The sequence below is a fragment of the Chiloscyllium plagiosum genome, unplaced genomic scaffold (assembly GCF_037043375.1).
Source record: "Chiloscyllium plagiosum isolate Xiang-an unplaced genomic scaffold, Cpla_swu_hap1 HiC_scaffold_14, whole genome shotgun sequence".
In the NCBI taxonomy this organism is placed as follows: Eukaryota; Metazoa; Chordata; class Chondrichthyes; order Orectolobiformes; family Hemiscylliidae; genus Chiloscyllium; species Chiloscyllium plagiosum.
In genome coordinates, this window is record NW_028270152.1 from 33,425,632 (window position 1) to 33,671,777 (window position 246,146).

The 246,146-nt window shown below is 40.5% G+C and overlaps 1 protein-coding gene and 1 long non-coding RNA gene across 4 annotated transcripts; one reads left to right on the forward strand and one right to left on the reverse strand.

Annotated features, from left to right (window-relative positions):
* Positions 1-45,918: 45,918 nt before the first annotated feature.
* On the reverse strand, positions 45,919-200,578 carry phf2 (PHD finger protein 2). Of its 3 annotated transcripts, XM_043708017.2 has the most exons (24): positions 172,182-172,306; positions 171,422-171,574; positions 142,266-142,351; positions 137,087-137,198; positions 132,104-132,264; positions 127,397-127,538; positions 125,743-125,929; positions 124,864-125,026; positions 123,468-123,555; positions 101,109-101,215; positions 100,913-101,004; positions 99,979-100,068; positions 97,747-98,013; positions 94,276-94,395; positions 90,878-90,996; positions 81,722-81,912; positions 80,277-80,350; positions 79,576-79,733; positions 79,337-79,387; positions 77,355-77,629; positions 64,182-64,277; positions 62,130-62,239; positions 61,712-61,826; positions 45,919-49,146 (listed from the first exon to the last, which is right to left on the reverse strand). In XM_043708017.2, the coding sequence occupies exons 2-24, from the start codon at positions 171,445-171,447 to the stop codon at positions 49,058-49,060; spliced, it is 2,919 nt and encodes a 972-aa protein (XP_043563952.1). In that variant the 5' UTR covers positions 171,448-171,574; positions 172,182-172,306; the 3' UTR covers positions 45,919-49,057. The 3 variants fall into 3 exon arrangements, with proteins under 3 accessions (XP_043563952.1, XP_043563950.1, XP_087850400.1); XM_043708015.2 differs by lacking the exons at positions 171,422-171,574; positions 172,182-172,306 and adding an exon at positions 200,293-200,578; XM_087994274.1 differs by lacking the exons at positions 171,422-171,574; positions 172,182-172,306 and adding an exon at positions 200,014-200,181.
* Positions 200,259-235,947, forward strand: LOC122558991 (uncharacterized). Its single transcript, XR_015759393.1, has 3 exons — positions 200,259-200,353; positions 232,836-232,944; positions 235,770-235,947. It is a non-coding gene; the product is annotated as an uncharacterized LOC122558991 (long non-coding RNA).
* The last annotated feature ends 10,199 nt before the right edge of the window (positions 235,948-246,146 follow it).

Here is a 246,146-nt window from a genome sequence, read left to right on the forward strand (position 1 = left end):
TCCTCAGTAGTTGCCATAAGCTGGTTCCTCTCATCAATAAATTGGAGATTTTATCAGTTGTGAACCAGTCACACTGTGCCTTATTCAGGCAATTGAAAATACCTCAAGAAGAAAGATGAAAGAGCAGCAAGTCCTGGCAAGCAAAAAGAATCATTTCAGCAAACTCTGGGGACACAGATGATTGAACTGCCTTTCCAATTTTCCTTCCATCCATAATACCAATGTGTGTCTGTATGTATATAGATTTTTAACTAGTAGAGTTATATGTCAACACGTAAATACATCATAATTACCTGCTGTAATACATAGAATTTGTAATAAATTGGTAATAATTAGTCATTCTTGTTATGTACAGAAATGTGATCTGTGCTTTCTGTCAACCTCAGTCTAAAAGTCAGGGAAATTGGGGAATTTTGTTACTTTGATAAACTTTTAAAGTTTGTGATGAAGTCTAGGAATAGTGGAAGTTGATTTCCAGTGCACTAACCCAGGGAAGCATGGCATGGAGAAAATCCGTACAATCCAATAAAAATGTTCCAAATGTCAAAATTCTCATGCAGAATCCAGGATTTTAAAAAATTATATACATTCATAGGATGTGGGCATCGCTGGATAGATCAGCAATTATTGCCCATCTCTAATGACCCTTGCAGAGAGGGTGGTGAGTCGCCTTCTTGACCTGCTGCATGGTGGTAGTTACACCAATTGGGCCTTCCAAGACAGGATGGTATGTGCTTTGGTGGAGCATTTGAACATGGTGGATTTCCCAAGCATCTGCTTCCCATGTCCTTCTAGATGGTAGAAGTCAAGAGTTTGGAAGGCAAGGCCTAAAGGCCTTTTGCCTCGGTGACTTTTGCAGTGCACCTTGTACATGGTAAACACTGCTACTATTGTGCATCAGTGGTGGAGTGATTAAACATTGAAGGTGATGGATGGTGTGCCACACAAGTGGGCTGCATTATCCTTTGCCCGAAACGTCGATTTCGAAGCTCCTTGGATGCTGCCTGAACTGCTGTGCTCTTCCAGCACCACTAATCCATATCCTAGATGGTGTCAAGCTTCTTGAATGTTGTTAGATCAGCACCTATCCAGGCAAGTGGGGAGTATTCCATCACTATCCTGACTTCTGTCTTGTGGTCAGGCTTTAGAGACTTAGGAGGGATGAGTTACCACACTGAATTCTGAGCCACTAGCATACACTTGTAGCCACAGAACATGGAAGTTTGCCAAATTTATTGGATTTATCAGAGCAACCAGCTGCACCCAGACTCATCTATTGGCAATTTTGTCTCTCAGCTGCAATTTGCCTTGTCTAAGTATAAACATTATGTTTATCCTCAAAAGGTCCAAAAACTGACTTCAACTAACATCCTCTGTTAAAAGCTCAGGAAACCATATTAGGTGAACTTTTCCTGTAACATCAATATTGCAGTAAGCTGCCACTTTCAGGTCAGTGTAAATCAGTCAACTTGTGACGGACTAAATTTCATGTTCCAGTCTCAGTGATATTGTTAACTTCCAGTACAAACTTTCTGCTTTTCATTCTTTTTCCTTCTAATACATGTAGATTACATTAAAAAGCTGACCTCTTGTGGAAAATCAGGTGAACTGAGAATGTGACTTCTTTCAAATCAATAAGCATTATAAGAACATAAATGAGGGTTTGGCTAATATCAATTTCATTCTATTCAATTGCCAGTCATTCTTTTAATGGCTAGACACAATTGTAATTTATTAATTAGACTTGGCTCAAAGAAGGATTTGTCTTCCTTATTGGGAATTGATCTTCGTTGTGACAATACATCTTATAAAATGACATTGTCATCCCAGAGACAAGAAGTAGTTAAAACACAGCAAGAAGGGAAGGACAAAGACAACCAGGGAAAACAAATAGGATCCTATCTTAGGACAAATATTACTCAGCCAACCACTTCTGAGTTTGGATTGATGGCTATCCAGCTAGTCCCATTCAAACAAAAGTGACATGGCTGGAAAGCCTGTACAGAGCAAAGAGTCGCCCTCTTTTTTATTAGCAACTTTCGTGTTTCACAAAGTGCATGGCAACCCATGAATAAATATTGTTGCTCTGTATCTCAATCTGCAGAGGAACTCCCTTACACAATCCTCACCCCATACTCACACATTATCCCCTAGTGCACAGCCCAATGACATATCCATCTTGCTGCCTATTCCAACGTCAAGGAGATGTATCAAGTTAACAACATCAGATATTTCGTCCAAATAACTATTTCATTTCTTAAAATGCAAACAGCGCTCTAATCATGCATCATTGTAGTTTAGACATACCTTGAAACAATTCCATTCAAACTGTAATAAAACAAACGTGCAAATCAAAGATTCCTCATTGAGCTAAAACAAAAGTGGTCAGGTAAACATTTCAGGATTCTTCCCCTTCTTTACCCAGTCTTGCTGTTACTTTTCCCAGTCTAGTTAAACATGCCCATTAACATTATTCTGTTGCATGTTTTTACAATGGGATCTCCAATAGATGGTGACGATGAAGGAGTGGTGAAATGGGCACTCTTTGGCAAAAGCATGGCATTCATGGAAAGAGGGCTCATGGGGATAAGTAAGAGACAGACAAAAGATTCCTCAACCCAATGTAAACACCAGAACATCTCATCTTCAGACTAGACACTTTACAGCCTTCTGGACTTAATTTGGAGTTCAACACGGTTAGCACTGCTGCCTCAGCGCCAGAGACCCGGGTTCAATTCCCGCCTTAGGCAACTGTCTGTGTGGAGTTTGCACATTCTCCCCGTGTCTGTGTGGGTTTCCTCTGGGTGCTCCGGTTTCCTCCCACAGTCCAAAGATGTGCAGGTTAGGTGAATTGGCCATGCTAAATTGCCCGTGGTGTTAGGTGAAGGGGTAAACGTAGGGAAATGGGTCTGGGTGGGTTGCTCTTCGGAGGGTCGGTGTGAACTTGTTGGGCTGAAGGGCCTGTTTCCACACTGTAAGTAATCTAATCTAATCTAATCTAAATACTTCATATTCTGAACAAACTCCCACTTCTTCCAGCTTGTTACACTCTGTTATCATGTCCTGTCTCCCCTTCCTCCATCCCAGTGGGACTGTCTGTCCTTTCAAGTCTGGCAGGAGACATACCATTGTTCTGCCATTCTCACAATCCAATCACTTAATCTGAACTATCAACATAATTTCTCCACTAGCACCCTACACCCATTATCCCCACACCATACCCCCGCCCAAACTATAGTAAAAAAAATGGTGTCCCCTCCACACTTCACTTCAGCACTGATGAAGAGCCACCTAGACTTGAAACATTGTCTCTCCATGGATGCTATCTGATCCGCTGTGATCTCCAGCATTTGTTGGTTTCAGTAAACAGTTCCTTGTTGAACTTTGATTTCCCTTCATGTTTGTAGTGACCTGTTGAAAGGGGAAGGAAGAATCCCTGCTTCATAATTTTTGAGCCTTCTATGTACTCAAACATCACATTACTTTCATGTGATGCTTTTACCCCTCTGTCCCTTTTCCATTATTAGATGCTGCACGTGAACACCCAGAAACATAATAACCTTTGGATGTAGGTTTGCTCGCTGAGCTGGAAGGTTCATTGCCAGATGGGCGGCATGGTGGCACAGTGGTTAGCATTGCAGCCTCACAGCACCAGGGTCCCAGGTTCGATTTAAGCCTCGGGTGACTGTCTGTGTGGAGTTTGCACGTTCTCCCCGTGTCTGCGTGGGTTTCCTCCGGGTGCTCCGGTTTCCTCCCACAGTCCAAAGATTTGCAGGTTCGGTGAGTTGGCCATGCTAAATTGCCTATAGTGTTAGGTGAAGGGGTAAATGTAGGGGAATGGGTCTGGGTGGGTTGCTCTTAGGAGGGTTGGTGTGGACTTGTTGGGCTGAAGGGCCTGTTTCCACACAGTAATCTAATCTAATCATGTTTCATCATCCTACTAGGTAACATTTTCAGTGGACCTCAGGTGAAGCACTGCTGATGGAGTTCCAGTTGGATCAATCAACAAACACATCAAGTTAGACCCCATCTACCACCTCCTGAGAAAAGGAACAGGAAGTGACTTCACAACAGGAAATGACATCACAACACAAAGAAACCCAAAGATATATATAGAAAGCAGGAATTTTCAGCAGTGCTTCGCCTGAGGCCCCCGAAGATGTTACCTAGTAGGGTGATAAAACGTCTAGAAATGAACCTTCCACCTCAACGAGCAAACCTACATCCAATACCTCAAGCTGAGGTACAAACCTTCTCAAAACCTGCTAACATAATAACCTTTATATTGTGCTTCACAATCTCTCTCCACAATCTGATCCAAGTACTACCTAACCCCTGCCTCCACCCTCCACCCAATTACCCTAGCCTCCACCCGACCACCTGACTACCCTACCTTCCATCTAACCACCCAACTATCCCAGAGCCTGCACCTACTCACCCAATTACCCCAAACTCCACCCGACCATTCAACTAACCCCCTTCACCCAACTGCCTCACCCTTCAATTGATTACTCAAAAACCCCACCCTCCACCCGACGACCCAACTACCCCATGTCCTGATTGATTAAAATTTGTGTGGTTCCAGTCAATAAATTGGTGGCTGGGGATCAGGTGAGTGTGCCTTGTCTTCGCCCTTCTAATGACTGTTTACAGGTGCAGCAATCAGCAATTCTTGACTAGTAAAATTAGCATGAGGGGGAGGTATGGAAGAGTTGGGATGGGGAGCAAAAGCAAAAGATTCACAGTCAATCCGTTTGTAGTTCCCATTTTATGGTACCTGTCAGGATGAGTGGAGAAGGTGCAGAAGGTAGAAATTTTCCAGCATCTCTGATGGCCTTGACAGGACCAGGTGCCACCGATCCTGTGCTATTAGACCACATCATTTATTGGACCATTACTTCCAGAGTGCTGAGGGAATTCAGGCATATTAGTCCTCTATTGGTCCTCTGGCTTTCCACTTAGTTGGCTGCCACCTACTCCTGCAAGATTGACAGCAGAATGTCAGATATAGCACTTGATATGCCTGCCATAGCCAAACATATGTAGATATATGGAGATGGACTGTATTGTGTGATTGGAAGCCATGTGACTTGTTATAGACCATGCCAGACCCCCTCAAAACGTTTCAAGAAATGTCCCACAGCCTAACTTTGCTCGTTGTTTTACGCAAGTGTAATGTGGAAATTCCAGGAGTGATGCAGCTGGTCAAACCACCTAATTTTAAATAAAAATAGAATTTATTTACAACATTACCGAATGAAACACAAACAACAAAAAACAGAATACCGAATGATTTAACCTATCCCAACTTAATGGTGCTGTTCCAAATATTTGCAACAATTCCCATAAGCACTCCTTGGCACAAAAAGTATAATCAAGCAGAGGGTCTTATAGGAGAGAAGTCAGAGAGAGAGAGAGAGAGCGAGAGGGTCAGCATGGACCTGCTTCTCTTGGGACTGGCAGGTTCACAACCCGGTGAAAGTGAAGACTGCAGATGCTGGAAATCGGAGTCTAGATTAGAGTGGCGCTGGAAAAGTATAGCAGGTCAGGCAGCATCCAAGGAGCAGGAAAATCGATGTTTCTGGCAAAAGCCCTTAATCAGGAATAAGGCAGGGAGCCTCTGGGATGGAGAGCCCCCACCCCCTCCCATGAGACTCCCTACCTCATTCCTAATGAAGTGCTTTGGCCTGAAATGTCGATTTTCCTGCTCCTCGGATGCTGCCTGACTTGCTGTGCTTTTCCAGCATCACTCTAATCTCAGCTTGCCAACCCTACTGCTTTCAGTGAATAGCCAGACTGCCAAAAACCAAACCAAACCACAGAAAAGCTGAGTTGGGAGAACTGGCCAGTTCTCTTTTATTATTTTTATTATTTTAAACTTGAAAGCCTTTTTTCTAAGGCAGTATCTGATAGCTGTAATCAAATTGGCCCTATCGAAACCCATCGAAGCCCAGACAATTCGGGACCTGTTGTTTTTGCCACATTCTGAAAAACAAACCAAGGACAACATAACCTTGTTAAAGGAACAGCATCATCACATCTCCCCTGTTTAAAAAAAAATCCATCAATATCCAAGGATGACTTCAGTTTAAAACCCCTTAGTCCTAAACTATTAGTGCTCTATAACACACACACACATTACATTGACTATAAGCATGCAAATATGCACTTTGGAAGTAGTGGTCCAATGAATGATGGGGTCTAATAGCACAGGACCAGTGTCACTGAATGCTTCCATTTCTCATTCAAGCCTCGACAATGTATCAACAATCACATTTCCTCAACCTACCATGTGCTCAATTGTCAAATTGAATGGCTGTAACAACAAGCTCCATCTAAACAGCCTGGCATTGTTGTTCTTAAATTTCTCCACAAACTTCAATGAGTTATGGTCAGTGTATATGATTGTCTCAGATATGTTACTGGTAACATAAACATTGAAGCTGAAAGTCTCCTTCTCAACTGTCAAACATTTCTGCTGAAGAAAGTTCAATTTCCTGGAGAGATAGCCGATAGGTCTTTCTATCTTCTTTCATTTTCCTGTGAGAGCACAGCACTAACACCCACATCACTCACATCAATAGCCACCTTGAACGGCTTTGTGTAATTAGGTGTAGGTAATACGGGGGGCAGTGGTTAACACAGCTTTCAGGCTGCCAAATGCCTCTGACAGTCCGCTGTCCATTGAAATTTCTTGCCTTTTTTAGCAACTCAGTGAGTGGAGCAGCCACACTGCTAAAATCTTGTATGAGTTTTTGATAAAATTCATTCAATCCCAGGAACCGTAGTACTGCTCATTTTGCCGGTGGTATGGGAAACTCTCCTATTAACTTTGGTTTTGTATCCCGGGGGGGCTATTTTTCCATGTCCAAAAGCATGGCCCAGAAAGGTGACTTGCACATTCACTTTTAGCCAGGTTTATCACCAAGCCTGCGTTCCAAAGTCGATCGAACAAGTCCGATAAATGTTGCAAGTGTTGCTTCCATGTGTGACTAAAAATCACCAGGTCATCTATATAAACAACACAGTTGGGTAATCTGGCAATGACCTTATTGGTTAGTCTTAAAATGTGGCTGGTGCATTTTTCATGATTTTAAACTGATAAAGTCCATTCAATATTACAAAAGCTGAAATTGCCTACGCTCTTTTTGACAAAGGTCAGACACTGGTCAGTATCCTCTGAGCAAGTCCAACTTAGAAATATAAGTTGCTTGTCCCACCTTCTCAACACAGTCTTCTAAATGCGGAATCAGATATATATCAGTCTTTGTGATAGTCCACACATAACTGTAGGGTACCATCTAGTTTTGGCACCATTACGATGAGTGAGCTCCAGTCACTGTAACTCACTTTGATTATGTTGTCTTGGAGCATGCGATCACTGTCCTCTTGAACGTGTGCCAACTTTAGAGAGTTATGCCTATAAAGATGTTGCTTAATCAGAACAGCATCTCCTGTATCTACATCATGCATAATTAGATTAGTAATTCCCAGCTTATTTTCATATATCTTCCTGTGTGATAGTAGTAACTCTGACATGTCATTTCGATTTTCCTCTGAAAGATAACTCAGTAATTTATCCCAATATTTGACAACTTCCTCATTGTCCAATTTAATTTGAGGAATGTCCAATTCAGAGTCCCCTGAACTTGGTTCTTCCCTCTGTGTTGTAACCAGTAACACAATGTCCTTTGGCTTTCCTTCCCTGTCAAAATACCTTTTGAGCATATTCACATGACGCATTCTGTGAGATTTCTTTCTGGCTGGAGTCCTTATCAAATAGTTCACCTCACTCAATTTCCTTTTGACTTGATAAGGTCCACTTACCCTTGCTTTTAAGGGTTCACCTATCACTGGAAGTAATACTAACACCTTATCTCTGAAAGCAAAATTGCAAGTTTTTGATTTCATGTCTGCTTCCTGTTTCATTGTATGCAGTGATACTTTTAAATTCTGCCTCACCAATTCCCTCGCTCTATTTAATTGTTTCCTAAAAGTTGACAATTGTTCAAATATGTGGTCTCTGACTTCTGACTTAATTTTTCCTTAATCAATTTTAATGGTCCTCTGACTTCATGCCCAAAAACTAATTCAATTGAACTGAGTTTGATCGATTTATTTGGTACATCTCTGATTGCAAAAAGTACAAACGGAATTCCCTTATCCCAGTCTTTTGGATAGTCTTGACTATAAGCCCTCAACATGGTCTTTAATGTCTGATGCCACCTTTCTAGCACTCCCTGCAACTCTGGATGGTATGCAGTAGATTTGAATTATTTCATTCCTAAGCTTTCCATAACTTCCTTGAATAGTTTTGATGTGAAGTTTGACCAGTTGTATCTCTGTATGTAGTCCATATCTACTGAAACATTTGAGTAATTCCCCTACAATACTTTAAGCTGTAATTTTGCATAATGGCATGGCCTCTGATAACAAATACTGAATCCCACTTTTTGTTTTAGGTAGAGGCCCTACTCAATCAATTAAGACCCTTGTAAAAGATTCCTCAAAAGAAGGAATAGATATTAAATTTATGGGTTTTTATTACTGAATGTGGTTTTCCAGTTACCTGATGTATGACATGTTTGGCAAAATTCAACTACATCCTTGTGCAATCTGGACCAGTAAAAATGTTTTTGTATTTTAGATTGTGTTTTTCACACTCCTAAATGACCCCCTACTGGTAGCTCAAGCGCTACTTGCAACCCATTGTTTCTATAACCGACTGGCAATATGACTTGATGAATTTCTGCCTATTTCTTATCTGCCTGAATATGTGATGGCCTCCATTTCCTCATTAGGACATCATTTTTAAGATAATAACATTCAGGGATACTAATGGATTCTTTTTCTGTATATGCCTTTTGAAACAATTGATTAAAATTTTCATCTTTCTGCTGTAATTCAGTTAATTCATCAGAGCTAAAAATGTCTACTGGTTTGTGTCAACCATTTGATCAAACAGGGGCTCTGCTAATTGCACACCAACTTTCTTATCTATATTCTTTGATAACTCCTGTTTAACTAGTGACTTTGTGACCTCATTACCACACAGTTAGGAAAGATTCCAGGGTATGTGTCCTGGAATAGTTTAGTTGCCTGAGTTTTCCACTGGCTTTTCAACCACAGTAGGCAGCACTCCTACCTGTGAACCAGCTATTTAATTACAAGGACAAGTTGTATTCCTGGAGCTGAGAGTTTGTCCAGTACTCCTACCATGGCTTCTCTACTCTTCACTGACACGCTAATCTTACTTTACATAATTAAGCACTTCTTGTCTCGCTGTGGATTCCCGTTATTCACACCCTTTCTGGCAATAGTCCTTCAGAAGTACATATTTCCTCATCTTTCAACATCCACACATTGAGAGGATCCTGTATCTCTTCATATTGTAACCTCTCCACCTGCTGCTCCGAACCTATGCGAATAAACTTTACCTTTGCAGGTATATGGTTTAAGAAGATCTTTCACTTCCTCTATAACCAACCTCTGACCAGGTTGTACATTCTGGTGTAGCTTTCTAACCACCACTGTGTTTTCTGTTATCACTCCAACAAAATTCACTGCCTTAGCCTGTTTTCCTACATCTGGTTTCCTAGTGTAACCCACCAACATTGTGATTTCACGTGGCCTACTTTATTGCAGTGAAAGCACTAGGGCTTTTTAATTTCTCTTTCCTCTTTTTACTCTGTGGTAAGTTATCCTTATGATCTTCACCGAGTTCTCACTACTTCAGGAAATGAATTGTTGAACTCTTGTCTAAGTGCCAATTTCTGAAGTTCAAACTCCCTCTCTTTCTTCCTTTCCACTCTCTCCTTTTCTCTTTCATCTCTTTTACTTTTTTGTTCCACTAAAGTAATTTGTTCTTTTTACCCTTTCCACTGCTTTTAGTCACAATTCAAACTGTTTCATTTTCTGTTGAACTTCCCTTGTTGTTTGCCTCTAACTCAAGCTTTTCATTTTCAATTGAATTTTAGCCAGCTCTAAAGGTTCTGATGGTGTTTCTAACAAATTTAGATGCTGAGCTATTGCTGTAATTGTCTCAACTTTCCTCACAGAAGGAGGCAGCTCCAACCCCATCTTGTCTGCTAATTCTAGCAGCTTGACCCTAATCACCTTTTGCAAATCCCCCTAGATCCCTTCTTCCACCCACAGAAAACTCTTGGTAACTGAAAGAGCCATTGCTATCCCAAGTACTGTTTAAACCAACTGAATTCAACACCCATAAACTACCATTCACTCTCTTCAAGTCCAAAAACCCTAATCCCAATCTGGAACTATAGAACAAATCCCACAAAGAGCCCATAATCTGTTACGGACCAGGCCGGACCCTCTCAACCATTTCAACTAAATGGCCCAGATCCTAACTTTGCCAGTTGTTTTTAAGCAGGTGTAGAGCAGATATTCCAGGAGTGATACAGTTGGTCAAACCACTTTTTAAACAAAATAGAATTTATTTATAAGATTACCAAAAGAAACACAAATAAAAGAGAACAGAATGTCAAATAACTTAACCTAACCGAAAACCCAACAAATCATCCCAACTTATTGATGCTGTTCGAAATACTTGCAACAATTCCCATAAACACCCCTTGGCACAACTAGTATAATCAAGCACAGGGTCTTACAGGAGAGAGGTCAAAGAGAGAGAGAGGATCAGCACAGACCTACTTCTCTTGGGACTGGCAGCTTCACAAACCCTACTGACTGCTTTCAGTGAATAGCCAGACTGCCAAAAACCAAACCAAACCAGAGAAAAACTGAGCTGGGAGAACTGGCCAGTTCTCTTTTATTATACACGTTCGTTTTTTAACCTTGAATGCCTTTTTCCTGAGGCAGTATCTGTTAGCTGTAATCAAATTGACCCTAAAACCCATCGAAACCCATGCTTTTCGGAAGTCATGTTTTTACAACTTCCTGAAAAAATAACAAGGAGCACATAACTTTGTTAAAGGAAGAGTATCATCACATACCAAAGTGTCATATAAGGATTTTGGGGATAGGAGATGTTGCTGGAAAAGTGATTTGGGTTGGTGCAGTGAGAGGCAGGTGGGAGAGGGCTGTGGTGTGCTGATTTATTCTGTCACCTTGGCCACTTGTGTGAGGTCATTAATTGCACTGCTGCTTGGGGGCACGGGGAGCAGGGTGTAACACTCTAGACTGTTACCGTCCTTGTTCATTGCCCTCTCTCCCTTCAAGACTGTGAAAGAGCTGCAGGCCATAGTGAGGCTGTGACATCTCTCCAAGCCTCCCTCTCTCCAGGAGAGCAGGGATCGCTTTCCTACGTGTGTGCTCCTAAGTGAATACCCAGCAGCCTGCAGCTCCTTTTATGGCAGCTGCCCCTTTAGAAAGGGAAAGCTGCCTGGAGCATGAGGAGAAAAGGCTTTGGTTAGGCCACTGTTGGAATATTGCGTGCAATTCTGGTCTCCCTGCTATAGGAAGGATGTTGTGAAACTTGAAAGGGTTTAGAAAAGATTTACAAGGATGTTGCCAGGGTTAGAGGGTTTGAGCTATAGGAAGAGGCTGAATAGGCTGGGGCTGTTTTCTCTGGAGCATCTGAGGCTGAGGGGTGACCTTATAGAGATTTATAAAATCATGAGGGGCATGGTTAGGGTAAATAGTCAAGGTTTTTTCCCTGGAGTGGGTGAGTCCAGAACTAGAGAGCATAGGTTTAGGGTGAGAAGGGAAGGATTTAAAAGGGACCTGAGGGGCAGCTTTTTCACTCAAATGGTGGTGAGTGTATGAAATGAGCTTCCAGAGGAAGTGGTGGAGGCTGGTACAATTACAACATGTAAAAGGCATCTGGATGGATATATGAATAGGAAAGGTTTAGAGGGATATGGGCCAAGTGCTCACAAATGGAACTAGATTAGGTTAGGATACCTGGTCGGCATGGACGAGTTGGACTGAAGGGTTTGTTTCTGTGCTGTCTGTCTCTCTGACTATAACTGCAATACACAGAGGTTGTGGTGGGGGGAATGCAGGTTGCAACACTCCAGACCATACATGGAAATGCATGGATGGTTTTTCTATCTTACCATCTCATTCAAGTCCTAAGCGGACACACCATGAATGGTGGAATTTTTATCCCTAAATATGCACTAAAGTAGACCCAAAAGAATTCAATTCCAAGGACTTTATGCCCTAGTAACTATCAATAAGACTGAATTTTAATTTAGACTGTTTAAATACAATTCCTCATGAATAGGAAGCATAAAGTAAGTGATTTAAAAACGGCACAAAAACCTAATTTTGCATCTAATGTCAAATCAGAGTTATGAAGAGTGACCGGAGGATTTAAATCAGTTTTCATTGTTGAGAATGGATTAATGGGCCCCATTCAGGGACACGCACCGAACATAGCAGGCTGTCAAAATGTAACCTTTAAAAAGCTGGCATGGAAGCATCCATACTCTCTACATATTTAAATCAACTGTGGATAATTTTAAATTGCTCAATAGGACCCAGGGCAGCTCACTCATACAGCTTTTAAATCAGGTTTGACACCTCACTGGACTTAAACTCCATGCAGTGTCAACACCAAATAGTGTGAAATCTTACACTGTGAGACTCCAGTGAGTCCTCGTAAACTGTGGAACCCTGAAGCTACAAATTTAGGAACAAACTCTTCGCACTGTATTTTACCTATCAAAGTGACTTCCCACTTGGTACAGTCAAAATGTTCACAATTAAGAATTCAGTAGGAAATGAATAGATTCCTGTTTGCTCAGTAGGAAAATGGTGATACTTTAAATGCTAAAACAAAAAGGGAGATTAAAGTAATCTCTACAGGATATATTTTTCCTGCATTATGAGATGTAGAACAACCATTCAGCCCTTCAAGTCTGCTCTCCCATAAAATGAGTCATAGTTCATCTGACAATCTTCTACTCCACCCGACAAATGTCAGTATATATTCTACATTATTACACTGAGAGTTTCATACAAGTTTCATACATGGCAGCTTTTACATATATAGAACCCCTATCCTTAAGAAATGTCCCAAGAAATTTGACAAATAGGTGTTAAGATGCAAATGCTAAACCATGGAGAGATTTGAAAAGAGGAACTGAAAGCTTGGTTGACACCAAAGATTTCTGAGGAAGTGTTTAGAGGTGATAAGGAGGTGAGGAGGAATTCATAAAGAGAATTCCTTAGGTAGCATCAATTGAAGATCAGATTTTGCATGAAAATAAATTGAAGAAGAAAATTTAGCTTTGCAGTTAACCAAGGCTGGAGTTTCACCAAAAAAACAAAACAGTTCCCTATGAGTTTGCTCAGTTCAAGGTTTATGTAAAGACCTGTAGCTCAGGTGCAGGTTGCCATGGTTGGGGGTAAGTTCGCTGAGCTGGGAATTGATTTGCAGATGTTTCGTCCCCTGTCTTGGTGACATCTTCAGTGCTTTGGAGTCTCCTGTAAAGCGCTGCTGTACTGTGTCTTCTGGGATTTATTTGGTTCCATTCCTGCTGCTTTTGGTTGCCGGTTCTGGTTGTTCCTTACAGTGGCAGTATATTGGGTCAAGGTCAATGTACTTGTTGATAGAGCCCATGGATGGGTACCATGCTTCTAGGAATTCTCTGGGTATCCTATGTTTACCTTGTCCTATGATTGTTGTGTTGTCACAGTCAAATTTGTTGTCCCTGTCATCTGTGTGTACGGCTACCAGGGACAGCAGATCATGGCCTTTTGAGGCTAGTTGATGTTTGTGGAAGCGGATCACTAGTTGCCTGGCTGTTTGTCCTGTCCTAGTGTTTTGTGCAGTCTTTGCATGGAATCTTGTAAATTACGTCACTCTTGCACATGATGGGTATGGGGTCTTTTGTCCTGGTGAGTTGTCTGAGCATGCCTGTCGGTTTATGGGCTGTCATGAATCCCAGTGGGCAGAGAGGTCTGGCTGTCAGTTCCGAGATTTTTTTAATGTAAGGTATCGTGGCTAGTGAGGTGGAACGTAGCACATTGATGGTTCTAGCAGAGTGGAAGAGTAGTTTGAGCTCAAGGAGAAGGCCCATATGATTCAGGAATATGTAAATACATACAAAATAGGAGCAAAGTAGGCCATTGGGCCCCTTGGGTCTTCTGCACAATTCAATAACATGGTGTCTGATTTGTTTGTGTTTTAAGTTCCACATTCCCATCTAATCCTGAGAAAGTTTCATTGCTTGCCTAGCAATAACCTATCCACCTGTACCTGAAAAATATTCAATGACCCTGCCTCCACCATCTTAGATTAGATTAGATTAGATTAGATTACAGTGTAGAAACAGGCCCTTCGGCCCAACAAGTCCACACCGACCCGCCGAAGCGAAACCCACCCATACCCCTACATTTACCCTTTACCTAACACTACGGGCAATTTAGTATGGCCAATTCACCTGACCCTGCACATCTTTGTGATGTGGGAGGAAACCGGAGCACCCGAAGGAAACCCACGCAGACACGGGGAGAACGTGCAAACTCCACACAGTCAGTCGCCTGAGGCGGGAATTGAACCCGAGTCTCTGGCGCTGTGAGGCAGCAGTGCTAACCACTGTGCCACCGTGCCACACACACGTGACAGGTGGTCTTCTGTGACAGGTGGTCTTCTGTGACAGGTGATCTAAAATCACTGACCATCTGAGAGAAAATGAATCTCCTTTCCTGTCCTAAAATGATGATATAATTTTTAAACAGTGGCCCAGAGTTTTGGACTCACCTACAAGAGGGAATTTCATTTCACATGTAACTTGTGTAGATCATTCAGGATCTTATATACTTTCATCAACTCATTGCTCACTCTTATAATTTTCAGACCACGTCCAACCATTCCGCTAAAGCCAACCCCTCATTTCAGATATCAATCTGGTAAATCAATCTCCCCTAATTCACCTCCAGTGCAATTATGTAATTCCCTAAATAAGGAGAGCAAAACTGCACAGACTATTCATGATGTAATTTCACTAATTTTCAGTAAAACTGAAGCATAACCTGCTTACTTTTCTGTTCAATTCCTCTTGTAATAAAGAATAGCATTCCATTAACCTCCTTAATTATTAAATAACATTTTGTCACCAGCTCGCACAACTCCAAGACCACATAGATGCCCATATTTTAGTTTAAAATACTAGTCTGAGACCCACTTTTCTCCCTTTCAAACTGAAGTTAAAATTCAGTCATATTATGGCTGTTGCTACTTAGAGATATCTTTACTCTTAGGCCATTAATTGGCTTTGTATCATTGCACAATACAAAGTCTAACATATCTGCTCTGTGGTTAGTTCCAGATTGTGCTACTCTAAGAAAGTATCTAGAAAGCATTCTACCAACTCCTCATCCAGAGTACTTTTGCCAATTTGTGTTTCCCAGTTTATAAATAATCACCCATGATTATTGCTGTCCTAGGTCACAAGCACCGAATATTTCATCTTGTGTCCAACAACCACGATGATCTTCCTATGTACCAGATATGACTCCAAACAGCAGGGAGTTTGCCTCTGATACCCCATAGATTCCAAGTTAGATCGTGGCTTCTTGATGCCACACTCAGTCAAATGCAGCCTTGACTGTCGCTCTCACCTCATCTCTAAAATTCAATCCTATTGCCCATGTTTGAATCACGGCTGTAATGAGGTCAAGAGCTGAGTGGCCCTGGCAGAACCCAAACTGGGCATCACTGAGCAGGTTATTGCTGAGCAGGTGCAACTTGATAACACAGTTGGTGATACCTTCCCTCACTTTACTGATGGTCAAGAGGAGACTGATGGGACAGTAATTGGTTGGGTTTGATTTGTCCTGCTTTATCCATATAGACTTACCTGGATAATGTTCCATATTGCTGGGTAGATGCCAGTGTTATAGCTGTAGTGGAACAGCTCTGCTAGGGAAGCAGCAAGCTCTGGAGCACAAATCTTTGAGGGACTTGAGGCTGTTTTCATTAGAGAGAAGAAGGTTGAGAGATGACTTACTTGAGGCATATAAGATAATCAGAGGATTAGATAGGATGGACAGTGAGAGCCTTTTTCCTGAGATGGTGATGGCCAGCATGAGGGGACATAGCTTTAAATTCAGGGGTGATAGATGTAGGACAGATGTCAAAGGCAGTTTTTTTACTCAGAGAGTAGTAGGGGCGAGGAATGCACCGAAACAGTTGTAGACATGCCAGCTTTAAGAGCGTTTAAATGGTCATTGGATAAACATTGGGGTGAAAATGAAATAGTGTCAGATAGATAAGCTTCAAATTGGTTCCACAGGTCGGTGCAAAATTGAGGGCTGAAGGGCCTGTACTGCGCTGTTATGTTCTGTGTTCTATGTTCATTACTATTGCCCGAATATTGTCAGGCCTCATAGCTTTTGCAATATTCACAACACCAGGTTATGGTCCAACAGGTTTAATTGGAAGCACTAGCTTTCGGAGCGCCGCTCCTTCACTCAGTATTCAGTGCCTCCAAATGTTTCTTGATATCATGTGGAGTGAATCAAGTTGGCTGAAGACTAGTATCTGTAATGCTAGGGACTACTGGAGGAGGCCAAGATGAATCATCCATTTGACGCTTCAGACTGCAAATACTTCAGCCTTATCTTTTGCACTGATGTTTTGGGCTCTTCCATCATTGAGGATAATGATATTAATGGAACCGTTTTCTCTCATTTTACACTGTTTCTCAGCAGCAGTACATTGCTGGATGACATCCTTTCGGATTCATACCAACTCTGGTCAATAAATGTCTGCTGTAAGGTTTACAGTCGTTTACGTTCTACCACTATCTCTCTATGATGTATAGCAGAATCATTTGGGGCTTGAGCAGTGTGGGCCACAATGAGATTTGTGGGAGAATTATGTGTGAATTTAGTGCAGCCTACCTCGATGTTAGGAGCAACTTGCTGCACCTTTAATAGATTTTCCAAGTGGTCAGTGAGTTTCTCACTAGGCAGCAGTGAGTTGCAACTTAAGGGAATTATTGCTTGTTAAATGCTTTATTAATGCTACTATACACCACATTAAGCTTCCTAGCTTACCAAAAATGTCAAATAACTAGACATTGAGAAAACTTGACATGGAAACCAGAATGAGTTTCTGGCAAAATAAAATCTGAGCAACCTTCATTTGAACACAGAACATCTCAGGGCATGCTTCATGGGCATAGGTTGCTCACACCCCACATCCATAGACAGTGGCATCAACATGTGTCAATGAGCCCTCATTCTATATCTCCAGTCTAATTACAGACGCTCAGCCCTTCAATGCTGCACTCTAGGCTGCACTGGTGGCATTCACTGTAATAGTGCATCAGGATATTGCACTCATGGTCATGCACCTGGCTCATGGACTGGATCAGGCTGCATCTCCTGCTGATTTACATGTTGTCATAGTGCTCACTCAATTTGATCCTCCATGGTTGCCCACAGAATCCTGGCCTTGCATTAGCCCTCAGCCAGAGATTCCAGGCTCCCATTATCACAAACGCAAAGCTAGGAAGCCATCCTTGTTGTAAGCGGTGCTCAGTCAAATCAGGAGAGAGAGATTTTACTCAGGGGCTCCCAGCCCAGTAAGTTAAGGGCAGCATCTAATAACAATCCAGAGGCTTGGACACACTCAGCCAACCACTCAGGGCAGTCAAAGTCAAGGTGTTCTCCATATAACGGATGAGGAAGTGAGTGTTGAGCAGCCTACCCCCGACTTGATTCTTTCTGCCTGATTTTCACCTCTTTTCCTTCTGAAAGGCGAGAGAAGGGGCAGGTGTTGCAGGAGAAGAAAGTGGGTGGCACAGCTATTACTTTTGGTGCAGGTGGGGAGTGGGTAACGCAGAGAGCATGCAGGGTCAGTGGTGGAAGGAGGTTTGGTGTGAGAGCAAGTGATGGAAGGCAATAGTGAAATGAGTCTTAATTGGGAACTGGGTACAGTATCTCAGGAAGGATGTGCTGGCATTGAAGGAAGTTTATAAGAACGATCTCAAGGATGAAGGTCTTGTCATATGAGGAGCAGTAGAGGACTCTGAGTCTGCGCAAGATGGAATTTAGAAAGGTGAGGGAATCTGATTGAAACTTACAGGATATTGAGAGGTCTGGATAGAGTCAATATGGAGAAGTTGTTTCCACTAGTTCAAGAAACTAGGACCTGAGGGCATAGCCTCAGTGTGATGGGACAACCCTTCAGAACTGAGATGAGGGGGAATTTCTTCAGCCAGAGGGTACTGAATCTGTGGAATTCATTGTCACAGGGGGCTGTGGAGGCCAAGTCATTGAATGTATTTAAGACAGAGTTAGATAGGTTCTTGATTGCTAAGGGGATTAAGAGTTACAGGGAGAAGGCAGGAGAATAGATTGAGAAACATATCAGCCATGTTTTAATAGCAGAGCAGACACAAATTGGGCCAAATAGCCTAATTGAGATCCTATATCTTATGGTCTTATGGTCAGTAGCAGATATTGACTAAGTGCAAGGTAACAGAGGAAAAATGGTGATACTTAAGCTGATGGAGCTGACTCAGGTGGCAACCTCAGACCAGGCTGGCACAGTCTGGTGTTGTGGCCTCCCCTACTAGTCCTGGGAGAAGACAGGATCCCATTTCTGTACTGTCTCATCTGACAGGACCTCCAGGTCACTATCTGTCAAGTTTTACACCAATTTTCCCCTTGCCTGCCATATCCCAGGCAAATATCAGGAATCATGAGGGCAGCTCCAGACTGACAGTGGTTGTCCACATGCACATGGCCTTTTAAAAATTGCACTGGCAACAGGGATGCCAGTCTATTCCGGGATTTCGCGGCAGTGGTGAGTTGTTCGGGGAACAGCGAGGGGTGGAGGTGGGGGTGGGTAGCAAGATGGGCCTGGAATCTGACGAGAGGGACGCCATGGGAGTATGTAGTTCATGATGTGGGTTAGGTAAGATATGGTGAGAAAGCTAACTAGGCTTCATAGTTAAAAATTCTCTAAAAATCCCGATAAAACTTGCACTTGGCCAAAATAACCTAACATTCAACCCATAATCTCTTTAAGGTTAATTTTGTTCTTGTATGGAGTTAAAGGCAATCTGTTCGATTGCAGTATGACATTAGAAACCTAATGAAAGTTATTTTTATTATTGCAGAAACAGCACCATTGCATGCTAGTTATACAAATGAAATGTTGTTAAGAATCGAACAAATTGTTTCTATAAGCCACTCATTGCGCCATAACTTTTAGTAGTCTGTAGCTTGTTCATTATAAAACACATTGGCTGCAAATAGTATCATGTTGCAGAGCCCCTGTCTGATTAAGTGGTTTACTATTTCTTTAAAAGGTTCGGTAACTTAGACTAAAAACAAATATCTTGAATCCATCACATACGAAAGCTGAGACCTCTCGAAATTACTACGCAGTGTAACACTTAGTAGGTCAGCTCAGGAACTGTTAACAATGTTTATATGTAAATAAAATAGCACCACCTTCCACACTCACACTATGTGAAAGGTTTTTATTCACTAATGATGGAAGGGTTCCTGACCTTTTACAAATGTGCAGGATTAGTCTCATTTCCTATGGCAAAAAGGCAAACAATTGTAACTTTCTAAATTTTACTTTGCAGATGGTGATTTGAATGTGAAAACAGGACTGACAAATAAATTAATCAAAATGACATCACTAGAGACAAAGTTTGCCCACCGACCTTTGGGTAGGTGAATTAGAGTAACATTTGACTTTGTGCAAAAAGGAATGCTTCCCACTTACAATGACTTCAGTTCACCGCATCTTGAAAAAATTTAAACTACGATTACTATAATCTGCCATTTTTAGCTCTTAAGTAGGCCTGTTTTGTATCCTCCACAACAGCATTGAGATATGAGTCGAAAAGAGTAACCAACAGCAAGATTTTGACATGTGACTTCATAAGCTGCTGCTGGAATGAATCTGTGGATCTCCATCAGTGATGGACAGTGACATAGGCTTCTATGCCACTGGGTTCCACATGTCTTTGACATTCATAAGACATAATCTCATTAAAAATAATCCTTCCATATGTTTGATGTGGTCTCTCTAAAGGTGAAAGCAGTTCTGATTCAAGTACACCTGTTAAGGATTAAAATAAAATGATAAGTGAACTAGTAACAAGCTGGTGCTAACACTTGCCTGTTCTATTGCAGCTTTTAAAGCTGCCACATTCCAAAATTGTGGTCAAAGAAAAATCCACGTATAGGTCCAAGCTGAAGCAGTCTAAAATGGCTATGTCACTCAAATTATTTAGATTTTACCATGGAGATGAATTTCAGGAACATGCCATTTTGAATCTCCTGTCACTGACCTCTGTCTTTCATCTTTGGATTTCAGTCAATTTTAGACTCAGATTTAGCACTTGTAACATTAAAGAGTGTTCTAAAATAGGAATAAAGAAGTTCAAATTTCTGCTGATCTGTTCCTGGAACCAATGCTTCCGTATCATTTTAGTCTCACTGGTGCCAGTTTAATATGTACACCTGAGCGTAAGTGTATCACAATTTCTTTTTATGTCTATATATAGATAATAGAAATTTGGGACAAAAGTCTTAAAACAAGTACAGGAAAAGTAGGAAGTTGCTTGCAATTATCTTTCTTTTATTTTTTGACATTTTTAGTTCCAGGATGTGTTTTTATATTTAAAAAGAGTAATGTTATATCTGGTTAACAATAACAAAAAGTAATTTTTCTTTTAATTTTGGCATATTCTTTTTTATACAAGTGATCTATTTAGAGTGTTATGCAATAAACAATAGCCTCACTCATAAATTTACACCACACAGTTACCCTACCAAAGGAATCATTTCCATGTGCGGCATATTTTAATCTAATTTATCACTAGGAATGGAATTTGTTTTAGAAAGCTTTTGAAAATGTTAATAAGTTTTAAATTAGTTTTAATAGTATATTTCATAAGAAAACAATCTACAAAATTCAAGGATACATATCTCAAAAGTACTGAACAAGTTTAATTCCGTAAGCAGACAGATTGGTAGGATGTATTCAGAATGCTCATGTTCACTTATAACTTGTTAAGAAAAAGGATTCAAATGCAGTTGGCGATGAAGTTACTGACTGACAGATGATAAAATAATTGGAGCTATAAACTACATTTTAGAAAAACGGCCAAGTGATGTTATAAGCAAGTTTAGACAAGATCTCCAATGACATGAACTTTCCACATTTTACACAAAACACTATTTACCTCACACTTTCTGTAGCAGAGATCTCACAGATCCTTCTGCTGAATGTCTTGATCATTAAAACTTCAGAGATTAATTCACATGTGGGACTCTGGCCAAATGGGTGCGGAGTGGTGTCACTAACTTACTCTTTCAAGAAAACATGTTCTTAAATGTTGTTATTTGAGATTGTTTTTCAGTTTCAAAGCACAAGAACAAGTTAATCTTTCTGACTATTATTTGTTTCGGAGTTTGTATTGTAAAATTTGTTTTTCATGTTATAATAACCATAACGTACAAAGAATAACATTAACTCATTCACTACTAAAATATGTAATCTGGCATCATCCCAGGCAGAACTGTGGATCCAGAATGATGCCAGATGGCCCTGTTATTGCAGCTGTGCAGAGTGGATGTGGGCTCTACATGCAGTAACATCATAACACTGAAATGTAATGAATGAATTAGAGTTTTTTTTAGTGTAAATATAATTTATTGTCTCAACATCATATTCAAAATACCTTGACTTTATATCAACTTTCTGTATTTAATATTAAGCCTCATAACAATAAAACTTGAGCAATTAATTTAAGGAAGTTATAAAAATGAAATATAAAAGTTGTAAGAACTGAAATGGCGATCTTCCACATTCAACCTGTCACTTCCTCTAGGGTACAGATGGCTTAATGTTGATATGTTTGCCTTGCTGTAAAAAGCTCTTCCATCCAGACAACTTGATACTTCTTAAAATACTCTGTGGCATTATATTACAGTTTATTGACACAAAAAATGCAAGCACCTTCATTTTAAAGTGTGAAACTTGTTATGAAAGTGTACTCCCTTCATTTCTGAGAACAAGGAGTACTGCAGCAGCCAGGAAGAAGTCTGATAATGAGATATACCTAATGAAGTAGTCTGTCTTTCCCTTGTCAATCAAATTCAGTTACCATAATATTAGAATATTAAAAATGGTACACGAGCTTATTATTTTTGGAGGTGAAATGTTTGAAATGTATTGTTGTCCAGATTTCCAAAGATTAGCTGAAGAATGGAAACATGCTAACCTTGTTATACATGGCGCCTTAGTGTAAAAAAGTTCCTTCATTTCTCAGCGAGTTAATCTGTGCAGCTGGTCAAAAGTCATAGCATTTTCCAAGCATCTGCTGAAATGTTTTCATCACAGTTGAATAGTGAATAAGGGTGCAGTCACAGTTAAAAACTGTTATGAGATAGCAAGCTTTCTTTAAATGTAGCTTACAGTTTGGATTCAGTGGGTATGGTACATTGATCTCTGACAGTCTTCTTTCATTGCATTTGTGGACCATTATTTTAAGTGGCCAAAAAGAATCAGAGGAATTCAAAATATATTGTAAACCTATAGCAATTAAGCACTTCTGGCAATTAAAAATACATCACATTTTTGCACCATCTAATGACCACACAAGAACAAAAATTATACAATGTTTCCAACTCCAATTAATGCATAATTCTTCTATTAAAAGTAAGCATCAATTATTTACATGACATTCAGTAACCAAAGAATACTTCAGGCATTGCACAGTGTACAAATTGAACTAAGAGCACAGTGTTGTTTGAGAAATCTGTTGACTTGAATTTCAGGGAAATTAAAATGTAAACTGTTTTATTTTAAGATCTATTCTGTTTGGGATCCATAATTTCTTCAATTAAATATTTCCCACAGTGTGATTTTGATTAGATTAGATTACTTACAGTATGGAAACAGGCCCTTCGGCCCAACAAGTCCACACCGACCCGCTGAAGCGTAACCCACCCAGACCCATTCCCCTACATTTACCCCTTCACCTAACACTACGGGCAATTTCTCATGGCCAATTCACCTAACCTGCACATTTTTGGATTGTGGGAGGAAACCGGAGAACCCGGAGGAAACCCATGCAGACACGGGGAGAATGTGCAAACTCCACACAGAGAGTCGCCTGAGACGGGAATTGAACCCCGGTCTCTGGCGCTGTGAGGCAGCAGTGCTTTTATAGGAAGCCAAGTAATTTTCAACAAAATCAAAGAAGATAAACAAGTAATGTAATTTTCAAGTAAAGAATAGATGGTTACATGTTTGATTTAGAATAATCATTTGGCATGTGTAGAAATGAGTCATTGATCTTGTGCCAAGCTTCACTTGCACCTTGAGTACTTTGGGAAATGTTGAACATACATCTGTGAATTTTTAGGTATACAGATAAGCAATAAAACAGCCTACATTCCATGTAATTAACTATGGAACCATGGCAAAAAGGTTTGACTTCAACAAGAGTATATGTAAGCAACCAGTTATTGTTGGAGTCGGAGGACAGGAAAATCAGGTGAATCAGGTGATTCACCATACTATACTCTTATTGACATTGAATTTAATACTCTGATCCCACTTTAAAACTTACACCCTGTGTGTTAAGATGTAAAGGACATTTAATATTTTACAAATTATTCAATAATAAGACTCAATTTAATATATTATAAATATCAATTGGATTTTTCAAACCAGATTAAACTTTGGAAGTATGAACCATCTTCATAAATAATTAATCTTTTACATGCTAATTGTAAATGGAATTATATTCTAACAATCAACCATGTGGCTTCCCTTCAGTCACTTCCCTACAAATCACTTACAACACAGTAACATGCCCATGCCAGCTTTTATACTTCTCATGAACCTCTGACAACTTTCTTTCATTCAACTCCACCAACATTACATTCTCATGTTTATCCAACTTCCATTCAAAGCTATGCACCTCTTTCTGGTTGTGGCATTCCCTTTTAGAACTGCCCTCTCAATATATCTGTTTCTTTTGAAAACCAATGGATTTGTTAATGACTATCTTACATATATAGCCAGAGTTCTGGTCTTGCCCTCAGTTGGAAAGATTTTCTCTCTGTCATAGAGTCATTGAATATTATGGGGTTTTGGTTAGAATTTCTCTTATTGAGTAATGGGATTAACACCAGAGGTGCTTCCTCTATTCATGGTGCTGTTTCCCTTGAAAACCCAAAAATAAATTCAACAGGGCTTGCTTCTCAAGCTCTCTGCATGACAAGACCTTGCCTGATTCTTCCATGGCCCAACCTTCCCCCCCCCCCCCAAGTATCTCAATTGTGGTGATGAGGCTGGAAGGCCATCTGAAGGCCTTTCAACAGTGGATTTAATCAATAAATAGTGGGAAGATGACAGGGTTTCTGCAGAAAACAGCACCAGCCTTTATATTCTATTAGTCTGTTACCATCTAGAAAATCTTCTGTGCACCTTCTAGAATGCAATACAATCCACTTTCTGCAACACAGAGATTAGGTTAGATTCCCTTCAGTATTGAAACAGGCCTTTCAGCCCAACAAGTCCACACCAACCCTATGAAGAGTAACACACCCGGACCCATTCCCCTACCCCATATTAACTCCTGACTAATGCACCTAACTCTGTGGGCAATTTAGCATGGCCAATTCACTTGGCCTGCACATCTTTGGACTGTGGGAGGAAACCCACGCAAACACAGGGAGAACGTGCAAACTCCTCACAGACAGTCGCCTGAGACTGGAATTGAATCCAAGTCCTTGGCGCTATGAGGCAGCAGTGCTAACCACTGAGCCACTGTGCTGCCTGAAGATGTTCTCAGTAGTTCTGTAGCAACAGAAATTCTGAAGGGAGGTTAAGATTTATGTTTAACCTTGGTACTACTTGTCCATCTATATGATAGCTACTTGCAGCCCAGCACCCAAATAATGTCATAATTTGCGAGCACCACACAGAGCTAACCTGCAGAACGGAAAGCCAACCTGCAACTATGAAAGGGCAGATGCGTTCTGGCTGCAGCATAGTACTCAAAATGGCTCGGAAAGACAATCTGAGCATTAGGAAGGGGGTTAATTGTACAGTATGGGTGTAGAATAAACAGGTACCTTTTACTTTCCCCCACTTCCTCTCAGGATGATTGCTGCCATGTTGGGAGAGACAGCAGGTTCACGTTCCACCGAGCTACTAAAACAAGGGTCTTCAATCTAAACAAAAAACTATGAAGATGTGAAAGGCAAATTGACTGCAATAAACAGGGTAAAGACACTTACTTAATCCTCCCACTTTGGATGCTGTCTTATTCATGTTGAAGCCTTATTATGCAGTTAATCTTCAAATCAATATGGTAAGGTTCCAGCTTTCCATTTGTGTGTCAGTGACTTCCACAATTTACCCCTCATTCTGCATGACCTCCACTGTGCTATAGTTCTCTATGATCTCAATGAAACTTCACATTTCCCTGTTTTGGTAGAGCTCCATTATGGTACCACTAATGTGCAAGCATTACTCCAAAGCTTGTGACTCTTGAGGTCCCTATGACCGTGCTTGCCCTGCACTGTCTCCATATTAAGGCCAGAGTAACCACCACCTTGACCTCCACCCCCACCTATCATGACTGTACAACCCATTCCAATGAATGACTAGGTCCCATCATGGTGTCTCCAATTGCTCCCCTTCAACTATTACTATTCCTTCAACTACTCAATACAATGAAGCCAGATGTGAGCTGCCCACATTCTTGATGCTGACATGGACTGGCTGTACCACATGCCCCACAAACCTCCCTGGATCATGTGCAAACTGCCTCCCAACTCAATCCTTCCCTTCTTCAACTGACCATGGCCTATCCCTGAGCATACCTGGCAGGACAGCCCTGACTGACTTCAACCTGGTTTTGCAAAAGATTGCCAATTGGATGACAAGCAGTTCTCATATTGGCTTGACAGACTGTGGCCCAATACATCTTGGGACTGTGGCAGTTCAAGAAGGCAAATTACCACTACATTCTCAAATGCAACTAAGGAGAGGCAATAAATGCGGCCAGCGATGCCTACGTCCCATGAATGACAATAGATAGGAAATGGTTAATGTTTAAGCAATAAATGTATGCTGTACAAATTATACATTCCTTAAGGGCAAAAGAACACAGCAGAAAAAGTAGCCTAACCCTTGCTAACAAAACATGGATAGTATTAGATCCAAAGAGGACTTATATAAACTTGCCAGGAAGAGTAGCAAGAAGACCTGGGAGCAGAGGAGGGCCAGAAATTTGATAATGAGGGGAAAATAGAATTAAGAGTAAGCTTGCAGTGAACATAAAAGTGGACTATAAGTGCTTCTCTGAATATGTTAAAAAAAAGGTTTGCACAGAAAAAGGTCCCTTACAGTCTGAAACACGAGAATTGATAATGGAGAATATCAAAATGGCAGTGCAATTAAACAAATATTTTATTTCTGTCTTCATAAAAGATGACACAAATAACTTCCCAGAAATGTTTGTAAAGCAAAGGGTCTTTTGGAAAAGAAGAATTGAAAAAATTAATATTAATGAATAAATATTGCTGGAGAATGAGACTAACAGCTGTAAAATTGCAGGGCTTGATAATTTATATCCCAGGGTAATAAAGAAGATGGCCAAAGAAATACTAGATGCATTGGTTGTTATCTTAAAACAGTTCCAGAATCCGAGCAGATCAAAGGATGGCAAATATAACTCCACTATTTAAAAACGTAGGGAAAGAGGAAATGGAATTGTAGACCAGCTAAACTAATATCAGCAATAGGGAAAATGCTGGAATTTATTTCAATTAATATGATAACAAGATACTTAGAAAATACCAATGAGATTACACAAAGGCAACATGGATTTATGAACGCAAAATCATGCTTGACAAGCCCACTGGAGTTTCTTTAAGAATGTAACTAATGGTGTAAATAAAAGAGAACCAATGCATTGGTGTATTTGGATGTTCAAAAAGTTTTCAATAAAGTCCCATATAAAAGATGGATTGAGAATGAAATAGCAAACAGGAAACAGAAAGTTGGAATAAAAGGGTCATTTTCAGCATGGAAGATGGTGATGAGTTGGTTATAACTACTCACAATATATTTCAATGACTTTTGATGAGAAAATTGAATGCAATATTTCCAAACTTGCTAATGAAACAAAACTAAATGAGATTGAGAGTGGTAAGGCGAATGTAAAGAGGCTTTAAGGCACTATAAACAGGTTGAGTGAGTGGGCAAATGTGTGGCAGCTGCTGCATAATGTGGATAAATGTGAAGTTGTCCACTTCAGTAGGAAAAGCTGAATGCAGAGTATTATTTAAATGGTGATGTAAAAAGGGACCTGGGTGAACACTAGTCACTGACAGCAAACATGCAGGTGCAGCAAACAATTAGGAAGGCAACTGCACGTTGACCTTCATTGCAAAAGCATTTGAGCACAGGAGCAAGGAAGGCTCACTGTAGCCAAACAAGGCCTTGTTAAGACCAAATCTGAAATATTGTGTGCAGTTAAGGACTGTTAAGGTTCACTAGACTGATTGCAGGGATGGTAGGTTTAGCATATGAAAAGAGATTGGTTTGCCTGGGCCCATATTTACTAGAATTTAGAACAATGAGAGTGGATCTGATTGAAGCAGGCTGGATGTGGAGATTATCTTTCCCCTGGCAAGGAGGTCCAAATGAGTGGTCACAGTCTTTGGATATGTAATAGACCATTTTGGACTGAGATGATGCTAAATTTCCTCACAGAAAACTTGTGGGAGTTCTTTACCATAGAAGGCTATGGCAGCCAAGTCACTGAATATATTTAAGAAATAAATAGATTTCTAGAAGCTAAAAGTATCAGAGGTTAAAGGGAGATTATGGCAGTATGGCATTGTGATAGACGTTCAGCCATGACCATGTTGAACATTGGAGTGGGCTTGATGGGCTGAATGGCCTACTCCTGCTCTTACTTTCTAGGTTTATATGAGCTGCTGTCTCTCCAATGGGCCACAACAATCGTAAACTTGGTATTGTACTAATGGACGGCTTGCTAGGTTACTTTAATATTGAGAGACACTGTGTTATAGGCTATCTTTATTAACTCACTCACCAGCTCACTTTATTCATTAAAACTGAGTTCCTGTTTATTGTAACCCTTTAGTAACCCCTTACTTACTATAACATGGTTTCATTCTTTCATAAAACTGAGGTTCTGTAGTATCCAAATTTAAAAACAACCCTTTCAAACCCATTACTGCATTTATACACCTTATCAGCCCTTACTACAAGCAGTGTTTACCTCTGAATAAGTGTAGCATACAGAATAATATCATCCCCATCAAATCTCCACAAAAGATTATAACATTAATCAGCCCTTACCAACCATCTCCTGGACCTGAATAGATTAAAGTACCTGTTAAATATCTTTGAACTTGGCCATTATCCCTATAAAAAACTAATTGACAAAACAGTGCTTCCATGAAATTGCATGAATGAATGAAACTCATACTGGCAAATAGTAAATAAACCTCCCAACCCAGCAGTAATCAGTTTAATATCCTTCACTCTTTTATTAAGTATAGGTACAATCTTTAACTTATTTAGACCATACAGGCCTGTTAAAGTGAATTGGCCTTGCTGAATTGCCAATAGTGTTCAGGGGTGTGTAGGTTAGGTTAGTCAGGGGAAATGTGGAGTCGGGAAATTGGTGTGGGTGGGTTACTCTTCGGAGGGTCGGTGTGGACTTTTTGGGCCAAAGGGCCTGTTTCCACACTGTAGGGATTCCATGAGCTTAAAAGACAAAGGGGTAACATCTCCTAATTATGCAATTGGACTGGACAGACGTCCTATCAGAAATAGCAGCCAGCACTTAGCACATGTTTTAACCAATCTGCTGTCTCCCAGGATAGAAGACCTTCAAACCTTTGTGTACTAGAGATGAAAGATGTAACACCATAGTAATGGAATTTTAATATATGTAAGAACTGTGTATAAATGGGCTTTTGTAAGAATTATATTTCGGGATTCTATTGCTGCCTCGAATTTTGCTGTGATCGCTGAATAAAAGAGGCTATCTCTGCCACTCACTAATTCTGATCATTATTTGAACATAATCCCACAATATCCTGCAAGCATCATTGCAACAGCGCAGTGGCTCAGTGGGCAGCACTGCTGTCTCACAGCACCTGGGACCCAGGTTTGATTCCAGCCTCAGATGACTGTCTATGCGGAGTTTGCATGTTCTCCCCATGTATGTGTGGGTTTCCCCTGGGTACTCTAGTTTCCTCTCACAATCCAAACCTGTACAGGATAGGTGAATTAGCCAAGTTAAATTGGGGATGTAGATCAGGGGTAAATAATTAAGGTTCCTCTGTATCTGCAATAATGCTTGTTTAAAAAAAAAGCATTTGCCATGGTTAACACTTCAAATGTGTCATTTTAAATTGAAAGAATCTTCTTAGTTCTTAAAATATAGGAGCTATACAACCAAATTTTGAGCCTCACTATTGTAGCCTAAAACAATCTTAACTTCTCCCCTTTACAATTTTTATCTCTTTAGAAATAAACTCTAGTGTTTATTTGCTTTGCTATTGTCTCAATCTGCCTCACTATTTTTAGTGATTTGTATATCCATATCCCACACTCCATCTCTTCTACCCCATTTGGACACTTCTTTATGAATGAGTATGTGGCTTGCATATTCCTCTCAAAAGTGTACTACTTCCAACTTAAGCACATTGACATTTATTTATCAATTGTGAAATAAAGCATTTATTAATGTATTATATTATTTTGCTGTAGTCCTCCTCTGTATTAGTTACACTCTATAGTTTGGTGGCTAGTTAAGTTTTCATGTCAAATGTCATGTTTCTAGGAGAAAATATACTGAAAGTATATTTTTATTACAGTCTGAACACAGTAAATTACTTGATCCTTGAAGAAACTTTGTTCATCCTGATCAGAAGATTAGTACCTTTGAAACTATTTTAGAAAAACACTACCATATTTGAACATATGTTTCCAAAGGCAAATCCATAAATGTTGCCTACAGTAATGGTCTTAGTAAGATTTGCAACTTAAGTGCCCAATTATCAGCTCCAGCTATAGTCCTTAAGTAAAGGAATGGACAGATTCAATTTCATGTACTTTGTTGTGATTTTTGAAGAAAAAAATCAAACAGCCTGCTATTGTTCCACTTTTATTAAGCACATTTTGTAGTCAAAGCTTTTCATTCAGAAAAATCAATTATTAGGAGTTTCCATTGAACATTATTAGTTTGGGTTACCCTGACTCACCAGGGTAGTATGCTGGAATCATCATAAAGCTAAAAGATCTTCCAAAAATGTGGGAAATTCCCCAATTTCCCTTTTTTTTTCAGACCCAGGTTGACAGAAAGCACACACCAGGTTCTGTAATTAACAATGATCAATATTTATTCAAAATAAATTGATTCTAAGTATAGGTAAATAATTATGCACCATTAACATATAACTCTGTTAAAATTCTAACCCCCTTATGAAACTCCCCGATTCACACAGGTAGACCTATAGACACACACAAAAGCAAATGGCGGAGGGAAAGACTATGAGGGTAGTTCAATGGTCCTTATCTACAGGCTTCACTGAGCTGATCCTTTTGACTGAAAGCTGCTGTTCCTCAATCTTCCTCCTCCAGGCACTTTCATCTTTTGGCACAAAGCACAAGGTGACTGGTTCACATTTATAAAGTCATTACCTTATTGGTTAAGAGCCACACCCAATTGATGCATGAAATAAACTGGCTTTCTTCAGGTTGAAGGAGTCAATATTTTACTGCTGGGAAAAGGACTGCACCTTCCTTTTCAGAGGTCTGATGACTTCTGACTCAAATATTCACAGCCCTGAGCTTTTCAGTGATCTGGGAGCCAATCACATAGTGGCTTACTGGCAGAAGGCCTTTGCCATCAAAACTGATCACCATTCCTTGGACTAATCAGCTCCTTGTTGCTGTTTGAACCCACAATCAAAATTATAGTAAAAAAGGATATGGCCTTTGCAATGTGTTCAAGATACTTCTGACGAAGGAAAATTATTTATCATATATTATTTATGAAGTAAAAATTATATTTCACATCATATCAAAATATATGCTTTGCTGTGACTGAATAAAATATGTGAAAAGATAAGGGAAGAGCATGTAGTATATTTACCCAAAAGCCTAGGCTCAAGTTTTTTTTGGCTGTTATTGAAACCCATTTCTTTTCATTGGGCCAGATTTATAGGAAGTTGGGGCTTTTTACATTTAAAAAAATCCAAGAACTTTGACAGGATACAATTGAAGTTTTAAAATTAAAAAAAGGGAATTAATTCTCACAAGTTCTAGTTCAGGAATGGGAAGAATTAATGCACATGAGAATAAAACTAAATACTGCAGATTCTGGAAAACTGAAATTGAAAAAACATACTGGAAATACTCAGCAAACTGGGCAACTTCCGTGGAGAGAAAAAGACGAAGATAATTCTCTGATTTTTTTTGCAGAGTTGTGGAGTCTTCATGGACATTTACAAATGGCAGGTGGAACCCACATGTGAATGGGTTACATCCATTTCAGAAAGATCCAATTTTTGCAATCAGGAATAAGGGGAGAGGTGTTCACACAAGGAGGAAATCCAAATCCATACAAACCTAAGAATTAGAAGCAGGACTAGAACATTCCACCCTCGGGTCTGCTTCACCATTTGGTAAGATCATGGTTGATCTGAACAAGGCATCAACTCCATTTCCTGTTTGGTACCATTAACCATTACTCGTTTGTCAATCAAAAATCTGAATAACTGAACAATTAATATATTGGATTTCCACTCTGAAAGAAAATATTTCTTCCCATTTCAACTCCATTTGGAAACGTACTCACTTTTAAACTGTTCTGTAGCCCACTACATGGGGAGACAAAAACATTGTTGTAGAGTGTACTGAACCAGTATTCCAGGGCCCCAGACTAATGTTCAATGTACAAAGGTTCAAATAGATGGTGAAATTTGAATTCAAATTGTCTGGAATTAAACACTAGCCTAATGGAGACTATGTAATAATTGTCAATTGTAAATAAAATCTGGTTCCCTAAAGCTCTATCATAAAGGAAATCCATTCTCCTTACCTGGCTTGGCCTTCATGTAACTCGAGACAAGAATGTGATTGTCACTTAACTGCCTTCTAAAATTGGCAAAAGTGGGTACTGCAGATGCTGAAGGTTAGAGTCAAGATTAGAATGGTGCTGGAAAAGTACAGCAGGTCAGCAGCATCCATGGAGCCCTTCATCAGGAATGAGGCAGGGAATCTCCGGGGTTGGAGAGGTAAATGGGAGGGGGGGGGGGGGACTGGGGAGAAGGTAGCTGAGAGTGCATTAGGTGGATGGTGGTGAAGTAAAGGTGATTGGTTGGAGAGGAGGGTGGAGCAGATAGGTGGAAAGGAAGGTTGACAGGTGGAACAAGTCATGAGGACGGTGCTGAGCTGGAAGGTTGGAATTGGGGTAAGGTGGGGTAAGGGGAAATGAGGAATATCGTGATGTCCACATTGATGCCATGGGGTTGAAGGGTTCCAAGGCGGAAGATGAGGCGTTCTTCCTCAGTCTATGGGTGGTAAGGGAGTGGCGATGGAGGAGGCCCAGGACCTGCATATCCTCAGCAGAGTGGGAGGGGGATTAACTGACTTCTTAAGCAAAAGTGAGTACTGCAAATGCTGGAGATTAGAGTCAAGATTAGAGTAGTGCTGGAAAAGCACAGCAGATCAGCGAAGGGCTTTTGCCTGAAACATCGATTTTTCTACTCCTCGGATGCTGCCTGACCTGCTGTGCTTTTCCAGCACTACTCTAATCTTGACTTCCTAAGCACCAATCCATACTGGTTTTCAATTAAACTAAAATAAATGAACTGAAGTATAACCCTTTAGGAAACATTGTATTCCTAGCACGTACCTGTGAGACTAACAGATTACACATCACCATCACAGATGTTCTTGCCATTGTCTACCAGTTCAAGCATCTTAATACCTTTCCAATAAAACAACCTGCCGGCTTTTAACTTTTACAAATAGGCGAACAAAACCTGTTGATATGTAGGATTCAGAACTGGTCACACAATCCCTTCAACCCTCTATTATTCTAATTGAAAGAGGCAGATCCAAATCAAACAAATCTTATAAGCTTTATATCCATGACAATATCTAAAAGAAACTAGGAATTGTTAATTGGTGATTAATAATGTAGCAAGATTAGTCCAGTCCTATTGTAAACTGGAATAATGGTGTATGGGTCCCCAATTTACGAATGTCTAGTTTACAAACACCCATACTTATGAATGTGATTCCACACAGTGTCTTTTTAAAGATCATGCAAACATCTTCTGTACCTAAAAACAGCTACTTTATATTATTCTGCATTGTGTTCCAACTTGCATACAAATCCACTTGTGAAAGAACTCCAGAATTGAACCTGTTCGCAACCCAGGGACTACCTGTATAGGGATATTATAGTGGGATATATTTTCTCTGAATGCTCAGCCTCAGTCTTTCAGCTCTTGATGAAGAAACAAAGTTCATTCATTCAAATTATTTGTGTGGACATCCAAGAACGATCTCTTGAAGTAGACCACTGTGAAAAAGTAGCCGAGCAAAATTCGGTAAGAAGAAACATCTGACATGTTCGACTAAACCAGGGTTTTGTCAAAAAAGCAGGCCTATAGTAATGTCTAGAAGACCAAAATATATTTCCACTGAATATTTTGTTTGCAAAAAGCAGGCAACAATACTGCTTTGAATTTTCAGTTGCTGTTGTAAATTACATCATGTATGATTTATAGATTTTGTTTCTGTCCCAGTTTTGCTCCCTGTCATACCTCCTGTAGGTATTTTCCCATACAGGCTCCAGAGGTACTAAGCCCTCTGGTTGAGCCCAGGTGCCTATTGTTACATGCAGGCCAACACAGTAAGGGGGTTATAAATTCACTGACCATAAATAAGGTCTCAGTTGGGATTTAATTGGTTGTGCCCTATTATTTAAATATGAAATCATTCCCAGTGGGATGTAAAACATAATTGTCACAGATTACAAGACAAATGAACAGGAGAAATTCAGCCTAGGTTATGAGTTTAGTTATTTCAGAATTTTATAACCAAATGTGCTTTGAGTGATGGTGCTGAGCTAACATTAACACTGCTCCATAGCTAATAACATTCCTGGAGAACTCCTCAGTCACCCCAGCATCCTTTCCCTTTCTTTAGCCATGTTTCCTTACAAATGGAGCAGAGTCAACACTTACCCTTTTGGTCCTCTGTTCTACATATCTCAAGGCCAAAATAGTCTTTCAAAATGAAAGTACAATTTACTTGTACTTCTTTCAATTCCAATTGACATTCTCTGCCACAATGTGGTCTCCTCCACTCACCTCATGTAGCCATAAATTTGGTTGCCCTTTGATCTTTGTAACAGGAATTTTTAGACAATTATTTCTTCCTGCTCTGCACCTCAACTTCACTCTCTTTTCTCCTTTCATTTTTTTGAAAACATATTACATTTCTAATTTATCTTGGTTCCAGTGAAAGGTCACAGACTGAAATCATTGGTGCAGGTAGTTTGAGAAACAAGTGTGATCTAAGGGATCGGTTGCAGACATGGGATGCAGGATGACAGAGCCACAGTGGTTACCAAAAGTTGAAACAATTCTCTAGAACGTTCTCTCAGATGTTTCATTAAATTTTAAGCCCTCTGACCTTCAACCCCTCTCCACATTTCCATGCCTACATGCTAGCTTAATGCTAATCCATGCCTCTCCTGCACTCTGTCCCCATGGCCCCAGTCCATACACGCCAATCAACCCCACTTCCCAGTTGCCAGCCATTTCAAATCACCCTCCCACTCCCCCAATGACATATCTATTCTGGACCTCCACCACCATCAAAATAAGGCCACACGCAAACTGGAGGAAGAGCACCTTTTCATCTACCTCGGGAGCTTACAATCACATAGCTGTAACATAGAATTCACCAGATTTCAAATCTCCCCCTCACTCCCCACCTCATCCCAGTCTAGCCCTCCCTCTCTGTCCCATCCTCTTTCCCTGACCTAACCTGTCCATCTTCTTTCCCACCTATCCGCTCCACCCTTCCCAGTGACCAACCACAATCACCTCCAATGTGCATCCACCTATTGCCATCTCACCTACTTTTCCCCCAGCCCTAATCCCTTCCTCCCCCGTCCTGATGAAAGGTCTCAAACTGAAATGTTAACTCCTCCAATGCTGCCTGACCTGCTCCTTTTTCCAGCTCCACATTTTATGGACCCTGACTTTCCAGCAACTGCAGTCCTCACTATCTCCATTATAGCCTACGCCAACTTAATGACAATTGCCACTGTCTTCACCATTAAGCCCTCCATGACAACTCACACAGAATTCAGAAGCTTTGTTGAGATGAAATGAACTAAAGGTTCAAATATGTAATACAGCCTTCAATATATTAAAAAAATTCACACTCAATATAGCCCATTTAGTTTTAAAAAATATCTTCAAGTGATTAATCCCTTGTAAATCAAACCTATTCATAACCCACATCAAAGATAGCTCATCCTTTTATACATTTTGAGCTATCAATCAAATGGTGAATTTAGGACATAATTGTAGTTAATGGAAAGTAACCATGCATTCATAATGACAGATTGATAGTTCATGGAGAAATGCCTATGAGCAATTAATGTAATATCATCACGTCATGATATTTCCATAAACTTTATCTACCCTCAAGATATTTCAGGTCAACTCTAAAAATGTGTGACTCCCATACTGCATATTTAACTTCCTTGCTACACTGAAAATGGGCTCTTATTGAATGATATTTGAATTCATCAGGAAGGTGATCACGGAATATGACATATGATAAATAAAAATGATAAAGCAATAGAACAGGATAGAGTTAAAAATCACACAACACCAGGTTATAGTCCAACAGGTTTAATTGGAAGCACACTAGCTTTCGGAGCGACGCTCCTTCATCAGGTGATTGTGGAGGGCTCGATTGTAACACAGAATTTATAGCAAAAATTTGCAGTGTGATGTAACTGAAATTATACATTGAAAAATTGATTGTCTGTTAAGCCTTTCATCTGTTAGAATACAGTGATAGTTTCACTTCTTTCATGTGTAAATCACAAAACCCTTTTTTTTAAAATTGCATTCTCGGGTTAGCTGTTAACAATGGTGATAGCTAGACAATATGTTGAAGGTGTTAGCCCCCTGTGTTCTGTGTCTATGACCTGATGTTTAGATTGATTCTAATCTAAAAAGTGAGATAACAGAGTTTTACACAAATTCACGCAGTTTTTGAGCTCTGAAAAATATCACTTGAAGATATTTTTTAAAACTAAATGGGCTTTATTGAATGTGATTTTTTTTAATATATTGAAGGCTGTATTAGATATTTGAATCTTTAGTTCATTTCATCTCAACAAAGCTTCTGAATTCTGTGTGAGTTGTCATGGAGGGCTTAATGGTGAAGATAGTGGCAATTGTCATTAAGTTGGCGTAGGCTATAATGGGGATAGTGAGGACTGCAGATGATGGAAAATGTGGAGCTGGAAAAAGGAGCAGGTCAGGCAGCATTGGAGGAGTTAACATTCACCTGATGAAGGAGCGTCGCTCCGAAAGCTAGTGTGCTTCCAATTAAACCTGTTGGACTATAACCTGGTGTTGTGTGATTTTTAACTTTGTACACTCCAGTCCAACACCGGTATCTCCAAATCATGAACAGGATCGAGGTATGGATAATGATAACCAGAGAGTGGAAGGAAGGGACAGAACATATACACTTAAAATGTACCAGTAGATGGTGCAGAATGTGCAAAATGATTAAAAAATTAAAGGCATCATATCTGAATGCATGCAGCATTCATAACAAAATGGATTAATTGGTAATGTTGAGTCAAAATCCTGGAATTCCCTCCCTAACAGCATTGTGAGTCAACCCAAAACAAATGGATTACAGTAGTTTAAGAAAACAGCTCACTGTCACCTTCTCAAGGGCAACTAGGTACAGACAGTAAATGCTGGCCCAATCAGCGATGCCCACATCCCACAAAAATGAAAAAATAAAAAAAAGCAAATATGCATAATTGATAGTAATTTCTGGGACTTGATTTCAAGATGACCAAGGCTTTGACCTAAATATTCAACCGTTGATATTTTATTAGTACATAAAGTTATGATAAAGTCTTGCAGTAGCTCTATTAGTTAAGGAAGACATTGATGTAATTGTGAGTAACAACGTTAGTTATAAAAATCAAGATATATAACTATTTTGGTAGAGATAAGAAAAGATAAGGAACCACATGTGGGAGTAAGTTATAGGATCCCTAATAGTAGCTACACTGCAGGGTATTTTGGAACAAATAATGGGAGCTTGTGTTAAAAGTATTGCAATAATCTTGAGTGATTTTAGTTTTGATATAGATTGTAAAAATTAGTTTGGAAAAGGTTGCTTGGATCATGACTTTATAGAGTGTTGCCCAAGACAATTTCTTAGGAAAGTACATCTAGTATCATAAGGCAACACGCTCTTTTAAATCTGGCAATGAGAGGATTAATGAATGAAATCATAGTACGGGAGCATCTAGGCAATAGTGATCATAATATGATAGAATTTCTTATTCTGACTGGGGGTAGAATTGTGGATATAAGACAAGTTTCTTAAACTTAAATGATAGATATGCTGGGCCAGGAGATTACAGATTGTAATCAAATGTAATTCTGCTTCTGATAACTTACAGTGCTTAAAGATACCCAGTCTGTCACTTATCACTGAGCATAATCTATCCTATTTAGCATAGCTGTGGTGCTGCACAATACAATGGGGAATACCCTCAATGTGAAGATAGAATTTTATTTCCACAATTACTGTTTGGTATCTCTTCTATCGATACTGTCATGGATAAACTACATCTGGGACTGATAGATTGGTGAGGACAAGTTCAAGTAAATTTTTTTTCTGACTTGTTGGTGACTCCCATCTCTTGCAGACCAAATCGAGCAGTTATGTCATTAAGGACTCGCTCAGCTCAGTCCCTAATAGTGTTGCTGAGTCATCCTCCAGACAAAGCCCATGGAGAGTGGTTTTAAGAGAACAGGCCATAGCTATGGCAGTATCAACTTATAGTTTTCTTCAGATATCTCTCTAACTTAGAGATTTGTCTGTCTGCAAGAATCTACAGGAGTGAGAAAACAAAAACACAGAGTCCACCAGTCTCTGCTATTTGCATGCAGAATGCAGGTGGGAGCTCAAACTCAGGCTGAAGAGACCAGAATTGGTGAGGCCCTAATTAGCCTGGAAGATTCACCTAACTTTGGGTAGAGGGGAAATCTCCAAGGTAAACCTCATCATCAAAGTCAATTCAGGGATTATAGGTTATCTGTCTGCAAAGGGAGGAAGGAGCCAGCTAATAGGAGCTGAAAATAGCTTTGGACTGGTTTATTTTAACCATGAAGGTGGAGTTTTGGCTGTTTTAAAAGTTAAATGAGGAAACTTTTCTGTAATGCACAGTATAAGTTTCTTATTGGAACAGTGTTTAACTAATGGTGCTTTTAGAATACCTAAAACTTAAAATCTTATCATGTGATGCTACAGACAGTCATGAAAATTTAAAATGCCTGTTTAAAAATTATCCATCTCAACAGGATCATTACAATATTGAGTTACCAGAAGTGTAGGAAACCTCTCCAGCTGTTGCTAAATTTAAATATAAATCAGGGACTAAGCAATGCAAGATACTGATTTAAATATTGTAACAATGCCAAAGCTAATTAGCTCAGAAGCTCACCAGAGTGTAGTGCTCAGTAGTGCCTATAGTTCCCGTTTTGTTTCCCAGGACTGGCTCAGGTCATTCTTAGGATTTGTTCTTCTACTCATTGTGATATCATGGCATCAATGAGCTATGATTAGCAACCCTCAAACAACTGAGAAGATTACATGAAGAGATAGGGAATTAAATGCCCTGCCTCTTGCAAGCAGGTCAGAGGCCTAACACACAACTTGTTCAATACAAAATTCGTGGCAGACACATATGTGACCAGGGAGAGAAAGCAAGTTAATGTTTCATGTCTAGATGACTCTTCATCTGACTCTCCATGGATACTGCTTGACCGACTGTGATCTCCAGTATTCTTGTTTTCAGTACAAATTCCAGCCAACGCAATAATTTGCTCCTACATATGTGACCACTTGGTTCATGTTGCAAAGTTTAAATTTTTAACCTCTGACTGTCTTCTACTCATCAACTCTAAAAGCATTTTGGTTGAGCAAACCAAATAGTTAATGATATCCATAGCCTCATAGAACTAATTAAATAAACTCAGCATCAGTACTGGAAGAATCGATGTTCTCAAGAAACTGCAGTAGATACAAAAGATTAAACAATTAACAATAAATATCTTAAAATCTATCTATTCAATAAATGTATGTTTATGCAAAATGAATAATAAATTAGGTTTGAATGTATTTTTTTCACTTTTAAAATGAAAATAATTTTTAAAATGGGAGCTAATAAATTATTACAGTGTAAAATATACATTAAACAACTGCAAAAGAATTTGCCTATTCTACTGTTTAAAAAGTTTAGCATGTCCACTAATACTCTTTAGCGAAAAGAACACACAAACACATTTCTAATGTTTATCCTGATTCCTTGAATCCTGGTGTTTTTGTTATACAAATCCATGTCAGATGTTAATGGAAATAATGTAATTTTATGTCTGAATGGCAAAATGCCATTGTTTAAACTGAAAACAAACATAATTTCCTTAATATATATAGACTATAACATTATTCGAGATGAATAATTTTTAAATGATTTGTCTGACATTACATTTTCAAGTCTATTAAATAGGGTGTGATTGGCGGAGTTCTCAAAGCAATTTTAGAAACAAAAATTTATAATTATTCACTTGTCACTGTGGCCTGACAGTTTTACACCATATAATCCTTGCCGAAATTACCTTCTCAATAATGACATCCTTTATTTACAGACCACTGGATTTATTAAGTGTTTCTGGTTGTTGTTCTCTGCAAATATAGCTCACGTGCACATTTATTTTCCCAGTACTATAAATTTTAACGAGCCACATTTTCAACAAGTACACTGCAGGAAATGTATATACAACCTCATCATTGTGGCATTAGTTTGCTAAGTTGTTCATGATGGCTAAATTCATAGCTCCATTACAGATTTTATAAACACTGGTTCCAGCTGAAAGAACAGCAGTATACAACAACTCAGAGAATTGCAAGTGGCATGACAGCCTGAACGACTGCTACTAGTGTAGCAAACATGGACAAAATGTTTGTTAGAGCTGTGATCAGTTAACCATCATAATTGTGTACTAAGTTCAAAATGTGTGAAGTTAATTGTCTGATTTGGTGATACACTGAGCAATTTCACACTCATCAATCTTCTAGCATTAGGATGTATGTTTATGGAAGAGTAGAAAATTCATTTCCTGTAACAAGAAGGAAGTCAAACCTAAGGAACAAAAACCAGAGGGGTATAAATTTAACAGCATAACCGTTCAAACCTGTCCCCCTAATACATGGTAAGGCCATTCTTACTGATGAATGCAAAAGGTTACAAATTGACAATCTCAATAACTGACTTAATATATTTATTTCAGAAATTATGAGATATGCTTCTTCCATTGTAATTATTGAAATAAACAACAAAGCATAGTTCCATAGTACATTACAATCCTTATACAAAGAACAAAGATAAATGACCATTAACAGATCGCACCATGCAGATTTGCAATATAGTTGCCGCAGCTGTTCAGTTGATACAAACCCTTGCTTACTGTTTAAAAGTGGATCATTTATTGATTATTCACTAAATATCCTCAAATAATTGAAAACTTAAATATAATTTAGAACACAAGAAAGTGTATTTTCCATGTGGAGTTTCTGCAGATGTTTATGATAGAAAACATGTGCACACTTTAAATAAGTCAGTATTCAAAGAAGTAATACAAAACCATCTGCAATGTAACTGCAAATGATCAGTCCAGGAGGAAAAAAAATTCTGTAAACAATGATGCTTTAAGTATAATATTTAAGTGAAAAGCTTTTAGCTTTCTGTGAACTCCAGGAATTGTCATCCATTTCATCTGTTGGTTAATTTTCACTGAATTCTATCACATTGGTTCCATCTAGTGGAAATAAGTATTATTGCTAAAGAATCTTTAACAATACCAGATGAAAAGCAGCAGGACTAATCAAACCAAAATAGTATATATTTCACTATATACTGTCCAAACACCAGTTAACTAAAATTAATTATATTACAAACAAAGTAACTATATACAAATGATGCTATGTTCTCCATCCGCAAAAGCTGTCCTGCAACACAGGAATTGACAGAAATCAGTGAGAAATCCTGAAGGGCTTTTGCCCAAAATGTCGATTTTCCTGCTTTTCAGATGCTGCCTGACCTGTTGCGCTTTTCCAGCACCACACTCTCGACTCTGACCTCCAGCATCTGCAGTCCTTACTTTTGCCTAGAAATCAGTGAGAAGCAGTTGATATGTACTGTAATGCAAAGGCTTAACATTCAATTTCCATACAGTAGAGAACATTGCAAAACATTCTCTGAAAATTCCTCCTTTCTTCCACATGGTCACAGGATAAGTGGGGCATCTGAAATGCTGTCAACATTAGTTGTCTCAGGTTTAACATGGTTTGGCCACACTCCTGCTGATGGCTTGCTTTGGAAACATTAAATGCAAGGAATGTGAGGCAGAACGAGGGCATGGCTGCAGGTCTTGCAGTCAGCAATGCTACAAATCCTGACAACTTGAATGATACTGAAGAAAAAAGTTTCAACTTTGTGTTCACAAGCTCTCCAATTTACCACCTCTAAACACCTGACCAGTTCTGAATTTTCATATTTTTCTATGCAAGGATCTGTTCATTTCCTACTTGTTTGCTTGATGGTCATTTCATTCTGAAACTATGCAGCAACTGCATGACTAATATTTTCCACTAACAGGAATGCTGCTGCAATGGTAATACAGTGGTAATGTCACTGGACTAATAATCATGAGACCAAGGCTAATAGTGGCATGGCTTCACATCCCACCATGGCATCTGATGGAATTAGAATTTGATTATTAAAACATCTGGAGTTGAATTAAACTGTCATTAATTGTCATAAAAACCAACATGACTCATTCATGCCCTTGCAGGAAGAAAATCTGTCATCCACACCTTTTCTGGCCTAAGTGTGATTGCAGAACAACAAAATGATCCAACAGCAGTTCAGTTCAAGGTGGGCAATAAGGAATGAGCAACAAATCAGTGACAGTGATGCTCACATCCCATCAAAGAGAATTGAAGAAACAGCTGTAACAGATGTTTTGCCTACAAATGCCAGAGTGATGTCAGATCCATTAACCTTACACCACAATCAGGTCAGTGGTAGATTGGATCAGGGTCTGGAATGGTTGTGGTCGACCTGCATCCAGCTCTTCAGCTACCAGATAGAGACACCAAAACAAGGAGTAAATTCCAGCCCATGGGACTGGTTATTATGCAGTGACTACATGGACAGTTTAATGAGTCCTTTCCAAGTCTGCTGACATGACCTTTCACAACTCTGAACTTTTTTGAATTATGATAAGTTCGCTGATGACACAAAGATGGGTGGTGTTCTAGATAGCGTCGAGGGCTGGTTGCAGGCTACAACAAGACATTGACAGGATGCAGACCTGGTTTGAGAAGTGGCAAATGGAGTTCAACTTTGATAAATGCAAAGTGGTACATTTTGGAAGGTCGAATTTGAATGCTAAATACAAGGTTAAAGACAGGATTCTTGGCAATGTGGAGGAACAGTGGGATCTTGGTGTTCACGTACATAGATCCCTCAAAGTTGCCACCCAGGTTGATAGGGTTGTTAAGAATGTATATGGTGTTTTGGCCTTCATTAACAGGGGGATTGAGTTTAAGAGCCACGAGGTTTTGCTGTACCTTTAGAAAACTCTGGTTAGACCACACTTGGAATAATGTGACCAGTTCTGGTCACCTCATTACAGGAAGGATGTAGATGCTTTAGAGAGTATGTAGAGGAGATGTACCTGGATTGGAGGGCTTGTCTTATGAAGAGAGATTGGGTGAGCTAGAGCTTTTCACACTGGAGAGAAGAAGCAAGGTGAATTGATAAAGATGTACAAGGTAATGAGAGGTGTAGGTAGAGTACACAGCCAGAGACTTTTCCCCAGGTCAGAAATGGCTGTCACAAGGAGTCATAATTTTAAGGTGATTGGAAGAAGGTATAGGGGAGATGTCAGAAATAGGTTCTTTATGCAGAGACTGGTGGGTGCGTGAAATGCACTGCCAGCGGTGGTAGTAGAGTCAGAGACATTAGGGACATTTAAGCGACTGCTGGACAAGCACATGGATGGCAGTAAATTGAGAGGTGTGTAGTTAGGTTGATCTTAGATTTTGATAAATGCTCGACACAACATCGAGGGCCAAAGTGCCTGTACTGTGCTGTACTCTTCTATGTTCTATGATAGCTTGAAGATTTCCAGCCAAATACTCTGGGTTTGGAAGCTTCACATACTACAACACTTCTGTTTTGGTGACTGGTTCCACTGAAATTGAAGGATGATTTTTCTGCTAGGTTAAACTGATCTCCCTTCTGAACTGACCCCTCAATTATATTGAGCTGAGAACTTGAATTTTCTGTTCTTAACTAAACTAAATAGAACTAACTTTTTTTGGTTTGTTTTAAACTGAGAAATATGCATATTCCATCTGTTAAAATGACAGGGGTTCTCTCATGTACTTGACTGCAGTCACATGCTTTCTTGGATTTGACATACATCGGTCACTGTTTCAAATAACGTTCTGACCTGATTAAAAGAAACCTTTACAAAACTGACCACATCTATCTTCCTCTACTTGGAAATCAAAATCCAAAAATATGGTACATATATGATGCTTCTTTCATCACAATTAAGGGATTTTTCCCAGGTGATGGGAGGCAGTTCACGTACATGAGGCAAATCTAATCCTCTGAAATCGTTGTATGGTCATGATCCCAACATCATCCCACCCTTTTCTGGGTTTCTAGAGATGAGATTGAAGGTTGGCAGAAAATTCCTTGGCTTTGGTCAGGTGAGCTATTAAAGTTACTTAAAAGTCAATTAAATAATTAGCTTTTAACTCTCATTTTTGATTTTTTCACGAGAGAACCTATTTCCTGGCAAAAGACCAACTTTCCAGAGTCACTGAAGTGCACAATCGGAGGAGGTTCTGCAGTGAGGAGACTTTGATCATTTAAATTGAAGAGCTCCTGCCATAGCCATTGTGAGACTACTGTTCAAAGCACTTCTCTCAGACAACCTGCCAAAGCTAAGAAGGTGAACAGCAAAAAAAGACACATTACCACCAAAAGCAGCAGGGACATCAATAGCAGCTGCACTGTCGAATTGTTCTCCAACACATTCCCCTCCACAGAGCAGAGGGACATCCAGAATCAACTTGGAGGAGGCAAGGCCTCGAACATAGGGTCTACAGGTAAAGAATGAGCTCTTTTTATCAGTAACTGAAAAGCTTGGACTTTCAACATAGATCATTACTCACATCTGATGCCTCTTGGATTAACAGCTCTTTCCTTGTGAACAAATAGGCATAGATCGGTATCAATGCCTGTCCCTACTACCAACCCTGAGTCTGTTTCTTGCCAATTTGTATCTTCACTTCTCCTACAAAGAGATAGTTCAAAATCGCTTTTGTGTTCTTGCAGAAAGGTTAATATACGTGGATGTCCACTTTGACTGAAGGGGAATGTGAGTGTTCACTTTTCAGATTGGGGTATGAGATAGCTGCAGAGAGAAAAATGGGCAAAGGCGTAAAGTGTTCATAGTTCTTAGGGCTAAAAGGATCAAAGACAATGGGGAGAAAGCAGGAACAGGGTACTGAGTTGGATGATCCGCCATGATCATATTGAATACCAGAGTTGGCTTGAAAACCCGACTCCTATTTTCTATGTGTGTACAATCTAGAAGAATGCTGAGAAAGTCAGAACATGGGATTTGGCACTTAAAAATATTATGCAAGTGACCTTTCCTGCTCTTCTGATGTTTTGGATCCTGTTGATGCAGGGTCTCTTTCAATAGAAATCCTTGTTTTGACAAAAGATATAATCTCACCACCTTGCTTAACTGTTCAGGCAACCCAGATACAGAGTACTAATACATATCTGAGCTAAAGAACTACAGTAAATTCTATGCATTAGTAAGTTAGCTTCTTATCCCAAAAATGTTCCAGCTACTCTTGCAGATACTGAGATAGGAAGATTTCATCTTATATTTTAGATGACTGCTAGTTAGATTTGTATAAAGACAATATTGAGTTTTATTACAAATTCAATCTTTCTAAGAGACATGCACAGAAGAGAGTTGCAAAGAACAAATATATAAAAAAAAGAAAATCAGTGTGGCATGGAGTTTAAATCAGAGAATATAATAAAGTGCGAAAGCCACAGAAGAATGCAAACTAAAAACATTAGAGGCAGACTCTTGCAGCAAGAGATACTAGATAAATCTTAATTTGCACCACTAGGTAGTGACTGGCCACCCACTGAACAATTGCTCAAACTTTCCTTTTTGGATGTGTGATGGCCATTTGACCCACTATCACCAGATTTCCAGTGGGTGAAGTTAGCATCTATCCAGTGCAAATAACATCACTTTTTTATGGCACTAAATTATGAAAGATATAGAAAGATTTTGTTCTTGAAAAGAAAGTATTCAAATGTAATATACAAAGAGTTTTAACTTGCGACTTAGAAATACGATAACCACTTTTAAAATTTTCACCATAATACTTCAGCATCAATGTCGTAAATTCACTAAAATGTGCTAAAATGACTAGTCCTTAAAAAAAAGGATGTGAAAAGGCAGAGACTCGTGAAACAGAAGAGTATGTAGATTTTATTTTTAACAGTTTTAAAACACATTCTATACAGGTTATTTACTTTATTGACAATGTACACAATAATAGTAGCTAAAATAAAAATGTAAGAAGTGTTTCTGTTGGAATTCATAGTGCAGTGGAACTTATAAAAATTGAATACAAAACATGAACTATGGTGCAATGTATAAAGTGGCTATTACTAATCTATCCTTTATCTGCCAATATGTTTTCCTACTGTCTTACACAGTAACAATCAGCATATTTTAACAACTTCAGAAGAAAGCTTTTTCTTTTTAATCCCCATTTCCAGTTTATTGTGTATTATGTCATATGAAAACAGATCTAATATAAATACAAAAAAAAACTGTGAGAAATCAGTAGACATCACAGTGCTGCTTGTCATGGGTTTCTTTCTCAATATGTGGGTAGATTATATAAATGATTTCAGGGTTTTTTGTCAAAAGCAACCAAATATACAACCAACAACCAAGTATGATCAGCCGTTGTTGGCAGCTATACAGATGGTCAAATTTGCAGTTTTGTATTTTAGGTTGCATTACTGAAGTGTAATTCAATACATATACATTTTGGTTAAACAATACTTCATTTCGGCTTGCATGAACTGAATTAAAATAATCATTGTTTCTCTATATATTACTCCTTTTATTAATTCACCTCCTACTCATGTAGCCTGTGTGTATTAATTGAACATTTACAATTATCATCACACTATTTTTGCAATTATCAAGACAAGGGAAATTAATGTCAGGAAATTGAATATTTTTAAAGCTCTCTCCATTCTGTCCCAACATTAATATAGCACACTGCATCAGTGTGAAGTTTCTATTTCCCACACCAGCTGTTGTGTCATGCTGGTACATTAAGAAGTGCTGTTCTGCAAATGTGGCAAGTGGCCTACCAACATCAAATGAAGGATTTTTTTTTGCTGTGCGTCTACGTCCACTATGAAATTAGGTTGAAACTTCCCAAGCATATTTTACATAGGACCATTACAGCTGACATATATTTCCTTCAACGTAGGCAGAACCTAAGTGATGAAAGACCAGTGTGTCTAACCTACTTTACCACAAAGTCTCATTCCTAACAACTTTCTACATTGACATGCACACCATCATTTTGAAATTAGGTGGCTTTGACTTCTGGAGGTCAGTTCAAACTTCAACACCACAACATTCAATCCAAAAACTGTGGTCCTAGCATTCTAACAAATGCAATTCATTAAATCATAATGCCCCTCTTTCTAGGGCTAGGAGTGATACTTGGTAACATAAATATTTTACTTTATTAATAAGCTACAGAGGACTTTATAATAAAGTTGCAGTATGTTCAGATGTTAAAAAGATTAACTTGACTTGAGTCTGAAAAGCCTTAAGCATCAATACAATACACATTGCAGCTTTAAAACTGTTAAAAATGTTGAGATGATTAATATATATTTCATGTCTTTTACTAAAAGCATTCAGACTTCTGTTTTAAAATTGAAAGGTGTATTTATCAAAAACAACGCCAAGAAAATCCATATACAAGATATTGAGAGACTCAAAAGGTGCACTGACGGCTGGAACCTATTTTACTTTATTCCTGAGGTTCACTGTTAATTTTAACTGCAGCCTTTCTCACTCAATGTTTCATTCACTGATAAAAATTTCTTTGAGAGCTTTTTTTCTACAACATAAAGAGATATCATTATAGCTGATGATTTGGATGTGCAGCATAAAAAGATATTAAAAGTTAAAATGACACATAAAAATCAAAATAGTTAACACACATCTGTGACCAAAATGAACTATAACTATTTTAAGCTTTAAGCAACTCTGATACAGAAACTATGTCTTAAAAATAAAGTTTGTATATAATAAAAAAACTGTCAATGTAGCTTTAACTCAACTCGACAAGGTAAAAAGGAATGGCTTTCATAAAGAACTACCTAATTACCAAACTAAATTATAAATATACATAGAAGAAAAGAACAGGGTGTATGGCAGAATTATAATACCACATAAAAGGCCAAAAATCATGTAACTTTGTTTCACCGATGATGTGGAGATAAAAAAAACCCTTTGGGAATAGATTTTATGTAACAAATTCAGGAAAATGCAGACATCACAAATTGTTGAAAAATTTAAAAAAAAGTGTGTAAGAAATGTACAAATATAAAAAGCTACAAATATTAATAAATTACAGATAAGTCACATAGACATAAACACTTCACCAGTTAAGACCAAAAATACTTCATATTGCATTATAATGCAAAATTGAAAATAATAAGCTCATATAGAACAAAACTGTAACCTTATTTACAAAGCTCTTCTATAATGTGTTACCTTTGCTGATGTACTGTGACTACTTACAAGAGATTATTTTTGCAAGGCCACACAAAGAAATGTTTTTGTTTTTCAGGCAATGCCTTTTATAAAAAGAAGTTCCATTATAAGAGCAAACAAAAAAAGAAATAACATTTTTATCATAAAAGAATAAAATGTAAAAAAGGTAAAAATCAAAGAATACATAGCATTGTAACTCAAAGACAATTTGCAATAAAGATTAATCCTTTGACCATATTTACAGGATTTATAGTATGAAAAAAGTTTAAATGTTTCTTTAAGTCTGAAATGTGGAATTGCCTGAGAAACAAGTTTATAGAAACGGTATCCATTTACTCAGGTTAAAGGCAGCAGTTTATTACTGTACTGTCGAACACACTCCTGTGCGTTTAAGGACAGCATTTCTTATGAATTTGTTTTTGACATTCTTTAAAAATGGTAGTATCTCCAAATTCATTTTTTTTTCCACTATCTGTAATTTAATGCTTAAAAATGCTCCAACAGAAGATTTGGCTGAATTAAGTGGATTACTCTGACATCTTTGATAGATATCAAATGCCACTAACAAGCATTTCCAATTATGCCACAGACCAAGTGGAGCCAATCTACGAGAGTACCACACAAAAGCACCATACTCTCTCTGAGGATGGTCTGTAGATACAGTTGAAATGGACACTGTCTCTAACCCGGAATGATCTAAAATGTGTTAACATTATGTCACACATGTAACGGCATCAGTGTCAGGCCAATACGTTTTAACTGAAAATGTTTCTCATTTCTAACTTTACAGAAGAAGTTTTCCATTCCTATGTATTTTTAGTATTTTTCCAAGCCTTTGTTTAGCAGTTGCCATACCCTTCTTTAATCGTTTTCCTGAAAAATAAATACATGTATGATTACTGTGTTTGACATGTAAAAATGTAGCTTAATGCAAGTGAATATTTGTTCTATATTTACAGCCATTTATCTGACTTTAAAATTACAAACAAATTTCAATAAGCAGATATGCTGTAAATTCTGTAAATAAGCACTTAGATGATCAAGTAGCATCAGTGGATAGTGGAAGGTAAGAATTAATATTTCAGGTAAATGACCTTTTCTCATTTATAACATTGACTAGAAGTACTATTCAAACTCTTCTTTCCACTGATGCTGGCTGACCTCTGAGTGTTTCCATTATGGACATTAGCTGCCAAATGAACTTTAGTAAGGCATTTGATAAGATACCTCATGGTGGACTGGTACTCAAGGTAGGGTCTCATGGGATCTGTGTGAGCTGGTCCAATGGGTAGAAAACTCACTTGGTCATAGAAAACACAGCATAGCCGTGCAAGAGGGTTTTTTTTGGAATGGAGATCAGAAACTAGTGGTGTTCCAGAGGAACAAGTGCTGGGACTTTTGTTGTTTGTAACACATAAAGAAGTGATTTGGAGGAAAATGTAGGTGTTCTGATTATTATGTTTGCGGGTGACACCAAAATTCGCAGAGTTGCAGACAGTGAACAGGATTGTCAAAGGATACAGTGGAATAGAGAAATGGCAGATAGAGTTTAATGCGGACAAGTGTGAGGTGATGCATTTTGGAAGATCAAATTTAGCGGTGAATTACACAATAAAATGGAAGAACCTTTAGGAACATTAACAAAGAGGAATTTGGGTGTACTTGTCCCCAGATCCTGAAAGTGATTATACAGGCAGATAAGGTGATTAATAAGACATACACAGCATGCTTGCCTTCATCGGCTGGGGCATCGGATATAAAAGTTGGCAAGCTTTGTTACAGCTGTACAAAACTTTAGTTTGACCACATTTGGCAGTTCTAGTTGCAACAGTACCTGAAAGATGTGGATGCTTTGGAAAGGGTGCAGAGGTTTTTCTTTAGATTAGTTTTTTTTCTTTAGATTAGATTCCCTACAGTGTGGAAACAGGCCCTTCGGCCCAAAAAGGCCACACCAACCCTCCGAAGAGTAACCCACCCAGACCCATTTCCCTCTGACTAATGCACTTAACACTATGGGCAATTGCTCCCGATGCGGTCTCCTCTACATTGGGGAGACTGGGCGCCTCCTAGCAGAGTGCTTTAGGGAACATCTCCGAGACACCCGCACCATTCAACCAAACTGCCCCGTGGCTCAACATTTCAACTCTCCCTCCCACTCTGCCGAGGATATGGAGGTGCTGGGCCTCCTCCACCGTCGCTCCCTCACCACCAGACGCATGGAAGAAGAACGCCTCATCTTCCGCTTCGGAACACTTCAACCCCAGGGCATCAATGTGGATTTCAACAGCTTCCTCATTTCCCCTTCCCCCACCTCATCCTAGTTTCTAACCTCCAGCAACACGATCCCCTTGACTTGTCCGGACTTGTCCGACCTGTCCAGCTCCTTTTCCACCTATCCACTCCACCCTCTCCTCCCTGACCTATCACCTTCATCTCCTCCCCCACTGACCTATTGTACTCTATGCTACTCTATCCCCACCCCCAGCCTCCTCTAGCTTATCTCTCCACGCTTCAGGCGCTCTGCCTTTATTCCTGATGAAGGGCTTTTGCCCGAAACGTCGATTTCGAAGCTTTTCGGATGCTGCCTGAATTGCTGTGCTCTTCCAGCACCACTGATCCAGACTATGGGCAATTTAGCATGGCCAATTCACCTAACCTGCACATCTTTGGACTGTGGGAGGAAACCGGAGCACCCGGAGGAAACCCACGCAGACACGGGGAGAATGTGCAAACCCACACAGAGGTGTTGCCTGGTCTAGAGGATTTTAGTTATGAGGAGAGGTTGGATAAACTCGGATTGTTTATACTGGAAAGACAGAAGCTAAGGGGGCGACCTGATAAAGATCTATACAATTATAAGAGGCATAGATGGTGTGGATAGTCAGAAGCTTTTTCCCAGGGTGGAAAGGTCAACTACAAGAAAAATTTACCATTTTCTCTCACATGCCAGTTCTTTTATATCAATTGCAAAGAGATCAAAAGTACCAAAAAGCTCTAAATTATATTTCTTGCTTGTGCTTGAGTTCACACTTGAAGTATTTTCGCCTTCCATAACAGTAGAAACAGTCTGTATGATACTGCAGGAAATATACTGACAAAATCAGCTCTGTAGAATTTTAAAGTGTATGTTACATTACTTTAACTACCATTTACAGCACATATGAATTTATATCTTCAGCTAGAAATTTTGGGTTCAAAGTGAAATATTTAGGGGAGAAGTGTAGGGGAAAATCTTCACACTGAGGGTGGTGGGTGCCTGGAACACACTGCCAGTGGAGATAATGGAATCAGGCACGTCAGCATTGTTTAATGCGTATCTCGATAAGGCACATAAATGTGAGGCGAACATAGGGATAGATACCATGCATGGACAATATTATTGGGTCTAAATAAGGATTAGGAATCAATAGAAGCTTAGTGGGCCAAAGGGCCTGTTCCTGTGCTGTACTGTATTGCATTGTTTTGTTGTATTGTATATTGTGTATACATTTTCTTTTTTTGTATCCTATTTCCAGCATTTGAAATTCTTCCTTGTCATGCAATTTCAGCTGTTACATTCCACAAATTGTTTTAGGCAGAATTATGGCTTACACCACCAGTTCTAAAATCCCATCAGATAACTGTGCTCATTCATTCTTGACCCTTTACAGCACTAGTTACTCCACTCAGGCAGATGTGTCTTTAGCTGCTGAGGTCTTAAACTGTGTAATTCTTTCCAACATCTCACTTCTTTATTTCTTCCTTTGAATCACTCAAACTTATTTGACTATGTCCTCTTTTCTAGTAATCCCGTTGTGATGGAGTCAAAATGTGCCTGTTAACAGTCTTCGTATGTTAACTGCCTTCCTATGTTAACAAGACTATATCAATGCAGGTTGTTGCTGATGATAACTGGTAGTTATATTTTCACATAACTAGAAAACTTATATTTAAAGGAAATAGCTTTATAATAATATTAATAAATTGAACATCATTCACAGTAAGACAATAACCTAATTAGGAGATTTAGAAAGCAATGCACTAACAAAGTAGTTTTGGTAATTTCTAACAGTGGTACACTGTTAGAAATGTTTACACTAGGCTGCAACTTTATAATCTCCCTTCTATTGTGACATAAATGACCATGTAGTTATTCTAGATTAATATCAACATAAGTATTGAAAGATCAATAATTGCAAAGTCATCATATTTTTAAAAAATTCTATTAACTTAATCACCTAAGAAATTAATGTACAAATTGCTCCCTACAGAGTTTAATTGATTAATATAATTAGGAAAAACAGTTCAACAAGCTAGAATAGTAACTCACTTTGCTTTAAATGTCAGAACTGTTATTCTGACATTTTAGAAAGTTGAATAATAGCACAACAAATATAAGTAGAACAATACTTTAAATTAAGTTTTAAAATAACTTTGCATTTCAAAGTCACATACAGGAAATGTTGGAAAATTAAATCATTTCTCAATCTGCATCCAGTACTTTACTTGAATCTTTTCAGGCTGCATTTGAGCTAGAGCCTTGTACTCCATTTTATCACCTCGTGCTTAACCTTAGAAAGTTGTCATAATAGAAAATATAAAATTTCTCCTCTATGAATTCCCAATTCCAAAAATCTCAAGCTGAAGATACTGACTACAGCTATGAATTTATATGCGCTGTAAACGGTAGTTAAGGTAATGTAACATACACTTTAAAATCTACAGAGCTGATTTTGTCAGAGTATTGCCTGCAGTATTACACAGGCCATTTCTACTGTTATGGAAGGAGGAAATGCCTCAAATGTGCATTCAAGTGCAAGTAAAAAATATAATTTAGAGCCTCTTGGTACTTTTGATCTATTTGCAGTTGATACACAACATCAGGAAAAGTTGTAAATAAAGGGACTTCATTATAAAAAAATCAATAATTACAAGTAAGGCTGGATTGATCGGTGTTACTGTACATTTTACAGCAGGAAACACAAAATACTATATGGTATAAAAATACAATTACACCCAAGACTGATAAGTTTGAAAGAGACTTAAAGGACACCACATAGATCACTACAAATTTCGCAGCAAGTGAATTAAACTAGCAAACAATTTCAGGGCAATATAATCTTAGTAAATCTGTTTTCTATTAAGCATTCTGATTTATACAACACAGTTTTGTTTGTTGGTTGAAATTCTTTTTAACCTAAGTGATTGTTGCATATATTATGCGGCAGGTCGTGTGCAGCTCTGAGCTATTTCTATCATTTGATAGATGAACCAAAATGAAAATAAATGAGGAAAAGAAATCGGAAGGGTGAATGTTTTAAAAATGGGAACCAGGTTACAGCTATATTACAAAATGAACAGGAGTACACAAAGTCAGAGTCATAGTGATGTACAGCATGGAAACAGACCCTTCGGTCCAACCTGTCCATGCCGACCAGATATCCCAACCCAATCTAGTCCCACCTGCCAGCACCCGACCCATATCCTTCCAAACTTTTCCTATTCATATGCCCATCCAAATATCTCTTAAATGTTGCAATTGTACCAGCCGCCACCACATCCTCTGGCAGCTCATTCCATACACGTACCACCCTCTGCGTGAAAAAGTTGCCCCTTAGGTCTCTTTTATATCTTTCCCCTCTCATCCTAAACCTATGCCCTCTAGTTCTGGACTCCCCGACCCCAGGGAAAAGACTTTGTCTATTTATCCTATCCATGCCCCTCATAGTTTTGTAAACCTCCATAAAGTCACCCCTCAGCCTCCGACGCTCCAGTGAAAACAGCCCCAGCCTGTTCAGCCTCTCCCTGTAGCTCAGATCCTCCAACCCTGGCAACATCCTTGTAAATCTTTTTGGAACCCTTTCAAGTTTCACAACATCTTTCCGATAGAGAGGAGACCAGAATTGCAAGCAATATTCCAACAGTGGCCTAAACAATGTCCTGTACAGCTGCAACATGATCTCCCAACTCCTGTACTCAATACTCTGACCAATAAAGGAAAGCATACCAAACGCCTTCTTCACTATCCTATCTACCTGCAACTCCACTTTCAAGGAGCTATGTACCTGCACTCCAAGGTCTCTTTGTTCAGCAACACTCCCTAGGACCTTACCATTAAGTGTATAAGTCCTGCTAAGATTTGCTTTCCCAAAATACAGCACCTCGCATTTATCTAAATTAAACTCCATCTGCCACTTCTCAGTCCATTGGCCCATCTGTTCCAGATCCTGTTGTAATCTGAGGTAACCTTCTTCACTGTCCACTACACCTCCAATTTTGGTGTCATCTGCAAACTTACTAACTGTACCTCTTATGCTCGCATCCAAATCATTTATGTAAATGACAAAAAGTAGAGGACCCAGCACCGATCTTTGTGGCACTCCCTGGTCACAGGCCTCCACTCTGAAAAACAACCCTCCACCACCACCCTCTGTCTTCTACCTTTGAGCCAGTTTTGTATCCAAATGGCTAGTTCTCCCTGTATTCCATGAGATCTAAGCTTGCTAATCAGTCTCCCATGGGGAACCTTGTTAAACGCCTTACTGAAGTCCAAATAGATCACATCTATTACTCTGCCCTCATCAATCTTTGTTACTTCAAAAAACTCAATCAAGTTTGTGAGACATGATTTCCCACACACAAAGCCATGTTGACTATCCCGAATCAGTCCTTGCCTTTCCAAATACATGTGGGAATGAAGATTTTAGGGAAGATGATGGAGGTATAGTAACAGAAGAATATAAATAGAGAGTAAGAGACAAAGCACAGAGCTTTTAAAAATAAAGGTTGAGGTTTTGTGGAAGCAGAAGCCAAAGCAGGTCAGCATGGAGGGAGAATGCAAGACTTTGAGAATGGACATAGACAGAAGTTCTGTAAGAAGATGGAGAGTGGAAACTAACAAAATAGCACTGAAGTAACAGAGTGTGGCCATAATGAAAACCGAAAGAACTGTGGCTGCTGGAAATCAGAAACAAAAGCAGAAATTGCTTGAAAAGCTCAGCAGATCTAGCAGCATCTGTGGAGAGAAAACAGTTAATGTTTCCGATCCAGTGACCCTTCCTCAGAATTGATGGCAGCTCGGAAAATGTTGATTTTTAAGCAGAAGATAGCGTGGGAAGAAGGGGTAAGGAGTAAACAATAGGTAGGGATAGAACCCAAAGAGGGAGAAGGACAGTTTGGACAGACAAAAGAGTCAATAACAACCAGGCTAGCATGATGAATAACTGTTAATGGGGAATCTTAATGGCTAACAATGCGTTGTGAGTTATAGCAGACCACGTGGAAAAGCACAGCAGGTCAGGCAGCATCTGAGGAGCAGGAGAATTAATGTTTCAGGCACAAGCCCTTCATCAGGAATTGCGGGGGGGATGCAAGGGGGCAGGAAATATGGCTGAGAGATAAATAGGAGGGTGGGGGTGGGGCTGGGAGGAAGGTAGCTGGGAAGGTGATTGGTAGATGTAGATGGGTAGGGGGTGATGGTGATAGGTCAGAGGGGAGGCTGGAGCAGATAGGTGGTAAGGAAGATGGATAGGTAAGACAATTCAAGAGGGCAGTGCTGAGGTGGAGGGTTGGATCTGGGATGAGGTGGGGGGAGAGGAGATGAGGAAACTGGTGAAGTCAATGTTGATGCTGTGTGGTTGAAGGTCCCAAGGCAGAAGGTGAGGTGGCTTGGATTTGGCGGTGGAGGAGGCCCAGGACTTACATGTTCTTGGCGAAGTGGGAAAGGGAGTTGAAGTCGTCGGCCACAGGACGCCAACTTGCCGAATGTTTCAGGGAACATCTCTGGAACATACGCACCAAACAACCCCACCGCCTTGTGGCTGACCACTTCAGCTCCCCCTCCCACTCTGCCAAGGACATGTAAGTCCTGGGCCCCCTCCACTGCCAAATTCAAACCACCTGATGCCTAGAGGAAGAACATCTCACCTTTTGCCTTGGGACCTTCCAACCACCCTCCCTTCTAACTTATCACCATCACTCCCCACCTGCATCTACCTATAACCTTCCCAGTTATCTTTTCCCCAGCCCCAACCCCCATTAATCTCTCAGATCCCTTCCCCGCCTCCCCTACATTCCTGATGAAGGGCTTATGCCCGAAACATCGATTCTCCGGCTCTTCAGATGTTGCCTGATGGCTGTGCTTTTCCTGCACCACACTTTTCGACTCTCATCTCCAGCATCTGCAGTCCTCACTTTCTTCATGTGATAACAAGGCCTGGTGTGTGGGGTTGGGTTAAGGACATAGGAGATCTCAAGCCTGAAAATTGTTGAACTTGGTATTGAATCCAGAAGGCTGCAAAGTCCCCAAGAGGAAAATGAGGTGCTGTTCTTCCAGCTTGCACTGAGCTTTGCTGGAGCACTGCAACAATCCAAAGCTGTGCAGGTTAGGTGAATTGGCCATGCTAAATTGCCCATAGTGTTAGATGCATTCGTTGGGTAAATGTAGGGGAATGGGTCTGGGTGGGCTACTCTTCAGAGGGTCGGTGTGGACTTGTTGGGGTGAAGGGCCTGTTTCCATACTGTAGGGAATCTAATCATATGTAAGCCTGAGACAAAGATATTTGCCAAGGAACATTAGGATGTTAAAGTTGCAGGCAACTGGAAGCTGAGGGTCTTTTTGCAGCCAGAATGTAGGTGTTCTGTGAAGTGGTCATGCAGTCTACGCTTTGTTTCACCAATGTAGAGGAAACCACATTGTGATTGGCGAATGCAGTAGACTAGATTGACTGAAGTGCAGGTAAAGCACTGCTTCACCTGGTAAGTGTGTTTGGGCCCTTGGATACTGGGGAGAGAGGAAGTAAATGAACAGGTGTTACATCTTTTGGGCTGCAGGGAAAGGTGCTGAGAGGGAAGGAAGAATCAAACAGGGTGTCCAGAGGGAATGGTCCCTCCAGAGGTCTGACAAGGGAGGGAAAGGGAGGGGAATGTGTGTCTGGTGGTGACATCCTGTGGAGGTAGCTGAAATGGTGGCTAATGATACTCTGGATGTGGATGCTGGTGGAATGGTAGATAAGGACAAGGGGGAGCCTATTAACCTTGTGGGAGGGAGCAGAGAGGGTGTGGGCCGAAATGCAGGAGATGGGCCTTGTCAACTACTTTGGCCATAATGAGGTGTGGATACAAAACATAAGAAATTCAATTCAAAATCATTTCAAAACTAAATATGGAAAAAAAATCAAAAGTCAACAGACTGAAGGCTGAAATGGAGTCAAACATCAACTGTAAAATTTGTAATTTGACTGGAAAACAGTAACAGAATGCTCCAAAAATATTCAAATTAAGGTTAAGTTAATTTACAAAGATCCAGAGGTCTAAATCAGATATTAGATTAGATTAGATTAGATTACATTAGATTACTTACAGTGTGGAAACAGGCCCTTCGGCCCAACAAGTCCACACCGACCCGCCGAAGCGCAACCCACCCATACCCCTACATTTACCCCTTACCTAACACTGCGGGCAATTTAGCATGGTCAATCCACCTAACCTGCACATCTTTGGACTGTGGGAGGAAACCGGAGCACCCGGAGGAAACCCACGCAGACACGGGGAGAATGTGCAAACTCCACACAGTCAGTGGCCTGAGGCGGGAATTGAACCCGGGTCTCTGGCGCTGTGAGGCAGCAGTGCTGCCCACTATGCAAAGCAAATTGAGACTGGATTTCGACTCCATCTTGTGTCACACTTTCTCCAAGTAGCTGCTGTCTGCTGCATTTGGATTTAGGTTTCGTTCTGATTGCTGCTTTACACTGCCAGTTTATTGTTACAAAGTGAAATTGTTTATACCAATACTAAACCTACAATGTAAATGTAACCTCCAGCGAAGGTATAATTATTTGGAACAAACATCATTACATTCAATGAGAAATGTAATTTGTTAGAACAAAAATGTTTTTGTTTTAATAAACTTCAGCTCGATTCAAAATCTGTCCTCCGGAAATGACAGAGATTCTACCTCAACAAACTGGAGAATCTGAAGAATCAAAATGCCTCTGAAACCCGATAAGACAATTCACAAAAAAAAGGAAATAAACCAAATATGAAAACTGGGCTACTCATCACTAAAATCTATTCCTGATGAAGGGCTTTTGCCTGAAACGTTGATTTTCCTGCTCCTCGGATGCTGCCTGACCTGCTGTGCTTTTCCAGCACCACTCCAATCTAGACTCTGGTTTCCAGCATCTGCAGTCGTTGTTTTTACGTATCAATGAAATCTACTGAGTTAGAAATTTTGTTCTATCCTTCAAACTAGATGCAAAGAATATATGGGCAGGTTTGGATTTGAGTTTAAAAGTGGGAAACTCCATTTGTGAAATCTCCTGACTCAGCAGGGTCCTTGATAAGTATGTACCAGTCAGGCAGGGAGGAAGTTGTCGAGCACAGGAGCCCTGGTTTATGAAAGAAGTTGAATCTCGACAAGAGGAAGAAGAAGGCTTGCATTAGGATGAGATTTGATGGCTCAGTTAGGGCGCTTGAGAGTTACAAATTAGCCAGGAAAGACCTAAAGACAGAGCTAAGAAGAGACATGAGAAATCGTTGGCAGATAGGATTAAAGAAAACCCTAAGACTTTCTATAGGTATATTAGGAATAAAAGAATGACTCAAGTATGATCAGGGCCAATCAAGCATAGTAGTGGGAAGTTGTGCATGGAGTCAGAGGAGATGGAGACAGTGCTAAATGAATACATTTTGTCAGTATACACACTAGGAAAAGACAATGTAGTCGAGGAGAATACTGCGAAACAGGCTACTAGACTAGATGGGATTGAGATGCATAAAGAGGAGGTGTTAGCAATTCTGGAAAGTGTAACAATAAATAAGTCTGCCGGGCCAGATGGGATTTATCCTATGATTCTCTGGGAAGCCAGGGAAGAGATTGCCAAGCCTTTGGCTTTGATCTTTGTTGTCATTTTCTACAGGATTACCAGAAGACTGGAGGATAGCAAATGTTGTTCCCTTGTTCAAGGGGAGGAGAGATAACCTGGAAATTATAGACCTGCGAGCCTTCAGTTGTGGGTAAAGTGGTGGAAAGGGTTATAAGAGATAGGATTTATCATCATCTAGAAAGGAATAAGTTGATTAGGGATAGTCAACATGGTTTTGTGAAGGGTAGGTCGTGCCTCACAAACTTGTTGAGAGATTTCGGTGTCCAGGTACATAGATCTTGAAAGTTGCCACCCTGGTTGATAGGGTTGTTAAGAAGGCATACGGAATGTTAAATTTTATTGATAGAGGGATTGAGTTTTGGAAGTATCAGATCGTGCTGCAGCTGTACAAAACTCTGGTGCGGCCACATTTGGAGTATTACATACGTTCTGGTCACCGCATTATAGGAAGGATATGGAAGCTTTGGAGGAGATTTACTAGGATGCTGCTTGGTATGGAAGGAAGGTCTTACGAGGAAAGGCTGAGGGAACTGAGGCTGTTTTCGTTAGAGAGAAGAAAGTTGGGAGGTGATTTAATTGAGACATATAAAATAACCAAAGATTTAGATCAGGTGGACAGTGAGAGCCTCTTTTTCCTCTGAAGGCAATGGCTAGCACAATGTGACATAGCTTTAAATTGAGGGGTGATAGATATAGGGCAGATGTCAGAGGTAATTTCTTTACCAGAGAGTAGTAGGGGCATGGAACATACTGCCTGCAACAGTAGTAGACTCGCCAACTTTATGGGCATTTAAATGGTCATTGGATAGACATATGGATGAGAATGGAATAGTGTAGGTTAGATGAGCTTCAGACTGGTTCCACAGGTCAGTGCAACATCAAGGGCCGAAGAGCCTGTACTGCACTGTAATATTCTATGTTCTATTAGACCCATCTCCATGGAAATGACCCCTCCATGCACTGTTTTTTGCTCCAGAACTGGAAGCATAATCAATCTGGTCCCATTTCCCCTGGAGGAAGTTCAAAGGCAGCTACAGAAGAGAGTAAGTGCTGAGGCCAACTGGTTAGAAAAGTGCTTCGGCCCAATTTATAGAAGTTTGTTAGATCTTGTAGCCTTTACCCCTCCATTCACCCAATGCTCATTACAGGCACTGTGGCCAGACCTCAGGAGCTTTGTGGAAATGAAATGAAATTAAACATCTAACAATCTATGAGAACTCTCATTCAGATATATCTGATCTTGAAAAAAAACTCAGTCATGAAACCTACTCGAATATTTGAATGGTGAGTGGACAATTTGTTACTTAACTACCTGTAATAGCATCAGAAACAGCTAATTGTTTAACAGCCTTTAAAAACTGTTGATCATGATGTGAACTCAGATCTCCTCCTTTTGCATTCTTCCCTCCACTGAGTCAAACAGTTTTGGAGCTTTTGAAACTCAGCCAAGCATCCATAATTCCAGCCCTTGAAAAATATCACAATTAATCTTAATGAAAATGCAGGACAGATGGTAATGTTTAATTCGAAGTTACACCAGATGACCTATCACGACTCTCCAGTAAAATGTGTTTGTTTACATACTCTAACTGATGGGTGGAGCACGATTGTTACATTCAAAAGCGGGGGTTTTAAGTAACTTCAATATCATGCTAGTCAGACGGGTGTTATCTGCTCTTTAACAGCATTTATGTCTCCTCCATAAATCTGTGATTCCAACTGTTACAGTGAAAATATAGTCTATTTGAACACCGTACTGATTATAAATGACCCTACTGAGTTTGGGATCCAGTCTGTGTAAATCATATCCCACCCTACACCAGCAAGTAGAAATGGTATGTGCTGGAAAGAGAGACAGGACTTCTACATTCAAATCATGTTTTCTATTTTTAAAGACAATTGCAGTTGGGCTGGCTCTGGGAAAGTCCAGCCCAACATGTTCATGGCCTATGCTGGAACAGGTACACTCAAAGATACATTAAAATTGGGCCTTGGGACTCACTGTACTAAAATTGGAGATCTATGATTATCTCATGCATGTGCTCAGGTAGCTTATAGACGAAATAAATTTGATTGTTGTGAAGTTATAACATTGGTGTTGTCCTCAGATATGTCTAGAGGAGTTAGGGAGAATTGGAGTTGCAATATTGGCAGTGGGAGCAGGGCAAGTTATGATGCCAGTGGCCCTTGCGTGGATTTGGACTGGGGCCCGATGTAGGGATCAGTAGCCAGAAGCATTTTGGAGGAGACTGAGCATGAGCCAGAAATGGTGCACAGTAACTCTAAGGAGCAAGGTTCTGAAGAACAGTTTATTTAACTCAAAAGTTAACTCTATTTTTCTCCACAGATAAGTATCTTCCAGAACTTTCTGTTTCTATTTCAGTATCTTATCCATCATTATCCATGTCTTGCTCCATTAAAGTCACCATTAGCTGCTGAATTACACATAAGTATAACCACTGGTCTTACATATGTCAGGAATACAGCAGGAAACACTAACTGAGACCCACTGCTGAATTGTTTCATACTAAATTTGCTGGCATCAACAGTACATTCATGATCTATAAAACTACCTGTATGGCTGTCAGTCTTCATTTCTGTAGAAGCACTTTCCTGAGGGATTTTGATCGAATCATCTGATGACATTTTCCTTTTGGTATATTTTCTCTTCTGGACTTTCTGTTGTTCCTGTGATAAAATGCAAGAACATAAATTATTAGTATTTACACATGTGGATACACACATCCGTTCATGTTCAAAGCCATAAAATGTGTTTATGATCTGAGAAATCTATTTTTACATTTTTTTTGCAAGGGATAATTACAAAAACAAACACAATCACATTTACAAATAACACAGTACAAACTTTCTCATTTATTTTTAAAGCTGCAGCTGTGTGATCCATTTGATTTTTTCACAAATATATATACAACATAAAAGTACATCTGTGCAGTTATGTATTTTGTTAGTGAAAGCTTTGAAGGAACTCACCTGTTGAGATAACTTTGCAGCAGCTGCAGCTAATCCAGTTTCTATTGAGGCAACTCTTGCCCCTTCTCGTGTTGGCCTGTCATGCCGAGGAACAGATGGTGTAACTCTGGCTAAAGAAATACAAAAGAAAGATTTTTTAAAAATGAAGAAATATTAATTTGTAATTGTTGTATTCTGTGCATTAGAATACACCATTAAATTATTTATTATTTTAAATCCTTTCAATTTAACTTGGATAATGACAGAATGCCGAATTTAATGCACATTTTATCAAGTATCATTTTTTATGTGTTTGGCAGAAACTTCATAAAACAGAGAGTGAAAATCATTTTCTCACTCATTTTAAACTGAACTGAACTGCTTTCAATTAAATAAGACTGGGATTAAAAATAATATAGAATTGTTGAACAATATGCATGTACAGGTAGTTCTCCTATAATGCCACAGTTGTGTTCTAGTGAAATCTTGCTTAATAGAAAATAGCTTAATAGAAATAATGGGGCCTATGGGAAAAGTGGGGTTAGGGGCAGGCCAGCAAAAACTATCAATCACGATCTCTCAAAAATCACCCAAATGTCTAACGCAAAGTATAGTATAGCCTAAATGAAGATATATATCATATTTATTAACAAAACAAAAGTAAATTTAATACAGTACGTTTAAAAACTGTAAGAAAGCTGTTCTCTGAACAGTACCTCTCACAGAAAGTTGCTCTGTTGACAGCTGACATCGATGCATGCACAGAATGGCATGAGGACCGGAGCTCACATCACGCATGTGCACAATGGCACAGAGACTTCAGTGCATGCACAGAATGGCAGGAACACCAGCACATACGCAGAACGGTGCAGAGATTTCGGCGTGTGCATCGGTGCATGCACAGAACAAAGTGCGCAAACTGATCCCCGCTGGAAACACGCTATTGCCAATGGAGGTAAGCGTTTTCCAAAATACCACTCCCTAATTCTTCTGCGATGTTTTCGCCAAATCACACTGCTGAAATGCACGTTATCCCAGCACTACCTGTATTACACAAGTCCTCTCAGGGTGCCAATAAAACATATTTGATTTGGCACGTCAAAATATAGACAAAAATGTTCTGAGATACACTGGTTATTTGAAATTTTGAAAATGAGAGAGGCAAAGGCAGATAACTCCCCAGAAAAGTGAAAAGGAGGAAAATATCTGCAAAGGAACAATTCTGTAAATCTCCATTTCCACATTTTGTGAAATGGTCAAGTGCCAGCAATCAGTTTTGGCTGGGATTAATGCCTTTTAGTACATCCACAACACAAAACATGTCCAGTCTTCGCAGGAGAAATTTTTTGTTTTTATTCTAAGTCCCTACTAAATATTAAGGGAAGGAAAATTAAAAGGAATTAATTTATAGTAAGATCATGAAAAAAACATGTTTCAGCAATTTAAAATGTAATTCAAGTTATTTATTTTTGGAGAATATCAATAATATATAAAAAATAGACTTTGCTTTCCTCTGAATTTATTTAATGACATTATCTGTAAATTATTTTTAAGCTGAGTACCATTAATTATTAGTGAATATATTTTCTTCAAATTAGACCTGTACCAGCCAGGTATAAAGTATGACAGTTTTTCGTATAGAAATCAAAATTATGATTAATCATTACATCTTTCTTTACCATAGCATTGTGAAAGACTTCTGTCTATACTTGTATTTTGCATAGATATTGGTGTAGGGTGACATGAGGGCTGGTACAATTAGGATTCTGCCTTGTGACCTTTCTCGCACAGTGCTTATATTACTAATGAGATGAAAGTAATTAATTACCTTTAAGAAAGAAATAAATTAGAAATGAGCTGGAGGTGTGAAATTTGGAACAATTATATATTTAAATGGTTAAGTATTATATTTTGCTTAATTAAATTATTAGTTATATTGTTACAATGCACAGACTGAAAGTGTAGTCCAACAAAATAGATAATTTTGTTTTCAAACACATGCGTAATGTAGAGAGATTAGCAATAATGCTTAAGTGCTTCAAAGGCTAAAAGTCCCACTTGTTGCAAAAATACCTGTAGGATTCCAGGGTGTATCATCTGCACTTTTTCTCTTTTTGGATCTGGATTTGAAAACTGGATCATCATCATCAGATTCAAGTGATGGATAAACTAAACATATAAAAGGGATCTTTATATATTAACTGTTTTATCGAAATAAAGTCTGCACAATTGTTAAATGACATATAAAACATGTATCAGAAAATAAACCATCGTCATATTTTCCATATTCTACTCAAAAAAGGTAACATATCTGAAGTTATAGTCAACTTATAACTTTGTCTGAAGATAGATTAACAGAAAGATCATTGAAAAGACCTATGAAAAGTTTGAGTCAACTTAAAAGGAGAGAAAAGAAACGTACTTTGGAAACTGGAAAACTGAAATGAAAACAGAAAATGCTGAAAATACTCAACATGTCTGGCAACATCCGTGGAGAATCATAGAGATGTACAGCACGGAAACAGACGCTTCGGTCCAACCATCCATGCCGACCAGGTATCCCAACTGAATCTAGTCCCACCTGCCATCCAGATGCCTTTAAATGTTGCAATTGTACTAGTCTCTACCACTTCCTCTGGCAGCCCATTCCACACACGCACCACCCTCTGTGTGAAAAAGTTGCCCTTTAGGTCTCTTTAATATCTTTCCCCTCTCATCCTAAACCTATGCCCCCTAGTTCGAGACTCCCCCACCCCAGGAAAAAGACCTTGTCTCTTTGCCCTATCCATGCCCCTCATGATTTTATAAACCTCGATAAGGTCGCCCCTCATGATTTTATAAACCCCTATAAGGTCACCCCTCAGCCTCTGACACTCCACGGAAAGCAGCCTCAGCCTGTTCAGCCTCTCCCTGAAGCTCAGATCATTCAATCCTGGCAACATCCTTGTAAATCTTTTCTGAACCCTTTCAAGTTTCACAACATCTTTCTGATAGGAAAGTGACCAGAATTGCATGCAATATTCCAACAGTGGCCTAACCAATGTCCTGTACAGTGGCAACATGACCTCCGAACCCTTGTACTCAATACTCTGACCAATAAAGGAAAGCATACCAAATGCCTTTTTCACTATCCTATCTACCTGCGACTCCACTTTCAAGGAGCTATGAACCTGCACTCCAAGGTCTCTTTGTTCAGCAACACTCCCTAGGACCTTACCATTAATTGTATAAGTCCTGTTGAGATTTGCTTTCCCAAACTGCAGCACTTCGCATTTATCTAAATTAAACTCCCACTGGCTCATCTGATCAAATCCCGTTGTAATACAAGGTAACCTTCTTTGCTACATTACACCTCCAATTTTGATATCACCTGCAAACTTACTAACTATACCTCTTATGCTCACATCCAAATCATTTATATAAATGACGAAAAGTAGTGGACCCATCACAGATTCTTGTGGCATTCCACTGGTCACAGGCCTCCAATCTGAAATACAACCCTCCACCACCACCCTCTGTCTTCTACCTTTGAGCCAGTTCTGTATCTCTCTGTATTCCATGAGATCTAACCAGTCTCCCATGGGGAACCTTGTCGAACGTCTTACTGAAGTCCATATAGATCATGTCTACCACTCTGCCCTCATCAATTTTCTTTGTTATTTCTTCATAAATCTCAATCAAATTTGTGAGATGTGATTTCCACGCACAAAGCCATGTTGATTATATCTCCTCAGTCCTTGCCTTTCCAAATACATGTACAACCTGTCTCGAAGGATTCCCTCCAACAACTTGCCCACTACCGACATCAGGCTCACTGGTCTATAGTTCCCTGGCTTGTCCTTACCACCTTTGTGGGTGGCACGGTGGCACAGTGGTTAGCACTGCTGCCTCACAGCGCCAGAGACCCGGGTTCAATTCCCGCCTCAGGCGACTGACTGTGTGGAGTTTGCACATTCTCCCCGTGTCTGTGTGGGTTTCCTCCGGGTGCTCCGGTTTCCTCCCACAGTCCAAAGATGTGCAGGTCAGGTGAATTGGCCATGCTAAATTGCCCGTAGTGTTAGGTAAGGGGTAAATGTAGGGGTATGGGTGGGTTGCGCTTCGGCGGGTCGGTGTGGACTTGTTGGGCCGAAGGGCCTGTTTCCACACTGTAAGTAATCTAATCTAATCTAATCTAATCTAATCTAATCTTTCTTAAACAGTGGCACCACGTCAGCTAACCTCCAGTCTTCCAGCACCTCATCTGTGACTATCGATGGTACAAATATCTCAGCAGTAGAGATAAACAATTAACTTCTCAGGTCTGTGATATGTGATCAGATCAATGCTTAGTTAATAGATGGGAAGTTTAAAAAATGTCATCACATAGAAGGTTTTTAAGATCTGGAACACCACTAAGAGATCTGGGTTGGTGAGTTTCAAGAAACCTTAGCTGAGAAACTGGGTTTGTTTATACTCAATTTCTGCACTCAATGAGTGCCTTCAAACTTCAAATCAACGATTCTAACAGATTGTTAATAGCAATCATAACAGATATCCCATTGGTGGAGGCATTAGACCATGTGCAGTGAAAGTCCATTCTGAGTATGCAGAACAGACAGATAATGATGTAAATTAATGTGCAACACTGATTTCATGCCAGTTGTCTCATTTTAGAACTCAACATTCCAGTTAATGTCAACATTCCAGTTAATGTCCTGGCACAACCTGACATGACTGAACATGTGTTCAGCAGCAGACAGGAATCCCATTGCCTATTGCCCCATCCTAATTACATTTTTTTTTCAACTACTTACAACAATAATGAGCAATTTAAATTTACAGTGCATTAACTAATTCAGTACTACTACTGTGGAGGATAAATTCATGGAAGTCATACAAGGTGAGTTTATGGAGGAGGATATTGATAACAGGCTTTCTCTGATTTAGCATTGTCTAATGTAAAAGGGTAATTAATAACCTTGTTGTAAAGGAGCGTTGGGAAACAGTGACCATAACACTATAATATTTTGCATTAAGTTTTAATACAATATATTTCATTTTGAAACTTAGGTCTTAAATTGGAAGAAAGCAAATGTTAAAGGTGTGAAGGGTGGGTTGGCTATGAGAGATTGAAAAACTAAACTAAAAGATTTGATGGTAGGCATGCAATAGCTAATAGTTAAATAAATATGACACTGTCTAGAACAGATGAACATTTCTGTAAAGCACAAACACCCAAAGGAAATAGGTAAAGTAGCAGTGATTAATGAATTAAATAAAAGGCTATGCTGGGATCAAGGAAATTGCCTTATAAAGCTGCCAGAAAAAGTGTTAATTCTGAGATTTCAAGCACTTTAGAATCCAAAGGGTCAAGAAACCAATTTAGAAAGGGAAGAAAAGAATATGAATGCAAACTAGCTGAAATATAAATGCAGACTTTTTAGGTATGTGAAAAGAAAAAGATTAGATAATTACAGATAGGATATAATAGATAGGAGAACATACAGTGGAGAACAGAGAAATGGCAGAGAAATTAAACAGTTAGTTGCATCTGTCTTCAAAGAACACAGAAAACCTCTCAGAAAGATTCTGTGATGAAGAAATTGTGGAATTGAGGAACTGAAAGAAATTAGTATTAGTAATGAAGCAGCTGAAAGGTTAACTAGATTGAAAATTGATAAATCTCTTGGAAAGCTGAGAGATGAGCTGAAGGAGGTGGCTGGAGAGATAATTGTTGCATTGGTGATTATCTTCCAAAACTATAGATTCTGTAAAGGTTCTGATGACAGGAAAGAATATAAGAACATAACCACAATTTGATATCACCCTGACTGATCTCATCTCACCTCAACTCCATTTTCCTGCCTGCTCTTCATAACCTTCAACCCATTACTAACTAAATATCCACCAATTCCCCAAATTTACTCAATGTCTCAAGCACTCTGAGGTACTGCATTCCAGAGACAAAGTAGCAAATGTTACCCCACACTTTAAGAAAAAAGAAAGAGGGATAATGGAGAATTACAGATGTGTTAGTCTGACATCACTAGCAGGAAAAATATTGTAATCTATTACAGATGATGGACATTCAGGAAACAACTGTAAAATTAGACAGTGGTAATAAAAGGGAAATCATGTTTGACAAACTTGGAGATTTTTAATAATGTCACTTCTACCAAAAAGAGAACCAGCGGATGTGGATTATTCTGAAGGCTTTCGATAAGATCAAACACAGGAGGTTAGTTTAAAAAATATTAAACTGGATTGAGAAAGATATACTAGTCTGAAGTAAGAATTAGATAACAGGCAGAAAGTAAGTAAGAATGAACAGTTCATTTCCAGGATGGCAGGCTGCTGGTAGTGGGGTACCACAAGGGTCAGATAAAAGTGTAAAATTTCTTCCAATTTATAATGACTTGTACGTGGGGATCAATTGCAACATTTTCAAATTTGCTGATAACACCAAACTGAACGGGAATACAAGTTATGATGAAAATATGAGAAGGCTCAAGGGAACTCGGAGAGTCTAACTGATTTTTTTTACTTCATTGATGGGAGATGAGCATTATTGGATGGGAAACATTTATTGCCCATCCTTAGTTGTCCTTGATAAGGTAATGGTGAGCTGCCTTCTTGAACCACTGCAGTTCATTTTCTGAAGTTAGATCCAGAATGTTGATTGAGTTCCAGGACTTTTAAGCAGCAACAATGAAGGATTGGGACTAGAAGATGGCAAACAGAATGTAATGTGCACAATAGAAATGTGGACCTTATTCAAGGAACAGCTACTGTGTGTCCTTGATAAGTATGTACCTGTTAGGCAGGAAGGAAGTTGTCGAGCACAGGAGCCAGGATTTATTAAGGATGTTGAATCTCTTCTCAAGAGGAAGAAGGCGGCTTACGTTAGGATGAGATGTAAAAGCTCAGTTAGGGTGATTGAGAGTTACAAGGTAGCCAGAAAAGACCTAAAGAGAGAGCTAAGACAAGTGAGATGGGGACGTGAGAAGCTATTGATGGATAGGATCAAGGAAAACCCTAAAGCTTTCTACAGGTATATGAAGGATAAAAGAATGACTAGAGTAAGATTCAGGCCAATCAACAACTATAATGGGAAGTTATGCGTGGAGTCAGAGGAGATAAGGGAAGTGGTAAATGAATATTTTTTGTTGGTATTCACACTGGAAAAAGACGATGTTGTCGATGAGAATACTGAGAAACAGGCCATGAGACTAGATGGGATTGAGGTTCACAGGAGGAGATGTTAGAAATTCTGGAAAGTGTAAAAAAACAGATAAATCCCCCAGGCCAGAAGAAATTTATCCCAGGATTCTCTGGGAACCCAGAGACGAGATTGCTGAACCTTTGGCTTTGATCTTTATGTCATCATGGTTTACAGGAATAGTACCAAAAGACTGGAGGATAGCAAATGTTGTTCCCTTGTTCAAGAAGGGGAGTAGAGACAACCCTGGTAATTATAGACCAGTAAGCCTTACTAAGGTTGTTGGTAAAGTGTTGGAAAAGGTTATAAGAGATTGGATTTATAATCCTCTCGATAGGAATAAGTTGATTAGCGATAGTCAGCACGGTTTTGTGAAAGGTTAATCATGCCTCACAAATCTTACTGAGTTCTTTGAGAAGGTGACCAAACAGGTGGATGACGGTAAAGCCGTTGATGTGGTGTATATGGATTTCAGTAAGGGATTTAATAAGGTTCCCAATGGTAGTCTACTGCACAAAATACAGAGCCATGGGATCGAGGGTGATTTAGCATTTTGGATCAGAAATTGGCTAGCTGAAAGGAGACGGAGGGTGATGGTTGATGGGAAATGTTCATCCTGGAGTTCAGTTACTAGTGGTGTACAGCAAGGATCTATTTTGGGTCCACTGCTGTTTGTCATTTTTATAAATGACCCAGATAAGGGCATAGAATGATGGGTTAGTAAATCTGCGGACAACACTCAAGTCGGTACAGTTGTGGATAGTGCCGAAGATGTTGTAAGTTACAGAGGGACATAGATAAGCCGCAGATCTGGGCTGAAAGGTGGCAAATGGAGTTTAATGCAGAAAATTGTGAGGTGATTCACTTTGGAAGGAGTAACAGGAATGCAGAGTAGTGGACGAATGGCAAGATTCTTGGTAGTGTAGTTGAGCAGAGAGATCTCGAATTCCATATACATAGATCCCTCAAAATTGCCACCCAGGGTGATCAGGCTGTTAAGAAGGCATATGGTGTGTTAGCTTTTATTAGTAAACGGATCGAGTTTCAGAATCATGAGGTCATGCTGCAGCTGTACAAAACTCTGGTGTGGCTGCACTTGGAGTTTTGCATGCAGTTCTGGTCATCGCATTATAGGAAGGATGTGCAAGCTTTGGAAAGGGTTCAGAGGAGATTTACTAGGATGTTACCTGGTATGGAGGGAAAGTCTTACGAGGAAAGGCTGAAGGACTTGAGGCTGTTTTCATTAGAGAGAAGAAGGTTGAGAGGTAACTTAATTGAAACATACAAGATAACCAGAGGTTTAGATCAGGTAGACAGTGACAGCCTTTATCTCTCGTTTGCACGAGGGGGCATAGCTTCAAACTGAGGGATATAGGACAGATGTCAGTGAGTAGTATGGGTGTGGAACACACTGCCTGCAACAGATGTAGACTCACCAACTTTATAGACATTAAAGTCGTCATTGGATAGGCATACGGATGAGAATAGTGTAGGTTAGATGAGCTTTGGATTGATTTCACAGGGTGGTGCAACATCGAGGGTCAAAGGGCGTGTAATATGCTATAATGTTCTATATTCTATAATGTGAAGTTATCCACTTTGGGAGAAAAATTGAATGGCAGATTTCTTTTTCCTCACAGGGTGAGAAGTTGGGAAGTGTGGGTGCTGAAAGGGACCTTGGTGTCCTTGCTGACGAGTCACTAAAAGTGAGCATGAAGAATCAGCAAGCAATAAGGAAGGCAAATGGTATGTTGGCCTTCATCACAATGGGTTGTGAATACAAGAGTAAAGACATCTTGCTGCACTTGTACAGCACAGCAAGATGCCATCTGGAATACAGTGTACAGTTTTGGATCCTATCTCAAACTTAGGAGTTACTTACCATAGAGGTAGTGCAAAGAAGGTTCATTAGAGTAATCTCTGAGATGGCAGGATTGTCTAATGAGAGGAGACTGGGTTTGGTTTCTGAAGCTTTCTGAAGAATGATCTCATCGGGACTTTAAAAAATTGCATAACAGGTGGATACAGATGTTTCCCCTGGCTATGAGTCTAAAACCAGGATTAGTTGTATATCATTTACAAGTGAGATGAGGAGGAATTTTTATTGATGTGTACATCCGGGTCCCTTTGTCAATCTACAAATTCTAACCTCTTACCATTTAGAAAATACTCTGCACATCTGTTCCTTCTACCAAAGTAGATAACTGCACGATTACAAGTCTTCTGCCATAATCTTGCCCACTTGCTAAGTCTGTCCAAATCCTCTTAAAGCGACTTTGCATCTTCCTCACAGCACACATTCCTTCTGTTTGTGTCATCTGCAAATGTAACAATATTACATTTCGCCCCCAATCCAAATCATTGATATATCCTATATGCCTTAATTTGCCAACTAACCTCCTGTGGGAGAACTTATCAAAACTGTCTAAAAATCCAAGTCTATTACATTCACCAAATGTCACATCAATTCTTTTAGTATCATCCTCAAAATCTCCAACAGGCTTGTCAAACACAATCTCCCATCCGCAAATCCATGCGATGCCTAATCAGATCATTATTATGTAAATGTACATTTATCATGTCCTTTCATAGATTCTAGCATATTTCCTAGTACTGATGTAAGATTAGTCGTCTGTAATTCCCTATTTTCTCTCTACGCTCACCTCCCATTTCTTAAATAGTGGGGGCACATTTATTACCTCTGTCAATATTTTGGGATGTAGAAAACAGGTTCCTCCAATCTCACTAATACTAATTTCCTTCAATTCAATATCATCCCAAGTCCCTAAAATTTCTAACACTGGGAGACTTATTGTACTTTCCTCAGGGAAGACAAGTATAATGTAATCATTTAGATTCTCCACCATCTCTCTCTCTCCCTATTTCCCATAAATTTTCCTGACTTATTCTCCAGTTGATCAAATTGATCTTAGCCATACATTTCTTTTTTATACCTATAGAAGCTTTTACAGTCCTTTTTAATTTTTCTTGCCAGTTTATGAATACAATTTTCCAATCCTTTTAACTATTTCAAGCATCTTCATTGGTCTATTCTTTTAACTATGTATAAGCCTTAACATCCTTTGTTCGCAAATTGAATATGTTTGGGCTTTCAAGTCTTGAAGAAATGTAGCTTACTATAACCTATGATTATCAACTATCAATTATCTATGGACTGGCAAACTTTAAAAACTATTTTCCTAATACACTTCAACCTATTTGCCGAAATACCTCCATAATTTCCTTACTGTAAAATTAACATCCTGATTTCAGAACTACCTCACTTTCAAATATAATGTAAAATTCTATCACAAAGGCAAATCAGTGCAGGACTTATGCACTTAATAATAAGGTCCTGGGAAGTGTTGCTAAACAAAGAGACCTTGGAGGGTCAGTTAATAGTTCCTTGAAAGTGGAGTTGCAGGTAGATGGGATAGTGAAGATGGTATTTGGTATGCTTACTTTTGTTGATCAGCGCATTGAATCTAGGGGTCGGAAGATCATGTTGCGGTTGAATAGGACGTTGGCTAAACAACTTTTGGAATACTGCATGCAATTCTGTTATAGGAAGGACATTGTGAAACTTGAAAGGGTTCCGAAAAAATTTACAAGGATGTTGCCAGGGTTGGAGGGTCTGAGCTATTGGGAGAGGCTGAGCTGCCAGAAGAAGTGATAGAGGCTGGAACAATTGCAACATTTAAAAGGCATTTGGATGGGTATATGAATAGGAAGGGTTTGGAAGGATATGGGCCTGGTGCTGGCAGGTGAGACGAGATTGGTTTGGGATATCTGGTCGGCATGGACAGGTTGGACCGAAGGGTCTGTTTCCATGCTGTACATCTCTATGACTCTATGCTGGGGCTATTTTCCCTGGAGCATCGAAGGCTGAGGGCTCACCTTATAGAGGTTTACAAAAATCATGAGGGGCATGGATAGGGTGAATAGTCAAAGTTTTTTCCACAGAGGGGGTTTCCAAAACTAGAGGGCACAGACTTAAGGTTAGAGGAGAAAGATTTAAAAGGATCCGAAGGGTAACTTTTTCACACAGAGGGTGATGCGGGTATAGAACAAGTTGCCAGATGAAGTGGTGAAGAGTGGTACAATTGCAACATTTAAAAGACATCTGGATTGCTACAAGAATAGATAGGGTTTAGAGGGATATAGGACTAGATTAATTTAGGATATCTGGTCAGCATGGACAAGTTGGACCAAAGGGTTGGTTTCCAAGTTGACAGCTCTATGACTTTATTGTCACTCATCTGTAACCATATGTTATTAATTAACCCTTTTATTTTATATAATATTTGATCTAAAGCTGCCTGTCCGCTAGTCAATTCCTCAACATGCTGTCCTAGAAAATCATTCTGAACACACTCTAGAATGCCATGCTCTACAGCCTTTGAAATCATTAGGTTTACCCCATCTACATGTACATTGAAGTCTATCCCCCATTATAAGAGGGCGGTGACCTTTGGAATTTTCTGCTTAAAACAACAATGGAAACTCAATCATTGAGCATGGTCAATACAGACATCAACAGACCTTTGGAGACGAACAATATCAAGTGATGTGAAGGGAGTGTAAAAAGGGGTCTTGAGATAGATGTTCGGTTATTATCTAATTGAATGTCAGAGCAGGCTTAATAGGCTGAATGGTCTTGTTCCACTGTTCCTACAAATAACCTCTTGTGGATGCTGTTACAATTCTATAAATGTCTGTAAGTGTCTCAAGTTGTAAAGACCTACAGATTGAAGTATGTAAAGTGACAAAGATGAATGATTCCAGTGCACAACCCATGAATCTATGGACAGCTTTCTATAATGAAAGCCATGTTGTCACAATCATTATGGTAGCAAACTAAGGGAGTGCTCAAACAACATTTCTGCTGACTGAAGTGCTCTGGAGTAATCTGTAGTACTTGAGAAAGCAGGCACTAAGAATGGCAGTCTGCTACATGCTGCACCATTCCGTTATCAAGAGAAGATGTGAGCAGAAGAAGGAACTGCTTGAAGTTTGAATCCTGGTAGTGACCTTGATGACCATCTACTCCCACTGCATCATGAGATGGCTTGCCTCTCCTACTGTCCCCATTCTAATACAAGCGTCCAAAAACTGTAAACTCCATGACCTCCCTGCTGTGTCATTCTTTACTTTTTCCCAGATCAGATTTACCTCGTCTTTAACTACAGGTTAGTTTTAAGAGGTACAGCCATGCAAGAGGTAGCCTGCTGCTACACCTACCCAATAAACAGCATAGCTATCATTGAGTGAATGCAGAAATTATTCAAATATGCAGGAAGCACCAATTTGCTGTGTTGACTGCATTGAAATCAACAGGCATGGGTTAATTGAGTACGACTTGATCTCTTGTACTGCTTCACCTCCTGCTCCTAGAGAGCAGTGCACTAAATTAATTCAGCAGGCTCATTACTGAAATGCCTTCAGGCTATCAGCCTTCTACAAGATCACGGCTAGTACAGCACAAATTGGCCAGTACTTCAGACAGACCTTAGCGTCAAGTCTCGTAGAGAAGAACCACTCAAGTTGAATTTAATATTTTATATAAACTCATAACATTGCGCAGAATAATCATTTCAAAGTTTTCCACAATTCCTAAAGAATGGCGTGTAATAACATAATTCAATATTGTATCATAATCACTAAACTTAGATGTAAGTTTTTAGTTAACTGTTGTTTAACTTCCCTAATTCATAACATTTATAATCATAGTATATTACTTCTCTAAGCAGGACTAAAGTCTTGTTGTGAATTAGGTATTGTCCCTATAACCCTTCATTTCACTACATTGCGTACAAGTCTAATTTAATACATAAATTCTGGAAAATATTTGACATGTTAGTCCCTGGCTGAAAAATCTTAAGTGCATGATTATGCTCACAATTACAATAACTAGTGTCTCATTAATATTTTTATGAATTTAAAGAAATTCATAGCAATATTATCAAGATATTTTGAATGATATTATGTTTAGATGACTAATAAATGTAATCTAGTCAATTAATCAATTAATCAATAAATTCTGAACTAAATTCACAGTTTTGCAGAGCATGTTGAAACTTCATTTTCCAGTTATTCAGATTTTATACAGAACAAGTTACGACCAAACATAAGAGAAGTACTTGTAACTCTTTCATTAATATATACTAATCAGCACTAATCATCTATCCAATTTTAAAATGTATATATATCCTAGCAGGACACGTATTCCTTTGAAATCTAAAGCCAGTTTAGGATAATAATCAGTACCATTACTATTCTGAAGGTTAAGGTTACAGTGTCAGAAATACTTTTGGTATGAGGAAGGGTACAAAAACACGCTTAATAATAATGTTGATCATTATGTGAGACATATGGATATAATTAAGTGACATTATTTTGTTTATGCAATTATGTGATTGAATAATTGATACCCATTTGGAAAACTTTTAACTTTTCAAGATGACTTCAAATAAACTATATGTTACTGTGTACTTTAATTGAGATTTTACTTGGGCTGTTCAAAAGCTAAGTTTGCTTTTAATATTCTATGATTTGCATTTTGAAAATAAATAAAAGATGATCAAAATAACATGGCATATAGACATTAAAATGATGAGCATATTAAAACATAAAGTACATTTCATTTTAACGAAATTTGTTTACATTTAAATATTCAGGTTTTTTCTTTAGAAAATGCTGATGTATCACCTAAGTTTCCGAACTCTGGCTGGAAATATTCCAGGAGACACTATTGGAAACTACATCATGTAAGCTTGTAGTATGATGGGAGCGTGTTCTAGGTTTTAGTTAGTGATATAAACAGATAAATCAATATAAATACTTCTTCTACTATTGTTGATGCATAATAATGTGGAAGGAGAGGCAGAGTTTACTGGAAACATCAGGGAAAAGAAAATCTCAAGTCAAACCATGTGTAACACTGTTAAGCCTTTTCAGAAGTCTTAACTGTGCTGTGAACCCTTTCAGTGTATCTATGGTTGCAAGCTTGCAATTGACACAGGCAGCAAATGCAATTTGGAATGTGTAACATTCAAATGGAACTGGAATCAGAAAAAGGGAAATTAAAGCTTGGTAACTCAATCAGTGGCACAGCTTTGCTATGACTGGGACTGAGAGAAGTTGGAGTTATTGGTATTTCCAGGACATCAGAAGTGGTGGAGACAGCTCCGTTGAACAAACAAGGATCAGCTGAGGGAGTAACAAGGTACATTGGACAAAGTAGCGAGAGGCACTTCAGAAGATAAACCCCCCCTGGTCAGGAGGAGGCCAGAGGGAACAGAGAAGGCTTAAAATGTGATGAAAGAGCTACTCAAGATATTCAATGTAGTGGACATAGGTTAGCGTCTACAAATTGCAGACTTCCAAAGACATAGGAGAATGTGCATATGCAGGCTGTTGGTCTCTGGGCTACATTAACTTTGCCAATATCCCAAGGAAGCATTGGAAAATCTTGATGTTGACCGAGAATGCCTGATAATGCCATATGGAACTGATCAGCACTCTCCCTGCAATATGTCCTCAGCAAGTGGAAGGGTTAAATCAAATTCATTCAGTACCAAAATCACTCCTGGATCAATTGTGTGTTTTAAACTTGAAAGTGGCATTTTGGTATTTACACTGACATCAGGTAAAGTCTGGACCCATTAGGTTACTTAGGCATCAACTATCCAACCATATATAAAAAATCCAGCACACTGTACCAATGTACATACTATAACCATTGAAAACAATATTCAGGTGTTAACATTTGTCAAGTAGTTTATCACTAAAATTCAAGGCTCTGCTGTTCCTAATTTAGTTGATCAGCAGTTCTTAATGAATAACTGCTAAACAAAGAACTAAACAAATTTATGAACACTGAAAGATCGTTATATCAGGGATATTTTAGATTTTCTTTGTATCAAAGTTGGTTAATCTCAGTCAAAGACAAAGATAACTTTGAACAACAGCTAATAGTCAGCATTTTCTCTATTCTTTACTTCATTATTATATCACTTGTGTCAGTGCTATTTAGCAAATTCACTTACCATATTCAGAATCTTTGAAACATGCTCCTAGGCTGTCCTGGTCTTCATAATCATTAATGTCAATAGTGGTCTGTGTAGTGCTTTTGACTAACTGCTTCCCTGTGTGCTTATTAATGTTGCTACCAGTTTTCTTTGATCCTTGAACTATGGATGAGCTATTTTTAACTTGGTTGCTGGTCCATGAAGTTTGTAAGCAGGAGTCTGAGGACTGAAGATTAGCCATGGACAACATGCCCTGGATGGCCTCTTGTGTGCTGGGTGAGGCTGGCGGTTGGCTAAAATAGAAAGAAAAGTGACTCTGTAATAAAACGAGGTAAAAACAATGACTGCAGATGCTGGAAACCAGATTCTGGATTAGTGGTGCTGGAAGAGCACAGCAGTTCAGGCAGCATCCAAGGAGCAGCGAAATCAACGTTTCGGGCAAAAGCCCTTCATCAGGAATAAAGGATGAAGGGCTTTTGTCCGAAACGTCGATTTCGCTGCTCCTTGGATGCTGCCTGAATTGCTGTGCTCTTCCAGCACCACTAATCCAGACTCTGTAATAAAAGTCAGCTGAAGAGAAACTAACAAACATAGGTACCATATTAACATCTTTGTTTCTGTTATCAGATTCTGCTAAGACTTTGTGCAAAATAGTGGAAAATTACATATGGTGTATTAATGGCCAGAGAACCAAAAAACTATTGCATTCAACATCAAGCCAAATCGAATTATAACCTTATTCTAATAGGGCACTATGAAAAATATTTTCTTCAGACAGATCTTATGTTTTTATGTACAAATATTTTATTTTGCTCTTTAATGTTTTGCTCACACCTGACCACACTATAAAAGGTAAAAAGCTGGATTAAGTTAGCCCTTAATTTTCAATGCATTTCTGTGAGATGGCCCTTTATTCAGTTTACTGTCTCACAGTTGCTTAAAAAGGCATCCAAATCTGGGGGCTCTGATTTCCTAATTCAACACTTTCAAATCCCTGGAGTTCTTAATTCAACTTCACTATACTTATCCATATGTATTTACATATATTATGGGAACAAGAAAAAATTGAAAGTTAGAAATTTATTATCGATTTCTATAGTTAAAAACATACTACTTTGTAAATCAAATTTTAAGTTAAATAATGCAGTATCTTGTCAGTCTACAATATTGTAAATTAAGTTTATATGCTACTTTTTCTAGCAATAAAAATTTAAAATTAGAAAATTGCATATTTTGAAATTTTCTATACACATGGCCAAACCAATTTTCAAATGCATTTAAATATATACCTATATATCTAGTTTTTCTTTGAATCCATTTGCTTATTTATAACCTCAAATGATGCAATAGGACTATCAAAATTTAAATCCTAAGCAATTTCAAATTAGGGGAAGGAAGTGCGTTGGCAAATAAATAAGTGAGAAGAGATTATATAAGTAGAAGAAAGATAAAAATGATAAACCAATCAGGTAAATGTAAGGATCAAGAATACTACTTGAAAAGTCAAAGGAAGCTGATTTAATAAATAATTTTAATTTGAGCTATTTTCAGGGTTACCAATAAAAATGGGAATGTGGGACTCAGCATGACTGCTCATTCAAAGACTCATACAGACACACTGCCATGTGGAGTCCTTATGTTTGCAAGCTTCTATTATACTATGAATACTTGCAGTAATTTAGTCGAAAATAGTGAGAAATTAAATATATATTTTTAAACAGCATTTCACATCAAAGCACAGATAATTTATAAAACAAAGCAGAGCTAAAATAGTGAAATTTCCCTGTCTTTGCTTTTAAAAGTTGAACTGAACCTTGCAAATATTTTAAAAAGTGAGTAACTGAATACCTAAGAAATGAACCAAACATCCCTGCATCATCCCTCACAAGCTTACATCCACTAATATTTTCAACTTTTATAGTAATATGCACTTTACCATCTGAATTATTTTCTATTTATCTACAATTACCACATTTCGGTCCATCAAATATCATTCGTACCTGAAATCAGTGATGTCACAGTTGGTGACTTTTGCTACTTTAATGACTTTGCTGCAAAAAACATTTGAAAAGATATTGTCAGATAAAATTTTTAGATTAAACAAATGAAAAGATTAGCTTGATGATGAAGCCTGTAACAAACAGATTTGCATTTTTTAGAAAGTTCCCATTAAAATTACTGATCAAATGTAGCATCATTTCTAAATTCCATGTCTTGATCTTTGGAGTTATGATCATACCTGTTTCCACTGTATTCAAGACCGCCAACCTGTTTGCTGGCCTGTAGCAGATCCAGTATCCCAGCAGAACTACTGGTTTCAGTCTTTTTGTCAACGCTAGGATCTGGCTTTGCCTCAGTATCAATATGAAGTGAATCTTCATCAGATGAATTGTCATCCTGCATGTGAACCCAAAAATGAAATTATTAAAATAAAAATTAATTGCAAGTGATTGATGCACAACAGAATATAGAACAAGAAATTAAAAACTGATGTCTTAATCATCCAAGATAATTATTAATTAATCTTTTAGTGCAATCACTTTAGATCTTAATTCTGCAACAGCGTTGCAAGTTTCCCAAGTTATATGGCAGTGTCCCAGATCACCTGACTCTCAATGTATTTAACACTGCTGTGACTAAAACACTATAGCTGAGAGAGTTGCCTGTAATATTGGGGGGTGGCACATCCTTCCAATGCAATCAGGACATTTTGTGACATATATTGTTGCAATTACAGACTACAGCAATTAAAGAAAATGACTCACCATCACCTTCTCATGAGTATTTAGGGATGGCCAAAGTAATGCCCACATCGCATGAATGACTAATTTTTTTAAAATTCTGTTCAGCTAACAGTAACAGCAAAACCACTGTCAGTATTATGAGCCGAAGCACTTATAAAATTAATTCTAAAAGTAATTGTTGAATATGTAAACGTACCTGATTAGAACTGTGTTGAACCACAGGTTCCCTCATTTCAATGTGTCCCACACTCTCTTTGGTCTTTGATAAAACTAAGAAACAAAAAAGATAGTTAATGGACTAAATAAAGGAGTATTAACAGATAAGTTAAATATTGAGAGGTCAAAAGCTTTCATCTTCTGTTCTCATGAATTGCATACAACCACAAATTTCAATCTTCTTCAAAGTCACACTCAGGCTAAAGCAGATTGCTTTGATCTGCTGTGTTCTATATGACTGCAACCTCAGCTTCTGATCTCATATCTTTTTCTAAACTATTCCGTTTAATAAGGATGCAGACTCCCCCACCCCCGTCCACCTTTTTTTTAAAATGGGAATTTGCTCAATTGTTATCAAATCATCCAAAGAGGTAGGTTTCACAATAGACACCATAATCTTGCTAAAAACAATGACTGCAGATGCTGGAAACCAGATTCTGGATCAGTGGTGCTGGAAGAGCACAGCAATTCAGGCAGCATCCGAGGCCTGTCCTCGGATGCTGCCTGAATTGCTGTGCTCTTCCAGCACCACTGATCCAGAACCATAATCTTGCTCTCTACAATCAGTTCATTCACTCTCCCTTTGGGTGTGCTTGTGATTCTCGTGGCGGGGTGGGATTACCTGGTTTCTTCAGGTTGGTGATGCAATTTCCAATCTTCACTTGTCACAATTCCACTTCTACAAAATTCCACTCATCTACCCATGCTCCAGCTTAATTACTAATTAAACCCTCATCCATCTTCAGGCTTAACTGTACCAATTCCCTGTTGGACAGTCTACTGTCCTCAAACATCTGTGAACTTTATTTTATCCAAATTCCTGCTGTCTGTACTCCATTCCATATCAAGGTTCTGTTTACTGCTGCCCTTACTGACCTAACTTGGCACCTTGTCTGCAACAGCACAAATTTAAAATTCTCATCTTTTAATCCATTCATGCACTCACTTTGCCCTAAAATCCTGCCTCTCGCACTCTCCACTCCCCAACCCAACTCTCTGGTGTGACAGCCCTTTTGCCCATCTGACCCTACCCCCAAACTCACAGTCTCATAATTGTAATCAGTTGCTCTATATTGTCAGTCTGTCCAGTTTGTTTTACAAAGTCCTTTTCACCTGGTTTGAGATGGCAAAATGCTGTTTGTTCAAAACTTTTCAAAGAGTCATCAAAGAAGAAATTTATTCCAGACTTGGAAAATAATAGCAATCAAAATTAAAATACTGATTTACATTTCATGTGTTTCTTTAATTCTTTCACCGGAACTTGGCCATAGTGAGCAGGTAGATCCACAGTATTTTAGGGAAGCAATACCTCGATTTTGACACAATGACAATGACAAAACATTGATATAGTTCCACATCATGATGGGTGAACTTGCAAATACGAGCAGTTATGCACAAATATAAAATTCTAAAAATGTTACTTACATGTTAAATTTCTTTTTGAAGCAGTCTTCTTTCTTCTTATAGGAAATTCATCAATCTGTAATTCACCATCATCTGAAACATACTCGTATTCATCTCTTACTGGTTTTGGCTTGTCTTCTTTAATATTTTGCAAACACCCGAACACATTATCAGACTTAACAGATTTGGTCTGAGTTTTCACTCCTTTACAACTGTTAAAGTATAATATTTAGATAACAAAATAAAAACGTTTTGCATATGGTCTAGAACAACTGTAAAAATGTTCACCTTTCTGATTTGGTGCAAACACAAATAATGCCTGTCTAGAAAGTATACAGTAATTAATACAAATCTATCATTAAGCTCACCAGAATGAATGTTGAAATCGTTTTACCTTTCAAACCGTTTTGAGAACAGAAGTTGTTTAGCATGATTTAATGATTAATTGATTAATTATATGATTATAATGATTAATTACAGCAGTAATTAAAAGGATGTTCAGCTAATGTGCAGAAACAATGACTTCATTACCAACATTCCGTTACAAATAGCAGATGGTCAGGATGGGGATTAAAATGTTTAAATGGTAAAATATCCCAAACAATATGTTAATTTGTTACCTTTATGAAAGCTGGTTTCAGGTCGAGTACGACAATAACTTATACAGCACTTTTTAATGTAACAAAATATTCGAAGATACTATTATATTACATTATAGGTATTTATAAAATAAAGCATGACACCAAGCCTCATAAGAGGATACTGTGCCAGATGCCTAACAGCATGGACAATGAAGTAGGCTTTAAAAAGACCTTAAAGAAGGAATGTGAGACAAAGGGGGATAGGGATGGAATTTCAAAACTTTGGAGCTACAGGAAACTGAATACATGATCACCATTGATGATTTTATTGGAGAATGGACAACAGGCCAGAATTAGATCAATACAGATATCTTGGAGTTGAAAGAGGTTACTGATGTAGGGATAATCAAGCTGTGGAGGTATTTAAAAACAAGGATAAAAACTTTAAAATCATGAGACTGTTTGACTAGGAGCCAATGAAGGTCAGAAAGTGCAAGGTGTAAGGGAAATAGGACTTGCTGAAATTCAAGACTAACAGCAGAGGTTTGAATGACTTCAAACTGAGGATAGAATATTGGGAATCCAGCCAGGAGAAGAAATTGAAATGGTTGTGTCTAGAGGTAACAGAGGCGCAGATGACGTCTTGCCTTGAAGACAGAGAAACTTCATATTTATAATCAGGTGCCCATATCAAGTTTAGGAGCTAGGGGGCAGCATGGTGGCTCAGTTAGCATGCTGCCTCACAGCACCAGGGACCCGGGTTCGATCCCAGCCTTGGGCGACTGTCTGTGTGGAGTTTGCACATTCTCTCTGTATCTGTGTGGGTTTCCTCCAGGTGCTCCAGTTTCCTTCCACAGTCCAAAGATGTGCAGGTTAGGTGAATTGGCCATGCTAAATTGCCCATAGTGTTCAGGGATGTGTAGGTCAGGTGCACTAGTCAGGGGAAATGTAATGTAATAAGGTAGGGGAATGGGTCTGGGTGGAATACTCTTTGGAGGGTTGGTGTGGACTTGTTGGGCCAAATGGACCTATTTCCACACTGTAGGGATTCCATATAAAAAAAAGAGGGGTGGCATGCAAGTTTCCCAGTAAACAAACAGGGATAGAAGTTGGTGCGTTTTACAGAACTCTTTGTCAACCAGGTCAAGTCCATGAAGAAAGCCTGGAGAAGTCGATGTTTCAGGTATAACCCTTCTTCAGGACTGGGGGTAGATGTAGGGGGAGCTGCAGATAAAGGGGGTGGCAGAGGCAAGGTGGTGAAGTGGGAATAGGTGAAGATAGGCAGAAGGTACGACCTGGTTGGTCAATGAATCCGACAGGGGGCTGGGAGGAGTGGAAGAGAGGAGGAGGGCTTGGGAAGGGAGTTTGGGGTAAGGGAAAGGAGGTTATTTGAAATTGGAGAACTCAATGTTGAGTCCTCCGGACTGTAGGCTGCCAGATGGAAGATGAGGTGTTGTTCCTCCAATTTGTGGTTTGGTTTGTTGTGGCAATGAAGGATGCCAAGGATGGTCATGTCAGAAAGGGAGTGGGAAGGGGAATTAAAATGGGCAACCCTTGTGGGATGGGTGAGATGCTTGGCAAACCATTCCCTAAGTTTATATTTGGTCTCCCCAGTGTACAGAAGACCACATTGGGAGCACCTGATGCATTAAGCTAGGTTGAAAGCAAGGCAGGTGAACCTCTGTCTCACCTAGAAGGGCTGTTTGGGGCCCTGGATGGAGGCGAGGGGGTGGTGTACTGGCAGGTTTTGCATGTTTTCTGATTGCAGGGGAAGGTACCTGGGGGTTCTGTGGGTTTAGTGGGGACAGTGGCGCAAATCAAGGGTTGTTGAAGGGAACGGTCCTTGCGGAAGGCAGAACTGGGTGGGGAGGGGAAGATGTTCTTGGTGGTGGGGTCTAGTTCGAGTTAGCAGAAGTGTTTAAGGATGATGCATTGGATGTGGAGACTGGTGGGGTGGTAGGTAAGGACAAGGGGGGGTCTCTGTCTTTATTGCACTGGGGGGGTTTAGAACAGTGGAACGGGGCATGGAGGTGGTGCAGTAGAGGCCTGTCTGGATGACAGAGGGAAGAAAAGCACGTTGTTTGAAATAGATGGACATCTGGAATGTTTGGGAGTGGAATGTCTCCTCATCTGAGCAGATGCAGCAGAGGAATTGGGAGAATAGGATAGAGTTCTTGCACGATACTGTGTAGGAGGTGGTGTAGTCCAGGTAGTTATGGAAGTCTGTGGGTTTGTAGTAAACATCCGTCTGGAGACTGTCATTGAAGATGGAAATGGAGAGGCCAAGAAAGGAGATGGAGATAGACCAAGTGAATTTGAGGGCGGGTGGAAGTTGTGGACGAAGTCGATGAACTGTTCCAGTTCAGCCTGAGTTCAGGATGCCACACTGATGCAGTCATCAAAGTAACGGCAGAAGAGTTTGGGCACAGTGCCTGTGTAGGTACTGAAGAGGGACTGTTTGACATAGCCAACAAAGAGGGAGGCATAGCTGAGGCTCATCCAGATGCACATGGCTACCCCCTGGATTTGGAGGAAATGGGAGCAGTTAAAGGAAAAGTTATTAAGGGTGAGGACCAGTTCAGCGAGGTGGTGGAGGGGGACTGGATGGGTCTGTTGGAGAGGAGGGCCTGGATGCCATCCTTGTGGGGTAGGTACGTGCATGAGAACTACACGTCCATAGTGAAGATAAAGTGCTGGGAGCCGGGGAACTGGAAGTTACTGAAGAGATGGAAGCTTGGTTGGTGTCATGGATATAGGTGGGAAGTGCCTGAAATAAGGGAGAGAGGATGGAGTCGAGGTAGGATGAGATGAGTTTGGTGGGGCAGAAGCATGTGAGGCAATGGGTCAGCTGGGGTGGATGTGCTTGTGAATCTTACATCAACCACGCCCTCCACCTCTTCACATCCAGGTCAATAAGAAAGGTCCTTGTTTCTCTTTGCACGGATGTCACTGGACATGTTGAGTATTTTTAGCACTTTCTGTCTTTATCTTTTTGCGCCCACTAGATGGTTCCCCCCCAAACAATGACAGGCATCCATAAATATTTCAATAATAAAGTGATCAATCAATGGTGATACATATAAATAATTGATGTAGATGTAAATAATAAAAGAAACAAAAATAGAAATTGCTGGAAAAGCTTGGCAGGTCAGGTAGTATCAGTGGACAGAAATCAAAGTTAATGTCATAGGTTTCATAGAATCCCTACAGTGTGGAAACAGGCCATTCGGCCCAACAAGTCCACACTGACCCTCTGAAGAATAATCCACCCAGACCCATTCCCTGAACCTATTACTCCAGATTTACCCCTAACTAATGTACCTAACCTAACCTGAACAATATGGGCAATTTAGCATGGTCAAGTGACTGTTCCTCAGAACTGTTGGTAGCTAGGAAAATGTTGGTTTATAAGCAGAAGATTGGGGGGGGTAGGAGGTAAGGAGCAAATGATAGCTGAGGATAGAGCACAAAGAGAGAGAAGAACAGTTGGACAGACAAAGGAGTGGATAACGATCTGGCAAAGAGACTGAAGAGTTATTAATGGAGCTTGTTAGTGGCTAACAATTGATTGTGTGTAATAGCAGTCCGTGTGATGACATGTGGGATGTAGGAGTTGGGATAAGGACATGGGAGAGCTCAAGCACTAAAGCTATTGAACTCTGTATTGAGTCCAGAAGGCTGCAGGATACAGAAGCAGAAATCAAGATGCTGTTCTTCCAGCTTGCGCTGAGCTTCACTGGAGCACTGCAGCAAGCCTGAGAGATGTCGGCGAGGGAACAAGGTGGTGTGTTACCAAGTGGCAGACAATTGCAAACTCAGTCTTTTTTTGCGGAGGGAATGTAGGTGTTCTGCGAAGCGGTCTCTGGACGTGGATTCTGTTGGAATGTAGATAAAGACAAGGGGAACTCTCAGCCAGCTCCAATCCATCTCTCATACTTCGACCCTCCCCCTCTCTACCCTTCCACAACAGTGATAGAGGCTCTCTTGTCCTTACCTACCATCCCACCAGCATCCACATCCAGAGGATCATTAACCGCCATTTCCACCACCTCCAGCAAGATGTCACCAACTGATATATATTCCCCTCCCCTTCCTTGTCAGCCTTCCACAGGAACCATTCCCTTTGGGTAATCCTGTTCCACTCTTCCTTCACTTCCACCATCCCACAGCCTCACGGCACCTTCTGCTGCAACCACAGAAGGTGTAACACCTATCCGTTTACTTCCTCCCTTCTCAGTATCCAAGAGCTTTCACCTTCCAGGTGAAGCAAAGTTTTACCTTCACTTCACACAATATAGTCTAATGCATTTGCTGCTCACAATGTGGTCTCCTCTACATTCAGCGAAACAAAGCGTATACTGGGTGACCGCTTTGCAGACTACTTGCATTCTGTCCGCAACAAAGACCCTGAGCTGGAAGGTGCCTGCCACTTCTACACACCACCATGTTCCTTGGCCAAAGTTTCTGTCTCAGGCTTACTGTATGCTCTAGGAAGTTCAGCGCAAGCTGGAAGAACAGCTTGGGGATCCTGTAACCTTCTGGACCCAATATTGAGTTCATTGAACTCTCCCATGTCCTTATCCCAACCCCCACACACCAGGCCTTGTTATCACATAATACCAGTTCTGAGGAAGGGCCACTGGACCCGAAACGTTAACTCTGATTTCTCTTCATAGATGCTGCCAGACCTGCTGAGCTTTTCCAGCAATTTCTGTTTCTCGTTCAGATTTACAGCAGCTGTACCTCTTGCAGTTTTTCCTTATTTTCACATAGAATCATAGAGATGTACAACACAGAAACAAACCCTTCGGTCCAATACGTCTGTGCCGACCAGATATCCTAACCTAATCTAGTCCCATTTGCCAGCACTTGGCCCATATCCCTCTAAACCCTTCCTATTCATGTACCCATCCAGATGTCTTTTAAATGTTGTAATTGTACTAGCCTCCATCACTTCCTCTGGCAGCTCACTCAATAGACACATCACCCTTTGTGTGAAAAAGTTGCCCCCGGGTCTCTTTTATATTTTTCCTCTCTCACTCTAAACCTATGCCCTCTAGTTCTAGACTTTCCCACCCCAGAGAAAAGATCTTGTCTATTTACCCTATTCATGCCCCTCATGATTTTATAAACCTCTATAAGGTCACCTCTCAGCCTCCGATGCTGCAGGGAAAACAGCCCCTGTAGCTCAAATCATTCAATCCTGGCAACATCCTTGTAAATCTTTTCTGAACCATTTCAAGTTTCACAACATCCTTCCCACAAGAGGGAGACCAGAATTGCACAGTCTGCTATTACACAATACCCACTGTTAGTCACTAACAGCCCCCATTAATAGCTAGTCGCCCTCCTAGTCAGATCGTTACCCATTCCTTTGTCTGTCCAACTGTTTTCTCTCTTTAAGCTGTATCCCCACTTATCATTTACTCCTTACCCTCTCCTCCTACCCTATCTTCTGCTTATAAACCGTCATTTTTCTAGCGAATATCAAATCTGAGGATTCAGCCTAAAACGTTAACTCATGATTTCTCGCCACAGATACTGCCAGACCTGCTGAGTTTTTCCAGCAATTTCTATTTTTGTTTCTGATTTACAGCATCTACAGTTCTTTCAGTTTTTATTAAACAATAAAAGATGTAGATAAATTTTGATGCAGAAAACTTTGAAATAAAATACTTTGGATGTGAAAATGGGGATACACATCTCACTTTGTAAGTTTATAAATGAAATGGAGGACCTAAATGGCCTTAGTTTGAAGATATACAGCACTCTTCCAAACAACAATATAAGTAAGTTAGGAGGTTTTAAAAATGAAAACTGAATCCTACTGTAGTGTTTAAACATTTAAAATATGAAAAGCAAGAAAATAGTGTTGAACTTGTTAAAAACTTTAAGTTAACGTTGGAAGTTTGTGTTCAGTTTTGACAACCCTTTAAAGAACAATGAAAAAGGATTGAAAATGTTTAGCATAGAAGCTCAAGATGTTATGAAGAATTAAGAGCTTTTGTTCCAGAATAGTAACTTCAAAAGTTACAATAGCTTGCACTGTAATTGAGTCAATTAAGCAGTGACCTAATACACGCTTTCAAAATTAAAATGTTCTGTTGAAATATTAACATCTTTTCATTGTTATGTACAGCAATCGGTGAACATAAATTTAAGATTGTCATATGTAGTAAGAATTAAAGATAATTAGAATGTGGAATTACGTTCCTCAAATTACACTGACACAGAGTTTACTAATTCTTTTATGAGGAATTAACCACCACCCCATGACATTCAATAGCATTACCATCACTGAATCACCCACTATCAACACGCTTGGGGTTTCCATTTACCAGTAACTCAACTGGACTCATCACATAAACACAGTGGCTACAAACACAGGTCAGAGACGAGGGATACTGCAGCGTAAAACTTTCCTCCTGACACCCCAAAGTCTATCTACCATCTACAAGGCACAATTCAGGAGTGTGATGGAATACTCCCCACTTGCCTGGATGGGTGCACCTCCAACAACACAATAAGCTTGACACCATCCAGGACAAAGCAACCTGCTTGATTGGCACCACAACTACAAACAGTCAATCCCTCCACTACCAGCACCCAGTAGTAGCAGTATGTACTATCTACAAGATGCACTGCAGAAATTCACCCAAACTCCTTCAATAGCACCTTCCAAACCCACGACAACTTCCACCTAGATGGACAAGGGCAGCAGGTACTTGGGAACACCACTACCTGCGAGTTCCCCTCCAAGCTACTCACCACCCTGACTTGGAAATAAACCACCTTTCCGTCACGGTCTTTGAATCGTAATCCTGGAATTCCCTCCCTACCAGCATTGTGGGTCAACCCACAGAAAGTGGACTGCAGCGATTCAAGAAGGTAGCTCACCATCACCTTCTCAAGGGCAAATAGGGATGGGCTGTCAATGCTGGCCAGCCAGCAATGCCGAAGTCCCACAAGTACATTTAAAAAAAAATAAAGTGAATAATTAGATAAGTGAGACTAGAGTCTAAGATCAATACAGACTTGGGGCCATCTTGTTAGTGGAGAAAGTGAGGTCTGCAGATGCTGGAGATCAGAGCTGGAAATGTGTTGCTGGAAAAGCGCAGCAGGTCAGGCAGCATTCAGGGAACAGGAGAATCGACGTTTCGGGCATAAGCCCTTCTTCAGGAATGAGGAAAGTTTGTCCAGCAGGCTAAGATAAAAGGTAGGGAGGAGGGACTTGGGGTAGGGGCGTCGGAAATGTGATAGGTGGAAAGAGGTCAAGGTGAGGGTGAGAGGTCAGACTGGGGTGGGGGCGGAGAGGTCGGGAAGAAGATTGCAGGTTAGGAAGGCGGTGCTGAATTCGATGGATTTGACTGAGACAGGGTGGGGGGAGGGGAAATGAGGAAACTGGTGAAATCCGAGTTCATCCCTTGTGGTTGGAGGGTTCCTAGCCGGAAGATGAGGCGTTCTTCCTCCAACCGTCGTTTTGTTGTGGTCTGACGATGGAGGAGTCCAAAGACCTGCATATCCTTGGTGGAGTGGGAGGGGGAATTGAAATGTTGAGCTACAGGGTGGTTGGGTTGGTTGGTCCGGGTGTCCCAGAGGTGTTCTCTGAAACGCTCCGCAAGTAGCCGCCCTGTCTCCCCAATATAGAGGAGGCCACATCGGGTGCAGAGGATGCAATAGATGATGTGTGTGGAGGTGCAGGTGAATCTGTGGCGGATATGGAAGTTTCCTTTGGGGCCTTGGAGGGAGGTGAGGGGGGAGGTGTGGGCGCAAGTCTTGCACCTCCTGCGGTTGCAGGGGAAGGTGCCGGGAGTGGAGGTTGGGTTGGTGGGGGGTGTGGATCTGACGAGGGAGTCACGGAGGGAGTGGATACCAAGGATATATTTCCCTCCCCTCCCCTATCAGCATTCCGTAAAGACCATTCAGGTAATCTTTGATGAGGAAGTCTAACGTAGTATGGAAACCTAAAGAGGAAACTCACTGACTGCTGCAGGAAAACACAACTATTTATAATTGCTGTGATCGCCATAATCATTTAAGTATTGCTATTGGGTATCTTTGATGAGGTCAGCCAAATGGACCTCACAGCATTTGAGTTGCCTGATTGGGGCTGTTAATCTTGTCCAGTCAGGGAGCCCTGGCTGACAGATATAAATAGTTATGTCAGATATACTGCTCACTCTAATAGTTGGCTCTGAGGGATACCTTTCTTTAACCAGAAGAATTATGGTCACATATCAAGACAAAACCTGATAATATAAAGTATCTCAAGATACACTTTAACAAGAACAGTTTCATTCAGCACAAATGATTTTCTTACAAAATACAATTAAATGAATGAATAGTTTATGTTTAAAACTGGTTATCTGGTTCAGATTAAATAATTAAACTATTATTGGTGTCCAGGTTTCAATCAGCCAAATAATTTGTAAAGCAGTACATTTATTTCTTGCTGCATTCATACCTCTGGAAAGGTTTGGGTTTTATGCAGCATTTATCTTTTTTTTAAACAAATTAAGCTCTCATTTCATTCAGTTAATCCATTCAAACCTTCATTAGATGAAGATATTTTTGATTAAATACTTTAACCACACACCTCAACAGTTTTTTATTGGTGAACACCAACTTGAGCTTGCTATTGTCTTTGTTTCCTGTCAAAAACAATTTGTCTGATTTTCCATCTTCCATTTTGAGCAGAGAATCTGGTTTACTATTCTGAGAAGTAAAGAAAATGTAGGCATGAATTTTTGACCTGCTATTGAACAATAGAGTTTATTCAATATTACATTTAGTGTTGCTGTAATGGTTGTATTATTAAAAAGGGCTCATTAAGGACAGCTGTAAACAAAGAACTCATCAGTTTTTTTTCCATTTCGAATTTGGTTCACTGGGAGAACACATGCCTCAAGGTCTTTAGATTGCAAATTACATTCCCCTTCCAAGTCTTAGGTACATAATCTCAACTGACATTTTAGTCGGACTGACTGCAGGGAGAATGATGCATTGAGACGCCGTCTTTCAGGTAGCACATTAAACCAAAGTATGTTTGCATTTTCCTATAGCAGTATTTGAACAAAAATAGGGTTTACCTAGAGTGTAAACTAAAATTTATCTCTGAATCAATGCCATTAAAAACATTAACTAACCATTTATCTCAAAACCTTTTGTGGGATCTAGCTATGTGGTGTCATATCACCAACATCACAATGGTGAGTCTACTTCAAAAGTACTTAGTTGACTGTAAAGCATTTTGGGATATCTTGAATCAATGAAAAGTGCATGGAATTTCTTCTATCTTTCTGTTTTGTATATAATTCATGATAATGAATGATACAAAGAGGTAAACAAACTCTCCTTAACCATCACTGAGAGAAAATACTTCCTCCTGATTGACCTCTGACCCCCATAAAGGCTATGTACTGATGAGATCCCAGTCCGCTATAAATTCAAAATCATTAGGTCTATTTACCCCTTTGCAGATCCACCAAAATTTGCAGCTCTATTGTAGTCTTTTATTATAGTTAAACAGAGTTGATTTTATATGTTGCAATCTTGAACTAGAAGAACATGAAGAAACAGCCACCTCATATCACCCACTACACAGTTTATAAAAAACAACTGCTAAGCATTGTTATTCACAATAAACCATTAAGCAATGCAGGCAGGACAAAGTAGTCCCGATTTGAGAATTCATACTTCATAAAATGAGTACCTAATGTGCTCTAATTTACTGTATTATTGAATTTTAAAAATATTTGTTTTATTTAATTTTTAATAGTTTTTGCAAATTCAAACAAATTAATTACCTTGGATTTAATAACAAATAAATGTAGTCTGGGCTGGAGAGGCAGTTATACTTTGATGTCAAGGGATAAAAATTCATCTAACAGCTTGAACTAATGGTTGTGATGCCACCAGGAATGGATCTCTCAGGAAAACTTAATTATATGGGTGATTGTCTGATTTGGATGGCCACAGTCAGAATTTGAACTGTTTGTCACGCTGAATTTGTAGAGCATGTGGCTACGTTTTCTTTGGCCCATCTTCAAGCAGTTGAGCATTGTCCAGGTTTACCATGGCAGGCTGAAAACCTGAACATCACCAGGCAGGTCACTAACCAGATTGTGGCTGGTGATATTTACAAGCAATCAGGAGGTACACCATTGACAGATGGTGCTGTCATTAGCTTGTGTGTTATGGCAAGTGTTTTACTTGATACTGTTGGAATTCAGACAAGTTTATGGGTTTCCTTTTTGGGTCTTTTATTGAAGAGGGTGCTTTGTTAGCAATCAATTGATGGCATTTCATTGAGGAGGGTTTTTTTGTTCTGCAGACATCAGGAGAGAGAAAAATTGTAACCTTCAACCGATGCTCTTCTTAAAGTTTCCAACTTGAAAACCTACAAACTAATGCTGCTAAGATGGCAAACAAACACTAGCAACAGGCTTCACATCCAAGAATAAAAAAAATTGAAAAATAGATTTCAAGACATTCCATAGTGTTCCTAAGAGTTAGGTAAAATTAGGAAATTGAAAAAAATGTTTTTGAACATCTTGAACAATAGATTAAAGATCATAAAATAGACAGTATTTACATGGGCAGGAGAGGGATATTTAAAGCATTGAAATGACTCTATTTTTGGAATTCTGATGCATGGGTGATGAAATAAACCATGCAATGCAAAATGCTAGCTTATATGTTGCAAAAATTGGTTTATATGTTCCAGATTGTTTCAATAAGCATTCTCCGCGTTTTATATAACTGCTAGAACTCCCCCCCAAAAAAACACATTAGTTCCTCATGTTTGCAACAAGAATAACCACTTATAAATACAATCTAACCTAAATACTAACCTTCAAAACAAAAAAATGCTCAGCAGATTAGTCAGTATCTTTAAGGAGAAGTAGATAAACTAGTCATTCAGCTACCAATCCTTGATAAGGCTCATGCGAACCGGGGGTTTCGTGGCGCAGCAATAGAATCCCAACCCTGGACCAGGAGGCTTGGGTTAAAATCTCACCTGCTCTAAATGTATGTATTGACATCTCTGAACAGGTTGATTAGAAAAATGAGTTAATTTTAAAAAGTCTATTCATCCCCTTCCGGCTCTGCCTGCTTCTCCCTCACTTTTGATGGGTTGCATTGACCATAATGGGTTTTGCATGTAAATACTTATTTGGCTTCATGGGTGATTTACTGGTGGTGGTTAGTAGTTAGAAAATAAAAAAAAAGCAGACCAATAGGGATCTTGTGGGGCAGTGGTAGCAGCCCTACCTCTGAGCCAGGAGGCCTGGTTTCAAGTCCAACCTGCTCCAGTGGTGAGTCTGAACAGGTATAATGTATAAAGCAGACCCTAAAGGCTCTTGTGGCACAGTGGCAGTGGCCATACCTCTGGACCAGAAGGACCAGATTCAAGTCCCATTTGCTCCAAGAAATATCTAATTGACTACACTGATGAATTACTGGAGGTGGTTAGTAATTAATAACAAAACAAAACAAAACCCTGCTGATTTAGTGATAGGAAAAAATCCATTTGGTTGTTTGTCATAGCACTTATATTTAAAAAATGGTAGTATATTTATAGGGTTTTGTGGCAGAGTGTTAGTGCCTCTGCTTCTAAACCAGGAGACCCAATATCTGTTCCAGAGTTGTGTAATAACATTTTGGAACACATTGATGGGAAAGTACATGAAAAGTATGTTTATTATCAATAGATGCTGGCTTAAATTGAACTTTTAAACAGTCAAAAGCCATGAGAGGAGGAATAGAGAAAAATGTCACCATTGTGTGGGTTCTTAGTTTGCATTAAAGAAAATTCATTGAAAATTTTAATTCTAGTGTCTAATTCAAATTAAGTATACTGTATACAGACTTTGAAACCAAAATAAATCATAAAAATGTGCTATGTTCTATAAAAATGCCTTATAAATCATTGCAATAAGTATTAAAAGAAGCCATGCATAATATAGTTACATTTTCATAGAATCATCCTACCTTATACTTCCACTTCACTTCAGCTTTGCTTTTGTTCTGCTCTTGTATTCCAAATTTTACTACATCATTTTGATTGTTTATACTTTCTCTGCCAGCCACACTTAACATATTCTTTGAAGCCTATGGAAAAAGAAACATATTTTAACATAGCAAAAAATGCTAAAAAATGTATGGAAAGAAGTGGAGTATTAACTGAACAATGACAACAATGCTTAAAATACACAGGGAGGTAAGGAAATCCACTGGAAATTTACAAGGAAAATCCACTTACAGGAGCACACAGAGAAAAATCATTCTGTTAAATAGAATGGAAGGAAATGTTGTGAAGCTGCTCCTGCAATCACAGATCCAATCAGCGCTGGGGACCCAGGTTCGATTCCAGCCATGAGCCACTGTCTGTGTGGAGTTTGCACAATCTCCCAGTGTCTGAGTGGGTTTCCTCCGGGTGCTCCAGTTTCCTCCCACAATTCAAAGATGAGCAGGTCAGGTGAATTGGCCATGCTAAATTGCCCATGGTGTTAGGTGCATTAGTCAGGGGTGAATGTAGGGAACTGGGTCTGGTGTGGACTTGGTAGGCCAAATGACCTGTCTCCACACTGTAAGGAATCTAATCAATCCCACTCATGCTTTCTCCTGATAGGAAAGGTATTAGCTGTGATCTTACCAGTATATGGAAGATGTGTTTAGGGTATTAGAAGTCCGTTTGTATGTAGAAATATACATCAATTATTTTGGAAAGAAAAATTGTTGATAATTTATGCTCATTGCCTTACCATTTAAGTACTGTGGCATCTCAGAAATTAACACCTTCCTCTAATGACATTGTATTAAGCAGTGGGATTATGTAAACAGAGATTGTGGATATCTGAGCATAATAGGTACAGTTAGTAAGTTTGCAGATGACATCAAAATTGGAGGTGTAGTGGACAGCGAAGAAGGTTACCTCAGATTACAACAGGATCTTGACCAGATGGGCCAATGGGCTGAGAAATGGCAGATGGAGTTTAATTTAGATAAATGCAAGGTGCTGCATTTTGGGAAAGCAAATCTTTGCAGGACTTATACACTTAATGGTAAGGTCCTAGGGAGTGTTGCTGAACAAAGAAACCTTGGAGTGCAGGTTCATAGCTCCTTGACAGTGGAGTCGCAGGTAGATAGGATAGTGAAGAAGGCGTTTAGTGTGCTTTCCTTTATTGGTCAGAGCACTGACTATAGGAGTTGGGATGTCATGTTGAGGCTGTACAGGACATTGGTTAGGCCACTTTTGGAATATTGTGTGCAATCCTGGTCTCCTTCCTATCGGAAAGATGCTGTGAAACTTGAAAGGGTTCAGAAAAGATTTACAAGGATGTTGCCAGGGTTGGAGAATTTGAGCGAAAGGGAGAGGCTGAATAGGCTGGGGCTGAGGCTGAGGAGTGACCTTATAGGGGTTTATAAATTCATGAGCGGCATGGATAGGGTGAATATACAATGTCTTTTCCCTTGCATGGGAGAGTCCAGAACTAGAGGGCATAGGTTTAGAGTGAGAGAGGAAAGATATAAAAGAGACCTAAGGGGCAACATTTTCATGCAGAGGAAGTGGTGGAGGCTGAGGTGACTGACTTCCAACAGCCACAAATCATCTTCAGCTGCTGTATTAATGACCGTCCCTCCATCATGAGATACATGAGAACACCACCACTTGCAGGTTCTCCTCCAAACCACTCTCCTAACTTGGAAATAAATCATCGAGGAAGATGGTTGGGTCAAAAACAGAACCCTGAGGAGCTCCTGCAGTGATGTCCTGTAGCTGAGATGATTGACTTCCAACAGCTACAACCATCGTTCTTCATCTTGGGTATGACTCCAGCCAGCAGAGAGATTTCCTCTGATTCCCATTGTCTCTACTTTTTCCCTGGGCTTAATGCCACACTCAGTCAAATACAGCCTTGAAGTCAAGAGTAGTCAGTCTCATATTAGTTCTGGCCTCTGTTTGAACCAACATTGTAATTAAGTCAGGAGCTAAGTGGCCTGATAGAACCCAGCCAGAGTTCAGAGAGCTAGCTATTCCTAATATCAAGTTGTTATCAAGAGTGGACTGATGGAGAGGTAAATGACCAGGTTTGATTTGTCCTGCATTTAGTGTAAGGGCATACCTGTGCAATTTTCAACACTGTCAGGTAACTTGTGAGTGATATAACTGTTCTGGAACAGCTTGGCTATGGATGTAGCAAGTCTCTGCTTGTATTGTCGAAATGTTGCCATGGGCCACAGCTTTTGTAGTATCCATTGCCTTCAGCTATCGCTTGATATCACATGGAGTGAATTGAATTGGCTGAAGACAGTCATCTGTAATGCTGAAGACTATTGGAAGAACCAGATATGGATCATCCACTCTGCATGTATGGCTGTAAGAGTGTTACAAATGGTCCAGCCTTATCTTTTGAATAAACTGAGACAAGGAGTTTTGGATAGTGGGGTTTCTCTACCCACCAACAGAAGGCCGAATGGGAAATACAACTTTATCAATGCTGTCTTCCCTGCAGTCACTTAATTTTTGATGAGTATTAAAGACTAGAATTTACAGGAGACAGCTTTTGGCTTGGGAGGACATTTCAGCTCAGCAAGCTGACAGCCATCTCAATGAGTGATAGCTCCAAAGTCCCAACGGTGCTACCGGGAGTGAGGCTCTTGCTAGAACAACAAGCAGCCCCATAAGTCAAGGGCCAAGGTTGATGGAGATAGGGTATGCGGGTGGAGGTGGGGTTGCAAGACTAGGCAGGGAGTCTGCCTAATCTATAAAGGGGTGAGTGATTGGAGAGTGTGCCCCCTGTCTTCAACCTCAGCATGATGACCTGCTGGATTCTCCATTTGAGTCCCCAGTCTCCTCCCACCAGCCCAAAAATAGTGACCAGGCAGGTAAGGGCATCAAACAGGGTGAGAGTACGACGGCCAACTCAGGCCTTATCTCATACTTCCCTTAAATTTGCAGAAAGATTGGGGCAGGTGAGAGGGCCCTTTGGGAAGGCCATCGAGGAACATTTATGGGTTCCTTGCCCAGTGCCACAATCCATTCTGCCTACAGAAGACAGTAAAATTCAGACCCTGAAAAACCTTATTGCTTCATGATCCAAATAAATAAGAACCAGTTTAATGGTATTTGCAGACAGTTACTATTTACTGTGCATCAGGATAATAGAGCACTAAAAGCAAATTCTAGCAGTTTCTATTACTTTTTCAGATCTCCAAGAAAACTGAGCAGATCACACAGCATCTGTGGAAAGCAAAAAAAAACACTTTTCATATATATTGCCTGACCCGCTGAACATTTCCAGCTCTTTCTATTGACAATACAGAAGATCTGCTTTTGCACAAGGGAACTGAATATATTTCAATGGTTACATATTCTATCGAATTTGCATTACTCTATTTACAAAGAGCCAAGTGATAGACAGATGAATTAACTTTTACAATACAGGAAATAAAACTCACCTTTCCCCCTTTCTTTGGCACTTCAGTTTTAATTAAAGCCTCCTTTGTATGTGCCTCAAGAATGTCAAGATTTGGAACTAATACTGTACTTTCTTTTTCTTTCTTCCCTTTCTTCTTTCCTCCTTCTTTGGCCCGTGAAACTTTCTTTTTTTCTGACTTTTCAATAGCTGCTGCTCCTGTGTGTGCTGGCAGTTTGGCAGGTACAGCTGGACTTTTGGCTGTACTGATAATATCACTCACCTCACTGTCATTTGCTTTAAGTGCATTCTGTAAGAAAATAAACATTTGAAAATGTAATCCAGTCTGTAATTCACTGACAGTAATACTGACAACGAGCTGATTAACAATTATTCTGCTCCATAACTTGCCCAGCATGAGTTATTATTGAATATCTGACAGCAAATACAAACTTAATGCCCTATATCTGGCATAAATTCCTATCATCAATAAACTATTTCCTTAAAATATTGTATAATGTCCATTTATGCTATATGCTTTTATACATTTTAAATTTATTTTAATACTCTATCAAGTATGGATAAAAGAGTCAAAATGTGAAAATTTGCTTTTGCATGACCTTAATTTGAGGACAAGAATTTCAAATACCTTCTATTCAAAATATTTAAGTATTAATGGAAAAAAGATATATTTTGTTGAAGTTTTTCCTCTTAAGACAATTGAATCTTTGGACCTTCAGTCAGGCTTAAAATGTAGCACGCTTGTGAGTACAGGAAGCTAATTATTAATATACAAAACCCTGGCTTTTACAGACTGAAAAAACATGTATACACATTGAGTCTGCTTGAGCTCAACGAAACAAAACAAACAAAAACTTTTCACATATATTGCCTGATCTGCTGAACATTTCCAGCTCTTTCTGTTAAGAATACAGAACATCTGCTTTTGCACAAAGGAACTGAATATTTGCTAGTTCATTTCTCAGGGCAATACCCTGACCAATCAGAGTCAACCAGCCTGGTTTAAAAAATTGAACAAAGCCTGGCAGTTAACAGTCAATCATTATTAGGTGGTTCATTCTTCATGGCAAAACCTCAATTAATCAGAGTTCATTTACCAATCAATCAGCACTCTCTTCTCATACAGTATAAATGTTGGTTTCCTCTTAAATTGGTATTTCTTGCATATTGTCCTGATAAGTGCAAGACAAAATGCATTCTTTTTCAGCAGTACTCAGGTTCTGAACTAACAAAAAGATATTTATCTGTATTTAACTGCTAAATTTATTTCTATAACTTCTATTAAATTTTTAGTCCGACTAAAATGAGTACTATGTATTAAAAATACTCATTCATAATCAAAGTGTTCAGATATCATACATACAACCAAAGGGGGCTCTTGAGTTGCAGTGGTAATGTTCCTATTTTTGAGCCAGGAGACTTAGGTTCAAGTCCCACTTGTTCCAGGGGTGTGGCGTCTCTGAACACATTGATTAAAAATACCTACATATAACTTGTAGTGTTCCATATAAAGCTGCAGTACCTTATAGAAAACATTAGTGTTTTCACATTATTTGTTGGAATGGCATTTATGTTTCTACCATGCAAAAATATAGAGTCTGAAAACACAGCAATATTACACAACAATTGTTAGAATATTTACTGAGACTCCACCTACTTTTCTTTTGCCAACAGAAATATCTCATCCCTGTACAGTGTATCCCTGTAAAGGTCTAGCAGTGCAAAGACGTCTAGATGTTTCAGTGATGCTGCAGAAAACATCCTCAGGAACTGATGAGTCTGAATCTTCCAGGTAATAATGTATAAAAAGAACGACATCACTGATGATCTACAATGAGGGATGCTTAATCAAATTTTCTTCTTTTTCTCCTTTTTTAAATATTCACATTTTTAACAACTTGTGCCAGTTATGAACTACATCTGGCAAAACATTAACTGTTTACTCTTAAAATATTATAAGTTTCTATGAAATACTGCAGCTTTAACTCTCAGAAGAGTACTTTATGGATATAACTTAAAATTCATTTGACTTTGCTGGGAGAAAATATGCTTTTGTGAATTCCATTCATTTTTATTAAACAATCTCACAACAAAATATTTACTTTATTAAAGTAGGAATCTTTTTAAATCTACGTTTACTGAGCAAAGAAAAATCTTAGTATAAAATGCAACTAAAAAACATTCATTAGTATCTTTAGTCTTTAATGCGTACAAGAAATAAAATATTGGAGCCAGATTACAGAAAGGAACTTACCTCTGCTATTCGTATTTCTTTGGCAAATTCTTTAATAAGTTGTGCTGTTTTAATAGCTTCTGGAATCTCATCTTCATGATCAGCTATAACCTTAAATAAAAATATTATGAAATAGGTCAATAATTGATAAATATTAACTGCAGGTAATGGGGACTTTGACAATAATCATGCTGACCATGAAGCGTCATCATTCACTAATGATGTCATAACCTTTGAAATGTCTGAATCCAAATGATTGAGAACGTGCAAAGTTATTTTGTGCTTTTGTGGTTTGTGTCAGAAAGTAATTTCCAAAGTGACCTTTGTGGAAAAAAATGAACGTGGACTTGAAAGAGAAAATTTGAAGATCTGAACTGTTCATTTTACTGCATAAAGTCATAACATGTTTGGAACCATTTTTAGGATCAGAATTTCTGGTGTGCAGACAGTGCCAAGATACTGAACTTAATTTTTAGGCTTTATCTAAACAGTTCATGTGATTTTCTGGCTCTTGCTATGCTTCATAGGTCGTTTGCTCTTCGATGGTTTGAATCTTCGGCTAAAAGTAGGGACTTAGGTAAGTCCCAATTGTAAGGTCAGCAGAAGACGGCTAGATGGTCAATTCCGATGGTTTCTCAAGGGTACAGGATCACCTCCTTGCTCAACATTAAAAAGTTATAAATTTAGCTTAACTTCTTGGAGACAGCAAGCCACATACATACCTGTTCTCCTGGGGCACTATAATTTCCGAGGCAATCTAAAAACATGCAGCATATTCCCAAGAATTATGGGAGAAAGGGCTTAACAACTATTCTATTTTGCTCCCCAAGTGCCTTAAATCCATCCAGACCATACTAGTAGAGAGTACAAATTTACAAAGTTGGTCAGTTTAGTCTGCATTCTACTATTACAATACTTCCCCAAAATTACTATAAGACAGCACAACAGTCTTTACCTGCTTCTTGGTCCATGCCCTGAAAGCACCATTTAGGGCTTTTGCTCCTAGTACCAGATAGGTTGGAGGCTGCTTCCCAGATTTGTGCAAACCTATTGGAAATCAAAAAAGGAAAAATGTAATACTAAAATCAAATCTAAATGAGTTGGATAAATGTACTAAGTTGGGTAAAGATGTTTGACTTAATTCACATTACCTTTGAATGTCTCAAGCAGATATTTGCCAACATACCAACATATGACTTCAAAATTTGAAAATTTGATAAGACTACTAATTTTCAATCGCTTTTCCACTTCATAGGCTCTGTAAAATACAAAATTATACTTTGATATATGATCAATATGATCCAGGTGGCCCAATATTTTGGGTTAATCACAACTGTGAGGTCAGTGCTCAATTAGGTAGAAATTTCTGGAGTACAACATGAATCCAGTTACATACAGAAATATGGGCACTGCTGTCTGATTATCTTCCAAAATGTTGCATTAGAACCCTGCCAAGAAATTTGGCATTGAAGTCCACGTATGAGCAGCAAGTTCTTGTACCTATCCACCAGTTACTCTTTAAACACACAAGTTAGGTTTGGTGCTTTAAGATATAGTGAGCTAAGAGCAGCAAGGAGGGGACATGAAAGGTCCTTAGTTGGTAGGATTAGGGAAAACCCTAAGGCTTTCTGTAGGTATGTCAGGAATAAAAGAATGACTAGGGTAGGAATAGGTCCAGTCAAGGATGGTAGTGGGAAGTTGCGTGTGGAGGCTGAAGAGATTGGGGAGACACTGAATGAATACTTTTCGTCAGTATTCAATCAGGAACAGGACATAGTTGTCAATGTGAATACTGAGTCAGAATTAAGTAGAATGGATGGCTTTGAGGTATGTAGAGAAGAGGTGTTGGAAATTCTGGAAAGGGTGAAAATAGATAAGTCCCCTGGGCCTGATGGCATTTATCCTAGGATTCTCTGGGAAGCAAGGGAGGAGATTGCAGAGCCATTGCCCTTGATTTTTATGTCCTCGTTGTCTACAGGAGTAGTGCCAGAAGATTGGAGGCTAGCAAATGTGGTTCCCTTGTTCAAGAAGGGGAGTAGGGATAACCCTAGTAACTATAGGCCGGTGAGTCTCACTTCTGTTGTGGGCAAAATCGTAGAGAGAATTGTAAGGGATAGGATTTATGAACATCTGGATAGGAATAATGTGATCAAGGATAGTCAGCATGGTTTTGTGAAGGGCAGGTCGTGCCTCACAAACCTTATTGAATTCTTTGAGAAGGTGACTAAGGAGGTGGACGAGGGGAAAGCGGTAGATGTGGTGTATATGGATTTTAGTAAGGCGTTTGATAAGGTTCCCCTTGGGAGACTACTGCAAAAAATACGGAGGTATGGCATTGAGGGTGAGTTGGAGGTTTGGATTAGGAGTTGGCTGGCTGGAAGAAGAGAGGGTAGTAGTTGATGGCAAAGGTTCATCTTGGAGTGCCGTCACTAGCGGTGTTCCGCAAGGATCTGTTTTGGGACCATTGCTGTTTGTCATTTTTATAAATGACCTGGAGGAGGGGTTAGAAGGTTGGGTGAGCAAGTTTGCAGATGATACGAAAATCGGAGGAGTTGTAGACAGTGAGGAAGGATGTGTCAGGTTACAGCGGGATATAGATAAGCTGCAGAACTGGGCAGAAAGGTGGCAAACGGAGTTCAATGTAGCTAAGTGTGAGGTGATTCACTTTGGTAAGAGTAACAAAAAGATGGGGTACTGGGCTAATGGTCGGATACTTGGTAGTGTGGATGAGCAGAGGGATCTCGGTGTCCATGTACACAGATCTTTGAAAGTTGCCACCCAGGTAAATAGTGCGGTGAAGAACGCATATGGCGTATTGGCTTTTATTGGTAGAGGAATTGAGTTCCGGAGTACTGAGGTCATGTTGCAGTTGTATAAGACTCTGGTGCGGCCGCATCTGGAGTATTGTGTGCAGTTTTGGTCGCCATACTATAGGAAGGATGTGGAGGCACTGGAACGGGTGCAGAGGAGGTTTACCAGGATGTTGCCTGGTATGGTAGAAAGATCGTATGAGGAAAGGCTGAGGCACTTGGGGTTGTTTTCATTGGAGAAAAGAAGGTTTAGGGGTGACTTGATTGAGGTGTACAAGATGATTAGGGGTTTAGATAGGGTCGACAGTGAGAATCTTTTTCCACGTATGGAGTCAGCTATTACAAGGGGGCATAGCTTTAAATTAAGGGGGGGTAGGTATAGGACAGATGTTAGGGGTAGGTTCTTTACTCAGCGAGTCGTGAGTTCATGGAATGCCCTGCCAATAGCAGTGGTGGACTCTCCCTCATTATGGGCATTTAAGCGGGCATTGGATAGGCATATGGAGGATAGTGGGCTAGTGTAGATTAGGTGGGCTTGGATCGGCGCAACATCGAGGGCCGAAGGGCCTGTACTGCGCTGTATTCTTCTATGTTCTATGAATAGTTCATTCTATAATAAATCTTAATTACTGCCAAATGATCTCCCTGGCAGTGGAAATTTAATTTCCTATGGGTGAAATTATTATTAGAAATATTTTATTTTTCTTTTTGTGCCAATTATCTCTCCAACACATCTTTCTTTCCCTCTACTTTGCTTTCTGTATATGATTTTATAGTAATTTATTATTTTAATGCACATCTCCTGGTTTAAATCCTCTGAGTGAATAATTAAATGGCCCTAGAATTGATGATCCTCTGAACTGCTATTTCCATCAGAGGCTTGTGTGCAAATTTACAGCATGTTCCTGTCTCCAGGCCACTTTTGCGCAGTCTGGTTAAAGACAGGCAGTAATTATGTCCCTTAACAGGCTCACTGAAGTCCTGCTAAGGTGCAGAAGGATTGCACCAGCATTGTGTTTGCACTGCCTCTTCAAAATGCATTTTCCTTCCCTTTCTCTATACTCTTGCACATTACTTTAATAGACATGCAAGAGACAATCATCCGATGCCCACTTGGGTACCTCCATTGAATATGTCTTCACCACATTGAATATGTCTTCACCAAGGCAGCGTACTCCAGAACAGAACCACTCATTGTGTGAATACATTTTTTTCTCAGATTGTATTTACTAAATTTACAAATCACTTTAAATCTGGGGCCTCTCATTTCTCCCTATCTACTCTGTCCAAACCCCTCATGATTTTGAAAATTTCGATCAGATATCCTCTTAGCCTCCTTCTCTCCAAGGAGAACAGTTCCAACATCTCCAATCTGACTTCATAGTTGAAGATTCGGATCCTTGGAACCGTTGTTATAAATCTATTCTGCATCGTATCCAATGTACTTACATCCTTTCTACAGTGTAAAACCCAGAATTGCACTCTAATACTCTAACTATTCACAAATACTCTAAAGATTCACAAATATTTTTATAACTTCAGCATAACCTTCTTGCTGATGTCCCTACTGATAAAGCTCAGAATACTGTATGTTTCTTAACTGCTCTCTCTAACTCCCGAAACGTCGATTTTGCCTGTCCTCGGATGCTGCCTGAATTGCTGTGCTCTTCCAGCACCACTAATCCAGAATCTGGTTTCCAGCATCTGCAGTCATTGTTTTTACCTTTGCTCTCTCTAACTGTTCTGCTACCTTCAGCGATTTGTACACATTTACATCCAGGTCCCTCTGTTTCAGCACTACCTAAATAGATGTACCTTTAGTTTATGCATTACCTTCATCCTGCACCTGTTTGCTCACTCCACTAACTTCACTATATTCCTTTGATGTTTACAATGCTTTCAAGTTTCATACCAATTGTAAACTTTGAAACCGTCCCAGCATGCCAAAATATAGACGATTTATGTATATCAGGAAAAGCATGAATCCTCTGGGGAACTCCAATACAAACCTTCTTCCAGCCTGAAAAAAATCTACTGACCATGTTTCCTGTTTTGTATACATGTTGCTACTGTCCCTTTTGAAATAACTCCACAGAGGCCGGTATCCCATCACCAAGTCATCCTTTATTTACACATGAACCGTCCTTGACTTTCGTAGTACCCATTCAGAGTCAACTATCAGAGTGGCAGTATCTCTGACACTCCTCTTTTTATCTATCAACCAGGGCTCCCTGACTGAACCATATTAACAGCCCCAATCAGGAATTCATATTCTATGATGTCCAGCTGGCTAACCTTGTTACAGTCATGACATCCCTCCTCCTTGGAGTCCTATGACATTGGCTGGTCCTTTTTCTTGGAGAGCTTCCTGGAACATTTTAGCACTGTGTTAGATTCTTCTGACTCAGCTCACAAATGCACAGGCACTTGCCTTTTGCACCAGGAGCATCTCGGTAGAATTTCACTCTCTTCTGATGGCTAAGGCGTCAAGGTGGCAACATCTGTCATATCCCTCTCTGATTCTGAGGTCTTATCAACGATAGGGAGAGTGAACCCATGGGTTCTAGTAGCATTTCCGACAGTTCTGGGAGGTGGGGCATGTTTTGCTCCTGAATCTTTTGCGAATTGGCAGCTTTCATATGGTCCACCTGCTTGTTCAGGACCACTATCCAAACTTTATACGTCATTGTCTTGACCTTATGTCGACCATGCCTCTTACTGATATAAAGCCATTTCCATGATTTTTACACCAAACTTCATCCCCTGTATCAAACGGTTTTTCTCACATGGCAGAGTCTTGTCTCTGGCATTGGTATTCCTGATGCAATTTCACCCCTCCACCCAGGCTCAGAAATATCAGATTTAACCTGACATGGAGTCATCTCTCCATTAACAACTCTGCTAGAGCTATCCCTGTAGTTGCATGTGGGGTCGTCCTATAATCAAACAAGAACCATGATAGTTTGGTATCTAGCAAGGCTGTACTCTGCTTCTTCCAGTCAGACTTCAAAGTTTGGAATGCTCTTTCTGCCAGGTCATTGGATGATGAGTGGTATGGAGCTATCCTTATATGTCCAATTCCATTCGACTTTACAAAATATCCAAATTCCCTGCTGGTAAACGATGGCCTGTTATCTGTGACCAAATCTTCCAGGACACTGTATATTGAAAAATGCGCATGTTTTTTTCTATTAATATAGTCCTTGTGTTTGACGATGGATCCTATGCACACACAATCATTTCAAGTGGGTGTTTACAATGACTAAAAAAATTGAACCCATGAAAGAACCTGGATAGTCACCATGCAACTGAGTCCAAAGTTTACCCAGCCATTCACATGGATATGGGAGAGCTGCTGGTGGTAAATTTTGTCCATATTTGCACTATGGGCAGTGCCCCACCTATGTAGCTATGTCTGCATCCGGACTTAGCCACCAGACATAATTTCTCACCAACATTTTCATTTTGGACAGCCCTGGATGGCCCTGGTGGAGTTCAGCCAGTATTTGGTAGTGACCTATGTTCAGGCCAATCAGTCTTACACACCATAACAATATGCCATCCTCTCCTGTTAGATAGTCTCTCTGGATCCAAAGAGGTTTCAATTCTAGTTGGGACAGCCCTTTGGTTTCCCCCATCTTTCTGCGTCTGATATTGTCAGTTGTGACTGGGGACATGTCCAGAAATTTCATACTATTACAGACTCTTCCACTGGGGGGTACCACTGGTGGTGTATCAGCCAGTGGGAGGCAAATCAGTGTGACTTGGCCTGGTGGACAGTATTCTAACTTATAATTACAAGCACTTAGTAGAAGACTCCACTGCTGAAAAAACAGCCTGAAGCTATCTACCGCATTGTCTTGTTCTCTTTAAGTAGACCCAGGCTGGGGTTTGTGCTCTGCATTAGCCAAAGTTCTGGATGCATTAATGATTGGGCGTTCCTCTCCATTGATCCACCTTATGAGCTAATATTACCCTGATGCCATAAGGGAAAGGCATCACATGTCTATACCAGCTCTTTCTTGCGACCATAGTGTGCCAACACCTTACAGGATGATAACTGTTTCCATACTTGACTGAAAGCTAGGGCTTGTCCATGCGACAATTTCTAAGACTGACTTTGTTTAGGAATCAATGTGATGGTGCCAGGATGGAGGCCAGGTTATCTATGAACTTTCCAAAATAATTTACCAGCCCAAAAAATGACCGAAGCTCCAACAAATAGGGGAACATGGGTATCTTTGATTGCCCTCAATATTTCTTACAAATGGTGTAACCTGTTCTTGTCCACTCTGTTGGTCACTTGGGGGGCCTGGAATATATTTTTTTTCCCTCCTTAAGTATACACTCACCTTGGAAAAATGCCTTATATCCAAGTTCTTTAAATGTCCCTTATTAGTTTTCCCTGTTATTAGAACATCATCTAGATAAATGGCTACCTGAAGTAGACTTTGCAAAATGTTCTCCATTCTTCACTGAAAAATTGAAAAGGCTAATGATACTCCAAATAACAGACCTGTTTATTGGTACAAGCCCATATGGTTATTAATTGCAGCATACTTCTGGCAATTCTCATACAACTGCAATTGGCAAGTGTGGCTCATGTCCAACTCCGTAAAAGACAACAACACCTGCCAGCTTTTACTATTTACTGTTTGTTTAAAATGCCTCCAAAGGCAAGCGATTCATCGGCCTTCAAAACGACCACTGCTGACCATTCTGCAAATTGGACTAGTTTGATGATTGCTTCACTTTCCAGTCTTCTGATTTCTGCCTCTACTTTTGCCTGTAAGGTAAAAAGCACTAGGCAGGCCTTGCAGAATCATAGAATGGCTTCCTCATCAACATGCAAGGTGGCCTTCACTCCTCTGATGGTCCTGGAAGACTTCTGGGTATTTAATTAGGACTTCACTCAGGCAGCCATTTTCTAACTATAAAATGTTGAGCCAATCTAGGTGAATCTCTCGCTACCAATTTTGCTCCATCAAGCTTGGGTCCAAGCTTCTTACTACAATCACTGGTAACTGAACCAGCTGCTTTTCATAACAGACCAGAACTAAATTTGTACCTTTAAGGTGTAAAAGATCCTCAGTACAAGCTCTCAGTCTAGCAGGGGTCTTGTGCAAACTTAAGGGCTGGAGACCAGAGCAGGTTTTGTTAAAAACTAGTACTGTGATCAGTGATATGGCCACGCCATACCGACCTCCCTTAATACTGGATGATCATTTAATCAGACGTTTCTTTTGATTGGTTCTGATTTTGAGGTTGTTAAACAATTTAACTGTTCCAAACTTGATGTAGGTGGGCTTTCCAGCAGATTAACTCTTTTGGATACTGGCCTATGAGTTATCTTATTTAACTTGGGTCTCGTAGGATTCTTTCGCCATCTCGAGTCCACATACCAGCAGCAACTACCACAGCTTGCCAGGCTGGATCTGGAAGAAAGTTTTAAGTGTTTGGCCAAGGCTTGGCTTTGTTTTGTGGTTTCGCTATGGGCCAATCTAGAGTCCAGCATATGTCCCGAGTGAGGTCACACAATTGTCTTCACTCAAGTTGTGTTCCTCAAGCTCAGTTGGACTGGCAACGGTAGCCAGTTTCATCAGAATATCCTACAACTCATTTGCTCCATTTGCCACATTTTCCAGTGATGAAGCCACTTGTACTGCCCGTTTCAAGTCCAGTTGGGCTTCAGCTAGTTGGTGTTTTTGCATAGTTACATCATTAATTTCACAAAGCAAATGGACTCTCTGCATTTCATTGAAGGTTAAACCAAAGTCAAAGGCTCCACCAGTTGTTTCAACCTAGTCAAAAAATTTGAAATGGATACTCCTGGTTCTCAAATTGGCAAATAAAAAAATGAAATTGTCTCAGAATTAGAGGAAGCTTGGGGTTGTAATATTCCTTAACTATGTCTGTAAAATCTTGAAAGGTTTTAGTATCTGGTGCCTCACGGAAAGGCAGGCTCCTAATAACAGAAAAGGCTGAAGTCCACAGAGAAATACTTGTTGCCTTTAGCCTGCTACAACGTCAACTGCCTGGAAAAAAAACACTAAACCCAATTCCAAATGGCAGGATTGAACCAGTCAAGCTTCCCAAACAAAACCATGATGAAAGAAATGCTACCCAACTCAAAGACGAACTTCAATGAGCGAGCTTCTTCAGGATCATGCTTTCCTCTCGTCACAACTGAAATAACTCCACACAGTCTGGTCTCCTATCACCAAGTCACCCTTTATTTTCACATTAACAGTCTTAATTTTAATAGTGCCCTATTCAGATTATCAGAGTAGCAGTATCTCTGACACTCTCCTTTTTAATTGTCAGCCTGATTGGATTAGATTAACAGCCCTATCAGGAAATTTATATGCAATAACAAAAACAGAAGTTGCTGGTAAAGCTGGGCAGGTCTGGCGACATCTGCGAAGAGAAATCAAACTTTAACCTTTCGGGTCCGGTGACCCTTCTTCAGAACTGATGGTAGCTAGGAAAATGTTGGTTTGTATGCAGAAGATAGGATCTGGGGAGGAGGTATGGAATAAATGGTAGGTAGGGATAGAGCCCAAAGAGAGAGAAGATTAGTTGGTTAGACAAAGGACTTGATAACGATCTGGCTGGAATGGGTGAATAGCTGTTAATGGAGATTGTTAGTGGTTAACAATAGGTAGTGTGTAATGGCAGACTATGTGATAACAAGGTCTGGCGTGTGTGCGGTCGGGGGCTCGGACATGGGGGAGTTCAGGTCCTAAAATTACTGAACTCAATATTGAATCCGGAGGGCTAGCTGCAGGCTCCCCAAGCGAAAAATGAGGTGTTATTCGTTCAGCTTGTGCTGAACTTCGCTAGAACACCGCAGTAAGCCTGAGACAAAGAAATTGACCAGGGAACAGGGTAGTTACAGTGGCAGGCAACTGGAAGCTCAGGGTCTTTTTTGCAGGCAGAACACAGATGTTCTGCAAAGCAGTCACCCAGTCTACGTTTCATTTCCTCAATGTAGAGGAGACTACATTGTGAGCAGTGAATGCAGGAGACTATATTGTGAAATGTGCAGATAGAGTGCTGCTTCACCTGGAAGGTATGTTTAGGTTCTTGGATACTGAGGAGGGAAGAGGTAACTGGGCAGGCATTACACCATTGGCAGTTGCAGGGGAAATTGCCGCGGGGCTGGGGGTGGTATTGGGAGTGAAGGAAGAGTGGACTATGGTGTCCCGAAGGGAATAATCCCTGCAGAAGGTGGACAAGGGAGGGGAGGGGAATATATGTCTGGTGGTTGCATCTTGCAAGAGATGGTAGAAATGGCAGCTGATGATCTTCTGGTTGAGGATACTGGTGGGATAATAGGTAAGGATAAGGGGAATGCTATCACTTGCAGGAGGGAAAAGTGGGGGTGAGGGCAGAAATGCGGGAGATGGTTCGAACCCGGATGAGTGCCCCTGTGCTGGGAGTCTTCGGTTGAAGAAGAAGGTGGACATTTCAGAGACACTTGTCAAAATTGGCCTTATCGGAACATATGCGACAGAGACAGAGGAACTGAGAGATTGGAATGGAATCTTTACAGGAAACAGCGTGCAAGGATGTATAGTCCAGGTAGCTGCAGCAATTGGTGGGTTTATAGGGAATATTAGTGGCCAATCTCTCCCCTGAAATGGAAATAGAGATGTTGAAGAAGGGATGGGAGGAGTCAGAGACAGACCAGGTGAAAGGGAGGGTGCAGAGAAAATTGGAAATGAAATTGATGAACTTTTCCAATTCCAGTTGAGAGGGAAGCAGCACTAATATCATCAATATATCAGAGAAACAGTTGCGGGTGGATGCCTAATAGAACTGAAACAAGGAATGTTCCATACTCTCCAAAGAGACAGGCATAACTGGGGCCCATGCGCGTACCCATGGCCACCCCTCTGACCTGAAGAAAATGAGAGTAGTTAAAGAAAAGTTGTTGAGGGTGAGGACGAGCTCAGCCAAGCGATGGAGGGTGGTGGTGGCTGGGGACAGTTCGGGTCTTTGCTCCAGGAAGAAGCGGAGAGTCCTGACTCCATCCTGGTGGAGGATGGACATTTAAATGGATTTCACATCTACGGTAAAGAGGAGGCGGCTGGAGGGTGCAAACTAGAAATTGCAAAACTGGTGTAAAGTATCAGAGGAATCATGGACGTATGTTGGCAGGGGCAGGACTGGTGAGAAAAGACTGAGTCAAGGTAGAGGTTGTCAAGGATGTTCCCTGGCCAACATCTCTGGCTCAGGCTTGCTGCAGTGCTCCAGTGAAGCTCAGTGCAAAACTGGAAGATCAACACCTCCTTTTCCGCTTGGGGACCCTGGAGCCCTCTGGACTCAATATTGAATTCAATAATTTTAGGGCCTGAACTCCTCCATGTCCGAGCCCTTTACCACACACACCAGGCCTTGTTATCTTACTGTCTGCCATTACACACTAGGCAAAAGTGAGGACTGCAGATGCTGGAAATCAGAGTCAAGATTAGAGTGGTGCTGGAATAGCAGAACAGGTCAGGCAGCATCCAAGCAGAGGAAAATCAACGTTTCAGACAAAAGCCCTTAACTATGCTGGTTTGAATGTAGTCCGGAGTCCATGTGGGATCAGTTGGCTGTGGAGGCAAGCACTGAGGAAGCAGATGTGGTTGTGGTAGAGGGTCTTTTTCAGTACATGGTTGATGAGCTTCAGGGCAGAGGAGATGACCTGGGGGTTGCAGTGAGAGAGAGACTCACTGAGATTCTTGTAGAGAGAGGAGGAGAACTTCTTCAAGGTAGGCATCCTTGCAAGAGGATTTGCAGCAAGGTTAAAATCAACTATACAAAAGTTAGGACTGCAGATGCTGGAAATCAGAGTCTAGATTAAAGTGGTGTTGGAAAAGCACAGCAGGTCAGGCAGCATACAAGGAGCAGGAAAATCTACATTATTCCTGCTCCTTGAATGCTCCACTGCCATTACACACTACCTATTGATAGCCACTAACAGTCTCCATTAACAGCTGTTCACCCTCCCAGCCAAATCATTAACCACTCCTTTATCTGTCCAAGTAGTCTTCTCTCTCGTTGGGATCTATCCGTACCTATTGTTTACTCCTTACCCCCTCCCTTGACCCTATCTCCTGCACATAAACCAACATTTTTCTAGCGACCATCAGTTCTGAGGTAGGATCACTGGACCCGAAACATTAACTGATTTCTCTTCACAGATATTGCCAGACCTGCTGAGCTTTCCCAGCAAATTTTGCCTTTGTTTCTGATTCACAGCATCCACAGTTATTTCAGTTTTTATTTCATATTCTACGACGTCCAGCTGGCTGACCTTGTTACAATCACAACATCTTTTATTATTTAACCTATAGATCTCTCACAAGTCTGCTGTGTGGTGCTGTATTAAATGCCTTCCGTATGTCCATGTACACCAGTTCAACAGTATTACCTTTGTCCACTCTTTCTATTACCTCTTCAAAAAAACTCCAGCAATTCAGTAAAACATAATTTCCTCTTTTGAAATCCAAGCTGGCTACTAATCAGCTCCAGTGACTACTAATTCTGCACTAAACAGTTGCCTCTGAAAGATTCCTCACCAGTTCATTGGACTAGTTTGCAGTTACTGGATTCATCCTTCCAACCTTGTTTTAATAAGGGACATAATGTTTGTTAATTTCCAATCCTCTGACACCCTCCTGAGTCTAAGGAAAACTGAAAGATTATGGTCTGTGCTCTTGAACTATCCACTCTCACTTCCTTCAATATCCTTGGATGCATTTCATTTGCACCCAGTGCTTCGTCAACTCTAAGTACCAACAGTCTATCCAAAACCTTTGTCCTATCAATTTTAAATTGTTCTAGTGACAGGTTTTCTTCCCATATTACCAGGACAGCACATCCTTTTAGATTTTCCCCCGTTGCCATTTGACCTACTTGGCCCAGCTCAGTTCCAAGAAAGTATGTCCAAAAGTACATTCTTTCTCAGTCAATGAATGGTTGCGGGTTCCTGGTGGAAGACTTTGCACCCAGTGCTCCATCCAGCACCTGGAAAATAGCAAATATAACTGTTTTGTTCAAGAAGGGAGAGAGGCAATAAATAGAAAAGTATAGTTAGCTTGAAGTCTGTCATGAGAAAGGTGCTAGCATTGATCTTTCCAGAGTTTATTACTGGGCACTTAGAAAAATTAGAGGCAATTCGCAACAGTTAGCATGATTTCATGAATGGGAAATCACACTTAACCAATTTATTAGACTTCTTTGAAGTAGTAATAGATGCTATAGGTAAAGATGAGCTGGTAGATGTACTGTACTTGTATCTCCAGAAGGCATTTGATAAGGTGCCAACTCAGAGGATATTGTGGAAAGCAAAAACTCATAACTTAGGAATTAACGCCGATAGAAGGTTGGTTGGCTGGTAGAAATCATACTGTACATATCTGGATCTTGGACTAATAGGCAGGATGTAACAAGTAGAGCCCTGTAGGATCTGTGCTGGGGACTCAATTATTTTTACAATTTACATTAATAACTTAGATAAGGAGGGCATGTTAGCTAAAGTTGCAAACAACACAAAGGTAAGTAGGAAATTATATTGTGAAGGAGTTTGCAGAAGAATATAAAAGGTTAAATGAGGAGGCAAACATATGGCAAACTGAGTGTAAGTGGGAAACTGAAGTTTCTCATTTTGGCAGGAAAAATTAAGAAGTAGAATATTACTTAAATGGAGAATGATGCAGAAATCTGAGGTACAGAGTGATTTAGATGCTCTAGCGCATGGAACACAAAAAGTAATTAATAAGGGTAATCGAATGCTACGCTTTATTTTAAGAGGGGTTGAGCATACATGTAAAACTGCAATGCTACAGTCACACACGGCATTCAGAACACCTCTCAAATACTATGTGCAGTTTTTGTGTCCTTAAATAAGGAAGGATGGAAATGAGTCAGAGTTGCTTCAAAAGGTATTTACTAGATTTGACACCTGGAATGAGTGGGTTGTCTTCTGATGATAGGTCAGATAAGTCCAACTTGTTTCCACTGGAGGTAAGGCTGGACTGAAGTCTGATCAAGAATAGCCTTGATAAATTGGATTTGAAAGAATGTTTTTTTCTAGAATTAAGGGGCACGGTTTTAAAATTAAGAAAAAAAAATTAAGTTTAATTTTTCAAGAGAGATGAAGAGATTTTATTTTACTCTGAGACGGTTGTGCAACTTTGGAACACTCTGCCTCAGTGGGTGGAAGAAGTGGGGTCATTGAATATTTTTAGAACAGAGGTAGATAAATTCTTGATAAGCGGGGGAAATCAAAGGTTATCAGAAGTAGATGGGAATATGGAAAACACAAGAAGATCCACATTGGTCTTAATGAGCGGTGGAACAAGCTCAAGGGACCAAATGGTCAATAAATATCCTTATTTCATAAGTTCATAACACCACTATGACCATAGCCAGCACATTTGGATTCTTGATCCATATTTCCTCCCGACACAAAAGAAAATCAAGCCCTGTTCAGTGAGGAGTAACCAATCTGATTGATTGAGAAAACAGATCATGGTTTGTCCAACTCACATATGCCACAGGTCCTTTGCAGAGATCATTTCCTGTGCAGTACCCTCTAAGAACCACAAGTTGCAACTCAAAAATCTGGTTAAATTCTGTCGGTTGTGTAAACTTATTTTACAATAAGCACATTCCTTTCCTGCTGACTGCAATATCCTGGCTTATTGGTATTTCCCCAAACTTAGAAAATTTTCATTTGAACTAGTTGTTATTTGTAGTTATGTCTCAGTTGGTAGCCCTTCTTCGGCAGGATCATAAGTCCCACTGAACTGCTTGAGCAGCAACATCTATGCTGACAATCCAGTACAGTATTGAAGGAGCACTTTTGGATGAAATATTAAACAGAGAATTTAATGTTTTTCTGCCAGCAGGTTTGCAAAAGGGAGGTGGGGCCTTAAGATTTTGTGCTGTCCTAGCAATCTTCAACCTGTTTGTGATTTTATTGAGTTGTGGATCTGTTTGCCGAGCTGGGAATTTGTGTTGCAAACGTTTCGTCCCCTGTCTAGGTGACATCCACAGTGCGCGGTAGCCTCCTGTGAAGCGCTTCTGTGTTGTTTCCTCCGACATTTATAGTGGTTTGTCTCTGCCGCTTCCAGTTGTCAGTTCCAGCTGTTCGCTGCAGTGGCCAGAATATTGGGTCCAGGTCGATGTGTTTGTTGATAGAATCTGTGGATGAGTGCCATGCCTCTAGGAATTCCCTGGCTGTTCTCTGTTTGGCTTGATCTATAATAATAGTGTTGTCCCAGTCGAACTCATGTTGCTTGTCATAGAGTCATAGAGAAGTACAGCATGGAAACTGACTCTTTGGTCCAACCCGTCCATGCCGACCAGATATCCCAACTCAATCTAGTCCCACCTGCCAGCACCCGGCCCATATCCTTCCATAACCTTCCTATTCATAACCTATCCAAATGCCTCTTAAATGTTGCAATTGTACCAGCCTCCACCACATCCTCTGGCAGCTCATTCCATACACGTACCACCCTCTGCGTGAAAAAGGTGCCCCTTAGGTCTCTTTTATATCTTTCCCCTCTGACGCTAAACCTATGCCCTCGAGTTCTGGACTCCCCGACCCCAGGGAAAAGACTTTGTCTATTTATCCTATCCATGCCCCTCATAATTTTGTAAACCTCTATAAGGTCACCCCTCAGCCTTCAACGCTCCAGGGAAAACAGTCCCAGCCTGTTCAGTCTCTCCCTGTAGCTCAGATCCTCCAACCCTGGCAACATCCTTGTAAATCTTTTCTGAACCCTTTCAAGTTTCACAACATCTTTCCGATACGAAGGAGACCAGAATTGCATGCAATATTCCAACAGTGGCCTAACCAATGTCCTGTACAGCCGCAACATGACCTCCCAACTCCTGTACTCAATACGCTGACCAATAAAGGAAAGCATACCAAACGCCTTCTTCACTATCCTATCTACCTGCAACTCCACTTTCAAGGGGCTATGAATCTGCACTCCAAGCTCCCAAGGACCTTACCATTAAGTGTATAAGTCCTGCTAAGATTTGCTTTCCCAAAATGCAGCACCTCACAGTTATCTGAATTAAACTCCATCTGCCACTTCTCAGTCCATTGGCCCATCTGGTCAAGATCCTGTTGTAATCTGAGGTAACGCTCTTCGCTGTCCACTACACCTCCAATTTTAGTGTCACCTGCAAACTTACTAACTGTACCTCCTATGCTCGCATCCAAATCATTTACGTAAATGACAAAAAGTAGAGGGCCCAGCACTGATCCTTGTGGCACTCCACTGGTCACAGGCCTCCACTCTGAAAAACAACCCTCCACCGCCACCCTCTGCCTTCTACCTTTGAGCCAGTTCTGTATCCAAATGGCTAGTTATCACTATATTCCATGAGATCTAAGCTTGCTAATCAGTCTCCCATGAGGAACCTTGTCGAATGCCTTAATGAAGTCCATATAGATCACATGTACTGCTCTGCCCACATCAATCTTCTTTGTTACTTCTTCAAAAAACTCAATCAAGTTTGTGAGACATGATTTCCCACGCACAAAGCCATGTTGACTAACCCGAATCAGTCCTTGCCTTTCCAAATACATGCACATCCTGTCCCTCAGGATTCCCTCCAATAACTTGCTTACCGCCGAGGTCAGGCTCACCGTTCTATAGTTCCCTGGCTTGTCTTTACCGCCCTTCTTAAACAGTGGCACCACGTTTGCCAACCTCCAGTCTTCCGGCACCTCACCTGTGACTATCGATGATACAAATATCTCAGCAAGAGGCCCAGCAATCACTTCTCTAGCTTCCCAGAGTTCTCGGGTACACCTGATCAGGCCCTGGGGATTTATCCACCTTTAACCGTTTCAAGACATCCAGCACTTCCTCCTCTGTGGAAGTGGACATTTTGAAAGATGTCACCATCTATTTCCCTACAGTCTATATCTTCCATATCCTTATCCACAGTAAATACTGATGCAAAATATTCATTTAGTATCTCCCCCATTTTCTGTGGCTCCACACAAAGGCCGCCTTGCAGATCTTTGAGGGGCCCTATTCTCTCCCAAGTTGTCCTTTTGTCCTTAATATATTTGTAAAACCCCTTTGGATTCTCCTTAATTCTATTTGCCAAAGCTATCTCATGACCCCCTTTTGCCCTCCTTATTTCCCTCTTAAGTATACTCCTACTTTCTTTATACCCTTCTAAGGATTCACTCAATGCATCCTGTCTGTACCTGACATATGCTTCCTTCTTTTTCTTAACCAAACCCTCAATTTCTTTAGTCACCCAGCAATCCCTATACCTACCAGCCTTCCCTTTCACCCTGACAGGAATATACTTTGTCTGGATTCTTGTTATCTTATTTCTGAAGGCTTCCCATTTTCCAGCCGTCCCTTTACCTGTGAACATCTGCCTCCAATCAGCTTTCGAATGTTCTTGTCTAACACCGTCAAAATTGGCTTTTCTCCAATTTAGAACTTCAACTTTTAGATCTGGTCTATCCTTTTCCATCACTATTTTAAAACAAACAGAATTATGGGCGCTGGCCCCAAAGTGCTCCCCCACTGACACCTCAGTCACCTGCCCTGCCTTATTTCCCAAGAGTAGGTCAAGGTTTGCACCTTCTCTAGTAGGTATATCCACATACTGAATCAGAACATTGTCTTGTACACACTTAACAAATACCTCTCCATCTAAACCTTTAACACTATGACAGTCCCAGTCTATGTTTGGAAAGTTAAAATCCCCTGTAATAACCACCCTATTTTTCTTACAGATAGCTGAGATCTCCTTACAAGTTTGTTTCTCAATTTCCCTCTGACTATTGGGGGGTCTATAATACAATCCAAATAAGGTGACCATCCCTTTCTTATTTCCCAGTTCCACCCAAATAACTTCCCTGGATGTACTTCCGGGAATATCCTCCCTTAGCACAGCTGTAATGCTATCCCTTATCAAAAATGCCACACACCCCTCCTCTTTTGCCTCCCTTTCTATCCTTCCTGTAGCATTTGTATCCTGGAACATTAAGCTGCCAGTCTTGCCCATCCCTGAGCCATGTTTCTGTAATTGCTATGATATCCCAGTCCCACGTTCCTAACCATGCCCTGAGTTCATCTGCCTTCCCTGTTCGGCCCCTTGCATTGAAATAAATGCAGTTTAATTTATTAGTCCTACCTTGTCCCAACCTACCCTGACTGTTTGACTCACTTCTGTTCTCAGCTGTACCCGTCTCAGATCGATTTCTTTCCTCACTATCTCCCTGGGTCCCACCCCCCCACCTTACTAGTTTAAATCCTCCCAAGCAGTTCTAGCAAATTTCCCTGCCAGTATATTATTCCCCTTCCAATTTAGGTGCAATCCGTCCTTCTTGTACAAGTCACTTCTACCCCAAAAGAGATTCCAATGATCCAAAAATGTGAATCCTTCTCCCATACACTAGCTCCTCAGCCATGCATTCATCTGCTCTATCCTCCTATTCCTGCCCTCACTAGCTCGTAGCACTGGGAGTAATCCAGATATTACTACCCTTGAGGACCTCCTTTTTAAATTTCTACCTAACTCTCTGTAATCCTGTCATCTGTGTTTGTGGCTACTAAGGATAGTTGGTCGTGTCGTTTCGTGGCTAGTTGGTGTTCATGGAAAGGGATCATTAGCTGTCTTCCTGTTTATCCTATGTAGTGCTTTATGCAGTCCTTGCATGGGATTTTGTACACTACGTTGGTTTTGCTCATGCTGGGTATCGGGTCCTTTGTCCTGGTGAGTTGTTGTCTGAGAGTGGCTGTTGGTTTGTGTGCTGTTATGAGTCCTAGTGGTCACAGTAGTCTGGCTGTCAGTTCAGAAATGTTCTTGATGTATGGTAACATGGCTAGTCCTTTGGGTTGTGGCATGTCCTCATTCCATTGTCTTTTCCTTAGGCATCTGGTGATGAAATTGCGGGGGTATCCATTTTTGGCGAATACCTTGTAGAGGTGTTCTTCTTCCTCTTTTTGCAGTTCAGGTGTGCTGCGGTGTGTGGCCCTTTTGAACAGCGTCTTGATGCAACTTCTTTTGTGTGTGTCTTCTGAACTGACAGCCAGACTACTATGACCACTAGGACTCATAACAGCACACAAACCAACAGTCACTCTCAGACAACAACTCACCAGGACAAAGGACCCGATACCCAGCATGAGCAAAACCAACGTAGTGTACAAAATCCCATGCAAGGACTGCACAAAACACTACATAGGACAAACAGGAAGACAGCTACCGATCCGTATCCATGAACACCAACTAGCCACGAAACGACACGACCAGCTATCCTTAGTAGCCACACACAGATGACAAGCAACATGAGTTCGATGGGACAACACTGCTATTATAGGACAAGCCAAACAGAGAACAGCCAGGGAATTCCTAGAGGCATGGCACTCATCCACAGATCCTATCAACAAACACATCGACCTGGACCCAATATACCGGCCATTGCAGTGGACAGCTGGAACTGGCAACCGGAAGCGGCAGAGACAAACCACTATAAATGCCGGAGGAAACAACACAGGAGCGCTTCACAGAAGGCTCCCAAGCACTGAGGATGTCACCTAGACAGGAAACGAAACGTCTGCAACACAAATTCCCAGCTCGGCGAACAGAACCACAACAACGAGCACCCGAGCAACAAATCTTCTCACAAATTTTATTGAGGGATGGGCAAGAACGTACGATGCCTTTAAATATAAATAGTGCTGTGATATACCTATCTCACAACTCGCTCCCTCATATTGAAGAATTTCAATCATATTTGATTTTAAAACAAAATTTGATGCTTAATACACATCAGTAAATAGTCAACAGCATTGTCTACAGTCAATGAAATCATGCCTCTCAATAAACAAACAATTTAACCACTCAGTGCCCACAATCTGCAATTACTAGATTTTCAAGGGCTCTTTACATAGTTAATTTCCATTACAGTGCATTATGTATGATCTGGTTATATAATAAAATGTGAAGACTGTGCACAGGAAATGCACATGAAGGGCACAGTTCTTTTTCACATAGTATGGCATTTCATGAAATGCATTTTTCAAATGAGGAGAAAGTGAGGTCTGCAGATGCTGGAGATCAAAGTTGAAACTTTATTGCTGGAACAGCACAGCAGGTCAGGCAGCATCCAGGGAACAGGAGATTCGACGTTTCGGGCACAGGCCTGAAGAAGGGCCTGTGCCCGAAACGTCGAATCTCCTGTTCCCTGGATGCTGCCTGACCTGCTGTGCTGTTCCAGCAATAAAGTTTCATTTTTCAAATGAGCCATGACTTGTGAGCAGATTTTAACAGGACTGGTGAACCCATGAATACTCATCTTGATCTCATTAGTTTTATATCTAAATTTTCTAAAATAAAATCTTGTTTAAACTCTATGGACAAAATAAATTTCAGATACATAAAACAAATTAGCAGGCAAAGAATCTTCAAAAAGCACTTTTAATAACGTTGTTAGGAAAAGGTAGAAAAGCAACATGTTTATTTAATTGTTCATGTGATGCAATGCTGCAGGCAAGGCCAGATTTATTGCTCAGCACTAACTGCTCTTGAGGTGAAGATGATCACCTTTGTGAACCGCTGCAGTCCATGTGGTGATGGTAGGTCTTAAATACCTTTAGGGAATACCAGGTTTTTGTCCCAGCAGCAATGAAAGAATGTCAATACTTTCCAAATTTGGATACTGTGCAACTTGAGAGGAATTAAGCCAGTGCTTTCGAGGTAATAGAAGCTTCAGATTTGGAAAATGCTGTCGAAGAAGCTTTACAAGTTGCTATGATGTAATTTATACATGGGACACACTGTTACTGTTCACTGGTGGCAGAGTGACGGTGGAGGGGATGTTAGTGCAGCAGGCATCAAAAATTATGGATGGTATCAAACTTCTTCAATGATGTTTGCAAGCTGCACTGTTCCAAGAAAGTGGGGTGAATTGTTTCAAATTTCTGATTTATGCTTTGTCAATTATGTACAAACTTTTGGAGTTCGAGAGACTAGTTAACTACTACAAAATTTAGAGCTTCAGATTTGCTCTTGTAGCCACAGTATTTATACTGATAGTCTATTTAAGTTTCTGGTCAGTAGTAACCCAGAATATTGGTGGTGAGAGATTCAGAGATGATAAGGCCATTGAACGCAATGGGAAGATATTGACCTTGTGCTTGCATGTATGTTATAGGTTTCACCAAGCCTGAACATTGTCCAGGACAAAGAAAGCCTCAGTATCTGAGGGTTTGTGAAGGGTACTGAATACTGTACAACTATTAGCAAGCATCCCCACTTCAGAGGAACGGAATTACCATATGAAGCAGCTAAAGCTGAGAAACCCTTATGTCCTTTAAACAAAATGTACAACTAAATACCAAATGTTTATATCTATAATTTCCAACACCAATGTGAACATAGCAATTCAAAATGGACCAAAAAAGTTGAGAAAAAATATCATATAAAAAGGCTGACAATCAGAAGCAAGATTTAGAAAAAAGGTACAGTGTTTTATAAACAGGAAGTATGTACAGATCTAAAGATTTAAATACAGTACTAGTTGATCTCCCCTGAATCTGCACACAGAAAGCCTCTGGCAGAAAAAGACATGAGGGTCGAATGTTTTACACAGAAGGTGGTTCACATATGGAATGAACTTCCTGAGGAAGTGGTGAATGTGGGAACAATTACAATACTTAAAAGACATTTGAATAAGTACATGAATAGGAAAGGTTTGCTATGGTGTAATTTGGAAAGGTTTGGAGGAATATGGGCCAGGAGCAGACTGCTGTGGCTAGTTTAGTTTGGGATTATGGTAGGTGTGGACTGGTTGGACTGAAGGGTCTGTTTCCGTGCTGTATGACTCTATAAAAGCAGACAATGGTACAGATGACATCAAGCAGAGCACTGGAAGAAAACAAAATCAATCATGGTCACTGAAAAAGCATGGATAAGAATTTTGGTATTGCTGGGATTGAGGTAACAGCATAGAAACAGAAATAGTTAATCTTAGTGATTCACATGACTTAAGGTTTCTAATTAAACTTTTAATTAAATAGGACACCAAGATTATACAATCTCCTGTTCAGCTTATGCAAAGGGTTAATTAGAGGACTCAAATCAGGAATAAAAATGGTGAGTATTTAGTTGGAATGGATTAAGAATGATTGTTTTGCTGATGTTAAAGGAGAAAGTGAAGACTGCAGATGCAGGAGATCAGAGTCAAAAGGTGTGGTGCTGGAAATGCACAGCCGGTCAGGCAGCATTCAAGGAGTAGGTGAGTTGACATTTCGAGCATAAGCTCTTCATCAGGAATGTGTGTGTGTGTATGCGCGCGCATGCACATGTTGGGGGAAGGCTGAAAGATAATGGGAGGGGGGTGGGGCTGGGGGAAATGTAGTTGAGAATGCAATAGGTAGATGAAGGTGAGGGGTGATGGTGATAGGTCAGAGTGGAGGATGGAGTGGATAGGTGGGAAGGAAGATGGACAAGTAGGACAGTTCAAGAGAGTGGTGCCGAATTGGAGGGTTGGATCTGGGATAAGGTTGGGGGATGGGAGATGAGGAAACTGGTGAAATCGACATTGATCCTGTATGGTTGGAGGGTGCCAAGGCAGAAGATGAAGCGTTCTTCCTCCAGGCGTCAGGTGGCTGGAATTTGGCAGTTCAGGACACCCAGGACCTCTATGTCCTTGGTGGAATGGGAGGGGGAGTTAAAGTGTTCAGCCACGGGGCAGTGGGGTTATTTAGTGCATGTGTCCCAGAGATGTTTTCTGATATGTTTGGCATCCTGTCTTCCTAATGAAAAGGACACAACATTGAGAGCAATGGACACAGCAAATGACATGTGTGGAGTTGCAGGAAAACCTCTGTCAGATGTGGAAAGATCCGTTGGGGCCTTGGACGGAGGTGAGGGGAGGAAGTGTGGGCGCAGGTTTTACACCTCTTGTGGTGGTAAGGGAAGGAGCCGGGAGTGGACGGTAGGTTGGTGGGGGCATGGACCTAACAAGGGAATCGTGGAGGAAATTGTCTGTGGAACACAGATAGGGGTGGGAAGGGAAATATATCTCTGGTGGTGGGGTCTGTTTATAGGTGGTGGAGATGGCGGAGGATGATGTGTTACATCCGGAGGTTGGTGGGGTGGAAGGTGAGGACCAGGAAGGTGTCTGTCCTTGTTGCAATTGGAGGGGTGGGGTTCAAGGGCAGAGGTGCGGGAAGCGTTAAGTAAAAGAAAATTCAGATTATTCCTGAATTGATGTCAGAAAAAACACAACAGCTTATGATAGTAGTTAAGTACCATGGAATCTGTATGATAGTGGAGAACTGGAACTGGATACTGTTAGCATAGATACAGAAGCAAATTGAATGGCTGCAGGTATCATCAAGGCAGCATGCAGATGAGGAATGCGAGAAAGGCATGGATTGGAATTTTGTTGCTGGGCAGAGTATTTTCGCAAGGAAGTAACTACTAACACATAAATCAAATTTCCCTAAACTAACAACATTTAATCATGAATCAATGCATTTTTCTTTGAGGAACTGAAACAATAATCTTGTTTTCTTTTTTATAAGTGCACATTTAGATAAATTCAGCTATCAATTAACCAAGCACAGATATTCAGATCTCTTTCACAGAAAGCAACTGTTTTCTTACATGGTAGTTTTACAATTGTCACACTGAAACATAGCATACCTCAACTGCATTTCAATATTCAGACTGTGCAAGAAGTGTCCACCAAAAGCCAAGCAGTCCACTGGAGTCAAAGTTGCATAAATCCAGCCTATTAATAGAATAATACATACTTGTTACCATTTTAATCAGAAGATATGAAGTTGTCTTGTGTTGGTCTGGATATCAGATATAATTTCCACGAACAGGAATTTTTCAAATGTTATTTCTTTCATATGAATGAAAAACATTCTCTTTGCAAGAAGTACAAATCACATTATACATTCAACAGCTGCAGCATCTCCACAAAGCCTTTTGGCACATGTAGTTGTATCTTATATTCAGGACAGTCACTTGGTGAAGGACAGTATAAGAGCCAATCTTTACTCAGTCCTTTATTTGTTTTCAGAATTAAATATTACAAAAATTGCTTCAATATCAAACACACCACAGTTTCAACAAGTGTCTGTTTTATGTGCTCAAGTGAAATTCCAGTTAATACCCACCACCAATGTATCATTGAACACAATTAATATTCAATTAAAACTGTAAAACAAATAAGACAGAAACTAACTTTTAGAAGCTAACATATAAACAATGAATACAACCCTCTTAATTTACCTTTAAACACAATAAATGAATAACAGAAAATCCACCCCTACATTAACCTGCTGTCCAGTCACTCTTGTTGGGATATGCTCTATCTAATGCAGATTTGTATCAAAATGCATTCTTGATCATGTAGCATTAAACATTTGTCTAAAGATTCCTGATACATGCTTTTAAGACTTATTTATATTTTATCGATATAAAGTGCAGACCCATTAAGACATGGATCTCAATATACTATAAATTCACTTACAGTGTGGCAGGGGGATGTTCTCATAACTTTTAAAACAAGTAAATGTTTACTTACAGTTTGACTTTGCTTATTTTGAATAAAAGAAAACTTTTATTATTAACATCATCAAACTCAAACCAAATTTCATATTTTAGGCCCCAACATCTGGGTTATAACAGTTTCCACTGTATGTCTGTAGCTAAATAAGCAACATGCATTCTTTAACTGTAACAGATTATTATATTAACATATTATATATCCAAGCAGTTTTTAATTCTTTTGAATTACTGCTTCGTGCATGAGGTGCATATCTGCTTTCCAAGTTAACAGATATATCATTTATTAATTATTCCCTCAACAATCTGACTAATACAGCATTAATGAAACTTCAATATGGTACACGTCTTGTAGAAAGGTATTAATCTTTTAACCTTGCAAAATTTTCAAACAATATAAAGGCATAAATATGATTAAAGCATATCATGGTAATTAATATGATATACATTTTTTTGGATTCTTCCCAATTTCCCACCTAAGTGCACAATTTCCAAAGATGAAATTTCTGTGGTGAAACTATACCTGATGGGATAAACAGGCTCTGTCCTTGTTTCAGGGTGCACTTGTAGCACTTGTCCACCTGATCTGCAAAAAACATTTCACTCTGATTCGACGATGAACTCCATCTTTCATACAAAGCAAGGTTTGCAGAGGTCGACTTAATCAGATAAAAAATTTTCTCTCCCTGCGGAGACAAAATATAGCATACTTAATGCTAAACGTATTCCTTTTGCCAGATTGCAAATGAATTTTGTGCTACATAATTTTCAGTAATGGTTCATTTTTAACATCTTTAAAGCAACAAAATATCCAAAGCATACTTACAGAGACAACCACAGAATACCAAACAATGATGAAACAAAACATGAGTGGAGAGGTCTGAAGATGTGGTTAAACAGGCAGGACTCAATGATTTAAAAAAGGAGAAAGCCTGTTGAAAGTAAACTGAATTTAAAAGGAAAAGGAGCTGACAGCATAAGGCTTGACCAATTGACTTAATTGAATAGAAAATTAAGCTTTTTAGTTCCACGTTTTTCTGACCTTTACTTACTTTAAGTCCCCCAACATAATGAGGATCAGTCTCTGACTCCAGAAGGTTGTTTTGAGCTTGTTTGGAATGGAGTTAGAGGTGTGTTCTTAGCTTATAGAAAAATACTAATCGAGAGTTATTTTACTCCCTCCCACACAACATAATGCATCTGAAAGTGATTTTTTTTAAAGCTTTTCGAAGACTATTAGAAGCAACTATGTAAGAATTGCATGTGTTCTCAGAGATACTCTGTGCTTCACAAGTTTTATTTATTACTCTAATGTACTGCTTTACAATGCTTATTATAATGTTATACAGTTCCACTTGTAAAGAAGGTATTTCCCTTGTTCAAAAATTCATCTTCAACTTACACGTAGAAGATGGTACCAAGCAGAAGAGCCCCCAGAGCCTATGTGAAAGTCTGTGTAGCTGTCCTTCACGCCAATTTGGCAATATTTTGTAACTTTTGGCTTTTCAAAAAGTGAATCATTGTGCCATAAATTATCGACCCAGGACAATTTCTTGACAACTTCAGGAGCTTCAACCAAACTCGACATTCTGCAAAAAAGAACAATATAGGAACGCAATGCTGAGTTCTTATTAAAATCCATTTTTGAGTAAGAACTTTTGATTTTTAAACTCTCACTATTACTCTTTTGTTCCTTAGCTAGATAAGCATTGTGTCTGATGTATTTTGAGCTATAATAACACTGAACTATTAAAACTTAAACTAATGCCTTAACTAAATGTTATTCGATTTGTGTTCACTCCTTAATTTTTGTCACTTCTACATTAAAAGAACATTATTCCATGTTTGAGACGTCTCTAACACAATTATTAATGAAAAGCATTTTAAATCAACCTATTTGGACATAGTATGACATATTTCTGGGACAAGTGAAACTTGAACCCAGACCTTCTAGCCCTGAGGCTAGGACACTACTAATGCACCAAAAGAATCCTAAGAGGATTTTTTTAAATCAACCTGTTCAGACATGTTATGACACATCTGAAGCAGATTGTAATTGAACTGTGATCTTGTGGTCTGCACTAAGTTAATTCACTAAAGCAATTAAGGATATGATGGTTTGATGTTGACCCATCATAACATTTGAATATCTAGATAGAATAATAGAATGGCTACAGCCATACGTCTATCATGTTTGTGTCTTCTCTGTGCAAATGTAACTAATTCACTCCCACTCTCCTGCCCTTTGCTCTATAGCTCGATAGCGTTTTGCTTTTGAGACAAGTATCCATACTCCTTAAAAGCGCCAATGGAACTTCCCTTCATTACATTCTAAGGCTCTACACTCCTGATCCTAACCATGTACTGCATAAAAGATTTTCCTCATGCCATTTTGATTCTTTTGCCATTCACATTAAATTGGTGTCCTCTCGTTCTGAGTTCTTCCTCTAATGGGAGATGTTTCTCCTCATTTATTCTGTCTAGAATCCCCTTGTTTTTGGCACCTCAATCAAATCTCCTCTCAACCTTCCCTTCTCTTAGGAGAATAGACCTAGCTTCTTTAATCTATCTTCATAAATGGAATTCCTCATCTCTGGAATCATGAATGTAAACCTTTTCCACACCCTTTCTAATGCCTTCACATATTTCCCAAGTGTGGTGCCCCAAATTGGAAAGATTACTCCATTTGAGGTCAGACCAATGTTTTACAAAGGTTTCACCATAAGCTCCTTGCTTGGGCACTTTACGCTTCTGTTTCTATATCTACATGTATCATTAATCACTTTTTCAGGCTTCTCCAGCAATTTGAGTATTCTGTGAACATTAAAGCTAAAGGTCCAGTTGTTCTTCCATCAGCTTTTTAAAATTGGACCTTCTGTTACATATTGCCTCTCCTCTTCTTCCGAGCAAAATGCACCTCTTAACACTTCTCTGCACTAAATTACATCTGCCACTATTCTTTTACAATTTTTAGGTATTTTTGTTATGGATTATAAAAGTACAACAACATTAAGAAATTGTTTAATTATACAATAACGTTAGATTTAAAAACATACTTTGTATCTGAAAATTCAAGGTTAATCACATTAAGAACTCTCTTCCGGTTTGCACTGTAGTAGTAGTCAACAAATTCTTTGATGGTCAACTTGCAGGTCTTCTGTTTTGTGACATCTACAACATCAATAACTCTGTCTGGGCCTAGAGAATAAAACGAGAGTACAACAAAACTTATCTATAAAGGACTGTAAGCTCTTGCCATAGAGCAAAATAAGAAAAATATCAAAGGAAATTGTCCCTCTAGTGTTAGAAGTCTAAAGTGACATTATGTAAAATATTAAATACCAAATGATAATTAGTTCAAATGAATGTATTTTGATTCAATTCGCTGTATTAATTTAACCACTGGTCAATATTTGCCATAACACAAGAAAGATTAAAATGCTTGCAAAGAGAATGAAGCACCAAAGAAAATAGTAACTTCACCACCAATCACTAGTTTAATATTGGCCCAAAGAAGAAACAGACTGTAAACACATTATAATAATATATTATATCGGTCAACATTGGATATTTCAACAATATTTCGTGTGAAAGGAGAAGCAATGGGTTATTTTGATGTCTGCAGTTCATTTTGTATATGAAACTACAGACAGAATCTTATATAGATCCAAGCAATGTGGGCTTGGCAAGATGTGTGGTAGAATTGAGTGACAAGATCAACAAGGCCCGTCTCAACATCAATCATTTCACTTCACCTTTTACATTCTTTACAAGCAGCATAATAGATTCTCACAAGAGGGCAGCAATGATGCCAATTGATTGGCATTTGTTAAACAAATTGTAAATGCTACAAGTATCTTAATTAATATTCAGCCTGCCATCTTACCAAACTTGTCAAACAACTCCTATTTCAGGAAACCTTGACAAGGAAACTAGAGCGAGCACCTGACCGATTCAGCTCGCCACTTGCTCTGAATGACTCAATGTTGCAAACCAGGCACCAACATCTTGGAACCGCTCCATAGGCACTGGCCATATGTACCCCACTTCAGTGAACATTGGCATCCGTCATGTACCAGTCAATAAGAATCCCCATGCCACATCTTCAAACAGCTTACAGGACACTTCTGCAATTCAGTGCTGCACCAGCAACTATCATTGTTTTGCTGCAACAAGGTCACTGTACTCAGTGACACTCATTCAGCTCAGCGACTGGACCAGGCTGCATGTCTGAGCTCTCCATTTGTTCTCATAGAATTCACTTGCTCTCAGAGTTCACTCATTCTTAGGTCTCAGCATCCCTGCTGTGCCTTTTTGTGTTTTTCCTGATCAGCCCGAGATTCTAGGCTCCTATAACTCTGTCTTGTTGTTCTGTTTAGCACAGACACAACACCTGGAAGTTTCTCATGGTTGGCAGCAAGCCCAGGTAAGTCAAGGGGAAATAGCCTTCGCTCATTGGCTCTTGGTACAGTAAGCTAAGGCCAACTCCGATATCAGTTCAGGCCCTGCTCAGGGCAGTCAGAGAAAGGATCCGGGCCTCAAAAGGAGTAGACAGCCAAATGATGGATTCTGCTTGCCCTACTGGGGGCTATTTTCTTCCTGGAATGAAAGAGGCAGCTATCACTGGAGATGAAAGTGGGTGGCACTGCTGTTGGTGTTGGTAGGAGTGTGTGTGTAGATAGCGCAAAGGGCATGGAGGGTTAGTGGTGTCAAGATATATGACGGTTGAGAGTCAGTGGGAAAGAAGTTGCAGACAATAATGAAAGTAGAGATGAGCATTAGTGGATGGTGGATACAGTAGCAGTTAGAGGGAAGATGTTAGAATATGCCTTTGGAGAAAGTCATTGACCTCCTTCCTATACTGTTGGGTATTCCTCCAGGTGGCTGAGACTGCACTGTTGGAGATGGCAATCTTGGACATGGCTGGCTTGATCTGGTGCTGTGACCTCCATTGCTATTCCTGGGGGATAAGATCATCCTTTGTCAGGACCAGCCCGTCTAGCAGGAGCTCCAAATCCCTGCCTGCACAGATTAGGTGCCGATTTCCCCCATGTGTCATGCCCAGGGCAAATGTCAGCAACTGTACAGACAATTCTGTACTGGCAGTTTTTGTCGCATTGCACAATAGGGGCTTTTAAAGATGGCAAAGGGTGAAGCGACACCAGTAAATTCCAGAATATCCGTGTACCGAGTTGTTCCAGTAACACGTGTAAAAGATAGACTGGAAATCAGACATCAAACCCACCACAGGTGTGTAATTAAGGAAACCAGAGCGAGCACCTGGCTGATTTAGCTTGCCACTTGCTCTGAATGACAGAATGAGTAATTAATAAGGCAAGTTTGATAAGATAGGGCCTGAGAATGCACTAGATATCACAGCAACAAAACCTCCCAACACAACTCAGACTTAGCCAGGAACACATACGATTCAGCCCTTTGAATATTAGAAATCTGTACTTAAATTAAAAGATATTCAGTATCTATGCTAGATTTTGAAAGTGAGGTCAACCTTTCAGGCAGAAAGGTTTGGTTTTAAAACTAAAGAACAAAATGAGTGAATCTTCATTATTTAAATATACAACAGATCTTTACAATTATTTGATTTTGTCAGAAGACTAATTACTTATGACCTCTGTGTTATATTCTTCCATTATGACCCTCGGTTGCTTTGAAGCAGTTATTTGTATCATGCTGATTTGAAACATGCAACATACTTCATCATAATTTAATAAAAATAGAGATTATGGTTTAAGGGGATAGTGTGAACTAAATTAATTTCGATTTTCAAATGTGCAAGTTTTATGGTATTTCTCAATTAAACAGCTCCCATAAACCAGTTTTCACTGATGAGCACAATCATGGAGTGAATCTTACACTTCTTTTACTTAAGTGTCAATTTAATCAATTTCATGAGAACTGGCATCTTTTTATTGTGTTATTGTCCCAGACCTACCTCATTAATTACCTACACCACCACTAATGTCTGAAGTTAAACGGATTCTACAACTCCCACTCACTACCACCCGGATACCCTGGAATATACCAGCATCCCTGGCACACCCGCCACTTTCAAAAGACCACTGTGCACCAGTCTGCGTGGTTTGCATAGTTTGTAACATATTCCCCTACCTGGCAGGAAAGGAGAAGCTGCCTTCTCACTTTGCAGACAGACACCTGGAGTTCCTGTTGTATGGAGTGTTGCAGTGGGGAAATGTCCTCTTCCCCCAGGTTTGGAGATAAGGCCATCCCATCAGACCATGCCAGCCTGATCCAAGGTTGCCACCCAGGCTATTGCAGTCTCAGATATCTACAGCAATGTCCAGCAGTGAAGGATGAAGTCACTCAGCCAGAGTAGGTGCCATTATCTTCTCTCTGACGCCTCGTATTCGCTCCATCTCTGTTATTGCACTCACCTCATACCAAGGCTCATGCTCTACCTTTTTATTACATACAAACTTCTCTTATTCGCTCTCACCCATTCTCCTTACCCTGTATGGTCTCTGCACTGCCTACTCACTTGCCACAAACCCCACCAACACTAACAGCTATGTCACTCATTTTTATCTCAATCTCTCCCATTCTCTCATTTCAGGAGAAAACAGCCCACGCAAAGACAGAAAGTGCAAAATGGGTGGTGGACTGTCCAACATTTGCCTCCTCCCTCTGTTCGAGAAGAGAATCCTTACCCTACGGCCATGAATAACGAACTGACAGTGCCCAAGTCTCTGGACTGGCATTGGAGGCTGCCCTTAACTTACTGTGACCACCTGGTCTCCCCTGATTTGACTGAGGACTGCTGACAACCATGACAAGCTTGCTGGCTTTGCGTCTGCACTAAGTGGCAAGGCAAGACAGCAGTACTGTGGACCCAGTTGCTCTGGCTAAGAAGGGAAAGCACTGAAATGTAAGGCAAAACAAGGATGTTGTGAGAATCCAAGTAATCTTAGAGTAAGAGAACATGAAGACTGCAAGTGAACAGCCCTGATGATCACAAAGTGTCCTTGCAGCAGCATTGCAATGGTAGCTGCTAGTGTGCTCCAAAGTGCAGAATCATCCTTTGGGGAGATTGGAGAGGTACCTTCAGGGTTCTGAAAGGCTGGCAGATGTTGGATGGCAGCAACCATAGGTGAGATGCGAGTGTGGTCAGTGCTTTAGAGTGTGCCCTGAGATGCTGTTGTCACTGTCCAAGAAGGTGGTGCAGAGAAGCAAGTGGTGAACTGAAGTCCACAGGTACATGCTGTGACAGTTGACGATGTCAAGTTTCCTCGCAACAGCTGGTAGAATAGGAAGCTACATATTCACAAGGCACAATTTGCTGTTAATGAGGCCAATAACATGCAATAATTCCCGTTAATAGGCATCTCGCTGTTCCCTACTGAGAATCTTATATCGATATCTGGAACTTAGTTCAAAATTACGGCTAGTTTCTCTTGATATTGTGAAAGGCCTCACTGGACTTCTCACACAACTCTCTCATATTTCCACAACCCATATCATTCACGGCCCTTTAAGGTACTGCCATTGCAATTGCAACTCATGCATATGCTAGACATAAAGCTATTTCTTGTTGTACAAAAATTTTCATTATTCGATCATTCAGAATTTGACTACTTCGAACAAAATACATGAAAAAGAAGCGTTTAAAAAAAAAGAACAAAATGTATTCTTGGCAAAGAGTACATTATAGAATAAGAAAGGAAATTATTCTTTTCATTTTCTTCTCTTTGAGTGTAACATAACCTGTCGATAAGTCAAATACTTACCAACATAATTTTCAAGGTCACTAACAGAAAATGTAAGTGGTGGCAAACTTAATCCCAAACCGTCTTTCTTTGCAACCAAAATAGGTCCAGTAAAACCATTTTCTTCCAGAAATCCCAAGGATAGTTGAGTTCCAGTCAGCCTTTGAATAACCTCCTCTGCACTAAACAAACAAATAGATTTGCTTCAGTTCAATAATAGCTTTTGATAGAAGTTGTTATTTCAACTATGCTCTCAATTTTCTACATCTTACGTATAGAAGTATCATGTGTGTTTTTGAGTAGAGGTCCAGTTGTTTATAGTTATGTTCTTTGTCATATTTTCACAATGAATATTTGTGGTCAAAATCCATATAATAATCACAAAAAAGGTAAATTACTTACTATTATTCCTCATTTTTTTAACCAACTCTTGAGCTGCACATATTGATTGGACTACAGGCTATTGGGCAAATCAAATGGGGATAAGCTACTCAGCATTTTTCACAGACTTTAAATACTGCTGGCATGTCATGATTGCACATTGCCTACAAAATAACATCTTCCTAATTCAGCTTTAGAATAATCTGCAAATAAAAACTCAAACTGATGAACATTTCAATGGAATAGTGAAGAGTAACAGAATGCATTTCATCATTGAATCATTAAGCCATTACAGTACAGAAAGAATAGGAGAAAGTAAGGACTGCAGATGCTGGAGATCAGAGCTTAAAAATGTGTTGCTGGAAAAGTGCAGCAGATCAGGCAGCATCAAAGGAACAGGAGAATCGACGTTTCGGGCATAAGCCCTTCTTCAGTGCAGAAAGAATGCCTATCGAGTCTTTTCCAGCTCCACATAGGAAAATAAAGAAAAGCAGTGGTCTAAGCACATTAGGAACACCACGGTCTCCAGTCTGAAAAACAGCCATTTTCACCATTTGCTAATGTTTTTAGATATGAATTTTATACCTTTATATCCAAACTGACACTCCTAGTTCATGAGACTCAATTCTGTTCTCCAGAAAGTTACAAATACTTTATAAAACACTTTATGAAGTCAAAAAGACAACATTCACTTTATTCCATACATCCACCTTCTCTGTTACATTCATCAAAAAGTTCAATTTTTTATTTTTCTTCATTAAAGGGAATCTGTACAATACTGGCTCAGAATAACTGCCCGTTATTCATGTTTTCTCTGTGTACACCAATAGGATAGCAAACTATAGTTATTCTTCAATTTTTCGAAGGTTCAGAGGGATGGAGAAGAATGGTCAAAGAGTTCTTTTTATTAAATACGCTGACAGCCGGAACAATGAAGGAATATTGGACCAAATGAAGGAGAACTAATCAGTTAATATGTCACTGCTTGCAAAAGATGCAAAGGATGCTCGTGTAATTAACCATCCACTTAATTCTAACACATTCCTTCTTCCCCAAATCTGAAGTACAAAGCAAAAAGTCATTAAAGCCTGATCAATTCTTTATGTAGAAGGAGGAAAAACAAGAGATTTGCAATAGCCCACCATATCTGAAAAAAAGGACATCCACACATACATCATCTATTCTCCAAATGTCTTGATGTTGGAGCTTTCAATCCCCAAGTACTCAAATGAAAGGTTGGCATTTAGCAATCTGACCTGAAGGAAAACCCACCCTCTTCTGATCATCAGCTTGTTTTCCTATCTATGACTTCCAACTGCTTGCAATGCAACAATTCTTGGAATTTTGTTATCATTGAACTGTCAAGTAGTTTTAGGTTTTCAATCAAAAGCAAGGCAGCAATTCAAAATACGTCAGGTGCTGGTAATTAAGAAATCATCCTAAATGGGAAAACTGCCAATTTGTCTATGGGTTCCTCTTTGTTGGGTTAAATTGAAATTTTGTTGCATACTTTATATTCTTAACTTCTAGTGGAAGAAGTGATCAACTCCTTCATGGAATGTTCAGCTTTCACACTGCAATTCTGTCAGCAAAATTGGCATATTCCACTGAACAGATTGTATCCTTTGGAACAGCATTTCTCATGAAACACAGTCAGTATACTGAATAAAGGATGAAAGTCGGGGCAAGATTTCAATCCCACATAGGGCAGTTGAAAAACTCATCAATATGTTAGTTTGTTGGCGCTGGCCTCATTCAGGCCCCAGGCCTTTTTCTTGGACGCAGGATTGCAGTCAGTTGGGTTAGCTACCTGGCAGGTCATCAATGAAACCTTATTAAAAACCTATTTAAGCCAATTGTCATTATTTTCTAATCGGTCTGTAGACCGACCCTACCACCTTAAGGTGTAAGGGACAAGGGCAGCTGCCTGGGAGGTGAAAGATCAGTGGCAGACACCTGATTGGTCTCAGCTCTGGCCATACAGTATCCCTATGTCATGATCTTCTGCTATGCTGAGGGCATTTTAAAACTTAAAAGTGTTGGAGAGAAGATGGAGGCATGATACTCTCTGTTTCTAATCTGACATGTTAACTTCTTCTATGCTTGAATGATAGCCTTGAGGTGTTTGCAACTCCAATGTGAAAGTAGTTTCTTGTGAGCTAGAGTGCTTCCCAGGGTTTCTCCAGCATCAAGAGCCTACCCAACAATCTTGATCAGATGGTGAGCCAGCCTACTGGTCATTAATTAGTTTCCAACTCAGGAAAATCATTATAGGGTGATTGTTTCCCACTCTGTGCAGTGTTATGACCACCATTGATCCCAGCAATGTGTTCCTAATTGGGCACAGGTTCATTAATGTGCTATTCCTTGGAGAATGATTTAGTTATCTAGTCCTGCAGAAGTATCTTCTGCTGTAGCCTCCTGACAACGCCCCTTAAACTACAAAACAAAGGCAATAGTACACATGCAGGGATGGGAAATGCATGTTTTACACTTAATAGGGGACAATATTTACCAATCAGCAGGTACCACTTTTTCATTATCTTTGAAATTGTTCCTTTTAAATGATTAGTTAAATTCCTCTATGGTTGAATGATAGTCTTGAAAAGCTTGTAACTGCAATGTGAAAGCCACTGTTTTTATGCAAAAAGTAAAAGGATATAAGATGACTGATTTTTAGCAAGAAAGCTCAAAATAAATAACATTTGGAATATTATCAGTTGCTCTAATAATTTTCTCTGATTTGCTTTGCTTAATGAATTGTTACACCTTCTATTTCAGATAGCAAGGTGGCAAACAATAAAACATGAGCATAATCTTTTAAGCAAATGCAAAATATTCAACTTCTAAAACATTATCTGTTTCTCTCCATTGATGCTATCTGACCTGTTAAATATTTCCAGCATTTTCTCTTTTCACTTCTAATCTTTACATAATTATAAGCTTTTATTCACACAGACATACGTTACATTCATGCACCTCCAAATCAAATCACCAGAAATTCAGTCAACTCTTATATATAGAAGTGAATTCCCAATTAATTCCTATTACATGAATACACATAAGCACTCCATTAACCTCACACTGTAAGTTGTTTCCATTAGTCACACTTCTTTCGTAACATGGTGCTTTTGGGAAGTTATCTAAGCAAGATCTTGAAATAAATAAACTAATAATCAAGTTGAAATATATTAATATACAACATATGTCCATCTACAAAATAATGATCAAGCTGTACAAATGAAGGCAACTAGATTTGTTACAAGCAGACTATCTTTCCGAAAAATACACAGAAGGCTCCCAAGCACTGAGGATGTCACCTAGGCAGGGGACGAAACGTTTGCAACAAAAACTTCCAGCTCGGCGAACAGAACCACAGCAACAAGCACCCGAGCTACAAATCTTCTCACAAACTTTGAACAGAATAAAAATGTGAGTTAGGAGAGATTTTCAGTATATCACATCTCTTTTAAACATTCCCTCTGTATCTTGAACCTGTGTCCTCTAGTAAGACTGATTATGTCAGCAAGTTCAAGAGAGAATTAGATAGGTCATGCTGAAACACTTGTTAAATGTTGTACACATTATTGTGAGATATAATTTTCCTGGACACTTGGAGCAGCAAATGATGCACAGGTGTCTTTTCTAATGCATGGCTTAGAAAGGGTGGACGCTGGGAAGTAGTTTCCATTCGGTGGGGAGACTAAGACCCGTGGGCACAGCCTTAAAATTAGAGGGGGTCAATTTAGAACAGAAATGAGGAGACATTTCTTCAACCAGAGAGTAGTGGGCCTGTGGAATTCATTGCCATGGAGCACAGTGGGGGCCGGGACGTTGGGTGTCTTCAAGGCAGAGATTGATAAATTCTTGATCTAGCAAGGAATTAAGGGCTACTGGGGGAGTGCGGGAAAGTGGAATTGAAATGCTCATCAGCCATGATTGAACTTGATGGGCCGAATGGCCTTGCTTCCACTCCTATGTCTTATGGTCTTTTCTGAACTTGTATATTCAAACTTCCGATGACTTTTGATCCTGCAAAGTTGAGTTTTACTATTCGATGATTGATAAACTAAAACTGCAGAATAAAAGTAAAAAAACTAACTTACAATAAATTCTAACTCATAACTGATACAATTGATCTGCTATTATGTTATCTCAATATATGAACTGCTGGCAGTGAACTGAATTCTATAAAAATTCCACAGTGTAACAGTCAGCTTTGAAAAGTAAGTTTTCTGCATTAATTAAATTTACATTTGTTTAAAACAAAATCTTACTGAAAGAGTTACATAGTTGATTAGACACTTTTTTTCCTGCATTATACAAATGCAATTTTCAACAGGACAAAAGTATCTTATTCAAGCAGAATATATATAGTTTAATTAAGAATTTGGAATAAGACATCTACAATAATTATGGCAATTTGCTCATTATGCATTACCAATTCACAACAGTTAGCGAAGAGATAAATATATTTCGTAGCTATTATATTTAACTTATTAAATGCTATTTACATTTCTCAGTTTAAATAATGAGTAAACTCCCATAACAAATAAAAATGTAAACAATTTTCACAGTCAGTAATTTCTCATAGGCAAATACTTCTTATGGGATAATTCCTACCTAGGGAAGGTCCGGCTTCGGAGCTCTTTTATAAACACTTGGCTTCCATTTTGAACTGGTCGTGTAATATCCACAGTATGTATTGGCTCATACTTTTGCTTTTTCTTTTTCACTAGAAAGTATAAAGAAGAAAATACTGTGCTGAAAATAATGAATAAAACATTACTGCATTCGAACATTTCCATTTAATTGGGATGTAACATGAAAAGAAAGAGCACAAGTGTTTTAAATAAGTGTCCTCCGTGGTTCTAAGATGTCCCCAAGTACTTTACAGCTGATTATGTACTTTTGAAGTGTAGTCCCTGTTTGTAATGTAAGAAATTCAGCAGTAAATATACACACTTGCAAATCCACAAACAGCAACAAAATCAGATCATCTTTTTTAGGCTTTGATCAAAGGATCAATCTCAGTGAAAAAACCAGGATATCTCTACTCCTCTTAGGTGCCTGGTGATCACTTACACATGTTTCAGAGGTTTCAGTTAACATCTTATCTGAAAGAGACCAACTTCAAATAAGCAAAGCACTCTCTCAAATAAAATGCTATCCTCAATTATGGGAACAAATTGCTAGAGTGGGTGTTGAATCCATGACTTTTTTTTTGCTCCGAAGTGATAGTGCAACCATTTGACAATAATAACAAATGTTTGAATGAGTTATTCTTCCTTCATTAAAGATAGCTATCCTTTAAATGCCAAAGGTAAATCAAGTCAATCTTACAGTGGAATCACATTGGATTCTTTTATTTCAAGAGGTCATCATCTTGTATCAACTCATTTCTGTTTCCCACACACTCCATAGACAGGATGTAGTTTTGTTTTGCGTCCTATACCTTTGCTCCCCCTAAGGTAATTCTGCTTCCACTTTTCCTGAGACTCTATAGCTCCTCCTATTGAGTCCCTTCTCAACTTTGAACCAGTTTCTTTCTATCTGTGTACAGCCTACAATAACTTTGATGTTGAGAGTTTCTACTCAAGCTGATCTCAATTCCATAACAGAAGGTTTGCCAAAAGTAAGTACACAAAATTTCAGCATTTTTCTCTGGTCTAGTACATATAAACTATTACAGTTTAATAATTAGATTATTATTTGCTGCCTTACGAGTTCAGTGTTTCAATTTATACATGTACTGAAGTAACAACTGTGCTTCAAGTTTTTATAATGCAGGACAAATGGCAAAACCTATGCATTTGAAATTCAATAGCACTCATTAAGAAGTAGCTTGTCTATTATCTGACCTAATGCTTATGTGGACTGTGATAGCATCAATGAGTGAGTAAATATAGCACATAGATTTTAAGAAAAGAGATTTTGGGATTACACAAACATTAAAGCACAATATGGAGAAATGGTGAAACCAAACTATATGGCATACATCTGCGGCTTTGGATGAGAGTGATGATAAGCTTGCTAGTTTAGTGATTCATTAGCCTTATTTGTCAAAGCTGTGTGTGGCACATACCAGGTCTGTAATAAATAAAGTGTAATGTATCATTATTGACAGGTGGACAGGAATAATTCTGGTTTATTACAGATGTGACAGATAAAACAACGGATGATGAGATAAATAATCTGGATAGTTGCAATGTCCTTTGCAGAAGTAACAAGCAACAGTCTAGGAATTGCAGTTTGCAATATTAGGACACATAAAGCTCATTCTTAGATGACAACTTTTAACAGCTTAATTAAACTGAGCATTTTTACTTAATACTGCAGACAATTATTTGCAGACCTACATTTTCAGTTAAATCCAAAGTAGAAACTAAATGGATAGTTCACTTGATTGATTGAGTCACAGGCAAGCATCTTTATACTGGAAAATCAAACTTTGAAGGCCATCACTCAAAATGGGATCCATGTTAGATCACGATTGTAAACACGATTTCTTAATGTAATATATGCCATGCACATCCACAAATGTACTCGTTAGTGAAACTCAAGAAATAAACCCCCAGTTTTTTACTTGAAATAAAGAAAGTTTTTGCTAATGTCCAATCCCAGAAAGGAAGTGATTCTACAAAACTAGAATTTGTGACTAGAACCAATAAAATTCTACAAAGAAAACCAAGTGATACTATGTTGAATATTGCAAGACAAGAGGTACTGGCCTCAACCAACCCTGAAATTGAACTTGACGTGCTTTACACAGGCCTTATGCTTCTTCTTTTTGATAAAAAAAAGTTAAGACATCATGAAATGTGCACTAAATATCTATACAACATTCACGACTTATTGTATGGGCTATAACAGTTCAAGTTGTTTTTCCAGGCAAGGAAAAAAAAGTACAATTCGCTTAGCCTGCATGCATTTCATTTGCTGTTGGTCAAACATTTAATTCTGTACTGGAAATAGTTATGGATAATGATCTGTGATTCGTCAGCTAATGGATAAGGCTTCAACAAAAGCAGAATTGAACAATTAACTGGTCAACCCACACAAACCTTAACTACCAATTAATATTAGTAGAAACAAAACATAACAAGCATGCCATGGAAATTGTTAAAAAACATCATCACAGGTGGTCTTCTGCACAGTCTTGATATAAAAAGGTTAGTTTTACAATAGAAAACTTATCATCAACTGATACAAAACACTGACCACTAATTCAGGCCTTAAACATAAAAAGTAGGTATTAACTGTATTTGTATTATTTAAGATATGCATATATTGAACTCAAATGGTGTAAAAGACAAAATAATAAGATATATTTCTGAAAGCAGACAATTTAAATGCTTTTTGTTGATTGAGTAATTCAATATACAGCTAATTTGATAACTTCAATCTATATTCCCATAACTGTCATTTGTTAATGTCCAGCCTCCCAAGCCATCATTGTCCTTTTTCTCTTAGCTCCAGAATCCTTCCAGCTACTGAACCCTGCTGAAGACAGCTCAATAAGTAGTAATCCTGCTACGTATGATTGTCATGTACTCCATTCTTCTCAAACAAAAGGCAGAATTATTCCTGTCCATCTGTCAATAATGATACATTGCATTTTATGAATCGAAAGGTCTTTTTCTAATTTTATAATAGGTTTTGGATGTTACTTAATAGGGTAACAAAACGTCTGGAAATGAATCTTGCAGCTCAGTGAGCAAACCTACAACCAAAATCTCAACCTGAGCTACAAATCTTCTCTAAACTCGCTTTATAATAGGTGTATTGAAAGCTTGTCTTCCACAGTATCCTAGAGTGACATTTGTGACACAACGTATTTATACTAGCGAAGAGGTCTTCTCATATCTCCAAAATTCCATTTAGGCTTGTGTCTCCTAAAAAATACTAGAAACAAATAGCTTGACTATACTTGAATATAGCCACCATCTTACCTAATAAACGTAGATCGAACATTATGCACTATTACATTTCTTTGCCATACACGATACTTGATGCACATCATGAGGGACAGAAGATGTAGGACTGTAAAGAATTATTTCTTATTCTTCTGGGTGGCCCCACTAATTCTGTTGTCTTCTCATTGACTTTCCACTAGAAGGCATGTTATTCCAGAGATGGTCTACCTCAATAGCAGATTCAAAAATTCAAAATTTTCAGGTAGATGAGAAATTCTGATAGCTCCTCATTGGCTCTCCAGGACTGGAGATGCATAGAATATTCACTATTATCTAATGAGGTCATTAGATTAGATTAGATTAGATTACTTACAGTGTGGAAACAGGCCCTTCGGCCCAACAAGTCCACACCGACCCTCCGAACAGCAACCAGTCGGAGTGCCAGTTTTTGATTATCTAAAAAATTTACATCTACAGTTTCAAAAGGATGCTGTATACATAAAGCAATGGTGGATTCAGATCCAAAGTTTCTGGATTCATGATCAAAAGGGTTGGCTTCTGGATGATTCTTTTGGAAATGCTGAAAATGATCAGAAACCATTATTCAGGTTTAGACAGGCCTGTAACAGATATGGCTGATGAATTTATAATAGTGGAAGTGAGACTTAAATCTTCATCAGATATGAGATCTCTGTATGTGCTAGAATCTTTATCACTACCTTGAAGTTAAATGCTTCAGGTTTTCCATGCTTTCGAGAGGAGGGCATTCTAGAGGCATATTAAGTAAATTAAAGTTATCACTTAGAACTTCAAGCACATTGGACAGTTCAGAGATCAAACATTCACTTTTCTTTTATAAATATTCTATGCATCTCCAGTGTTGGAGAACCAGTGAGGAACTCTCAGAATTTCTCAGCAGCCTGAAAATTTTGAATTTTTAAATCTGCTATTGAGGTAGACAGTTTCTGGAATAACATGCTTCCTAGTGGAAACTCAATGAGAAAACAACAGAATTAGTGCAGTCAGCCAGAAGAATAAGAACTAATTATTTCCAGTCCTACATATTCTTCTGTCCCTCTACTGGGTGCTACATTAATCTGTTGGGTGACTGTAAATTCCAGGAGTTGAAATAATCTTGAGACACCTTTACAACGGTTTAAGTTAATTCTGTGAAATTTCACATTCTTTTTAATAAAGAGGCCGTGACAGTAAACCAGATTCAATCTCTGGTTTTGACTGTTTTAGTTAGGTTGGGGTAAAATTGTAATATTTAACCTTAGCATTATGAGATCCCCATACTAGGGTGAAACAGTAAGAAAGTTAAGAGCTTGATATAGTTGTCGTATAACTGGCTAGTTATGCACCATATTCAAGTTTGTACCCCCCAGTATCCGAGAAGTAGAGGTGTGGCCCATATCTGAGTTAGCTACAGAGCTAGGTAAATCAAGGGCACCAAAGACAAAAAGGAGAAAGAAATTAGGCATGTGAATGGCAGCATGGCTTCCATGTTAACGGAAGATCAAAAGCAATGAAATTGGTATATATAAAGACAAATGACGACAGAGTAATCATTCTTTCCTTAAAAATCTCACTTTAACATTTGTAGTTTCATATCAAGGGAACAAATTACTCTGGAGTTTCTGCTATCTTTGACTCAAAATCATGACTCCAGAATTGCATATAAACTCCATTGAGGCATAATGTCAAATTATTTACAATGTTAACTTTTCAAAGCATACCTATTGAGCTGGAGGAAAGTTCTAATTTTTGTTACATTAGTATAATAGCAAACATTGATTTAAAAGGGATATGGCTTGTTGCACAAACATAATAGAATATGCTAATCAAACTTTTATTTTCAAACAAAATCCAGATGCATAACTTACTTGTAGACTGGCCGTGAGTTTTTTCACAGTTTGGACAGTGATAGATATCAATATCTGGTGCCTCATCCTCTTCAACGCCAACACAGCTGTAATCATTCCAAATATAAAGGCATGTTACATCAATGAAAGGCTGCATTCATTCTGAAACAATTATTTATAAATGACTTGGTGTTTGCTGTGTTTTGTTCTCTGTAACCTATATAAAGCGATAATTTTAAATAATGCAGATTAACAACAGATTCAGGTTTTTTAATAAATCATAACAATAAAGGTTCACCTAAATGATAAAGTTGAATAAATCATGATCCATATGAATGACTGCAAAGTTAAATCATGGGTAGATGTAAATTTCAGAAGAGATGCATCACCCACCCTTAATAGGACCTATCTAATTCATTACACCCTTTTAAGAAAGGCAGAACAGTCAGTACTGTTATAACACATGTTTCTTAATGCAAATTAGCTTTAACACAATTGAAGAATTTAGACCATTATTTGTAGAACATGAACTTTCCTTAACTGCATTGGCTAGAAAGCAATTCCGGCCCCATTAGCTTAAATGGCGAGGCTATTGCTCAATTTTCTTATAATGCAAGGTTGCACGAGAATGGAATTATCACATTATATCAGAACCAACTCTACATTATTTCATTTGTAAATGTAGAACATATGAAATATTAGAAGTGGAATAGAAATAGTCATGCCTTGTGGCTGATAGGTCACTGTTATAATATTAAACAATGAAATGAACAAACCTCTTTGCAAACTAATGGAACAAAAAGGAATTTAAGGTTATCCAAATACATAAGATAGCTGATACAACCTCAGAAATAATCCAAAAAAAAAGAAACAAAGATAGCTGATACAAGCTCAGAAATAATCCAAAAAAAAATGAAACAAAGATAGCTGATACAACCTCAGAAATAATCCAAAAAAATGAAACAAAGATTTTAGCTCAAAATGTATAGCAGTTCATAGGAGTTTTGACCTGATTTGCACAAGCAGATGGAAATTGTAAACCCGAACATTCAGGAGGGCTGTGATGCTCAGAACTGTAGCTACTATTAAGAGGTAGACAGCAATATCATCTCAAATCCAATAAACTGATTTTCATTTATTTCCTCCAATTTCTCATTTCCCACTGAAGCTACAGTGCCCTCTGCAATAAAAATTCCACAGTACTATACCTCAGCAACTGTATTTTTCTTTTTGTTTTATAAGTCTTTAATGTTTATCGTCCTCAGTCCCACTAAAACATTATTTCAACCTCCAGTGCATCATCCAGTAAACCATTACTCATTTTTACACATTGACAATGAATATTAGCAGACCACTCACCCATCAAGGGTGTCACGACAAATTCTGACCTCAACCAATGTTGACGAATGAATAAAGCTAGGTTCAGGATATCTCATATGGGCTGCTGGGGAACTTGGAGTAGGAGGGTAAAGATCCAGTGGTCATGGTCCAACTAGGGAAGAGATTCTGCTAAGGGAGTATCAACAGCTAGGAGCTAAATTAAAAAGCAGAATCAAAAACGTAATCATCTCTAGATTACTATCTGAGCCACAAGCTAACTGGCACAGGGTCAATAAGATTAAACAGGTATATATGTGGTTTTAAGATTTGTATGGGAGAAATGGGACACTGGCACCAGTACAGGGGAAGAAGGGACCTGTTCTGATGGGTGGTCTTCATCTGAACCATGCTGGGACCAGAGTCCTAGCGAATCGCATAACTAGGGCTGTGCACAGGGCTTTAAACTAAATGGGGGCGGAGGGGTTCAGTTACAGGGGAGGTTAGAAGACCCAAATTAAAGGAGGAGGTAAAAGTGCAGAACTCAGGAGAGGTTATTAAAATCTCCGGCACAAACACAAATAGAATAGAGCATACAGAAAGGGTTAGCAATCAAACTTCAAGCACACTGGACAAACAAATGACAATGTGAAGAGGGACGGTTAACACAGGATTGAAGGTGTTATATCTGAATGCACGCAGTATAAGAAATAAGGTAATTGAGATTGTGGTGCAGATCGAAATTGGCAAGTATCATCACGGAGACGTAGCTACAAGGGGATCAGGACTGGGAGCTGAACATTCAAGGATATACATCCTATCGAAAAGATAGGCAGGTGGGCAGAGGGGATGGGGTTGTCCTATTAGTAAGAAATGAAGTAGGGTCAGATGATATAGAATCTGTGTGAGTAGAACTGAGGAACTGCAAAGGTTAAAAAGAAAGTAGAACAGAGAACAGAACAGCACAGTACTGGCCCTTCAGCCCACGATGTTGTGCCGAGCATATATCTTAATCTAAGATCGACCTATCCTACACAGTCCTCAATTTACTGCTGTCCATGCACTTGTCCAGCAGTCACTTATGTCCCTAATGTCTCTGACTCTATTACCACCGCTAGCAGTGCATTCCATACAAGCACCATTCTCTGCGTAAAGAACCTACCTCTGACATCTCCCCTACCTTCCTCCAATGACCATAAAATTATGACCCCATTTCTGCCCTGGGGAAAAGTCTCTGGCTATCCACTCTACCTACACCTCTCATTACCTTGTACACCTTTGTCAAGTCACCTCTCTTCCTTCTTCTCTCCAGTGTGAAAAGTTCTAGCTCACTCAATCTCTCTTCATAAGACAAGCCCTCCAATCCAGGCAGCGTCCTGGTAAATCTCTTCTGCACCCTCTCTGAAGCATTCACATCTTTCCTATAATGAAGCAATCAGAACTGGACACAATATTGCAAGTGTGCTCTAAATAGGGTTTTATAGAGCTCAACAAAACCTTGCAGCTCTTAAACTCAATCCCCTGTTAACAATATACCCTCTTAACAACTCTATCAACTTGGGTGGCAACTTTGAAGGATCTATCTACGTGGACCCCAAGATCCCGCTGTTACTCCATACTGCCAAGAATGCTGTCTTTAACCTTGTATTCAGCATTCAAATTCGACCTTCCAAAATTAATCACTTCGCATTTATCCAGGTTGAACTCCATCTGCCACCTCTCAGCCCAGTTCTGCATCCTGTCAATATCTTGTTGTGGCCTGCAACAGCCCTTGGCACTACCTAGAAAACCACTAACCATGTCATTGGTAAACTTACTAACTCTCCCTTCCACTTTTTCATCTAAGTCATTTATAAAAACTACAAAGAACAGAGGCCCAAGAACTGATCCCTGTGGGACACCACTGGTCACTGACCTCCAGGTGGACTACTTTCCATCCACTACCACTCGCTGTAATCTTTGGGCCAGCCAATTCTGTATCCAGACAGCCAAGTTTCACTGTACTCCATACCTCCTAACTTTCTGAATGATCCTACCCTGGGGAACCTTATCAACTGCCTTACTGAAATCCATATATATCACATCCATTGCTTAACCTTCGTCAACTTGTCTCATCACATCCTCAAAGAACTCAACAAGGCTGGTGAGACATGACCTGTCCTTTATAAAGTCATACTGACTATCTTTAATCAAACTATGTTTTTCCAAATAGTCATACATCCTATCTCTCAGAATCCTTTCCAGTAACTTGCTCACCATAGACCTAAGATTGACTGGTCTGTAATTCCCAGGGATTTCCCTATTCCCTATCTTGAACAAAGGAACGACATTCGCATCCCTCCAATCATCTGGTACTAATCCTGTGGAGAGTGAGGATGCAAAGATCGTCACCAGAGGAGCAGCAATCTCATTCCTCACTTCCATAGTAACCTTGGATATATCTGGTCCAGCCCTGGGAACGTATCTGTCTTGGTGTTTCCCAGAACTTTCAGCACATTCACTTCCTTAATATTAATCTGTTCAAGCCTATTAACCTCGTCCACCATGTTCTCACTATCAACAAGCTCCCTCTGTCTAGTGAATAATCGAGGAAAAAATGTATTTAAGGCCTCCCCTACCTCTTCAGACTACAGGCATAAGTTCCCTCCACTATTCCTAATCGGCCCGATCCTCTCTCTGATCATTCTCTTATTCCTCATGTAAGTGTAGAATGCCTTTGTGTTTTCCCTAATCCTTCCTGCCAAGGCTTTCCTGTGCCCCCTATTAGCTCTCCTCAGTCCATTTTTGAGTTATTTCCTAGCTACCCTGTAATCCTCTAAAGCTGTGCCAGATCCTTGCTTCCTCAACCTTAAGTAAGCTTCCTTCTTCCTCTTGATGAGAAGCTCCTCTTCTCTTGTCATCCAAGGCCCTTTCACCTTAACATTCCTTGCCTGTGGGACAACTCTCAGTGGGACAAAGTTATCCAATACTCGTAACAAGTGCTCCTTAAACAGCCTCCACTTTTCTGTTGTACATTTTCTGTAGAACAATTGTTCCCAATTTATACTCCACAGCTCTTATCTAATAGCAGTATAATTTCCCCTCCCCCAATTAAACACCTTCTCATAGTGACTGTTCCTATCCTTTTCCATGGCTATGGTAAAGGTGAGGCAGCTGTGGTCACTGTCACTGAAATGCTCTCCCACCAAGAGATCTGACACCTGGTCTGGGTCGTTGCCTAGCACCAAATCCAATATGACCTCCCACGCCCTCCCCACCCCCCCAGTCAGCCTATCTAATATTGAGTCAGGAATCCTTCCCTTCTGAGCCACATAGCCAGGCTCAGTGCCTAAGACGTGGCCACTCTGGCTTTTCCCTGGTAGTTCCCCCCCACCTCCTCCCAACAGTATCCAAAATGGTATACTTACTATTGAGGGGAATGGTCACGGGGGATCCCTGCACTGCACTTTCCATCCCCTTCCACCTATCTTTTTCCTGTACCTGGGATGAGACTATCTCCCTGTAACTCTTCTCTATTATCCCCTCCACCTCCCACATGATCAGAAGTTCATCCTGCTCCAGCTCCCTAACGTGGTTTCTGAGGGACTGGAGTTGAGTGCACTTCCCACAGATGAAGTCAGTGGGGACACAAGTGATAATCCTTACCTCCCACATCCTACAGGAGGAGCATGCAACTGCCCTAATATTCATTCCCACTGTTCTGAATTCCAAAGAAATTATTGAAAAAACTAGTAACCTTACAAATCAGTGCACAGAACCTTTTTTGTTGGTTAGAGGAAGAGGATGGGTGGGAGATACTACCTAAGTAGTGTTTCAGGTAAAGCAAACACCCAAATATATTACCTCACTTACTCAGCAGTCCCGTGTCTGTTCCTGCTCATAGTTGGAGTTATGTATAGGCCTCAAAATGGTAGTCAGGAACTGGGGCGCATGATACACCAGGAGATAGAAAAGATGTGTAGGAAAGGAAAAGTTACAGTGATCATGGTTGGTAGTGGATTGCAAGAAAAGGAATTTGTGGAATTACTATGAGATGGGTTTTGGAGCAGCTTCTGGTGGAGCCTACTAGGGAACAGGTAAACTGGATTTAGTGTTGTACAATGAGCAGACATGATAAGGAAGCTTAAGGTGAAAGAACCCTTAGGAGGCAGTGATCATAACATGATTGAACTTACTCTGCAATTTGAGAGGGAGAAGACAGAATCAGAGGTAATGGTATTACAGCTGAATAAATGCAACTACAGAGGCATGAGGGAGGGGATGGGTAGAAGTGACCAAGAGAGGAGCCTAGCAGGACAAACAGTGGAACAGCATTGGCAAGTGTTTCTGGGAGTAATTCAGGAGACAAGCAGAGTTTCATCCTGAGGAAAAAGAAGCATGATTCAGGAAGGATGAGGCAACTATGGCTGACTATGGAAGTCAGGGATAGCAGAAAAGCAAAAGGAAAAACATATAGTGTGGGAAGGGCAATGGGAAACCAGAGGATTGTGAAGCTTACAAAGACCTACAGAGGGCAACAAAAAAAAAGAAAGGAGGGAGAAGGTTAAATATGAGAGTACACTGGTCAGAAATATAAAGGAAGACTGTAATAGTTCCTTTAGATATATAAAGGGCAAAAGACAGGCAAAGGTGTACATTGGGCCGCTGGAAAATGGCACTGGAGAGATAGTAGTGGCGAACATGGAAACAGCTGAGGAACTGAATAATTACTTTGTATCTGTCTTCACAGCGGAAGACACAAGTAATATCCCAAAAATGCAAGAAGCGAGGGGGCAGAGCTGAGAATGGTGGCCGTCACCAAGGAGAAGGTGCTAGAAAACTGAATGGCCTGAAGATGAAAAAAATCACCTGGACCAGATGGACTACATCCCAGAGTTCAAAGGGAGATAGCTGAAGAGATAGTGGAGGCGTTAGTGGCGATCTGTCAAGAATCGCTAGAATCAGGGAAAGTCTCAGAGGACTGGAAAATTGCTAATGTGAGACCCCTGTTTAAAAAGGAAATAAGGCAAAAGAGGAAAAATTACAGATCGATTAGCCTAACCTCGGTCATGGGTAAGATCTGGAATCCATTGTGAAGGATGAGATTTCTGAATGGCAAAATAGGACAAAGTCAGCATGGTTTCATTACATGGATCGCATGTCTGACAAATCTGCTAGAATTCTTTGATTAAGTAACAAGCAGGTTAGACCAAGGAGAGCCAACGGACGTTATCTACCTGGACTTCAAGAAGACTTCAACAAGGTGCCGCACAGGAGGCTACTGACTAAGATAAGGGCCCATGGTGTCAGAGGCAAGATGCAAGCTTAGCACGGATACAAGCTTAGCTGTCTGGAAGAAAGCAGAAAGTGGGATAAAAGGATAATTCTCAGGATGGCAGCCACAAGTGGTGTTCTGCAAGGCTCAAAGGTGGGACCACAACTTTTCACTTTATATATTATTTATCGAGATGAAGAAATTGAGGGTATTCTGGCTAAGTTTGCAGACGATACAAAGACAGGTTGAGGGACAGATAGTAATGAGGAGGCGGGGAGACTGCAGATGTATTTGGACAAAGAAGTGGCGGATGGAGTACATGGGAAAGTGTGAGGCCATGCACTTTAGGAGGAAGAATAGAGGCATGGACAATTTTCTAAATGGGGAGAAAATCTGATGTGCAAAGAGACTTGGGAGTTCTAGTCCAGGATTCTCTCAAGGTAAACGTGCAGGTTGAGTCAGTAGTCAGGAAGGCAAATGCAATGATGGCATTTATTTTGAGAGGACTTGAATGTAAAAGCAGGGATGTACTTCTGAGGCTCTATATGGCTCTGGTCAGACCACATTTGGAGTTTTGGGCCCCATATCTCAGGAAGGATGTACTGGCCCTGGAGTGTGTTCAGAGGAGGTTCACGAGAATGGTCCAAGGAATGAAAAGCTTAAATATGAGGAACGTTTGAGGACTCAATTGGGTTTAGAAGGATGAGGGGGGATCTAATTGAAACATACAGAATATTGAATTACCTGGACAGAGAAAATGTTAGGAATATGTTTCCATTGGTAGGAGAGACTAGGACCTGAGGGCAGAGCCTTAGAGTAAAGAGAAGACCTTTCAGAACAGAGTTAAGGAGAAACTTCTTCAGCCACAGTGGTGAATCTATGGAATTCATTGCCACAGAAGGCAGTGGAGGCCAGGTCACTGAGTATATTTTAAGACTAAGATAGATATATTCTTGAGTATCAAGGGAACCAAGAGTTATGGGGAGAGAGTGGGAGAATGGGATTGAGAAACTTATCAGCCATGGGCTGACTGGCCTAATTTCTGCTCCTACATCTTATGCTAATACTGGTCAAGAGTAGAAATCCTCCACCACTGCCAAAAATCACTGGACAGTGGAAGTCAGGACAAAATCCACTGACTAGTTTTTAAACTGTTTTTCTGAAAAAGCAGGCAGAGGGGTATACAAGCAAGGACATCCACTCCAAAGGTGTCACTTTAATCCTCCCCACCTGGCCTGCAATAATCATTCCCACTCCTCCTCCACGATGTGCCTGATCCTTTCATCCTATATGTCAGGGACTTACTTCACTCCATTTACCATCACACATCTTCACGGAGATGCTTGCAATCCCAGCAGCATCCAATACTGGCAATTCTTGGACTGCTGGAATCTGACTGGCTGGCAGCCCTCAGGAGTGGGACTTCTTGTTATTAAGAGGCAGAAGTCTGACCCTCAGCCTTTTTACGCTGCTCTCGTGGGTTAGTGCCATAGAACAGGTTTTACAGAATGGTCTGTTCTGCCCCCTGAAGTCCAGCCCTATAAGTCACTGAGGAAAAGGTAATACCTGTATTCAGACATAAAACATAAACAGAAAACATCCTGTATGAAACTACGCAAAACCTTATTTTATGTGCATATTGAGCAAAAATGAATGACAGAAACAAAAGATCATTCTTTTTCCCTGCTAATGTGTTTCCAATCTGCTCCAACTGTGATTGACATCAGCATTGTTGAGGAAGTGAAAGGTTTTGATTCAAAAGATTTGTATAACCCACCAACCTTGAATTCCCTGACATCCAGGCTGAGTCTGATTTATGAAAACAAGTCCCCCACATGACAGCCAGGACTGAAGTGGGTAAAAAAAGAGTGAAGATATCCGATCAATGACAGGGCTATAAATTTTGTGCTTGTAACAGGGGTAGTGGTAGAAGAGGGACCTAAGGGTTCAGGTTGATAGTTCTTTGAAGTTTGCATCACATATAGTCAGGGTGGTTAAAAAGTGTTTAAAATGCTTGCCTTCATTGCTCAGTCATATTGAGTACAGGAGTTGGGAAGTCATGTTGAAGTTATACAGGACATTGGTGAGGCTTCTTCTGGAGTACTGCGTCCAGTTCTGGTCGCCCTATTATAGGGATGATATTATTAAGCAAGACACAGTTCAGAAGAGATTTACCAGGATGTTGCTGGGTATGTCAAGTTTGAGTTATAAAGAAAGGCGGGATAGACTGGGACTTTGAGGTTGAGACATGACCTTAAGAGATTTATAAAATCATGAGGGTATAGACAGGATTAATGGGAGGTGTCTTTTCCCTAGAATGGGGGATTTCAAGGCAAGGGGGTATATTTTTAAGCAGAGAGGACAGTGGCTTAAAAAAGACATTAAAAAATTTGTTTTTTACACAAATGGTGGTTCACGTTTGGAATAAACTTCCAGAGCAAGTGGTGGATGTGGGTATAATTACACCTTTCAAAAGACGTTTAAATAGATATATGAATATGAAAGTTTTGGAGGGATATGGCCAGAAGTAGGCAGGTGAGAACACTTTAATTTGGGATCATGTTCAGCGGTATGACACAAGGATTGTAAGTCGAATACAGAATCAGAAGATGCACAAGTTGTCAAGAAACTAGAGATTGAAAGAAAAAGACAGAGATTGAGAGAGCGGAAACTGAAGGGAACTACACTTCAAATCTCAGCAAGGCTGTAGTGATAGCAAGCTGCATGAAGCAATTGAGAAATAGAGAATGGGAGAAGATGAAGTTAAGTAAGGAGCTGCAGGAAGTGAAGCAGAAACTGGAGAAAGTAACATTCGAAGCAGCAGAGCAGGAGCAGAGAAATCAGGCAAACAGAGTACACTGAAAACCGTTCAGACTCAGTGCGATAAAGCATACTTGGAGGCACCGCGCACGGTCAGTAATCAGGATGCAGCCCAAAAAGCTGTAGATGAGCTGGCCAAGAAATACAAAAACCTACAGGCGATGCTCAGAGTCCTGAACCAGGCAGGTAAAGCAAAACAAAGTAAAACAAAGAGAGGCCGCACTGATGACCATTCGAAATGCCAGTGCGAGGTTGAAAAATTAAAGGGAATGATATGCACATTTTGGAAAAAATAATCAGATGGGGGCAGCGATTATGGGTTAGATTGGGAGGAAATGGAAGAACAAGCCCATAGAAATTGCAAGAGCAGTATATTTGTGTACTGCCACCTCCATTTCTAGAGGGTGTAGATCCCTCAGCACCCCCAGGATCTTATCCTAGCCCAATGAACCCATTGACCAGAACCCATTAGGACGGCCAGAACAATAATTCAATTATTTTATATAACGCTACTTACAGTGGCACAATTGCTGGAGACAGCAAAAACGTTCCCCATATTTGAGCCCACTTCTGACCCCCATATGTTTTTTGACAGCACCCACTAAGGGTTACCATTGCTTGAGGATGTCAAGAAGGCAAAATTAATGCTAATGTTCCTCAGCTCTGACTGCAAAACCCTCTGATGCAACAAAACAGTGAAAATTTTATTCGAAAATGTACAGGTTGCACAAATGAAGCAATGGGAAAGTGAACCAGGTAGTTACGAAGTAGGGCAGTGGATGACATTACAAATTTTCCAGCCAGGAACATTCCTCACCTCAGATATTCAGGTTCCCACTCTGTGATGGACAAGGCCAGCCCCTCCATGTACAGAATTTTGCAAAATCCAGGAAAAGCTAGGTGGTACCACATAAATCAGTTAAAAGCGTACAGAGCCCAAAGAAACAGCCACCAACTCCAAGAGCTTCTTGGTGAACTGGGGAAAGTGGACCTTAATCCGCATTCTGATCCAGACCCTGGACCAATCATTGATCAAGACCCCATCCAAATTCTCAATCTCGATCCAAGACCAGTCCCAGTTACCAATTCAGATAAGGATCCTGGACACTGTCCCTCCTAAGGCTTCAACCTTGGGAAGTGAACCACAAGCAGCCCCACCAATTCTGGCCAGAAGAGGCAAGCTTTGGTGCACAATAGCCCCATTAGACACAGTCTGTCCAAGCAACACGCACGCATACACACCACACACCAATAGTAGAGTATGGTAGACGGCCATCATCACCATTTTTGTCATTTAGGCCATTGTTAGCCTTTGGCTATTTTTCATCACCTCAACCTCATCTTATTCAAATCAAAGGACATTTTATCTTTTAGCCATCTAATCTTGTCATCGAAATATTAATCATCTGGGTGTCTGACAATGCCAACACATCAACCTGCTTCTAGATTAACCAATGACATACCCGAGTTCAGCACTGACACACAAGCATTTGATTAGCAAAACAGGAATTGAGAGAATTCAATAAAACCAAGTTTTGGGAAATTTCTCCATAATGACAACATATAATTGAGTAAGGTGAGAGCCCATGGTGTTTGAGATGAGCTACTGGCGTGGAATTAGGAATGACTATCTGACAGAAGGCAGAGAATTGGGATAAAAGGTTTTTTTTCGGATTGGAAGCTGATGACAAGTGGTGTCCAGCAGGGTTCAGTGTTGGGGCCACAGCTATTCACTTTATATGTTAATGGTCTGGATGAAGGGACTGGGAGCATTCTGGAAAAGTTTGGCCGATGATACAAAGTTTGGCGGACAGGCAGGTAGTACTGAGGAGGTGGGGAGGCTGCAAAAAGATTTAGACAGTTTAGGAAAGTGGTTCAGGAAATGGCTGATAAAATTCAATGTGAGCAAATGCGAGGGCTTGCACTTTGGAAGAAAGAATACAGGCAAGGACTATTTTCTAAACGGTGAGAAAATTGCTAAAGCCAAAATACAAAGGGATCTGGGAGTGCTAGTCCAGGATTCTCCAAAGATTGACTTGCAGGTCGAGTCCGTGATTAAGAAAGCAAATGTAATGTTGTCATTTATCCCAAGAGGGTTGGACATAAAAGCAGCGATGTGCTTCTGAGACTTTATAAAGCTCTGGTTAGGCTCCACTTAGAATACTGTGTCCAAGTTTGGGCCCCACACCTCAAGAAGGACATACTGGCACTGGAGCGTGTCCAGTGGAGATACACATGGATAATCCCTGGAATGGTAGGCCTAACATACGATGAATGGCTGAGGATCCTGAGATTGTATTCATTTGAGTTTAGAAGGTTGAGGGGAGACCTAATAGAAACTTACAAGATAATGCATGGCTTAGAAAGGGTGAATGCTGGGAAGTTGTTTCCGTTAGACGGGGAGACTAGGACCCGTCAGCACAGCCTTAGAATTAGAGGGGGTCAATTTAGAACGGAAATGAGGACACATTTCTTTAGCCAAAGAGTGGTGGGCCTGTGGAATTCATTGCCATGGAGCGCAGTGGAGGCCAGGATGTTGGGTGTCTTCAAGGTAGAGATTGAAGGAATTAAGGGCTATGGGAGAGTCTGGGGTAAGTGGGTTGAAATGCCCATCAGCCATGATTAAACGGCGGAGTGGACTCGATGGGCCGAATGGCCATACTTCCACTCCTATGTCATATGGTCTTCTAATCTGCTGGTCTACATCATTGACTGAAATGCCAGGATGCAATTGTCAGAAATGCTAATTGGGCAAGTATACGCATATCCAGGCTCTATGTGGTTCTTCCCATCCAGAGGCAGGTGAATGTGAGGATGTTGTTATGTGGGTCCATCCCAATAAACTCATGATATTGAGGTGTAACAACCAGAAGGTTGTGTGAAGGAAGTCAAATGAGAGCTCAGATTACTGCTACCTGAACATAAACATCACAGGTGACTGGTGGAGTTTTTCACAAACAGACGTGCAGAAATGGGGTATCTGGCCACCAGACAAAGAGCTGGAAATTGGGCAATCACACCCTGGGAATGTCTTGGGGGAGCTATGTCCTACATGAAATTTGAAATGGGCTAAAATGAGCCAGAAGTGCACACTTTTGACCGAGGACTATCCTAGGATCACAAAATAGGATGTATTTGAAACACACAGCCAAAACCCTGTATAATAACATGCACCACGAATCGGTACCAGCGGTATTAGATATATCCGGAACCCAGACGCCAGAGTGACACCTTTTCCAACTTCAGAAATTATATTTTTGCTTGACACATCAGCTATTGGATGGAAAACTGGGATTGACAGAGGGAAGCCCAGACCCAGGCCAATGGGTGTAATAAAAGAGATCTGTTGCAAGATTTGGCAACAGCTTACACAGCATAAGTGTCCACTTATCTGAATAAGGTCAGACTTTTAACACAGCAAATTAAAGTGTTGGACAGTTAGCTCGATGCCCGGGGGAAATAAATGATATCAGGCAGACCAACATCTGGTAATGATGCTAGAAGGCCCATAAATGGGATGATCTGGGAAAAGACAGATGAAGACAGTGGGTAAGAGAAGAGGATCCAGGGCAGCATCTATGTCCAATGGATGATAAAACAGTTGAGGGACAACCTCAAGCAGGTTCCATAGAGATGTACAAGATGGAAACAGACCCTTTTGTCCAACTTGTCCATGCCAAACAGATACCTTAAACTAATCTAGTCCTATTTTCCAGCATTTGGCCTATATCCCTATAAACCATTCCCATTCATCCAGATGTCATTTCCTGACCAAGCAAGTAGAGCACTTGTTCTACAGATACCCCAATTTTCAAATGATCAATTACACCATTGACAAGGTTTGATTTAATTACAATTGTAAGGGGTCCCCAGGAAAGGCTACAGGGATGGTACTGGGGATTCTGATCAAAATGGATTACAAGTATTCAAGATCGAAATTTTCAGCATAATCCGAGAGGGAGTATGGTTATTGTTGAGAAAGAGGGAAACTCTGGATAAATGTCAGCAGACATTTGTGTGTTGAACTGTATGCCCATTCCCATATATGTTTGTGTGGTTTTTTGGCAAACACTGTTCTAAACTGTACTGTGGAGGTTCTGGAGCCTGAACAGAAATGTCACCAAAGTAGCTTATGGGGGAAGGAGAAATACTGCATTACAACTTCCATAAAACACTGCCAGAACTGGACCATCACATATAACATCCAGAACACCACCATGGTATTAGGTCACACACACCAACCAACATAGGTCTAATTGAGCTCACAGACATCCATAGGAGGAGTGAAATCTTTGTCAATGTCAGTGATGAGCTCAGACAAACTTTAGGGCATTATTAGGAGAAAGATGACATTGGCATGAGTTTCTATCTGAAAAACTACAGCAGGTCCAGACACACTTGGCAAACACATACAAAGTTTTACTAATGTTATTCAACAGACAGAGCAAATTCTAAACAGTATCAGGGAAATCAAACTGTCTAACTGGGGAGATGACCTCTGGGACTGGGGCTCAAATGTGGAGATACATCCCTGGGTATATCTTCTGTCATTCCGAGCTGTGTTGTACGATTTGTTTACTTTGATCTGCCTCACTGACCTCACAGTTAGATTCTGCTGGAAGAAGAAACTCACCCAAAACTGACTATGGACCATGTGCTGCTACAGTGGGAGCCAAAAAATTAATTAACCCAGACTACACTGTGAAAGGATTATATATAATTATTGTATGTATAAATTTTACTCTACTGGGTGCTGCTAAGCCCAAAGAGATTTGAGGTTTTAGACAGTGCATGTAAGTAGTGGTTAATTTTCAATTTATGTATTGTTATTTGTACACTGTACTGTGAAGCTTATTGATGTGCACATGGAAGATAGTCGATAGGGTATTGTTGTCTATGTACAATAGAGAGCACAGATGCTCAGGGAGTTGAACTATCCATATGAGACTTGGTATGTGCCTGCACGAGAATATGATCTGAGCCTGTAAGTTTTGCAAGACACTTCAAGGTATCAATAGAAGGGAGTGTGCTTAAGTGACCATGGGCCCAAATTGGACATTCTAATTTGACCCATAGCCAAACTAAATTAAATAGCAGTCAGCAGCTATAGAAAACAATGGCAAAGAGGTTACAAAGCCTCAGAGGTAATCAGTTACAACCAGACCAAGCATTTTGTACTGGAGGAGTATCAGTCAGACTTCCTGGCACCTTGCCTTTCAGCCAGTGCCTGAGGATATGCAGTTCACAAGGAAAGCTCAGCAGGTCAGGCGGCGTCCGAGGAGCAGGAGAATCGATGTTTCGGGCATAAGCCCTTCATCAGGAATAGTAAGGTGACTAAAATCTTTGCCAAAATGTTATACTATAGCTGTCAGAATTTTTCATTGAAATTATTTTTTCTGGTTGGCAAAACTTATTTTTGATAATATAGCAACAGAAAATGTCTCTTTAATGCTTTAGACATGGTCCCTATTGAAAATTTTAATTAACTAGCAGGGCTATTTCCTTTACAATCTTTTTCAGGTTTTGCAAGTAATACTGGGTTGCCTCATTTTATCTCACCCAAAACAAAATGTCCAATATGTGGTTGCTGCTGTAGAACTATGTGTACTGTATATCAGAGGGGGGCTTCAGACTATGTGCTCACATAAAAAAAAAACTGGCATTCTATTTCATACAATCCTTGCTACATCAAATGGAAAAATACAATCATAGATATCTGCACTGTCCCTCTCTGAATCTCAATACCAGAATATGAAGGCAGCCCACATCTGAACTTGCAACCTATTGACATCATAGAAGAGAGCTTGAAACCTGTAGTATTTTGGAAGAGCTTGAGGATTAAGAGTTGCAACTAAACTAGAAATGTCAAGACCTGGATGCACAGACAGGAAGAGAAGAATGCAAGGTTGAGATATGGAGCATTGGAGCATCCCACCGTTGGAACAAAAAAATGCAATAATACTGTTGCTTTTCAAAAATACAGAGATTGTAATACGGCACATTGTAGCCTGCATATAGGTAGTTGGATGCATCATAGTGGATGTGGCCCAATTGAAAATGCAGTTTCATATGTTTAGAAGAAACAAATATACTCTCCACTGACTCAGTGCTCACGATCAAAACCTGCAATAGCATGCCTAACTCGAGAAATCAGCACATGCTTAGCAGAAATTAAAAATTGATAAACTTCATTCTTTTTAACCTTGTGTGTGCAATATTAACATTGCTAGCCAGACCAATATTTATTGACCATCGCCAATTTCTCTAACAGTTACCAGCGAACTATCTTCATTAATCATGCAAGTTCATGTGATAGTAGTTCACCTGTTGAGAAGTTCAGAAGTTTGCCCCAGTGGCAGTGATGCCATTTCAAATCAAAATGGAGAACCCACATTTGTGTTATAGGAGTCTTAGTGAGTTATTGAACTACATCTTGGAGATAATATATTCTGCTACCACTGTGTGCTGATGATGGAGGAAGTGAATATTAAAGGTAGTGGATGGAGTCATAAGCAAGTGAGTTACTTTGTCCTGTATCGTCAAGCTTCTTAATCTTAGTGGCGATGCATTCATTCATTCAGGCAAGTGGAATGTATTCCATCACAATTCTGACTTGTGCCTTATAGATAATTGAGAGACTTCAGCAAGTTAAGTTGGTCAGTTACTCATTGCAGATGATGCACCCAATGAACAGTTCTTTTAGCCACTGCATCAAGCAGCGATCCAACTGTACCCAAATTGCTGAGTGGTAAAGCTCAAAACCCTGATATTGGAGGTTACAGAAACAGTAATTCTGTTGCAAGTCAAGGGGATACGGTCAGATTCTGTCTTGGTGGAGATGAACATTCCTTAGTATGTGTGTGGCATGATCATTATTTGTCATTTATCGGCCTGAATGTTGTTTAGATGCTGTTGCATGCAGCAGAAACTTTTTTTTTTAATTCAGACACAGGATGGGGGTGCCATGCCAGCATTTATTGCCCATTCTTAATTGCCCAGAAGGCAGTTAAGAATCTACCAATTGCTGTGGGTCTGGAGTCACATGTAGGCCAGACCAGGCAAGAATGGCAGTTTCCTTCCCTAAACGACATGAGTAAACCAGGTGGATTTTTCCAAGATTCAACATGGTTTCATAGTCATCCTTAGACTATTAATTCCCATTTTTTTTGTTTTATTGACTTCAAATTCCACCATCTACCATGGCAGGATTCAAACCCAGGCCTCTAGAACATTACTTGACTCTCTGGATTAACAATTCTGCAATAGTGCTACTCAGTCATTGCCTCCTCTGTGCTCCATTATCTCAGAGTTGCAGGAGGAACTGAACACAGTGCTATTACCAGCTAAGATCCTCATTTCTGATGTTACCTTGGACAGAAAGTCATTGATGAAACTGCTAAAGATAATCAAGCTTAGGACACTCTCCCACGAAACCCCTTCAGTGGCATTCTGGTACTGAAACTAATGATCTCCTATATTCATAACCATCTTCCTTTGTGCTAGATATGACTTCAGGCAATGGAGTTTTCCCCGATTTCTAAGGCATTTTAATTTTATTAGGGTTTCTGAAGGTCATATTGGGTCAAATGTTGCTTTGATGTCAAGGACAGTTACTCTTATCTTATCTCAGGAATTCAGCTTACTATGAATGATCACACCAAGATTGTACTGAGGTCTGGTGGTAGCTAGTTTTGGCAGACCCCAAATTTAGCACTGGTGACTATGTCTTTGTTGTGCACATGCTACTTGACAACACTGTCACCAACCTGTCCACTGCCTTTATTGAAGATTGAGAGTGTAATAATGACATGGTGGCTGATTGGGGTTAGCACTGCTGCCTCACAACACCGGGACCCAGGTTCGATTCCAGCCTCAGGCAACTGTCTGTGTGGAGTTTGCACATTCTCCCCATGACTGCGTGGGTTTTCTCCGGTTTCTTCCCACAATCCAAAGATGTGGTCAGGTGAATTGGCCAAGCTAAATTGCCCATAATGTTAGGTGCATTAGTCAGAGGGAAATGGGTCTGGGTGGGTTACTCTTCGGAGGGTCAGTGTGGACTGGCTGGGCCAAAGGGCCTGTTTCCTCACTGTAGGGAATCTAATTGGCTAAGCTGGATTTATCCTGCTTTTGATGGATAGAATATCAGTGAAAACTGTTTTACACACTGCCAAAACTTTTCTACTGATTCTGTTCTATTGAGTTCAAAGAAAGTAAAAAATCCCAAATGGAACAACAAATTACACTGCATGAGAATAGTGTTGAATGATTGCCAATTGAACTCCAACAGATAGATTAGTTGGGCTCACAATGTATGTCACTTAGGCATGCTAGAATCTACCTGTATTCACTCACAAATCCTACTCCTTTGCAAATAAAAAGGAACATATCCACGCATTGTGCCTTTTTGAACTAAATATAAGCTTGAGGCACAGTCATGCCCTAGGGATTCCCCATGGTAGTGGACTGACCAATTACTCTGGATTTCCCCAGTTTGAAATTAAACAAAAGCCTTGCAGTTAGCTGTTCCCTGATACATGCACCATGGCAATGCTTCTACTAATCAGAGTCCAATTGCCAACCTACTGGCGCCTAGTTCTCATACAATATAAGTTGTCACTCCCTTTGAGATTTGGTATTCTTGTAATTTTGCCCTGATGAGAGCAAATAGTAAAGCTTTGGCAGTATGTCTCTTTTTTTCAAAAATACTCAAGTTCCATATGACCAAGTGACTATTTAAATATAGCTTGAGGGAAAATAATTATTATGTAAACTTTATTTGAGTTTCCCTTTCTGATCTATTTTGAATAATGCTGTACTGTACTTCAAGTTGCATAGTATGAAAGGCAATAAGATGAATTAGCAGTTGATGTTAATTTATCTCTCACATCACTAATCAATCAATAAATATTTGCCAGAATAGGGTGGTCATCAAGCAACAACACCTTGAGATCTTCAACGCTCTGGGGCACCACCAGAACAGAAAGACTTCACTCTAATGCCCCATTAAAAAAGGATGGCACTCCTCAACAAGCAGCATTTCAAGTGCGTTCAGTATTCATCCTAACAAGAATGAACAATCTTCCATGCTTGACATGGAGGGGCTCATTTTAAACCTCCAAATATCAGCAGCTAGATATATAAAACTAATCAATTATTTATCCAGCTACCCTAAAACCATCCCAAATAGGGGGCATTTAGAACTGGCTTGGGCAAATGTCATGGGCACCTGTGTGGTAAGGAATGCACAACTTCCTTAAAAGAATCTAGAAAATTTTAAGAAATTTCCTCAGCGACAATGTACTAATTATTTCAAACTGAACAACATTTTCATTACCTACTGCAAACAGATAAAATATGACACAACTTTACCATTTCTATTTATTTCCTTAGGGTTTGGATTTTTATTTTGCAATGGTTAAAAACAGAAAATTCACTGAAATGCTTCTGCAACAGTAGAGGTGGTGATAAAAGATTTTGTTCAGATATTTAAGTTAAAGATGTGTAATTCAGAAATTTCCTCCAAACCCGAATAACTACAGTTGATTCAAAACTTGCCCTACTTACATTAACCTACTTACATTCTGTTGTTATTTGCAGTCCTAAGAGAAACACAAATAAATGAAATGCAGCTGACACAACCACTAACTGCATTACAAAACAGAAAACAATGCCATCCTATAATTATCCTTTACAGGACAGCAGTTGAATTGAGCATCCAGTTGCATATTGGGATATTGCCACACTCAGTTTGTGGTATTCCATGGGTCTGCAATCACAAACTTTGTTGAAAACTCCTTCAATGGTAACGTCATAGCTATGTGAAAAACATTAATCCCAACCTTTGAGCAAATAACATTTAATCTAAAGAGAAATGTTAACAAAATATCCAAGGAATGAAAAATTTTCTATCTGTACATTTAATCCTCTGTTGTGTATTTTTCCATTTGTATCACATTGAAAATCTTGAATAGCAGAAATTATAGTCACTGAGAAAATAGTCAGCAGCTGAAAGGATATGACATATTTAGAGCAGTTGGGTTTCAACTTTTTCTAAATTAGTGAACCTGTTTTGGTACAGTTAATCAAAATAGTTATACAGCTGCCTACTTCAGGTTTTTAAAAGTGTGATGTTGAACAATATAGTAGGAGCCATGTATAATTACACATTAAAAATATTTTTAAAATGAACTACCAGCTCCTGAAGGGTTAACAATTTGCAACTCAATCTATTTTTCCACATGACCAAGTTCTACACATATCATTGAAAAAAATAATGCTGGCCTCACATCAATGCCTGGGACTATTCCTGAAAGTTCCACCATGCCTGATTCTCATTCTTTCCAATGAGAGTTGCAATTTGTTTGGTGCATACAGAATAATGTGCCACTCCCAGCCACAAACACATTGAAAATATGACACAAAGTGTATCATTTTACAGGTACTGTCATTTATTTTATTGTGGAAAGAGGGCATTCATTCAGGTGCTGCAGAATTGAATATGTATATCCAAAGGCAACTATGGCTTACTCACATAAATTAAGTGATTTCAATGATTGATTGTATATGATGTAATCATGAAAATACAAAATAAGGGCAAAACACTTACTCTATTAATTTTACTGAAGAAAAAAGTAAAAGATAAATAGCAAATAGATCTTCTGAATTCTTCACTTGACACAAAACTAAAATGGACATTTTAGTTGACCAGTCTATGAAAGGATGGTCAAGCTGTATATGAACCCTCCTTGCTACATCAAAATGACAATCTTATTTCCAAACTATCTACTCAGATTAAACTGCTAAATTTGGCTTGTTTTGCACTGCAAGTCTTCTTCCATAGTTCTCGGGATTGGGAACCAACTTGTTTCCCCACCTATTTGCTGGGTGCTGAAAGGACTGATTAGTCCAATATGTGATCTGCAGATTCTGTCACATACAAGGCAGGTACTGCTCAATGATCAAGTTACAACTGAAAAAAGAACATATACCCAACCAGATTCTTTTTAAAAGTTGCAATTGTACCACCACTTCCTCTGGCAGCTCATTCCATGCATGCACCACCCTCTGTGTGAAAAAGTTGCCATTTAGCTCCCTTTTAAATCTTTCCCCTCTCATCCTAAACCTATGTCCGCTAGTTCTGGACTCCCCTAACGCAGGGAAAAGACCTCATTTATTTGCCCTATCCACACATCTCATGATTTTATAAACCTCTAAGGTCACCCCTCAGCCTCCAATGCTCCAGGGAAAACAGTCCAAGCCTATTCAGCCACTTCCAAAAGGTCACACCCTCCAACCCTGGCAACATCTTTGTAAATTTTTTCTGAATCTTTCAAGTTTCACAACATTCTTCCTGTAGGAGGGAGACAGAATTGCACACAATGTTCCAAAAGTGGCTTGATCAATGTCTTGTACAGCTGCAACATGACCTCTCAACTCCTATACTCAATGTTCTGACCAATAAAGGAAAGCATACCAAATGCCTCTTCACTAGCCTATCTACCTGCAATTCCACTTTCAAGGAGCTATGAATCTGCACTCTAACATCCCTTTGTTCAGCAACACTCCATAGGACTTACCATTAAGTATATAAGTTCCGCCCTTTCCAAAATACATTACCTCACATTTATCTAAACTGCCATTCCTCAGCACATTACCTCTGGGTACAGATGAGTCAATCTTCTTTGCTGTCCACTACACCTCCAATGTTAGTGTCATCTGCAAACTTACTAACCATACCTCCTGTGTTCACGTTCAAATCATTTATATAAATGATGAAAAGCAGTGGACCCAGCACTGATCCTTGTGGCACACCACTGGTCACTGGCCTCCAGTCTGAAAAGCAACCCTCCACCACCAACCTCTGTCTTCTACCTTTGATCCAGTTCTGTATCCAAATGGCTAGTTCTCACTGTATTCCATGTGATCTAATCTGGCTAACCAGTCTACCATGAGGAACCTTGTCAAACAACTTACTAAAGTCCAAATAGATCACGTCCACTGCTCTCCCTTCATCAAAACCTTTTGTTACGTTTTCAAAAAACTCAATCAAGTTAGTGAGACATGATTTTCCATGCACCAAAGCCATGTTGACTATCCCTAATCAGTTCTTGCTTCCCAAATACATGTAAATCCTGTCCCTCAAGATTCCCTCCAACAATTTGCCTACCACCGATGGCTCATAGAGTCACTGAATCATAGAAATGTACAGCACGGAAACAGACCCTTCGGTACAACTTGTCCATACCGACCAGATATCCCAACCCAATCTAATCCCACCTGCCAGCACCTGGTCTATATCCCTCCAAACCCTTCCTATTCATCCAGGTGCCTTTAAATGTTGCAGTTGTACTACACCACTTCCTCTGGCAGCCCATTCCACACATGCATCACCCTCTGCATGAAAAAGTTGCCCCTTAGGTCCCTTTCCTCTCTCACCCTAAACCTATGCCCTCTAGTTCTCGACTCCCCCACCCCAGGTAAAAGACCTTGTCTGTTTACCCTGTCCTTACCTCTCATGATTTTATAAACCTCTATAAGATCACCCCTCAGCCTCCAGCGAAAACAGCCCTAGGCTATTCAACCTTTCCCTATAGCTCAAATCTTCCAACTCGGGGAACATCCTTGTAAATCTTTTCTGAACTCTTTCAAGTTTATCAGTCTACACTTTCCCTGACTTTTCCTTATCAACTTTCTTAAATAGTACCTAGTCATGCATTATGTTTTGCAATCTAGTTTAGCTATGCACATATAAAATGATGCTTCAATTTCTACAATAAATGTCCAAAGGAACCCAATATTGGCTTTATCATTGATTCCTATGGGAAACCATGATTCACTGCAAGTTGCTTCATATAAAACCATAAAATCAGTCACAACTTTCAGTGAGGACTTGCTGCTATGACGTTCCTTCCCCAAAAATAGTGAATGATAAGCAATTAATTTAATTTGTCTCCTATGTCATTCACCTATCGAGCTATTCTAGAGAATAGACTGGCTATTCTGGAAAGTCTTTGTTTCTGCTTTGAACACAGAAATAAATAAACACAATCTAGGCAGTACTTTAAGTAGAAAACTGTCAAAAAGCATTAGTCAGATTCAGAAGGAGAATATAAAAAAAAATTATCAGTTATTTAAATCAAGCAAGGTGGCCAATGATGTATGGAAAATAGTTCTATTTCAATATTTTTGTATTATCAAATGCAGATGCATTGTATGAATTGAATTAACCCAGTCGGATTTGTTGCTGTGTGTGAAAAATTGCAGTGAAACTGCCTAAGTATTTATATCTATCATTGACTCACCAGATATGTTCTCATATCTTTTTCAACAAAAAAAAGGCGAAGCAGCGATCAGGACCAAAGCCTTGCAAGCAGAGGTGAGACCTGGCATGCCCGATTTAGGTCAGCAGCAGCAAAGGTGGCCAGCAAGCAAGCAGGAGTGAAAGCATGCCCAATGCAGGAGAGAGCCAGCCCTCTTGGAGAAAGGCCAGCTTGGAGTGTCTGTAGGCCCATGGCTTAACAAAGGACTATACTGTTTGACATTTTAAATTTATTTCTTTATTGTTCTACTTCTGTGACTAACATTTTGTACTTAGGTACTGTGCACCTAAGATGGCACTGCGTGTGGTGTACAGAATTGTACACTTTGCACTGTACTCATGTACCCTGTTACTTGAGTACACGTGACAATAACATCTAAACCTAAAACAATGAAGAAACAGACAGACAAATAATTTTACACCCAATTAATGTTACAAGTGCATGGGCTTCTTGATTTATACAAAGATTGATTTCCATTTGCAAATCACTTTTACGTATATTAAGATAACAACATGATGCAAAAGAAAACCCTTTGGCGATGATCATCAAAAAAACCCTACAATTTTTGGACATGTACTTGGATAAATTAGAACATCTGGTCATAACTCGAAAATTTAGGGTGACACAGCACAATAAAGAGTAAGGAGCAATTATAGTTAAGGAAACAGACAAGCATAACATTTGAAAACAACACCAAGATGTTAACTGCTGTCAAGGATTGTGAGAATTGTGAGCCAAGATCAACATCGTAAAGCATGGTAGCTGAAGACAATGTCCCTTGGTCAAATATTGTGGCTAATTAGACAACTCCCAGATATTGCTGTTTCATTCCTTAATATCCTTCATATGCAATGCAAGACAAAGCTAAAACAAATCATAAAGTATGTGAAATGATCACAACAGTTCTCAAAGTCAACACAAGCAAATTAAATTTTAATATACATCTTCAAAGTTGAACCACCTTTGCCTTGACATCTGTAATAATATCTATTTACGTTCTAATTAGAATATCTCCTTTTGGTTTTTGTCTATTTTTCAATCAGAGCCTCTGATATTTCTGTCATAATCCAATCTCTTAGGGAGGTTTCACTCAACTGCGCCAGACGGAATATACCTTAGGTTACAACAGGAAGCGAGTTAAGAGGTTGCTGCGCCTTTGGCAATGAGCTTTGAATGCTCACTGCCCATTGGAGTACTGCCAGATGATTAGAGAGTGGCAAAGGTTATTCACTTGTTCAAGAAAGGGAATAGGAATAATCCTGGGAATTACAGACCAGTCAGTCTTACGCCAGTGGTAGGCAAAGTACTGGAGAGGATTCTGAGAGACAGGATATATGATTACTTCAAAAACCAAAGTTTAATTAGAGATAAAAGGAGAAAGTGAGGTCTGCAGATGCTGGAGATCAGAGATGGAAATGTGTTGCTGGAAAAGCGCAGCAGGTCAGGCAGCATCTAGGGAACAGGAGAATCGACGTTTCGGGCATTAGCCCTTCTTCAGGGCTAATTAGAGATAGTCAGCTTGGCTTTGAAAGGGGCAGGTCACAAGCCCTATTGAATTCTTTGAGGATGTGACAAAACACATTGATGAAGGTAGAGCATGGATTTTGACAGTGTGTTTGAAAAGGTTCCCCATTGTATGCTCATTCAGAAAGTAAGGAGGCATGGAGTACAGGGAAATTTGGCTTTCTGGATACAGATTTGGCTGGCCCATAGAAGACAGAGGGTGGTAGTAGATGAAAAGTATTCAGCCTGAAGCTCAGTGACCAGTGGTGTTCCGCAGGGATTAGTTCTGGGACCTCTGCTCTTTGTGATTTTTATAAATGGCTTAGATGAGGAGTGGAAGAGTGGGTTAGTAAGTTTGCTGATGACATGGAGGTTGGTGGAGTTGTTGGTCGCATGGGACATTGATAAGATGCAGAATCTGGCTGATAAGTGGTAGATGGAGTTCAACTTGGAAAAGTGTGAAGTGATTCACTTTAGAAGGTCGAATTTGAATGCAGGATACAGGGTTAAAGGCAGGATTCTTGGCAGTGTGAGGAACAGAGAGATTTGGGGTCCATGTCCATAGATCCCTTGAAGTTGCCACCCAGTTGATACAATTGTCAAGAAGGCTTATGGTATATTGGCTTTCATTAGCCAGGAAATTGAGTTTAAGAGCTGCGAGGTTAATCTGCAGTTCTATAGAGCCCTGGTAAGACCACACTTGGAATACTGTGTTCGGTTTTGGTCACCTCATTATAGGAAAGATGTGGAAGCTTTAGAGAGGGTGCAGAGGAGATTTACCAGGATGCTGCATGGATTGGAGGGCATGTCTAATGAAGAAGGTTGAGGGAACTAGGGAATTTCTCATTGGAGCGAAGAAGGATGAGAAGTGACTTGATAGAACTGTACAAGCTGTTGAGAGGCATAGATAGAGTGGATAGCCAGAGACTTTTTCCCATGGCTGAAATGTCTATCATGAGGGGGCATAATTTTAAGGTAATTGGAGGAAGGTTTAGGGGAGATGTCAGAGATAGGTTCTTTACACAGAGAGTGGCGGGTGCATGGAATGCACTGCCAGCAGTGGTAGTAAAGTCAGATACATTAGGGACAGTTAAGTGACTCTTTTATAGGCACATGGCAGATAGTATAATGAAGGGTATGTAGGTTAGTCTGATCTTAGAGTAGGATAAAAGGTCAGCACAACATTGAGGGCCGAAGGGCCTGTACTGTGCTGTACTGTTCTATTTTCTTACTGGACAAGACACTAGTCAGACCTCAGCAGGAATACTGTATTCAGCTTTTGGCTCCTAATCTAAGGAAAAACATACTGGAAGCAGTCCACAGAAGGTTCACTAGGCTGATATGAAGGGGCTGTTTTCTGACAGGTTCAGTAGTTTAAGCCTGAATTCATTTGAATTTAGAAGAATGAGAGGCAACCTTATTGAAACATACAAGATTCTTAAGGGATTTGACAGGGTAGAGGTGGTGAGGTTGTTTGTCCTCGCCAGAGAATCTAGGACCAGAGTTCTTAATCTTAGAATAACAATTATGCATTAAAGACAGAGATGAGGAGGAATTTCTTTTCTCAAAAGGTTGTGAAATTGTGGAATTCTTTACCGCAGAAAACTTCAAGGCTGGGCCATTAAATATATTCAATGGTGAGATAGTCAGATTTTTAATCAGTAAGGGAATTAACTGGTTATAAAGGAAAAGGAAGGACAGTGGATTTAAAGATTATCAGATCAGCCATGATCTCCATTGAATGGTGGAGAAGATTCAATAGGCTGAAAGGCCTCCTTCTCCTTCTATATCTTAGCATTTCTTTCTGCCTGTACTTTCCAACAAACTAGCTACTCTACATTTGTATCTTTCTATCTATCTGGACAATCAATGTATGTAGGTCCTAATATTTTTACCATTGCAGTTTTTCCACTTTCACATTACTGATTTCCTTCATGTTATTCTTAAACATTTTTACGCTTTGATGTAGGACGCATGTCCTCATTGTCTCATTGCTGTTTGTGCTACTGAAGTGTAGATTTGTTTTCTTGTCTGACACTTTGGTTTGCCTGCTGTGATCCATAACTGTCTCATCTCTATCTGTCCACAATAGGTTTCAATGGCAACTGAATCATATCTGTTTCCCTTCAATTCATACAGTCTTTTAGTGTTTCTAGGTCAGTAATATCTCTTTTGTTCCTTGAGATCTACTCCTAATCTTTCTGGCCATGCTTGTAGTGTATAGTTGTGTGTGAGAGAGCGAGAAGCTGGTGAGTTAACAGTTGAGACAAGCACTGAACAGAAGAGAATGCACAGTGGGTAAAAACAGGCAGAGATGAAGAGGAGATGGCTGAAAAATTAGGAGCAGAAGAGGAGATGACCATAAAAAAATTAGTGACATTTAGAAGAGGCAGGAATAGAAAAAGGCAAATGCAACAGAACTGGGCAGTGGGCATCGGCAAGGTTAGAACTCGATCAGAGGGTTTACAGCCAGTATCCATAGCAGAGAAATCTAAAGAAGGAACATAATTCAACATGGACGTGGTCCAACAAATTAACTGGTCAGGAGAGATAGAGAAATCGGGAATGCAGAAGAGTTATGCTAAAGCTAGAATGAAACCAAAGGAATAAAATCAGCCTCAAGAGATATTATAAGATCAGCAGTAGTGAGTTGGATAAGAACAGCCAGGATAGAGCCAGAGTGAGAGGAAAGACACATTCTAAGTAATATGCTACAACAAGCAGGGCATGACCATTGTGACTTAAAATGAATTAATTCAGAAATTAGTTAAATGGGCGGTGAACAAATTCCTTTAATTAACTGCACAAAGTTAAAACTATGAAATTGTGGGCGTGCTTGGAAAGTCTCTGAATTTGTAGAGAAATCAGCTGGGAGACATAAATTAGTGAGTAGCAGAATCACTCGTGTTTCAGTGATATCACCAGCAGCTACACCGTTGCTCATTAAAAGTAACATAAGCAGGCATTACTCATGGTAACATTAGGCTAATGCCACTGTAATACAAGTATCTCATTATTACACAAAGTGTGTAGTAATAGGAAGCAAAGGTATTTGAATGACTTCAGAAACAGAAACTTTACAGTACACGAGGAGGCCAGTTGCCCCATCAAGTCTGTGCTGATAAAGTGCTATCTGGTCTAATCCCACCTTCGGATTCTTGGTCCATAGCCCTGCTGTTTACAGCACTTCAACTATCACCTACAGCTGTGTGAATGACTGGATGTTATCAACCTAGACTTCCAAAAGGTCTTTGATAAGGTGCCTCATGAGAGTCTGCTGAGTAAGGTGAGGGCCCATGGTGTTCGAGATGAGCTACTGGCATAGATTGAGGATTGACTGTCTAACAGAAGGCAGAGAGTTGGGATAAAAGGTTCTTTTTTGGAATGGCAGCTACTGACAAGTGGTGTCCCGCAGGGTTCAGTGTTGGGGCCACAGCTGTTCACTTTATATATTAATGATCTGGATGAAGGGACTGGGGGCATTCTGGTGAAGTTCGCCAATGATACGAGCTTAGGCAGACAGACAGGTAGTACTGAGGAGGTAGGAAGGCTGCAGAAAGATTTAGACAGTTTAGAGGAGTGGTCCAGAAATGGCTGATGAAATTCAGTGTGAGCAAATGTGAGGGCTTGCACTTCTGAAAAAAAAGAATACAGGGATGCACTATTTTCTAAATGGTGAGAAAGTTCCTAAATCCAAAGTACAAAGGGATCTGGGAGTGCTAGTCCAGGATTTTCCAAAGGTTGACGTGCAGGTTGAGTCCGTAGTTGGGAAAACAAATGTAATGTTGTCATTTATCTCAAGAGGGTTGGAATGTAAAAGCAGTGACGTGCTACTGAGACTTTATAAAGCTCTAGTTAGGCCCCATTTAGAATACTGTGTCCAATTCTAGGCCCCACACCTCAGGAAGGACATAGTGGCACTGGAGCATGTCCAGTGGAGATACACATGGATAATCCCTGGAATGGTAGGCCTAACATACGATGAATGGCTGAGGATCCTGGGACTGTATTCATTAGAGCTTAGAAGGTTGAGGGGATATCTAATAGAAACCTACAAGAAAATTTATGGCTTTGAAAGGGTGGATGCTGGGAATTTATTTCCATTAGATGGGGAGACTAGGACCCGTGGGCACAGCCTTAGAATTAGAGAGGGTCAACTTAAAATGAAAATGAGGAGACATTTCTTCAGCCAGAGACTGATGGGCCTGTGGAATTCATTGCCACGGAGCACAGTGAAGGCCGAGACGTTAAATGTCTTCAAGGCAGAGATTGATAAATTCTTAATCTCGCAAGGAATTAAGCGATAAGGGGAGAGTGCAGGTAAGTGGCAGTGAAATGCCCATCAGCCATGATTGAATGGCGGAGTTGACTTGATGGGCTAAATGGCCTTACTTCCACTCCTATGTCTTATGGTCTTATGAATAGGGATTCAAGATCAACTCCTGTTTTCAGATAAAGAAAGGTTAGAGTTAACGTGGTCAGGATATGCACATGCAATTCAGACCTCATTATAAGTTTATTCATTGTCCTTATTTTTAGATATTTTCTCATCAACCAGTTCAGAGATGTTATTCCACACCAATGGAGCAGTAGGACTTGAACCCAGAATTCCTGGCTCAAAGCTGGAGACACTGCTATTATGCCAGAAGAGCCCCTTAGTCTTTACTTCTACACGTTTACTTTAAATTCCCATGTCCACATTTAGAATGGAAACTGTTTCTGTTAACTACTCATGTTGTAATTATACCATTCCACCAGTGATGGCGCTACAGCTAAAAATAGGAATGATAACAAAATAAGTTATGAAATATTCCCACCACATAAATAGCCCATGTTTAACCTAAGCAAATTAATGATTTTACAATTTGAGTATAACAAGCTTATACACAAAATTTCCTTCGCAAATTATAGGAATAGGAATACGAAATAACCGCACAGAGGCCGGTTTCCCGTCACCAGCTCACCCTTTATGTACTTGTGCACCATACATTGGCTGTAGCCAGTCAGCTTGGAGTCAGTCCCCTGACCTAATCTCCTGGTTGTATTGGTCAGCCATAGCTTTCCTGAATGGCAGGCTAACAACACCAATCAAGGACCTTGTAGTCAATGAGGTCCACCTAGTTCCAATCAATATACAAAATAAGAATAGAATAATAAGATTTCAGTATAGAACTATTCAATTGATTAAGGAGTTACACATGGAATATCACAAACATATTCAGTTTTCAGATGCAGTAGAGTTAGAAGGTAAAGAATAATTGGACCAGGTTTTGTGATCTAGTTTTTGTCCAGAAATTATTAATTGGTCATTTTTAAAATGATAAACTTAGATTTGATATTTTATCACTTAATTGTGGAGAGTTAAGTGCTATGTTGCTTGCTAAAAACAGCATTAAATCAAATGATAGACGATGTGTCATTGTATAGTTACATGGCTTAAAGTAAGCAAATGAAAATTAGGATTAAATTCTATATTGGTCAAGTTCTTTCTAATATAATTCAAGATGTTTAAAAATAGGAATGATAACAAAATAAGTTATGAAATATTCCCACCACATAAATAGCCTATGTTTAACCTAAGCAATCATTTAATTCAGACAGATAGCACAGATTAGTATTACTGTCAATTAGAAAGTCATGGCTTACTGTAAGCAAAGTGAGCAAGACAGTAACAGTAATTCAGAAAGTAGTTTGCACCTCATTAATAAAAAAAAAGTAACTTACATGATAATAACCCAACCATGGCATTCAGGTGCAGCTAATGCATTCATTTTTGTATTTAGTATCTGTCAGCTGCCACCCTGTCAAGCTTCAGGATGTTTTAAGTTCTTCGGCTGTTGCCACTGTCTACTGCTCTTAGGCAGGTAATCAGCGTGAGCAAACAAGCAATAAAGAAAAACTCATTAAATCAGAATAATATTGTATGAAAATTGTCAAAACGTAAATTACCTTTAACAAATCCAAGCTTTCAGTCTTTATTAGCCCATCCATTTCTAAATCTTTACTAATTTTAACTCAAGTTATGAATTAAAGGAATTTGTCCTGTTCTTATGTTGGACATAGTTAGGCTGAGGCAACTGTATTAAGTGTTTCATGAAATAAGAAAACATCATATAGGAAAGTAGAAACACAACATAAATCTCAATGCAGGCAATAAAGAGTTTCCTAATTCTTGAGGTATAAAGCATGAAGATGGAAGTCTTTTCAGGAGATGTGACTGTTTATATATTAGCAATTTTTCAGATAAAGTCAGATGAAGTTATCTTTCTAACCCCAAAATAAAACAAAATTCAAAATTGGCTCATCATCATTGTATATTTATACTGAGATTTATTTAACATTCAAATAGATTCTGCTGCTTTATACATGGATTTAAAAAATAGAGGATTTGACATTTCCTTAATAAAACAAGAACACAGAGAACAGAGGGCAAGAATCAAGAGTAAAGCCTAGTTTCTATGGCATCCAGCCAGAGGAATACCGAGCAGCAGAATAGAGACAGATCAGTATAGACTTCAGAAGCATGGAATTGCAGGGATGGAAAGTATCAACACTTAAAGATGTTGCAGTTGGGTAAACAATAAGGAACAATGAGCTCAAGTTCACAGACTTAGTGATACAGAGGAACTGCAACTCAGAACTTGCAAACCAAAGACTGAAGCAAATCCCAATGGCAGAGGATTGAAACCTCACATGACAGTGTCAGCAAAGTGAATCTAAATGGAATTTAAATACTCTTGAGCTTAAATTCGGAATTATACTTACAGTAAACTTAGCTGGAGAAAAGGCTATTAACAAAACAACAAAAAATGACTGCAGAACTGGAAGAAAAACTTACTGAAAGCTAAAGTGCATTGTAATGCTAGATTTACCTTGGTGATTTTTGTTATTAACCATGGACATAAAAATTTATCATAGAAGAAAGAGACACAAAAAGTATGAAAAAAAATTCCAACAGGAAGTCAATTTGTGCCGATAGGAAGCGCATGCAAGCCTAATAGCATTGAAATGTTATCTTTCGGTATCTTCTGATCCTATTGAATATGTTTTTCATACTTCACATTAGAATGATATTTGTCGAGTAGCAATTTCTTCACTACACTTCAACAAATCTAGAATACTAACTTCCTCTTTACGGCAAAAAAAAACACTGGGATTCCCCTACCTATAATAAAAGGTGGCATCAAGCAACTGAATTATTTTCTTTTGCACCACATTCAGAATTCAATACCATATTTATTTACTGTCTATGTTATTTCTGTACAAGCTATTTTCAGCTTGTATTTCACTTCAACTTTCATTTCAGCTTGTATATACTTTTAATTATACATTACATCTACCTGTATACAATGTACATCAGTCACAGCTAAATAATGTATCATACCTACATATTCAAATACAGTCAGTTCTGCTATAACGTGCATTTCTTCAACACTGATTGGCTTTAATGTGATTGAAGAATTTAGACCGTTACATGTAGAACACAAACTTTCCTTAGCTGTACTGGCTATAATGCGATTCCGGCCCCATTAGTTTAAATGGGGCGGCTACTGCACAATTTTCTTATAACGTGAGATTGCATAAGAATGAACCTATTGCATTATGTCAGAACCGACTGTAGGATTGACTTCCTCTCTCTCAAAATAAATGTAACAAACTTTGTGCTGTCCGACCTCGCAAGTCACTTTTGTTAACCAAATTAATTAAATTAAGCCTTAATTTAAATGGTTAGCATTGTTAAATTGTCTTAAAATAGCTTAGACAATATCTGTAAAACATATAGCTTCATAGCAACAAAACAAAAGCCCTTGTGGGGTGAGTCTAGGTTCAGTGACGAAGAGATGGTGCCTAAAGCAGAGCGAGTCCTACATTGGTGAGTCTAGCACAGGTGGCAGGGAGGCAGTGGACTTCCCCCTTAAGGCTAGGTGCCAGCATGGACTGGGTCAGAGAGAGTGATATTTTGAACTTTTTACTTTATTTTTCTAATTTATTCCTATCACCTATAATGCTGGACTATTTGTTTCTTTACTTTTCTAATTTTTTTTGTCCTACTAAGAATTTTATCTTAAGTATCTGTACATAGGTACCTTTGTATCGAAGATGGTGCTGTTATGAGGTGACTGTAAACTTTTCACTGTACTCATTTAAATACGTGACAATAAAGCTAATTCAATTAAATTCAAATCCACAGCTTTCTCAGAAGCAAGAGCACTACCAACTGAGCCAAGTAGCAGGACTGGTATCAGAATGGAAGATGGCAAGTAGCCAGCTGCCTGAGAAGTTAGCAGTTGCTACATTGTACAGAAATTATTTAGAAATGGGGACAGGACAAAGCTAAGTTACAAACAAAACCAACCTGGGAGGCAGGCTCTGAAAATAATATAGAACAAATAGTAAAAGATAGGGATCTGGATGAAATGGGAATAACAAGCTGCAAATGTTTTAACATGAATCAAGAGGAGGTGAAAAGACCAGTGGACATATAAAGTGAATAAGAGGAGAGCACAGGATACTCAGGAAAAAACTTGGAGGAACTGATTACTCAAAGAAACTATCAGCATGTGTTGTAAAAAATAAGATCTTTAGAGGCACATATTCTGGGAAACAGTAAAAGTATCATAGAATAGCAACAAATTTGCAGAGATTTTCTCTTGTTGTACGACATAGAATTCTTGATTTGGAGATGCCGGTGTTGGACTGGGGTGTACAAAGTTAAAAATCACACAACACTAGATTATAGTCCAACAGGTTGAACTGGAAGCACTAGCTTTCGGAGCACTGCTCCTTCATCAGGTGGTTGTGAACTACACAATTGTAAGACACATAATTTATAGCAAAGGTTTACACTGTATGATACATTAAATGGATTTGGATTATTTAATAAATCCTGAGATGTGTTTTTTTCCTTCAAACATAGACAATATCTAAATTTTTGGACAGTGAGGAGGAGTTTGTGAAGCCAGTAGCAATCAGCTTTGAGCAAACTCTTCTTGTAATGTTAACGCTCATGGCAGAGAAATGGATCTTTCTATAACAGAATCACTATTTAAATAATATTATTGTAATTCAGATTGCAGTGATAACCAATATTGCCTTTGTTCGCGCTGCATGTAGATAATACAGCTTATATTTATTAGACAACATTAACACATTTTGTGTTAGCTTCCACAGTTGTTAAATTTATCTGTATGTGTGATTCTCACTACAAAAAATCCTAGAAATAAATCCTTAATTTTATCTTTCTGTTCAGGTTTTTTTTTTGCTATCTGGGTTATCTAAATAGTTTTCCTTTTTCTGATATTTTAGATCTTTGTAGAAGTTTATAGCTACTGTAATACCAGCTTTTACAGCAGGACCTATAAAAGGAGAAAGGGAGACATTTTTGCATGGCATGTATCAATAGATTCTCATCATGCTATTTTATACAAATTGATGATACATCTGAAAGTGAGCCTGAACATGACTCTATAATACGGATAGTTTACTGTAACAGGATCCAGAAACTAAACATAACCTCTTCCCTAAAATTCATCTCCGAAAATAACTCTCATGTAGTGATTAGGTTTCACAACAAATTGATCTTAACATGAAAACTTTAATATTATTTGATGTTCTAAAATGCATCACAAATGGTGAGAATTGCCTGTTGTTCAAAATTTTCATTCTCAATCCAATCAGTAAATGTTGAAAGGCTACTCATCGTGATCCTTTTCTTGGTGCAACGTTCGCCTTTGTCTGTATCTGGTCAGGGAAGTTAGAATCCATCATCTCCAGCAAGGAGAGGCTGGCCAATTCCATCCAGCAATGTGTGGTGCTGAACATCATATAAAATCTGGAGACTGAGGTTGCAACATTCTCTGCAGTCATTGCAGTTTTCATGAAATAACAAAACATTGCAATAAAATCTCAACCAACCTCATTTGCACTGTTGCAAACGACATGGAAGGGCTAAGTGCTGCTATATAATTGTAGGCAGGCAAGTGGAATTAAGGTCATATTCAGTTCAGCCATTGTCTCATCAAATGGCTTGCAAGCTAAATAGCCCACTCCTGCTCTGATTCACTACATTTGTATGACTCTCAGGCAGCTGCCATGGGGGTCTGCTTGGCTGATCGGGCTTGCATAATGGTAAAAACAATGACTGTGGAAACCAGATTCTGGATTAGTGGTGCTGGAAGAGCACAGCAGTTCAGGCAGCATCCAAAGAGCAGCGAAATCGACGTTTCGGGCAAAATCGACGTTTCAGGAATAAAAATGTCTCCTTTGTCCTCTAGAAATCCCTGTGATGGCTGAACCAACACACTGAAGTAGTGGCTTGGGAATCAATGAGTAAGAACCTCCTACTGGATGACAGCAATCCTACTCTTCCTTTTGACTCCACTCCACCATTATCCTTACAGATGCCCATCAGCCTGGTAACCCAGACTGTACATGCCAATACTGGGATGATGCAATCTGAGGGAAGGTCATTATAACACCACACAAGTCACACCATCACACAAGAGAACACCAAACTGCCCTCTTCAAATTCTCGGCAACCATTGCTCTCGATGTGGTCTCCTCTACATTGGGAACACAGGACGCCTACTTGCAGAGCGCTTCACAGAACATCTCCGGACACCCGCACCAACCAACCTTACCGCCCTGTAGATGAACACTTCAACTCCCCCTCCCACTCCATCAAGGACATGCCTCCTCCATCACCACACCCTAACCTCATCTTCTGCCTCAAGACATTCCAACCCCACGGCATCAATGTGGATTGCACCAGTTTCCTCTTTTCCCCTCCACCCACCTTAGCCCAGTTCCAACCTTCCAACTCGGCACCACCCTCATGATCTGCCCTACATGTTCCTCTTCCTTCCCACCTATTTGCCTCACCCTCCTCTCCGATCTATCACCATTACCCCTACCTCCATCTACCTATTGTATTCTCAGCTACCTTCTCCCCAGCACCACCTCCACTCCCCTCCCATTTATCTCACCACCCCCTTGGCTCACAGCTTCATGCCTGATGAAGGGCTTTTGCCCGAAATGTTGATTCTCCCGTTCCTCAGATGCTGCCTGACCTACCCCTCTTTCAGCCTGGTATTACATAATTATTTTTAATCAACCCTTTTGGAAAAGATATGATGTACCTTCATTGCAATTGGAGCTTTACCATTGCACCACATTAACCCATACTTTTAGGACATGAAGTTCTGCTTTGCCAGTAAAAACAAAACATGGTTGTGCCCAAGTAAGCACAATATGAACGAACAGGATAAGTGATTTCACTAGCAGTACTGGCAGAGGTACTGTGCATGCATGTTTTGCACATGCGTACTGAGTGTAATTTAGGTGTCAGAAAATATTCTCTATGCTTAACAGTATGGGCTGGCACACCAACTGATCCTTCTCTTCTCTTTGTAGCTCCTGAGCTAGGCACTCTGTCGGAAGTCCTGGTGGAAACGTCAAATCTCTCATGATTGCCAGACTGTGGGCCATACATCAAGTACCATGAATCTGCTGATCTTCTTGGCCATTTATTACAGGACACCTCTTCACCAGTCAAAATATCTAAACCTCTGTTGACCGATCTAGTGCTGAATGACTCTCACAGTAAAAGTATTCATGTGATGTCAGGAGCTGCTCTCCAGGGAGCCATGAGCCATAGAAGGGCTTCACCACCTGGAAGCCAGCCATGCATATTGCATTACAGGTTAAAGATCTGTTGGACAGTGACTGCCTTATTATAAATCATGTCATCTCCCTGGATACTGGCATTCATATTTCTGATTTGCTGCTGGTAATTTCACCCAGCTGCAGAATGAGGGAATGGAATGCCTCTGTTCCTGAGCACCTTTAAGTTTAAACAAGGACTCACATGGCCAACTGTGGGTAATCAACGGCTCCTGGTTCATGGCAAACCATATAATCCTAACCAATTTGAGCACTGTCTGGATTTCTTCAGCAATAGGCTGGGATATATTGTTATTCCTCAGATTGTATATTGCTCCAGCAGCCTTCTTATATGGAAGTGCATAAAGGATTGTGATGTATGATTGAGAACAGCAGCAGACATACAAATGTTTCTGGTAGTATAAAAATGAAGTGCATCATCATCTTCACTACAGATCAACAGAATCAACATTATTCCTAGAAATTCTATGAATGTGGTTTTTATTGTGCTGCAAGGACTGAATTTTCCTTCCATGAAAGCACAGTTCTCTGTGATGATCATCTTGGTAGAGCACAGCCTCCACATGCATTGACATTGGGATGAGTGTGTCGTGGCACTCTCTGAACTCCCTTGTGCTTAAGGCTTCCTGCTCCCCTCATTTGCAGTAGTTAGTGCTGCTCTATCTAGTCTTGACTTTTGTTTACATTCCTCATTAGACAGCAAGATTCCCAAGACAATAAACTTCCTTTCTACTGGTCAGTGGTAAAGGTAAAGTTGCCATAGTTTACATGGCTACTTTTTCATTAGAGAGACACAACCGGTGGTGTTTTAACCCAAGAATCATCAAGCCTCAGGCAAGGGAGAAGTTGAGAAGACAGTCCTTCATGGTTACCTTAGTCGGTGTGGTGAGCTAACCAACTGCCACTAGTTCTTTTTAGGGTACATCCTGAGGGAATTTCCAGGGAAGTGTTGATAATGTGTTGGTGAAATCTTAGTGAATTTCTCTTGCTATGCCTCAAAGGTCTTCTTCAACACAGTGCAGCTGGTCACCATCCATCAGAAAATGAACAGTGAAAGTAGAGCATGACTTTAAATAGCACCCAAACTGTCCAGCCATGATGTTTTACTCCAGTTTAACTGGTAGCTATTAAGACAGGACATAAACTGCAACACAACAACTGTGTACTACGAGCAGGTAGTTTAATTATCTTTTAGCCAACCCAGAATGATCCTCGTGACTATTCCTAGCTCATGCTTCAAATCCTTTACAAGGATGGTAACCTACGCTAAATACATGCTAAATTGGAGTTGCAGCTTAAAATCCCATCTTGACCCTCTCAGAGACTCTTTAGCACCTGATGTATCAAGAGAAAAATAGCCCCCTCAATGTCAGCTGGTTAGTGCAATTCTAAATCATGTAAGGTGGTAAAATAAAGAATGAAACTGAAAGATGGGATTGAGAGGGAAACAGACTGACAGAAAAGACAAACAAATGAAAATTTCTTAAAAGCTTTTCTATCTCTAAAAAATATTTTTAAAAATTTGATGGAATAACAGTTCACACAAAAAAAATAATTTTCAGAGCTAGAGATGTTCTTAGATATTAATTAAGATGAAGCAAAACATTAAAACTTTTCTTAAAGGAGAATGGACAGATCATAAAACATTTTCATGTGAGTTTAGAGAGTCCATCAAGTAAGTAGCATAATTTCATGCCCATTGATATTTTGAAAGATGCGTCCCTTGGCAAGATACTGATTTTTTGCAACTTTTGTAGGTACGAGAAAATATAGAAGCCAACTTAATTACACATGTAATTACTAGAAGATGCAGGTCAATTCACATTTTAGGAAATATGTGCATTGATAGTTTCACCATCACTTTTCATGCAAAATTTGGGCTAACATCATAGTCCTGATGAGTGAGTTTTAAAAATACTAAAAGTATTGTCAAGAAAAGAATTACAATTTTTAACACATATGGCAACAATGTTGCCAATAACACCATAAGACTCAGGAGCAGAGATGGGCAATTCAGCATATCGAGTATGCCGCGCCATTCAACAAAATCATCTTTTTGATCTGATAATCTTCAAGTGGGCGGCACGGTGGCACAGTGGTTAGCACTGCTGCCTCACAGCGCCTGAGACCCGGGTTCAATTCCCGCCTCAGGCGACTGACTGTGTAGAGTTTGCATGTTCTCCCCGTGTCTGCGTGGGTTTCCTCCGGGTGCTCCGGTTTCCTCCCACAGTCCAAAGATGTGCAGGGTCAGGTAAATTGGCCATGCTAAATTACCCGTAGTGTTAGGTAAGGGGTAAATGTAGGGGTAAATGTAGGGGTATGGGTGGGTTTCGCTTCGGCGGGTCGGTGTGGACTTGTTGGGCCAAAGGGCCTGTTTCCACACTGTAATGTAATCTAATCTAATGTAATCTAATCTAATCTAATTAAAAAAGTTCACTAAACTGCATTTTCCCTCCACCCCATGATTTCCTTGCTGATCTATCTTGGCTTTGAATATACGTCTTAAGGACACAGCTCTGGTAAAGAATTCCAGATTCACTACCATCTGAGAAAAGAAACTTCATTTTGGTCTTAAATTAAATACTCGGATTACATCTGCCAGTCCGAGACCCCTTTAGGAGGAAAAGCCCTGTAAGGGTAGAATCTTGTCATATTTTGGGAAATGGTCAATTTTGTCAGGTTTTACAGAGGGGTTCTTTCTGCAAGACCCAGCAACATTTCTCAATGTATCATCCAAACTTGTCTTATTAATCACAAACCCCACCACTGTCAGGATATTCTGAAATTGACCATTATCCTTTGTGCTGCTGAAAGACTTGTGCACCCAGACAAGCACTTTCAGTCTGGTGTTCCCCTGCACAGTGTCCGACATTTACCAAATACTTGGTAGAGGAAGAACTGACATCCTTTGTGGATAGGGTCCTGGACATCCTGGTGGATGGGGTGATGTGTAGGAGGGACGTAATCTTCCCCTAAACCAGCAGTGGAGATGCCAAACCCTGTCAGCCTGGGCCGTACTCAACATAGTTTTGGTCATAAAGAGGAATGCCCAGAAGTGAAGGAAAATGGTCAATGAACTTTTCCACTCTGTGAGAACAAGAGCTGTTACCTTCTCTCTGTGAGCTCACACCCACTCTGTCTTGCCTAGTGCACTCACTTTCCACCAAGGTGCATGCTCTTCCACTCTCAATTTCATACAACACATTTCCTCACACATCCCAACACCAGCAATCCATGCACACCCTCTGTGTTGCCTAATTATTCACATGGAACAACTCACTGTATTCACACCCGCCCCCCAACACCAGCACTAAGAGCTGTGCCATCTGCTTTCATTTCACTCAATCCCTCCCTTTCTCTCATTGCAGGAGAAAACAGCCCACAAGAGGGCAGAAACTGCCAAAGTGGGTGGCAAGTTGCCTGACATTCAGCTCTTCACCCCTTACGCGGAGAGGATTCTGACCCTGACTGCACCAAATGCCTGACTCTCTGTGACCAAACACCTAGAATGATATCACAGGCTGTCTGTGAGTAAGTGTTTCAAAACCCATAATTGTGTTTGTCGTTCATAAGAACCAGAAACAGAACATGAGGTGGATGGAGGGTAAATTAGGACAGGGAATAATTTATTGTGCATCCTCTCAGTTTCACAGTCGGTCCTAGACTGCTACCGTTTGGAGTGGGCACCCACAACCGCTAGTAACAGGTATTTCTCTCATGGTCCCACAAAATTAATGTGAATCTATTGCCATGGTGAGGCCACTCCTCTGGGTGAAGGAGTGACAATGGCAGCACCTTCTTTTCTAAAGCGCAGGATTTGCATGGTCCTGCTTTCTCCTGAATTTGGAGTTCTCATTCAGCCACCAAAAATAGCTCCTAGCTATTTATTTCATTTGCGCCATGCCGGGGTTCCCTTGAAAACTTGTCCCAGCACCTTTCCTCTTCCCAGAAGGGAATAACAACTCTCATTCCCCAAATTAAATGCCTGTGTGATACCGACAATACCCACCTCTTGGATAAATAAGGACAGTTTCTATGATAAGTCCTTCCTGTCAGGACCAAACCCACCACTAAGCTCAAGAAGGGGTCATTCTAGGTAGCATTCTGCATTTGACCTGCTGACACCAGCAGCTTGTCTTCCTGGGAAAAGTATATATTTTTCAGGTTTCAGTCAGGAACATCCTAACCTCCCAGTAGCAGTAACCGTCTGCACTGCGGGGCTTCTCCGGCTGTCGGTTTCTGATTTCAAATGAGTAGGCCGACAGAGCCAATGCCCATTTCTGCCACTGTTGACTGTATCTCCGTACACAGGCTAAAAGTGGAGGTTAAAGCGGCCTATGGTCTGTCAGCAACACATATTGCCTGCTGTAAAGGAAATGGGTGAACTTCTTAAGACCAACCACAGTACTCAATCCTTCTTTTTCCACTTCAGCATACTCCTCCATCTTCGTTAGTGAACTCAATGCGAATGCAATGTGCCTTTTCTCTCCATTTGGCAGGATGTGTGACATTACAGTGCCAAACTCATATGGCAAGACATCACGCTCCAACTGCAGTGGCAACTTTGGGTCGAAATGAGTCAATATTTCTGACCCTTTTTTAGGGCATGCTTCACCTCCAGGTAAACCTCCTCACGTTCGTACATATATTTCCATGGTCACCCTTTTCCCACTAACCAATGCAGAGTTTTAGTACAGTTGACGGATTAGATAGGAACTTGCCATAGTAAATTTACAAGTCCCAACAATGATCGCAGTTGAAACACATTATCTGGTCTAGGGGCCGACAGTATAGCCTCCATGTTCTTGGGACGCTTACCATCAAATATATGGCTGAGTACTCTATTCTCCCTTTTTACTTGTAGGCCGTGTTCCTGCAACCTTTCTCGGCTTGTTTCAAGATTTTTCAAATGCTCCTCTTCTAAGGATCCAGTAACCAAAATACTATCCAAGTAACATTGGACACCTGGCAATCCATTCAATTTGGTCCATGGACCTCTGGAAAAGAGCCAACATTGATATGATGCCAAAAGTCAGTTGCTTGTTGGGTACCCTGTGTGGTCACTATCAGCAGCAACAGCTGGGATTCCTTCGCAAGACTCATCTGCAAGTAGGCCTGCAGCACATCCATTTTAAAAATTTCTTTTCCCGGCCAATCCACTGAACAGGTCCTCAATGAGTAAAAGTGATATTGATTGCACACAGGACTGGGTTGACTGTGACCTTAATATCACCACAAACCCTCACAGCAACTGTATATAAGACTAAGACAATTGGAGTGGCCCATTCACTGGTGGTTAGTGGTTCCAACGCTCCCAGGTGCAGCAGTATATCAGTTCTGCCTTCACTTTAGGCTCATGGCATACAGTATTGGATGGGCCTTCAGACTCCTCGGATGAGCCTTCTACTTCAACCAAACTAATTTCTTTTTTTAATAGATATTTTTATTAGAAATTTAACATTTTTACAAGTTTACAAAAATAAACAAAACTCTCAGATATAAACATTGATATACAATTAGCTCAAATATACAATAGCCAAAATTTGACAAAAAAAACAAAACAAAAAAAAAATAAAAAGAAAAAAAAACAAACAAACAAAACTCAACTATCTACTAATCTAACCTATAACTAACCAGGGTGTATATTTAAGTCTCTTACATGCTCGGAATGTGTTAGCATCAGATATCATAAAACCCGTATTCGTGCGGGATTCCTCCCCCGAGGGGCCGCGGACCAGCCAGGTTTGTAATCTCAATTAAATAAAAGCCCTTGTTAGGATAGCCGAAATATCTGTATTTATGTAATTCAAAAAGGGCTGCCATATTTTATAAAATAATTCGGTCTTTCGGTGCACCATATTTGTAAGGAAGTCAAGGGGAATACATTCCATAATTAGTCTGTGCCAATTTGAAAGTCCAGGGGGGCCCTCCGCCACCCAGTTCATCAAAATATTTTTCCTTGCACAGAAAGAAAGAATAGAAAATAGTCTCTTCCCGTACGTGTCCAGGGAGGGAAAGTTCGAAAAGCCCAAGAGGAGAGATACGGGGTCCACTTTTATTTCCGTTCCTAAAATTTCTGTCAGGGTACTTGCTACTTTAGTCCAATATCTACGGATCTTATGACAGGTCCATAAGCAATGTACAAGAGTGCCCACCTCTATTTTGCATTTAGGACACATTGGAGATGCTCCTGCCTTAAATTTTGCCAATCGAACCGGTGCTATATGGGCCCTATGAAGTATCTTCAGCTGGATAGCCTGGGTTCTGTTACAAATAGTAATTCTTCTAGCATTTTCCCAGATATCATTCCACGTTTCTGTGGAGATTTCTAGTCCCAGATCCTGATCCCATGTTTTAAGCAGATTATCCATATCTCCCGATACTTCATCATGTAGTAAATGATAAATATTACTGACGGAAGATACCCCCACTGGTCGTAGGACTCTACATTCTCTATCGGATTTATAAAGACTATCTAATAACGTAGTCTTTTCTGTATATAATCTCGAATTTGGAAGTATAGAAAGAGGTCTCCATTGGGTAATCCGAATTTCTGACGCAGCTGTCCGAAAGACATCAGGACCCCATCTTTAAATAAATCCCCGAGACATGAGATACCCCTGGATCTCCAGAGTTTAAAAGTGGCATCTGTTAACCCCGTTTGGAATCCCCATGCACCCACTATCGGTGTATAGGGGGCTGTTTTATGTGAATTACCCTCATTTTGCCGCATTATATTCCAAGCCTTGATTGTATTTAGTATTATAGGGTTTTTACAGTGATCTGTAATGATTTTCCTCTTGTCTGAGAATAAAAGGTTAATAAGTGGGTATTTTACTTGAGAAGCCTCGATGTCCAACCAGATTGATTGTGGATCAGACAAGACCCAATCAGCTATGTAACTTAATAGGGGAACCAAACTAATTTCTAATTAAATAAAAACCAAAAGAACTGTGGAAACTGTATATCAGAAACAAAGACAGAAATCAAAATTTCTGTCCACAGATGCTGCTAGACCAGCTCAGCTTTTCCAGCAATTTGTTTTAATTTCTAATTCTTTTATTCTCCTCCCAAGGTTCCGTGAAAGACATCTTTATAAATGTCCAAAATATCTTGCAAATTTGCTTTAGAGTCCACCAGTCTAATATCCAAATCCCAATTTAACTTTAATTCCTTTAACCTTATGTATCCAATGTACAGAGGCAGTTCGGCAAACTGAACTTAGCTGGAGAGTACTGTTACCCTTTAGTGACATCACTTGCTCTGTGAATGTCCGTAGTGTAATCTTGACAGTCTTCAGTGGCAGTGCCTTCAACCTTTCCCAATATACTGATTCAGGTTCAGAGAAACATTGCATCCATACCCACTTCCACCTTTACTGCCTTACCCTTTAATTTGGCAAGAATCCACAAACGATCAATTTTACCCCATATCAACAGGATGTTTAACCCAAACTCTGCTGACTCCCATAGACACAGCTGACTCACAGCCTACTCCCTGGTTGGCGGCACGCACCTCATGAATTGCCCTCTGAATTATCTACTTCAGACACACCTTGTCTTGTTTGGGCTGCATCTAGCAATTACAGGCAATAAAGCACACTCACTTACACCTGTGGCACTGGGCTTCTCGAGTCCAACACGTTGACTCCTTGTGACCATTCTTTCCACATCAAAGACACTGTACCATTGTTACCTCACTCCGAGTTCCCACTACTTTATGTCCCCAGGGATCGTCACTCAATTGTGTTGTTCCTCTGTCAGCCGACACAATCGAGGCAGCAATTTCAAAAGTTGCCTTGAAATCCAGATGTCTCCTTATTTGTAGTTTCCGCTAAATGGCTGTGTGTCAGAGGTCACAAACAGTCCCGCAAGGCACTTTGGAGGAACCCTCCGAATTCGCAATGCTCCACTAACTTCATGAAGGTGGTCAGAAATTGGGCAATGGATTCTCCTTCGTGCTATATACATTTTCATAAAATCAGAAACATTCGGTGTAGAAGGAGGCAATTCAGCACACTGAGTCTGCACTGACCCTCTGAGCAGCATCCCACCCAGACCTAGACCACATTCTAACCCTGTAACTCTACATTTACAATGGCAAATCAACCTAATGTACACATCCCTAGACACTATGGGCAATTAGCGTGGCCAATCCACCTAACCTGAAGCACTCAGAGGCAACCACACAGACTCAAGGACAACTCCAGACAGACAGTCACCCAAGACTGTGAGGCAGCAGTACTAACCACTGTGCCAACCTGTGGCTTTAGTGCAAAATAACAAGAACCTTGCAAACAACTGCGGAGTTATGTCTTCTCTGCAGGTTTCTCTGGTTGCACCAGACTCCTTAGAATTGTGAAGGTCTTGCTCCCAATGGTACTCAAGAAAACCAGCACCATTATGTTTTCATCCACGTTATTCACCTTTAAATACACATCAAAGTGTTCAGTGTGTAGGGTCCAAAATTCTGTCTCTGTCAAACGGTCCCATCACTCCAAACTGTCTGCCTTATTATCATCCCGCCACTCAATAACCAAGGCCACTCAGGGAGCACTGTCTCCACTGGCCACTACTTCACCAACTGTGTCAGTGCATCGCTTTTCCAGGCTGCAGCCTGAGTTCCTTCGCGACCACTCTCCGTGATGGCTACAGTAAGTTCCCAGGTGAGTATTCCTCTCTTCAGCTTTCAGTTGTAGCCCTAGTCCCTTCATGACAGCCACTCTCAGCCTGCTCCCCAGTGCTTTTCATTTTCTCTGGTGTCAACCACAGCATGAGTCATCTCACAATCACTTGTTATGACATTACCTCCAGAATTCCACAACGTTTTTGAAGTGCAGGTGACATCCTTCCTCCCGACAAAAAAAAGGTGCTCTCACACAGTTTATAGCCCGAAGCCATAAGACATAGGAGTGGAAGTAAGGCCATTCGGCCCATCGGGTCCACTCTGCCATTTAATCATGGCTGATTGGCATTTCAACTCCACTTACCCGGATTCTCCCCGTAGCCCTTAATTCCTTGTGACATCAAGAATTTATCAATCTCTGCCATGAAGACATTTAGTGTCCCAGCCTCCACTGCACTCCGCGGCAATGAATTCCACAGGCTCACCACTCTCCAGCTGAAAAAGTGTCTCCGCATTTCTGTTCTGAATTGACCCCCTCTAATTTTAAGGCTGTGCCCACGGGTCCTAGTCTCCCCGCCTAACGGAAACAATTTCTTAGCGTCTACCCTTTCCAAGCCATGTATTATCTTGTCAGCTTCTATTTGATCTCCCCTTAACCTTCTAAACTCCAATGAGTACAATTCCAGGATCCTTAGCCGTTCCTCGTATGTTCATGAAGCCAATCCTCATTGCCGGTTGCTGTGTTTCTGGTTCACTGGAACCAAAATTAGAATATAGACTGAGGGTAAATTATAACAGGGAATACATTATTGTGAGTTGTTTCAGCTCCACAGTCGATCCTAGACTGCTTCTCCTAGTTCCTGTTCTGCATTACCTGACTTGCTCTCCCAAAGGGGCAACACTCAGCCAACTACATACACAACAGACCCCTTTACTTCAGGGTGTCTCCCTTTTTCATTACTAAGGACTGCTGACAACCATGACAAACATCCGGTTTTGTTTTTGCCATAAACAGCAAAGCTGTGAATCTGGCAGGTCTGGCTAGAGGTATCAAAGCACAAGAGGCAAAGCAAGTGAAGGCAAAACAGGAATGCTGTGAGGATACAGGTAGGCTAAAGGTGAAGGTCTGTAACAGTGAAAACAAACAGCCCTCAGATGCAACTTGGACCAATAAGTGAACCAAGTGCCTGTCACTGCAGAAAAGAGTCCTCACAGCTCCAATTCAAGGCTAGTCGCTGGTGTGACCCAAAGGGCAGCCTTAAAGTGCAGAAGTGTACTATAAGTGGATGGGTTAGGTGCCACAAGGGTCCTGGAGGCTGTCAGGTGTCTAATGCCAACATGCATGGACGGGGTGTGAGTGCTTTCCATGACCTGGAGCATGATCTGAGATGTTGTTGTCGGGTCTCCAAGACAGTGATTTGGAAGAGCAGACAGTGAGCTGATGTCCACGTCAGGAATTGTTCACATTTAGTTTTCTTCTGGGTAGGTGGTAGGACAGCAAGCTGAATATTAATGAGCTGAGCTTTGCAGTTACTTAGGCCAATAACATGCAATAATCCCCACTGTTAGGTATCTTGCTGTCTCTTACTGAGAATTACATCTCAACACCCAAAACCCAGTTTGAGAATGCAACAACTTGCTCACGATGTCAAAAAATGCATTGCCAGATTTCTCACTTACTGTCCTAGAAGATTCAAGCCGAAAGAATCTTATATGTTTCAATACATTTGGCCCTTATCCTTATAAGCTCCAATGAGCACAGGCCCTATTCCCTATTTTTATACTCCTTATCAAATACATTTTGTAAATCTAAATATATGACATCTACTGGTTCATCTGATCCATCCTGCTCATTACTTCAAGCAATTCTAATAAATTTGTCAAGCATGATTTCCTTCATGAAAATGCACTGACTGTGCTTAATTATATAATGCTATTCTAAATGCTCTGCTATTACATCTTTGATATATTGACATTTCCCCAAAAAGTCATAGAGTCATAGGGATGTACAGCATGCAAACAGATTTTTCGGTCTAACCTGTCCATGCCGACCAGATATCCAAACCCAATCTAGTCCCACCTGCCAGTACCTGGCCCATATCCCTCCAAATCCTTCCTATTCATATACCCATCCAAATACCTCTTAAATGTTGCAATTGCACTAGCCGCCACCACTTCTTCTGGCAGCTCATTCCATACATGTACCACCCTCTGCATTAAAAAGTTGCCCCTTAGGTCTCTTTTATATCTTTCCCCTCTCAACCTAAACCTATGCCCTTTAGTTCTGGACTCCCTGACCCCAGGGAAAATACTTTGCCTATTTACCCTATCCATGCCCCTCATAATTTTGTAAATCTGTATAAGGTCACCCCTCAGCCTCCGACGCTCCAGGGAAAACAACCGCAGCCTGTTCAGCCTCTCCCTGTAGCTCAGATCCTCCAACCCTGGCAACATTCTTGTAAATCTTTTCTGAATCATTTCAAGTTTCACAACATCTTTCCAATAGGAAGGAGACCAGAATTGCATACAATATTCCAACAGTGGCCTGACAAATGTCCTGTACAGCCGCAACATGACCTCCCAACTCCTGTACTCAATACTCTGACCAATAAAGGAAAGCATACCAAACGCCTCCTTCACTATCCTATCTACCTGCAACTCCACTTTCAAGGAGCTATGAACCTGCACTCCAAGGTCTCTTTGTTCAGCAACACTCCCTGGGACCTTACCATTAAGTGTATAAGTCCTGCTCAGATTTGCTTTCCCAAAATGCAGCACCTCGCACTTATCTGAATTAAACTCCATTTGCCACTTCTCAGCCCATTGGCCCATCTGGTCAAGATCCTGTTGTAATCTGAGGTAACCCTCTTCGCTGTCCACTACACCTCCAATTTTGGTGTCATCTGCAAACTTACTAACTGTGCCTCTTATGCTCGCATCCAAATCATTTACATAAATGACAAAAAGTAGAGGACCCAGCACCGATCCTTGTGGCACTCCACTGATCACAGGCCTCCACTCTGAAAAACAACCCTCCACCACCACCCTGTCTTCTACCTTTCAGCCAGTTCTGTATCCAAATGGCTAGTTCTCCCTGTATTCCATGAGATCTAATCTTGCTAATCAGTCTCCCATGGAACCTTGTCGAACGCTTTACTTAAGTCCATATAGATCACATCTACCGCTCATCAATCCTCTTTGTTACTTCCTCAAAACAATCAATCAAGTTTGTGAGACATGACTTCCCACACACAAAACCATGTTTATTATCCCTAATCAGTCCTTGCTTTTCCAAGTACATGTACATCCTGTCCCACAGGATTCCCTCCAACAACTTGCCCACCAGGCTCACTGGTCTATAGTTCCCTGGCTTGTCCTTACCACCCTTCTTAAACAGCGGCACCAGGTTAGCCAACCTCCAGTCTTCCGGCACCTCACCTGTGACTATTGATGATACAAATATCTCAGCAAGAGTGCCAGCAATCATTTCTCTAGCTTCCCACAGAGTTTTAGGGTACACCTGATCAGGTCCTGGGGATTTATCCACCTTTACCTATTTCAAGACATCCAGCACTGTTTCAAGACATCCTCGGTAATATGGACATTTTTCAAGATGTCACCATCTATTTCCCTACAGTCTACATCTTTTATAACCTTTTCAACAGTAAATACTGATGCAAAATACTCATTTAGAATCTCCCCCATCTCCTGCAGCTCCACACAAAGGCCGCCTTGCTTATCTTTGAGGGGCCCTATTCTCTCCCTAGTTACCCTTTTGTCCTTAATGTATTTGTAAAAACCCTTTGGATTTTCCTTAATTTTATTTGCCAAAGCTATCTCATGTCCCCTTTTTGCCCTCCTGATTTCCCTCTTAAGTATACTCCTACTTCCTTTATACTCTTCTAAGGATTCACTCGATCTATCCTGTCTATACAATGCTTCCTTCTTTTTCTTAACCAAACCCTCAATTTCTTTAGTTATCCAGCATTCCCTATACCTACCAGCCTTTCCTTTCACCCTAACAGGAATATACTTTGTCTGGATTCTCGTTATCTCATTTCTGAAGGCTTCCCATTTTCCAGCTGTCCCTTTACCTGTCCCCAATCAGCTTTCGAAAGTTCTTGCCTAATACTGTCAAAATTGTTTTTTCTCCAATTTAGAACGTCAGCTTTTAGATCTTTTAGAATTATGGTCACTGGCCCCAAAGTGCTCCCCCAATAACACCACAGTCACCTGCCCTGCCTTATTTCCCAACAGTAAGTCAAGTTTTGCACCTTCTCTAGTAGGTACATCCACATACTGCATCAGAAAATGTTCTTGTACACACAAATTTCACTCCGTCTAAATCCTTAACACTATGGCTGTCCCAGTCTATGTTTGGAAAGTTAAAATCCCCTACCATAACCACCGTATTATTCTTACAGATAGCTGAGATCTCCTTACAAGTTTCTTTTTCAATTTCCCTCTGACTATTAGGGGGTCTATAATACAATTCCAAGAAGGTTATCTTCCCTTTCTTAATTCTCAATTCCACTCAAATAACTTCCCTGGATGCATTTCCAGGAATATCCTCCCTCAGCACAGCTGTAATGCTATCCCTTATCGAAACTGCCAACCCACCCCGCCTCCCCTTCTATGCTTCCTGTAGCATTTGTATCCTGGAACATTAAGCTGCCAGTCCTGCCCATCCCTGAGCCATGTTTCTGTAATTGCTATGATATCCCAGCCCCATGTTCCTAACCATTCCTTGAGTTCATCTGCATTCCCTGTTAGGCCCCTTGCATTGAAATAAATGCAGTTTAATTTATTAGTCCTACCTTGTCCCTGCCTGCCCTGACTGTTTGACTCGCTTCTGTTCTCAACTGTACCAGACTCAGATTGATCTCTTTCCTCACTATCTCCCTAGGTCCACCTCCTCTCCCCTCCCTGCCACCTTACTAGTTTAAATCCTCCCGAGCAGCTCTAGCAAATCTCCCTGCCAGTATATTAGTCCCCTTCCAATTTAGGTGCAATCAGTCCTTCTTGTACAGGTCACTTCTACCCCAAAAGAGATTCTAATGGTCCAAAAATGTGAATCCTCCCCCCATTCACCAGCTCCTCAGCCATGCATTCATCTGCTCTATTCTCCATTCTTGCCCTTGCTAGCTCGTAGCACTGGGAGTAACCCAGATATCACTACTCTCAAGGACCTCCTTTTTAAATTTCTGCCTAACTCTCTGTAATCTCCCTTCAGAATCTCAACCTTTTCCCTTCCTATGTCGTTGGTTCCAATGTGGACAATGACCTCTTGCTGACCCCTCTCCCCTGTGATAACATTCTGCACCCTCTCTGAGACATCCTTGATCCTGGCACCAGGGAAGCAACACACAATTCTGCTTTTTTTGCTACTGGTCACAGAAACCTCTGTCTATACCTCGAACTAGAGAATCCCCTAACACAACTGATCTCTTGGAACTCGATGTACCCCTCCTTGCATTAGAGCCAGTCTCAATACTAGAAACTTGGCTGTTCATGCTACGTTCCCCTGATAATCCATCACCCCCTACATTTTCCAAAACAGCATACCTGTTTGAAATGGGTATATCCACAAAAGACTCCTTTACTGGCTGCCTACCTCTCTTACCTTTCCTGGGGTTAACCCATCTATGTGACTGTATCTGAGACTTTCCATCCTTCCTAAAACTGCCATCCATCACATACTGTTGCAAATTCCTCATTGCTTCTAACTGCCTCTCCATTCAATCTGATAAGATTCACAGCCAACAGCATTTATGGCAGATATAATCCGCTGCAACCCTTAAACTCTCTTTAAACTCCCACATCTGACAAGAAGTGCATATCACTCTATTAAAGGCCATTTTTGCTCCTTCACAATCTATAGACCCAGAAAATAACACCATCTTATTCTTCTACAAACACTGCCCCAGGTTAAATGAATAGATATGGCTTATATTTAAGTTTAATCAAGAGACATATCTCCAAAAACATATAATCAAGAAAGAACCTACTCTACTCACTACTGCAGATTCTCTGCAGGCCACACTTAAAACAACGATTAACTTATCTGATTCTGTGCTGTGAACTTCGCCCAACATTTCCTCCAAGATCAGTTGTGAATTTCACTGTTTGATAATTTACCCAGATGCACTCCGATGTCCAGTGATACATGAATTCAAACATCAAAGGCAGTAACTGTGCAGGTTTTCTCTCTCTCTCTCTCTCTACTGGAATGACCTCACCATGTGCTTCCTTTGTCTGTTCTTCGCCCTTTTAAAACTGCTGTTGTTTTGACTTTTTTTCCCTAAGTTCCAAAACAATACAATAGCATATGAAACAGTAATTGCTGCTCCTGCAATTCGAGGAAATCACCTCTAGCACCTAAAATACCTCAAAAAAGGAGCAGTTGTTACAGCCAGACATTTTTCCCGTCCTCCATCTTGGATTACCCAGAATCGTCAGACAGATGTAAAACTAACTTGCATCCTATCTTTAGATTACATGCATTTAAGATCACATTTTCATTACCATAAAAAAACTAAACTGACCATAATGTCAATGGGTAAGAGAAATTAGGGCTGACAAACATTTCATTTATAGGTAAATTTAATAAGTTATTTTTAAAGAATTTATCATCAAGAACACAGATGAAAGTGTGCATACAACACAGGAAATGAGAGGAAGGAGGTTGCTACAAAAATTCAGGAATATACAATATACTAAAATTATCAGCCAGACGCCAAACAAAAAATTAATGTGAATAGATATACTAAAGTAGGTGAAAAGTTGAAAGCCATATATCTCCGGATGTTGAATTACACATCTGTTCTCACTATATTAACAACATAGACTTGGATAAAGAGTATATATCATAATTTGATGTGCAGTTTGTTACACATGAAGGAAACTGTAAGGGACTGTAGAATGACAACAAACAAAGTTACCAGAATAGGTCAGGTATCATTTGAAGAAAGGAGAGGTATTGTATTTTGGGAAGCAAAGAATAGAATATTTTTAAAACTCATTCACAGACTGCAACTAATGCTGACTAAGCCAATACTTATTGCTCATTGCCCTTGAGAATGTGGTAGTGAACCACCTTCTTGAACCATGTCTGTATGCTACTGGCACACTCACAGAGCTGTGAGGAAAGGAGTTCCAGAATTTTGACTCAGCAATATGACAGTAATATGGTTCCAAATTAGGATGCATGTACAGCTTTGAGGGGAATTTCCAGATGATGTCCTCATAGACCTGCTGCCTTTATCCACAAGATCATAGATATAGGAGCAGAATTAGGTCATTCAGCATATTAAGTGTGCCCCACTGTGGCTGATATGTTTCTCAACCCCATTCTCCTGCCTTCTCCTCATAACCTTTGATCCTTTACTAATCAAGAACTTCACTATCTCTGCCTTAAATGCACTCAATGGCTTGGCCTCCACAGCCTTCTGCAGCAAAGTTTTTCACAGATGCACCACCCTCTGGGTGAAGAAGTTCCTTCTCATCTCAGTTCCAAAGGGTCGTCCCTTCACTCGGAGGCTATGCCCTCGGATTATAGTCTCTCCGAATAGTGGAAATACCTCCCATGTTTGCTCTATCTAGACCTCTCAGTATTCTGTAAGTTTCAATGAGATCCTCCTTGTCTTTCTAAACACCATCTAGTACAGTCTCAAAGTCCTCAACTCTTCCCCATATGAAAAGCCAGGAGAAAGTGAGAACTGCAGATGCTGGAGATCAGATTTGAAGAGTGTGGTGCTGGAAAAGCACAGCCGGTCAGGCAGCATCCAAGGAGCAGCAGAGTCAACGTTTCAGTCATAAGCCCTTCCTGTTGAAAGGCTTATGCCCGAACCGTTGACTCCCCTGCTCCTCGGATGCTGCCTAACCAGCTGTGCCTTTCCACACTCTGCGACTCCATATGAAAAGCCCTTCATCCCTGGGATCATCCTTATACATCTCCTCCAAAGCCAGCATATTCTTCCTTAGATACAGGACCAAAATTGTTCACAATATTACAAATGTGGTCTGATCAGAGCTCTCTACAGCTTCAGCGTACATCCCTACTGTTGCATTCTAGCTTTCTTGAAACGAATGCTAACACTGTATTTGTCTTCCGAGCTGCCTGAACCTGCATGTTAACCTTAAGAGAATCCTGAATTAGGACTCCCAAGTCCCTTTTATATTTCAGATTTCTGAAGCCTTTCCCATTTAGAAAATAATCTTTATTTTTCTCACCAAAGTGCATAACCTCACACTTTTTCGCATTGTATTCCATCTGTCATTTCTTTGCCCATTCTATCCAACTCTTTCTGTCGCCTCCCGCCACCTCAACACCAACTGTCCCTCCACCTATCCTGTGCTACCTGAAAACTTAGCAACACCCTCAGTTCCTTTATCCAGATCATCAAAATATTTGTTAAAGGTTGCAAGTTGGAAGCTGCTTGGTCCAAGGACACTAACCTGAGAAACTACTTCAGAGATATACTGTGGCTGAGATGAATGGCCTTCAACAATCATCTTCCTTTAATCCAAGTATGACTCCAACTACACAGTTTCCCCTGATCCCCCTAACACCAGTGTTGCTAGCACTCCTGGGCCTCACTCATCAAATGCTGTCTTGCTATATCAAATGTTCAGCTCATATGTCCATGTATTGAACAAAGCTGTAATGAAGTCAGGAGACGAGTGGCCCTGACAAATACAAATTGAGCATCAGTGGGCAGGATTTGGCTGAGTTAAGTGCCACTTGACAGCATGCCACTTGTCTACACTCTCCAACAGGGAGAAAATAAGGACTGCAGATGCTGGACATAAGAGTCGAGTGTGATGCTGGAAAAGACAGCAGGTCAGGCAGCATAGACTGATGGGGTGGTAATTGGCTGGGTTGGCTTAATTCTGGTATTTCAGTGAAGGACATACCTGAACAATTTTCCACATTGTCAGGTAGTCGCTGGTGCTGTAACCCTACTGGAACAGTTTGGCAAGGGATGCAGCTAATTCTGGAACACAAATCTTTAGTACGATTCCTAGAATATTATCAGGGGCCAGAAGTTTTGCAGTTTCCGGTACCCTCAGCCACTTCTCAATATCATGTGAATTAAATCAAATTGGCTGAAGACTAGATTTGTGATAATGGGGAGCTCAGGAGGAATCTGAAATGGATCAAAAACTTGTCACTTCTGGTGGAACAGCAAATGCTTCAGCCTTATCTATTACATTGATGGAGGAGCCCAACACATCATTGAGGATAAGGATATTAGTGGAGTTTCTTCCTCCAGTTAGATGTTTATGATCAGATTCATAATCAAATATGGCAGGGCTGCTTGTGGGATCATTTCACTCTGTCTATCACATGTTTGAAAAGCAAGTAATCCTAGTTGTAGTTTCATCAGATTGATACCTCATCTTTTGGAATGCCTGTTGCGGCTGCTGGCCTATCCTCGGCACTGAATCAAGATTGATCACCCAGATTGATGATAATGGTATAGTGGGGAATATGCCAGTCATGAGTTTACAGACTAGTTGAATAGTTACTGTTCCTGATGACCCACAGTGCCCCATAGAGACCAAGTTTCTAGTAGTCAAATCTATCCTATCTAGCATGGAGAGAATGTCACACCGAGTTTATTGTCAATGTGAAGATGTATGACCTCAACGGAAAGACACCAAAAGGTATGAGTAAACAGGGAGACCAAGGCTTAAATACAAATTTCATTAAAAATTCAAGTTAACACAAAACTATAGAAACACCAATATCTTTTAAAGCTAAAAAACAAGAGCACTGAGTACAAGAGCAAATAGCTAGTAATAAACTCCTTCAGGTGGTAGTTAGGGTACTTTGGTATGTACTTTTGGCACCTAGTTTTTAAAAAAATTCTAATCCTTAAAGACTCTACAGCAGTCTCACAAATATGATACCAAAGATAGGAAGTTAGTTGAAAGGAAATTCTACAGTCATTTCCCACGGAACTGGGAAACTAAGAGGAGATTTGGTAGACCATTTCAAATTATGAAGCATTTGATTTGGGTAAAAAGAGAAAGACTACTTCATCTGAAGTCAATGTTGAGGGGGTCATTAATTTAAACATATCACTGACAGCAGAGAGAGAGTCAGGAGAGATTTACTTACATAGAATCTGTTGAAGCACGAAATGTTTTGTACAGTGAATGGTTGAGGCAGATATCATTGCATCTTTTATGGCCAAAGTTGATAAACATCTGAAGCAGATGTTAATACAGGCTTAAGGGAAAGGAATAAGGCAGTAGATTTAGCTAGGGACTGTTCTGCAAAGAACAGATGAAGACACGATGAAACCAAATAGTCTAGTATATAAACTTAAGTAGCACCAAAACATTATTACTTCCATTTACGGAGGTGGGACATAATATTTCTGCTCTTGCTATTAGTCTGTTTGCCTGTAAACAAATGTTTCAAAACCCAATGGACAGATTTCAACAAAATGTGATAAAGTATCGAGCCCAATAAGTACCTGATTAGATTTTGTCAAAGATGCAGATCTAGATCCTGGAAGTTTTTAAACATAGAACATTACAGCGCAGTACAGACCTTTTGGCCTTCAGGTTTGTGCCGACCTGTGGAACCAAACAGGGTCTCTTAATATTGGAAGATTTGATGAATTGATTTTTTTTAAATTCAAGATTGTAGTGGTTTGTTTTATTCTGAATGTTTTTGATTTTTATTTTAAGAATGCCATGGAGTAACTCAGCTGCCGTGACAGAGGTTTTATCAAGTGCCAAAATATGGGCAGAGTTTTCAGAGCAGGCTGTTGGATGTGGATTGGCCTCAGGCCTCCTCAGTGAGATGGAAGATCTTAATAAATTTTTTTTTTAACTTTTAGTTGTTACACAACATCAACTAGAGAGGGCAGAGCCTCAAGAAAGAGCTGCACTGTAATTGCATTAACATTGAGAAATGTAGCATTGAAGTGGTATGTGTTCTACTAAATGTCTCCTTTATTTGTTGGTACAATGCATTATCACCCACAGTAATTTACCAATTTATAGCTAATATATTTATATTTTGTTAAAAAGACTAACCCAATTGCTATGCTTCAGCTGTATTTTGTAAAAGCAAAATGGCTGTCCCACATATTAGGATGGTTGCAACCAGTGAGATTGTTTTTAAATTGCTTCAAATTGACACAACAACATAGGAATGTTGGACACTATGCAATGAATGCATTTGTCGTTAAGTCCATCACTTTCCAACTTCAATGATATATTGAAAGATATTTTAATATAATAATACAAGAAAAAAATGCGAAAGGTCTGGCTTTATGAGAACTATTCATTGATATAATTTGTGCTAAAATCATAAACACTTCAGGATAGAGCTTAAACATGGCAAAATCAGTGAATCAGGCATGGTCATTTCCAAAACACCAAATTTTAAATCTGCAATGAATCAGTGCAATCAGATAGGCTTTTAAAATAACATTAAAATATATTAATATATTTAAATTAATTACATGCAGATTGATTTATTACAAAAAAGTATCAATTTATCACCTGTGAATGACTCAATTTCAAATTTTTTTTAAAATATACAGACTTATACCATACTTATATTCGTTGGCAATTGTCATTTCCTTCATAAACTGAAAAGTACATTTTATTCAAAAACTTTTAAATCCTTCCTACTCTTGTCTTTGCATCCAAACAAATCAGTTTAAATTTAGTGCTACTTGTGGATTTTTTAAAACAGTTAAAGTTCACTTAAGTCTACATATTGCTAAAAGTAGTTGCAGGTTTAAGAGATTTGCCAGTTAATGACCTAAGAAAGTATAGTTAGCTTCAGATAGCAAAATATGACAAGTTTGCCAGTTACTTTCTAACCTGCTGCTCAAATCAGTTAATTGTAAACATTGTACATTCACAAAATATTATTAAATTGATGAGAATTTGACAGTGATGACATATTTGTTTTTGAATATGATCAAGCTTTGACAATATTATTCTATTCCCAAAATGTCAACAGATTTCAAAATTAAAAAATACAGCCAATGATACCTTTAATTTCTAACTTATTATATCTCTTAGCTCAAACTATGAAAAACATTACTCTCATTTTTATTTCTTTTAAATCTCCTCTGATCAATTTCCAGCTTGGTGGGCTTCCAGGGCTCTTCTGAAATTGTTAAAACCGGTTGCTAGGTGTTGCATGATTGAGCCTCAGGTGAGTAATCCTCATGATCGTCCTTCAGTACTTATTATTTGACGTCCCATTGAGACTGGCCTCATTATGGGAGAAAGTGAAGGAGAAAACTCCAACTTCATGGTGAGCTGACACATATCACTGCTCTATTTATTTACCCACAAAAAACTTAAACGTATAATTAAACAATCTCGAAAAGTTAGTTACTTCATATATCAAACACCAGGCCAAAGGTTTATAATAGGGAGAAGATACTTAAACTGAAATTGTATTTTTAAGTCACCAAAAACATTAAAATAGTACGTTCTATTTCACACAACATGGTAAGCGCCTAAAACTTTGAAAAGTTTGTGTTGATGATCTGCGTTCCTAAAGATATTTAAGAAGAATAATTTCAAACTCCCACGATACAAACTGCCAGACCAAACATTTTTTTTGCATTATACAACAGATGTAGACGAAACAGATTCCTGGCATGTTGCATAGATGAAAAAAAACTTTCAGGTGATATTTAAGTTGGAAATTAATCGACAGTTAACAATGAAATCCGTTTTTTTAAAAAGTCGGACTGAAAATCAAGGAATTGAGAAACATTAGCAAAGGCCTTCTGACACTTTTTTTCAGAAACCGCACGTGGAAATACTATAAATAAAACGCAAGTAAAATGTCAATATTTACGTCTGCCCGATCAGGTCCCGCTTATTTTATCAATTTAAACAAAAGCGGGAATCGTCTCGGGGGCAGAAATCGTAGATAAATCACCAAGAGCTGTTCTAAAATATCCCACCAGTTCGGTCGAGAGCAGAAGAAAAGCGCCTTGCGATTTGTAAACATATTTAGACGGTGCAAAAAAAAGTGCATATACCTCTGCTTTTTTTTATTTCGGGAGATTTTAAGGATCACTGATCAGAAACAAAACACGGGAAACACCTTAAAACAACATTTAGTACAGATCGCCTTCACAAACGGCATCCTTCACCACCACCCCACAAACAACAATATCAACCCCCACTCCCATCCCCTCATTAACACAAACTGGGCGGGGGGGGGATCCCTCTCAGAAAGGCGAATATTTACACAATGATAAATTGCTTCTGTCACCCGGAGAGAGCCGTCTGCAGCGCCGCCTTCTTCCTCAGGCCTCGCTTCTTGTAAAACTGTCGCCACAGTCAATGGGCTGCACAGCTCCCGCCAACAGTTAACAGACCGCCCGCGCGCCCGACCAACCGCCCGCCCGCCACACACACATACACCGAGAGCGGCAACCAGATCACCACAACAACAACAAAAAAAAACGGACAAAAGGGCGGGGGAGGGGGAGCTGGGGGTGAGAGAGAGGACAAAGCTGCCTTTTACCTGCCGTGAAACCAGTCTTTGCACGCATCGCATTCAATCATAAATCGAGTTACGTCGTAAGGTAACCGACAGATGCAGTAGACTGGTACAGTCGCCATGTTTTTAGCTGGCTCCCCAGAATGAGAGCAAAGCGCCTTCTTGCCGCACACAACAATTCTTGCAAATGTTTCCTCTTCTTCCCCCTCCCTCAACTCCGTGTCCCTGCGATGGCTGAGTGCACTGTTTACTGTCTGTGGATTTTTCCTCTACTCTTTCTCTCTCCTCCGTCCTCCCTCCCCCCCGGCACACTCAGACATAACCTTCCTTCTGAAGTTGCTCACATCGTCTCTAAGCTGCGGCTCCGGGCACAATGCGCTCGCTCTCCCTCTCTGCCGCTGCCTGACAGTTGTATACTGTACGGAGCAGACTGTATCCTTTCATTGCTAAATTACGTCAGGCAACTCGCTGGCTCTCAGAGCTTCAATACTATTGTAACCAGCGCATCGACACTGAGCAGCCAGCTCCCCTGCCACAATGTAACAACAGCCTGCTTCCCATCAAACTTCAGAAATAGGGACAGCAAAACACACCTTCATTTTTATTTGCGCCTTAAAAGTTGTCCATGAATCTGTAACTGTATCCGTACTATTCCCTTCCCCTCTCTGTAAAGCTGTTACTTCTTGCACATTATACAGTAAAAAGTATTGTTAAGGCAGAGTCAAATTAAAAACTGTAAGTTAGTTTACGTTCAAGAGTATTGAAAGGTTGTTCGGGAAATAACATATTGCCACGCCACGTTATTCGCTGGATTGGCAAAGTAATTTTAGAACATGAATTTCTCTGTTCACATTCTGGAACAAGCCGTGTTTGAAAAAAAATAATGCTGTTTATTTATGCTATCCAGAAAAAAAAGAAATATGTAACTACAGTAATTTGGATACAGACAACAGGTCAATACTTGAATTATGATAAAGGTCGTGGAGGTATAACTGATATTTTTACATCACGTTTAAATTTCTGTTACACAAGCTTTATTGCACTCAGCACAGCCGTTAAATACAGATATCATCATAATTCAAATGGGTGACATAAGTTTAAAATGTTCATTTATACTATCCAACAGTATTCAATTTTGATGAGATAGTAGTGCTTCTTCTGCCTAGCTGCAAGTGTACAGTAACTAATCTTTTCAAAAGTGAGATCAGTATGTGGTTTCATTCTTGTACACAGAGAGTATTTTCCCAATAGAGATAAAATGGTGAGATTGTCTTCTCTTCAAATGTTTAATGTTCATTTTAATTTTTAATGTTAAATATTCAATTTCACATTGAAGACTGGACATTTTTTGTTTCAAATCAGGTTTAACATTATACCCAATTTACAGTCCACATAGTGCCACTGTAGACCTGAGTGAACTCTAATAACAGCTTCACTCGAGGGTCACATCAGACATAACTCTGGATTTGCAGTGGAACAGAGATGTGAAATGAAAATTGTTCCATACTAATGCTAAAGCTGTGCTATGAACCCACCCCAAAGCATTAATTTAGGTTTAGAATTCTGTTCACATTTATAAGTCACTTAAAATGCAATTTTGTTATGTTAAGAAAATAGTAATGCTGAAAATTGTAGAAATATGAAATAAAATTACTGAAAGTACATATCTGGGCAGTCAGCAACTGGAATAGAAAGACTAAGCAATGTTCCAGGAGAATCAATTGGATAAATTCTTAACCTTTTGAGCAAAATCAAAATCACAGGATCATAAAGTGTTTATGGAACAGAAAGAGATCATTCAGCCCATTATGTCTGCATCGACTCTCCAAATGAGCATCATGACTTAATGGGATTCTCCTGTCTTTCCCTTACAGTTTTGCACATTGTTTCTGTTTAAATAATCATCAAATACCCTCCGAATGTCTCAATTGAACCCACCTCTACCATACTTTCAGGCAGCACATTTTGGGCCTATACCATTGGGATGGGATGGTGTCTGAGTGGTTAGTACTGCTACCTAACAGTGCCAGGGACCCAGGTTCAATCCCAGTCTCAGGTGACTGTCTGTATGGAGTTTGCACATTCTCCCTGTGTCTGTGTGGGTTTTATTTAACTCTGGGTGCTCTGCTTTCCTCCCACAGTCTGAAGATGTGCAGGTTAGGTGGATTGGCCATACTAAATTGTCCATAGTGTCCAGGGATGTGTAGGTTAAATGGATTTGCCATGGTAGGTGTAGGGTTACAGGGATGGGCTTGGCTTGTGTGGGATGCTCTTCAGAGGGTCAGTGTGGGCTCAATGAACCAAATGGTCTGCTTCCACACTGTAGGAATTCTATGATTCAATGTGTGAAAAAGTTTTTCTCACATCTCTTTTGCTTTTTTGCAAATCATTTTAAATCTGTCTTTTCTTGTTCCTGATCCTTTTACAAAAAGAACAGTTTCTCCCCATCTACTCTATCCCCTTCATGATTTTGAAGATTTCTGTCAGATTTCCACTCACCCTTTTTGGTATTTTCTCCAGTGTATTTATATCCTTCCTATAGTGTGGCACCCACAATTGTGCATAATACTCCACCTAAGATCTGACAAGTACCTTACACAAGTTCAACACAATTTTCTTGCTCTTCTACTCTATTCCTTTACTATTTGGTCTATTAATTACTCTCTCCACTTGTCCTGCTATTATTAATGATCTGTGCACATATACACCCAGGCCCCTCTGCTACTGCATCCCCTTTAGAACATGCAAGGTGCATCACTTCACACTTTCCTGCATTGAACTTCATCTGCTACTTATCTTTCCATGCCACAAATATGTATATGTCCTTTTGATGTTCTTCACTGTTCTCCTCACAGTTTACAATCATCTGTATTCTTCAAAATTGTCCGCTATATAAAATGATCCAGATCATTAATATATATTAGGAAAAGCATGAATCCCCATACCAACCCCTGGGGAATTCTATTAAAAATCTTCGTCCAGCCCAAAAAATATCCGTTGACCATTAATCTATGTTTTCTATTACTCAACCAATTTTGTATCTGTCTTGCTACTGTCATTTTTATTCCATGAACTGTAACTTTTTCCACACCTTCTGGATGGCATCTGAATGTCCATTTAAGCCACATAAATAGCTTTATACTGATTAATTCCTATTTCTTGAAAAACTCCAGCAAATTAGTTAAATATGATTTCCACTTTAGAAATACATCTTGGCTCTTGCTAGTCAACGTACCTTTTTCAATGTGAATACTAATTCTATCCCAAATAATTGATTCCAGAATCTTTCCCACCACTGATGTTAAACTAGCTAATCTGCAAGGCTTATCCGTGCAGCAATTTTTGAATAAGGGTAGTATGTTTGCAATTCTCCAGTCTTCTGACATCTCTCCTGAGTCCAAGAAAAACAGATAGATTTTGACCAGTGCCCCTGCAACTTCTACCCTCACTTCTTTCAAAATCCTTGGATACATCTGCTAGTTGCATTGCATTGTCAACTTTAAGTACCAACAGTCAATCCAACATTTCTTCTATCAACTTTGGCTCTCGTGATCAACCTTTGTCACCATGACTTTGGTAATATTCACTTCCTTCTATAAAGCAGATGCAAATTATTAATTTAGTTTGGCCCCAGTCTCCATGTGTAAATGCCCTTTTCTGTCCTAGATTAGCCCTAGTCCATACTCAAAGTTTGTGCGAAGATTTGTAGCTCGGGTGCTCGTTGCTGTGGTTCTGTTCGCCAAGCTGGAAGTTTTTGTTGCAAACGTTTCGTCCCCTGGCTAGGCGACATCATCAGTGCTTGGGAGCCTCCTGCGAAGCGCTTCTTTGATGTTTCCTCCGGTGTTTATAGTGGTCTGTCCCTGCCGCTTCCGGTTGTCCGTTTCAGCTGTCCGCTGTAGTGGTTGATATATTGGGTCCAGGTCAATGTGTTTGTTGATGGAGTTTGTGGATGAATGCCATGCCTCTAGGAATTCCCTGGCTGTTCTCTGTCTGGCTTGCCCTATGATAGTAGGACTTATTCCTGATGAAGGGCTTTTGCCCGAAACGTCGATTTTACCTGTCCTCGGATGCTGCCTGAATTGCTGTGCTCTTCCAGCACCACTAATCCAGAATCTGGTTTCCAGCATCTGCAGTCATTGTTTTTACCCCTATGATAGTAGTGTTGTCCCAGTCGAATTCATGTTGCTTGTTGTCTGTGTGTGTGGCTACTAAGGATAGCTGGTCGTGTCGTTTTGTGGCTAGTTGATGTTCATGTATGCGGATTGTTAGCTGTCTTCCTGTTTGTCCTATATAGTGTTTAGTGCAGTCCTTGCATGGTATTTTGTACACTACATTCGTCTTGCTCATGTTGGGTATCGGGTCCTTCGTTCTGGTGAGTTGTTGTCTGAGCGTGGCTGTTGGTTTGTGTGCTGTTATAAGTCCTAGGGGTCGCAGTAGTCTGGCTGTCAGTTCCGAGATGCTCCTGATGTATGATAGTGTGGCTAGTCCTTTTGGTTGTGGTATGTCCTCGTTCCGTGGTCTTTCTCTTAGGCATCTGTTGATGAAGTTGCGCGGGTATCCATTTTTGGCGAATACCTTGTGTAAGTGTTCCTCTTCTTCTTTTTGCAGTTCTGGTGTACTGCAGTGTGTTGTGGCCCTTTTGAATAGTGTCCTGATGCAGCTTCGTTTGTGTGTGTTGGGGTGGTTACTTTCATAGTTTAGGACTTGGTCTGTGTGTGTGGCTTTCCTGTATACCCTTGTGGTGAATTCTCCGTTCGGTCTTCTCTGTACCATCACGTCTCGGAATGGAAGTTGGCTATCCCTTTCTTCTTCTCTCGTGAATCGGATTCCTGTGAGTGTGGCGTTGATGATCCGGTGCGGTTTTTTCTATTTCCGTGTTTTTAATGATTACGAACGTGTCATCGACATATCTGACCCAGAGTTTGGGTTGAATTTGTGGTAGGACTGTTTATTCTAATCTTTGCATAACTGCCTCTGCTATGAGTCCTGAGATTGGTGATCCCATGGGTGTTCCGTTGATTTGTTCGTATATCTGGTTGTTGAATGTGAAGTGTGTTGTGATCAAGTCCAATAAATGATATTGGTGGATGTGCAGGTAAAACTTTGATGGATGTGGAAGGCTCCTTTAGGGCCTTGGATAAAGGTGAGGGAGGAGGTGTGGGCACAGGTTTTACAGTTCCTGCGGTGGCAGAGGAAAGTGCCAGGATGGGAGGGTGGGTCATAGGGGGGCGTGGACCTGACCAGGTAGTCACGGAGGGAACGGTCTTTGCGGAAGGCGGAAAGGGATGGGGAGGGAAATATATCCCTGGTGGTGGGGTCTTTTTGGAGGTGGCGGAAATGTCGGCGGATGATTTGGTTTATGCGGAGGTTTGTAGGGTGGAAGGTGAGCACCAGGGGCGTTCTGTCCTTGTTACGGTTGGAGGGGTGGGGTCTGAGGGCGGAGGTGCGGGATGTGGACGAGATGCGTTGGAGGGCATCTTTAACAATGTGGGAAGGGAAATTGCGGTCTCTAAAGAAGGAGGCCATCTGGTGTGTTCTATGGTGGAACCGGTCCTCCTGGGAGCAGATACGGCGGAGGCGGAGGAATTGGGAATACGGGATGGCATTTTTGCAAGAGATAGATGGGAAGAGGTGTAATCCAGGTAGCTGTGGGAGTCGGTGGGTTTGTAAAAAATGTCAGTGTCAAGTCGGTCGTCACTAATGGAGATGGAGAGGTCCAGGAAGGGGAGGGAGGTGTCAGAGATGGTCCAGGTAAATTTAAGGTCAGGGTGGAATGTGTTAATGAAATTGATGAATTGCTCAACCTCCTCGCGGGAAAACGAGGTGGCGTCAATGCAGTCATCAATGTAGCGGAGGAAGAGGTGGGGAGTGGTGCCGGTGTAATTACAGAAGATCAACTGTTCTACGTAGCCAACAAATAGACAGGCATAGTTGGGGCCCATACGTGTCCCCATGGCTACCCCTTTGGTCTGGAGGAAGTGGGAGGATTCAAAGGAGAAATTGTTAAGGGTGAGGACCAGTTCGGCCAAACGAATGAGAGTGTCGGTGGAAGGGACTGTTGGGAACGTCTGGAGAGGAAAAAACGGAGGGCTTGGAGGCCCTGGTCATGGCGGATGGAGGTGTAGAGGGATTGGATATCCATGGTGAAGATGAGGCGTTGGGGGCCAGGGAAACGGAAGTCTTGGAGGAGGTGGAGGCTGCGGGTGGTGTCTCGAACGTATGTGGGGAGCTCCTGTACTGGGGCGCATAGGAGGTAGGTAGGTAGGTAGAGATGAGTTCAGTGGGGCAGGAGCATGCTAAGACAATGGGTCAGCCAGGGTGGGTAGGCTTGTGGGTCTTGGGAAGGAGGTAGAACCGGGCAGTGCGGGGTTCCCGGACTATGAGGTTGGAAGCTGTGGGTGGGAGATATCCTGAGGTGATGAGGTTCTGAATGGTCTGGGAGATGATGGTTTGGTGATGGGGGGGGTGGGGTCATGGTCGAGGGGGCAGTAGGAAGAGGTGTCCTCGAGTTGGCGTTTGGCTTCAGCGGTGTAGAGGTCAGTGCGCCAGACAACCACTGCGCCCCCTTAATCCGATGGCTTAATGGTGAGGTTGGGATTAGAGCAGAGGGATTGGAGGGCTGCGCGTTGTGAGGGTGAAAGGTTGGAGTGGGGGAGGGGGGTCGACAGTCCTGTACAGCCGCAACATGACCTCCCAACTCCTGTACTCAATACTCTGACCAATAAAGGAAAGCATACCAAACGCCTTCTTCACTATCCTATGTACCTGCGACTCCACTTTCAAGGAGCTATGAACCTGCACTCCAAGGTCTCTTTGTTCAGCAACACTCCCTAGGACCTTACCATTAAGTGTATAAGTCCTGCTAAGATTTGCTTTCCCAAAATGCAGCACCTCGCATTTATCTGAATTAAATTCCATCTGCCCCTTTTCAGTCCATTGGCCCATCTGGTCAAGATCCTGTTGTAATCTGAGCGAACCCTCTTCGCTGTCCACTACACCTCCAATTTTGGTGTTATCTGCAATCTTACTAACTGTACCTCTTATGCTCGCATCCAAATCATTTATGTAAATAACAAAAAGGAGGGCCCAGCACCAATCCTTGTGGCACTTCACTGGTCACAGGCCTCCAGTCTGAAAAACATCCCTCCACCACCACCCTCTGTCTTCTACCTTTCAGCCAGTTCTGTATCCAAATGGCTAGTTCTCACTGTATTCCATGAGATCTAGCCTTGCTAACCAGTCTCCCATGGGGAACCTTGTCGAAGCCTTACTGAAGTCCTTATAGATCACATCTACTGCTCTGCCCTCATCAATCCTCTTTGTTACTTCCTCAAAAAAATCAATCAAGTTTGTGAGACATGATTTCCCACGCACAAAACCATATTGACTATCCCTAATCAGTCCTTGCCTTTCCAAATACATGTCCATCCTGTCCCTCAGGATTCCCTCCAACAACTTGCCCACCACCGAAGTCAGGCTCACTGGTCTATAGTTCCTTGGCTTGTCCTTACCACCCTTCTTAACAGCGGCACAAGATTAGCCAACCTCCAGTTTTCCGGCACCTCACCTGTGACTATCGATGATACAAATATCTCAGCAAGAGGCCCAGCAATCATTTCTCTAGCTTTCCACAAAGTTCTAGGGTACACCTGATCAGGTCCTGGGGATTTATCCACCTTTGAAAATGTGTTGCTGGAAAAGCACAGGAGGTCAGGCAGCATCCAAGAAACAGGAGAAATGACGTTTCGGGCATGAGCCCTTCTTCAGGAATCTCAGGAATGTCATTCCTGAAGAAGGGCTCATGTCCGAAACGTCGATTCTCCTGTTCCTTGGATGCTGCCTGACCTGCTGTGCTTTACCAGCAACACATTTTCAGCTCTGATCTCCAGCATCTGCATTCCTCACTTTCTCCTCGATTTATCCACCTTTACCTGTTTCAAGACATCCAGCACTTCCTCTTTCGTAATATGGACATTTTTCAAGATGTCACCATCTATTTCCCTACAGTCTATATCTTTCATATCCTTTTCCACAGTAAATACTGATGCACAATACTCATTTAGAATCTCCCCCATCTCCTGCAGCTGCACACAAAGGCCATCTTGCTGATCTTTGAGGGACCCTATTCTCTCCCTAGTTACCCTTTGTCCCTAATGTATTTGTAAAAACTCTTTGGATTCCCCTTAATTCTATTTGCCAAAGCTATCTCATGTCCATTTTTTGCCCTCCTGATTTCCCTCTTAAGTATACTCCTCCTTCCTTTATACTCTTCTAAGAATTCACTCGATCTATCCTTACATATGTTTCCTTCTTTTTCTTAACCAAAACCTCAATTTCTTTAGTCATCTAGCATTTCCTTTACCTACCAGCCTTTCCTTTCACCCAACAGGAATATACTTTGTCTGGATTCTCGTTATCTCATTTCTGAAGGCTTCCCATTTTCCAGCCGTCCCTGTACCTGCAAACATCTGCCCCCCAATCAGCTTTTGAAAGTTCTTGCCTAATACTGTCAAAATTGACCTTTCTCCAATTTAGAACTTCAACTTTTAGATCTGGTCTATCCTTTTCCATCATTATTTTAAATCTAATAGAATTATGGTCACTGGTCCCAAAATGCTCCCCCACTGACACCTCAGTCACCTGCCCTGCCTTATTTCCCAAGAGTACGTCATGTTTTGCACCTTCTCTAGTAGGTACATCCACATACTGAATCAGAAAATTGTTTTGTACACACTTAACAAATACTTCTCCATCTAAACCTTTAACGCTATGACAGTCCCAGTCTATGTTGAAACTTTATTGCTGGAACAGCACAGCAGGTCAGGCAGCATCCAGGGAACAGGAGATTCGACGTTTCAGGCACAGGCCCTTCTTCAGGAATGAGCAGAGAGTGTTCAGCAGGAGAAGATAAAAGGTAGGGAGGAGGGACTTGGAGGAGGGGCGTTGGAAATGTGATAGGTGGAAAGAGGTCAAGGTGAGGGTGATAGGTCGGAGTAGGATGGAGGCGGAGAGGTCAAGAAGAAGACTGCAGGTCAGGAAGGCGGTGCCGGGCTGGAGGGATTCGGCTGAGACAAGGTGGGGGGAGGGGGGATGAAGAAACTGGTGAAGTCCAAGTTCATCCCCTGTGGTTGGAGGGTTCCCAGTCGGAAGATAAGACGCTCCTCCTCCGACCGTCGCGTTGTTGTGGTTTGGCGGTGGATGAGTCCAATGACCTGCATATCCTCGGTGGAGTGGGAGGGGGAGTTGAAATGCTGTGCTACAGGGTGGTTGGGTTGGTTCGTCCGGGTGGCCCAGAGGTGCTCTCTGAATCGCTCCGCAAGTAGGCGGCCTGTCTCCCCAATATAGAGGAGGCCACACCGGCTGCAGCGGATGCAGTAGATGATGTGGGTGGAGGTGCAGGTGAATCTGTGGCGGATATGGAAGTTTCCTTTGGGGCCTTGGAGAGAAGTGAGGGGGGAGGTGTGGGCGCAAGTGTTGCACCTCCTGCGGTTGCAAGGGAAGGTGCCGGGAGTGGAGGTTGGGTCGGTGGGGGGTGTGGATCTGACAAGGGAGTCGCGGAGGGAGTGGTCTCTACGGAAAGCTGATAGGGGAGGGGAGGGAAATATATCCTTGGTGCTGGGGTCTGTTTGGAGGTGGCGGAAGTGACGGCGGATGATGCGCTGTACATGGAGATTGGTGGGGTGGTAGGTGAGGACCAGTGGGGTTCTGTCCTGGTGGCGGTTGGAGGGGCGGGGCTCAAGGGCGGAGGAGCGGGAAGTGGAGGAGATGCGGTGGAGGGCACCGTCAACCACGTCGGGGGGGAAATTGCGGTCCTTGAAGAAGGAGGCCATCTGTGTTGACAGAACCCCACTGGTCCTCACCTACCACCCCACCAATCTCCATGTACAGCGCATCATCCGCCGTCACTTCCGCCACCTCCAAACAGACCCCAGCACCAAGGATATATTTCCCTCCCCTCCCCTATCAGCTTTCCGTCGAGACCACTCCCTCCGCGACTCCCTTGTCAGATCCAAACCCCCCACCGACCCAACCTCCACTCCCGGCACCTTCCCTTGCAACCGCAGGAGGTGCAACACTTGCGCCCACACCTCCCCCCTCACTTCTCTCCAAGGCCCCAAAGGAAACTTCCATATCCGCCACAGATTCACCTGCACCTCCACCCACATCATCTACTGCAACCGCTGCAGCCGGTGTGGCCTCCTCTATATTGGGGAGACAGGCCGCCTACTTGCGGAGCGATTCAGAGAGCACCTCTGGGCCACTCGGACGAACCAACCCAACCACCCTGTAGCACAGCATTTCAACTCCCCCTCCCACTCCACCGAGGATATGCAGGTCATTGGACTCATCCACCGCCAAACCACAACAACGCGACGGTCGGAGGAGGAGCGTCTTATCTTCCGACTGGGAACCCTCCAACCACAGGGGATGAACTTGGACTTCACCAGTTTCTTCATCCCCCCTCCCCCCACCTTGTCTCAGCCGAATCCCTCCAGCCCGGCACCGCCTTCCTGACCTGCAGTCTTCTTCTTGACCTCTCCGCCTCCATCCTACTCCGACCTATCACCCTCACCTTGACCTCTTTCCACCTATCACATTTCCAACGCCCCTCCTCCAAGTCCCTCCTCCCTACCTTTTATCTTCTCCTGCTGAACACTCTCTGCTCATTCCTGAAGAAGGGCCTGTGCCCGAAACGTCGAATCTCCTGTTCCCTGGATGCTGCCTGACCTGCTGTGCTGTTCCAGCAATAAAGTTTCAACTTTGATCTCCAGAATCTGCAGACCTCACTTTCTCCTCCAGTCCCAGTCTATGTTTGGAAAGTTAAAATCCCCTACTATAACCACCCTAATATTCTTACAGATAGCTGAGATCTCCTTACAAGTTAGTTTCTCAATTTCCCTCTGACTATTAGTGGTCTATTATACAATCCCAATAAGGTGATCATTCCTTTCTTATTTCTCAGTTCCACCCAAATAACTTCCCTGGATGTATTTCCAGGAATATCCTCCCTCAGCACAGCTGTAATGCTACCCCTTATCAAAAGTGCCACACCCCCTCCTCTCTTGCCTCCCTTTCTATTCTTCCTGTTGCATTTGTACCCTGGAACATTAAGCTGCCAGTCCTGCCCATCCCTGAGCCATGTTTCTGTAATTGCTGTGATATCCCAGTCCCTTGTTCCTAACCATGCCCTGAGTTCATCTGCCTTGCATTGAAACAAATACAGTTTAATTTATTAGTCCTACCTTGTCCCTGCCTGCCCTGACTGTTTGACTCCTCATGATGATATGTCGTCCTCTACTGTGAGCTGGTCTGTCCGAGTCCAAAAAGGTTTCAGCTCTAGTTGTGATGGAGCTTTGGTTTTCCCCCATCAATACCAGTTCTTTCAACTTGGAAAGAACTGGATCTTTCTGCGTCTGAAGTTTGATATTGTCAGCTGTGACAGGGACCGTGTCCAGAAAGTTTAATATAATTACAGACTCTTCCATTAGGGATATGACTCCTATCTGCTAATGTATCTGCTAACAGGAGGCAGCTCAATGCATCTGCATTCACTACTCAGCCTCCCGGATGGTGTTCTAACTTATAATTATAATTACTTACCATTAGATCCCACCACTGAATATAGCCCAAAGCTATGACTACCACAGCCTTGTCCTCTTTAAGCAGATCAAATGGGGTTTATGGTCCATTATTATCACAAATTTTCATCCATAAAGATATTGGTGGAACTTCCTGACTCTAAATATGACCAAACTTTCTTTCTCTATCTGGGTGTATTTATATTCTGAATTATCCAAAGTCCTGGATGCATAAGCTGTTGGGCAACCTAGATCTAATAACAACTCGATGTCATATAGGGAGGCATTATATTTCAATATCAGTTTGTTCTTGGGATCATAGTATGCCAGGATGATGACAGCTGTTTCTTTACTTCTTTGAAGACTTGGGCTTGTCTAAGAGATCATTTCCAAGACCTTTTTAGGAGTTCATGCAAAGGTACCAGGATGGATGTCAGATTATGAATGACTTTTCCATAATAATTTACCCAAGAAATTACCAATAGCCTAAGAAATTACCTAAGTTCCTGGACAGTCGTGGGAGCTGGAGCACCTTTGATCACCCTCATTTTACCTTTATCCACTGTCATCACCACTGAAATAACTCTAGAGAGGCCAGTATCCCTTCATTAAGTCACCCTTTATTTTCACTTAACAGTCCTTGACTATAGTACTGCCTCATACAGAGTCAGGCACCAGAGTGTCAGTATCTCTGATGCTCATCCTTTTTATATGTAGGCCAGGGCTCCCGTGAAGTTGTTAGAATAGATTTGACTGTGTAGACCATGGCAAAAATGGTACTGCAGATGCTGGAGATCAGAGTAGTGCTGGAAAAGCACAGCAGGTCAGGCAGCATCCGAGGAGCAGGAAAGTCGATGTTTCGGGCAAAAGCCCTTCATCAGGAACCGTGTGTAGACCATGCACATGAGGAGGTTAGGATACATAGTGAAACAGTTTACCCTGGAGCAAAGGCTTAGTCCCAAACCAGAAATGTTGGAATAAAATCCAGATGATATTATTTAAAGCTCATTGAAGTGCGGATGTATTACAGCTTCATGAAAATGTTATCTGCAGTTTCAGATACATTGAAATCGGATGTGATTTTAAATGTATCCTGTTAGATACAGGGATTCTGATATGAGTATTATATGAATGGTGTTTTGGGTGCAGCAGCAGTGATGGGTTTTGAGTACTACACAAAAGCTGTTTTAAAATCATTGAATTTTTATTACAGGTCATAAATCCTTTCACTGAAAACATCCAAACCGACTGTTTTTCAGACAAAGAATATTTAGGGGTTTTGGACCTGTTTGTGTTAATTCGGGCCCTTTGGAAAAGAACTTTGCTTAAACCCGAATGGACATAAAAACAAAATTGTTTTTCCCAAAAGGACCCAAATGGACCTGTAGACGATATTGAATTTGGCCTTTTGGGAAACAGAAAATTTGGTTTTATGACTGTTCAAGTCAAGTTTTTTCCAATGACCAACACTCAATGTATATACATTCGGGTTCACTTCTGAAAGACCTTCAGATTTCACACGTAAAGATAATAAATACCTGACCTGGATTAGTAAATAATTTATTTTAATTTCAATCCCTTTGTTATTAAGCCTCTTTATTGGTAAATCAAAATCAAGTATTGCAGTGAGAGACCACTTTGTTAAAGCCAAAACAAATAAAAATAGGAGTTCAAAGTTTGTGAGAAGATTTGTAGCTCGGGTGTTCGTTGCTGTGGTTCTGTTCGCCGAGCTGGAAGTTTTTGTTGCAAACGTTTTGTCCCCTATCTAGGTGACATCCTCAGTGCTTGGGAGCCTCCTGTGAAGCGCTTCTGTAGTGTTTCCTCCGTTATTTATAGTGGCCTGTCCCTGCTGCTTCCGGTTGTCAGTTTCAGCTGTCCGCTGTAGTGGCCGGTATATTGGGTCCAGGTCTATATGTTTGTTTCACATAGACTTGGACCCAATATACGGAAGCAGCAGGGACAGGCCACTATAAATAACGGAGGAAACACCACAGAAGCGCTTCACAGGAGGCTCCCAAGCACTGAGGATGTCACCTAGACAGGGGACGAAACGTTTGGAACAAAAACTTCCAGCTCGGCGAACAGAACCACAGCAAAAATAGGATTTATCAAGCCAGGTTCCTGTCAGGGATCTGACTTGTCCAGTAATAACAGCAGCTGGAATCACAACAACATACATGCACAGTAGCTTCGATTTAGATTGAATTACTTTCTCCCTTACTCCAACTTTACTTATTATCTTACTGTCATTACTAGTAGTATCTGTTTGTCCTAGTATTTTGTGAACGCCGACACTTTTCTCTAATATTATCTCTTGGTTCTCACAGCCCTGCCAGTTTGGTTTAAAGCTCTCCCAATAACACAAGCAAAATATCCCACAAGAAACTCGGTCCCAGCTCTGTTCAGGTGTAAAATTGAGCTTCCATTCTCCCCAGAGCTAGTCCCAGTGTCCCAGGTATCTAAAGATCTTGTTCCTGCACCATGTTTACAGCAACACACTCATCTGTCTTATCATCTTATTTTTGTACTAACTTGCTCAAGAGAAGAAAGGGACACATGGGAAAGTGGAGCTGGAAGCTCAGACCAGTCATGATCACTACGAATGGTGGAGTAAGCTTGGCAGACGCATGGTCTATCTCTGATCCAATGTGTGTTCATATGATGGTAAAATGGTGGTATGGCCTGTGGGTTAAATGGTTTGTCCCAACAACTAATGCGCTATCTGATAAGCATGCCCATGGCATCATTTGATTTTGCATTTCATGTTCCATTAGCAAGATGGTAAGTTTAAATATATAACATTCACTGTGGACAGAGTTAAACACCACAGAACAGGAATAGGCTTTGTCATATTGAAGATTTCTCTATAGTTCTAGGGAGAACAGCTTGAATTGCGCTGCCAGTGCCCTGCCTGTTCCTCAATGGGAAGGGTTTCATTTTGTAAATGTGCATCTTTCTTGTGACCACAGAAAGCAAACATGCAAATCTGCATTTTCTAGCAGTTGTCATTCATTCATCCTACACCAGTCTTCTGTGCTGTATTTATTCTACTTAGGTCATCAGGTTACAGACTCATTACTCAGTGACTGAGATATTCTATCTGGACATGAATCATGAACACTGCCAGAAGAGTTGGGTGCAGCTGCAGAATAGGCCTTTCATGAAAGCCAGGCCACCACCAAAGCCTTATTAGAAGAACTGTATCGTTCATCCTGGCTGTGCTTCCAGACTCATGATTATCTACTGCAAGTTATATATTTTGCTGCATTGAGGAACCAACTGTTGCTACTATAAGACTATATGACATAGGAACAGAAGTAGGCAGTTTGGCCCATCAGGTCTGCTCCATCATTCAATGAGATCATGACTGATCTGATATTCCTCGGCTCCACTTTCCTGCCCTTTCCCCATGACCCTTGATTCTCTTAGATTAAAAATCTCTCTATCTCAGCCTTGAACCTAGTCAATAACCCAGCCTCAACAACCCTCTGAGCTAAGAATATTCCACAGATTCACTACCTTTCAAGGGAGAAAATTCCTCCTGATGTCTCTTAAATGGTCCCTTATTCTGCGATTATACCCTCTGATTCTAGACTCTTCCACGAGGGAAAACAATCTTGCCTCATCTACCCTGTCAAGAAGAACCTTGTATGTTTCAGTAAGATCTCCTCTTGTTTTTCTAAATTCCAATGAAAACAGGCCTAAACTACTCAACTTAGCTTCATAAGAAAATCTCTTCATGTCTAGGATCAACTTAGTGAACCTTCTCTGGATTTCCTCCAATCCTAGCATTTCCTCAGATAAAGGAACTGAAACTGTTCACAGCCTTCCAGCTGTGATCTGATTAGTGCCCTGTATAGTTTTAGCAATACTTCCCTATTTTAATACTCCATTTCCTTTAAAATAAAGTTATTTTGCCTTTCTATTACTTGCTGAATTTATATGCTAGTTTTTTATGACTCACATGCAAGAATCCTAACCGCAAGTAACTTGCTACAATCTTTCTACACATAATTAACACTCATCTCTTCTATTCTTCCTACCAAAGAATACAATTAACATTTTCCTAAACTCCATCTGCCAAGTTTGTGTCCATTCACTTAATCTGTCTGTGTCCTTTCTGTTAAACTACCACCAATCATTTCTCTATAATGAGAGAGCAGCCCTATGATCTGGTAGAATTGTGGTGACTTTACCTTTTGATTTTCAGTTTTCTAGAGGGCTTCGTGCTGTGAGGCCTGATGAGATTTCTGACAAATCTGACTCCTTTAATTATCCAGCCCACCCCAACTAGTCAATCCTCTATCCATGCCGACATATTACCCCAATACCATGTGCTTTTCTCTTATTAAGTAGCCATATTTGCAGTATCTCAACAAACCTTTTGGAAATCCAAATATATTACGGGTTCCCCTGTATCTATCTGCTTGTAACCTGCTCAAAGAATTGTAATAAATTAAATAAGTTTTAATAGATTTCTCTTCATGAAGCCATGTTGACTCGTCTTGATAAATTATCATTAATATTAACATTTTCCCAATGCCAGATGCTGTGCTAACTGGTATACAATTAGTTCCCTGTTGTTTGTTTCCCAATCTTTATAAATAAAGGTATCACATTGGTATTTTTCCAATTATCTAAACATTTCCAGAATCTAAGGACTTTTGGAAGATTACTACAAGTGCATCTACTATCTCTTCAGCTACTTCTTTTAAAATCAAAGGATGCAACCCATCAGGTTGAGGTGACCTATTGGCTTTTAGCCCCATTCATTTCCCTGATACTTTTCCTCTAGTGGTATTTATTGTAATTACTTCCTCTCCCCTTTGTTTGTTGATTACTTAATGTTTTTAAATGGTATTCATGCAGTCTACCATGAAGACTTATGAAAAGTATTTATTTGAAGCCTATGCCATTTCCTGCTTCCCCATTATTATTTCCCCAACCTGATTTTCAAAGGGGCCCATGTTCATATGGCTTTCTTATCCATGTATTTACCTTAGAGGCATGCAGCACATAAGAGGTCTTTCTGTAAATCAACTCTTTGTCAACTTATCTATGCTAATCTCATTTGCCAACACTTGGCCCATATCCTTGAATGTTATGACACTTCAAGTGCTCATCCACATTCCTTTTTACATGCTCTTATTGTTTCCTGATATATTCCCTGTCCTCATGCCCCTTTTTATATTACTTACTGGATTATCCTCAAAGTTTACTTTTTGGTCATATTTTGGCTTTTATAACATTCCCTCTTGTTTATACTAAACTTTGCCATATCATATGTTTTCACTTCCAATGTGATATTATCCTTAACTTCCTTTGTGTTAACATTTTTGTTTTTTCCCTTCCTTAAATTCTTCTTCTTCACTGGACTATATCTTTGCTATGAGTCATGAATGATTGTCTGAAATATCTATCATTGTTTTTCAGTCATAGAGTATAGAGATGTACAGCACAGAAATGGACCCTTTGGTCCAACTCTTCCATGCCAATCAGATATCCCAACCCAATCTAGTCCCATCTACCAGCACCCGGCCCACATCCCTCCAAACCCTTCCTATTCAAATACCCATCCAAATGCCTTTTAAATGTTGCAATTGTACTAGCCTCCACCACTTCCTCTGGCAGCTCATTCCATACATGTACCACCCTCCGTGTGAAAAAGCTGCCCCTTAGGTCTCTTTTATATCTTTCCCCTCTCATCCTAAACCTATGCCCTCTAGTTCTGGACTCACCGATGCCAGGATAAAGACTTTGTCTATTTATCCTATTCATGTCCCTCATAGTTTTGTAAACCTTTATAAGGTCACCCCCTCAGCCTCCAATGCTCCAGGAAAAACAGACCCAGCCTGTTCAGCCTCTCCCTATAGCTCAAACCCTCCAACTTTGGCAATACCCTTGTAAATCTTTTCTGAACCCTTTCAAGTTTTACAACAGTCAGGGCAGACAGGGACAAGGTAGGACTAATAAATTAAACTGCATTTATTTCAATGCAAGGGGCCTAACAGGGACGGCAGATGAACTCAGGGCATGGTAGGAACATGGGACTGGGATATCATAGCAAATACGGAAACACGGCTCAGGGATGGGCAGGACTGACAGCTGAATGTTCCAGGATACAAATGCTACAGAAAGGGAGGCAAAAAAGGAGGTGGAGTGGCATTTTTGATAAGGGATAGCTTTACAGCTGTGCTGAGGGAGAATATTCCCGGAAATACATCTAGGGAAGTTATTTGGGTGGAACTGAGGAATAAGAAAGGGATGATCACCTTATTGGGATTGTATTATAGACCCCCTAATGTTCAGAGGGAAATTGAGAAACACACTTGTAAGGAGATCTCAGCTATCTGTAAGAAAAATAGGGTGGTTATTACAGGGGATTTTAACTTTCCAAACATAGACTGGGACTGTCATAGTGTTAAAGGTTTAGATGGAGAGGTATTTGTTAAGTGTGTACAAGACAATGTTCTGATTCAGTATGTGGATATACCTACTAGAGAAGGTGCAAACCTTGACCTACTCTTGGGAAATAAGGCAGGGCAGGTGACTGAGGTGTCAGTGGGGGAGCACTTTGGGGCCAGCGCCCATAATTCTGTTTGTTTTAAAATAGTGATGGAAAAGGATAGACCAGATCTAAAAGTTGAAGTTCTAAATTGGAGAAAAGCCAATTTTGACAGTATTAGGCAAGAACATTCGAAAGCTGATTGGAGGCAGATGTTCACAGGTAAAGGGACGGCTGGAAAATGGGAAGCCTTCAGAAATAAGATAACAAGAATCCAGACAAAGTATTTTCCTGTCAGGGTGAAAGGGAAGGCTGGTAGGTATAGGGATTGCTGGGTGACTAAAGAAATTGAGGGTTTGGTTAAGAAAAGGTCGTGTGAGGGAGCCGTGGTTTAATAAGGAATTGGAATCCCTTGTTAAATGGAAGAGGGCGGCCTATGTAAAGATGAGGCGTGAAGGTTCAATTGGGGCGATTGAGAGTTATAAGGTAGCCAGGAAGGACCTGAAGAGAGAGCTAAGAGCAGCAAGGAGGGGACATGAAAGGTCCTTAGTTGGTAGGATTAGGGAAAACCCTAAGGCTTTCTATAGGTATGTCAGGAATAAAAGAATGACTAGGGTAGGAATAGGTCCAGTCAAGGATAGTAGTGGGAAGTTGCGTGTGGAGGCTGAAGAGATTGGGGAGACACTGAATGAATACTTTTCGTCAGTATTCAATCAGGAACAGGACATTGTTGTCAATGTGAGAACTGAGTCACAATTAAGTAGAATGGATGGCTTTGAGGTATGTAGAGAAGAGGTGTTGGAAATTCTGGAAAGGGTGAAAATAGATAAGTCCCCTGGGCCTGATGGCATTTATCCTAGGATTCTCTGGGAAGCAAGGGAGGAGATTGCAGAGCCATTGGCCTTAATTTTTATGTCCTCGTTGTCTACAGGAGTAGTGCCAGAAGATTGGAGGCTAGCAAATGTGGTTCCCTTGTTCAAGAAGGGGAGTAGGGATAACCCTAGTAACTATAGGCCGGTGAGTCTCACTTCTGTTGTGGGCAAAATCTTAGAGAGAATTGTAAGGGATAGGATTTATGAACATCTGGATAGGAATAATGTGATCAAGGATAGTCAGCATGGTTTTGTGAAGGGCAGGTCGTGCCTCACAAACCTTATTGAATTCTTTGAGAAGGTGACTAAGGAGGTGGACGAGGGGAAAGCAGTAGATGTGGTGTATATGGATTTTAGTAAGGCGTTTGATAAGGTTCCCCATGGTAGACTACTGCAAAAAATACGGAGGTATGGCATTGAGGGTGAGTTGGAGGTTTGGATTAAGAGTTGGCTGGCTGGAAGAAGACAGAGGGTAGTAGTTGATGGGAAAGGTTCATCTTGGAGTGCCGTCACTAGCGGTGTTCCGCAAGGATCTGTTTTGGGACCATTGCTGTTTGTCATTTTTATAAATGACCTGGAGGAGAGGTTAGAAAGTTGGGTGAGCAAGTTTGCGGATGATACGAAAGTCGGAGGAGTTGTAGACAGTGAGGAAGGATGTGTCAGGTTACAGCGGGATATAGATAAGCTGCAGAACTGGGCAGAAAGGTGGCAAATGGAGTTCAATGTAGCTAAGTGTGAGGTGATTCACTTTGGTAAGAGTAATAAAAAGATGGGGTACTGGGCTAACGGTCGGATACTTGGTAGTGTGGATGAGCAGAGGGATCTTGGTGTCCATGTACACAAATCTTTGAAAGTTGCCACCCAGGTAAATAGTGCGGTGAAGAACGCATATGGCGTACTGGCTTTTATTGGTAGAGGAATTGAGTTCTGGAGTACTGAGGTCATGTTGCAGTTGTATAAGACTCTGGTGCGGCCACATCTGGAGTATTGTGTGCAGTTTTGGTCGCCATACTATAGGAAGGATGTGGAGGCACTGGAACGGGTGCAGAGGAGGTTTACCAGGATGTTGCCTGGTATGGTAGAAAGATCGTATGAGGAAAGGCTGAGGCACTTGGGGTTGTTTTCATTGGAGAAAAGAAGGTTTAGGGGTGACTTGATAGAGGTGTATAAGATGATTAGGGGTTTAGATAGGGTCGACAGTGAGAATCTTTTTCCTCGTATGGAGTCAGCTATTACAAGGGGGCATAGCTTTAAATTAAGGGGGGGGTAGGTATAGGACAGATGTTAGGGGTAGGTTCTTTACTCAGCGAGTCGTGAGTTCATGGAATGCCCTGCCAGTAGCAGTGGTGGACTCTCCCTCATTATGGGCATTTAAGCGGGCATTGGATAGGCATATGGAGGATAGTGGGTTAGTGTAGGTTAGGTGGGCTTGGATCGGCGCAACATCGAGGGCCGAAGGGCCTGTACTGCGCTGTATTCTTCTATGTTCTATGTTCTAAAAAGAAGGAAGCATATGTCAGGTACAGACAGGATGCATTGAGTGAATCCTTAGAAGGGTATAAAGAAAGTAGGAGTATACTTAAGAGGGAAATAAGGAGGGCAAAAGGGGGACATGAGATAGCTTTGGCAAATAGAATTAAGAAGAATCCAAAGGGGTTTTACAAATATATTAAAGACAAAAGGGCAACTAGGGAGAGAATAGGGCCCCTCAAAAATCTGCAAGGCGGCCTTTGTGTGGAGCCACAGAAAATGGGGGAGATACTAAATGAATATTTTGCATCAGTATTTACTGTGGAAAAGGATATGGAAGATATAGACTGTAGGGAAATAGATGGTGACATCTTTCAAAATGTCCACTTCCACAGAGGAGCAAGTGCTGGATGTCTTGAAACGGTTAAAGGTGGATAAATCCCCAGGACCTGATCAGGTGTACCTGAGAACTTTGTGGGAAGCTAGAGAAGTGATTGCTGGGCCTCTTGCTGAGATATTTGTATCATCAATAGTCACAGGTGAGGTGCCGGAAGACTGGAGGTTGGCAAACGTGGTGCCACTGTTTAAGAAGGGCAGTAAAGACAAGCCAGGGAACTATAGAACGGTGAGCCTGACCTCGGTGGTGGGCAAGTTGTTGGAGGGAATCCTGAGGGACAGGATGTACATGTATTTGGAAAGGCAAGGACTGATTCAAGATAGTCAGCATGGCTTTGTGTGTGGGAAGTCATGTCTCACAAACTTGATTGAGTTTTTTGAAGAAGTAACAAAGAAGATTGATGAGAGCAGAGCAGTAGATGTGATCCTTACGGACTTCAGTAAGGCATTCGACAAGGTTCCCCATGGGAGACTGATTAGCAAGCTTAGATCTCATGGAATGCAGTGAGAACTAGCCATTTGGATACAGAACTGACTTAAAGGTAGAAGACAGAGGGTGGTGGTGGAGGGTTATTTTTCAGACTGGAGGCCTGTGACCAGTGAGTTGCACAAGGATCGGTGCTGGGCCCTCTACGTTTTGTCATTTACATAAATGATTTGGATACGAGCATAAGAGGTACAGTTAGTAAGTTTGCAGATGACACCAAAATTGGAGGTGTAGTGGACAGCGAAGAGGGTTACCTCAGATTACAACAGGATCTGGACCAGATGGGCCAATGGGCTGAGAAGTGACAGATGGATTTTAGTTCAGATAAATGCGAGGTGCTGCATTTTGGGAAAGCAAATCTTAGCAGGACTTATACACTTAATGGTAAGGTCCTAGGGAGTGTTGCTGAACAAAGAGACCTTGGAGTGCAGAGTCATAGCTCCTTGAAAGTGGAGTCTCAGGTAGATAGGATAGTGAAGAAGGCGTTTGGTATACTCTCCTTTATTGGTCAGAATATTGAGTACAGGAGTTGGGAGGTCATGTTGTGGCTGTACAGGACATTGGTTAGGCCACTGTTGGAATATTGTATGCAATTCTGGTCTCCTTCCTATTGGAAAGATGTTGTGAAACTTGAAAGGGTTCAGAAAAGATTTACAAGGATGTTGCCAGGGTTGGAGGATCTGAACTACAGGGAGAGACTGAACAGGCTGGGGCTGTTTTCCCTGGAGCGTCGGAGGCTGAGGGGTGACCTTATAGAGGTTTACAAAATTATGAGGGGCATGGATAGGATAAATAGACAAAGACTTTTCCCTGGGGTTGGGGAGTCCAGAACTGGAGGGCATAGGTTTAGGATGAGAGGGGAAAGATATAAAAGAGACCTAAGGGGCAACCTTTTCACACAGAGGGTGGTATGTATATGGAATGAGCTACCAGAGAATGTGGTGGAGGCTGGTACAATTGCAACATTTAAGAGGCATTTGGATGGATACATGAATAGGAAGGGTTTGGAGGGATATGGGCCATGTGCTGGCAGGTGGGACTAGATTGGGTTGGGATATCTGGTTGGCATGGACGGGTTGGACCGAAGGGTTTGTTTCCATGCTGTACATCTCTATGACTCTATCTTTCCGATAGGACGTAGACAAGAATTGCACGCAATATTCCAACAGTGGCCTAACCAATGTCCTCTATAGCTGCAACATGACCTCCAACTCCTGTACTCAATACTCTGACCAATAAAGGAGAGCATACCAAATGCCTTCTTCACTATCCTATCTACCTGCGACTCCACTTTCAAGGAGCTATGACCCTGCACTCCAAGGTCTCTTTGTTCAGCAACACTCCCTAGGACCTTACCATTAAGTGTATAAGTCATGCTAAGATTTGCTTTCTTAAAATGCAGCACCTCATATTTATCTGAATTAAACTCCATCTGTCAATTCTCAGCCCATTGGACCATCTAATCAAGATCCTGTTGTAATCTTCTTCGCTGTCCACTACACCTCCAATTTTGGTGTCATTTGCAAACTTACTAACTGTACCTCTTATGCTTAATTCTAAATCATTCATATAAATGACGAAAAGTAGCGGACCCAGCACCAATCCTTGTGGCATTCCACTGGTCACAGGCCTCCAGTCTGAAAAATAACCCTCCACCACCACCCTCTGTCTTCTACCTTTAAGCCAGTTCTGTATCCAAATGGCTAGTTCTCCCTGTATTCTGTGAAATCTAACCTTGCTAACCAGTCCCCCATGGGGAACCTTGTGGAACACCCTACTGAAGTCCACATAGATCACATCTACCGCTCTGCCCTAATTAAGCCTCTTTGTTACTTCTTCAAAAACTCAATCAAGTTTTTGAGACATGATTTCCCACACACAAAGCCATGTTGACTGTCCCTAATCAATCCTTGCCTTTCCGAATACATGTACATCCTGTCCCTCAGGATTCTGTCCAACAACTTGCCCACCACCGACGTCAGGCTCACTGGTCTATAGTTCTCTGGCTTGTCTTTACCACCCTTCTTAAACAGTGGCACCAGGTTAGCCAACCTCCAGTCTTTCGGCACTTCACCTATGACTATCGATGATACAAATATCTCAGCAAGAGACCCCTCGACGTGACATTGGTTGCCTCATTTTTTCTGCCCACTCACCCAATCCAACTTATCTCCCTCCGAACTAACTGCGCTCTGTGCACTTAGATCCAACTCTAACTTTGTTACTAAGCCTGCCGATAAAGGTGGTGCTGTTGCAGTCTGGTGTACTGACCTCTACATTGCCAGCGCCAGCTGTCAGATACCCCCTCCTATCTTCCCTGCCATGGAACATAAGGTCTTTGTAGCAACTAGTCACTGACCTCATTTTATCTGGTGATCTCCCCTGCCCCACCAACTGTCTCAAAGCTGATAGTCTCCGAATTCCACAGCTCGCTTCCGTATCCTTCCAAAAGTCTACAAACAATACTGACCCATTGTTTCAGCCTGCTCCTGCCCCACAGAACTCCTCTGTCCCTGTCTTGGCTCATTGTTTTCTCTCCTCTGACGCTTTATGGCAGTTTCAGAATTTCCAGTTTGCAAGGTCCAGCCGCCTCCTCTTTACAATGCCTTTACACCTCCATCCCCACCAGGATGGTCTCAGGACTCTTCGCTTCATCCTGGAGCAAAGGTCTGAACATCCCCACCCACCACCACCCTTCTCCATTTGTTCTCACCCTCAATAACTTCTCTTTTAACTCCTTTCATTTTCTTCAGGTCAGAGGGATGGCCATGGGTACTTGCAGGGGCCCCAATTATGCCTGTCTCTTCGGGAGGTACATGAAACATTCCTTATTCAAGTCCTATTCTGGCCCTCACCCACAATTCTTTTTCTGCTATATCAATGATATCATCGGTGCTGCTTCCTCCTCTCGTCCAGAATTGGAAAAGTTCTTTGATTTCACTTCCAATTTCCACCCTGCCCTCACTTTCACCTGGTCTATCTCGGACTCCTCCCTTCCCTTCCTCGACATCTCTGTTTCCATTTCTGTGGATAGACTGGCCACTATTATCCACTGTGAACCCACCGGCTCCCACAGCTACCTACTATACACCCTCACACCCTGTTTCCTGTAAAGAAACCATTCTATTCTCTTAGTTCCCCTGCCTCTGTCACATATGTTCACGAGGCCAACATTGACAAGGGAGCCTCCGACATGTCCATTTTCTTTCTCAACTGAGGATTCCCCAGTTCCGTTGTCGACAGAGCCCTCAACCAGATCCGACCCATCTCCTTCACCGCCCTCACCTCCTCACCTCCCTCCTGCAATAGCAATAGCATTCCCCTTGTCCTTACCAACCATCCCACCAGCATCCACATCCAGAAGATCATCAGCCACCAATTCTGCCACCTCCCGCGAGATGCTACCACGAGACACATGTTTCTCTCCCCTCCCTTGTCTGCATTCAGCAGGAACCATTCCCTCTGGGACACCCTAATCCACTCTTCTTTTACTCCCAACACCACTGCACAGTCCTATTCCCTGCAACTGCCAAAGGTGTAACACCTGCCCGTTTACCTCTTCTGTCCTCAGTATCCAAGGGCCCAAATGTACCTTCCAGGTTGAGCAGCTCTTTACCTTCACTTCTCATAAACTAGTTTACTCCATTCGCTGCTCACAATGTGGTCTCCTCTACATTTGGGAAATGAAGACTAGGTGGCTGCTTTGCAGAACTTCTATGTTTTGCCTGCAAAAAAGACCCTGAGCTTCCTGTTCCCTGGCCAACATCTCTGGCTCAGGCTTGCTGCAGTGCTCCAGCGAAGCTCTGTGCAAACTTGAACAACACCTCATTTTCTGCTTGGCACCCTGCAGCCCTCTGGACTCAATATAGGGTTCGACAATTTTAGGACCTATACTCTACCATGTCCGAGCCCCTTACCACAAACACTAGGCCTTGTTATCACATAGTCTGCCATTACACACAACCTATTGATAGTCACTAACAGTCTCCATTAACAGCTATTAACCCTCCTAGACATATTGTTATTCACTCCTTTGTCCAATTGTTCTTCTCTCTGTTTGGGCTCTATCCCTATACCTATCGTTTACTCCTTACCCCCTCCTCCACCCTATCTTCTGCATAGAAACTGCCATTTTCCAAGTCACCATCACTAAAGAGTCACTAAAACCAAAACATTAAGTTTAATTTGTCTGCACAGATGCTGATAGATCTGCTGAGCTTTTTCAGCAACTTCTGCTTTTGTTTCTCATTTACAGCATCCATAGTTCTTTTGATTTTTTTTATAGCAAGGAAATCTTACAATTTACCATAGGACAGTATGATTGGCATCATAATTTTCTTTTTTAAATGCAGTTCTTCTTTCCATATTTTGTTTCTTTGTAGCAGTCTGCCACTGAGAAACATGCCAGTCCTGACTAAGATAATTTGATTCCCCAACATTCCCTTGCCATTATGTGACGTGTATTCGTGTTGTGCCAAAACTACAAACAAAACCTTATACCATATAGGGATAATAAATTTCAGAGTATCACCATTGATCAGAACTGGGAAAATTAGAAATGTAATAGCTTTTAAGTTGGTGAAATGAGAGTAGGGTGTAGCACAGGAAAGGGAAAAAAATTTTTTTGTTAAAAAATTTGAATATGCAAAGGAGGAAATGAATCTGTAGAGAAGTCATTTTTGTGACTGTGTGTCAGTACTGCTGAAGTGAGAAGTGTTCATTTGGCAGCACCATAACACTAAGAATGCATCTCAGGAAGCAGTGATAAAAAGAGTTTGAGGAACGTTGAAATATCCGAGAGATCCCCGTGGTGGATCTGAAGCATGAAGGATAGAATTCCAATTGGAAATCCATACGGAGTAAAGCGTAGACAGTTGCAGAGGACGGTGATACAGCTTTGAAAGTGACAGATCGAGCACAAGAAGGAAAAGAGAAACCAATAAGAGCAAAAAGGTAAAAGAGATAAATGAAAAGACTGTTGGGGAGAGAAGCAGAGTGTCAAGGCGGGGTAAATGCAGACAAGACTCTTGAGGATATACCTGCATGAAAGACAGAGCTGCAACAGAAATACAAACCTCAAATTATTGACAGAAACCACACATATATCTTGAACTTTCCACCTGTTTTACTGAGCATTTTGTTCTTTCAGTTTATGCAAAGCAGTCAGCAGGGTGAAGTGAACTCACAGCTGGAGGTACAATTGACAGTAATTGACAGTATGGAACAATAATAATGTGGTGTAGCAGGTGCAAGAGAACAATGGGCATATGCTTTTGGTGCAAAAATTACAGGCAAAGTATCTGTATACTCTGTCATATAAATATATCATTAAAAAAGAGTGATTAATTGTCGTTGTTGAGATTATAATGTTACGAATAAATGCACTGAGTAAAAATTTTGAAATCCTTCTTTCTATTGGTTAGGCCACTATTGGAATACTGCATACAATTCTGGTCCCCCTGCTATAGAAAGTTTGTTGTGAAACTTAAAAGGGTTCAGAAAAGATTTACAAGGATGTTGCCAGGGTTGGAGGGTTTGAGCTATAGGAAGAGGCTGAATAGGCTGGGGCTGTTTTCCCTGGAGCTTTGGTGGCTGAGGGGTGACCTTAAAGATGTTTATAACATCATAAGGGGCATGAATAAGTTAAATTGACAAGGTCTTTTCCCCAAAGTGTGGGAGTCCAAACTAGAGGGCATAAGTTTAAGGTGAGAAGGAAAAGATGTAAAAAGGACCTAAGGGGCAACATTTCATGCAGAGGTTGGTGTGTATGTGGAATGAGCTGCCAGAGGAAGTGGTGGAGGCTGATACAATTACAACATTTAAAAGGCACCTGGATGGGTATATGAATAGGAAGAATTTAGAGGGATATGAGCCAAATGCTGGCAAATGGGACTAGATTTATTTAGGATATCTGGTTGGCATAGATGGGTTGGACCAAAGGGTGTTTCCATGTTGTACATCTTTATGACTCTATTCTATCTTACAAATTGACAACTCAGTCTCTTTCATATGATGCATAAGGTCTGTGGTATCAAGTCTTTCAGTACATGCCAAATCTTGAATTTTGCAACTTTAAATGACCCTTGGTGGAGTGGCAGAGGTGGAATCCCCTTTTTCCCCCTTTGACCCTATAAGCTGCTTTTTATTATGTTTATACACTCTGTCCTGTCCCACACTGGTATTATTATCTAAATAGCTACCTTGCCACCATTTCCTTTTGCTTTGTGAAACTACATATCCCCTCTCCTGAACCCTCCCTACTTTCTGTTTAGTCTAAAGCTCTTTCTTTGGTGTCAATATTCTTTGTCAGCAAAGTGCAGGTGCTAATGATTTGTTATACTTCAACTTAGCTGACACTTGCCATTAGACCAGACTAATAAGTTTCAGTAGGGCCACAAAAAATGTACTTTGCTTGCTCAATATCCTTCCTAGAATCAATACTTTAAACATGTTAATTTGTGTGCATTCTGCAGAAAGAAAAGACCAATGATGTATCCAATTTTTCTGTATTTGCAAAGATGCTTTCATCTTAACAAACTGAAGGATGTGAAATTTAATATCCACCAATCTTCTGCTACTCACTGATTTTCTATAGCTCTTGCTGGTAAAATACAGTGTGGTACTTTTTATATTAATCTCTGCAGTTGATTGTCCATTGGAAATGAACTAAATGAAATGTACATTACAGGAATGTCAACTCAAGTCCTAAAATTGACACAAACCTGTTTTGCCTCCCCCCACCACCACCGTATCGCATTGCTTGTGCAGCTGAGAAGCAATACTTTAGCAGAAAATCAGCAAATAACATAGACTTACAGAGTAAGCAACCACATTTCAATTGTAACACATTATTAGTATGACTATTAATGACAAAATATAACCATTTTAAATCTGAATGTTAATTTTACTGCAGAATATAATACAGACAGAATTATATTAAAGGTTACATCTTGATGCCCATGATAATTTAAGAAGCTCCATATTTTTGTTATTGCCAAAAAGGATCACTGTTGAAATGTCCATTCTCTTAGAATTTTGACAAATAACAAAACTCTTACTAACAAGATAATATTTTTACAATGCCATGACATTGTGAATGACAATTGTAGCAGCTGTGTGGGCGTTTCGACCCCAAGATTACTGTAATTTTGTAACAAAATGAGACTGGACATTTGTTGAGTGGTTTCTGAGAAACAGGAAGTGGTGACAATTGAAAAAAACCATGGACACTGCCAAATGTGGGAGAGTACAAAGATTGAATAACTTACTTTTTAATGTCATAGATAATGAGGCAAAGGCAGGAATGTGGAGTTGAGGGATATCAGATTAGCCATGCTTCATTTGAATGGTGGAACAGACTCAAAGGGTTGAATGGCCTACCTCTATACCCATGTCTTATCTTCATTTTTACATGCAGAATTCCTTAAACTAAGAATGTGATTTTAAGAAACTCTGAAACATGGGGTGTTTAGTCTGTCTTGCATTTTGTTTTAAAAATAGTACTGCACAATAATAAAGACACTTCCACTTATTCAAGAATAAGAACAGTCGCGAGTATTTGTGCTGATGTAGTTGTTGAAACCTTATTGAGTTATAGGTAGTGATCTGTACCTCTGTCAATCAACAGGTGGAAAGTAGTTAATCAGTGAAATCTGCTCTGTTGGATGTACGTAATCCGAAAGAACCGCATTAGTTTAAGAGAAACGTAACTCAATTATCCAACAAAATCTTTACATTATCTGACAATATTTCAATAGATGTTTTAATGTACTGATACACTGTTTTATTGCACTTACTGCCTCTGACGATTTGCTTTTCTGAAAGAAGTTGACAGCACAGATACAATAGTTTCAAAAATGTAGGTTATTTTAAGGAACAATGTTTCCATGAAGCACTTTCTCGCTCCTTAAGATTTAACCATGAATTTAACAGTTTTTGACCTCAGCAGCAACAGTAGGAGCCTAGCAATATGAAATGGGCGTACTGGATTTTCTGTTGATTTGGAAAAGGAAAATATTGGTACTTGGGTGGAAAGTACCGCCTCTTGTCAGAATACAAGTGTGGTAGCACCCTCCGGGTCGACCTACTTTGTTTCTTTCTGGGCCATTGAAGCTATTTGTAACACTAGTTTTTCATGTTCCAATCTCCTAATTTTCCTTCATCTCTTCACACACTTCCTGGGTCTCAAATATCCATCAATGCTTGTATTATGCCAATTTTTGACTTAGATTAGATTACTTACAGTGTGGAAACAGGCCCTTCAGCCCAACAAGTCCACACCGACCCGCCGAAGCGCAACCCACCCAGACCCATTCCTCTACATTTACCCCTTCTCCTAACACTATGGGCAATTTAGCATGGCCAATTCACCTAACCTGCACATTTTGGACTGTGGGAGGAAACTGGAGCACCTAGAGGAAACCCACGCAGACATGGGGAGAATGTGCAAACACCACACAGTCAGTCGCCTGAGGCAGGTATTGAACCTGGGTCTCTGGCGTTGTGAGGCAACAGTGCTAACCACTGTGCCACCGTGCTGCCCACAAGTATTATTCTTTCCAGTTAACCATCTCACGTTCTGTACATGTCAGCTATATAATTTCCTTTCTTTCTCTCCCCCCCGCCACTTTTTTTTCTGTTCCTTCTTAAATGCTGTTCATCTGTAATATCTAACAATCCTCAGGAAGGGTTTAAGACTTCAATCAACAACTTCTGTTTCCCCATTGATGTTGCCTGATTTGCTGAATATGTCCAGCTGTTTTTGTTTATGATTTTCCTGCATCTGTAGTATTTTGATTTTGGTTACTCTAAGCTGGTAACATTTTTCTTTAACTGTCATTTATAGGTTACTTGGACTGCATGCCTTAAAGCATTTAGAAACAGCATGATACCTAACAGTGAAAATTATCCTAAAGTTTCTGACATTTGAATGTAGTACCACAGAAGCAGGATTTATTTCCACCAACTACAATTTGCATTTATGTAGTGTGATCAAAGCCAGAGTGTGTGTGTTCCATTTTACTGTATGTAAGAGGTGTATTTTTCTTACCCTCAGAATTACTGTCCCAATTAAATAACTCTAGCTGCAAGTTTTTTTTGTTTTAAAAAGATGGAAATGATTTATTCTCATTCCACTTACCCCAAGAATTATTGCCATGTTTAATTCACTCTGCACACATTCTTATAGATGCAAAAATTAGATACAAATGAAGATTATGATCAACTCAGTCTCTTTTGTGGTCAGCCTGTAGGTTTTTAAATGAATGTAACACTTCAGAGTTGAAGTGAAGGTCTGGCAAAGCCAAAGAATCTCAGCACGCTGAGAGGTTTTAGTAGTCAAATTTTCAGGAGAGTGGTTCTCAGGGGAACTCAAGCTTGGAACAGAGTAACACCAGCAAAGAAACAGATCCCTTCAGCCTATCTCTTCCATGCTGACCAGATTTCCTAAACTGAACTAGTCCCATTTGCCTCTGTTTGGCCCATATCCCTCTAAACATTTCCTATCCATGCACTTGTCCAAAAGTATTTTAAATGTTGTATTTGTAACCCTTCTCTTGGATTGGATCTCCCTTTTTCAAGATATTGATGCTTATTACCTTCACTGCTTGGGTGACCTTCTGCTAATTCAATGAGTTTTCATGGAACTGTGTGTGCAGCTTTTGAATAATTTAAAACATTCAAAATGGTTCCATCATGTGACTTACACAAGTTCAAAGTCCTCTTTCCAAGCAAAGTATAATATGAATCCTGCTAACACATCTTGTGTTATCATTTGAAAACTTGAGATTCACCTAAATTAGTATGGATGGGGGAAAATATCACAAGTAATGGAAGGTTGATAGAATCCACTCACATCCATCTTCCATATATTACGTTTTGATTTATTCAGATTTTTAAAAAAGATTCAGGCTGACTGAAAATCTATGATTCCTTTATGTCGATCCATCCTTAGAAGAATTCTCTGGGTGGCTGTGAATGCTCTTTAAGGACAAGACAGAGTAGGTCTCAAAATGCCTAAGGCCACATGAGTTGCAGTGACCATTTTAATGGTGTGTTCAGTTTGTCTGACAACTCAAAGCATACTTGGACATGATAGCGTTTTTGTAACATGTGTTGCAAGGTTCTTGAGTGGAGATCTTGTAGTGCAAATCTTGTAGTGCAATAGATAGTGATCTTGCCTCTGAGTTAGAAGCTCTTGGTTCAAGTCCTACTCTGTTTTGATGGTCAAGTGTTCATAATGTGACCATAGGGGAGTGAGGGAGAGAGAGAGTCAGAGAGATTTGCAAGAAATTTAGAACCTCTATCCTTAATTTTCATAGCTTGAGCCTATAGCATACAGTACACTATGGATTTGCTACAGCAACTTGGACTCCTTGAGGGTTACTGGTTGACTTATTTGATTAGATGGCCAACGAGGATCAGTTTGATGCCCACAGCATCCAGGACAGAGTCTTGTTCCTGCTGCAGTGAATTGGAATCTACCTCTTTGTCCTGCCCTTCTCTGAATGCTGTGAGCCTGACCTGCCTTTGTACAAAAAGCTCAAGGCTAGTCTTCACAAGCGTATAATTGAAAAAATGACATTGAGCCACATATGAAATCATTAGAGCAGATGACCAAAACATGATCAGATAGATTTTAAAGAAAGTATTAAAGTAGGGGAAGTGAAGTTCATAGGCAATGGGATTTAGGAAGTGAATTCCATAGATTAGGTCCCAGCAAACTTAAGACACAGCCATCAATACCGAATCAAGCTCAAAAGAACAGAATGAGCTGACATATATCAAAAGACTGTGGGATGGGATGAGATTACAGAAATACAGAGGGGTGGAGTCACGAAGGGATTTGGAATTAAGGAGCAGAACTTTTAAAACTGAACCATTTCTTAGCTGGGAGACAGTACGGATTTGGTAGAAGACAGGTCACAGGCAGCAGACTACTGGAAGGCCTTGTGTTTGCTTCAGAATAATCAGGTATAGCAGGAACAGAAGCAAGGATGAAGTTTCAGCAGGAGAGGAGTTGTGGCAAGAGTGGAGGTTGACAATATTACAGTGGGTCAAAATAAAACCACTGTTGACTTCTACTGATACCAAAGATATCAGAAGCAGGAGAAATGATGCTTTCATTAGTTGAATAAAGTCATGCAAAATTTTGTTTTTAAGCTTGTTTTTTCTTGCAATGGTCTAACAATAAGTCTACATCAGCACACCTTTGGGAATAAAGGGATGAGCAACTATTTTGGTGTTTTTCATCTCTGTAGCATGAACAGCAGTTGACAAGTGCTGGGAAAGGACGTGGTCCTGATTTTTAGCCTTAGAACTCAACATTGTCGATGCAGCTGCAGTAGGAGCCAGCACAGTTTAATAGAGGTAAGTCACCAGGTCGTGTTGTAGATGTCTAGAGGAGGAACTGCTGGGCCCTGAGGTCTGCGATCAGTGCTCAGATGGGAAGAAAGCAGGCATTCGGGGAACTGTCCAGGGATGAGGAAGCAGGAGATCCTGAGACCAGGTTTGGTCATAATAGCAGGTGTATAAAATTGTTTTATGTCATGACAACTATGCAATATCAACTGCCTCAGGCTAGTTCCAAGTTGCAACAGGGTCCCTTATTTGCATATGAAAAAAAAACAATCCTATTTCAGTCTTAGGTAGAAGATGTTAATTTTTTGTCTGTTTCCAATACAGTGGGCATGGCTCTCTGGTGTGAGGTAAATATTTACTTCCTGTCTGCTCATTGAACTTTTAAGAGACCATGTAACATCAATGAAACAGACCATAGTCTGTTGTGTTTTTGTAAAATGACTATAAGGAGAATATAGATTCAGCACAAATTCATGCTGGTGCATACTTTGAGAGTTAACTGTTGTTTTCATAATTTGGAAAATAGATGCAAAAACAAACAGTGAATACAAGATTTTTAAAAGTCAGTGATTAAGGCATCAAAGAGATAAAAGAAATCATGAAGAACTCATTACCATTTTTGCAGTGTTGGAAAGGAAAGATGTTCAGACACCATAAATGCCCAATGTTTAAAAAAGCTTAGCAGGTAAAATTACCATGGTTACAGGAAGTTTACTTCCAAATTTCCTTTTTCGTCTTGAATCCAACAACTGTTGTTTGAATATTGTACTCAATTTCATAGAACCCCTACAGTACAGAAAGAGGCTATTCAGCCCCGAGTGAGCAGTTATCAATATTCCAACAACACAAGATTGTATGCATATGGCTTCTTTCACAGAGGTAAATGTTCCAGGGTACTTAACAAGAAACATAAACTGGTAAAATAAATCCTGAGCCAAAGAAAGAAAAATAAGAGTAGTCAGTATGTTCCTGTTAGGCAAGGCTGGTAGGTGTGGGGAATGCTGGATGACAAGAGAAATTGAGGCTCAGGTCACGAATAAGAAGGAAGCATTGACAACAGAAATTGAGTGATTCGCTTGAAGAGCACAAAAGCAAGAGGAGTATACTTAAAAGAGAAATCAGGAGGGCAAAAAGGGGACACAAAATAGCTTTGACAAATAGGGTGAAGAAGAAGCCAGAGAGATTTTACAAATACATTAAGGACAAAAGGATACCTAGGGAGAGAATAGGGCCCATTAAAGATCGGCAAGGCTGCAGGAGATGGGGGAGATACTAAGTGAGGATGTTGTATCAATGTTTACTGTGGAGAAGGATATGGAAGAAAGAGAAGTTGGGAAAATAAATTTAATACAAAAAGTGATACAATTATGTGTCCATTTAACATAAGAGGTGGTATTTGATGTCTTAAAAAGATAAAGATGGATAAATCCCTGACACCTGATCAGGTGTACCCTAGATCTCTGTGGGAAGCCAGGGAAGTGATTGCTGGGCCCCTTGCTGAGATATTTGTATCATCGATAGTCACAGATGAGGGGCTAGAAGACTGGAGGTGGGCTAACATTGTGCCAATATTTAAGAAAGGTAGTAAGGAAAAGTCAGGGAACTATAGACTGGTGAGCCTGACATCGGTAATGGACAAGTTGTTGGAGGGAATCCTGAGGGACAGGATGTACATGTATTTGAAAAGACAAGGAGTGATTAGGAATAGTCAACATGGCTTTGTGCATGGGAAATAGTGTCTCACTAACTTGATTGAGTTTTTTGGAGAAGTAACAAAGAGAATTGATGAGGGCAGAGCAATGGACGTCATCTATATGGACTTCAGTAAGGTGTTCAACAAGGCTCCTCATGGTAGATTGTGTTGTAGGTAGATTGGTTAGCAAGGTTAAATCACATGGAATACAGGGAGAACTAGCCATTTGGATACAGAACTGACTCAAAGGTAAAAGACAGAGGATGGTGGAGGAGGGTTGTTTTTCAGACTGGAGGCCTGTCACCTGCAGTGTACCACAAGGATTGGTGCTGGGTTCATTGCTTTTTGTCATTTTTATAAATGATTGGATGTGAACATAGGAGGTATGGTTAGTAAGTTTGCAGATGACACCAAAATTGAAGGTGTACTGGATAGCGAATACAACAGGATCTTGACCAGATGGGCCAATGGAACGAGGAGTAGCAGATAGAGTTCAATTTAGATAATTGTGAGGTGCTGCACTTTGGAAAGGCAAATCAGGGCAGGACTTATACACTTAATGGTAACGTCCTAAGGAATGTTGCTGAACAAAAAGACCTTGGAGTGCAGGTTCACAGTTCCTTGAATGTGGAGTCGCAGGTGGACAGGATCGTGAAAAAGGCGTTTGGTATGCTTTCTTTTATCGGTCAGTGCATTGAGTAAAGGAGTTAGGAAGTCATGTTGTAGGTGTACAGGATATAGGTATCTCCCCCCCCATCCTCCGGTTTTTGAATGTTTACTTTATGCCAATTCGATTTTACGAAAGACCTGCTTTAGTACCTGTTTTGGCTAACCCAAAGAGGATATTTGCTTTTATGATAAAGTACATGCAAAGAGAGTGGCGCCGCCAAGCACCTTCCCTGGGAACTACACTCAACACCATAGCTTTGAACTATGTGAGCATCTGTGCTTTAACTTGATTTATTTTGTGCATCCGTGAACAAGATTGACCTCCTACAGCCTTTACTATATGTTAGTGTTAGTTAAGGTTTTATGTGTTATTTGGTATGATTTGGTAGGTTATGTTTTGGGTCTGGGAACGCTGAAAATTTTTTCCTGTATAAATTAATGGTAATTGTTTCTTTGCTTTATGCTATTTCAGCTTACAAACGGTTTTATAGGAACGCTCTACTTTTGGATAGCGGGAGACACCCGTATTGGTTAAGCCACTATTGGAATACTGCCTGCAATTCTGGTCTCCCTGCCTGAGGAAGGATGTTGTAAAACTTGAAAGGGTTCATAAAAAAATTACAAGGATGTTGCCAGAGTTGGAGGGTTCAAGTTAGAGGGAGAGGCTGAGAGGTGACCTTAGAGATTTATAGAATCATGAGAGGCAGGGAAAGGAGAAATGAACAAGGTATTTTCCCTGGAGTGGTGGGGGATGGTGGGGTGGGGAGGGGGGGGGGGGGGGGGTGGGGGATGTGTGTGGGGGGCGGGAGAGATGTTGAGTCCAAAACTAGATGGCATAGGTTTAAGATAAGAGGAGTAAGATGTAAAAGGCACCTCAAGGACAACTTTTTCATGCAGAGGGTGGGGCATGTATGGACTGAACTGTCAGAGGAAGTGGTGGGGGCTGGCACAATTACAACATTTAAAAGGCATCTGAATGGCTATGTGAATAGGAAGGGTTTAGAGGGACTAGATTTAGTTAGAGTATCTGGTAAGAATGAACGAGTTCGACTGAAGGGTCTGTTTCCATGCTGTATATCTCTATGACCAAAGCTTGATTGAAGAAGTGAGTTTTAAGGAGCATCCTGGAGGAGGTTGAGTGAGAATAATGAAGGCGGCCTGGTGGCTCAGTGGTTAGTATTGCTGCTTCACAGCAGTATGGACCTGGGTTTAATTCCACCCTTGGGTGACTGTCTGGAGTTTACACATTCTTCTTGTGTTTGCATGGGTTTCCTCCCACAGTCCCAAGATGTATTGGTTAGGTGGATTGGCCATGCTAAATTATCCAGGGATGTGCTGGCTAGGCGGGTTAGCCTTAGGAAATGCAGAGTTGCAGAAGTGCGTCTCGGTAGGATGTCCTTCAACAAGTCGGTGTGGACTCAATGGGCCAAATGGCTTACTTCCACACTGTAGGGATTCTATGATTCTCTGAAATTCAAGGGCTCATGCCAACTCTCATTGTTCCACCATTGGTGGCTATGTGTTAGGGGCTAAAATGGAGAGACATGCAGAAAAGAATTTTAACTTTGAGGTGTTTTTGGATGATGACCCAAAATGGATCAGTGAGCACTGTTTGAATGAACTCTGTTGGTAGAAGAATTTTGGATGAATAGAAACTAATATAAGTTGAGAGACTGGCCAAGAGTGTGTATGAATAATTAAAGTCTGAAAATGATGAAATCTTGAATGAAGGGTGGAGACAGCAAACTTCTAAAAGTGGCTTCAGATGATCTTGGTGTGAAGCTCAGTGCAAGATAAAATAAGATGCTGTGGGTGAGCTTGAGGCAGTGACCACAGAGAGCAATAAAATTAATGGTGAGAGAACAGAGTCTGTGGTGGGAGTCAAAGACATGACTTCAGTTTAAATGGAGGATATGTGAGCTTATCCAGCACAGACGAGCGAATGGGAAAACAAGCAGGTGGATGGTGAGGTATATTTGCAGGTCCATGTAATACCTGATGTTGTGTCTTCAGATGGTGTAACCAGGACACAATGTGAATGAGAAATAAGAGGGAACCCAGAAGGATTCCACAGTTATAGCAAGAGAAGATGGGATAGAAGTCATTGCAGGAGGTTCTATGGCTAGCACGGGGGAAAAAAGGGAAAATGCAAAAAATGCAAATCAAAGGTGCAAAGATATAAGAAAAGTAGGCAAATTGGAAGGTGATGACACGTCCAAAGACTCCAGTGGCTTTTCCTCCCCTCCCCACCCCTATATACCTGTCTAGAGCAATGGTTGCCTCCCAAAGAAAAGAAAGATTATTGCGTGTGTGTGTGTGTGTGTGTGTGTGTGTGTGTGTTGGGTGGGTGGGGTCGCAGAATTGGACAGCCATGGCTGACCAAGTCAGTCAGGAAATGTATCATAGAAAAAGAGAGCGCCTATAAAGTGGCCAAGAGCACTGGGAAATCAGAAGATTTGGAAGACTTCAAAAACAAACAGAGGATAACAAAGAGAGAAATAAGGAACAAGAGGATCAAAAATGAAGGTAAGCTAACCAGTAATATTAGAAATGATAGTAAAAGTTTCTTTCAATACATGAGAAACAAATGAGGGGCAAAATTGGGCTGCACCAAATTGATGCAGGAAGGCTCGTGATGAGAGATAAGGAAATAGCTGAAGAACTTAATAAATACTTTGCCTCAGTCTTCACAGTGGAAGAGATAAATAATATCCCAACAGTTAAGGAGGAGTCAAGAGGCAGAGTTGAGTATGGTAGCCATTACAAAAGAGAAAGTGCTAGAAAAGCTAAAAGGTCAAAAAATTGATAAATCTCCTGGCTCTGATGGGCTACATCCTAGAGTTCTGAGGGAAGTGGCTGAGGAAATAGCAGAGGTGTTGGTTGTAATCTTTCAAAAATCACTGGAGTCAGGAAAGTCCCAGATGATTGGAAAATCACTGTTGTAACCCCCTTGTTCAAGAAAGGATCAAGACAAAGATGGAAAATCCTAAGCCAATTAGCCAAATCTCAATTGTAGGTAACATTCTAGACCAGGGAAACCCAGTGGCTGTTATTTACCTAGATTTTCAAAAGGTCTTTGGTAAGGTGCCTCACGAGAGGCTGCTGAGTAAGGTGAGGGCCCATGGTGTTCGAGGTGAGCTACTGGCATAGATTGAGGATTGGCTGTCTGACAGAAGGCAGAGAGTTGGGATAAAAGGTTCTTTTTCAGAATGGCAGCTAGTGACAAGTGGGGTCGCTCAGGGTTCAGTGTTGGGGCCGCAGCAATTCACTTTAATATATTAATGATCTGGATGAAGGGACTGGGGGCATTCTGGCAGAGTTTGCCAATGATACGAAGTTAGGCGGACAGGCAGGTAGTACTGAGAAGGTAGGAAGGCTGCAGAAAGATTTAGACAGTTTAGGAGAGTGGTCCAGGAAATGGCTGATGCAATTCAACATGAGCAAATGCGAGGGTTTGCACTTTGGAAAAAAGAATACAGGCATAGACTTATTTTCTAAACGGTGAGAAAATTCCTAAAGCCAAAGTACAAAGGGATCTGGAAGTGCTAGTCCAGGATTTTCTAAAGGTTGACTTGCAGGTTGAGTCCGTGGTTGGGAAAGCAAATGTAATGTTGTCATTTATCTCAAGAGGGTTGGAATGTAAAAGCAGTGATGTGCTACTGAGACTTTATAAAGCTCTAGTTAGGCCCCATTTAGAATACTGTGTCCAATTCTAGGCCCCACACCTCAGGAAGGACATACTGGCACTGGAGCGTGTCCAGCGGAGATTCATACGGATGATCCCTGGAATGGTGGGCATAACATAGAATGAATGGCTGAGGATCCTGGGATTGTATTCATTGGAGTTTAGAAGGTTGAGGGGAGATCTAGTAGAAACTTACAAGATAATGTATGGCTTAGAAAGAGTGGGCGCTGGGAATTTTTTTCCATTAGGTGGGGATACTAGGACCAGTGGGCACAGCCTTAGAATGAGAGGGGGTCAATTTAGAACGGAAATGAGGAGACATTTCTTCAGCCAGAGAGGGGTAGGCCTGTGGAATTCATTGCCACAGAGAGCAATGGAGGCCTGGACGTTAATTGTCTTCAAGGTAAAGATTGACAAATTCTTGGTCTAGCAAGGATTTAAGGGATACAGGGAGAGTGCAGGTATGTGGCGTTGAAATGCCCATCAGCCATGATTGAATGGCGGAGTGGACACGATGGGCCGAATGGCCTTACTTCCACTCATGTGTTATAGTCTTATGTCTTAAGGTCTTAATATTTTCCCCACTGTGATCTCATGAGGTCTGGAACTTGTTCCAATCCCTTAGTGAGACCCGAGAGTGGGTGGGCATATGAGGGACCTGGGAGAATGGGGAAAACTTCTCCCCTCACCTCCATCCAAGGTCTCAAAGGAGCCTTCCACATCCATCAAAGTTTCACCTGCACATCCACCAATGTCATTTATTGTATCCGTTGCTCCTGATGCAGTCTCCTTTACACTGGGGAGACTGGACACCTTCTTGCAGAGCGCTTTAGGACACACGCACCAATCAACCCCAACGTCCCATGCCTGAACATTTCAACTCCCCCTTCCACTCTGCTGAGGATATGCAGGTCCTGGGTTGCCTCCACCGGCACTCCCTCACCACCCATCACCTGAGGAAAAACACTTCATCTTCCGCCTCAGAACATTTCAACCCCAGAGCATCAATGTGGACTTCACCAGTTTCCTCATTTCTCCTCCCCCCACCTTACCCCAGTTCCAACCTGCCAGCTCAGCACCATCCTCAGGACCTGTCCTACCTGCCAATCTCCCTTCCCACCTATCCGCTCCACCCTCCTCTCCGACCTATCACCTTCATCCCCACCTCCATCCACCTATTGTCTTCTTAGCTACCTTCTCCCCAGCCCCATCCCCTTCCATTTATCTCTCCACCCCGAGGTTCCCTGCCTCATTCCTGATGAAGGGCTTTTGCCAGAAATGTCGATTTTCCTGCTCCTCAGATGCTGCCTGATCTGCTGTACTTTTTCAGCATTACTCTAATCTTAACAATGGTCAGGAACAAAAATAGCAACTGAATTTCATTTTGGAAACATGGATATCAATTGTGGCACATACTCAGTTGTACAGCAGATTAAACCAGGATGAGATCTGGAAGATTCCACATCTGTATGGTTTGATCCTGAACCATGCGGTGGATGCATCCAAGGAGATGCTGTTAGACTGAATTTCTTCTTCTTGTTTTAATTAATGACTTGTGGTATCTGAAGACAAACGTATCTTAACAATACAATGAACTAATGCCTAAAAAGTTAGACAATGAATAAACATTTTGCTTTACTCTTCAAAATCATAGTCTTACCAATATAATGTATTAACATTCACAGTGGTCTGATAAAGATTTGTAAATAAAACTACAGCAAGGCTGAGTGTACAGCACTGTGTTCCCCAGACAAACCAGCAGGTGGCACCAAACTAAATTTAAATTTAAAGTGAATGTAGCTTTCCCTTCCACTACGTGTGTCAGGTTTCAGGTTGACAAATCAATACTTCTGTTTTATCTGGTCGTCTTGAATATATCTTTCAGACTTGACAAGTTTATATCATAAGCTATGGTATTTCAATTCAGTTTCTCAATCCAAGTAAAGACACCTAACTTTGAACATTAACAACATTTGAGAGCATTTATAAGAATGTTTTTTAAGGACCCTTTTTTCAATTAAATTTATAACCATAGACTTCCATATCTAAATTATAATGCTATATAATATTCACTATAGAAACAGAGGGGTTCCAATATCTGGGGGGTGGGTGTGGGGGCAGATTTGCTAATGTTCTTTGGAGGGAGAGGTTTAAACTAATGCAGCAGGGGATGGGAATCTGAATTGTAGTTCCAGTGTACAGGAGGTTGAGGGTAGGGAGGTCAAGGATAGGTTTACAAGGTCATGGGAGGGCACAGGCAATCAAGATGTTGGTTTGAAATGTGTGTACTTCAACACCAGGAGCATCCGGAATAAGCATGGGTTGGTACCTGGAATTTTGATGTTGTGGCCATTTCAGAGACATGGCTAGAGGAGGGACAGGAATGGTTGTTGCAGATTCCAGGATTTAGATGTTTCAGTAAGAACTGAGAAGATGGTAAAAGAGGGGTTTGGCATTGTTAATCAAGGGTCGTATTACAGCAGCTAAAATAACATTTGAGGATTATCCACTGAGGTAGTTTGGGCTGAGGTTAGAAACAGGTAAGGAGAGGTCACCCTGCTGGGAGTTTTCTATAGATCTCTGAATTGTTGCAGAGATATAGAGGAAAGGATAGCAGAGATGATTCTTGATAGGAGCGCGAGTAACAGGGTAGTTGTTATGGGGGACTTTAACTTCCCCAACATTGACTGGGAATACTATAGTTCAAGTAGTTTAGACAGATCAGTTTTTGTTCAATGTGTGTAGGAGGGTTTTCTGATACAGCATGTAGACAGGCCAACAAGGGGCGATGCCATATTGGATTTGGTATTGGGGAATGAACCCAGCCAGGTGTTAGATTTGGAGGTAGTTGAGCATTTTGGCAATAGTGACCATAATTCGATTACATTTACAATACAATGGGCAGGGATAGGTATATACCGCAGGGAAAGAGGTATAACTGGAGGAAAGGCAATTATGATGCAATTAGGCAAGATTCAGGTTGCACAGGATCGGGAAGGAAACTGCAGGGGATGGGCACACTTGAAATGTGGAGCTTATTCAAGGAATAGCTACTGCGGGTCCTTGATAAGTATATACCTACCAGGCAAGAAGGTAGTTGTCGAGAAAGGGAGACATGGTTTACTAAAGAAGTTGAAGCTCTTGTCAAGAGGATGAAGACTTATGTGAGGATGAGGTGTGAAGGCTGTTAGGGGGTTGAGAGTTATAAGTTAGCTAGAAAAGATCTAAAGAGAGGGCTAAGAGGAGCCAGGAGGGGACATGAGAAGTTGTTGATGGAAAGGATCAAGGAAAATCTTAAGGCCTTCTATAGGTATATCAGGAATAAAAGAATGTCTAGAGTAAGAATAGGGCCAAAGATAGTAGTGGGAAGTTATGTGTGGAATCTGAGGACATAGGGGAAGCACTTAATGAATACTTTTCATCAGTATTCACAGTGGAAAAGGGCAATATTAGTGAGAATACGGAGATACAGGCCAGTAGATTAGATGGGATTGCAGTTAACAATGAGGAGGTTTTAGTGATTTTGGGAGATCTGAAAATATATAAGAGCCCTAGGCCAGCTAGGATTTATCCTTGGATTTTCTGGGAGGCCAGAGAGGAGATTGCAGAGCCTTTGGCTTTGATCTATGTCATCATTGTCGACAGGAGTAATGCCAGAGGACTGGAGGATGGCAAATGATGTTCCCTTGTTTAAGAAGGGGAGTCGGGACAACCCTGGTAATTATAGGCCAATGAGTCTTACTTCGGTTGTGGGTAAGGTGTTGGAAAAGGATATAAGAGATAGGATTTATAATCATCCGGAAAGGAATAAGTTGATTAGAGATAGTTAACTCAGTTTTCTGAAGGGTAGGTCGAGCCCACCTAACCTTGAGTTCTTCAAGAAGGTGACAAAACAGGCGGATGAAGGTAAAGCGGTTGATGTGGGGTATATGGACTTTAGTAAGGTATTTGATAAGGTTCCACACAGTAGGCTATTGCACAAAATACAGAGTTTTGGGATTGTAGGGGATTTAGCGAATTGGATCAGAAATTGGCTAGCTGACAGAAGACAGAGGGTAATGGTTGATGGGAAATGTTCATCTTGGAGCTCAGTTACCAGTGGTGTGCCACAAGAATCTGTTTTGGGGCCACTGTTGTTTGTCTTTTTTATAAATTTTCTGGATGAGGGTGTAGAAGGAAGGGTTAGTAAATTTGCGGATGACACAAAGGTCGGCAGAGTTGTGGATAGTACTGAAGGATGTTGTGAGTTATAGTGGGACAGGTAAGACGCAGAGTTGGGCGAAGAAGTGGCGTTATAGGATGTGGAAGCTTTGGAAAGGGTTCAGAGGAGATTTACTCGGATGTTGCCTGGTATGGAAGGAAGGTCTTATGAGGAAAGGCTGAGGCTGTTTTTGTTGGCGAGAAGTAGGTTGAGAGGTGACTTAATCGAGACATACAAGATAATCAGGGGGTTAGATAGGTTGGACAGTGAGAATTTTTTCCTCCAATGGTAAAGGCTAGCACGAGAGGACATAGCTTTAAATTGAGGGGTGATAGATTGAGGACTGATATCAGGGGCAGTTTCTTTATTCAGAGTAGTAGGGAAGTGGAATCTGTCTGCAACAGATGTAGACCCACTGACGTTAATGGCATTTAAATGGCCATTGGACATACATATGGATAATAATGGAATGGTGTAGGTTAGATGGGCATCAGATTAATTTCACTGGTTGGCACAACATCAAGGGCTGAAGGGTCTGTACTGTGCTGTAACATTCTATGTTCATATTAAAGTCACATATATAAAGACTCTTACACTAATGCTTTTATGAAGATACATTTGGATCTGCAGATATGACCTTAGTCTTCATTTCCTGTCTGGCCCCATCCCTCTTACTTGAAAGAGCAACATCTCTCTCGTGCTGCAGCATCTACTACTCTCAACGGTGGAGAACTCCAAAGATTATGACCGCGTCCTTACCCTGAGGCTTTGTCCCTTGTTCTAGATTCCGCAGCCAGTGAAAACAATTTCTATATCTACCCTCTCAAGCCCTTTCAGAATCTTATGTTTCAATGAGATCACTGCTCATTCTTCCAAACTGCAGAGTGTATAGACCTCGCTTATTCAGCCTAGCATCACAGAATGTAGCTTTGTCTACCAAGGAACAAATGTAGTAAATTGGCTGGTACTGCCTTAAATGCAACTATGCTGTCTATTAACAAATCCTCTATAAATTATCTGAATTCCGTGAGACCTCATCTTCTGTGTGGAACCTTATTACAATCAAATTGAAGTACTCATTTACTTGTTCCTCTTCATATATCCTACTAGTTCAATCTTCAAAAACTCTAACACATCTCTTAATCATGATACTTGCCACACTGGCACTTACAAATCAAACAAGATTGAATTCCCCTGGTACTCACTACCAGTGGGTTTACCTGGCAATCTTTGTGCCAATCTTAACACCCTATTCATTTATATTCGTATCTCCAACTATTGCTCAATTATTCTGCAGACCTCCACGTTCCTGGTAAAGTGCCATTGAACTTATTGCATTCAACTTCTGTTGGCTGTGAATGGATGGCATGTGACAGGGCATGGTCCCCTTAAGACTGGTGCATACCCCTAAAAGGAACTTCACTTGTGCACAGCACATTCCTGACCATTATGGAGCTGCAGTTTAAACTGGGATCTGTGGAACAATTTTTCTTTTAAGAACCAATGGATTCATATCATATTATGGAGCTCTTCTTCACAATGATTTTAAACAGCATCCAGTAAAGGCATTCCATTGTCAATTATTGCTCCTGCTATGCTCATGAATCTTTTTTTTAAAACAAGTCATCCAAATATGGTTATAGGTTCAACACTGAAATAATCTCACATTTACAGAACATAACCAGTCTCAAATTAAAGACAATACTACAAATAACTTGAAATATAGTTCAAGATCCCAGTGTTACATCAATGATTGCTGTTGCCAAGGCAAACATGATCAGTTGCTGTAGGAAAGGAAAAGAAAAAGTGAACTCTTATTGCATTGTGATCTGTCCTGCATCTGAAAAACAAATCGTACCAAGTCCACACAATTTCCTTTTCCATTCTCTCTGCCACTTGATACCAGAAACTGTTGGTGGAAGGTGTTTTATATGTGAAAACTGTTCAATGTTTTGCAATAATATCTAGATCTGGACTGCAAGTCCTAACTTGGTAAAGATTATTTTATGTCAACAGTGTGGTGCTGGAAAAGCACAGCTGGTCAGGCACCATCCGAGGAACAGGAGAATCAATGTTCGGACATAAGCCCTTCATCAGGAACCAGAACCAGATTCTTGATGAAGGGCTTCTGCCCGAAACATCGATTCTCCTGCTCCTCGTGTGCTGCCTAAATGGCTGTGCATTTCCAGCACCATACACTCAACTCTGATTTCCAGCATCTGCAGTCCTGACTTTCTCCTAAAAGATTATTTTACACATGTAAAACAAATTTTCCTCCAAAGAATGTATTATGTAAACTATATTAAATATTAAACAATGTATTCACTTATCTTTGGAAACTAATCCTATCTTACCTTACTATCAACTCTTCCACTCTGAAGGTACATGCTTTGGATTTAGCTTCCTAGTGGAATTTAGCCATATCTTCCATTCTCCAAGTGATGCGTTGATGTTTCAAGTCTTGCCATGAAAATTAAAAGCTTTCACAGCTTATCTTATTTTTCTTAATTGCTTGTCTTTTCTCCAATTAACAGTATATGAATAAAATAGTAAAATGTTCTGAGTGGGAAAAAAAATCAGATTATCCATTGACTTTGTTCCAATAGCTACTAAACAGCAGGCTACTCAACATAATTCTTTTAAGTGGGGAAAAAAGTTTTAGATCCTTAAGTAACTGCCCTTCTCACCACTCCATAAAACATATTTATTTAATAGATTATACCCAAACACCTACATCACATTGCAGACCTGTATTTCCTAATGATCCATTACAGCATAATGAGGAAGGACAAAGCAAAAAATATTTGCTTCATTAATACAATGTAACAAGCAAAGATCAGACATTGTATCTACTTCACCAAATTCAAGCTAAGTGTTTCAAATTAGGATTCTACCAAACAGAAAATTATTATTTGGAACGACATTAGGTCTTGAAACATTGTCACAGAAATGTGACTAAATAT

Excerpts from the sequence above, each read along its gene's own strand:
- phf2 (XM_043708015.2), bottom strand. The coding sequence starts at position 200,390 with ATGGCGACTGTACCAGTCTACTGCATCTGTCGGTTACCTTACGACGTA. Across the intron at positions 137,199-142,265 it reads AACTCACGGCCAGTCTACAA|TGAAAAAGAAAAAGCAAAAG; the intron begins GTAAGTTATGCA and ends TATACTTTCTAG. Across the intron at positions 64,278-77,354 it reads TTTCAAAGATTCTGAATATG|TTTATCCATCACTTGAATCT; the intron begins GTAAGTGAATTT and ends TTATATGTTTAG.